General features: G+C 40.6%; 7 protein-coding genes across 23 annotated transcripts; 3 read left to right on the top strand and 4 right to left on the bottom strand.

The window, feature by feature from the left end:
• Positions 1–25,668: 25,668 nt before the first annotated feature.
• Positions 25,669–40,235, bottom strand: LOC308066341 (hyaluronidase-4-like; the record flags this gene model as incomplete). Its single annotated transcript, XM_080393472.1, is given in 6 exon segments — positions 25,669–34,014; positions 34,018–34,122; positions 34,124–34,501; positions 34,505–34,597; positions 34,601–34,649; positions 40,159–40,235. Coding segments are annotated over 6 exon segments (807 nt in total). The 3' UTR covers positions 25,669–33,909.
• On the bottom strand, positions 25,669–66,966 carry LOC308066528 (hyaluronidase-1-like). Its single transcript, XM_080393956.1, has 4 exons — positions 66,872–66,966; positions 55,627–56,580; positions 49,072–49,161; positions 25,669–47,912 (listed from the first exon to the last, which is right to left on the bottom strand). The coding sequence occupies exons 2-4, from the start codon at positions 56,542–56,544 to the stop codon at positions 47,484–47,486; spliced, it is 1,437 nt and encodes a 478-aa protein (XP_080250082.1). The 5' UTR covers positions 56,545–56,580; positions 66,872–66,966; the 3' UTR covers positions 25,669–47,483.
• A 25,003-nt stretch (positions 66,967–91,969) lies between these two features.
• Positions 91,970–152,020, top strand: WASL (WASP like actin nucleation promoting factor). 4 transcript variants are annotated; one of them, XM_080393952.1, is made up of 12 exons: positions 91,970–92,401; positions 121,407–121,541; positions 122,785–122,871; positions 123,416–123,512; positions 128,382–128,405; positions 133,371–133,539; positions 136,837–136,879; positions 137,284–137,437; positions 140,654–141,174; positions 142,343–142,451; positions 143,864–143,955; positions 149,983–152,020. In XM_080393952.1, the coding sequence occupies exons 1-11, from the start codon at positions 92,282–92,284 to the stop codon at positions 143,923–143,925; spliced, it is 1,521 nt and encodes a 506-aa protein (XP_080250078.1). In that variant the 5' UTR covers positions 91,970–92,281; the 3' UTR covers positions 143,926–143,955; positions 149,983–152,020. The 4 variants fall into 4 exon arrangements, with proteins under 4 accessions (XP_080250078.1, XP_080250079.1, XP_080250077.1 ...); XM_080393953.1 differs by lacking the exon at positions 149,983–152,020 and adding an exon at positions 144,705–146,582; XM_080393951.1 differs by lacking the exon at positions 149,983–152,020 and having other exon boundaries at positions 91,971–92,401; positions 143,864–146,582.
• A 9,204-nt stretch (positions 152,021–161,224) lies between these two features.
• Positions 161,225–180,837, bottom strand: LMOD2 (leiomodin 2). 2 transcript variants are annotated; one of them, XM_080393950.1, is made up of 4 exons: positions 177,470–180,837; positions 172,093–176,815; positions 166,239–167,570; positions 161,225–165,907 (listed from the first exon to the last, which is right to left on the bottom strand). In XM_080393950.1, exons 2-4 carry the CDS (start codon positions 172,363–172,365, stop codon positions 165,881–165,883), a joined length of 1,632 nt encoding a protein of 543 aa, XP_080250076.1. In that variant the 5' UTR covers positions 172,366–176,815; positions 177,470–180,837; the 3' UTR covers positions 161,225–165,880. The 2 variants fall into 2 exon arrangements, with proteins under 2 accessions (XP_080250076.1, XP_080250075.1); XM_080393949.1 differs by lacking the exons at positions 172,093–176,815; positions 177,470–180,837 and having other exon boundaries at positions 166,239–172,072.
• A 1,878-nt stretch (positions 180,838–182,715) lies between these two features.
• On the bottom strand, positions 182,716–201,272 carry ASB15 (ankyrin repeat and SOCS box containing 15). 9 transcript variants are annotated; one of them, XM_080393940.1, is made up of 10 exons: positions 199,493–201,272; positions 198,414–198,659; positions 191,726–191,867; positions 190,059–190,190; positions 189,505–189,663; positions 187,223–187,468; positions 186,421–186,592; positions 185,475–186,045; positions 184,768–184,921; positions 182,716–183,287 (listed from the first exon to the last, which is right to left on the bottom strand). In XM_080393940.1, exons 2-10 carry the CDS (start codon positions 198,462–198,464, stop codon positions 183,115–183,117), a joined length of 1,800 nt encoding a protein of 599 aa, XP_080250066.1. In that variant the 5' UTR covers positions 198,465–198,659; positions 199,493–201,272; the 3' UTR covers positions 182,716–183,114. The 9 variants fall into 9 exon arrangements, with proteins under 9 accessions (XP_080250066.1, XP_080250067.1, XP_080250068.1 ...); XM_080393941.1 differs by having other exon boundaries at positions 200,311–201,272; XM_080393942.1 differs by having other exon boundaries at positions 198,414–200,466; positions 201,135–201,272.
• Positions 201,273–201,336: 64 nt separating this feature from the next.
• On the top strand, positions 201,337–205,313 carry NDUFA5 (NADH:ubiquinone oxidoreductase subunit A5). The gene is made up of 5 exons (XM_080393980.1): positions 201,337–201,500; positions 202,022–202,066; positions 203,630–203,746; positions 204,462–204,527; positions 205,088–205,313. The coding sequence occupies exons 1-5, from the start codon at positions 201,480–201,482 to the stop codon at positions 205,187–205,189; spliced, it is 351 nt and encodes a 116-aa protein (XP_080250106.1). The 5' UTR covers positions 201,337–201,479; the 3' UTR covers positions 205,190–205,313.
• Positions 205,314–205,464: 151 nt separating this feature from the next.
• Positions 205,465–233,104, top strand: IQUB (IQ motif and ubiquitin domain containing). Of its 5 annotated transcripts, none has more exons than XM_080393924.1 (12): positions 205,465–208,827; positions 209,956–210,410; positions 211,580–211,741; positions 211,847–212,022; positions 212,264–212,419; positions 214,349–214,559; positions 218,519–218,694; positions 223,714–223,884; positions 225,299–225,475; positions 225,987–226,235; positions 229,203–229,388; positions 231,593–233,103. In XM_080393924.1, exons 2-12 carry the CDS (start codon positions 209,990–209,992, stop codon positions 231,758–231,760), a joined length of 2,253 nt encoding a protein of 750 aa, XP_080250050.1. In that variant the 5' UTR covers positions 205,465–208,827; positions 209,956–209,989; the 3' UTR covers positions 231,761–233,103. The 5 variants fall into 5 exon arrangements, with proteins under 5 accessions (XP_080250050.1, XP_080250051.1, XP_080250052.1 ...); XM_080393925.1 differs by having other exon boundaries at positions 205,465–209,635; XM_080393926.1 differs by having other exon boundaries at positions 205,465–210,410; positions 225,299–225,466; positions 231,593–233,104.
• The last annotated feature ends 395 nt before the right edge of the window (positions 233,105–233,499 follow it).

Raw genomic sequence — 233,499 nt, 5'->3', positions numbered from 1 at the left:
CGTAATGGAGCCCGAAGAAGAGTTTCCTCTTACCTCCAAATAAAGCAGTTTACCTGTACAGTACAAGGAAATGTAGAGACACCAGCCTGAATCTTGAAAGTGGTAAAGGATGGGAAACTGCAGCGTATTTCTTAGACACAGAACATTTTTCATTTGTCTGGATTACTTGTAGGGCCTGAGCTGGTGCCTGCGTGGGGTAGTTCTGCACTGCACCTCCTAAGCCTAAAAGCCCACATGGATCGACCTGGCAGGTCTCAGTCCCACGCTGGGTTCTGCAGAGCAGCTGTGCTGTTGCTGTCTCTGCGGAGCTTTTGGTTTGGACACAGCACCCCACTCCTGCAGTTGTGATTTTTCCTGTTCTGGCACATTTGCATATGCAATGCTGTCTCTGACTTGTGCTCCTCTGTGCAGGCTAAAGAAATCCTGCGATGGGCAGCACAGCTGTTCCCCCGGAGGCCTCCTACACTGTGGCTTGCACTCAGTGCCTTCCAGGACTCACATCTCAAGCTTTTAAAGGTAACATAGAAGGCTCTTTTGCCTTTTCTTTTCCTTCCCCGCCCCCCTTCCCCCAGTTCTGAATAACTAACTCATTTTAGTTTTGAGAATGACAGATCTAATTTACATTTAAATCCTTCTAATCCCTTGCTAAGCTGCCATGACAATAGGCACTGTAAAAATTAGTAAATAAGAATTTTCTTATTTACCTGATTGCTTTTCATGTCTCATTGTCTTTTATGTCAATCTATGCCAAGGCACTTTCAAGTTATATCTTCAAATGTGAAAGCTAAAAGGCAATCTGAGTGAAATGGGTTTTTGTCAAGAAAGATATATTCCTGTGTGTCATGTGTACATATTGAAAGCAGCAGCTTTAATAAAGGAGTTAGGAAAGAGACACCCTTCCCCCACATAGCCCAACTGCAAAAAGGTTTGGGAAACTAAATTCCAGCTTGCACCAACAGCAATAGCACGGGATGCTTCTGAAGCTTATGCAGCCCCACGATCCCACCGATGAAAATCCACACAGTGCAGGTAGCTCTGGTGCACCTATGCCATTTTACGCCTATAAGACCACATTCATTAATACAGTGGGCATTTGGGATCATGCGTTTAGCACGAGTAAGCCCACTGGCCTACTCACATGCACTGATGTGGATGTCTAGAAGAGGATCCTTTCCACATGGACAGGTTGAAGGCACATGTGGTGGGAAGAGAGAGATGCACACATCTTCACAACAGCACAGAAAAGGAACTAAACCACCCTATATCCTTGCCACTGTAAATACTGGAGAGTACAAGAAGCACTCACCAGTCTTCCCTGTTCTCCTGAGTTCTTAGGATGCTAGGACCACTGGATCCCAGCAAATCCTGCTTTTTATTCTTAGCTACCAGACTACTTTTTTGTGCCAGAATGTGTCTTGTGGGCCAGAACATTTCTTTTCTGTTATGGAAATATAATCCACCTGGACAACATTCATGTGGTAGACATGCAAAAACCATGTTAATGTTCTCTACCCACATTTTTCTAAAATAGTAATGTTTTCACTAATGAGAGTCACTGAGAATATTACAAGGTAGAAAATACAACATATGGTACTGACTGGGAATAAACTATCTTTAGTAAATAATCTTGACCTTCATCCCAAAACACAGGGACGTATCGCTGCCCCACGCAAAGATAGACACAAGGCTCATGAGGGAGGAGGCTTTGTTTCCTGGCTTTTGGGTTGCAACAGGTTGTGTACGTGCATAAAGGAGGCAGACAGAGCAGGAGAGGAGGAAGAAGAGTGCCTGGAAATAAGCTCTCAGCTCTGGCTGGGGTGACTGAAGGTGTTGCAGTCTCTTCCTGCCCTCCCCCCTCTCGGTTGGAAGCTCTCCATATGCTCAGGGGTGACAGGTAGTGCAGATGTGGGCAGCATTCCTCAGCCAAAATCACCCTCAGCTGTATCGTCCCTGGACTGCCACAGCCAGGGGCAGGCATGCCAATGCCTCTTCTGCTGCAACTGCACGTTTCCAACTATGAGAAACAGTACCTGACTAGTCAACGTGGACTTCCCTGAAATTCTGTGAGAAGCCTGTATTTCCTACTAGTTTCTCTTTGGTCCTCTGCTTCCCTCCCCTCCCCCCTTTTCTTTAAACAGATTGGCATTTTCTGTCAAAAAATAGTTTTACCAAACAGTTCCCATCCAGCAGTACTTTACAGTGTGTCTGATTGACAGGTTTTAATTTTCATCACCTTTGCTAGTATTGAACCTGATGTGGACTTTGATCTCAAGGACAGCCTCTTCTAAGACCATCTTGCAGTTAAATTAGCTCTTTTCTCCTGAGCGTTCAAAACTTCCCTGCTGAGTATGCTTTATTTTTCCCCCCACCCTGCTTGCGAAGTCAAGGCAAGTAAAAGCTCATTACAGTTTTGCTATAACTATTCAAGAACTGGAAGAAAGTTCTGAAATGTAGGTACTAAAAGGTTATGACCAATTTTTACCCTGTTTTACAAAATGTTCAAAGGCTCCAGAGGCCTTCCCCCCCCCCCCCCCCCCTTACCTGTTGCTGGCTTGCCTATCTCTTCTACAGAAATAGATTAGTACCGATTTCTAACTAGATCTAGAAATAGTTGGGCCATTTTGTGCAGGCTACCAGAGGATATTCCTTACTTGTTTCTGCCAGAGTGTAGAGAAATCAGACCCAGGGAATTTTGCTTGTGATTTCCATATTAAGAACAATAATACAATAATTGTACAAGTAATTGTAAATCCAGCCTAACAAAGCCTTTATGCACTTTTAAGATGACTTTGAAAAAATAGACTAAGTAAATAAAACTCTCAGTTTATTAGAATGCTTGAAGAAATAGATCCCACTGTCTGCCACCTTCAAAAAATAAAGAGTCTAATCTTTCTAAGCCTGCTGAGAAAAGTACTAATTAAAGTAGGTTATAAGCATTCTGTGTGAAGATGACTACGTGAATTTGAATTAAAATGAAAAAGTCAAGGCCCTTCCCAGGGACTAGGGTAGGAGAGTGCTTACCAGCTAGCTCCCATACTAACAAGGCTCCACACCTAACACAGCTAGAATGTGGCCTTAAAGAAAATCTGCATTATAGGCTGCCTCTGAACTGCTTCACCTGCTTGTGAAACGAATTTAAATGACTTCTGAAAGCTGCAGAGGTAGCAGTTCATTTGGATTGCAAAGCAGTATAGGAAAGGTAAGTGTCTTCCCAGGCTAGTAATCTACATACTAAAGACATAAAAAGAACTACTTGGAGTCATAAAGACCAGTGCCAAAATAAATTCAGAAAGACCCAGGGCAAGTGAAATGGTGATTCTGGGCAGCACTGTCAGCGTTGTTCATGGCTTATTTCTCTTACATAGTCTTAAAATGTTGTTGTATATTATAAAAATTACATTATACTTCAACATGGCACTACTCAATATTTTTAGGCCCTAAAGGAATAGCTTTGGGAAACGGTAATTTCCATGACAATTTCATATCTAGACTACATTTGATTTTCAATAGTTTAATTCTTTGCAATATAGAAACAGAATTTCTGGAGGGTATTTTTTTATACTCTTCAAGTAGTCATTTGAGAACCATTACAGTTTCTTCTGTGCTTGACTCTGCTTGGAAACTGTCTATATAAAGATGATATATGAACTTCTGAAGTGCCTATATAAAACAGAGTGAATTATTTATTTCCAATTCCATCTTTCAGACCCCAACTACATGTGTTTGGACTTGCTTACAAAGCCACCTGTAATCAGATTATTATGAAACAAATGTGAGAACAAGATAGAGATTTCAAAGTTCAAAAGCTTTATGTAGGATTGTTTGGTGTGTTTTTTTGCTATTTTCTTGCTTCTGTGTTGAGTAAGCTTAGAGTAAATAATCTAGGACACGTTTCTCTACACATAAAGGAAATGATCAGTTTACTGAAAAAGCGGAAAAATATTGCAAGCTAGGGAAATCCTACAAATATAGGACTTCCACTCTGTATGTTATATCAGCAATGAAAAAAAAAAAGTTAAGAAGCATTGCTTTCTCTCCTGTTACATCACTTCTGAATTCACGTGCTCCTGGATAAGAACTTAATAATGAATTAGACAATAGTTACAGTCTCCTATTTCTTAAAGTAAGATTTTTATCATAATTTTTTAAGGATAGCTTAGGGAAGTAATAATTCAGTTTTTAAAGAAGTCAATCACTTCCAATTAGCACAGGATACAGAACCATTTTGCAACCATATTAAGTAGATCATCTTTTATTTGCTACAGTTTTACTATTGTTACTACAACTAGTACTACTATTCAAGCAGTTTTATAACACTAGATTTTCTATAAACCACTGCTGGGTTTCTCAGGGATAGGTTTAGAGCCAATTAATATTCATCTTGCTCTGATCCTGCCCTAAATATCTGCTGCAGCTTCACACAGGAGGAAGTGTTTATATGAGTAATGCTAAAGCATGCGGCACCTCTCCATAGCAGAGGGAGAAAGCTGAGTCTTGCCTCGTGGTTTGTCCAGAGCTACTGATTTACTTTTTGTAGACTCAGTCTGCATTGCATTCTTTGGGCAAGAGTATTTGCCATGAATCCAAAACATGACACTCATTTGAATTATGAGATAATTAATTTATAGCTTTCCTTTGGCACAAAACATCTTCTTGTTGCTTGTAAATATTTCTGTACTGGTTAGTTGTGAGCAGAAAGATTATGCTGAAGTAATTTGTTGTCAAGAAAGTACAGAAAAAATATCAGGAAAATACACTGGTATAAAAAAGATGTAAAAAAGCCCCCACATGGGAATGCCCAGATGGCAGCTCTTGTTTGCTAGGGGCATGTAGCAACAGAACTCTTTGTTAGTGTGACACACATACATATCCATTGCAGGTAAAATTACAGGAAGGTGTATATATTCATACGTGTGTGTGTTGATGTGCGCTAAAATTATGTGCCAGCTTATCATGCACAGCCTCTTCAAAATCCTACTAAAGACTTACCTGTATCTTCAGCCAAGTGTGTTATTTTTGCTTAGCATGGCCTACAATACAGCTGGCCTACAGGTCTGCCAGAGATCTGGCCTAGGATGTAAAAAAAAACTCAAACAAAAAATAAAAATTCTCACATGGAAGGAGTGACCAGGAAAAAGCTGGATTCAACTCAGTAGAGACAGACGCAAAATTTATACTGAGGTAGAGGAAATTAGCCAAGTAGAATACCAAAGATGCAGTAGAACAATTAAATCAATTGAAGCCTAGGAAGTACAGCATGGTAGGAATGAAGGACATTTATTTAAAGGAGATTATTAGGAAAACATGATAATAGTTTTTATAGGCATGAAATGGGAAAAGGATTAAAAGGGGTGAAGGAACGCTTGTGTTTTCCATATCCCCTAGGGGTTACACAAGGACTAATGAATCTCAATCACATTAACAAAGACTTAAATTGAATATTAGAAAACTTCATAACAGAAAGAGCAGACAAACAGCAAAATACTTTGTCTAGAAGTTTGAGAAATCTTTCAAGGAAGTTGTAGGTGTAATTAATCCTAACTTTGGAAAGCAAGGGATAATCAGATGATCTCCAGTGGACCCCTTAAGGATTGTATTCTTTGAATTCTGCAGTATTCAAACATCTTTCTGACTTAGAATTCTATTCTTTAGTTTGGTTAATACATAATACTTTTTGGCAGCAGATACTTCAGACAATATGATTCAAGAGATGAGCCACATTGCAGGATTATTTTCTAGATAAAGCCCTTAAAGGCTGCTCACGTGTTCATTGCAAACCAGTGTAGAAGTATGAGAACCAAGTCATTTTGAAAACTCCTTCCAATTTCTGGCGCCACTTATTTGTCTCCAGAAGCAATAAAAAATCCTTACGCTGCCTTAGCCAATCTCAAGATAGGTGTTTAGACATCGCACCACCCAGAATTAATGACTGTTTACTCAATTGCCCAGGTGAAAACATCAGTTTTAGGCTCATTTATTTCCTCCTTGAGCAAAACCAAACTGAATTTCTGCATGCTGCCACCAGTAACAGTAGAATGAGTTAAACTTTAAACCCTCACTTGCTCTTGCTTCTGCACTGCAAAACTCATCAAGACTGCACAATACTAAGCAACTTGTCCAAGGCTGTTCTGTGTAGCCTTGCGAGGAATTTTTCAGTGTAGCAGCCAGTTGTTAGCTCTTGCATGCAATATGATTACAGAATTATTAAGAGTTTTAAAGGATTTAAAACTGTATAAGCATAAGATATAAAAAGCCACTAAAAATTCATTGCAGGCATTGTTATCAAAAATAGATGATCAGTACTTCAGAAAATTAAAATCTTCCTGAAACCTATAGTCTTTATCCCATACTTAAACAATACAGGTCCTTTCTCCATCTCTTCTCTTAATGGATTCAAAGTATCTACAGTTAAATCTGGTTTTTTCCTCTATCATGGCACCACAACAAAGTTGAAAGTTCAGTTCTAGTCTGTCCAGTTAGTATCTTAACTACCTGCTGCATGACATAAAATTGGCGTAGTGACTGTTAAGCTCACAGTCATTAAATTTGCAGTGCAGCCGAAAGTAATTGAGCTAATGGCAATGAAGACACAGCTATTTTCCCACTCTTCAGGCAAATCAGAGCCTAATAACCTTGAATGTACTCACAGAATGTTACAGGGAAGTTTGCATCCTGCTGCCTCTTTTTTCCTACTGGATAAGCTGGAAGGTGACTCTAAAGCTGCCAAATTGATACTTTCCTTTATTACTTAAGGTAGGATTTCTCTCCACCATTTAAAAAGTTAAGTCCCTGTTCCAAGGTAGTTATTCTATTATATTACTATATATACTATATTATATAGTATATATTTTTATCATAGACAGAAAGAGACAGAAACCCCTAGAGCATGACTCATCCTATCTATGTGTAACACCTATCTAGAAGATTTATCTTTGCCAGGAGCTACCTTCTACCTCTAATGACTGAGTAAATCATAGGCACATCGCTGGGTCCACAGACCTAACACATAAATGGTTAAAGTACCAAGAACTGAACGTCACAGTGCAGTTTACCCAGGTAACTTCAGGCATGTAGCCGAGGTGCCTGCTGTAGGAATGCAGTTGTCATAGACTCGCTCTGCAGGAACCGCTCAGGTTCATCTTAGATCCTGAATAGTGGGTGAGGGGGGAGGAATTACCCTGCAGAAGGCCTGTCTCTCTTCATTCCCTGCAGATGGTACCTAACAAGAGCAGGCCTCTAATTAGCGTATGAAAGGTAAGGTATGTAGATGATTCAAAACCTAAACAGTCACTTATTCACACAGAAAATGAAAAGTAATTTCTCTCCCTAGGAGATGGAAGCGTTTTCTGCACTATATTACACTACTCAGGATGTGATAAAGGACAATGTGAATATCATCATACAAAATTACTCAATTTGAGAGTCAGTGCACAGTCTGAAGGTGTGCTAGGGACCCACGGGGACAGCAGCTGTCTGGTTTGGAGGCTGATCTGCATTTTCTCCAAGATACTGCATAACTGAATACTTGATTCTAGCTTAATTTTCAATAAAAAAATATAAAGATAAATTCTAATAATTAGCTACTTAAAAGGGGGAAAAAAAAAAGACAAGAAGTAAAATGAAAACATGACTATTGGTAACTTTTCCAAAGAGCATGCAGCATTAAATGGTTTAATCAAAGCATTGCCTGTACCAAGTTAGCCCTAAAGATGTCCACTATGTAAACAGTTATTATCAAATTGCTGCAGTAATACAGTGGACAGGTTACTTTTATAAAGAACAAATAAAGGATATCAGCATGGCCATGAATAGGGTCTGAGCAGATTCTGGGGCAGATTCAATAATAGTGACTCAAAGAAAATGAATGCAGATGCCAGTAGCTTAAGGAGTTCATACTTAGAAGCACACACACTTTCAAACCCTTTTGCTTTATGGGTTACAGCAGTGGGGCTAAAAATCTAGCTTTAGAAAACCAGGAATGCTAACAGATCCCGAGTGTGTCATGACTGCCATTACCAAGCACTCGTTCATCTCCCCATAAAATGAACTAAAGAAATGGCTCAAAATTAGTCTGTGTTACAGATCAGTTGCTCAAAGATTGGCCTAAAATACTATGAAAGCGAAGGAACCACCCTCTTTACTTTCAAAAACAGATGCTAAAGCAAACCACAGCAAAGAAACTGCCCCATAGAAACCCAGTAACAGGTACTGTCCTGTTCTGCATGGGACGGCTGCCCTTCCACATGACATGTGAGCAAACGCATGTTGTATCAGCCCTTCAAAAAGCAGGAGGGGGGAGGAAAGAGCCGGTATGTCTTCAGTCTCTCGCCTGCACCACCATAGGTAAAGGTATGCCTGGGAAAACCCACCCTAGTGTACTGCCCCTGCCTTTCCAGCAGTGCTTGAAACACCAGTATACATTTGCTCTGATACACATTGTATACCGCAATGAAAGAATGTATCTGCTAAATAGGGAGAAATATTCCACACACATACCCCTCTTTTTTTAATTTATTTTTTTTTAAATTCAGCTAAGCCATAAATTGCCATCTGGAAGCAGGAGTCATAAAATGTAACAAAATAGGTAATGACAACAGACAAGCTCAGAAAGAAAAATTGTTTGCACTATCCTCACATTTGCTCCCAGACTGGATACCATATCCCAGCAAGGGGCAATCCATCTGGGAGCTGTGGGAGCATGCACCACGCTCTTACGGCAAATTCTTCCTTTAAAAATTAACTCACTACCCTGGATTAACAGCTGGTACTTAGCAAATAGTGTCTATGCTCTACTGATTTTACCTCCGGAATAGCATCCTCTGTGACTGCCCTTGAGTTAATGGTTACATCATGCATGAGTAGGGTAGTGTTCCTCATTCATTTCCCAATTTACCGGGCATTGTCACGTGCTGGATCCTAAGCAGGTCTAAGCCAGCCTAAACCCTGTGTAATTAACTCTGGCCCAGCACACGGAGCTGTGTTTGACAATGAGCATCATTCTCACCATCAGTTCTGCCAATGGAGAATTCAGATGGATGGTATGAAACAACCTGGCACCTTTTTGCAGATAGTAGTGCTACGGTTGCAAGTGAATGTCTCTGCATCGCACTGCAGAGACTAGAATAAATTGCAGAATGAGTTGTGATGGCTTAAAATGCTTCAGTTCTTCTAGTTTTCATCCAAAATAATTCAGGAAATGGTCGTTTTCATATTAAATAAAATGGTTTATGTTTTTCTTATACAGGAACAAAGTGCCAGATTACATTCTTTTATTGAAATTCTCAATGATATTGAGGTCAATGTCATTTCAGTTTCTGAATATAGCTGTCAGAATCTTCCAAATGAGATAAAGTTTAATAAATCACTTGGTCTGTTCTTTAAAAATGTATGCATATCCCCTACCTCACGTATTCTTCTCAAATACTTCCCATAGAACAAAATAATCTTACAACTTTCACTTTAATGTAATATTCACCAGTTTCCTCCTTTCCTAGGTTTAATCCATTGCTTTTATTTATAACCTTTGACATCACAAAAAATAAATCCTCCCTTTTCTTGAATCCACAGCAATTTTAATTATTGCCTATGATTTTGTCCTCTTTAACCAGGAATCATTGTGTACACAGTATTTTTTATCTTTTTTTAAATGTATATGTATATAGTGGTCTCTTAAATTCCTGTGCATGTTCTTTTTCCCTAAACTGCCTATCATGTTTAACTTATTGTGACCTGCTCAGATCAGTGTGCAATATAGCAAATGCAGGGATGTTGCTTCATGATGTCTTACCACCACATAAAATCTACTTTTTTTTTTTTTTTTTTTTTTTTTTTTGTGGTCAGTTGAAGCCAGTAGTTTGTCAGCCACTGATATTTGTTATTCTCTTTAGCATTTCTTTTCCTAGATAGAACTCTTCCACTGAACAAATGCTTTGTATTATTTTTCTCCAACTATCTTTCTTTCCTTGAGGGAGAAAGATTTTTTCCTTCTCTAATTGTTACTGCTAAGTTTACCCTGTGCCCACTGGCTTGTGGAACCTGAGCAATTTAATTCCCTGAGAACTGCTACTAACTCAGAAAATGTACTTTGGTTCCCAGTGAATGCAATTTACTTACTCAGTGGCTTTTCTTGTCTCCGAGGGAAAATCAAGCAGAGATAGATCTTTTCTTGCTTTTATTTGTGAATAACTCTGAGTTTGTTCATGCAAGGTAAAACTAAGACACTGCAGAGTGGAAATACAGGTTGAAAAGAACCAGCACCCTCTAATACCACAAATTTTCTTAATGAAGTGAAAAAAAGAAGAGAACTTGACCTTACATGGGAGAATTAAATAGCAATTCAGAAACAGGATGGGAGGGTAAAAAAGGCAACCAAATGCTAAAAAATTATAGGTTGCTAACAGAAAGGAACAAAGGAAAGACAATAAACGTATATTGACAGAGGAGGTCAAGTAAATACACTTATTTCCTGCATTCATTACCAGTTCTAAAAAAAAAAAAGCTAATAAAATGCCTTGTCTAAGGATCTGACCCTGTGCTATCAAAATTAACATACTTTTTATCATGGACTGTACTATGAGCAGGACCAGGCTTTAGAGTTACCTAAAGATTTAGAATGTAAAGAATTTAGTGGAATAGGGCTGTTAAGTTGCCATGAGGGAGAGGATTACTTTGTAAATGGATCACAGGAGCAACTTCTCTGCAGTGATGAATTTTTATGGTGAAACGTGGAGCGAAAATATTTTCAGGAGCCACAGGAAGGCAGTGTGTAACAACTTCATTGCAGTTTTGAAAGCTTCATGTCCGATATCTGAGGAAAGGATGTGTGATATCTATCAGTTGTTCTACTTCAGCTCAGTTTACAGTTGCTCGAATATTTTTCAGTGGCACGTTACATTACTTTCAGGCAGAAAAGCTTACTTTTGACCTTTTGCTTAATCCTGATCATATCATTTTGATTGCTATAATGTAAATGACTGATACAATATAAATTTGCATGCAAATAATCACAGGGGTGTTTGGCATTTATAACATTTCCATCTTCAAAGTGGAGTCAGCCTTCTGTGAATGCCCTGAAGCAACTGCAAAAACCATGAATTTAGCTCAGCAAAAGATGAGATGCGTCAGGCAGCAAAATGCCTAAAGCCACAAACGTTCAAGTGGCTTTCAAAGCCCGTGCTGACCAGCTGCCCCTGGGTTGGCAGACAGGATGCTGTTGGAAGTTTCTTTACCACAACCAGGAGGCTACCCAGGGCCCGGGAGTACCAATTTCAGAGACAACTGATGCAGGCAGTAGGCAAAGAGGCTGTCATTCTCCTTTTTGGCTGCCATGTTTTAATGGCCCAGATGCTCAGATCAGGTAGCCAGGGTATACAGTGTGGCCCAACCTGTAGTTGCATTCCTTTGTGTCCCTTTAGATAAATTGGCAGGCGGGGGCTGTAAACCCACACCTCGTGTCTTCACATACAAAAGGAGTGCAGACAAGATCCCTGCTCTCTCCTGCTCTTTCAGGGTCCAAAGTGTAAGATATTTTGAAGGGAATCACTCCAAATCCACTTGAACTCCTCCTTTCTGGTTCCACTCCTCCTTTAATCTTGTCATTATTCCATCTTTGTCCTTGTGGACAATTGCAGAGTAATAGCAACTATTAACCCACTGGTAAAGAATGTGAGATTTAAATTTATGGAGGGAAGTGATGGGGCATTGGTGTGTAAAATCCCTCAAATATAAGAGCTTACTGGCTGACGTCCTGGTGCAAGGGATTAACCTAGTTGTCCTGTCCTCAGTGCTCGCTCTGCCCTACCTGTATCTTTAAGAAATCTTGCTGTACCAGCCTGTGGTCTTGGGTAAGCTGAATTCCCTGCACAGTTGATGGCCATGTCTCTGACATGTCTGTGTAGAAAAAAACAGTTTAAAGATTTGTGTACAAAGAATTGACAATGCTACCGGATCCTATGTAAAATTTTCCTAACATTTGACCTACATTTTTATTTTGTATCACCATATTTTATAATACAATAATATTATTTCCCCCCTGCCTTTAGCCTGATACTCAGCCTTTTTGGCAATAAAGTGATCATATGAACTTTCCACATATTTTACTATTTTCCAAAGGGAAGAAAATACTTTCTTTCAAATGTCATTTTTCCAAGTTAATTAATACACATTAATACAGATTTTTCATTATGCAAATCAGCTTACAAGCCCATTAGCTATTGCGGCTGTTGTTGGTGTTCTTAACTAGCTTAGTTCTGCAGCATGATGTGGAACAGACTCGCACAAAGGTTTTGCTACAAGAAAGAAAACCTCATTATCCCGCTCACCTCACAGGGATATATTTCAGCCAAGCAGAATGTCAGAAGTAGCTGTGTTTGCCGATGGGTGAATGTCTATCATTGAACTCAGCTGGATATAACCTCTTGATAGGGGATATAGAGAATTCTTACACAAGTACAGCAGAAAATTGAGGGGGAAGAATAGTTTTGCTGAAGCAATAGCAAGCGCAACAGTAGCAGGAGATAACAATGTTCTGTTGAGTTTTGCAGCTTATATGTGGTAGGAAAAAACAGTTGGCTTGTGACCATTAAAGGGGAAGTTGTTTGAGATATTTGCTCTTTGCAGTGCAGAAAACTAACAGTATTCAAACCCCAAAGGGAAGAACCTTCAATTCTGCCCAAAGCCAGTAAACTCAGTGTATGGTTTTGTGACCTTTTTACACGCTGGGCTTTCTGTGTTGCCTAAATTGTTGGTTAAAGTATAAAATCTGATTTATATATGTAAACACAAATATTAAACCCAGCGTTTTCATAGATAAGAGGAAATTCAGAGACCTGAATACCCAGAAGCTTTTTTCAGCTTGCAAAAAGCTGCCCAGCTGTAACTGAAGCTCAGATAAGTTTCCTGAACCAGGCAGCTTTCCTAGGTGAGGCTTTCTAATGCAATTTCCAGTAATTTCTCTGTTCTTGATTTTGGTAGGATCATCAAAGTATGATAGCTTGGGGCATTTTTTGCTATTTCTATTTTCAGGGGTTTTTTAAAAAAAAAGAAAGAAAAAGAAAAAAAACCCCACAAAATTATTGCAAGGACCATGGACTGTGACAAGCTGAAAGAAAACTGTCTCCTTTTTCTAGGAGTTCAAACTTACGTTTTGGCCAAGGATCACTGCAGGTGCAGGTGGCTGTTACTGAACCTTTTTCTCTAGCTCCAGTTCTTAGTCAAATTTAGGTGGTATTTCTTGTTCTTATTTTCAGTGTTGTAATCCCTGAACTACCATTATCAATATACATTAGACCTGAGGGAGTAATGTTTAGGCCCACAGAGGCAGTTAAGTATTTAAAGCATTTCAAAGCTTGGATTCTATTTAAATCAGTTGGAGCCAGTTGGTAAAATACATTCTTAAACACGGACTGTAGAGTCGGCAGTGTAAGTGTTAGAAAAAATACCCCCACTGCCAGTTTATTTTTCTTCCTAAATATCTCAGGCTTTGAAATGTTAAACACCCTCTGCATGGGTGGAAATGAGCAAATGATACCTAGCATTCTGCAGACTGCATCAAGCAAGTGTTTTAAAACATAGTTTTACTTTAGTATTTAAAGTGCAGGAGGTAGAGCTGCTAGAAAAGTTGTTTTGCATTAAAAAAGGGTGCTACTTTTAATTAAACATATTTCTGAGATGTATGCAATTGTTTACTTTTTCTCCAACATAAAATCTCAGTGAAAAGGGGAAAGAAAGTTGCAACAATATCAAAAAATTCTGGGGAAAAAGTTTGTCATTTGAAATGACATTTCATTTTGATTTTGTATTTAGTTAGAAGTTAAAAAGCTGAAGGCAAAAATCATTTGTTGAAATGAAAGAGCTATAAAAGGATTTTTTCATTTCCTGACTGAAAAACATTTTGGAGTCTTTAAAGTGATAACCAGAGAAGCATCTGGGCTGCATTATCTGAATCCCTTGGAAATAAGAGGACAGAACTGCTGGAAAATGCAGTTGAAAATAAAGATCTCTCACAATAGTTCCAAATCTTTTCTTACACACAGACCCACACCCACACACCTCCAAGGTTTGTCTTTTGCCTGGGGGTTTCTTTCAGAAGCCCTGGCCCTGCCCTGGCTCTGAAAGGCAAACCTGGTCCAGGGTACCGACAACCAACTAACCAGCCACTGACAACTAACCCATTGCGTGCATTTCTACCCTACCTGTCACACTTTTCTCTTTTTGCTACTCATCTTTTTAGGAATAGGAGGAGGTGTATTTCGAGAGGTGAAACTTTATTTATGATTTAATTAAAAAAAAAAAGCCTTTTGCATTTTCACTTCTAAACCCTTGCTTTGTTGATTTGTCTTATGGGCTGTTTTGTGCTGCTTACTAGTTGAACTAACAGTAAAAACAGATTTATCATAACGTATGGCTCCCCAATATGCAGACAAACAGGGATACAGCAGGCTCTGCTCAGGCTGGAAGGTGTTCTCTTACATCAAAAATAGGTGGTGTAGTAACAGCCAAAAACTAATTCTATTTTTATATTGCTCAACAGCATAAAAGATGATTGTAGTACCTTGATATAAATACTTCCAAGTGACAGCACTTTCTTTATTGCCATTAGCATGTGCAAACACAATGAGCTGGCAAAGATTAACAGGCTCTACCATTTTGTACCCACAGAGTTTGTCTACCTGCCAGCATCATGTTCCTTCCCTTAACTGTGTCTCTCTAAGAGAAGAATGTGACTTTCTGAAATCTTGAAACCATTACTACTGTCATTAATTTAGTAGGAAGATAACATCTTGAGCATCTGTCAATTCCAAGAGTTATTTTTGATATTGAATCCTCAATTTATGTCTAAGTAGATACTTTACCATATACAATGCCAGGCTGATGGGAATTAATGTACACAATAAAACTGAAATACATAGTGCTGTTATCAACACTAACACTGTTAAGAGCAGTAACTAATGCTGTAATGTTTATATCGGGCCTGTCTGTGTATGTATAAATAAATTTGACAGATTGAGCAATGTATTTATGAAATGATGCTCAGTATCCTCCAAGAACAGATTTTAGTAGACACTTCTCACGGAGTTCAGCTATTTTTTTCCCAAAGGAAGCAGTGTGTATTTTAAGTTACTTGCTATTTCTGTGCATAAAGCTCGAGATTATTATTATTTTTTCCCCCTGGCTAGTTAGAATAGTAGAAGCTTTGTGCTAAAATGTGCTCAAAATGGGGGGGACTGCATTTCAGATGTTAAGTAATTTGGAGGGGTTTCCAAGCTTGTCAGCAGAGAATCTGTGTTGTAGAGCTATTCGTTTGCTTTATTTAGCTGGCTACTAAAGGAGGTTTCCTCAAATCTGTTTTAATATTCTTTATATTTCTATTTCTTTATATTCCTGGCCTCTCTCTATTCAGTCCTAAGGTTAAATGAGGCAGACAATGCTTTAATAGATATGTAAATTCTAGTCAGAAAAAGAAATTGTATTAGGACCTAATTGGTGGTAATATTTCCACAGCAAGTCTCATGAAGATGATGAATTAAGAAACTTTTTGAAGGTGAAAAACTATCACAGGTGTTTGTATGGTCACAAAATATGTTAAGGACACAAGTCGGCGCAGTTCCACGAGGTCTTAATCCAGCACTTCATCCATGGCCTGCAAGGCCCTCACCTGACTGGGAGGGATCTGTTTTTAAATGTATCACTTGTAGGCTTCAGGAGACTCTCTTGCCCTGCCTTTCTCAAAATAAACACCCAGCTAGGGGATGTTACTGAGAGCATAGAGAACTTGAGCCTTCTTTCTGCTGCACCAAGATGTTAGGAGAGGTACCTATGTCACAGTATCCAAAGCTCCTCATGGATATGGCTCATCTCATGCCTGCAGGCTTTATCTTCCATGTCTTGATGGTTGTTCCACAAAAGGGGTTCAAACACTTCTCTGCAGTGGCCCTGAAGGCACTGATGGCCTTTCCGTCCCTGTCCAGCCTTCCCTGGATCGTACTTCCACCCCAGCCCATGGCCCAGGAGTCCCATTTTAGCTCAGCCTGGGGCTGTCGATCCTTGCTGCGAGATGTTGCAAGGGGTGTCCATCTCCTGCCCTGGCCCTGTCTCCTGGGTGGATGGGTTCCTTGGACCCATGCTGTCATCTCATCTCAGGCCCCACCGCCTGTGGGTATGTCTCGAGCTAGCTCAACGGTGTCAGTGAGCAAAAACTGACCTTGGGAGACAGACACAGTTATGCTTGTTGGAAGGAAGCCATGGGAGCAAGAAGAAAAACTTTAAGATACGGAGTAGTCTGCAGAGCTTGTGGCCTTGTAGATAAAGGGAGTTGCTAAGTTGCTGTGTCTGCAATAGAAAAAAGAGCTAAGAGTGGAAAATTACTGAGCATAGTTACAGGCTGACACATCAGCCCCCTGTAAAGGTATAAAAGGCTTGCTTGATTTTAATAAAGTGTCTTTGAATGTCTTCCCGTCTTCAATCTGCTCTCGGAGTCCGTGCATCATATGCCACAATCTCCTGCTGCTCCTGACTGGGATCTGGACAGACCTTGGACCTGGCTCATCACTTGCCTCGTCTGGGGCTGTCAATGGGCCCCGTTACCACCGCCTGGCTCTGCCTGCCATGTCCAGCCCCCATGGGACTGCACATTTTGGTAAGGGCATGGCCCATGCTGGGGTCACCTTCGGCTGCACATCCCTTCTGGAGCAGCCAGCCCTTACAGCCCTGACACCTTCGTCTTTGTCTTTCTGTTCTGAGATAATAATCGTGTTATAGGTACAAAGAACAATACCTCCCTATTTTTCCACTGTAATGTTTCAGCGAAAGTACTTATTCTTTGCATCGCTATCTAAAGATTCACCAGGCTTAGTTAGAAGTGCAGGAGGTCTATGTTTAAGTCTGCTCTGAAACAAGATCAGCAAACAGGTCTTTCAAACATATTTCCTATAATACTAAGCTGTTTGATAAAATGAGATAGAGTTGGGTTTTATCAGTATCAATTGTCTGTCCCTCAGGTATCCAAGAGACGTGCTCTAAGGACACTTAGCAAATCACTCTTTGCTGGTCAGATAGATGAGACTTCCAGAGAATCCCACCAAATCATAAATGTGAAATAGAACCCCAAGTAGCCAGGCAGCAAGAGGGGTCAGGCAGTGATGAGACATTAGTAGGAAAGCCTGATGTGCTGAATGAATGTAGCAGTCTAGAGCACTAGGAAATACCTGAGCAGAGTTTTTTTAGGGGGTTGGCAATGTCTGCATGCTAGGTGTAAGCATCTTGGCTCGTTGTGGTTGCTACCAGTCCGCATCTGTTAGCAAGCACGGCAAAACAAACTATCTTTGTGAGTGTCCCCATGCATTAGGACAGAGCCAATTCTTTTCTAAACACAAATTTATGCTGAATAAACCCCCCAAACGCCAGTGCAAACAGTTGTAAAAACACTTGGTGATGATTTACTTGTCTATATGCAGTACATTGTAACTACCCTGTTCTATCCCAGGTATCTCCATAGAGTTGACAGGTATGACGCAAGATGTGCAGAAGTTCCACATGCCTCTGGGACAGCAGCTGGAGGCCAGGTGGGATATACCTGAATCCCATCCTTAGCATAGGAATGACCCAGCTCAAACAGTAGCAGGCTTAAACCAAAAAATAAGCAAATTCATGCAGAGGTTTTTTACCTGGTTCTGATGAGATCTGCTGCTTACAAGGCTCTGCAGAAGAAAGCTACCAGAACTGCCTGTTCCCAGGCTACCTTACCTTTATACTGGCTGGCAGAAATCCAGTTCTTCCAGTCCTTCCCTAAGTGGCACGGAGCGAAGTTTGTGGCACACCACTTATGCCCACATTCACTTGTTACAGTGTGTACTCTTTGGCACAGTAAACAAAGCGATCCCAACCTCCTCCCAGTGTTTGAAATCAGGAAGGGTGAGGGCTCTTGGTATGCAGACGGAAGCACTTGGTGCTTTGTGAAGACTGAAGTGCCTGATCAGAGATGTAAAGAGAATGAAAACCAGCCACTGGAAAATCTGCAAGCTTCTGAAGTGTCACACAAGTCAGAAGTGTGATGGACAGATGGAGGCTTGAAGTGAGTGCTTTTGTGCTTTTTACTGGACTCCTCTTGAACTAGTGCACCAGGCCTCCTTCGTCAAGCTAGACATAACTCACCAGTAAGCAACGCTACATGCCACCAGGCTATGGGGATGCTTGGGCAGCCCCAGCACATTTATGAAAGCTCTGCCCATATGCCACTACACTGCTGCAGACCCAGGAAAGTTCTGTTCTGATTACTCTGAAATCCTGTCCAGCAGTAGCAGGGCAGAGCTGCCAAGGAGCTGTACAAATCCTGCTCCTCATGAGCAGGAGCAAAGCAAATGGGTGCCCACCTGTGCCAGCCTAAATGGGCTGCATTTCTGATTCCCTCTCCCTGTGTGGCCAGGCTAATCGCATGGAGGAGTTTGGTTTGTTGACCCTGTTGCTGTGCTGCTTCATCAGTTGCCCAGGCTCCTTCCCACAGCACAGCCGTACATGAAGGGTTTTGGAACTGTTCAGAAAGCAGAAGGCAGCAATGGGACACAGAGTTACAAAAGCAAACACAGTTGGAAAAAAACACTTTTCTTTTCCTGTCTCTTGAGTCATCCTGGAAAAAGATTTGGATTGCATTGTGTAAAAGTATACTCAAATAGTGAAGTCTGGAACAAGGAAAGGTGATGTCATTCTTTTCAGTCACCAGAAAGGTTTACCTCATTTTGGAAGTGGTCCTTTCCCAGGAGAAAATATGGAAAAAAATCATAACTCTCACTGTTTGTTCATTTCTACACCATCAAATCTTCTGCTGGGCAAAGAGAAGATTAGAAAGGTTATCTTCCCATGTTTTTCAGTGCAATGACTTGATCAGTGCTAAAACGTCTATTTGAGAAACTAGGTAATCACATTCCTCTAGGCAGATTTCAATAGGCATGTGACTCTGTTCATGACTCTGTCTGTTTCCAATTAATATTTTAATGAGCACGTTTTCTTCAAAGCACCTCTTGAGGAAACAGCAAATTTTATTTGAAAGGAGAGAAAATTTCTAAAAAGTAAATTTTACATTTTTCCCCATTAATACTTGCCTTGAAGCTTGATTGAAAGAATTTGATTGATCTGGTCAGAGAGCTCAAGTCACTCAGATAACACGGTAAAATTGTGGGTGTTACTCATTAACCTATCCCTAAAAAGGGCAGGACATAAATATGTAAAGATTTTAATATAAAATTCAGGTTGTGCATCATATTCAAGAAGCAGGCAAACCATGTAAATAAAGCTAATCAACTACAGTTAAAGATTTCTTTAACTATAGAAATAGATTTCTATTTCATAGGTTTGGTGGCAACATAAAGAAATACCTTTCAATAGACTGTAGTTCCTTTATGTAGAATTCTGTATACGCAATGGTATTTTCAGCAAGTAGACAGGAGAGTTCTCACAGTACTTACGTGTTTATAGCCCAGATTTTAATACTGTGAACTAAATAAACGTTAACCTGGTACCACACGGGAGTTTCACAGCGCTTCTCCCAGCGGTGCCATACACCTGAAGGTGTGTGCCCAGGGAGGCTCTGCTCCCACCAGGCTCTACAAGAGCAGCGCTGGTCCATGAACAGCCTGCGACAGTGAGGCAGGTCACCAGAGCTGCTCACCTTACAGAGATTTTAGAGATGCTTTTCAACTGAGTTCCTCCTTGCTTTCTAGATCTTGAGGCTGAGAACCATCTTTTGAGGCGTGCTTCCACAGGCTCAGGAGTTAGTAATTTAGGACTTTTCTATTCAACAGCTGGAACTGGGAGCAGGTGGATGGGGAGAGCTGGGATGGTTGTGAACTAGCTAAAGGTGCGTGTTTAGAGTGGAACTGACTATATCAAAACCCTCATGTGGCACTTTTATTCAAAAGTAAAGGTCCTTTGTTCAAGTTGCTTTAAGTCACTCCAGGAGTAAAGGGAGAACAGCTGAATGAAACCTACTTTTACCAGTTAAAAAGCATTCAAGAAAGGATGTGATGTAGTTTAGCTAAACCAGCTAAGACAGATAAACTGCTCAGAGCTTCACTTGGCAAATTCTGAAGACCCCTGCTGATTGCAGTTCATGTTTTAGCTCTTTTTATGCAAGTCTGTGATTATTATTTTATTTTGTTTATTTATTTATTATGAATGAATGAAAGTGCCCAGTAGAGATAGACCATAAGTAATTTCTGGTACCATTCCTCAGCTTAGCTGCTTTTGCTGAGACCACATAGGATCAGGAGTTAAACAGCTGTATGCTATCATAACTGCACTGATATGACAAGAACTCTGCCAGCGCTTTTGACTGCAAGCACTGAAAAAAGCATGAGAAAGACCCCAAAGGAAACATTATAGATTTCTGAGACAAAGCAAGGAGCATTTGTCCATTGGGCCCTCCTTGTGCTGTGCTTGAGAATATCTTCTTTTGCAGGATGTACAGCTGCAATAGTTTGTGGTAAGGCAGGATGCTGTTCATCCCTTGGCTTGGGGAGCAGCATGCTCATTTGCGGTCCAGGGGCTCTTGTCCCGTTCTTGGCTCAGCCACCAGCCAGCTGTAAGACTTTCTTTGGATTACAGTTTGACTATCTGTCAAATGGTTGTTTCTGGCCTTTGTAAAGCATTTCAAGGTTCACGGTCTGGACATGCTATAAAAGAGCAGATATTTATTGGAATCATGATGCAAGTGACTTAAAAGCCATCAACGATTAAAACCAATAAGCATTAAGTTCTTACTGACATTTGGCTTTATGCATTTTCAATCATTTCCCCACAACACATAGGTTAAACCTAGTGTGGCTTGAGCAGTGGTCCAGCACCTCTGGGAAGTGTTGGCTTTCTGGGGCAGAAGTTTTGTAGCTGATCTGCAGAGAACATTTACTGTGTCTGGGATACATTGGATCTGCAGCATGCACAAAAGAGACATGCTGTTTCTTGCAAGGGTCAGATTCAATGACTAAATGTGACTTATCTGATCTCATCTGTAGCCATGAACATTAATAGAAATGCCAGAAAAAATCTGCAGTTGGAAAAAGTGGTCATGCTTGGAGAAATCTGCCTACAAGCTAACCCCCGCCAAATGTTCTCCTTCATAAATGAAAACTATTATTTCTTCTGTGCTCTATTTTGCCAGCCAGCACTGGAGGAAATCCTCCAGGTACTGAAGAGCAAGGGTAAATGTGCAGGAGTTAGCAAAGCTGGCTGCCAATACACCAGCCAAAGAGTTATCTGATGGCAACCACCAAGTAGCCCAGCAACTCACCTACCAATGCCTCAACCCACTGCAGAGCAGATGGGGCCTCAGAGCCCAGGGGACACATCTCACCCTCACCTTCCTCTTTCCTCCAAAGCTTTGCACAGTTCAGACAGTCCATCTGGAAACAGCTTGGGTGCATGCATGGCCATTCCTTTCCTTGCCCAGGAGTTCACATGCATGTAGGGGGTGGCAGTGTTGTGAGCCAGGGTGCAGGCAGCCCCGGAGAGCACAGCCTGCTTGCAGCACTGCACCAGGGGCCTGGCTCCACGGTGATGCTCACCGCTGCCCTTGCTGCTCTGCCTGCACGTCCCACCACAGAGTACAGTCCCGGCACTACTACAGAGCTGCAAAGTGAATGTGTTCCTCTAAAACTCTGTCTGCCAAGATTGCACAAAAGCAGTCACTCTGCTGGTTCATTAAAAGCCCTAATATGTATGTAATGACACCAGATTTTCTGCAGTGCCAGTTGGTATTTTAATAGCCTTAATAATAGTACATATTAGTAGCATTATTACTTGCTTGTAGCACTCTCCACCTTCAGTGTGCTACGCCAGCAGTAACTAATGAATGCACATTCTAGGAAATTCATCCACCTGGCGCTGATTTGTCTGAGTAAAGCTTTAACTTCAGGGAAATGGGATGTGAGCTTGGTCTGGGAGTAGGTATGACAGAGATTTGATGCTCTTTTTGAGATACAGATCAGCTTCCAATTTCTGCTGATGCAGAAATTGGTTTAAAAACAGATAATTCCACCTGGGCCATTTGTGTGCTTGCTGCTCCAGACCTAGCCAAGAACAGCAGACCTGCTGCGCAAGCCAAGCTGCTGGGAGGTAGGAATCCAAGATTGGGAGGTGCCAGTGTGCCATCTTGCAAATGGTCTTTCCCATCTATCCTCCATATGACTAAAAAAATTATTAGCAAGAGCAGATTAAATAAACAATATTACTGGGTTACTGTGCCATTTTTGGGGTGTCTGATGACAGCAGCTCACCAGCAGCCTCATATACACAGACATTGGGGAAAAGTAGAAAACCAGGCCTAAGAATATGTTTGGTCTTCTGTTTGACCTTGAACATTCTGCTTTACTGAGAATACCATGCAATCTATCATTTTGGCAAGATAAAATGTTAGGACTATAGGCAGCAGAAGCAAGAAGAAAGCTAAATTCTACAGCTTGCTGCTGAGATTGGCCTCAGGTCCTGGGCAAATACTATAACCATTTACAACAAATGCTATAAATACTTTTGAGGTGGTTACTCAAAAGATGGTTATCAGCACCTCTGGTAGGAGCCCATACTTAGTGATGCTCTGGACCCTCGGTGGGAGCAGATGTTGGCCAGACTTGTGCTGAGGGCCTGTTCAGGTTGGGTCTTAGACTTTTGCATCTGTTTGTTATGTATTTGGTCCACACATTGAGCATCAGTACGTCAACAACCTACACAGATTGTCCTTTACTGGCACCACCCTTGTTCCTGTGCTTATTTAGGAATCTGGTTAACATCAGAGAGCTGGTACTAATTTTAGGTACACTGTTATGCTAAGACCTGTTATGACGCATAGCAGCTCCTAGGATGACATGTGTGGGATATCAGTTTGACACAGTCCCTTCCTTTGGCTCCATGTTGATAGTCAATCCTTTGCCTTTCCCTATCCATCTGCTGAGAGAAATGATCCCAGCACATAAGTCCCATATGGCTGTATTCCCATTTCTTCCACTTTCACATACTTCCCTGGCTCCCTCCCCATCTGCCCCACAAGCATATGAGGCCACAGGAGCTGCTGTGAGGAGAACCTGTAACTGGGCAGCCACTGAAAATGTTGGGACAATTTTCTTCGCAAAAATTCCACCGGAAAAGCCTGGGACTGAACTGGCAGTTGAATGTTATTTTTCACATACTGACTGAAAGTTTTTCTTATTGATTGGCAATTAGCCTGTTCTAAAAGACTCAGGGTCAAATTCCCAGCTGCTGTAAATCAGAGAAGTCCCACTGAAGTCTCTGATGTATTTTCCCAATGGTTTAAAAATTCAGCAGGAGCTTCGAACTGCCAATGTTATACATCAAACAGCTAGCTAAAATTCAGAAAGATAGCACATTTTCTGTAATGCTCTTTGACATTAAGTGTTCCTATGGACTAGATATAATCAATACAAGTGCTAGAGCAAACATTCTGAAGGTTTTAAAAAAAACCAAAAAAATCAAAAAACTATGGACCTGATCAACATGTGTTTTAGGAATAAGAGTCAAAATGTGGAGCCAAATTTTACATTTTGAGCCTTTTTTATCCTTCACAGATGTGTGTTAGTTATCATAATGAATCAAAATGAAGTTTTAAGAGTCCTTCTTGGATGGAAGTTTGACACTCTTTGTCAAAGTGACTGGAAGGATTTTGCTAGCTCTCGGTGGGAGTGGACTGCATCCCTTGTGAAGCCCAGTTCCACAGCAGGTGTGGACATCACCCATGTGCATAGCACAGTTATATTTTTGTTTCCTTTCTCTTTTCAGTTCTGCTTCTCAAAATATTCGACAGGGTGCTGTCCCAGACAAATATTCTAATGAAACTCAAGGCCTGGGAGGTGAATGGTCTCGGGAGAATTAGAGTGGCAAAGGAAGGCAAGGCAAGCTCCAGAATTTGCCTTTTCTCTGGTAACAGACACAGACTTTGTCTTAGGAGACAAACAAGCATTGCCTGGACTTGTTTCATAACTTCTGAGAAGGCTAATGTCAGACCTGCCTCTAACATCTGTATATTTTAGGAAACTTTTGTAAACCTGGTAATTCTGACTGTAATTTTTCCTATGTTTCCTTCAGTTGCCTAACAAAGCAGAACTGGCTTGGGGCTGCTGCTCTTCAGTGTACACATCTTCTTTCTGGACCTAAGTAGAGCCATGCTAAGTTTTCTCCGTCTGCTCCACATTGTCATGCAAGCAAGTCACTGCTACTGAGGTCTATGTCGTATATGTATATATGTGATATAGCATGGTGATATATTTCATTATACCAGCCAGAAACTCTAACTGTCATTTAGATAAAAGCAAGACCAGGCTTTAAATTACACATTTTCTTTTATCCTGTATTCATTCAAAACATAACCAAAGCCTTTTCTGACTTTAATAGATTTAGATCCTTTTTTATATTTAGAATACAATAAATCACAATGCAGAATATTAAAAAGCGTAAGTAAATGTGTAATAAGAAAGTATAATAAAGGATTTTGCCATCTATAGAAACACCCACTTCTTCCCTCCCAGGAGTTATGAGTAAATCTTTTGTATCACGTTGCTTTAACTGAATGCTACTTCAGTCTGTGTTGCTTTCTAATAAAGGGTGATTTTCATGGTAGCAGAGGCATGTATTAGTCTTTATTTCAGAAATTCAGTCTTTTAAACTAAGGACTTTTTCCTAGATGCTCAGCTGCCATCTCTTCTGCCACTCTCTGGGAGACACAAGCCATTGTCCCCTTAGTTTAACATGATGGCTCTGACAGATACAGCGATGACTAGGAAAGCCTCCGCCTTCCGTACTGTGATCGTTTTGATGACCTGTGCCTGAAGATCTGGAAAAAGGCTAGGCTTTTCTTTGCTGAAGATCAATTCCCTGTGAAGCAGGCAACTGCAGAGCTGCTCCAGATCTGAACAGATCTTCAGAGAATCCGTGTTCAAGCCTTCACCAGCCAGGTCCAGTGAGGGTTAAAGAGAGCGCCACGTTTTCCACAGTCACATCTAAGGTGCAACTGCAGCCTGGAAGATTTCAACATAATCTTGCATGTCTGCTGAGAGAGAAATTTTGTAGAAACACAGATGTCAGGAAGAGCTAATAAGCTCCTCTTTCAAGAACTACTGTTTACCCAGAATCCTAGCAGAACATAGATTCATTGCAATAATTAAGACATAAGGTTTACTATCCTTGGAATGGCAGAGTGTTGACTTTCTGTTCAGGAGGCTTACCTTTACCTTATAGAGAGGCATGTGCTGAACAACAAATCTTTTTTGAATAAGGATCTGAAACATCTTTTTTGGATAGGGTGGTGGTGTGACACTTCTGTCAAAACAAGAAAAGAACCTGGATCCAGATCTCCTGGCATGTGCATTGATGAGTGATTATCGTCAGCTCTGTTCTAGTTCATACCGAATTTCTCCTTTTCCACTCCCTCAAAACACATTTTTAGGCAAAACACATACACAAATTCCCAAAGAATCAGAAGAACAGGGGTAACAACAATTAATATCTCACTTCTAAATGCTGAGGAAGTCATGTGTAGCTGAGACTTCATTTTCTGTAGGGAGTTTGTATGGTATACCAGTTTGTGAAGTGATCTAAGTAATCCACCCAGCTGGCCAAGCTCATATAACAGAGGAAAGCCACAGTAACTCTGAATCTTTTTTTTTTTTTTTAAAAAAAAACAGGCTGGTTCAGAAAATCCTATCTTAAAGTGGGAGCCCAGTAGCAAATTGAGGGACTAATTCAGCAGGTTATGGTTCAATATAAATTAAGTTTTAACTGTAATACTGTAATTTACTGAAAATTACATACCTCAGACTTCCACCAGTGGAGCACAAGGAGGAAGTATACACAAGAAGATACAAGTGATCTGTAATTTGTTCCATTATTCTCAATACAATGACAATGGTGATTAAATTTTTCAATATAAGCATAATCTGTCATAACTGAGAGTACTAGGGCTCAGACAGGTAGTTACTCTTTAATCCCCTCTACACAAAAATGAGAATAGTAGAAACAAACTCCTATTAATCTGACTCATTAAGTGTACTTAGGAGTCCTATTCCCATCAATTTCAATACAGAATTCAATTAAAAATGAATGTGCAAGGCAATCTGTACAGTGTTTAAAATGCTATATGTGGCAGTGTTATTGCTGAGTTTAACCATCATTTCAGGGAGTTAGGCACCAGAATTATGCCAAGGCAAATCTATTTTGCACTTGACTGTCAAAATGATTTGCAGCAAAGCTCCAGCCTGGGATTAAGATCAACATCCAGACATCTGGAACTGGTTGAGTGATAAAGAAAAATCCCTGTCTGTAAGATCAAGCAGCAGAAATGGGCAAGAAGGTGCAGCATTACCCTTCAGCTGCCTCGAGGCTAATGGGAGGAAAATAATTTAGTACTGAATAAGTTAGGATGATTGGGACAAGGGCTGCCTACACGAGATCAGAATTTCTGATTTAATTTGAAACACTAACTTAACCTTGCTGTCACTTGGATCTGTACCACCTAACTGGCTACACATGCAGATGGGGCTTTGCCTGATTGGATCTAGATGAAGGAAGAAGGCCATGAATTTTACAGACCCTTCACGGTATGACTGCGACCAGGTGCCAGCTTCAAACATTTGTCCCTTGCCAGTAAATAGAAACAAAAAGAGAAGATATCTTTGTCAACGTAAAGGCAGTGAGAAATGTGGTACAACATGTCAGTACCAGAGGATTACTACAAATGGAAATTCCAAATAACCTGAAATTCAGAATTAGTATCAGATTTCCCATTTCAAAGTGACTCATAGAAAAGCCTAGGAGGGTGATCAGCAGGTAATGTCAGAGCACTTTTCCTTATGTTCTGTTCTCATTCACAACTACAAACCCATTTCAGTAACCTTGGTTGCCTCTGCTAAAAGACAAAATGTACTGAAAATTGTACACGATTTATTATTCATGAGATATATGCAGGTTTTTAGCTGACTGTTAATCTTCTGGCTAGGTGAAAGAACATTTAAGGTTATTCTCACACCTTATATCAGTAAATATTGTCAAATACTAAATCACATAGGATTTTTATCTAAAAAATCTAAAAACCTAAATCAAAAAATCTAAAAAATTAAATCATATAGGTTTTCTAAATGCTTAGTAGCCTATCAAAACCTTTAACAACTTATAAACTATTTTAGATGCTTTTAAGGTATCTTTTGTGTTTAGGTGCCTACACAATCTTCTTCCAAACCTGTTTTTGCTTGTAATGCATGCCTTCTGATTTATTTTAGGAATGTTCTAGCATGGAAGAGGCACCTATCCAGGCCTCAAGATCCTTGTGGTGTAATTCCCTGGAAGGCACCCCAGCTCGATGCAAGGCTTATCGAAACTAAGGGAAATTTACCAGTGACTTTGTCATATGGCTTTGGGTCAGACCATCAAAAGCATTGACTTAATATTTCTGTGCTTATCATCTCTCCTCTGATTTTTGTTTCATATATTATTTTCACATGATACCACTACGAAATTTTTAGCCTCACAAAACGTGAAAGGAAGGGTCACAATTTGTACTGTAATAAGAGAAAGTTTGTTTATTATACTTAAAAGCGTTCATTCTCATGGATGTACAGAGATTAGTTAATTTTATCACTACCATTTCAACAAGATAAAATGAATTTCAATCCTCTGCAGGGAAAAAGCCTACAACTAGAGTAATTTTTTCCACTGTCAGTTTCATTGACATGCTGCATTATCTTCTGCATACCATGTGTGAAAGTTTTAACCATGCAGCTGCTGAGAGCCCAGGTGCAGATTTTCAGGCCTGTTTAGGTGTTCAAATGCTACTGAAATCCATAAAATAATTTAGTTACCATAATGCTCAGTTTTGGCATGTCTAAATCTTAATGATATGGACACTGAGAGGAACCCACAGTCTGAAGTCTCAGTAGCCTGATTCATTATAGGATGCTTATATGATGGTTAGATCCCTGGAAATAAATTTGCAAATACCGACACATCAGTTGAGGATTGCAAAACATAGCCAACAGGAAACCCGAGGAGAAAAAACAAAAATCCAGGTTAACATGTTAGTTTCTAATTTAATTGTTCCAATTCAATATATATATTGGGCAGGAAAAATCTGGCCCTGGGTACCTGGGTGCATGTTTGGATACCAAGGAATATCATAACATTTATATAAAACGCATTAATGCATTACAGACAGTGACTAATTTAACATATTCACAGAAAGGTTTGAAATTTGGTTTTATAAAACACTGGTTCTCTTTCCTGTTGTTTAGTTACTATGAGCAGTAAGCTGTGACCTTAATGAAGACAGCAAGAAGAGTCAAAACTAACAGCTAATCCAAGGCCACTCAGAAAACATTAAGAGACATTTTGTTTCCTATTAGCATGTACTCCAGTCCTACAGCACAAGCAGAATGTCAAATGAATCATTTTTATGCCTTTCCCTTGAAAAATCCACAACAGCACTTTGATTTTAACAAACTGCATTTTTTCTGAGAAAGCTGTTCCATTAAAAAAAATAACCAATCAAATTAACTCTAGTTTTCTTCACTACAAAAATATGCTTTAGAAAAATTTTAGTGCATCTCCTGCATGTAGTTTTTGAAAGAAATAGCCTGAATTTATTATTTTTTTTAAAGGAGGATCATTCTAAACTCAATTTACTTCTTATTGATTGACTGTGGTTTAGTCATACTCCCCCCTAGCTTAAATGGAATTTAAAATATTTCTTTCTACAATGGAGTTGTCTTCTACAATGAAAGTTTTTCTCACTTGCCTTCAAGAGCTCTAGTAACATAGTGTTTGTTCACCTTACAGTTGGTTTGTCTAGCACAGTTATTATGGCAATAGCTCACTGAGGTTAGATATGTGGGTAATAGCATATGTTTGAAGAATGAAAAGCTGCTAAGAGGTGCAAACCCATGAAGGTCTAAGTCTGATGGGTTCTTTATGGTTCCAGGACAAAAACAGGATAATGGAGGCCAGTGGGGACTGGATGGTATGTTTCAAACGTTTGCCTGGGTCAAATAGAAAAAGCGCAGGGCACTCAGCACAGGTCTCATAGACTCCTTATTTGTCTTACGGCTATTTGTCTATTGTTTTTCCAGCTACAGAGATTCTAATATAAAGACATGATTATTTCACATATATATTATATGTGTACATATACATCTTCTCACGCATATTATTATATAACACATTGGTGTATATATGCCATATATATCGGTGTTGTACAATACATTTGGTATATATACAGTATACCAAATGACTTGTAATGGCTTCATTCAAGTAAATTCTCTTTCAGGAATACTTAGTCCCTGGGAAGCTGGGAAGCTGAGAAACTAGAGGTTCACAGAGTGCCCTGGAGAGTTGCCAGGTATTCCTTCTGCTCATGGTCATCTCTAGAAAAACATTCTTCTCCCTGCTGACTGGAAGGATAGCCCTGGGAGCCTTTCCACCCCCTTCAAAGGACAGATCTTACAATGGCAGTTGGGACATAAATAAGTTTCTTGCTGAAGATGATAAACTTGTTGATTACACCACTAAAATAGCCTGGGGGTGCTTTCATTATCTTTAAATTTAAAAGTCATTGTATTATTGTCATAGATTCAGGATGGAAGTAGACCTGGATGGAGTTCCTGCTCCCAGCACTACTTGTTAATTTTATTTTAAATAGCTAAAATGTAAAAAAACACAGGGAGACCCTTGGTTGTTGGATTAGAGGATACGGATTCCTTTCTCAGTAAGTACACTAATCAATACTTTTGCTTCCTGATCTCCTGACTCTTTCATTCCTTTCTACCTTGTGGAGGGCTCAAAGCATGAATACCTCCATCATGCAGGACATGAAAGAGGAAATCATGGGCTTGAACTCACTCCAATGGAAAAGAAACTAGAAACCTCCCCTCATCTTTCATTTTCTGGGAGGATGCTGTATCCAGTATGCCATCCAGTAAGAGGCAGATATGGGTAGACTCTTCCTCTCTTTACAAAGGGAAAAAGTGAACCTCACACTACATTTTTCAGTAGTAGAAGGCTTCTGCTGTCTGGGTTGTGGCTGTCAGCTGGGCAGAAACCTGGCTTCTAGCCTCCTAAACAGCCTAACCTCGGCAGACGGGATCAAGGGCCAGACATATTTCTGTGACTTGTGTGTTTTGGACTCAGGGGGCCACATTGTCCATGCCTTATCGACATTAAACCTCAGGGCACAGCTGCAGGGTTTGGGTTGTGTCTGGAACCATGACATTTCCAGTCCCCAGCTGTAGAGCATGTGAGGCTTTTTGTTGGATCTGCTTTACCATCCCCCTTAACTGACTGAAACCAGCCCTTTGACTAAGACAGTCATTAGTGAGGATGCACCAGAGGCAAAGGAAGCAGGCAGACCACTGCAAATCTTCTGGGTGAGACAGTCTGCAGAGCTCCCTGGATGGTCATTAGCACCTTTAACTTGCCCACAGTCAGTTCCTTCATAACCCTGGTAACAGTGGCAGACAAATATCTCTGCCATGATTTGCAGATCTTCATTTGATGCTTCTCTTCTCACAATAAATCCTTGATCCTCCAAGGCATCTGTCCAGAAGCTCTCAGGATTCCAATGTAGGTATGCCGAGGCCCTCCAGGTTCTTCACACACATCATGCATTGTCCCAACAAAGGTGCCTGCTGAACAGCTCAGCTGCTGCTGTGACAGTGGTAATGTAGGGCCCTAATTCAGAATCAATTAATTTTTGAACTTCTGTCCAATCGCTCTGTACATGGTAGAAAAAAAATAATTAGCTGATGTGAAACTAATCACTCTACATTTACCTTTCACGTTATGAAAAATATGCAATATTAAGCAGCCTGCATTAACGAATTCATCCAGGATAACTTAAATCTGACTAATTTAAAGGATTATTAGGAACTTTTATACAGAAAATGTAACCCAACTGAGGTGTAAAGTACTTTAGCAACTTGCTGTCCCCAGAAAACACCACAGTCTGTAGATCTACAAACAAGCCGTGATGCATGCTAGAAACACAGGTGATGATAGCATGGCTGTGTGACAAGACTGGGGGTCCTGAGTTGATGGAGATGTTCCAGACCTTGCCTTTGTCACTTGACTGAGTTGGAAGGAAGTTCACCCTCCTGTTTGACTCCGATAGAAACGACAGCTGAATATTTAAAAAAATTAGCTGAAGTAATTGAATTTGCTGAGGACAAATGAACACTTACTTTCAGCCATTCATTCTCATGCTGGCTGGGTTTTCTATACTATCTTCCAGGAGAAAAGCAGCACACAACACCCATTTCACACAGATTTATGGGCAAAGTCTTTTCTCATGACAAAGTTAGATGTGTGGCTGTCTGAAAGCTCCAGGACATGATGGAGCCTCAGAAATGAATCTCTGATTTCAGTGTCTAGGTCTGATATCATGTAATACAAAAACTCTCCATTTGATCTCAACAGCTTGCTTCATTTTACTTGCTCGCACACAGGAATAAATAACCTGACAAATTGCTGGGCACCAGTGGTACACCTAAGCTGGTCTGACTGATGTGCTAATCAGACTCTACTTGATTTCCTAGTGCTTTATTCAGCTGGAAAGGATTCTGACCAGGATGATAACTATTGAGGAACAATCGTGAGGAAATGTCTGGTATTAGCCATTGGCTTCCTTCCCTACCGCTGGTTGCCTGTGAGCCTCACAAGGCCTTGTTGAGCCAGGAAGAACTGACCATGTTCCATGGTCATCCTGACCGGGGGACAGCAAGTTAAACAGTCAGCTCTGTTGGTACCAACTGCTCAGAACTGGTGTGATCAGACAGTGTCTATTCATAGGATAAAATGAGGATCTTACACATTGCATTTAAATCAGGCACAGGTGTACCTCTGAAGAAGTTCAGTTCAGTCTTCCCAAACAAGAATGCCTGCAGCTCCCAGGGCACTCTCTCCAATAGTGTTAATAAGATATTACTACAGGGAAAAGAGTAAAGCCAGCACTGTCAGGCTAATTCAGCATTTCACAGCCTTTCTAAAATAATCCAGTGTTTTTTTCTGTGACTTCCCTTGGACTACATTTTTTTTTCATTCTGGTCCCTAAGAACAATATTTTATTGTGGCTACAGGTTTGCTGTCTAGAGTACAGAGATTATTAAACAAAAGTTGCAAACTTAGGTACTTCCTGAGGTGTTGGTAATAAGCAAGTGAACAAACACTGGGAAGGAATTGCATTTTAATTTCTTTTGATGCAAAATATAATTATTTTATATCTCATCCATTACTAGAAGCAACTAAAAACTTTGCATTAAAGTGGGGTTTTTAACATGAGAACTCCCCAGAGCCTTTCCTCAGTTCTGTTTTTGCTGATAAGGGGAAGGAGAGAGCCATTTTGCTGTGTCAATCAGCTGTTTTCCAGTCCCTTTCCAATTTGAAAGCTTTGATTCCACAGGCATGCATTGTTCTTGCTGCTTTCCCTAGGAGCTCACTCAGATTCTTATAGAACCTCAGAAAAAATGACTGAAAATAGGCACACACTATAGGAGGGAGAGTGTTGGCATTGTACAACCTTAAATGAAAGGGAAAATGCAACACTTGGCAAACCTTAAGAATTTCAGTTTCAATTTCCGTGCTCTTTCTAGGTTTGTTTCAGAGAGATATCTTTCACTGTACCTTTTCCTCATATTGTAGGCTGTAAGGAGAGAGTATTTGATGCTTGGATGTTTATCCTTAATGTGAACAGTGATTATGGATCAGCAACAAGTCAATTACTGTGCCACAAGCACTGGATGTGAAAGACCACTGATACGCAAGTGACTCCCTAGACATCATCATTGATTTAAGGGAGATCGAGGGCCACAGAACATCAAGAACCAAAGCAGAAAAACATCACAGGAGTTAGTTGCCTGAAGGGGAAAAGAGGCAGCAACTGGGCATAAAATGGCAAAGGGGTTGCACAGCAGCCTGCAGCAGTTATTGGTGTCCATCTGTCCTCTTCTAAAGGGCAAGCTGCATCAAACCACCAAAGCAGGTGTCTGCACCTCCTTTAGTGCCTAAGAATAGGCATTTGCCTTCAAGACAGAGAAACATAACCCCTTACTGGGAAGTGTAGTGGGTGATGGCAGCGCTTAGGAGGGTAGTGGAACCTAAGAGGACAGAGAGCTAATGCTCCTTCCCAGACAGAGTCCTGGCTTCAGACTCTGCACCTGGGCTGAAAGACTGAACATTGGCTTTAAAAAGTGAATACAGCATACTTGCTAAACTCTGAACCACAGAAATTGAGACCTGTTGGTAGTGTAGTCACTGTCCACAGGGAAGAATGAAGCCAGGGCTCTGACAGATAGTTTAGGCTGCTTTTTCACAGGAAACATACTGTCTTCATCCAGTTTCTGGGAGGATATCCAGAATCACATAAAGGACTAGGGTAAGGCACTGATCTTGAAAATATTTGTGTGTGTTCAGCTGATGTGAACAGCACTCCTTGGTTCTGGTGTACCATTTGACTGGTCCGAGGTAGGTATGGGACTAAATTCAGTTTTTGAGATAGGGGCATGCAGAAAGACTGCTGGTTTCAATTTCCCATTCTGATGTAACACTAAGCAAGTTGCTAACATCCCCGCCTCAGTTTCCCTTATATAAAAGGGGCAGCTATGTGGGGATTAGTTAGTGATTGCATACCTGAGCAGAAGAAAGTACATCAGGGAGGATTAATATAATAACTGCCTCCTACATACTACATAAAATTGCTGAAATCCTTTTAATCCATTCAAATGCATGTTTGAGTATGGCACAGTGATGAATTAAAGCAAAAAAAAATATAAAATATGTGTTTGAGGCTGCATTTTTTTCTTTGGAACATTGAGCTTTTTAAAGCATGTGGACAATTAACATGAACCCGCAGAGCTGGCCCAAGTAGGAGGTTTTCCATCCTCATGTACCATCTGCAAGCATGGTTAAAGCATAAATGCAGCCCACGCTGTTCCAGCAAAAGCTTACCATAAAGACAAATAATAAAGGTTCATCGCTATAACCTAATCAAGTATACACAAATATCGGCAAAGCATAATCTTGGGATGTCATGGAGGAAATCCTTATGGATTCATCCAACCAAAACTGAGAAAAGTGAGAAAAGTGCAAAATATTTTTGACTGTTTCCAAGGGGTTTCTTAGTGTCAATGGAAGGATACAGGGCTGCACTGCTGTTCCAGAGCCAGGAAAGTTCACTGTTCCTCAAAACTTCACTCTCTGGGCTGGAACCAGCGTAGTTCTGATCACAGAAATGGTAATTATGACAGTCAGGGTATAAATAGTATCCCCACAGGCCCTTTGGTCTGCTTTTCATTCCTAATTCAATTGTTTCCTTCATAAAAGCTTTTGCACTTTCTTCAGAGGAAACTCTGGTGAAATATTCAACATCATTTGCTGAAATACTCCCTTCCATTTTGCTTATGAGTTTCCTGGACTTTCTTCTGTAGACATTTTTTGCATCCCAGTTGTGGGCCAACCAAACTCCCCAGTGCTCTCAGTCTACAACAGCTAAGGCACCGAAGCCTTTAGCTGGGATGTAATAGTTCATGTCACAGCCGTCTTTTTCCAGATGAGTTTGCAAACTGAAGTTCTAGGGTAGGCCACCGTTAACAGGCACTTCCTGAGATGTGTCTGCCCTCTTGCTTTAGCTAATGGACTTCCAATCATATGGATATTTTCAAGTTCAGTACGACATCATATGTCAGGAACCGCAGGTCTGTCAGTGGTTCCAGGCAGCTATGGACGGCTTGCTCTCCCAAACTGGTGGTCAGGCTGGTTTCACAGCAAGGGAAGTCTGGATGAGTGCTATGCACAGCCACGCTAGGGGCTGGAAAGTGAACAGTCCATAACAGTGTCCCATCTTCAGGTACCCATGCTTTCATGACTTAAGAGACACTATTAGGCAGACCTTCCAGTTTGTCTGTAGAACACAACAGAAGAGGCATTAGTAACTTCTTCCATATCTAGCTATATGAATTGGTATCAGCCACTTCTAAGGTATCCCCCATGCAGACACTGAAGAAGCAGAGTGAGCACAATCTAACTCAAAGAAAGGGGTAAGATTCCCAGCTAAGTAAGTCTGTGACAGTCAGTGTAACCACTGTTGCTTGTCTCATCAATCCAGGTCTTACTGAAATCATCAAGAATGTCGCCATCACTTCAGTGGGCCCCAGAGTGTCTTAGTGTCTGTGGCTGTTGCAATTGGAAAGGTTGATGAAGGAAGGGTTTCCTTATTCTTCAAGCTCTTGCAATAATAACTAGCTATATATAGGTAACTATACAATCAAACCTTGGCTTTTATCACCATTTTCACAGCTTCATGAACATCCTGACCTGTCTAGTGCAGTGCCAGCCAGAGATACTCCAAATAGCTCTAAACAATATTTCATTGTCATTGTGCAGTACCATAAAGGGATACAAGTTCAACTCTTGACAGCAAGAAAGCAGATCCATGCTTGCTCGGAGCTATTTATTAGCCTGGCTGCACTACCACATGGAGCTAGCACCTTCCAGACCAGCTCCAATAGCTCTACACAGCACTGCAGTGTGCAATGTGGACTTTGATGTTAAGGCCTGTGGCCACTGCTATGAGCAGAATCATTAGTCAGAAGTTCCCAGCCAGTTATGTGTGTATTGAGCAGAAAAGAAACCAAATATACAGCAAAACCTACATGCTTATATGTAAGTGAGAGATATTCTTACCCATTTTCTAATTCCAGGCGCCTCCCTGCATTCAAAACCTTGGGGAAATCCCACAGTGCTTTTCAACCAACCAGCAGGGATGATAATGGATTTGTATTTGAGTCCTCCTTGTTTTTCTTCAGCAGGATTTGCTGAGTATCTATCAGAAAGTATATACCATACCTAGAAACTAAACTCAGCAAAGCTGTTCAGGGCTTTTCAGCATTAGAAGCCAAACTGAATTTTCTCACTAGAAGGCTGTACAGCTGAAGCTGGAAGGTGGGGACTTGCTCTCGTGAGGAGACAACCAACGAAAGGACCAGCTTTAGAGAGTCAGGCTTGCTGCCCCATCACCCCAGAGGGATGGAGAGGAGAGGCAGGGTGCTCCTGCCAGCCCAGTAGCTCTGCCCCTTACACCAGCCCCTGCCTGGGACCAGCATGTGCTTCTGGCTTCCCAGGAGAGCTGCAGGGAGGGAGGCTGCAGCAGCAGTGCCCAGCAGTCTGCTCCGCTTTGCCAACAACCAACTGGGAAACGCAGAGACCTTGCTGTGCTGGAGCATTGTTGCTGAGCACTGCTCTCGCAGTTCACAGTTTATCAGTCAGAGCTGTAAGAAAATCCTGCCAGAGGGCGGCAAATCCCTACAATTATTCTTTTTTTTTATATTGCAGCATGTGATTCTAAACTGCAGCTTGTTGAGTTCCCCCCATGAGAGCTGTACCACCATCCTGCCCCTCTGCTCCCACGCCTGTCACAGTCTGGTTCACAAAGGTGTCACTAGCTGGGCTGGGCACATCCCCCAGGTGATTTACCACAGGTTTCAGGGTGTACTTCCCATGAAGGACCTATGTCACTTGGCACTAGTGTGCTAGTGACATGCACCAGCAGCCACCAGTGTTCTGGGGCACCTCATGGCATCTCACCCTAGGGCAGGCAGGGCCAGCAGTGCCCAGCTGCTCTCAATGGGGACTGCCTGCTGGTGGAAAGGGGGGGGGGCCAGCACTGCCCTGCGCCGTGGGTCTGCATGTCCCTCCTTGGGCAGGGCTCAGGTTTAATTAGCCCTATGCTTTACTGTGTGCTTGACATACCGATTTGCTGCCCCAAAACCCTCTGAGCTGACACATGGGAAAGGCAGTACCAGCAAGCTGAAAACAAAAATGGTAATAATAGTAATAATAATAATAACAACAACAACAACAAACAATAATAACAATAATAATATCACTATAGGTTATGAAAGACTTCAGGGAAGTGGCAGACCACCCTGCCCCCCCGAGAGAAACTTGTCACGGGGGACTTAACACAGAAAGATATTTGTAGTTGTTCTGTTGTTAAGAAGAAGACGGTTACTGGTTTATACTCTGTGTGAAGGTAAACCACCGACGTTTACTGACGTCTGATTTTATTCCATTTGATAGCCACCACACAAGCACACACATGCTCTATCTGGCAACAGGCTCTGAAGTCACTTGTTTGCAGCATGCAGAAAGGATGTTCTGTGTCCAAGCTCTGCTCAACATTTTTTTTCCCCTTTCCCTAGATATCTCAAATTTGTTTCCAGTTGTGCAGGACTGCGCTATACTAAAAAATTCTCCTCTTTTTGCTAGGTATTTCTTTCATTTGTATGTCTTAGGTGACAAAACCCAGAATGAATACATCCCATTATACCCCTTCTGCTAATTATATTCTTCTCTATAAACCAAGGCAACACGGAGGCAGCCCATTGTGGTGTCCAGCTGACAGAGGAAATGCACAGTGGGCAGCAATTCCCAACAGAGAGAAAGTAGAAAACATATGTCTTTATTAGACAGAAAACAACTCTAGCTAAAACTAAGCAAAATCAGCTTAAAACAGACATTTCTGAATTGAATAGACATGGAGGGAAGTACTTGAACCAGATCACAGGCTACTGCTGAAAAAGAATAACTGGCTATAATGATATGAAAACAACTAAGCATTCATCAGAGGATATAAACCCTGTGTTCCTCTCCCCCCACTTAATATAGAGCTGAGGAACACACTTTCAAGCTTTGGCATTTATCTTGCAACAAAAATCCTACTCACGTAACGCTACACTATTCATATGTAGGGATTAGAAAAATTACAAATTATGAATAAAGACAATGATCTTTTCTACTTTCTGGTTAACATTTTAACAACAATATGACATTGATGCAGCACAACCTTGATAGGCTTAAACCAGGCTGTCTCAACAGACAAGCCAATTGCCAAATACCCTTATCACAGACGTGCATGGTTTTTGAAACAAGAATTTTCACACCCATGGAGATCTAATAAAACCCCTGGATTTTTACAGAATAATCCTATTGTTGACTTTTTATGAGCAAAGCTAAAGCTGATACACTCAGAAGTCTGACGGACTGGAACAGGTTTCGTCCAGCTGAAGTCATGCTGTGAGAAGCGAACCTTGCTTTCTGTGCTGGATCTGGATTTGGAGGCAATGTGCTCAGAGGCTGGTGACCCAGAAGATGACCCCAAGAGCCACAGAGCCTGCAGCAGCCTCCGGGAGGATACTAAGGGAGGATGTATTGCCGCTGTCCTCTACCTTCCCTCATATGGATGAGGGATTCTTAGACAGGGGCATTCTTTAGTGATTTGCTTCAATGACATTCTGCAGGGCATCTCTGTTATGTTTGTAAATGCAGGGGACTGAATGTGCAGCATAATGAATACTAAAAATGGAGCAAGACCTCAGCTCACGATTATCTGACTGACCCAGTGACACTGACAGCTTATTCTACCTGAGATTCAAAACTTTATACAATGCTCAGAGTCCAGCTGGAGGCCTGTAGCCCCAGGGGTCAGTGCTGGGTCCGGTCCTGCCCAACCTTTCCCTCGGTGCCCTGGATGAGGGGACAGAGGCACCCTCAGCAGTTTGCTGGTGATACAGAACCGGGAGGAGCGGCTGATCCCCCAGGAGGCCGCGCTGCCCTTCAGCCAGGCCTGGACAGGCCGGAGAGCTGGGTGGAGAGGGACCTGATGGAGTTCAACAAAGGCCCGTGTGGGGTCCTGCACCTGTAACCCCAGCACCAGCACAGGCCAGGGGTGACCTGCTGGGGGGCAGCTCTGCGGGGAAGGGACTGGGAGTGCTGGTGGGCGGCCAGTTGCCCATGGGCCAGTGGTGTGGCCAAGAAGGCCAACAGAACCCTGGGGTGTGTTAGGAGGAGTGTGGCCAGCAGGTCGAGGTAGGGAAACCTCCCCTTCTATTCTGCCCTGGCGAGGCCACATCTGGAGCGCTGTGTCCAGTGCTGGGCTCCCCAGTTCAAGGGAGACAGGGAACTACTGGAGAGGGCCCAGCAGAGGCTACAGGGATGGTGGGGGGACTGGAGCATCTCCCCTGTGAGGGAAGGCTGAGGGAGCTGGGCCTGTGTAGCCTGGGGAAGAGACGGCTGAGGGGGGATCTTGTCAATGAATGTAAATATCTCAGGGTTGAGTGTCAGGAGGATGGGGCCAGGCTCTTTTCAGTGCTGCCCAGTGACAGGGCAAGGGGCAACGGGCACAAACTGCCACACAGGCAGGTCCACCTGTATATGAGGAAAAATTTCTTTACCTTGAGGGTGGCAGAGCACTGGGACAGGCTGCCCAGAGGGGCTGTGGAGTCTCCTTCTCTGGAGACATTCAAAGCTCACCTGGACGTGTCTCTGTGCCACCTGCTGTAGGTGAAGCTGCTTTAGCAGAGGGTTGGACTAGATGATCTCCAGAGGTCCCTTCCAACACTGATCATTCTGTTATACTATGATTCTGTCCTTATTTTATTTAATTATCCTCCACTTCGTGCTGCATAGATGTCTCTCATCCATAGACAATTACACCTAAGAGTGGTCCAGCCTGGGAGATTAGGCTTATGCTTAGTCCTGGCAAAAAGGCAGATTGTTTGATGGATTGATTTAATGGCCCACTGAAACATCCATAAAATCAACCTTTATGCTTAGTTTATACTTCCCTGATGCTCTTGATGCCAGTGACTGGGTCATTTTCTGGCATACACTGAAATAATTGCAAAGCTTCTTTGGCCATTTTCCAGCCTTGGCAAGGTTCTCCATGCTCCATACCACTATTTCCCCCCTGTTTTAAGCCCAGAGGTTTTGCAGTACCTTTCTTTTCCAAAAAGGGTAGCCCTTGCACTAGGAGCTGTATTTCAGATGCTTATACTATAACATCAACATAATGGCATCCATCCTGGAATAGCCTGGGTGGTCTACATTGTTACTACATTGTCTTTATGTGATAGCATATTAGAAAATTATATGGGTTATACCACATGCAAAGCAATAAGATTCACATTCTTTGAGGGTACATAAGCCTCAAGACTTGAAGACTGTGCTCAGGAGTGGGCTTAAACAGACTCTCAGGATGCCCAGGTTTCCTGCCACACTGCTGTTTTACTAATAGTTCCAAACACCCACACTGCAGAGCCACATTTGGGAGATGTGCTTAGAGAACCACAATACAGCATAGCCGTTTTAGGACACCAGAGCTGCTTGGGGTCTCCCTCTTCTGGGAGCTCCTGAGCATATTCTGCATCCATGCTGCATGGATGGAGGGCATTTTTGGACCAGAAATGGCATGTCATTACCACCCTTTTTCTTCCTGAATCTCTGAGGGTGAGAGAAAAGAGCAAACACCAACAGATTAGTGCTGACTTACTCTTATTCCTCATAGCATTTTAAATTGCATTGAACTGATTGCCTTAAGAAGTAGCTTTCCTCTCTGTCCATTTTCCTGATTCAGGTGTATGGTAAATCCTAACTGAAGACTGAATAAGTGATGCTTGATGTTCTGAGCGTATTCTTCTCACAGAAATGAAACAAAAGGTTAACCCTGCACAATAGGAAGGAGCTGACTCTCCTCCCACTAACCACCTGCGAGTCCAGCAGAAGTACTTTGTATTTACACCAAGGTAAGATCTTGCCCCCAAACTGTGCAGAGCAAACACCCACATGCACACTGGAGTGATTACAGCTTGTACCCAGCCCCAGCAGATTTGGGTGACGTTCCTTTCTTCCTACTCCTACAGAATAGCTGTAACACAACAACAACAAAACATTTGATTTCCCCCCACCCCCCCACCCCACTAGCTGAGTATTACATTAGAAGTAAATGTTATTGTTGGAGGAAATACAACAATTCAGTGTTGTCGGTCTAAGGGATTATTGCAATTATTTTAAGCCGGGAGTCATGTAAACCTCTGTAAGCCTCATGTATAGATGGAAGCTTTGAACAAACCTAATGAGCCTTGCTCAGTGGCCATGCCCCAGCACAGTCTCTCCATCTAGCTCTCATCAGGCATCATAGGACCTGCTGCTTTGCTGGGAGCACAGAGGGGATATTTTGAGGAACTGCTGCTGACCGTCCTAGCAACAGCTGTTGGGTGCTGGGAACTAATGGAGTAACGCCAGCCTAAAAGGAAAATTCCAAGGTTGAACAAAGCAAATATGAATATTTCACGCCTGCTTTCCAGCTACTGAAAATTGATAAAGATATACCATCTTACTTCAGATGAGGTTGTGCCACTTTAAGAGTGCAGAAATCACAACAAAATTGCAACAGGAGATTTCACTCTGGAAAATCAAAAATCAAGCACTTTCTGTCAGAAGTGAGGTAACTCTACCACTCAAATTAGCATCTCCGCTGCAATCAGGTCTGTTTATTATTGGGTTTTAATCCAAGTATACTCAGAGCTGAGTATAGCTGCTGAGAAAGGAATGCAACAACAGTGTTTACACATCACTACTCCTTCTAAATCAAGGTGCATCAGTACCTGAATTCCTACAGAGGCCCAGGGAGAGCATGTCTTGGTGCTCACTACTTCTAGGTTTAGAAAAAATGTTATTTGTCCCAATTCCATGCAATAAGGTTTGATGCTGAGACTTAAGAAAAGAGTTCTTCTCCGTGGAGCAGCCCAAAGTTTCTGAATGGCTTCAGTTCATACTTGTGTTAATTAACCCCATGCAATCAACATCACTTACCATTGTGGGTACTCAAGGACTTTGCAGGACCTTTGTGCATGTCTCAGTTTCACCAGGCTTGAAGAAGAACCTTTGATAGAGCAGCAGAATGCCATGCACTGGCCCTGCCTCCACCCTGTCCCCCCAAGGTTAGCTTGCATATCACCTGGCGGCAGTGCTCCCCTGTCCCCAGGTCCCACTGTAGCCCACTGAGGGTGAGGAGGGGCAGGAGGAAGATCAACATTGACACCAGGGCTTTTTCTCTCCCACATAAGGGAAACCTGGCAGCCCAGCATGGGGGAGGCGATACCTGGTGTGAGTTTTAACATTCCCATTGGGAATCCTGTGTAGAAATAGAGAGCTGGATTCCTTGGGCATTAAAATGCTTGTATTGAAGCTCAGTTCCACTTTCTATGAGGAGAGGCACGAGCAGCTGTACACAGGGGCAAGGGTAGCAACACAAGGTGAATGCAAGCGTCAGCTTGAGAAAATGCAGCTGCCTTTGTGTACACAACCCACTGCCTGCACCATGGCCAAGGAGCGAGGTGGCAGCTCCGTAGGGTTTCCATAGCACATAGGGTGCGTGGACACAAAGCTGAGGAGAGGAGCAATTTCAGTAAAGGGAAAAAATAAATGCTTTTGGTTCTGCCCTGGAAACCAAGCATGTGAAGGAGCAATATAAAAAATGTTCTTAATCTGCTGTCTAATTGACTGAGAAGGTTATTACTAGCATGGAAACAAACATCATTTTTCAGAAAGCTGCCCACAAATGTCAGACTGTTTGAGGAGAAAAAGCAGGACTGATACTCTGGGCTGCTTTGCTTCTCATAGATATTGGAGAACACGTTAAATAAAAGCCAGGAGACTTCTTGCTGTAATGGAAAAGTGAGAAAGGAGCTCTGACTCTCTCTGAGAAAACAGGCTGCTAGCATGTTAAAATACCATCCTAGTCAAAAAATAAATAAATTGCCTGAAGGGGCCACATTTATTGTTGAAGTAGGAGCAGCTGCATGAGCAAAGTTTAAAATATTGTCCTTTGAAATCATAGAAGTCTGCTTATTTTTAGCTTGTTAGATGCTGTTAGCTTCCTGTATAAACGCAGTTACATAATAGACATAATCTGCACAGCAGCAGAGGCCATACATGCCAAGCCATAAGGTTACGCAACTGCCTCTGAGCTTGCTCCCACCAGGCAGCAAAAAAAAGCCTCACGCCCCTCGTAACTGGTCTGCTGCTTCTGGGCCAAACTTACAGGCACATGTATTACAACATGCACATGCATACGCGCATTCATATACACCTGTACATGTAGATATGTATGTATATTAACACACAGATATATCCCCTTGTTTTCTTACTACAGCCTAAATAAGGTATTAATTGAATCAGAAAAGTATTACTGTTGGATTATTCTGGTGACATTAAACAAGGGACAAACTGGTATGTTGTAACTATTTAAAGCAGCAAAGTTAAATCCTAAGCGCACACTTACTTTGGGAAGATGCTGAAACAATTCTCCCTCTTTTCTAATGTGACTTGTAACTGATCCTTAGCGCTGGGTGCACTATATTGTATGTGGAAAGCACACGGTGCCATTGCCGAATAAGAACAACTTAGGGGCTTTAGCACCCCCAAAAGAAGGGAAGCAAGCAGAGGAGCCTTTGGCTTCCTGTGCTTTTGCGGCAGCTGGGCAGCTGGCCTTGCACGGTGGTGCATGCTTTATGGTCCCACAGAGCACCAGGCTCCAGCCCACCTTGCATGATCCTGTCCTGCACCCACTCTGGTACAGGGCACTGATGCAGTGCCACATTGTGACCCTAGCCTGACAGGTGACCTAGGGCATAGTCACCTGTGGAGCTAAGGGGATCAAATGCATCTTGACTTTAGTACTGGCTGGTGTAGTTAGTGGTCCCACATGGAAGCACACAAGACATGGGAACCCTTACATGCATCTGTGCAACTTGTGCCTGCCCTCAGTCAGCAGCATGGCTGTCTCCAACCCCACCACTGGCACCTGTAGTTGTAAAGAACTTCCAGGGACATTGTCTAATGGTAAACCTGATTTTATAAAATAAAGGGCTCTAACTAGCTGAAATAGCAAAAAAATTGTAAAACTACATATGCTTAGATACTTGGTTCCTTCAATAATTATTAAGAAGCCGAGACCAAATTCTGATTTTGGTTTTCTACCTCAGACAACCTGGTTGTCTCAGGATACAGAACTGGGTTTGCAGTTCTTCCCAGAAATATATGAGCAAAATTCAAAGACCTTTGTTTGCAGGTGGAGGTAGTACCACAGGCACTCATACACTCTTCCATGTGAAGTAACCTAGACTAAAGAAGAGTCATGGGCAAACTTGCACATAAACTGACAGACCCCTAGGAATTTTAACAGGGCCCTGAGAGTGTACCCTAACAGAAAATATACATCACAAACTGAATCAGAAATATTGCCATTTCACCCACAGCATTTGTACACTTTGCATAAACTTCCCTTAATGTACCAGAATTTTAGCTGATGAAGACCTTATCTCAGTTTAATTGAGGTCCTGCACCTGGGGAGGGACAACCCCAGCACCAGCACAGGCCAGGGGTGACCTGCTGGGGGGCAGCTCTGCGGGGAAGGGACTGGGAGTGCTGGTGGGCGGCCAGTTGCCCATGGGCCAGCGGTGTGCCCTGGTGGCCAGGAAGGCCAGTGGGATCCTGGGGGCATTAGGAGGACCGTGGCCAGCAGGTCGAGGGAGGTGATCCTGCCCCTCTGCCCTGCCCTGGTGAGGCCACATCTGGAGCGCTGTGTCCAGTGCTGGGCTCCCCAGTTCAAGGGAGACAGGGAACTACTGGAGAGGGCCCAGCGGAGGCTACAGGGATGGTGGGGGGACTGGAGCATCTCCCCTGTGAGGGAAGGCTGAGGGAGCTGGGCCTGTGTAGCCTGGGGAAGAGACAGCTGAGGGGGGATCTTGTCAATGAATGTAAATATCTCAGGGTTGAGTGTCAGGAGGATGGGGCCAGGCTCTTTTCAGTGCTGCCCAGCGACAGGGCAAGGGGCAATGGGCACAAACTGCCACACAGGCAGGTCCACCTGGATATGAGGAAGAACTTCTTTGCCTTGAGGGTGACAGAGCACTGGGACAGGCTGCCCAGAGAGGCTGTGGAGTCTCCTTCTCTGGAGACATTCAAAGCCCACCTGGACGTGTCTCTGTGCAACCTGCTCTGGGTGAAGCTGCTCTAGCAGAGGGTTGGACTAGGTGATCCCCAGGGGCCCCTTCCAACCGTGACCATTCTGTGATTCTGTAGATTTATGATATCCAAATAAATTGTGTGTATGACACAATACAGTTTATTCTTAAAAGGCTACAGAAATAATGGAAACACTTTACAAAAAGTGTTACGCAACATTTTAAGAACATATTTCACTGACACAGTGCATAAGGATTACAGCGTTTTCACATCACATCTGGTTTTAGAACACAGGACAGTATTACATAAAGCAGGACCATCCAGTTTAAATACAGATTTGTGACAGCTATTTAGCAAAACTGAGCTAATAGTTTCTATGCTTTCAATACATTAAATTATGTGTAAGTTGAAGTTCCCCTTGAAGTTTATCATACTCTGAACTGAATAAAGAGCTAAAGCAGAATATATATAATCAGTAAAAAATATGTGAAATGGTAAACACTCTAGCTTCAGTCTAAAGGCATAGTTCTTAACAACTGTCAGTTTTTCTAAACTTTAGTTTTAATCCTTTCTCTCCCACACCAGAATAATGCTTTTTACCTTCACTTTTGCGATCACCCATTGCTGTTACACACTAGAAAGCAAAAGGTCAAGCAAAGCTCTCCTGTAGTTTCTCAGCACATGTTGTCACAGTGAATCACTGTAGCTAGCCCTAAGTCTCTTTAACTGAAGTCAGTCCCATTCCGGTGTCTAGGTATCATTGCAGCCTTAAGATACCCACTGCAGGTCTGTTATGAGTTGGATCTTTGGCTCAAGTGAATCTGAGCATCATGGCTCACACCAGCTGTGAATCTGGTCCTGGCAAACCAAAGTAAGTTCTTTTGTGGGGTTATCATGAAGAAATGTTCAGAGATAACAGCAGATTACAAAGAACATAGGACACCCAAGCAGATCATAATGCATTGAGACATGTTAATACTAATTTAGGGCAGTATCAGGAAGGGGGCCTGGCTCAGGGTCAGATTCAGATTTCTTACTCAGTTGAGCATCCTCTCCACATAGCCTTGCTGATTTTAAGTAAACTGCTACAGGAACAGGGTATTGTTTAATGTAAGCAGTGAAGTATGGCCACAAATGATCAATACAGACACTAGTCAGGGTAAAGAAAATGTCTTAGACCCACATGTGGGTTTCTTACTAATTTCTGTGTCCGTGCTCTGGAACAGTATTCAGTTCAATGCATCATACAAAAGCCTCAAAAGAAAATTATTTTAGTATCTTCCCTAAGCCAGAGACATGTAGGGAATTTTTTTGCCTTCAATCCAATGAAGGCATTCATTGTTTGCTACGTTGAAAGGCTGTATGGAAGACAGATAGGTCTTTGATGAAATACATTTGTTCACAAATGAACAGAGATCGATGAATAATTGCAAATGGACATGCCACAGCCTGACAGGATGGCGTGTTATGGATGCCAGATTCATCAGTAATCAGTAGTTCATTAAGTTATACCACCTCCAAAGAGGTCCCCACCTGAAGCCAAAGGCTGCAAGCCAAAATGTTGCTGGTGAGTAAGGTTCTTCATCTTCTCCTCCCCTGCTCAAGGCACACCAGCAGTGGGATGTCAGCCTGTTCCCATTTCCCAGTCGCTGACAAGCCAGTTTGGTCGGGTGACTGCACAACAGCAGCAGGAGAGCAGAGTTACCAGACCCATGTAACTAGCGAGCAGAAAGCAAAGACCTGCAGCAGCCCCAAAGACAGCAGTGATACCCAGCAGCAAGGCTGCCTGCTTCCCAGGGGGTCAGAGCAAGAGGAGAAGAGCTCTCCCATTGCCTGTCTGGGCAGAAGCACTGCAGGATGCCAGCTACCAGCATTGGTCTCAGAGGTCAGGAGCCCCTCACCTAAACGCATATACATTCTGCTGGTTGGCTGGTGCGATGGGAAAATGAACATTTGACACAATAACTGGCAATTGCAGAGATTTTCAGTTGAACGGCACCTTTGAAAAGGATGGCACAAAGCTACAACTGGAAATACTGATATGTCTAGAAATAATATTAATCAAATTAGGCCCTGAAATGCTTGACATACATTTTTTTTAAAGTGTGCACTGATGTATAACTTAATACTCTTCACATTGTCCATGCAGAAGCAGTAGGATCGGTACAGTGTGGTGGATGTGGCTCTGGGCACAGTGCTGCTGTTTACATAAAATGCCATTTGACTTCAAGCAAGAGCTGCAGTGAACAGTTTGTGATCCCTGGTGCAAATGAAGACTCTCCTCATCACCATATGTTAAATCATCCAGCCCTGAAAGAAAGAGTCTCTGTGTCCTTTTTTAAGCTTCTACATGGATGAATCCTTGTACAAGTTTATTCAACTTTTTTTACTCAGGTAAACTTCCACTGTTGCAGCAGAAGCTTTATCTGTTGAACATATGAGTAAAACATGAATTAAGAGTAGAGAGGTGGTAAAAAAGAGGAGGTTGCTTTCAGAATGTTTGATATCTGAAGCAATTCCAGGAGTGGGAGATGAAGAAACCAGAATAAAACCATCTAGTCAACAATGCCTTTTCCCTGTGCAGTAAAAACTTGCTAAGGAACATGACTTTTAGTGGCACCATTTCATACTTCTTTGCACCTCAGAAGATTTTAGTGTGTGGTACAAAGCAGAAGAAGCTGCATGGCTCCTAAGAGAAAGACATAAAGCTTTTGTTTTCTTGATCTACTGAACACAAGGTGAACCCAGCGCTCCATTAGCCTTTGGTCAGGCAATTCACAAAATATTCCTGTCCAGCCCTGGTAACACTGACACATGAATCTCTGCCTCATGGCTTCAATGTTCTCCAGGCTGGGTTCACCAGTGACCTGGAACCTGGGGCCCCTCTCTGAGTGACGGACTCGGATCTTAAAATTAGTGGGTGACAAATGGAGGTAAGCAGAAGAGTCGCTGTTTTGGCGGATACATCTTCCATTCTTCTTGCACAGGACTTTGCTACAGAGTTTGGCTGCTGAGGTCACATTAATTACATAATGTCCTAAGGGTCCATCAATGTACCGTTTAACCGTTGAGCAGCTGTCCTGTAGAGAATAAAGGACCATGACATATTTCTCAGTAGGTAGCATTGTGTCCAAATTTATTATATCTAAGAAGATGCCAGTACAAAACTGTTCTTAACTAAAGTAACCTGTTGAGAAAAATCTTGTTGGATTTACAGGCTGGAGTAATCTATTGGGTTTAATCCATGGGTAAGATTAGCAAAATATTGACCTTTATTACAGTGTTTATTTGGTGCTTGGTAGAACACACAATATTAGATTAGGGAGGAGTCTTAGTAAACAGAAAGAGAGTTTATGTGCTAATCTGAGACTAACTAATTCCTTAAGCAGAGATTTCTGGTAACTGCCAACCAGGAGCAGTGCATGGGACTTAGAGGCTTTCAAGCACATATTGAGTCACCTCTTTGGTCCTGATCTCTCTAGCTGCTTCAGTTTACAAGGAACCACATCATTTTCAGAAACAAGCACAGAAGTTGCTGCAATTGCGGCTAGAAAGTTCCAGTTTGGATTTCCCTCTTTCTCTGCCAAAGTCAGTGGTGCTTTGCCAGAGACTTCAGGAGGAGGAGAGCAGACTGCATGAAAAGCAGTGTGTACCAAAGCCCAGCCCAGGCTGAGGACCGGCAGCTAGCCTACCGTGCCTCCTTTGAAACCCCAGTGCTGCCTCCCACCTCCTCCATCATTTCAAAAAGGTTTATTTGTGAAGGCCTGAAGGACCTGGGAGGAGTAACTAGGCCTTTTCTTGTGGTAACATTAGTTTCCATGTGTCAGTTCAACACTGATGACCAGAGAAAATACTCTCCCTCCAGACTCCATTCCTGCTCTGTGGATCTGTACAAACAGCCATAGCTACACTGTTAAAAAAAAAAAAAAAAAAAAAGCAAAAAAAAGAGCTGTGCTTATATGTCTATGTTATTGTTTCAAAACATGTCTGTCTTCTAACCTGGACTCATTATTCCACAATGCTACAAATGACCTGCCCAAAGCAATGTGCTCTGAAGCAACGGGACTTCGCAGCCTAATGAAAGTATGGAACTAACAAGACCTGAAAGTAGTACTGAGCCATCGCCCTCAGCCACTGGCTGACGACATTGATAAAGATAGGTAGGTGCTACAGAGGGTGTGGTGGCAAAGAAAAGGTATTGAGGTGACTCCTAAATACTAACAAACCAAGACAACCTACCTTTGAGCTGGCGTATTGCATACTGCCCCACAGAACAACTCCGGCTGCTCCCAAAGCCGCACTTTCACCAATGGTATTGACAAGATCTGTCTGAAAAAGAAGGCCAAAACCAGGCATAAGAAAACCAAAGATATAAAAATAAAAGTAAAAAATCACTAGGATTTTGGCATCACTCTCCACCTCTCTGAGGAGATGTCGGTCCAGTGGTATATTCTTCATAATAAAATTGCTATTTAGTTTAGAAAGCTCTTCTGTGTATCTCCAAAGGTTTGCATAGGTTGCATTCATGAGCGTGACTATTAAATAATGAAATCTTTAGAGTTTATTCACAAGGGGTCCTCCAACCAAACTGGTGGAGTAAGAATTGAATGATCTATTTTATGTACCAGTCTTTGATTGATTACCATATCTACATAGGCATATTTTTCGGCAAGTGACGATAAGTATGGTCACACATCGTTGGATTACCCTTACAGTGTCTAATTGCAGTTGGTAGGCTTTAGGCAGGGCTCTGACTTGTGCTGCTTTAGCCATGCCAAGACATTTACAGAGCTGCTGTTCCTACCAGTGTGAATGCCATTATTCCAGGAAATATATCTTTGAAAAACAGCCTCTCCCAGTGCTACATAGTACCAAACGGGGTTAAAAAAAACACCACACATTTGCATACTGGTTTAACCATGCCCACTTTTAGAGCTGTACTGATAAAACAGTAGAGTTGTAGCAATAGCAGTAGCACAGCCCTGCCAGAACACAGACAGGAGTGTGTAGAACAGGAGTCCCAGGTGCCTGGCCAACAACCAAGCAACATACCTTGCAAGTGTCTTAAAGCCATTCCCTGAGACAGTGAATATTGTGTCTACAGAAATGCAATTAAATCTTAGACAATATGGAGGATCTTCTTCCACCCCCAAATTTCAAGGCATGATCAATTACATCTCCAGCCATTTCTATCTGCAATAACTGACTAGAAAGTAATTCCTGATCAGTGTTTGTAATGACAGATATCAAAATATTTCTCAATTTGATGAAGAAACAGCAAAATCCTTTTAAAAGTTAGTGATGGTCTTTGATACAGTCTTTTCAGGCCTTTTTAGAAGAAAACAATTCAAAACATGAGCCAAATGATCACAGTATGGTGGTGGCACCTTAGAAATGCAAAATGATAGAGTGGAAAACCCATGTTATTATTGTTAATTACTACTAAGTAATTTATTTCACTGTGTAAGTGGGCCTGTTGATTTATCAATGCATAGTTAAGGAGTTCCTATTCCTGAAACATTTATGGCCCAAGAGATATAAAAGAAATCACAAATAAATGCCTTGGGAAAGGGAGAGTCTGCTGAAGAGTTGAAGACGATTACAGAGAAGTCAGAGCAAGCAGTGACTTTGACCCTTAACTAAAGGCTGGACAAAAGAGTGCAGGAAAACCTGCCAAGTCTGAAAGAGCAGAGCTTGCCTACTCACTTTTATGTAATGTACAGAGAGATTTAAAGTATAGTTGCTCTCGCCTGAAGTCTGTGTTGATGCTGATCATCCAAGCAGTCTTTTAGAGAATGTCATTGCTCTTCAAAGTATGTAGTACAGTGCTAGTTTTATAAAAGGATGGTGGTGTGGGCTGCAGGTGTGACCTTCATGCAGGAAATTGTGGGGTTTTTTTCCCCATGGGAATTAATTTATCAGTTAAAAAAAAGTATGTGCATTAAAGATCAAAACATCAAATGTTAAGAGAATGGGAAATACAGCCTGACCCCTTGGTAATGAGGATTCCCAGGCTTCCCTCATCTGCAAAGATTACCCAAATAGAAAGGCTGGACTGTGATTCTACATTAGCCACATGATGGTTGAGTGATTTCGTACTAACAGAGTTCAGATCTTGTTAACAAAATACTGAAACCTTTTCAGATATGCAAAATAAATAATCAGCATCATTTATGAATGAACTATGACCTGAGAAAATCCTGAAATAAAGATTTAATAAGCAATGTGCTTAAGGAGTTAGGGTGCTTGACCAGGAGCGAGTCAATCCAGTTTTTATTCCCTCATAGTCCACATCTTTCTCTTGTTACTTTCAGAAATCATTTAGATTCACATCCACAAAGGGATTTCAGCACTTCATGTCTAATTCATATGGATAGAAAATAATCAAAACCAAGAGTATGACCTTCAAAGTTCACCCAGTCCTCTGGGTGTGTGAAGTCCAATGGCACTGATAATTTCACAGCTGAAGTTCCCGAGGCACCTACATTTCTGCTTTCGTGCACACCTAGAAACACCACCTTGCCAGCGCTGAGAAACTCAGAACTTTTCTCAGGCTAAAGCCAAAATTTGACATTTGATTGGAAGACATGGGCTGAATTTTTCTCTCTTCCTCCATACTAAAGACGCATCATCTCCAGCTAACCCTCCAGCAGGGGTTACCTTCACTGTGAGGTTGCAGGCAATGTTTAGAGGGGTGCCACTTCTCTTTCTGATGCCATTTTATTTTGTGCCAATTCAATGAAGGTACAAAGCAGAGCAAGAGAAACAAGTAGGAACCTGACTACAGCTTATGATCAATTCAGCTTAATAATTTGGTAACTTCCCCACAAAGAAAGAAGTAAGGCTTCTGGCTGTCATTTCTATGCATAGTTACATCTTTCACTGACTGACTACTTCAAAGGCCATCAGCACAGAAGGGCTCTCCCCTGAATAACCTACGAACAGGAGGTTGCACTCTCTCTTTTATTTTTGCTCCCGTGTACACTTGTTCTTTTTAGTCAGGTGATTCCCTAACTCATTCCTGGTGTCCAACACAGGGTGCTGCATTCATCCTGAGCAGACTGGGAAGAGAACTGAGCCAAGAGTTCCCACACCAGAGGTGGGTGCTCTGACCAGCAGACTGTCACACAAATTGGGGAGGCACCACCACCACCCTCCCCTGCCACAAAAAGGGTTATAAAATAAAACTTTCACCCCCTATTTGGCTATTTTGAGAAAAGGAAAGATAAGTGTCTCTCATAATGACTGAGTGGCAAATCAGGATGAGAGAGAGGGAAGTGCCCCCATGAAGCCCTGAGTGAGGCACATGAGCTCCACCAGCAGCCTCAGACACAGCAGCCCTGGGTCTGGGACTGAACCCAGCGCTGTTCCTCAGCACAGCTTGTCATGAGTGGGCACTCACTGGCATGTGAGTGTTAAGTACCTCACATGGAAGAAAACATGCAAGTTAAAAAAATTATAGATATAATTTTAAATATGAGAATGTTGAGGTGGGGAATCCTATTTTACTCTTTGTATCAGAACTTCATCCATCCATGTTAGAGGACTGTCCTGAAGGGGCAGCTTTATAGGTCAGCTACCACTTAGACATCTGGTATTACTCCATGCAATAACCAAGTCAACAAAGCTGCTTTCCTTCTGATGCTCCTTCTCGTTCAAACTTTTGGGGGCAGTGTGCAACAACCAAAGATCCTCAAGATTATGCTCAGCTATCTCCAGGCGGACAGCTGATTTGGCACGGAGGAGGATGGTCTAGTTTCCGTCAGTGCTTCTCCGTATTTTGATCAGCCAAGTTGCTGCACTGAATGCTAAAAAATAGGAGGTAAGCTAAGCCATTTCAATTTTGGAGCTTGAGAGGAAACAGCACAGTCAATTCTAGTTAAATTCTGAGGAAAGAAAAATAAGTACCTTTCTAATATTTCCTCTACATTTTGAACAGTCTTAGTCACAGACAAGGTTTTTCTGTATTCAGGAATGGTAGCACAAGCCTGGCATGGTTGCAGGGAATGATCCCTGTACACATGCACACCTGGTCATCAGAGAAGACTATCTATAGGTGAACAAGAGAATTGTTACCCATTACTCATCGTTTGTTAGTTGTCATCCTGCTTTATTAATGAATTCAGCTATCTAGTCAGGAAGCACATATGCTACTGTGTAACTTCCCTCTCCCACACATTTAGTATTAAATTGTCAAAGAAGAGCGTTTCTAAATACCCTACAGATGGCAAACTGCTTATATGCATTTCTAGCAAATACAGAAACCTTTCATAATGATTGGGATCCCAGTTCAGAATTTATAAATTGTTTCCAAGAAAAAAAGCAAAATTAATTTCTCAGATACCTTATGCACAACTCACCTGATTTCCAGGGTGAAAGGTACAGCACACGTAGCTACAGCATCCATTTGGGACCTGAATCTTTCACCTTTCTGAAGGTCTGCTAGACCTGTGTCTCTCCCTCAGTGTCTCTGACTCACAACCATTCTTTCTATTTTCTTCCACTGTGGTATTTACTGTATTTTTCATGCTGTACAGAAGGGCTTATACACAAGGCTTGAGCGTGTCAGCAATTGTTTCTGTTGGACCAGAATGTCACAGCTTTTGCAGAACTTGATGGAGCAGGACAGTGGTTCTCCTGGCCCAGTCCCTGTCAGAGGTCAGGTATCTATTAGCCTGCTATCCCATTTTTTCTATGGACATTTAGCCTGGATGTCGTTACATTACACTGGCTCCTTTTGTCACATTCATGCACACTGTTGCTGGACCTCAAAGGTTTCATGTCTTGTTTGTAGGTTTATGAGCATCACTTAGGGGCATCTCATGGGTCAAATGAGAAGCTCCAGTCTAGTCTAAAATCTGAACACACAAACCCATGTTTAAAGTATCTTGGTGACTTCAGGGCTATGAAGGAAAACAAGAACATTATTTTTGTGATCACTCCTATTTAGAGTTTTCTGAAGTGCAACCCTGCAAGTTCCTGGCAGTCCCCAAGCTGTTCACACAGATGATGTGTATAGCCTGGAGACACATCAAGCCCTGCCCCCATGGCTGCCTGCAGAGCTGGGGACTGTCATCAGAAAACGTGGTGGAGCATAATCCAAATATGTTTCTCTGGCTATGCAGGGATCTTCCCTGGCTGCAGAGGTACAAAGTGAACTTTAAAGTATCTAGAAGTAAATGGCTATATGCAACTGAAAAACAGTTAAAGCGTGTAACTTAGGAGGAACATCACTCCAAATTACCACTGTACTGCTCTGAAAATCGCTTAAGGTAAAACAGTGACTTTATACAGATTATGAACCTGTGCCTAACTGGCAACAGCATGTTAGTTTTCATAGCTTTAAGTAAAACTCGTGGTATTTTTATATTGATCAAGGGACTAATTTATATTATTAAAAATGTTCATTACTGCATTTGAAGAATGCTCATTTATTTCACAGCCTGAGTTCTTCAGTGAAGGTGTTCTGGGTGAAATCCTGCCTGTGCTGACCCCAGTGGCTCCTTCCCTTCAGTGGGACACAGCCTTGCCTATTTGCCCAGGACTTCTGAACCAGCAAGGACCTGCAGCTTCCACATCACGCAGAAAACACCTCCAAAGAGTCCCTGGATACTAAAAATGAAGGCAGACCAAATTAAGGATTGCTTCTATGTACCACTTGCTTCCTGGGGGCAGCCTGAAACTCTTCTCAGGCTGTTAGGGCTCCACCGCACCACCCCAGCTCCAGCTCCAGGCTAAAGCCACATGCAGCCTGTGGTTTGCTGGACTGACCATTGCCTTTCCCTTGCCCCTTCTCTTTCTTTTGCTGTTCTGGTTGGAGTCAAGAACGTGTCTTTGGCAGCAGCAGAAGCGAGCTCTCATGCAGCTCTCTGTAAACCAAAGGGAGGGAGCACCCCCAGATATGCTTAGCCATCAAGTGGTTGTTTCCATGAGGTCCCTGCCCCAGATTTCCTCCCTTCTCATGGAATCCATAGTGACCAAACCAAAATTTTGGCACTTGGAGCACATACTAGAGAAACAGATATGCATTTGTGCCTCTCTATTATGTGCATAAACAAAGTCAGAGCCACAATCATCATTACATATCCAGTAAGTCTGGGATTTATACACATATACTTTTACCATCAATGCTGTGGCCACTATGTATTTATTGCACTTGATCTTTGGTGAAGGAATATTGCATGACTCAAAAACTTGGTTTCTTTATTAAAAAGTACTCCGCAGTATTAGCACTAAATGTTGGATCATGAAGATGTTTGAACATGTTGTACCTCTGAAAATCGAGATGGCCAATGCTTGTCATGCAGGAGTGAGGAACTCCAGGCCAGACTAGTTTACTTGAGTGGTTTATTTCTATACTGAAGGAATTTACATTTGGATAAAGAAACAAAAAAGCCCTGAGGCTCCTTTCTCATGAAAGTTTCTTTCCATTACACTAATTAGTTTTGAACTTCACAAAAAATTGTCAAGTTCATTTCACAAGCTGTCCTGAAAGAATTAAAATATCAGAATGAATTACTTCCTTAAGGAAATGATTTCTTTGTACTTTCTTTCTAAATTACCCTCATTAAAAATACACAATGTTATCCTACAGAAGTAGACCAAAGCACTGCAATATTAAGTCTTGAAAGGTGTAGAGTTTTGTACTGTGACTACAGTACTTCCTTTTGCAGGGGCTGCCTTAAATATGAAAAACAAATGCATACGTCCTTTTATACAAGGAAAACTTTTAGAAAGTATTTCTTCTAAGAGACTGTTTCAAATCTAAATTTCTAAAGAAGTCTGTCTGCTTACCTCTGTTAGAACATGAAAAGTATAGGCATAAAATGGTCTGGAGTAAACAAACACAGGCAAAACGTAGTCTTTTCTAGCAATTGAGGCAACACGTATCGCCTCCTTAACCCGATAGTGAACAAATTTTAGTGCATTTGGACTTGACTTCAGTATATAATCCAGGTATATAGAAGGGTAGAGAGCAGTGCTTTCCTTCCACAACCAAAGCAGGAGGTCATTGCGGGAAGACTCAATGGCTGGGCATCTCCCTGTGTATGTTTGGGGGTGTTCTTTGTAATCGTAGTTGTAGCAGTCTGGGTAGAGATAGTAACCCCACAAACCATTTGGTCTCATATGCTCAGCCAGAAGGATAGTGTTGTTCATAAAACTCTTGCCAGCGTTTTCAAATTCCTCTTTAGCCACTTTCCTAATTCTGTGCTCTGACCACTGAGGATGCCGTCTCCTAACCATCTCCAGAGATTTATTCCTATAAATGCTTTTATTGCCCCAGTTCCTATCCCACTGGGGCCTCCAGTTTTCCCAGTCAATGACTGCAAGTCCCTGAAATTTCTTCATGGGTATACAATAGTCAATGTCAGACTTTGCTTTATTAAGGTGTTTGATAAGACTTTCATTCTGGGGCACCCCTCCATTGACAGGGTCTCCATCATCTGAGTAGTAGGGATAGTATCCCAAATGAGTGTGATAAAAGATTGTCACATTGGATCCGCTCAAAGTCTCATTGGTGTTGGATGCAATGTCAAAAACACTGAGATCCAGGTCTACCTTGTACCGCAGCCTGCACTGCTCAGTTGGCGCGTTCCAGACAACCATGAAAGGCTTGTGCAGAACCAAAGGGACCCGTGCTGGCTTCGGCAGCTGAGTGTCAACCACGGTAAGCAGCGCCGCCACTGCTAACCGTTTGACCCAAACATCCATGGTATATTTTTTTCTGGGAAATTGTTTTGATGTGTCCTTGAAAACAAAACAAAAAAACAAACCAAAACTGTTAGAAAGGCAGTAGCCACGCTGGAGGCAGATAGGATGGCAAAGGGATGCCTTTTGGTTTTATTTGCTTTTGTTAACGTTATACCCAGCACAAACAGAGCAAGGTGAAAACTATGATCTTGTAAAAATTAAGTCTAATTTCAAAGGCTTTGAAAGACTTTTTGATAGACTTTGTTGTCTTGAAGTGTGTTCTGTTGGTCAGCTTTTTTTTGCTTTCTTTCTCACCCAAACGTCTGCCACAGTTGCTTCAGACCTTTCCTTAAGACTTTTTTGGTCCCTGATGTTTACAAAAGATGAGTTAATAGAAGAATAACTTAAAACAATAGTTTAAAACAAATGTGCTGCTCATTTGAAATTTCAGCTTCCAAGCATGTTCTGCTATGGTCAGTCTGACTTGCCTGGAACATCATCACAGCACGGCTAAGCCCTTTTTTACTATCTGTATATGGTAATAGTCACTAAAGGAAAGGTAATTCAAACAAAAGGCAAATACTTCTACTTCACACAGATTAATCAAGAGAACTCAGAAACGCTGTAATTTCAGCATATCTGGGAAAAAAGTGTATTGTTATCTACCCTTGAATTTAATTTTCATTTTCTAAATGAAGAGATGCAAGAGAGAGAATCAGTCTGCAGACTAAAAGGGTGATACTATTAATGACTTAATGGTTTAAGCTACTTACTATACTGAAAACAAATTAAATATCAATACGTTAAAGAAAATAAAATGTGGATCTGAACTAGCTGGAAAAGCATGCTGTATCTTTGACAAAGGAACTATAGAACTTTGTCTATAGAAGTGGGGGCTTATTAGTATGAATTTTTCCTTTCAGGGTCTGCTGTTTTCCCTGACTGTCCCACTGGCTTGGGGTCTACTAGTAGTCCAGGAGCTGCCAGAGCTGCAGGGCTGCTGGCATCCTGGGCACACACACCATGACTTTGCACCCTGTGGAGCAGCTGTTTAACCATTGCCTGCCGTCGGCTGCTCCAGGATCTGTCCCTGCTCCTATCTCTTCCCCAAGAAGCGCAGCTCAACTCTGTCCTGGGTTTGTCTTTCAGGTCTTTTTGCTGGGTAATACAGTACCTGTCACTGGTGCTGATGAGCAACTACATGGTGGGCTCCAGCTGATATAACAGCTTGAATCTAGAGTCATAAAAATTGTTTGCTCTAATGAACATTGCTGCACCTACAGTATGATGTGTTTATCCTTTCAGTTATTATTGTCTGTCATTCACCCATCAAGTTTCTCCATTTTAGTCACATTAAATCACTGCAATCACTGTCTGCATTGCAGGTTCAACTCAGGCACTAGCCATGTGAATTTAAAATGTCATAACACTGGATAAAAACATCCATTTTTAATTATTTCTTTTCTTGCCCATAAAGTCAGACCGAAGTTATCCTAGTGTAATTAGCCTAGCTTCACTTGTCCCTGATATTTTCTCACGCAGTTAACACCAGCTGATCACTTAACTCCTTTCCTAGACAAAGAGAGCTCTTCACACATACCCATCCATTAGCTTACAGCCAGGATGCCTAGGTTTCTTGCTTTCCAAACCAGTACAGCCAACATACCCATCTACTAGAATCTGTAATACTCCCTGGTTATTACCTCTAATCTGTAATGGGATGCCAAATCTACAGGAGGGCTGCAGATACACCTACCCAAATCTGCCAGCAAACTTATTAAAGAAAAAAACCTTTTCACTGTTTGAAAATGTATTGGCTCTCGTAAGTGATACAATCCAGGATTTCTCCCCCTGTCATTTGTCCTTCCTTGCCATTCTTCCATCTTCTGGGTTTGATGTTTCTTTTCCTTTGCCACTGCTCTCCTGATGTTCTGCCTTTCCTTTAAGTCTCTACTTTGTCTTTTTATCTCCTGCTGAACAGCCTTTCTCTTCTCCATCCCCAGTCTTGTGGTTTTCCATCCTCAGTCCCAGATAAGCATTAAGTCCCCCTGACCAGTGGTCTGGTACAAAAGCACCTTCCCAAGAGGTGGCGGAGGCAACTGGCATTAGGCAATGGCTATGGGCAGTGAGTGAGGAGCAGGACTGCAAGAAGCCACAACGCAGAACTCCCCATGAGCAAGCCCTCATTAGCAAGCCAGAGATTTATGCTCCTGTTGTTTCCCCACCCACTTTCTGGCTGCTTTTTTTGCATGCCTAAATATAGATTTAGTACCCAAGTTTTAAAACTTTGATCACAATCCTTTAGATCCTATTAGGGAAAAGGTCCTTGAGTGAAATGGGCCATTGCTACAGGCCATCAAGCTGGTACTACGTACAAGCGTGCCTGTTGGAAAAGGATGCCAGGTTATTTTCACTCCATTGATCTGGTGGAAGTCTTATGCTTGCAACCGGTATCTTTTTCTCTGTTTTCCTGCAGAGCCTTGCATAATCATCTAAGTAATGTCATAGGCTGGGAAAAAAAAACCAAACAAAAAGCCACAAAAAATGCCTCTCCCTTTCTGTTTTATACAAAATAATGAATGCATCGCAGTCCTTTGCACTCCTTCGATGCAGCAAACTGACTTAGTGCATTTGTAAGTGCTTTTTCATGATTTGTACTGGATTGCTTTGCAGTACATGAGAACAAGTCCATAATATAAACAAAGATCTTTTCAAAAAGTTATAGCTCAGATGAAATGGGAAGAGCATCAGGAGAAAAAGAAATGGTTTAGTGAATTTCTGTGTAAGAAAAGATCTGGGAGAAGATCCCAGCTGCCTATTCCCACAATGCAAACGCTGATATTGTTCAGCCTTGTGTTATTATGTACATATAATTAGATCATTTTGTCAGATATTAATGACTAACATAGTACATTTCTTGTCTCGATCTGACAGCCCTAGGCATTACAACATTGCAGATAATAAATCATAACAAAGATAATCCAGGAAATAATAGTGCAGGATAATTGTAAGTTATATTTTTAGTTTCTGGCCAATTGTTGTCACTGTCACTGACAAGGCATTATATCACAGAATGGCTGAGGTTGGAAGGGACCTCTGGAGGTCATTTGGTCCAACCTCATTCTCAAGCAGGACCACTGTGAGCCAGTCACTCAGGACCATGTGCAAAACACCACAAGTGACAAAATGAAAATATTTATCTCGGGACATGTTGAATAACTCTCAAGGGTCTTTTGACTGGATTGACCAAATCTTCCTTGAAGTTGTGAAGAAGCCTGGACACCTTGCTCAACTGTAGACACAGATGTCTGCATCTGCAAGCTGAATCCCACAAAAAAGGGCAGGAATCTGTCTAATCCTGTTCAAGCTAGTTAGGAGTCTTGTCAAGGAAAGCCATTCAAGGTTATCTAGTGAATACTGTACACCTTCCAAAGCTACTATATATTCCCTATTTAAAGCTATATGGAATTAGTCAACCAGCTATCCCTGTTAACCTAGAAAAGGTGGTGATAAATGCCTAGATAATATGACTACCTTTTAGATGGCTAAAGTATATCATTGCAAAGCATGTCACTTTTCCTGCTACTTCCTATTATACACAGGAGACCTTCCCATATGCGTGATTCCTTAAAGGGTTGACATTTTAAATTAAAAAAAAGTCCTTTGAAAAAGTTCCAATCCAGTTGCATTAATCTGCAATTTATTCTGGTTTTATTTGCACATGGGAATTTAATTACAGATGCTTACTTTTTCCTTAAAAAGCCATCTAAAACCAAGTGAAGCGAGTTTTCAAAGAAAGAGGTAAACCTATAGTTCTGAAAGAGGGGGAAATAAATTATCCATTGTTTCACACATACACAAAAGAACCTCTAAAGAAGAACAAAACATCTTTTATTACAATTTCCACTGTTGTATCTTTGGACTATGGCCTTTTTAATCTCATGCATGGGCATTAATTGGACTGCTTTAATCCCCATTTTTTAATGAGCGCAGATACTAACGATGCCTCCTTGAAGCTCATTATCAGCCTTGATTCAAGTACTCCTGTTTTTCTGATTCAGTGACATATTATCATGGTTAATTTAACTTCCCAAAGATGCACATAGCTTTCTGAAGCACTACAGTGTTTTCAGAGCAGAATCTGTTCTCAGTGTTTCTGCTCTACATTCTAAAAACAAAAATGAATTCTTCATAAGTGAAAGAAGTGGGGCCTGATCACAAATACATTAAGGCTGATGAAGTATTTTTTACTGTATTCAGGAAATTTGAATCATATTCTTACTGCACGAAATAACATGTAGTTTTCTATTTACATCAGTTTCTGCTGTGCAGCTTAGGATGAAGCAGGTTATGACTGGATTTCAATATATCCTTTAATAAGTGTGGTGAAATTCACCATTTCTTGAATAGAAAATGCAAGTTAATTTCTGTACAGTCACATTTCTGCAAAAAAACAAGAAACTGTTGGCTTTTCCCGAGCAAATGTTGTTAACTTAGTCCAACTTTCATTTCAACTGTGTTTATTAGTCAGAATTCCACTATATTTCCATTTCCAGATAGTTGTTAACAGCTGAACTATCCGTCCTAATTGCACACTTTGATTCCAAAACAACAGCTTAAAATTAGTAAAAATATAGACTCACCCTAAAGAAACCTATTTGCACACCATGTATTCCAATACAGCCCAATGGTGTTCTCCAGCCAGCCAGTTCTGCTTCTTTCCTGGTTTTTATTGATTATCCTGGCATTCTTTGCAGTGTGACACATGATGTTACAGATGGTACTTTTGCTTATGATTAATATATTGACCATATAGCCAGCCAACACAACATCATAATAGCCAGCAAATGCATCCATCCTCTGATTTTATACTCATCTGTATACTGACTTTTCAAGGAAGTATAATCCATACATTTAGCTATAATACCATTCTGTGTTTTCATTTTCTGCTGAGTTTAATTGTTCTTGATGCCCAAGGCTTATAATCTCTTCAGGATGAACAGCTCATTTGTAAGGACATATTCACTATTCAGATTTATCTTCCAGCAGTGGGACATGTTAAATAATTTGACTACCTATGCAGTTTAATGTCAATGACCAACAAGATAAGAATCATTCTTCAATCAAGCAAGCATTTCACAAAACTTAAAAATCTGTCACTGGATACTTTAGTTAACAGTTGATGTTCTGGAGACGTCATTTCACTATCATTCTTTAGCTGTCAGATGAGAAATTTACAGGATAGCTACGTCATTTTTGTACTCATTTTGAGGAAATCTGTGTCATTTCTCCAGATCTGTAATGGCGAAGTATGACATGAGAGGAGAGTGATTTTAAGCAGAAGTTGCAGTGAAGCAGAGAGTATGTAGATTTAGACCTAATTTAAAGTAAGATTAAAAAAAGATGGTTTACCTGACATTTCAATCTCTCTGAAAGATCATAAAGATGACCTTAAAAACTAAATCACATTACAATTGTAACACCTGGAAGCCCGTATCCCATGACTAAGTTGGGTTTATCTTACTCCTTCAGTTCAGACAGGCGAAGACTACACTTTCAGTTTCAAGACTGTTGAAATGTATGCAAAGATGTCGTGTACAGTAGGAAAGCAAGAACTCACAGACATGTGATTTTACCTGTGGAGAAAGAGTCATCTTTCACTGAACTTCATAATTATGTCAGAATTCAGAAACACACTTTGAAAAAAATAATAATCTGGAGTTCCTACAGTAACAGCTACTTCAGATTCCCTCATTAACTTGTACCTGACTAACATAATATAAAATCCAGAATAGCAAAGAGGTACAGTTAAACCATAGAGGAAAGGTGATTTTTCCAACAGAATAGAATCAAGTCTTGTGGCTTAAACTAGATATACAACACTCTACCAAGCTTGCTTTCAGCCTCTCATATGCACTATTGACTCTTGTCTTGCAACTGCTGAGTGTAGTGCTATACTTTCTTTCATTGTAGACACATGTTCATTTTAACTAGAAGCATTTTACTTGGAAAAGAAATTAAACATGGTGGGACTTGATAAGGAAATTAATGTATCTGTATTGTTTGCATTCCACTGAGGAATGGGCAAAATTGGCAGCTAAAAGAAATGTCCTTTTTTGAACATTGACTGATCACATTTGGGGTAGGCATTATTATTGTGGCTAAGAAATATGGACATTTCAACTGTATTTGAACATTTTTCCACCATACAATCACATTTAAAAGTACCTTGCAAATATCTTGAAAAATCTTGTGCATCAATATATTATTCTCTATTATGTCTGATTTATATGCACACAATATGCATTTACAAGATACTGTGTGTTTATCTACGCATGTATGTATAGTCCTCTGTCTTTTTAGGAAATAAGGGAAAGACCAAATCTATCTATCCTGTCTCTGTCTTCCTCCCTCTCTGCTGTTATTCTTCTGTTTCAAATTATGTAAAGTCTTGCTTTTCCTGGTTTTGTTGAAAAACAGCTTGCTTAGATAACTTGGTAAAAAGGACACAGACTGCCTATCTATCCTGAATCCTTCAGAGGTCCAAAAGCATAAAACTACAGTAAAGAGAGACTAAGTATTCACTGCATCATCGTAACTACCACTTTGCAGTCTCCTGACTCACGTCTTCCTAATTCTCTAGCTATATATCTCAGACTAGATTCCAAGTTAAAAAGTGAGCAGAAGAGTAATACCGTGAGAAGGACTCTGGGGTGTTGGCAGATGAGAAGCCCAACATGACGTGACAGTGTGCATCTGCAGCTCAGAAAGCCAACCAAATCCTGGGCTGCATCAAGAGACGTGTGGACAGCAGGTCAAGCAAGCTGCTTTACCCTCCCTATTTCACTCTCACGAGACCCCGCCTGGAGTACTGTGTTCAGCGCTGGGGCCCCCAACAGAAGGAGGACAGGGACCTGTTGGAGCGAGGCCAGAGAAGGGCCACAAAGATGACCAGAGGGCTGGAGCACCTCTCCTGTGAACACAGGCTGAGAGAGTTGGGGTTGCTCAGCCTGGAGAAGAGAAGGTTCCAGGCAGACCTTACAGGGGCCTACAAGAAAGCTGGAGAGGGACTTTTTACAAGGGCATGTGGTGATAAGACAAGGGGAAATGGCCTTAAACTGAAAGAGGGTAAATTTAGATTAGTTATTAGGAAGAAATTCTTTACTATGTGGGTGGTGAGGTAGTAGAACAGGTTGCCCAGAGAAGTCGTGGCTGCCCCATCTCTAGAAGTGTTCAAGGCCAGGCTGGATGGGGCTTTGAGCACCCTGGTCTAGTGGAAGGTGTCCCTGCCCATGGCTGGGGGGTTGGAACTGGGTGATCTTTAAGGTCCCTTCCAACTCAAACCATTCTGTGATTCTATGACTCTACGTTTGCGTCTTCCTTGCAGATCAATACAAGTACAAAAATGAACATAAGATTGACTTTTTCATTTACAATTCATATTACAGTTCACTTCCAATAGATGAACAGAGATACCAGGTTGCAAGGCACAAAGTATCATCCCTTTATTTTTGTGCAAAGTATGAGAAAAGAAATTCAAAGAGCAAGGACATGGGGATTCAAGCCTATGCTATCACTGCTGACATTTTTGTACAGTGTGGATTATTCATTTTTAAGCAAACGGAAAATGCCAGAGGACATTCTTGGGTGTGTATCACAGTTTTACAGTAAGTCATATTTGGGCCAGAGAGCTGCTTAGGCATTTCCTGTTTAGTTTCATTGTTTCGGTTATGTGCAGCTCATGTCATGCCTTAAATTGAGAGAAAAGACTGCAAGGAAGCATGGGAATAAAAAAAGAAAAGAATTGGTATTGAAAATATATTCTTTCCATGGAACCCATAAATCTTCTTTTCTATTAAATATAACCAATTTAGCACGTTATACGTGTGTTTGGGCACCACGAACATCAACTGGTCCAATGCCCCAGTGCTGCAGCAACTCCTGAAATTTTTCCAAATGCTTTCACGTCCCTTTTTTGGAGCGTGCATCCTTTCCCCTCCCTCCCCCCCCCCCCCCCCCCCCCCTTTTATCTGCCTGTTCAAGGCTGGGTACAGCCTGCTCAGTCACAAGCGGGTGTGCTGGGCTCAGCTTGTCCTCGCTTCGTGCTCACACACAGGTAGTGGGGACCACCAGGGCTGGGGATCCCCTTCCCTCATGGCTCTTCTCCCTCGCTGCCACATTGCCTTTAACGCAGAGACCTCAAACTGGTTTTCAAATATTAATCCTTAACTTCCTGCTGGAAAGAAAAACATTTCCTATTGGGACACTGAAACTTTTCAATTTACTAGCAAATCGGTGACAGAGGGAAAATTAAGATACAGGTTGTGGTTCCCAGTATTGTTTTATTTAAAAGACTGTCCCATCACTTTAAATCACTGCAGATTATTGATGGCGCTTTGAATACCAGGGAAAGATAAAGTATATGGTGTAAATCTGTCTGTGCAGTAGAGGGAGATTAAATATATATGTCCCACAAACAATTTTTCAGTTGTTGAAGGATTGAGTGAAAGAAGTATTTTCTGAGTGGACGAAACTATATAAAATCTAGAGTATTATGCCATTTTACATATCTAATACATGAATTTAGATTGCATGCAATATATGAAGCTGATCTTTTTTTTATGAAAAAGCTTGATGTATTGTTATTTTCAATTCCATTCCATCTGCTTCTATTGCATTATAAATGGAGACAAACATATTTTAAAAAAAATATTCTCAATATTTTAAGTTGTAAAGTTTATGTGAAAAATACAACCTTTTCTATGCAATTTTAATATTTATTTCTTTCCCATATGCAAAGAATAAAGGGGGGAAAATAAATCCTTTTTTTTTTTTTCCTTCTCGAGGAGCCATATTGATTGTCAGAGCTGTTAAAGCCTTAATTCCCTGAATAATTAAGATGAATGTTCTCAGCAGTGTTCAGTACGCTGTTTGTCTGGCTCTTGATGGGTGAAAAGTGCCTACCAACAGTATCTGGAAAGAAGTTCTTACTGTTTTATAGATTTTCCTTTTAATTTATTACTAAATACTTTTAACTGAAGATCATGGACATAAATGGGCACTAACAGAATATATCCTACCTTTTGGCATGTAATTTTAATAGCTTATAATAATGTACAAATAAATAATACATGCGTTTACATTGTTGCAAAGCATTTAAAATATGCTTCTTTCACACCATCTGCTTAATTCACACTTTCATTTCCTGAAGGGTTTGTTGTTATTAGAGGCACTTATAAAAGAGAAAATTCAGTTCAATTGATAACACAGAAAATTCAAACAATCAGGCCTTGGCTTATTCCTCAGAAAATGCTATAAGCTAAATTAATTTTAGCGCTCTTAAAGATAAGTTCTGCTTTCAGATGGAGTCATTCAAGAAAATTCAATTGAAATTAATGGAGGGGGTGTAAAACTAGAAATATTCCAATTGAATTCATGAGTTATTAAGCATTTATAATATTGTCAGAGGAAAAATCTGTCCTTTAGCCAGCTAAAAAACTTAGTGTGCTTGCAAATGCTTAAACAGTTGTGTATTTCCACTGTAAATCTCTTCTTGCAGTACATAATTCCTATTCTTTTGATAACACAAAAGGTAATATTACACTTTGCCAAAGAGAGGCTCTAGATAATTTGGAAAATATGTATAAAGTATTTGAGGTGAAATTAACTTCAGACTTTATTTGCATGCCAATACGCAGCTTGTCTGGCACCTGCATTGTCTCAAATAAATGAATTAAACATATCTCTAGCTCTACAAATACCCAGCACAATATATTAACACAAATCATTAATAAACAGAACCCATTGTCAAACAACTAACTGCATCCTCTTTTGGGCTCCTTTTGAGATTAAGATACACAGTAGGTGATGGACTGCCTTTATTGTGAGTCATCTTGAAACAATTACCCTGAATGTTTTGCTTCTAATGAAAGAAGTATTTTTTTATTTTTCATATGAGATTAAATACAGGACCAAGGTATGATTAGCTCCTTTCTAGGTGTGTAGTGTTGCACGCATAGCCCAGTGCATTTAAGTATTAAACTGATTACCCAAATTCTGAGACACCTTTAAAGTCAAAACATTACTCTTGTTTTTCAAATGTGCATTTTATTCACAGACAGCATTTCAAGATCAGTTTTCTAATTTAAAATTGCTGTTTCACATTGGAGTGTGAAGCACCAACTAGTTATTTGACAGAAAAAAAAAAAAAGAAATAAAATATAGTCCAGAATTGACATGCTACAGAAAAAAAAAACCCACAGAAAGCCTTCCTAACTGGCAGACCATAAACAGAAGTGAAAACTTTGTCTTTACCAGCTATTAATTGAGTAAATAACATGGCACTTACCTCTAGAAAATCAGTGAACAGCAGAAAACTTTGGTGGAACAATTTACAACAGCTGATGTGTTTGTCCCGGGAATGTGCTCTTCCTAATGAGTGGGCTTTTAACTAATGAGAAACTGAGGGCATCTGAAGATAAGGGCAGAATTTTACCCAAACACTCATCATGTCATTGCACAGTAAGTAAATAAATTAATTTAAAAGTTACCTGTATTACTTATAAGCAGCCTGGCTTTTGCTATAATGATTTTGTATTGCCTACTTTTATGGCCTGATAAAGGAATGACTGGGCTGGTGTTTGAGAAGAATTGAGCTGTGTTTTAAGAACTGCATGCTCTGGACTCGGCAGTGACAGGCATTAACAGCAGGACAACTTGGTCACTAAGCCACAGGGAGAAGCAGGGATGCTTTCAAAACTGAGCAAACAAAATAGTTCAGGAAGAGCTGTTTTAAAGAACTGGCTGGATGACTGGACCCAGAGTCATGGTGAGTGGGGTTAAATCCAGTTGGCGGCCAGTCACAAGTGGTGTTCCCCAGGGCTTAGTGTTGGGGCCAGTCCCGTTTGACATTGACTTTTTATCAATCATCTGGACAAGGGGATCAAGTGCACCCTCAGTAAAGTTGCAGATGACACCAAGCTGGGGAGGAATGTTTATCTGCTTTAGGGCAGGAAGGTTCTGCAGATGGATCTGGACAGGCTGGACTGATGGGCCAAGACCAAGTGCATGAGGTTCAACAAGGCTCAGTGCTGGGTCCTGCACATGGGTCACACCAACCCCACGCAGCGCTACAGGCTTGGGGCAGAGTGGCTGGAAAGCTGCCTGGAGGAAAAGGACCTGGGGGTGCTGGTTGACAGCCGGCTGAACATGAGCCAGCAGTGTGCCCAGGTGGCCAAGAAGGCCAACAGCATCCTGGCTTGTATCAGAAATAGTGTGGCCAGCAGGACCAGGGAAGAGATTGTCCCCTGTACTCAGCACCAATGAGGCCGCACCTCAAACACTGTGTTCAGTTCTGGGCCCCTCACTACAAGACATTGAGGTGCTGGAGCGTGTCCAGAGAAGGGCGACGAAGTTGGGGAAGGGTCTGGAGCACAAGTCTTATGGGGAACAGCTGAGGGAACTGGGGTTGTTTAGCCTGGAGTGGAGGAGGCTCAGGGGAGACCTTATGATTCTCTACAACTACCTGAAAGAAGGTTGTATTGAGGTGGGTGTCAGTCTCTTCTCCCATGAAACATGTAATAGGACAAGAGGAAATGGCCTCAAGTTCTGCCAAGGGAGGTTTAAACTTCATCAAAAGTGTTGTCTGGCATTGGAACAGGCTGCCCAGGTCAGTGGTTGAGTCACCATCTCTGGAGGTATTTAAATGACATACAGATGTGGTACTGAGGACACAGTTTGGCTTAGCAATGTTAGATTGACAGTTGGACTTGATGATCTTAAGGGTCTTTTCCAAAATAAGTGATTCTATGATTTGGTCATAAGCCTTCCTAAACTTAATGCAAAGTGCTCCATCTTTACTATTCCCTGAACATGACACCTGCAAGCCAACGCCAGGGACTGCCAGTTCCTGATCCCAGCAGCTGAGAGAGGTGTGACCAAAACAGGGCAGGAGGGAACAGCAATATCACAGCACCCTTCCATGCTCCTCAAAGAGGCTTTTAAAATGATTCAGCATGACAACAGCTTAAAAAGCTATATCTTACCTCAGCAACCAGTCAGAACCCAATCAGATGTAGAGGTACGGATAGGAATCCCTACATACAGAAGTATGATGGTCAAGGGCATTTGCTTATCATAACAGTGCAGACAAGGAGGTCGGAAATGTCCACATCCCCATGTGGGAGCTCTGAAGTGTAAAAGAAGGAAACCCTGGGTTTCCTCATCTTGTCAAGCATGACTGTTGCCATTTAAGCATTAAATTTGAAATAAATACAGGAAACAAGTACAGAGGATTATTGGAACAACTACAGACATTTTGTTGTTGTTGTTGCCACAGTTGTCTCTGAATCTGCACAGGTATTTGAATTTAATAGGAAACAAGTAGCTCCCTGAGCCCTGGAAATAATAAAGGCAAGTTTCCTATGGTCATGTGTCTTATCCTTGACTGAGCTCTGACTAAGATTTCCCAAGGCTGAGGCATGCACAGAAGATCTCTCCTTTGCTGGTTCTCTGCCTTGCAGCATGACTCCCTTTTTTTCTTGCTTTTGACTCAGCAGATTGTTTCCATCAATGGGTAGAGATGAGATGGTCTCCCAAGACCTGAGCTCCTCTTGAATGTCTGGCTGATGCTTGCTGTCAGGAAAGGACATGTAATTACACAGACAGACAGACTTGTTCCCACATCTATATGCTCTGTGAGGCTTTAGCGTGCCTTCTACTACGGGAAAGGCTGAAGTAACTTCTCATTACCAGCTGCTGCCCAGTAGGTATGCTAGGTGGTGCACTGAATGGCTTTCCCAGCCATGCCATGGGTCAGGCAGTGCACCCCTGCCACGCTGCCGTGGTGCCCCTCGCCGCCCGCCCGCAGCCTGCCCGCCCCATGCTGCCCCATGCTCGAGGTTCCCATTCCGGAGCACAGCAAGTGGGCTCACCCGGCCAGCATGGCTTTTGCTAAGCACCGGCCAGGACTTCACACCAGCTTATTCAAAACAAAGCACAATTTAGTCACCTGAAATAGAACACAGGACAAAGGGTAGAATTAAACAGCTTTTCATACTTGGCCTTGTATCCGTCTTCCTTTTTAAGCATTGCAAATGTCTCTTCAGCCCAATTATCTCAGCCTGGAGGCTCAGCAGTGGAAACTGACCTGATGCATATGTGAAATGTCTCTTTCTCAATGTGTTTCTAGCTGCATCTATCCCTTGGATGGTGGCTACTAACCCAGGTGCTGCCCACCTCCCCCCTACTACACCTGTACCCTACTTGTAAAGGTTAGCATCCCCTGGGAGCCTCAGCTCTGCACGGCTCAGCCTGGCCAGCTCTGCAGTGGTACCCCACCTTTACTTGTAATGCTCCAACCCACCAAAGGTTTTGGGTTTTCACCTTTCTTTCCACCTGCACTTTCATTGGCACTAAGATCTCAGGGTGCTTCATCACTGTTATTTTTAATTAACATTGAAGTTACATTTGGTATTTGAGAAATGGAAATCATGAGGGAGGTGCAACAATTGCCATGAGGCAGCAGCTATCGATTCCTGCCATCTGACAAAGGGATGCCTGTGCGTGGATATATATAATTCTGACAGAGAGGAGGAGAATGACACCAGGAGCTGCAGCCTAGCTCCTGACAACCTCTCCCTTTGCCACACAAAGCTTCTGATAAATCCAAAAGCCCAGAGCAGCCGTGATGTGCCTCCCTGAACTCAGGTGGTGGACATCTACATTGGGAGCCTTTCCAAGTTTTGCTCCTTCTCGGCAGCCAAATCTCATCCCCAGCCACACAGAAAATGTTCTGTGAGACAAAAGGAATGTCAGGCTGCAGTAGAAGAGAGGGAACTGTAGGGTCTGTTGGGGGAATAATTCAAAAACAGACTTACACTTTGGTTTTATTTGAATTAAAAATGAAACCAAGATCTGTAATGGAAGGAATTTGCAGAAGAAAGCTGTACTTTATGTAGAGTGGCATTTGTTTAGAGCTGTAGAGAAGGCTCAGCTGTTCCCAGCCTCTTATTACCCATCTAAAAATAATAATAATTTTATTTTGAAGTTTCATTGCTGGTAGATATAATCCAGCTTCCTATGCATCAAGAGAAATGCCTCAGGAAATCAGTCACAATAAGAGTGTGGGTTGCCACTTGATTAAAATGTAGTCTGTTCTCAAATGCAGAACTGGTTGGTTTGGGTTTGTTTTGTTTTTTTTTTTTCAGATAACTGACAAAATAATTAGAATGCATGTTTCCTAATTTACTACCTAGTAGTGATTAACATTAGTGTCTAAAGACTAAGAAAAATATGAATTCCTGATACATATTGAAATGCAGGTTCTATGCCATGTCACAAATGCATTCTGAACAATAAATGTTTCTAAAAATCTCACATCTTATTAAACTGGATTAATATAGCAATTTGATGAAGAATATAGATTTAATAACAAAATTATTTTAAAATGTTTAGAAAAAAAATTAAAACCAATGCTGCCTGCAGAATAACTCCTTATGCTCCATAGCTAGGAAAAAAGACTGAGAAGGAGTGTGGGAATAATCCCGTATTAGACTGAGTTTTAATACTGATTTTTAAAATAAATCTTAAGTTGATTAGACCCATGGGCTATAAGCTTCATTTCAAGCCCATACATGTACCTGGAACTGAATTCCACTCCTAAGGGTCTATTGTATTTAAATTTAATGTGAAGTAAGAAGGTTCATGCCCTTGTGGTCAGATTTACAAGTCACATCATTGCCTAAAAATGCAAACAGGCACTTACTGACGTTAAATGCAGTTGAACTGATTGAGCCTCCTAGGACTAAGGGATCATATCTCTAAAATTATTCAAATATTTAATTCCTCTTTATTGGTGATTCCAGGGCAGTCAGTCATCTAGCTATCTTTTGGTGTGAGACTGGTAGCACTGAACCAAGTTGCTTTTGAAAATATTATTAGATGGTTATCTGTGCTTTAAGCCTTTATGTAATTTTTTTAATCTGTCCCTTCAAGGGTTAGGGGGTTAAAGGATTAAGTCCCTCTCTTGCATTTCTGAACACATTTAATCATAAATACTAGTCATTTGATTTTTATGGCTAGATAAACTAAAACACCTAAAATACCTAGCTAACTGTGAGACAGAGTAAGCTGCCTCTCCCAGCTTTCTGCTTTGACAGGGCCACGTTTGGGACGCTGGTACTGACTGTCAGCTATCTTTCCCTCAGGGCTTATTAGTGACACCTTTTTGGGGAACAGCAGCCCGTTGTGGCAACCTTTCAGTGAAGTCTGGCTAACATTAAGGATGCTCAGGGCACCTCTGCCACAGAAGAGCTTGGCCCCCATGGCCAGCACTCAGCCTCCAACCCAGTGTCACATCCACCTCACTCAAGCTGCAGGACCAAATCCAACCTGCCCCTCTTATTTTGCTGGGAGGCATCAGCCTGCCTGCTGCTGAATTGCCAACGCAACCCGCAGATGCCAAACCATATATATGTGTGTGTGTGTGTGTGTGTGTGTGTGTGTGTGTGTGTATGTACATGTATATATATATAAAATAACTCTTTCCAGTAGGAGTGTGTCTGAATAACATATGTACAACTTGCATGTGAGTGTCATTTTGGCCACACAGGAAAAGACAGTGGGTGTGCACAGCTTTAGGGTGAAATAAAGGCCAGACCTGTGAATACCAAGGCAATTACAAATCAGCCAACACCAATGTGACCTTTGGGCTAGCAATTTGGTCTTATCAGGATGAAGATCAAGGATTTAACGGTGGTGCAAGGTAACTTTGCAGTAAGGTTAGAAGTTCTGGCCAAGGAACATCTAAAGTTCCCTCTTAGCCTAACACAAAATGTAAGAAATTAAAGATAAACCCCTTTCACTTTCCGTATGTTTTCTGAAGAACCTACAAATCCATTTCAGACAGATCCTCTTACAGCAATGCCTCTGCACTTCTGCAAATAGCTGATTCTGTGGGTAAACACAAAAAGTGTGCACTTTAGTGCACGTACTCTGGATGTATCCAGTGGTTTGGTCGATCTTAGTTTTTAAGTATTCTTGCAAATTGCTCCTGAGAACACACTCAGCATAGCAGGCCTTCACACTTCGTTGAGATCTTACTCTGGCGATGTTTATAATGCAAAATGCCATACAAAGATAGAAAATGTGTTTACAGCTCAAACCCTACCAATATTTATAAGCTTATCACATTCAAGACATAATTTTGAAGAGATAAATGCTTTATTAAAAACTCTCATAAAATCAGATCTCTGGCTCCCCACTCTTGGTACATCTATCAAACAGAGAGAAGTTGGGCTGACTTGCTGGACACATTTCCCTGAAGATAAGAGTCACCAGGTCTGAGACGCTGCTGTCTGAAGAGATACTTTACTCAAAGACTTTTTCTTTTTTTTTTTTTTTTTGTGATATTGCTATTATGTTGGCACTTCTTTAGAAAAAACAATGTGTATTTGCTTTTTTCCGAACATACATGAATTTTCATTGTCACATCAAAGGGAGTTGGTAACCTCATCACACAGGAAGAGAATAAGTAACAGACTTTGTTCCTGGTTGAACAGAGGAATGAAGTTATATTTAAAGTGCAGGGAGGAAGAAATGGAATTTATTGTTCAGCTTCATGCAGAGAGGTGGCTGACTCATAAGCCTGTACAACTGACGGTACTTTCAAGCAACAGCAGGAGATAAATGAATAAGGAGAAAAAAATGTCAGTTTATGTTGCCTAAAGAGGAACTTAAAGAACAGCCATGACTTCCCACATACTTCTGCAAGGCAACTTTCTTCTGTTTCTATTGTACAGCCAGAAAGCAGAGGCTGGGGCCTATGGCTAAATCACATCTCCACTGTTTTCTTAGATTCTCTAAAATGGTATGAAAACAAGCAGGGTCATCGAAAACTCATGAGATCAGGTTATTCCTTCATATTGAAGAAGACTTTTCACTTCCACAGTAAGTACTTTTGCATGCTAATAAAAATAATGGGTCAGCACTTCAGAATTTTTTTTTTCTCGAAAATAAGTCTTTGCTTATCTATATGCGTGTGTATATATATACGTATAACATAGAGGAATCATAATCAGATATTCACTGCTCACAAAATGTACTTCACGCTTGAGACTCTTTTTCAAAAGTCTGTGCTGTAAACTAGAACTTTAATAAGTGGGGAGGGTAACAGTAAGCTAGCAATAAAAAAAAAAGTTTTTTCTGAAATTATTTAGCCCTTTTCTTTGTTGTACTCTCAGGCTCATGATATGTTGTCAAAAAGTTGTTTGTCAGCTAGAAGAAACATGACAAATATAGATATTTGCAGAAGTGTTCGCTTTGGTCATGTCCCTTGGCCTTTTAAAAACTCTTTGTGTGGGAGAAGTGAAAGAGGAAAGACCCTAAAAAGTGCTGAAGATGAAGCAGGGATGGGGGAACCATGAACTAACACCCCAGCTCCACCGGCATCGTACACCTTCATTATCCCGTGCTAAAACAGAGAGCAAGCAGGCAATGTTTATAGCACCCCGGGGCAGCTGCATCTGCAGGGGTGGTGGTGCTCAGCAGCCCTGGCACCAAAAAGCCAGCAGCAATCAGCCGTGGGGACAAAGCCATTTCATGCCTCTGACACAAACCCTTTTTAACAGCCATCCTTCTCAGTATGAACTTCCTTTCCAGCTTCTTTTCCTTCTTTTTCTCCATCCTTTCTGCTTTCTGTCTGAATGAGAACCCATCTTAGCTAGGCAGCTCGCCTCAACCCTGCTACATTTAGCTTAGCACAGCAAGCTAAAAACCAGTCCCAAACAATCAGATCGAGTTCTAAAACAAATAAAAATAAAAATATGTTTTCCATGAATTGTAGAGAGGAAAATAAGAGCAAAAAGGCAAATGTTTTTCCTGGCCTGAAGAATACAGTTTGGATCATGTGCTCCAAAAGCTACCCAGATACAGAAGCTATATTTTCCTGCCTTTGCTATTCCTTCCTCCTTCTCCTTTCTACCAGAGGCTTTGTTTTGCTTTACAAGGAAGTACGATTCAATTTTAACTGTGAAACACAAAGCCACTCTCTGAAATCAACATTTTTTTTTCACGGAAGGGGCATTAATTATGACTTTAACGACTACCTAATGAGAGGGTTTTTTCATCTAAAAATATGATATAGTATAAAAAAGATGATGTTATAAACTGGAACTATTTAGAAATATGATGTACTGAGGTTTCCGATAAGATTTAACCCAAATGATACCCACTTCTTTGACAATCTTCACCTTAATTTTGAAGCTTTTTCTGTTTTCTTTCTCCTTTCTCTCTAGTCATCTTCCTTTTTTTTGGCATTCTAATAAAAATGAAATGTAACTTTGCTTCTTATATAACTAGTAAAAACTAAGAGTCCTGCAACATCACCTCAAATCCAGATTATTTTGTGCAAATCAAGGAAGTAGTACATTTTCCAGAAGAGTCTGTGTCACATCTTTAAACTGATTTTTGTTTTTCAAGCACAGGCTGCGTATCCATATGGGGAACTCCCATGAGGAACCAGACGACTGAGGCATGGGTGGAACACCCTGCGTGACTTCGGCTGGGCCACATCCTTAGGCTTGCAGCTTGCCTAAACAAATCGGGTACGGAGCCATCGCACCACCCTGAGTCATGCAAAGTCCCATGCTTGCGCAATTTGAAGTAAAGGATGTCTGCTGACACCCACTGGGATGGTAACGTGCCTCAGGTGGTGAATAACCTGTTCCCTCCAGAATTTGGGGTTGCCATCCAGATGACACTCTGTCACCTGGGCCAGGCAGAGAGCGGGGAATTACCTTGAGGCAATGACTTGCTTCATGGATGAGAACAGGATTCATGCTTTGTCACCCAGCTGCTTGTATTAAGGTTTCGACATTTCAGAAGAGTTCATTGGGTAATAAAAACACTTCAAACCATTTCAGTCATTAACACTGCTGTTCCTAACGACCTGAATGGAAGCAGTTTTCGATTATACTCTCAAATAAAATTCACAAGACTGCCTCAGAGATGTAGGAGCCTAGGGGTTTTGACTTTCAGTAGGAATCAGGCACACAGTTAATTTGAATAAAAGGTTGATTTTTCCACCTTAGATACCGATTAGGATTTCCATAATAACACACAAAACCACACCTCTGCTTTTAGTAAATTAAAACATTCTCATCACAGGTTGGATCGGTGAGATGCACATGGTCAAGTTTGCCCAATGTTTTTGCATCATTAGACACTATTTTCGGGATACCTGAACCCCAGATAAAAGCAGGGAGACCCTCCAGGCTGGTTTACTCCCCTGCACTTTTTTGGGTGCCCCACAGAGGAATCAGCTACTAAATGAGCGTGAGGGGAAGCAGAGAGGGGAAGCAACCAGGGAAGCAGGCAGGAGATGTGGCTATATGGATGGGAGAAGGTTGGGGCAAGGGCCAGGGCATCCAGAGGGCCAGGAAGGGGATGCGCAAAGGGGAGCCAAGGACAGGCACAGACAGCTGCCAAGGGGCTGCCTCTTTCACCGTCTCCTACTGTTTCAGCGTCTGACTTCAGGATGATTTTACAAGTGAAGCGTTCTACAAAACCACAAATGTGTTTCTTACTTTTCAGGTTGTCACCTGTATTGTGGTGAAAATACTAACAAACAGCAGTTACCATCCCAAAAGGCCTTCTTCTGAAGTGACTATAAAAACAATACCGTGAATATTCTGCTTTTTTACTCTTTCCGTACATTTAGTTTAATAGCTAGAAGCGTTTCGTCTCCTTTTTCTAACTGCCAACTTTGCACGCCCAGCAGCAAGTTGAAGGAAAGCCGGTGGCTGGCAGCTTTCCACCTTGATGAATCATTCCCGGCAATGAAGGCTCTCAGGTGTGTTCTCAGCCACACATCGGCAACCCCACTCCTTTTAAATCGCAGTTATATCTGTACCGATCACCCACCTTCAGTACACTTCCTTAGGCATAACGCTTTGAAATTCGTTAAATATTTGTTGCCACAGAGCACAGAAAGAAACAGAAAACCAGTCAGAGTGAGCACTGTGACTGAAGGCCCAGCAGTGACAATGGGCACTAAAAGGCCATTTCTGTCACTCAGATTAGCAAATGCGTCCCTGAATTCCTGCAGGATGTATCTTATTCTGGTGCAGAGGGTCAGCACAAGGAAAACATGTCATTTAAATCTCATTTAAAGACTGCTTTAAAGGCACTAGTAGGACTTCTGTGCTTCATCACCCTTTTCACAGGGAGTCATTTGGTAAGTGTCATTTTTACACCGTTTTCAAAGGGAAATTGTACTTTAGGTTGAGGAAGTGGCACCATCTTGTGGGTGAAAATGAAAGTGTTTTTTTTTTCTTTAGTAAATTTGTTTTAATTTTCCCTCATTTCCTTCCCCCCTTTTTGGTTATCATAATCTGCAGCCTTTTGAGTCTAAAAAATAATCATTGTTTCAGAAGACTTTAGAGCAGTGCTCTGTTATGCAACAAGTGCATAATATTTTGATAACTTACCATGCTACACAGATTTCTGAGACATTAGCTAATGTCTATGAAACGATCTTTGCAAAACCCTTTCGAGGTCAGCCCCAGAAATTTTTTAATTTGTTTTATTTTTTTCAAAAAAGCAAGCTAAAATATGTTTATTAAGAAAATAAGGGCTACATTTGCAGTGGCAAATGGGGGAGGGTTTCAGTTTGCTTAAAAACTGAGACCTGTGCCTTCAATTTTGAGAGTTATCAAGGTGCAGACTCATTTTTCTTAGTCTTTTTTTTTTTTTTAATATTTCTATGTCTTCTAATTTTAAAGGACTAGTCAGACTTGTCAGCAACCTGCTGTGGAAACAGAAAAGAGAAGACCAGGAATATTGTTGATGGTAGAGTATTACTGTCTTGTTTAATACGCAAACAGCTGTAGGGCTCAGGGCAAAACATGTAACGCTTGAGCTCATTTATTTAAAGGCATGCCCATAATTACAGCCAGTCATCTCAGTGGGATTCACCTCTCTTTAGAGATCACCCATACAAATGTCTATTACCTGAACTGATCACCAAAGCTCCTTTTGAAGTCACGAGGGAGCGATAGTTGCTTTTAAGGTGCAGTTCTTCTCATCCTATACCAGATATCTGAAACAGGTCAGCTGACTGATATCCTTAAAGTGCTTATTTCTCTTCTTTGGCTGTAAAGGGAAAACGATGTGATTAGCATAGACATAGCTCCTTGGAGCAATCTGCATGCAGCCAAATGAATCCCACCCCTTGTGCCTCATATAAGTGACATTATCAAGATTTTTTGAGCCCCGTGGATCGTATTTAATTCAGCACTCCAAATGACTTCATACAGACTACCTTAAATATGGATTTCAAGAACAAGCTCTAAAGATCAAAACTGAATTAAGAGCCATTAGAATAGCTTAATATAGGGCTGCACACACCGTGTCAAGAGGTTGGCGTGATCCTTTATGGTGAAATTATGAGAGGAACTATATATTATAGCACTGGTTGTTTTACATTTAGTTATTTTCAGCTCTTTTTACCTTTGCTAAGTGTATGTACAAAGTGGCATTAACAAAAGTTAATGTGCAAACTAAAAATAACTGCTCTTTCTAATCACTGCAATACAAGTGAAACCTACGATATTTCTGGTTAATTACAACTATTGTCCAAAATCAGTGCCAGAGTATGAGCTGGGCTGCAAAGCAAAACCTAGCATGAGAGTATCTTCCTTCCAAAATCTGTGTTGGCATTACCCATTGTAAGCAAAGCTCAGAGACTGTTTCCCTGTTGCTGAACAGAAGGTTGAACTTCACAGCACCTGGGTACACCTCCTTCCTTTGACCCCATCGCAGAACTAGCCACTTCCAGAAGCATAGGGAAAGAATGGGACGGATGGTCAGTTTTGCTGCCCAACAGTTCCCCTATACTTGCAAGATGCGGAGGTCACCTCTGGTGAGAGGAAGAGGTGGGACAGTCTTGTCCATCCTTCTGGTGTGACCAGAAGGTTCAGAGCCTTCTGCTGCCCAAAGCTCATGCAGGAAAACAGACAACCTCCAAGTGCTTCAGCCTTCACCCCCTCAGGACCAGGACTGCTTTCTGCCTTCCGCCTTTGTCACCACCAGCTCTACTTCTCTGTCAGGACCAAGGCACAAACCTGGATGAACACACTTGGCACCTACGTGTTTCTGGACACAGCTCAGAGTTTCCAGTTCTTGAAGGTTAAGCTGCTAGGGGATTATTTTCTGGGCTTTATGCCACACCTTACCCTCAGGGAGATGAAGGTCTCCATTTTGGATCTGCTGACTCAGGAAATACCTACAGGGATTCCAAATGGGATACGTCCTCTCTGAGATCTCCTTGCCATGATCTGGTTTTCTCTTGAGAAGGGATATTCCAAAGCACTACATGGATACACATTGTAAAATAACAGCAGCATTTAATCATGAAGAAGCATAAGAATATAAAGAGATATACATACACACACACATATATATATATATAAACATTGTAAAGGCAGATCATAAGAAAATGCTTCCCTGAAATCTTACTTAGCAAGACCATAATCAGCTACCTCTGAATTTCTAGAGGTTAAGCAAGACAGATTAAAATTGCATATAGCAAGCCAGCCCAGTTATTCACTTGATGAGGAAAGACATCAGAACCCTGTGCAATAAAATGAGAATATATGTTAGAAAAATGACAAATTACAGAAACACAGTATAGACATAATTTAGGTGAGATACAATGTCTAGAAGTTAAATGTCTAATGTTTTACAGAAAGAAGACAATTCCTAGCCCAACACAAAGCCCTTGGCAAATTTAGGAGTTTGCTTAGGATCCCTGGCTCCACTTTTGTAGGAAGCATTTGCACAGACCAAAATTATTATGAAAATACTGCTTTAGGCAAGGCAAGAATCTGGTTGACCTTTTGGCCAGTTCTTGAACTGAATGTCTTTTGATGTCAGAAGCAGTATGGCTCATTTAAATGCCAGACACTCCACGCAACTTTTAATCTCCTGATGTGTTCCTTGGGTTGAAAATCTCACTGAGACTAGAAGCTGTTCCTGCAGCACCCCAGGCCCAGCGGTGAGTGTGATACAGATGGAACCTTTCCCCAAATCTTTCCTTCTGCCACTTGCAGCTCATCATCACAGAATAAAGGCAAGCACATCATTTCAGTGGAAAAATGTCTAAACTTTGCTTCATCAGTTTGAACAAAACTTCAAGAGAGATTGAGAGAACCCAGAGATTTATTTTTTATTATTGCAGGAAGCTTGGTCACCATCATTTGTTATACTGATAGCCGTGTTAATTGTTGTGTTCGCTGCACTTTCTTGATCTGGCTGTACTAGAATGGGCAACACTTTAATACAGTTTCTCTTTTTCAGCATTTGTGACAAGGCAAAATGAGGGAGCATTAAAACCACTGTAAATAAATTTACTGTTATAAAATGGAAGACTTCCAAGATTTATTCAGACTTATCATCATCAAGATTTAATAATCAAAAAAGATTTATTTAACATTCATATAATAACACAAGACAAAACCAAAGCAGGAGAATTTGGAATTTCTTCGGTCAATATTCATATATTTAAAAAGTCTTAATATCTATTATCAGGTCTCTGTAACTTCACTGTCTGCCATTAAGCTCAAGAGGGGCAGAAGTCTTTTCAGTAATATATCAAAAAAGGCTTTGATAGAATCGTTTAGGATCTCAAGCCTTAAAACAGATGGTGGCTGCAAAGAGAATACACAAGGTTGAGCACTGAGCTATGGCTGTTTGGGGTCCAGGACTGTTCCCACACCTTTCATTAATAAAAATCTCACCTACCTCACTGCAGATAAGACTGGATAACCAGTCAGGTTCACAGTGCATTTAAATTATCCTACACTTACTGAATTCAACTTGCACCCACTACATTTGATTCATTGGAAATTTTTACCATAGGAGGAGGTTTACATTTACATGCCAGCTGCTTAGAAAACCCGCAAACACATAGGCATTTTGAGAGCAGGAGGTTTTTCACATGATTTTGGATGCCAATTATCTTGCATGACCAGCAGTGACTTCAAAACTCCATGTGAGGAAGCAGAGCTATTCAAAGCTTTCTTAGAAAAGCTCTACCTTGGAATTCCTGCCAATCCTCAGGTTCTGGGCTATAAAACCTCATACAGACAGTATAGCCACATTAAAAGTTCAGTTATAGCCTTAGCTGGTGCAAAAGTTCCAGCACAATATGCTTTTGACTGGCCAAAGACAAATGATGCTCTTCAAGATTGTTGAAGGCAAATGGTTCTTCTCTTTTCCTTTACACCAGTGGCCAGGACGCATCCCTGTTGGAACAGCACTGCAGGACAAGAAAGGTTGGTGATGGTATTTGTACTAATACATATATATATATAATATATATACATACATATGTATACATGCACAAATGCTGCCATCTCTGTAATATGTGGCAATTTTAAGTGCTTGCTTTGCTGGGGGGAGAGGGGTTACCCCCAGTGCAAAAGTACTGCTAATCTTTAGAGAATATATAACGGCTGATTAACTTTATGGACTGCGTTGGTTAATGGATGATTTTGCTGCCAAATATTTTAAATCTCAGATCGCTGGCTCAGAAGCCTGTGTTGAAACACAGCTCACTTGTGTCGATTGTTTACTGGGTTTTGTTTGTTTGCTTGTTAAAACTTTTGGCATAACTTTTAGCTATTCAGTTTCATCAAGAGAAAAAAAAAAGTACAGCAAAGCACAAACTTTGCACTTTAATTGTAACTGTGTTTTTCAGAGACAAGGAAAAGTTGGGCCAGCCAACCACTAACAGCAAACACTTGCTTTAAATTAATAAAGAATAAATAACATGTAGAAGTGGAGATGGTGAATAAAATCATTGCTATAAGAAAGGTTCAATAACAGTACTCTCCAAGAGCCAGGGCATCGCTGTGCCTTTGGCACACCCCTCTTCTGATAAGCACAGTGCTGAGAACCTGCAGTCACCTTGAGATGCCCTTCCCCAGGAAGTTAATACTAGTTAATGCCATATCTTAAGTGATCTAGAAGCTTTGATAGCAGAAGGGTGAACACAAGAAATTACTTGCACAGCATCATGAGTATGACCAGCCATGGGCAAAAGGGATTATATTGGGAGTGGTGTTTTTTATGCTCACGTACCTGTGTAGGCTTTGAGAACTGCACTGAGAGTTGCTCACCACCAATGACTGTCAGTGTCCAAAGACTTCACCAGGAGCCCAGCCCAGAGACTAGGGGCAGCTTCACGGGGGCAAAATTGTGCGCTGGCACTTATGAGTACTGGGATTCAATCAGAACAGGAATCTCACACACTCTCAACCTGCTAGTGCTGTCTTCTCTGCTGTTCCAGAAAGCTGTCCAACATCTTCACATCTCCTTTTTTCACCATTTTCTTTTGCATCATTACACCATCACTTCTGATCTCTCTAGTTTTCTCCTTGGTGCGTACGCTCAGCAGCCTGAGTGGGTTGGCTGGCCTTTACATTTCTCAAACAATCATTTTCAATAAGGGAAAAAATTATCTCCCCTATGCATATCTTATTTTTCCATTACAAGGGTGGTGTTTGCATTTTGTAATCATTTTTAGCACGTTTTTATCATTTAGCACATATAGGTTAGCCAGAAGTTATGAGGGTAAAACCTGTGGCCAAATTCTGCAGTTGCATGAGAGTAAACTCAGAATGAAGCCAAACTGATAGGTACAGAAGACAGAGCAAACGCTGATGAACCTGCAAAGTAAGTTCAGAGGAAATTATTTTTCTGAATTTTGTATATTTAAGATACATGCCAGAAAGTATTGTGATAATTATTTGCATCTTATTGACATACATGTTTGAAATGAAGCTTGCAGGAACAATATCCAGGTCTAATGGGATAGTGAAAGAAAACTCAACAATTTTTTATTTATATGGCTGTTGCTTTATTCCCATAGGCAAACACCCTTTAGATAATTGCTACTGGCTGATGGGTCCTGTACCATTAGACATCCCATCCTCCTGATGGGATGCTAGAGGCATTCTAGCCTGGCAGTTCCCAGCCCTACTGCTTTTCATAGCTACAAAAATTCTCTACAAGCTGTTCTCCAAGATACTGCCCACGCACACAGTGAAAGAAAACTATCCTTCAGCATTTATAGAAGCGTATTGTTTGACAGGACTACATTTACATTTCTACAAAGGTTGTCAATCCAGTGCTTATGGCTCAGAATGGAAAATTTCTCCCAGAGAGACTTTATTTAACAACTGACTTCTAGATGCAGAGAGTGAGCAGCACACTGTAGGGAGAGGTTATAAACTTTGTTTTAAACCAACTAGCAATCAGTTCTAGCTTCAGCAGTTTTATTACTTTTTATTAAATGCGGTAGAGATTGTCTGTTATTGGAAAGTGCTAAACAGAATGGAAAAGCTTTTCGACAAGACCTGTTACACATATTTTATCATGTATCTTCTATTCAGAGCAATTTCACCACTGCAGACTAAACAGAGACTTATGTTAAGATTTGACAGATTTGTTTAGGAGTTTCTGTTCTCTAACAGACTCCAAATAATTTATTAGTTTTGCACAACTTAAGACAGAAGAGTCTGAATTCCTTCCATAGCAGTGACTTTGTATTATTACTTTTTAGATGGTAAGATACCTAAAAGACAAATATGAACAGAAAAACCAAAGGTATTTTCTGAATTAGAGTCCTGTCCTTTGGTGTTAAAAGTAACACTTTATAGAATCACTTTAATAAATGTCTTGAGATCCAGCTTAAAAGCAGCTTAATTTTTTGCCCCTACTTAATCCTGCTGGAGACACATTACAGACTATCCTCACAATTAGGAATCTGTAAATTTATGTCTAATTGTATCCATTATTAACTACTTAACATTTTTCTTGAAGCAACGTTGCCCTTCCCTTTAAAAAAAGGTATTTTTCTCTGACGTGTTCCTCATGAAGTCCCTTATCACTTGATAAATAAGGATGCAGTCATTGTGGATTGTTTAGAAATTACACGTATCCATAGAAATTATAGCCATTCAACAGAAATTCTATCTGTTCAATGATTAAGTAAGTAGACTACATTTAAACAGTTTTATCTTTTCTCAGGTCTTCTGTCATTTTGTATTGCCATGATACCTCGTCTCCTCTTTCCTACTTTCCCAGACATGCTATTTTTCCTCTGAACCTGTTCCAATCTAAATTCATCTTCTAGAAAGTGGGCAGAGAGGATCATACACATTATTTCTGGTAAGGTGCATTACGGCCTTGCACAACCGCACGAATAGCTCCCTGGCGTGAGCAGGAGTCTCTCCCTCGACCCCCCCGGGACACGCATTCACCTTTCCCAGGCCACATGGCCAGGGCAGCTCCCAGCCAGTCTCAGGCCTCCCCCTCGGTCATTCCCAACCAGCACACTTCAGTACAGTGCCTTTTGCTACTGAATTTCATCTCATTCCTATGGCTCATCCTCAAAGCTACTGCACTCTTCCTAATATTCTGATCCTTCTCGTATTCAGCGACAATAAACAATGGATAAAGACAGCTCATATTGTAAAATCAAGCAGGCTGCAGGTTATGGATTGCATCATATTTGAAATAAACCACACATGGTTATAAAGACTTTGGCAAACATTCTGTATATTCAAGAACAGTATTAAAAATTGAGTGGGCTATTTAATCAAAAACTTTTTTTCAGTTTAAATATGAATTGATTTTTGTCTTCTCCTTTGAAAGTTTAGAGCTCATGCATTTATTCCAGTCCATCGGCTTTATAGCATTCCTTAGGCAACCAGCTAACACCAGATTATTTCAGTGTCTCCACATGACACAGGCCTTTCAGCCCTGACCTTGCACATAGAGATGGCCAGAGAAAGAAGAGGTATAGGTACAGTGCAGTAGTTCAACAACCTGTTTTGGAGACTGGGACTATGATTCAGTTATACTTGGTTAGAGATTTTGGCTTACAGAGCCCCATAAAACTTTCAAGACTGCCCGTATTCCCACAGAGTTACACTACAGTTATAAACATGAGCAACCTAGAAAAGAAAGTGAATTTATTTCTTATGATACACGCTGGCAATCTAGATGACATTCACAAGCAGGAGAGCACAATAACTAAAGGCTGTCTCTTCTGCCACTAAGAACATTTCTCATGTTTTCTTGTTCTGAATTGTTCACTGCAGCTAGTAGAAATCAAAACACCTATCCAAAATAATTGTCATAACGTATCATTATGGGAATAATCCTATATTGCCTATATATACTGAAATATCATACCTCAAGCCTACTGCAATGTGTAGGTAGCATAAAAATAGTATAAAAATAATACCAAGCCTCATTCCATCTCATTTGAACAAATTACTTTCTATCACAGTTAAAAATGGCTTAGCTTTTATGAAGTTTAGTGAAAAATTAACACACATAGACCCCCACCCCCTCAAGCAAACACTCTGCAGGCTATGCTTATGGAATATCATTCTCACGGTAATCAGCTGTACATGCTGACAAACTTGTTCTTTTCTGGTTGCCTAGCTGTCTACCAACCTCCTCTGGCTCCCTGCCATGACCTCTGTGAAAGAGCTGCTATAACAGTAGCAAGTATTTTCCCAGAAAGCCTTATTAACTGTTCTGTAGGTTTCTAGATTTTAAACAGCAACTCGTTGTACTGTAATTATTGTAAGAATGTTTTAAACGAAGATGTTTGGTTTCATCTCTTAAGCAGAGATGACAAAATTCAAGGCCAAGAAACCTAACTGGACAAAGCAGGTCAGCATTGCATGTTATGCCATTGTAGCAAACCCTGTAAAAACAAGTCAAGAGTTCAAATAAATCAGTTCTGGCCTTCTTAAAATCCACAGAAATATCCTATCAGCTGAAAAGTGGTAGATCTGAAGATTTTATATATATATATATATTAACATGTGATGGTAGGCTTCCATGACATCTACAAAAAAAAGTTATACATCTTCTAAAATTTATCTGTGACAGAGAAGTATAGAAAGAAAATTGATTAAAGGAACTTAACTAAATTTCTCTACTTCAAGTTACAGCACACAGAATCAGTATTTATTCAAAGATGGTTTGTTTTAGGAGGCAGGCTGCCGTGGATGTTCTCCAAGTTTAATGTCGCCTCCCTCCGGATCAGCTGCTGGGTTCTCGTATGTGTTTACAAGGTATCTGGGCACCAAATCGGTATGGGGCTTTAGGCACTGCTGTGCTACGCATACAACAATACTTTTGTTAGAAAAAGAAACAAGAAAAAAATTAGATTAGTTCTCATAGGACAACTTCTTCTCTTTCAAGTTTAGTTGATGAACATGAGCAAAGCAGATAGCCACAGAAAGCACTGATGTCATTTGTATGTGCTATCTTACATACCATGGCAACAGTCCTTAATTGCAAGTAATAATAGGGTAGCCAGGAAAGTGCCAATTAAAATAACTTGGCTGTTTGTGCTAAATTCTAGATATTCCTGAGGTCTTAAGAAAATTTGGTTATCTTTACTTAACAGAATGCAATCAAAACCAAAGATTTACTTTTAGACTTACTTACCTCTGAGATAAAACAACTGGTCAGAGTGCAGATTTTCTTGTTGATGCATAAGCAACAGTCAATGGAACGCACACAGAGTTTTGAAAAACAAAAAAAAGAGATGGTTTTCAACACCTTTTCAAGCCAGTCTGCAGCATGTTCAATTTAATTTTGTTTATGGTTGTTAAAGCTCCTACAGCATACATTTGTTAAGCTTCTAGATTTGATAAGCATATTCTCTTTTTCCTGTAAAAACAATATAGTTCACCATACCAGTGGCTATAGTTGACGTGGGGCTGATACAAGTAAACTCCCTGAACACAAAAATCAGGCTGATCAAGACATGCATGTTCTCAGTCTTGCTTTATGAGGTGGAGCCATATGCCTTCAAGAACACTGATGCATAAAGACTGCTCTTTCCCCACCCACCCACCTACCCCTAGGTATTTGCATCAGCTAGCAAAACCACGCAGAAGCAAGACAAAGAAGTACTAAGGCACCAGAGATGGTCTTATGCAACCGAGAAGCGCCAGGTCTGGACCCATCTGCCAGATGAAGGATGACCTTTGATGGGATCTCACTCTGGCCTCCTGGAAGGCAGCAGCAGTAGAACAGGACTGGTGGGACACGGCCAGCCCTGACACACCACAGGGCTGCAGCAGTAAGGATCTGGTAGTGTGAGCGCCAGCACAACCCCAACAAGAACCAAGGTGTGGTTTATCCCTGTTCCCTAGGATTGTAAAATGCCAGATACAGAAGTAAAAGGAAAAAAAAAAAACAACAATGCCCAAAAAAACCCAAACCCAACCCAACCAAACAAAAAAACCCTGTACATGAATGTTACTAAGTCTTCCATCAGGATCCAAACTGCAATTGTTGCCGAGTTGCACTATGTATTTGCAAGCTGTTCATTGAGTTATTGGGAGTAAACTACTGACCTCAAGCCAGCTCTTAGCGGGCAAGTATGCACATCATACTTAGTGCTTACAGTAAAAAGGGTGGATTTTGAAAGCATCTGCCTGTGCTCCCCTCCGCTCAGTAAGGACAAGGCTTCCTGGTCAGAACCATGCTGATCAGGGTGCAAGGTCAGTCACGCTCCAAACAAGAACTGACGTTTCAAAGCCAGAGCAAGAATTCTGTTGTTAAGGAAATGTGCTCTAACAACGGATTTGTGGATTGCAGTAAGGAAAGAACATGTTTTTCTTTTTTCTTTTTTTAACTGGCGAAGGTCTTGAGCTTTATGGTGGCTGATTAACTGCTGAAGGGAGATTTCATTACATTGAATTTAAAAACTGTCAGGAAACAAAGTAAGGAATAAATATTCCTTTTAATACCCATGGAAAAATCAAAACAAACTTATTTACTCCACTCATGGTTATTGCTGGGTGTAAAACTCAGAAGTCGCACCTCTGCTGAGGTATAAACCAAGACAATAAAAAGAGTGTTTCATCAAATGCTGCGCTATACAATTTTGAAGACAAGCTTTGATGTATGGCTAGATGCTAGCTGGGCTGGGGAAAGAAAAATGTTTTCCTCTTATTTGCAGAGCAGCTACAGTACAGTTCCACAGTTACTGCAGGTAATGATGAACAAGTAAGTATTAAGAGGAGAGAGAGGATGTGCCAAGTTCCAGTATGTTGTTTGGTCCATCTACTCCACAGTCCTGAAAGGGAAAGTGATACAGGCCAATGCTTCAGGCCACAAAGGAATTGTAGAGGAGCTCTTGACAAGAGCAAGATCTCTCCATAACTGATTTTAAAGTTAAAATAAAATTGCTTGTATCTTACCCTCACATATTGAAAGTATGATTCATCCAAAGAAAAATCAGTGTTACCCTTTGCTGAGCAAAATGGAAGGGCACAAATTACTTTCCTTCAAGTAAACAGTCTGAGGTCAAAAATGAGGCCTAGAAAAGACAAAACAGCAAGACATGCATAACAGCCACTACAAGGAGAGAAGTTCTAGCTGGCACCCAAGGAGCATTTGTGCAAGAAATGAAAGAACTTATTGTCCCCACGGCATTGGTTCTCAGGCTCTAGCCTGCCCACCCTCGTGGCAAGGATGCTCTGCCGCATGGCCAGCCACAAAAGGAGAGGATTCTTCCTACTGACACTCCACTTCCACATCCATACAGAATCAGCAGAGGCTTTCCTGACTAATTAAAATAAAACACAATCGTCAATGTTTGCAACTTCTGTTGCTAATTCATGTCCTTCTGTAACTGAAAGAATATAAATTCAATATAGAGAACCCCCCCCCCCCCCAGCCTTCAGATCCTCTTTTTTCCAGACTGTTACCTGCCTGAAACAGATAATGCAAAATCTCTGTGAGAAAGGAAATGCAGTGACTGAACCTGAAATGAGCTGCAACTTAACAGATGATTCAGTTACCTCCAGACCGGGCTGGGATTCCTAAATGTTTAAAGGTTCAGTACATAGAGAGTAAAAGTGAGTGAACCTTTTACCAGTAAAATAACATACATTATTTGCATCAATTCAGTAACGATGCAAACCCAGTCCTCTTCAATGAGGTCTCTGTTCAGAAAAACAACGAGGTTTACTTAAAAAAAAACAACTTGTGCCTTCACAGCTCAAACCCCATGTCCAACCACAAAGACAGTTCCTCTTTCTGGTTACCACAAGTGGTTTTGCAGTAAGTGGACTGGTGTTTTCTACAGGCCCAACCAAAAACGGTGGGCAACGAGCCTTTCCCCCTTTTTGTTCATTCTTGGCCTTCCCTGTTGACATATCCCTCCCATGCGGGGACAGTAATCATGCACTTTCACTCCTTATCTCCCCCAGCCATGCTTATGTGGTCGCTGCAGCGAGGTTTGCACTTGTCCCAGGCTGCTCCACTTGTCACTAAGAATAACATGAGATGGAAGAGAGACAGTACGGAATTTTTTTCTATGGAGAGCTGTGTTCCCCTTAAAGCCTGCCTGTTCTTTGGTGGAATCAGCTGTTTCTTCACCTTACGGAAAATAAGAAAACCAAACTGTGACCTAAATTCAGCATTGGGACAAAAATCAAGATTTAAGAAATGTTGTGACAGCAGCAAAAAAAAATAAAAATAAAAAAAATCCTTGCAGAACTAACTTCTTGCATTTAGGTATTTCAGACTTTGATAAAACCTTTAAAATATAATTTGTAGCACTAGAAAAAATCACTTTTAAGTTTAAAGTTTTCTTCATCTTTTTACTCCATTTTTAATTACTGAATGCTATTTCTGAAATTGTAAGATTATTTAAATTCTGAAACTCAAAAGTATGAAAGTACGAAAAACTACGTCGCAGGTCCACATTTAAAGACAAAATTCAGACATACATTTTTCCTGTCAAAGATAAGTCTGACAAGGATAATAAAACCTGTTTATTACGTAAGTATTTATAATATAAACCTTTAAAATCATTACACTTGCTTATATTGATACACATTATGTCACTTCCAATGTATTTCATTACTTTGGCGCTATGAGCTGATACCCTGAAATGGAAAAATAGCAACAAAGAGCAGCTTCCCCTAAAGCTTACAGACACCAGCAGTGGGCTAAGACAGCTTGAACCCCAAGGACTACAGTCAGAAATCCAGAGGAAAGCCTCAGATAAACAATGGCAGCAATTTCACTAAAAGGTCAGAAAGAGCACTTCAATTTCTTCAAAGTGTAGACAGGTAATTCTAGCTGGTAGCTTTCCTTAAGAGAACTTTGCTTGAAATTGAATGTTTTATGCAGGAATGCAGGTCTTTGCTGATATTACTGCAAACATAAATGTCAAAGGCAAAAAACCTATTTTTCAGTGTGTCCCTCAGACTTATCACAATGCTGATATCTCCATTTCCCCTCAGGACTCGCTGCTTTGGCGTCATACAAAAACAAAACCAGCTTTTGCATAATTAAACATAGGCTCTGAAAAAAGTTGCTTTTTATTCCCTTTCCTGCCTACCCCTATTAAAGAAAGCAAAAAAAAATCCTAATAGACCCTGAAGGTTAAAGGGCCCTTATGAATAGCTACCAGCCAGCTCATGTGAGAACAGTAAGAAGCAAAACTTAGCACCTGTAGCACCCAGAACTCTCTTTGAATGGCAACATCTACACAGTGAATTACAAACTGTGAAAGTTAACAGCAACGAGAAAAAAAATAATCAAGGAAAGTAAGTGTTCAGCAAGGTGAGGAGAGTACCAGCATGTACTGTATTCTTAGCTATTTACATTGTGACCACCAACAGGGGTATGTAAATTTCCTTGAAATGCCTTTGGCTATAAAATAATTGCTTTATGAAATAAATTAAAAAACAAAATACCAGGGGTGTTGTAAAATCCTTCCATGTGTTTTATCTTTTTACATGCATTTTCAGTGAGCAACATACTACTAATACTCTTTAGCTAAAGTATTTCCCCTTCCACTAAAATATATACATACTTACACAAGAAAGGAATGAAAATCAAAGAATCTAGGATTGCTGAAAAGTACTTTGGAAGCATTGGTTCATACAGTTTTTCCTTCACAGCAAAGGCCCAAGACACTTCTGTGAGATCTGCAGATTGAGGAGTCCTATATATGCACGTATTTTAAATTCAGTTTATGCTGTAAACTCGGGATTCTCAACCATATTGTCCCTTCCTAACACTTTTGGACAACTACAGGCTCTTAAGTACAGTGAAAACGGCCTATAAGCAGAGCAGAAGGGCTTGCCATCTGTTCCTGCCTGATCTTTTGGAAGACACAAAGTCAGTACAGCTTCGTACAAAGACTTGTGTTCACAGGTTTTCCCCCTGTGCTTCTTCAGTTCCTTCCTACAATACAAAGTAAATCACCATGGGGGGACTGCTTTAGCATCTTCCAGATGGACAATGAATTTATCAGAAGATGCGATGCTAACACATTCTTCACCTCAAAACGCCGAGAAAACTAGCAAGGTGCTCACTTGACATCTGATTTTCACCTTTGCACGCAGGAAGCATGAACATTTATTTTGTGCAACTGAAAGCCAGGCCGGGCATAAGGCTGCTGCGCTCTGCATCTTCAGGCTTCGGAAGGTCTTCAACCTCCACCCCCGCTAGCGGCTGTCACGCGGGGAGAAGCAGGGGGAAGCGAGATCTGGCCGACAACGGCAGTTAACGGTACCCACTGCTCCTCAGGGGCTGGCCGCGGGGAGCCCGAAGCGCCCCCCGCTATCTGTAGGTGTCACCCCGCCCGGGGCAGCCCGCGGCCCGCAGCGCCATGGCGGACAGCCCCGCGCCCGCCCCCCGCACCGCGCCGGGCGTGACGCAGCCGGGCGGCGACCCCCCGCAGCGTCCCGCCTGCCCTTACAAAAGGCGAACACGCGTTTGCGTTACAAATCGCGCCAGGTTTCACTGGAAGCCAAAGGGCTTCCGACACGCCGCGGCTGCCCCGGCCCCGCGGGAGGCCCGGCCCGGCCGCCCTGCGCGCTCGCTCGATGACGGGCTTCGGCTCAGGCCGCGGGGCGTTTAACGGGTGTCGCGACCTCCCGCGCGGCCGGTGACCCCCCCGCACTACCCCGCCCCCCCCCCTCGCCGCGGCCCTACCACCCCTCTGCCCCGCGGCACCCCTGGCCGCATCCTCCTCACGCCCGGCCCCAGCGGCTCCCACGGCCTCCGGGGCAGCGCCGCGCCAGTCCCCGCCGTGCGGCCGCGTGCCGCCGGGCCCCATCCGGGGAAGGCGGCGGCGGGGGCGGCGGCGACCGCGCTTTGCTCTTCTTCCTCCTCCTCCTGCCCTGCTCCTCGCTTCCGCCCAGCAACGGCCAGGTCGGCCTGGCAGGTACTGCGGGAGAGGCGCCGGCGCTCACCAACGGACCGCCCAGGCGCGGCGGGGCCGGAGCGGAAGGCGGCGCCCCCCCCCCCCCCCGCACGGCGCATGGTCGCGGCGGCCGCGCGCTCGCCGGCCTCCCCTCTGGTTGCCGCGCGCTGTGGTCTCGCCCGCCCCCGCTGCCATGTTGGATCGTGCGGCCGCCGAAGCCGGGCCGGAGTTGGAAGTTTAGCGCCTCTCGGAGGGGCGGGCGCGATCGGCCGCCGGCGCGGAGCGGCACCGGCGCGGCTGCTCCCGTCCCCGGGCCGCCGGCAGCTGGCCGAGGTCCCGCCGTCCCTCACCGGTTCCCTCCTTCCCCGGCCCCGAGAGGGAGGCTCCGCGATGCGGCTGCTGTGAGGCCGCGGCGGCAGCGGAGGAGGAGGGGGCCGCGGGCGCCAACGGTCGCAGGGCAGCGAGGGCAGCGCCGGGCCGGCCCCGGCCATGAGCGGCAACCCGCAGCAGCAGCCCCCGCAGCCGCGGCGGGTCACCAATGTGGGCTCCCTGCTGCTCACCCCGCAGGAGAACGAGAGCCTCTTCAGCTTCCTCGGCAAGAAATGCGTGGTGAGTCCCGGCCCGCGGCCGCGGGGAGGGCAGGGGGCGGCCCGCGGCGCTCCCGGGCCGGAGACCCCCGGGCCCGTCCCCACCCCGGGCGCGGAGGGCCGGGGCAGGCGGGGGGCGTGTGAGGACAGGCCGGCCGGGGCGCCGGGAAGTTGAGGGCTGCGGAAGTTTCAGCCGGCCCGGCCCGCTCCGCTGCCCCGTCCCGACGCCCGGGAGGGGGGCGGCCTCCGCAGGCCTCGCTCCCTGCCCGCCTCGGCCGCAGCGCTCGGGGCGGTGGGAGCGGAGCGGAGGTGCCGGGGCAATGAATGGCGGCGGCCGCGGCCCGCAGCGGTGGTGGCGGGGTCCCTGGGCCGGCGCGGCCCGACCCGGCGGGGCTGCCAGCCCCGAGCGCTGGGCCCGGCCTCGCCCCTCCGCCGTGCTGGCTGCGGCTGGAGCCGCGCTGGCCGTGCCGGCTCCGAGACCGCCTCGGGCTCCGGTGCGGGCTCCGTCCTTCCGCGCTCCCCTGTCCGTCGGCACCGAGCTCCCGGGGTCGGCTGGTGGGGCTCAGCCCTGCCGTGCAACTGGGGGGCTCTGCAGGGGGAACTGCCCAGCAAGGGAGCAGCCGCGGAGCTCGCTGGCAAAAGTTCTGGTTGCTCGACGAGGCTGGGATAAGGCTCAGGTGCACCTGCGGCACAACAAAGCGATATTGACGGAAGTTGTAGGAAGGCTTCTATCAGTGTTAGGCCTGCCTTGGATTTAGTCTGTACTTTTTCTTGCCTAAACAACAGCTTAATGTACTCAAATGCAACTTAAATATTGCATCTTTTCCTGTTTATATGTGCCTGTGTGTATATATGTATATAAAAGGGAAACGTAGTGGTTAAACCAAAAAGCCTCATAGTACATGTGTTACCAAGTATGACAGCAAGTTCTTAATTTTCAGAATACCTTCTGTTATGTTAATATAAAACTGTATTAAAACTGTGCTTGTCTGTATTAAGAACTACTTGAAGGCTTCAAAAGTTAACCACTTCCTTTAGAAAAGAAACAGCTTTTAGAAAAATAGGATTTTTTTGATGAAAATAAGAAAAGAAAAGTGCATATTTTCTTTTTTTAAAATTACTGTTTGGAAGCCATTGAAAATTATGTTACCAGGCTGTCTTCTGATGTTTTGCGTCCAGTGCCTAGCATACTAGTGTTAGGCACTGTCCATCTTGCTGTAACACTGTGAAGAGTATTTAATGAACTTTAATTTGTGGTTTAAAGCAGGATATCCATGCAGTCATAATAGTTCCACATACCTCTTTGGACTTTGAAATGGTATTGTTGATCAAACTGACTGTTGCAAGGAAAGCATAAGGCGCAGTAACTTAACAGGAAGTAGGTGATATTTACATTGAGGTAGGTTAAGTAAGATGCTGTCGGAGTAACCAAGTTGAATGATTCAGAAGGTGTGACCATAAAGGATGTTTTCTGAAAAGTAATAGATGTGTGTAAAATGGCTTCAATTAATTGAACTATTTTCAGGCACACATTTCACATGTTTAGCTCCTTTGGAAAAAAAAAAAACCAAAACCCAAAACCAAAACACTTCTCTAAATTTAAAAAATAGTGTATGAATTTGTGTAAGTTGATTTCCAGTTTGTTTTTCTACAATGTGGGTTTTCTTGTCAAGTGAACACACTTTTTGGTTTTGTTACGCTCAGCTGTAACACTCACCTACTCAAGTTCTCAACTTTTCTGCATAAATAGCATGTTTAAAGCAGACTTTGGAGGTAAATGTCTATGTAGTGTCTGGGTGTCATGCGATTTGTGGCAGTCTGACAGCTTCATAGATGTAACTTGCTTTGTATTTTTCTTGAAACTATGCAGCCTTGTGGTTTACACTGAATCTTTGATGACTTTCCAATTGTAGCCTATTCTCTTCCCCTTTTCCCTCAGCCCTATATGCTCTCTAGCTTAAGCACAGTCTCATCTTACTGTAATTGAGGGTCTTTCCTCAATTGTGAGGACTTGAGCATTGAAGCTCTGGAGATATTTTTTGGCTTACTGTGCCATGAGCCAAAAATGGTGACAATTCAGAAAGTAATGATTGAACATCTCTGTCTCTTGGCAGGGCAATGTTGATCAGAAGTGGAGTGGGTACCTGGAGATGGTAACCACTTTGGCTGTCTAACTTGAATCCATGATGCCTGTCAGAGCCCAGCAGTACTCTTGATGCTGTTGACCTTCTAGCCTGACTCAGTGTTGGCATGCTATGCTGATAAATGCCTTTTTGCTGTAATGTACGTGATATTTGATCTCTTAACATCCGTGTCTGAATTATTCATTAGTGAAACTTCAGACTGTAAATGCTACTTTTTAAGAAAGGAAAATCTTGTGAGTTTCATAGGGAAAGCAAACTTCTAGCATCCTATCAGCTGAATTGTCTGTGCTACCTGGCTGCTGCAGGTGGTGTTTCTGTCTGTGGGGCATGGATCTGCTACTGGATGTGATTTGCATCTGCCATATCGACATAATTTAAGGTTATATTTTGCTTGACCTTGTGTTTAGATCACTAGTTAAATGAATACCAGAGGAGCAGTTAAGACATTAAACTATGATCCTAGATACTCTTTTGTAGTAATAAATCATAGTGCTCTTATGGAGGGCATAATGCTGGTATCAGTCCTGAGGGGCTTGGTTAAGCAAGCACGTGGTGCTCTGGACCTGATTTATTTCGACAGTCTTTCCTTTGACTCTGTTTTTGACTGATAACAAGGCAGCTACTTTGAAATAACATTGAGGATTCAACTGCTCAATTTTTATTCTACTGAAAAGCAAATGAATTAATAAAGTAGCTTAATTTTGATTGATACTCATAACCTATGAACTCTGATACTGACATAATTTCAGTGGCATCTTAAGTAACGATGACTGGTAAACACAAAAATGACCTGGGCGTGGGGGAAGTGGTGAAGAGCCATTGCTGTGCACGTGTTGCTGAGACTGATACCATTTTCTGGACTATGCTGATACTTTGGGAATCTCACTGACTAGTAGGCAAATGTACATACAGAAGTTTACTGCCTCTGGGGTTTTTTTTTTTCTTCCTTTTATTTTTTCCCCTAACTTGCTGAGCTGTAAAATACTTATCTGAATCTACAAGCAGTTAAAATACCTTTGGCTGTGACAGATCAGGCTTTCAAAACCAAGCCACTGGCTAACAGTTAAGGCTGCAACTATAGTTGATTTGGTTGAAATATAAATCCAAATGTAGAACCACTTGCAGTAGTCATCCAGCATAATGTAGCATAAGGTGTAAAATTTACTGTCTGTAGAAATTTTTCAATAACTAGTTTTTATCATAATGTAGAAATAAAAGCTTATGTAAACTTATGAAATGAGCTATGAGATTACTTTTGTGCGTATTAATGAAATATATTTCTGGTTATGCCAAACTTGGATGGTTTTGCTTAAGTCTGCTTCATTATAAACCAGTCACTTTAATTATGTCCAAAGGAATAAAAATGAGTTTTGTAAGTGAAAGCAAATGCCAGGTGTCTCATTAATAATTTTTAACAAAGAAGATACTTTAATAATTTGCATTGTTAATATTGGTCAGTAATGGTACTGATGGAAAAACTAGCTTATTCTGTAGAAATAATTTTGTGTGAGGGGCCTTAGGAAAGAAAACATGAGAAGTATGTACTTGATAACATTAGAAGCAGGCAGTGGAGTATGGATATTTTACACTGCTTAGAAGTAGGACTCAACACTTGGCTAAGGTGTAACAAGTATGGTTAGGAACAGGTTGTTATTGTTAAGATCTTGCCGTGGTTGATATGGTAAACAGGAACTAGTAAAGAATGCAGAAAGAGAAGTGACATAGTAATAAAACAAGAAAACTGTTTTGGCTGCTTTTAAAGTGCATGTGACCAGTGTAAGATTGTATGTCAGAGCCAAAAGACAAACTACAGCAATAGTTGAGATGAAACAAAATAAAAATCTGAATGGCAATTATCGCTCCTAACTTATAAAAAATTAAGGTTTTATCAAGAAAGGACTTCATGCTGTTTTTGTAAACACAAGTAATAAGACTTGAAGATGGACTACAAGTCTGAGTAATGGGCAACTTCATGTGGCTGAGAAGTGTTGGGACTCTTCAGTTTGAGTTTATGCTGCAGGCTCTATATCCCAAAAAGGTTGAGATTGTAGTTTGGAAAGGAGTTCCCTCTTGAACAGATAGAAAGAATTGAATCATCAGTTCAGTGGTCATCTCATCTTTGCATGTGTTTTTAAATGAGATGCAGGAGGAGAAGAGAAAGTGTATAAAGGATAGGGTCTTGTGGAATATTGAGTTATGCCTATATTTCTTTTGAGGTCTGTCCTGTTTTATGTGAAAAGGCATGCAACATCTTCAAATGTCTCACTAGTTTCCACAGGAGTCACTTCCCTAAACAACTTGTCAGTAATAATCTTCTCTTCTTGAGACAGTTACATTGGTTTTTGACAGTTCCTCTGAACCAAGCCTGTGCCTAAAATACTGTTTTTCACTGAAATGGATCCGATCAGATTCTTCAGAGCCAGTGGCTTAGCCATCATACTCAGTTAGGGGTCCTCAAACTTTTTAACCAGGGGGCCGGCGCGCGGATGAAGCGGCAGGCAGACATCTGCGGCTGCTTGGTTCCCCCCCCAACCCCCGGCGGGGGGGTCTGTAAATACCGGGGGGCTGGATTGAGGACCCTGGGGGGCCGTATCCAGCCCGCGGGCCGTAGTTTGAGGACCCCTGCTCAAAGTGCCTCCGTGTATTTACAGTAGGGTTACTTATCATTAAGTGTTTCTCATGCTTGTCTTCCTCACAGCTTGCTACTAATCTAAGGTGGTGAGCTGTGCTGTAAACATTCTGTACCCGTGGCTGAGAAATGTTTTGAGATCACATGTGAATGCTCTGTGAGGTATTGCATCTTGTAGCTGTATGTATTTGAGACAAGGCTCAATTCACCAAGTTGTGGGGTTTGGTTCAAGAGCGAGAGACAGAATTTTAGATGTTAAAATACCATTACTGTCAGTAGACATCACTGGTTGTTACCTAAATCTCCTATTCAACTTACTTTAAAAGCTTCCAATTATCAGCTGAGTTTCTGTCTTTGCTTCAGTGACTGTAGTGGGTACATCTCTCCTGACCATGCTTGTAGCTCGTATGTTATACAGGTCAATTTGTGTCTTGACATGCAAGGTGAGTTCTACTACAAATTTCAGTTACTATGTATCTCCCTCATGAAGTGTTATGTATTGCTAAACAGAAGGTGATCTAGTAATACAGGCCTGGAACAAGTACCTCTAATCTATTAACGCTTCAGTGCTCTTATATTCTCTTCTGAGCTACTTCATAGATTTTTCTTCTTTGCTTTGGAGGTGGTCAAGTGCTGAAAGTCTCTTAGCATCTCCATGGTTAATCGGCTGGTCAAGTATGCCACACATGCTTCTGATAACATGCTGTGGAATCTTATAGCATACAGATGCAACAGAATGAAAAAAATTTATACTCCCAAGCTGTTGTGTTGTAACTTACCAGCTCTTCACAGCTAAGAACCAAGAGGAGAAATTTAGAAGAGTGCAAAGTTTTAACGTGGGATTCAGATGAACAGTCATGTTTTGACTATGAGATTTCCACCAGGATGTCCAGATACCACTTGTTTAGGAGAATACTTAAGGAAGGGGTAGTTTCTTGTTAGAAGATAAAGACTGAGTTTACTGTTTCATGCAAATATGCAAATGGAAAGACTCTACTTTATTCTTCTTTTAATGAATTGATGTGATTTCTCTGCAATATCTGATTATAAATATTGATTTGAATATGTTATCACTGGAATGTTTCCTCTGTGCATATTTCTTCTGGTGCTCTCAAGGGTTTAGTATAAGCCAGATTTGTAGCAAGTAGAATGTATAAGATCATGCTTATTCCATGAACTTTCAGGGTAAAAAAGTGATAATGGAGAATGTTCTAACTTCAGATCTTGCATCTCTCTTTTTTCTTTTTTTTTTTCTTTTTTTCTTTTCAGAGGAGCGCTGGTAGTTCTGCCTGAAAAAAAAATCCCTGTCTTTTCTGTAGAGCTTCTCATGGTCCTTATTACTCTAATGTTAGTGTCTCTGTAGTGCTGAAATTAGGAACTTGTTTACTGCTATCAGTGGAAAGTAGTGGCTGCAGGTGCCAGCAATGGCAGCAGTTGCCACTGGCAGCTCCTAGCTCAGTGCTGGAATAGGTAGAGTGAAGCATTCAAATGGTTTGTACATGATGAGTGAGTGTCATGTAGGAACTTTGCAGTATTTTATTGACTAACATGACAGAAAGCTTAGGCTTGATTCTTTCATTGACCTTTTATAGGCAGAGCTGTCTGCAGTGGAGATGGGGTTTGGTGAGTTTTTAAGTGCTTAGTTTGTCAGAGAAAGTTTGCAGTTCACGTAAAGCAGTGTGGTAAGATTTATGGTGTCCTCTCTTCCAGTGAGTGTGTTTCATAGGCTCGTCTCTTGAGGAATCTTTGTAGTACAGAAATAAAACTTAGCATAGTGCAGGAGACTTATGGTTTTATGACCTAATGCCTAGATAATAAAATATAGGAAGTAACAAAAATGTGTCATGGGCACTAGACAGAGTTGCTTATTGGTAAGTTAGGGTACATTTTCCTCAGAGAAGGTTGGCATTATGTGTTACTTGGGTGCAGAGGGATTATTTTTTATTATTATTAGCCAGTTTGTTTTCCTTGTAACAATAAATCATGCAAAGTGGATTTAGTGTTTTAAACAGCCCATTCTACCAGGACATGACTTGGATGCTGTGCAAGATAGTTTTGTTTCTCAGTGTATTTGCTTGGGTACGCTGGCACACTTAACTTCTGTGGCTTCTAGACATGTTGTTTATGCCTGGATAATCATTAAAGTGGGCACAGTAGGTGTGCAGTTACCTTCAGGGACAGTTGCAGTTAAATTTGAAGAGCCTAAAGTTTGCTGTGATCTTCATGACAGGAGCAGTGTACTAGAAGGGCCAAATGGAAGAAGATGAGATGTAATCCAAACAAATCATAGGGATGCTTTCTTAGAAAGCTGCTCACTTGCTTAATTCTTAAAGATCAGTAGTGTATTTTCTGCTACCCATGAGTTAAAGCTAGCCAGTTTTCCTGACACCTCTTCGTGTTTATGCAGTGAATGACACATTAGGCATCTCAAATTAGAATGCCTGTGTTAAGAATATATGATTCTGGAAGAAGTTCATTAAATGAATTACTCAGTTCCTGTAGACTTAATGTTCTGTGGAGAAGATCATGTTGCAGAGCTCCATGACATATTGGCAGATTGCAGTTCACCTTAGGTGCTTGCTTTCATACTTGCATCTCACTTGGTGAGATTGTTTTCCCTGTACTGTTTATTTGGCTATCCTTAAAATCATCGCTAAGGCAGCTTTTTTTTCTTTTTAAGTTTTCTGAGAAACAGTGTTAATGCATTTTCCAGTTCTCCAGTGTGTCTAGCTAGCTTAAAGCTGAAAGATCACATTAATGCTTGCTAATCAAGGTGTTTCCATTTCTGTAAGATGGTTTCACACACCATTTTCCCCTTCAGAACTTTGTGTAAAGCTGAATTCCCCTGCATTCATCTCATTTCCCTTCAAAGCGAATGTGTCATTTTGCCTTTATCTTCCCTTGTTAATTAGCCACTACACAGCATCACAGTGGTGTAGTTATATGGGAACATAGTCTGTGCTCACTGAGTAGATTTTGTTTGCAGGCGTACTGTGCCTGCAATTTGAGAAACACCAACCTAATGAAAGAAAACGTGGCTCCCTCCTCTTTGAAAAGCTAAGAAAATACTAATTATTTGAACTCCTAATTATGGAAAGATAATTCTTGCCTCTAAGATTGCAAAGGCTTTAAAAAAAAATGTATTTACTTCAAAGTGTTATCGATGATGGTTCTCCCAAAAGTTAGCAAGCATTTATTGAGATTGTTTACAAGGAAGGTTGTGTTAAAATATGGATTCCTAAATAACATTCTCTGAGTATTAAATAACAAGGCCTAGTACTTGTCTTGCTGTCTAGGCTGAAGAACAAGAAGAATATTTGAATACAGGAATTTGGCACTAAATTGTAAATACTTTCTCCCCTCTCAAGATGACAGCAAAGAGATTTGTTTGTCTGTGACTTGCGGATAAGGAAAGAAATTAGTATTAATTTGTTGTATTAGTATCTTTCTGTGTTAGGGATAAAGAAAAGAGATCTTTTACAACCTTCTTAGTACATTTTTGTAACAGAAGCAGTAATTTATTGACTTAAAAAGAATTTTAGTTTCTATGTTGAAAATAAAGCTTTAATATTTTTATACAGCAGATTATGGTGAAGTTGGTAATGATATTTTAGGAATTGATTTAACCACTCTTTCTTTTATAAGCCACATCCTGCTGATTTGCTTTAAAGTCCTGCACAGTGACCTCTGTCCTCTGAATTTTGTGTCTCAGCTTTCTTCAGGGACTCGTTGCACTCTTATTGCACACACACTTTTTTTTTAAACAAGTTTTCTGTCCCAGCAAAAGGGTTTCTTCCCCTTATTTCCTCTTCCAGCCTTGTACCTCTAGTGCTTCCAGGATCTTAATTTCTCCCTTCAGCCTCTGCATTCATGATCTGCACGAACATCTCCATGTAGAAGTGTCTCTCTTCCTCACTGTTCTTCCCTCCACTTCCTTCTTCTCAGTTCCAGAAGTGCTTTGTTCTTGCTGATGAACTTTGTGTCTGAGCAGACGTGATAGTCCTACCCATACTCAGTGCTGGGGTAGACATGGCTGATATTCTAACTCAGCAAAGCACTGCACTGCTTACACAGAGTGCACTTCAGCCTGAGATAAGGCCATTAGAGATTTCTCTTCCCATTTCATCTTCACTGACTCAAAATTACCATTAATGTTGCTATAGAAAAAGAGAACTTTAGGTAGATGAGAGGGGGAAGCAAAACCCAGGGTATGATATTCCTCAGGCTTCTTGCACTGCTCCACCCTCCACTGCTGCTCCTCCAGGGAGGACCAGACTCTCCAGTTTGTAAGCTGCTATATTAAGAAGCTGTGTACTGGAAGATACAGCTTCAGCAACTCTACAGGCTCAGATCTGAAACCACAGAATTGCTTAGTCCAGCTTTGAGTGAACTGTAAGTTATTTCCTGCTCCTTTAACCATGTGATGGCTCTCTCTCTCGGTACAGCTAAGATGTGGTCATTCTTTGTAAGTAGACATTTTTTTCCCTTACTCTCCCTTAGTCAGCCAAAGCAAATAGAAACATCACTTGGCTTACGATACTAAATATACACAAAAGACATCCAAATAAGCTCGTCTCTGTAAAACTGCTTGATTTTTGTGGTTAACTCAAATGAGGAAGAAAATTATGAACATCCTGTAGTGGTATGTGTTCTGTGCAATACCACAGGCAAAAGCTTCCCCTTGCATTTGCAAAGAAGGAAGCAGTAGTTTCTAATACATAAAATGCAGGGCTTTATTTGCCTTTAGTCTGTAGTTAAGAGTATCTCAGGTATGAAATTCTTTTTATAACTAGGTACAAAGAATTATTAGCATTTGTATTTTTAGTAACCTGGCAATGAACAATTTAAAAAAAAACAAACAGGTTTGGGACTTAATTTTGTGCAATTTTGTATCAACCATTACTTTCTAGCCATACAATAGGTGTTGTCATTTTGACCTTTCATAAATAGTGTTGGTCTCTCTAAGTGTTATACTGCACTGTTAGCACTGTTCCCAGTTTGTGTAGCTGGAACTTTAAATTTCAAACTACGCAAGGTTTTAAAGTGTCATTGCAACAGAAAATGCTGGTTGCACTAGATCTCTAGAACTCAGTAAAGATTCAACCACTTATCTAATTAAAAAAAATAAATCAGTTTTGTCTTTGAAAATTTGTCCATATCATATTCAGATGCAAATATTTATATACTTGAGAGACTGTTACTATATCTGTATTTCTGCACAGGGCATGCCCTTCCTTGCCTTGGTCTACAAGATGCCACACACCTAGTGCATTATGCTTTTATTCGATAGGACAAATGGAGGTAAATTTGATGCTAAATGTTTCTCTAAGAGATGTAGATCTTTCTTACTCTGCAGTTTTCACTTTACCGTTGTCTGTCACTTAGGAGGTCTGTCTTTCAGTGCTTCAGTTCTTCAATGAAACTTTTCCTTAACAGTCTCTTTGAACATCTCTGGCCTTTGTTGCCTGTAAACAACAAATCCTGTCTGTTCCTCTGCCCTCTGTTCATATTCATAGAAGTTTGGGTTTGGGTTGGAGGTCTGTCTAGGTCCAACCCCCCTGCCATGAGCAGGGACACCTTCCACTAGACCAGGGTGCTCAAAGCCCCATCCAGCCTGGCCTTGACACTTCCAGGGATGGGGCAGCCACGACTTCTCTGGGCAACGTGTTCCAGTGCCTCACCACCCTTGTAGTGAAGATTTTCTTCGTAATATCTGATCTAAATCTACTCTCCTTCAGTTTAAAGCCATTCCCCTTGTCCTATCGCTACATGCCCTTGCCAAAAGTCCCTCTCCAGCTTTCTTGTAGGCCCCCTTTAGGTACTGGAAGGCTGCTGTAAGGTCTACCTGCTGCCTTCCCTTCAGGCTGAACAACCTCAACTGTCTCAGCCTGTCTTCACAAGAGAGGTGCTCCAGCCCTCTGGTCATCTTCATGGCCCTCTTCTGGGCTCACTCCAACAGGTCCCTGTCCTTCTTCTATTGGGGGCCCCACAGCTGAACGCAGTACTCCAGGTGGAGTCTCACAAGAGCTGAGTAGAGGGAGAGAATCACCTTCCTTGATCTGCTGTCCATGCTCCTTTTGATGCAGCCCAGGATAAGGTTGGTTTTCTGGGCTGCAAATGCACATGCTGGCTTACGTTTAGCTTTTTGTTCACCAGCACCCCACGTCCTTCTTGTCAGGGATGTTCTCAATCCATTTTCTGCCCAGCCTCTATTGATACTGGGGGTTGCCCTGATCCGGGTGCAGGACCTTTCACTTGGCCTTGAACTTCAGAAGGTTTGCACAGGCCTGTCTCTCAAGCCTTTCAAGGCCCTTCTGGATGGCATCCCTTCCCTCCAGCGTGACAATCACACCACTCAACTTGGTGTCCTCAGCAAACTTGCTGAGGGTATGTATGCTCATTCCCAGTGTCCATGTCACTGACAAAGATGTTGAACAGCACTGGTCCTGGTATGGACCCCTGAGGAACACCCCTTGTCACCGGTCTCCACTGGGATGGACACTGAGCTGTTGACCACAACTCTCTGAGTGCAACCATCCAGCCAGTTCCTTACCCACCAAGTGGTCCATCTGTCTAATCAATGTCTCTTTACTTTATAAACAAGGACTTTATGCGGGATGGTGTCAGATGCTTTGCACTAGTCCAGGTAGATGACATCAGTCACTTCCCTGATCAGTCAGTGCTGTAACCCTGTCATAGAAGGCCACCAAATTTGTCAGGAATGACTTGCTCTTAGTTGAAGCCATGTTGGCTGCCACCAGTCACCACCTTATTTCCCATGTGCCTTAGCATAGTTCCCAGGAATATTTGCTCCATGATCTTGCCAGGCACCGAGGTGAGACTGACTGGACTGTAGTTCCCTGGGTCTTCCTTATTTCCCTTTTTAGAAATGGTGATTACGTTTCCCCTTTTCTTGTCAGTGGAAACTTCACTGAACTGCCACAACTTGTCAGATGTGCTGGACGGTAGCTTAGCCATCTGCCTGTTCCCTTAGAACTTACAGGTGCATCTTATCAGGTCCCATGGACTTGTGCACCTTCAGGTCCCTTGGATAGTCTTGAACCTGATCTTCTCCTCCAGTGGGTGATTCTTCATTCTCTAGGTGCTGCCTTTGCCTTCTGTGACTTGGGCAGTATGGCTGGAGCACTTGCCAGTGAAGACTGATGCAGAAAAGTCATTTGAGTACCTCAGCTTTCTCCATATCCCAGGTAACCAGGTCTCCCATTTCCTTCCGGAGAGGGCCCACGTTTTCCCTAGTCTTCCTTTTATTACCCACAGACCTGTAGAAGCTTTACTTGTTGCTGTTGATGTCCCTAACCATATTTAATTCTTTCAGGGCTTTAGCTTTCATAACTTGATCACCGGCTGCTCAGACAATTCCTCTATATTCCTCCCAGGCCACCTGTCCTTGATTCCACCTGCTGTAGGCTTCCTTTTTGTGTTTGAGTTTGTCCAGGAGCTCCTTGTCCACCCATGCAGGCCTCCTGGCGTTTTTGCTTGCCTTCCTCTTTGTTGGGATGCATCACTCCTGAGCTTGGAGCAGGTGATCCTTGAATATCAACCAGTTTTCTTGGATGTCTCTTTTCTCCAGGGCTTTATCTCATGGTACTCTACAGGGCAAGTCCCTGAAGAGGCCAAAGTCTGCACTCCTGAAGCCCACGGTAGTGATCTTGCTGTGCACCCTCCTTGCTGCCCTAAGGATCTTGGAACTCCATCATTTTGTGGTCACTGCAGCCAAGGCTACCCTTAAGCTTCACGTTCTGCACCAGCCCCTCCGTGTTGGTGAGGACAAGGTCCAGCATGGCATCTCTCCTTGTTAAGTTTCTTTGTCACTTGGAGAAGGAAGTTATCTTCAGCACATTTCAGGAACCTTGTGGATTGCCTATGGCCTGCTGTGTTGTCCGTCCAACCGATATCAAGGTGTCTGCAGTCCCCCGTGAGGACCAGGGCTTGTGAATGTGAGGCTGCTCCTATCTGTCTATAAAGGGAATCATCTGCTCAGTCTTCCAGGTCAGACAGCCTGTAGCAGACCCCCACTGTAATGTCACCTGTCCCTGCCCTGCCTTTAATCCTGACCCATAAGCTCTTGGTCAGCTCCTCATCTGTCCCCAGGAAGAGTTCCATGCACTCCAGCTGGCTGCTGACATACAGGGCAACGCTCCTTTTTCACTGCCTGTTCTTCCTAAAGGGCTTGTATCCTTCCATTCCAGCACTCCAGTCATTGGAGCTATCCCACAATGTCTCTGTGATTCCAGTCAAATCGTAGCCTGCCAGGCGTGTGCGCATCTCTAACTCCTGTTTATTTCCCCATACTGTGTGCATTTGCACGTATTGTTTAGATGTGTGTTGCTTATTGAACAAGTGTTCCTGCTGCTGCTTCAGGCTTCACACTGTGTAACCAAGGGGTCCATCCCTCACACCGACCATACCTGTTTGGACCATACCTTTCTGAACCTGTTAGTTCTGGTTATCAGGGACAATATGTGAAATGCCCACCCAGGGTACATTGTAGCTCAGTGGCAGAAGGATGCATGTTGTCCTTCCTTTCACCTCTGGTCTGTCAGCCAGCTGTGCTAACGTATTGATGCTAACAGACTGAAGTAGGACAGTAGAATGAACTCAGGCATTTTTCAGTGACTGCCCATGGTGTTTAGTTTGTTGCATACATACTGGTACAGATACAGGTAATGCTAGCTTAGTGCTCACTCAAGTCAATGAGCATCATTTTGGGAACAGAATGGTGTAAACACAGTTCCTAATAGATGGTATGGGTAGGGCCATCCTTACCCTGTTTGTGTTGTATTGGAACGAGAGTTCCTTGGTGCAGATGTGCATTCTGCTGTAACACTTCCCATCAGATCCAGAAGGTACCCTTGGTCCTAGTTACTAATATTTGCACAACTAATGAAAGCCACCGGAAGACAAAGGCAACTGTAATGCTGGGGATGGGGAGATGTGAGTGAGTTACCTGTTCAAGCACTGTCGGTAGCATGTGCATCACAGAATAACAGTCAGCTCTGCTGCTGTTCTCATAACTGTCCTCTTTAACTTCTAGACAGAGCCAAAACTGGTTTTCCTGCCAGCAACAAAATTCAATCTTGTTTCTCTGCTCCTACAAATTGTTTTTGGAAACCTGAGAAAATGCAGGTGACTAGAAGTTTCCAGCAGAAGAAAGTGTACCTGTGCACATAACCTACTGCAGTGGACAAATTATCAAGTGCATCTGATACTGATATTGTGAACACAAGCTTATAAGGTTCCTGATCCTGTTCTCTGATTTCAGGAGAAAAAAAAAAAAAAATTTGCCTTATGGTAAGGAGATCTGGCTAACTAGTAGCTGTGCTTCTGTAGACTGCATTAGGTACAGCAGGAGTGACCTTAAGGGCAGCTGCATTTTACTTACTGTACTTCTTGATTATAGAGCACTGACCTACCAAGCCAATGAAGTCCTGTCTAGAGCTTTCTTTTCTGACTAATATGTAAATAGTAAAGGTTCTGTGCATCTTCAGAGACTCCAGGGATGTGCTGAGGTATCTTGGAATCTTCCTTGCAGCTGCATTTTGGAGCATTTTAGCAGTTTTCTGTCAGTTCAGACACAACAATTTGTTTCCCACTTGAGCTCCAGAGACAGTTCTAGGACATGAAGTAGCATAATTAATCATCACATACTCTATCTGTTCTGGTGTCTCACCTTAATCATTGTTTCTGTCTGGGAGTAAAGGTATGAGCTCAGGAGCTTTTTCAGTTTGGTCTTCTACATCTATTAGATCTACTTAATAGTGTTTAGATGCCTGGGTTCTGTAGACACTTAACTGAAGTTTTGTTTTTTTTTTTCCCTCTAGTGGCCTGTGACGATCTCTTACCCCTCAAACCATATGTTTTATTTTTCCAATGAGTGCTTTTATAAGTCAGCACTGGCAGGATCTGGGCCCCTGGTGAGGACTTGATGCTGTACAAGCAGTTCTCCCACAACAGAGAGCTTTTGCTTCAGAGCAGAAAGGAGGTGTAACAATCTATCATGGATTTAGAAGCTGAGTGCTTTTAGTCTTAATTTCAGGGTGGTGACTTGCATGTCAATTCTGGCTGCGATAATTGCTCCAGCAATGGAATGACGCACTGTCAATATCCGTATCACTGGAAATAACTCCTCCAAGGTCACTGTGTACAGACAATATTGCTGTGATGCTAGTCTGAATTAGCAAAGGGTATTACATAATTGGCTTATTCCAAATAAACAAACCAGATGTAAATAAGGATGTCTCCCATGCATAGTCGAGGCTGTTCTTTCACTTCACCTGCTTTGGGCGCTTCAAGTGCAGCATGGTGCCTTGCTTTCTCAGTAACCTGGTCCTCAAGTGAGGTGACTGACATGTCACTTTGACTCTGGGATTTCTCAGAGGGCTGTAGTGTTTGTCGCAGAACTGAATCTTTTACATGGGGATTGGCAGATTTGGAGATCTTTGTTCCATACCAGCTGATACAAAACTCTCAAGTTTTTTTTGTATTTTATCGCATACCACATAATGGATGGCAGGAGCCTTCTTCTGAAAGTGCACTTTTGAGTAACAGATGTTCTACAGGACACTTTCATCGGTGAAGTTGGCTAGCCTTTCAATTTATTTGGGAAGTCTGCTTCATCTTCTGTAAATAGTCCATGTGTCCAGGAATGGATTCTGGACCACCGAAAAATCAAGACCCCCACCCCACCTTCCCACCCCCCCCACCCCCTGCATTCCTGAAGGTCTGGCTGTGTTACTGCCACACCCTTATTGGCATCTTCCTGTAGGAAGATCATCAGTGTTTGTACCAGTGTTGAAGTTCCTGGCAAGCAATTTAATTCCCAGATCTTTTGAGGGCCCAGTTATACAGACTTTATTCTCATGTTCATAAAATCTACCGTACTGAACCTCTAGCAACCTATTAATACATTGCTATTATGTGGGTCCCACTCCTGTGATTATTTCTTCTAGGAGACTGGAAGAGATACCCTATTTCTGTACTCATAAAGTCTTTTGAGTAGGATGTAGGTTTTTTTGGACTCTATCTTAACTGGGTAATGGGCTTGTTTTCTCTAAACTCTATCCTCCTGGGACTGATACTGTCCTTCATATACTCAACATCAAGAGCTTTCTGTTACTACGCTCACAGATTGAGGCTGTTCAGGTGCTTAGAGCAATTTGTGTAGTTAGTTGATCACAAAGGAAGGAAATATCCATGCAAAATCTGGAAACACAGTGTCTGCTTTGACAAGGGTACCTTCTTTCAGTTGTTGGGCTTTAAGTTACATCAGTGCCCTTCTGCAGGAATATCTCATTTTGAAAGGTGTTACACACCTGAAAAAATTAATCCATATGTCATTAATAACCTTTTTTTCTGTTTAATGGTTACAACTGGTATTAATGAACATTTTTATTCTGTTAATATGGTGTAACAATATACCTGTTATCTTTATACTTCATAAAAGCACTCTGATTTATTATTGCATAAGTGGATGTTTTCAGAAAAGTGAGAAACACTTGACCTGATGGTGAGGCTGTTGCCAGTATTCCCAAGCAGCAAGAACCAGTGACGTTCAGCTTGTTAGCCTCGTCTCTCCAGAACAGACTCAGAGATTTGCAGAAAAGTAGTTCAGAAACTAAAGCATGTCATGCTTCAAATCTGATGCTTGATTAGGCTAATGATACTGGATGATTGGACTGCCAGTGCAATACAGATTGATTGTTTCTGGTATTTCATTTTCACTGGGATCAAAAGCAAACCTATCGTAAGATCTCTTTCATTAAAGTTACTATTTTGGCTCAACTTGCTGTATTTCATTAATTCAGACAATACTCAACAAAAAGAGTAAAAGTCAGTTTCATACTTAGTGTTTCTTCTAAATGTTATTTGAAACAAATTTTTCTGCCCAAAAGGTTTTTTAAATATTTTAAACTACTATGTTCATACTAAAATTATATTTGTGTGACTTTGTGGATTCTAAGCTATTGTCTTGATCTAATACTGATTTTCTTTATTTTTGGCTTTTTCTCACGTGAGATCCAGTGCTGTTTCAGTACTATTGTAAGTAGAGTGACATCTTGTTTTATATGACCTGTATGTAAATTCAGGCTGGTACTTTTAACTTTTCATGTAGCATATCTGTTATTGGTGCTGAGCAGTGTTCACAAGTTATGAACGGAACACAGCAGTACTGTAGAGCTAATTATCTTTTTTTTTTTTTTTTTTTATTGTGGGGAAGCTTTTGTTCTGACCCATCCAAACGTATGACTATTCAAGAATAAAAAAGAATAAAAGATTGAGAACAGTATCGCTGCCTCTGTTCCTCAATTCTGCTGATGGTTGCCCCTTGGAACTGCTATATGTTGTATGACCAGCTCTACGCTGAAGGAAAAAATAAGTATTGTGTGATTTAACTGGAAACTGGTGACTGGACATGGACACTGAAGTATTGAGTGCAGTGGAAAAATATATCCTGCTGCCTGCTTTCTACAACGTTTTAGTTGTACAAATAAACACTTTAACTGTAAATGAGTAGGTTATTTGCAGTGTTTGATGTTCTGGTTGTGCCCAGCAGAGCAGGCAGTCTTGTGATAAGTAGCATTCTGGCACCTTAAGAAGTTAGAGGAAGGATTTTGACTTTAGGGCAGGAGCTTTCCAATTCAGCCCTTTGCATTTATTTGCCAGTAGTGGGTAGTAAGTTCAGAAAGGAAATTGTCAACGGAGTTTGATATCAGAGTTTTAAATTTGTTCTTCATCTGAACTTTGTTTTTTGAAGTCCTAGCTTGGCAGAGGTCACTTGTATCCATTTATTTTTTCCCCTTGAAAACTTGAGTATTGCAAACTCATCAATTCCTTTTCTTAAGCTTTTTTTTGTTTTTGTTAGTAAACTACACTCAAATATTACCTTGTACTGTTAATTTAGATAATCCGTGGGGAGAGCGTAACAGAAACACAAACTGTACAGGGGAGATTTTCTTACGTAGTAGAAGTCAAGGGTTTGTAATACCTGGCCTGAGAATTTAAACACCAATCTTGAGCTGCAGAGCTCCTGCTATAGGACATCACTGAGGGCAAGCTCTTAATGCAGTTTCTGAGATGCATAAGTAGTAGTGCCAGATGCTAAACCAGGGGTCTGCAAACTACAGCCTGTGGGCCGGATACGGCCCCCCAGCGTCCTCAATCCGGCCCCCCGGTATTTACAGACCCCCCCCCCCCCGCCGGGGGTTGGGGGGGGAACCAAGCAGCCGCAGATGGCTGCCTGCTGCTTCATCTGTGCGCCGGCCCCCTGGTTAAAAAGTTTGAGGACCCCTGGCCTAAACTAAAACATCCATGGCATTTTTTATTATGTAGCCTCAATCCTTAATAAAATAACTTAGATGGAGTGATGATTGCCCTTATTGAAGGGCTGTATCAGGACTAGGATAGAATGCCTAGTTTTCAAAACTACTTTTGTCAGGTGATTATCTGATTCCTCTGGTATTGCCAACATCAGAATTTGCTTAGGTTTGGGGTTTTTTTGGTGCATGATCTCATGATTTTCTCAATCCTTAGGTACTAAGACTTTAGGGGGTTTTGTTGCTCAGGGGTCGGGGTTATTATGGAAGAGACCACTGAGAAATGACAGGTAGGTGGGAAATTACTTTCGTTTCATAAAAATAATTTTCCTTTTGCCCTTGTTCTGGGTCATATACCTTGTGCTGTGTATTCTTCCATCTTAAGAATCAAGTGTTAAATACGCTGTGGAAAAAGTGATGTTGACTTACAAAAGCATTAGTAAGTTTGTTACGGAAAATTTACATCTGTGGTTTGCCTAACAGAAATAGGAGACTTACGTTGCAAATCTCAGGCGTGAGCTCGAACCACTGTCCTGCAGCACTGCTTCCATAATGCTGAAGTTTGTTTACACACAGGTGAATTTCAGTGGCTTTTGGCCTCCATTGTGCATTGGTAAATGCAGTGCTCTGGACCTACAAACAAGGAGCCCATGCAGGTAGTGGCAATTGTAACTATTGTGAATGTCACTTTCCTCAAGGAGCATCCCTCATAGTAGAAAATATCTCCATTTCCTTATCTAAAACAGTCAACAGTGACCAGGCCTACTGGGTATTAATTAATGTTCTTGCACTGGGAAGAAAACTAACACTAGTGATGTAGTAATTAAGCTGTCTTAACCTTTGCTATTAGCAGAGAAGATAATGTAGACATACACACAGACACCTCACCCCCAAAATAACAGATTTCTGTCTGTGGCAGTACAATACTTTTTTTCACTTTTTTTTTTTTCTCCTTCATCAGTAATTCTCAAGGCACTCTACAGAGGTAGATATCTGTATCTCCATGTTATAGATGAGGAAACTGAGGCATGGGGAAGAAATAAATGCAAACATGCAACAGACTGTTGCTAGAACTAAATGACAAATAGCAGTCTTGCAAGTATTCAGCTGATGCTTTCATTGTTAGGTACATCTTCTACACTGAAAGAGCTTTTTGCATTGTATCCCTGGAATGAGCTTTGAGTGTGGCCAGGGATCATATAACCACTACATCTTCATGCTATTTTTCCTCATAGTATGGCTGCTTTTTAAGACTTATAACTGGGAGTAACTTTGTTCATAGTAGACTTAGTTGTTAGTATAAAAAAAATAATTCTTATGTACAGTTATGAGTTTCCTTATATGGCTTGAATTATCATAACTGTTCTGTTGAAACATGAACTGCTGCAGGAGGAATTAAAATGTTTTGAGTTGTGGCACAGTGAAAGTGTGAGGGGGGGTCACATCTCTAAGTACCTTTATGTAAGTGGATTGAGTCTGCTTTACAGGACAGGACACAAGTTGTGTGCATGATTGTGAGACCAGTTGCTGGCTACTGTTCAAAGAGGTTTTACTTTTAATAGCCTTTTCTCAAATTTGTTAATGTTTTGAAGAGGGTTCTTTGTTTTATGTTGGCATGAAGTTACTGTTTTCTTATAAAAGAATTTTTTCTTTTAAAACAATTGAAGCTGTTTTATTTCAGTGTTTTCTAAGTATCTGAATTCAAAATTCCTTATTTTCTGTCCTCAAGTGTGATCTTATGAAGATCATAAAGTTCACCTAAGGCTAACCTCTGCAAAGCAAATATTTTTATCTATGTATGTATTTATTTTTTATTTACTATGGACCTGAGAGTTCCAGTAGATGCTAAATGGCATTTTCAAGGGCTCATTAATGAGTGTTCCAGAGCTGGGATAATTCGGGAATTCCTGAGACTTATGCTTAATGTCCTTTCTTTAATCAATCTAACTGTTGTTTTGAAGATTTTTATTGGTGAATGTGGCGATACATATATCATGAAGCAGGTCTAAAAAGAACTATGATGGATCTAACTCTTGGGGAAAAAAAAAAGGGAAACAAAACCCCCAAAACATGGATAAGGGTCTGAATTCTAAAATATTTTCTCAAACCACTGTCATATGTTCAGAGTGGGTCAGAGGGTCAGCTTCTAAGAACTGTATTAAATATGGAACTAGTATGTGGCATCTGGAAAAACATTATTGCATAGAAAATGGAGTGGTTGGTGAAGGCTGAAGGAAGAGGACTTCAGTGCATGACGGCAGTGGGTTGCCAGAAGACAAGACAATGCTGAGTCGAAGGAGCTGGTTTCCCTTACAGCTGAATAGGCAGTGGAACAGGACAACAGATTCAACCTCAAATTTTATCCCATGGGTTGCTGTAAAACTAATGATTCTTGCCTTGAATCTGTATGGCTTGAAACACCAATGTGTAATTTCTGTGTCTAACCATGAAACATAGTTTTAAGAATCAGTTAATCTACATATCTGTACAGTACTTTATTTGTGTAAGGATCATCCTAGTCTTGGGAGTCTTGATTAATTTAAAATGGCTCAAAATTGAAAGTTAGGCTTTAACATTTCATCTAAAAATTCCCTGAGCTTTGAAAAGGAAGTCTTTATCCTGAGTGTCTTGGGAGGCTGGTGGGAGTGAAATGGCAAGACAGACTGTCCTTCTGTATTGAGAATTTTTGCTCCATGGCAGTAGGACAATGACAAATCTGTGGATGGCCTGTGCAAGTAACTAAATGTGTAACTTTAACAACAGAACAAATAACTGCGTTTTGTCATGTGTCTGTTGCTTTCTGGACAGCCAAGATTTCAGCAGCGTTAAGTGGTAAGATGCAGCCGAGCGAGCTACTCATGATGCTGCGTAGGTAAACAGGAAGTGGCAGTGCTCAGCTTGCTCATCGATGGAAACCGCAGGTTGTGTATGTCATTTGGTAAATGATCTGCTTAACTGAGATAGCTTGGAATATTACAATCTGGAGCATCCTTGTGGCTATGGTTATGTCATATCTCTGGAAGACTGAAGTCTTGCATGTGTTGGCTGGACTGTGGTTGTAAGAGTTAAAAATACCTTTTTTCTGTGTCTGATAAAAAAGCATGTCTCTTTTAACTCATCGCGTGCTGTTGGATTTGGGTTTATATGCTATGCTGTTTACCCACATCCTGTTGGTCTTCTGTGATCTATGGTTGAGCAATGAGTGTTTGAAAAGAAGTTGGCCAGCTCTAGCTGAACTGGAGGGCTCTGGGAGGTACTGGAAATGTAAATGAACTTGTATCTGAAGACACCTAGAAAAATATGAGCTATCTGTAACTGGCTGACTGAGGTTTAGGTGTAAAGGATCGCTTTGCTAGAAGACTGCAGATTTAAGTCTGGACAAGCACTTTTATAGTTAGATTTCTTAAACGGCTATCCCTTTTTTTTGTTACAATGTCACTTGGTGATCACTGGTATATTCTCCACATAAGTAAATGGTCTTCAGTGAAGATATTGCCACTGATTTGTGTACAGATCAGAACAAGGCTGGGAATCTGTTCTTGGGTATGAACTTTTTTAATTGGTTCTGGTCTCTTGATCCCTTAAATGTTTTGGGCTATATGTTATGTGGAACTGTCTTTTAACATAGATTAAGATCTTTGTTTCAGAAATTACTGGCTTTTTAGCTATTTCAGAAAAACTTTGTCTCTTCCTTCTTGCCTTCAAAAAATAAAAAGACAGTATCTCTTATGCAGTGGCTTTATTTTTCACATAGCCTGTCTTTGAGTATAGGTAGAAAACCCCAGTAACTTCTTAGCATCTATGCATAGTGCTTTTTTAAATCAGTAGGTCATCATGAGAAATAAAAAAACTAAAAGCAAGCTTTAAGCTTAAAATTGAACACTGTTAGCGATTGTAGCAAATAATTTCACAAGCAGTAGAACTAGTAAGGTGTCAGTGTCTTCAGTTGAGTAATTTTTCAGTTTGTACCAAGTAAAGCTTTTCTCATATGATTGGGTATTTACAGAAGGCTCTTATCAGTTCTGTCAAATCTTGCTTTAGTTTTCCTGTCTGTGGAGCAATCGGTCTGTCTTCTCAAAATAATGTCCTGTAAATGGCATTAAAATTAGAAGATTGTTTCCAGCTGCTTAACTTTTTGAAATCTGTCAGAAAACTTTTGAAGTTCTGTATTTCTTATTTCTGTGGGAAACTAGTTTAAAATCCTGTCTGTAGCATCTGAATGTAATTTTTTTTGCAATACACAATTGTCTTTAAAGATAAGATTATTAGTAATTTGTTAAATATATCTTTAACAGCTGTAATAGCTTTAAATATTGAAGTAATCACAGTTTACCCAAACTGCAAATAAAGAAATGTCCAAATCCCCAGTGGATAAACACTGTCACATGTTGGACTCATTTGTGAAGATTCTGGAGGCAAGCTGGTACAAAGACATAAATTATAAGCCAGTCTGAGAGTTGCAAAATCTAACTTAATAAAATCTAATTTCGTAGTCAAAATATTGTGGAGTTCTTGAAAAGTATTTCTGTCTCCAGAAAAAGTGTATGTGTACTGTCAAGACAGTATCATCACACACTTTTTTCTTGTAGAAGATGAAGTAACCATAAATAGCGTGACCCACTGTTCTTAAAGGGAAAAAGGTTAAAAAGGTAGTTGGATGCATCTATTGTACTTCTGTCCTGGAGCCATAATCCTTGTGGTCCTTCAGATGAAGGTGTCTGCAGGAAGCGAAAGCAGTCTGCCTTTAATGGCACTAGTCTTTTCTCTCTCCGTGTACTGTTTCTTCCTACCTCTGTCCCTTCCCATTCAAACCTGCAAAAGTAAGTACGTACAAACTGACACTTGTGAATACTTAGAGACCATGAAAATCTGATGAAAGTGTGGATTTGTGTTCATATTTTTTTCCGTTATGCCTGAATTGCATCTAAACAGTCACACCCAGCATTGCTTAGGGCTGAATTATACTGTCCAGGGCTAATAAATATTGTAGGATTCTGAACCTGATTAAACTCAAGTTTTCTAACTTTCTGTGAAAGTGCTAGGAAATACTTTTTTGTCTACTGTAGCAAATGCCTGAGCTACTTATAATGTGGAAATTGTTAGGGAAGCATACTTGCATGTTGTTTGTGTGGCCTAATTAGAGATCATCTGAATAGTGGCAGGCTTACTCAGTTAATTTAAAAGCACCGTTGGAGGAGGCTGCAGTGCATGCCTTCTGTAGGATTGCGTGGTGATGAGAACATTTACCCTGGAAGTGGGTTATCAGCCCTTCCTAGTAGGAAGGGAACACACTGTTCCCACATGGCAGGAGACATTGTCAATGCCAAGAAAATAGCTACATTTTCTCTAGAAACAGGACCGCTGTGCAGAAGGGAAATGAAACCACCAGAAAGAGCAGGCACAGACCAGTTTAGGCCACCAAAGGCCTTCCTTTGAGAAGGGGAGGAGGTTCCAGTGCCTGGTCCCTGCAGCAGGTTTTGTTTATGTTTCTATATTAAGGGTGATGAGATAAAATGCATAGCTGTGTCGAGCACTACAGAAATGTTTTTGGAAGCGCCATATATTTATGATACTGAAGATAAAGTAATTGCAGAACAACAGGAAGGTCTTATCACTAACTCAAATTTGTTTGCTTTGAATAACAATCTATTGAAATATTGACATTTAAATGTGTAATTTCTTAAACAAGCTTTTTTGAGATACACAGATTTCAAGCAATATTTCTGCGTGATTGGTCAATGTGACATTTTGGTGGTTTGGGGTTTTTTTGTGCAGAATACTTGTAATCTAGAGAAAGAAATGTCATCCGCTGAGTTATAATTGCCTAATTTTCTATGGATTAGTCTTGATTTCTTACAGAGTGAGCTATCCTGCATTCTCACTTGTGCTTCTTGTCTTTCTCATTCATGAGGCTTAATGAGTTTCCGTACCTTCTTCCATGACTCAGAGAATGCTAGGCTGTTACTTGGTACTGAAGCATCTTGTGGTCAAGATTAGAGTTACACCTCACCAAGCATTTTCCACAGTGAAGTGGTACTTGATGTTAGCATGTGTCAGTTCCTGAACCCTGCTGTCTGAGAGAGACTATTACTTACCACTGGTTTAATGTCAATGAATAGCAACAGCCCTTTATTCTTGAATAGTCACCCTGGAAGCAAACTGTGCGCTGTCTTCCTGGTCTTGTATCAAAGAAGAAATGAGTGACCTAGGAGGACCCAGCATCACCTGATCAGGCTTCAGTATCCTGATTTAGCCATTATAAGGATTTCCACCATAGTAGGTCTTAAAAAATGCCTGCCAAGGTACCTTCTGAACAGCTGTAGTATTGATCAGGACAACTTTTCCAGATATCTACTGTAAGGCAAAGAAAACGGAAACACTGATATCTGTTCTTACAGGGTTTGGATTGCACACAACTATTCACCATAGTTTTTTTCCACAGAAATCTTAAAGTAGCTAATTGTGTTCAGTATGACTTTCAGGCTGAAAGTCTTCGGACTGACTTTGTGAAGAAGCTACAGGCATTGTATCAGCATGTTTTGATTTATTTTTTTTTTTCCCCAAGAGGTTACTCTGCTTGGAAACAACTGCTACTACTTGTATCCTTACATTACAGGGCAGGGTTCCCCTCCCCGTTCTATTTGTAAGGTACTTCTGTGGGCTGGGAAGGGTAACTAAGAAAAGCAGACCTGTCGTGTGATTAAATTATGTACGTATGCAGGGTTCTGCACCTTTATTGGAAAAACTGACTCTTGGGAAAGACTGACAATCACTGCTAGTGTGTCTTCAGTAGTGCTGTCAGCATGTGACACATACCAATACTGAACCATTAGAAGAACTCATTAAACTTAGTTGCTTTTTTACAAGCATTAAAATAGAAATGATTAAGCACTGCAACAGGTTCCCCAGAGGTGATTTGCAGCCTTTAAACTTAACTGGACAGGACTTTGAGCAACTTGAACTCTAGGCTTTTAATTACCTTTGCTGTGAGCAGGAGGTTAGACTGGAAGACTTACAGGGGTCGCGCCCAGCCAAAGTCATTTTACGAGTCTTTGATCTTTGCACCACGAGCAGCTGTCAGCTGTACGTGAGCACCGCAAAAAACCATTCCAATGGGTCTTAACATGCTTTCTGTTCAGGTGTATACTGAAGTGGCTGAACATCATCTTACAGCCTTAATCTTGCTGCTGCTCTTTGTTGTGACTTTTGGCCCACTATTTTTTAATGTCTCTGTTGGCTTGGTTTACTATTTTTGAAAAAATGAGTTACGGGAAATCATTAACTTGACAGGCTACTGCAGTGAGTGTTCACAGCAGAAGCTGATCAAAGTATACAGCTATGCACTGCCCAGTTAGAAGCTATCAGTGGCTGCTGTGCTCACGTTCTGCAAATGTGCGATCACTCATTGTGGCTGTCTTCTGTACAAAGAAGGGGTTTTCGTGAGCCTTTTGTTCATACCACGTATCTTGCAGTATGTGTGTCCAAGGATGAGACCAGCACTGCCAGTGAGGCAGCCAGTGTACAGGTGACACCAGACTTACTGCTACATAGCTTACCAGTTTGAGGGGTGTGACAAGTCCCTGGAATGAATGGCATGTCCTCCAGCCAGAGGCTGACTGTGGAAAAAATGAAGGGGACGGAGGAGGGTTGATTCTTGTCTCCATGGCCCATCAGTTTTTGGTAGGCTACCTTATTCCTTTCCCTGATGTACTTTTTCCAAATACATAGCTATGTAAAAAGGACAAGATCTTCACCAAAATTATTAAGCAAAGCAGTAGTGCCAACTTCAAAATCCTCCTCCTGAAAATCCAGTAATAACTTTAGGTATTAAGTAAAAAATCAACTTACTATACCTCAAGAAAATAAACCACCACCCCACCTTGTATTTTTTCCTGTATTGTCCTTTTAATTAAAAAAATGATAGTGGTGTAACAGTGGAATTTGTAATTATATTTTCTAACTTGTGAAAGCCTCATCACAATCTGTCAACACTAGGAATTTGCACAATGCTAATGAATAAGTTAAAATGTAGTTGAATAAGCTTGGTGTGCCTCAAAACAACACCTACTTTATAGATCAGTGAAATTGTTCTCTAACTTGTAAATTAAGCTCTACTCGTAGATTATCCAAGTGTACATTAAGTCTCTTATGGTTATGCAGAATGAGGACACACTTCTTGTGCAGTATTCTTCTCTCTACTCATGGGGGAGGTACTGGTTCAAGGTTTGTTTTTTTTTTATATGCAGTCATCATCGAGTTATGACATTTACTGGTTTACCCAGATAATCCAGTTGGTACTTCTGCTGCTAGATGTGATAGGAAGCAATGCATAGGGAGCCCTTTCTTGACACAGATCACTGTCTTCTATACCTTGAATTTAAGTTGAATAATTTCTTTCAAGACCCCATTTCTGTGGGTAGTCTTGTTGGGGGAGGTTAGTGGAGCTGGACTTGTTCTGGAGAGTTGAGAAGGCTTCTTGCACAGGCAGTGGGATGGTTGCTGTGGTTCGGTGTGGTGCCTTCATTACAGCTGTAGAATGGCCCACCTGTGTTTCTTTTTATTGTCTTGTGTCTACAAGATTATTGATTTAACAGTGAGGTGATATTGGAGAAATGAGAGGAAAGACTGTTAGCAGAAGTTTTGAACAAAATCTGGCCAGTTGCACCGAAAACTAAATCTTTGCCTGTTGCAGCATAAGGGGAGAAATGGTATCTCTTTATACTCAGAACTTAATGCCAGCTAATTGTTTTCTTGCTCTCGTGTGGCTAATTCAAGGGTCCTTTTACTTATTTGACAAGTCCTGTTATGATTAAATTATTCATACTACTCTGTAGGTTACAGGGAGAGAAATTTTACTCTACACTCAAGAGTAGAGCGTTTGAGGAGGCAACTGCAAAGCTTTCTTTTTGTCATTCAGTCGCACTTTTAACTTTTTTCTGTAGATTACCAGGAAGATTAGTAGTTAGTCTGACAAGTTCTGAAGGGGTGTTTGCAAAGAGAACAGAATTGTATCTTGACTTGTGAAAGATGTATCACAGTTCTTGGGCAAAGGTTATCAAGCTTTCCCAAGGAATAGCTGCCCGTTTCCCTATATTACTTTCACTCTGTTTTAACAAAATAGAAAGGTTTTTTTTGGTAATAAATGAATAAAAATTAAAGAAATAGTAATAGAAAATCCCATGAAACGTAGGGTGTTATTTTAAACCACTTGTGAAAAGTGTGGCATGGGTAATATTGATACTTAATAGGTAATCTTATAATGCAAAAAGACATGCTTGTGTCCTAGATGCAAAATAGTCAACTGTTTTGGCAAGTAGTCAGTGTCGATGAAGGCAAAGTAATGCTTGTAGAGCAGGGGGGGAAAACCTAGTATGGAGCCCGTGACTCAGACTAGGTGTGACCCCTCCAGAAGGGTCTTGGAACGGTAACACGATCTATGAAAGCATCTGCTTAATGTTCCATAGTGAAAAAGGGATTAAAAGCCTTTAACTTGGAGGGAAAGAAATAGAGAACAAAACAGAGAAGAATATTTTCGTGACCCTGTGTTTCAAAGGCTAACAAACTGGATTCATACAGCCTAAGCCTCATCCCCAATCAAAGAAAGGTGTAGTAGGGCTAGGTAAGATGCATGCGAGGGTGACAAGACTAAAGTGTCGAAGAAAATGTTTTTTCTTGGTACAAGAATGACTGAAAACTAATACCGCTTTCTGAACAGTAGAGAACTTACAGGGCAAAGAAGTGTGACAAATGCTTCTCCGTGCTGCACATGCTTTTGTAGGTAACTATGAAACTGTTAACATAGTCCCCTAGTGTAGGAACAAGGAGGGACAGTCAGCTGAAACTAGCAGGTGGCAAACTTTTATCTAAAAGTAGCTAACTATTCACACAGTGCATAGGTGAACTGTGAAATACAGTCCTGCTCAGTGTTGTGATGGCCAGAAGTTCACAGAGGTCTGAAGAATGATTAGATAAATTCACAAAGGGAAAATCTGATGTGCTGTAAAACAGGTATGCTGGCTCAGTGGAGCTTTGAGCTCCGACCTGCCAGTTGCTGGGGTATACTCCCTTAGCGTAACGGTGTACTCTTGTATTCTTACACAGGCGTCTGCTGCTGTTGGAGAGTAGGTCTGGAGCCAGATAGCCTCTGGTCTGTCCCATTACAGAGCCTTTAAACTTGATGTCCTTGTGACTTGGCTGCTAAATAAATATTCTTCAGAGGCTTAAATTTTCATTCCCTCGTAGGACTGTAAGGTAGGACACACATAAACTAGAAAATATGCTGAGGAACCTTCCCAGTGACTGAAGCAATCTGGTGTGGAATAATCTCTCTCTCTTACTAAAATCTCTCAATTTGAAAACAGGATGATTTCAAGCTGCCAACTGGGAATGAGCCTAGTTCATGTGTATTTTCAAACCATGCCCAAGAATTTTAAGAGTTTGCTACTTGGCATACGCTGAAGTCATGCCAGAGACCATTTGAACAATTAAGCAATCCAGACAGTTGTGTTCCAGTATCCAGGAGTGTTTCCAGGCACTGTGTAATTTACAGTTCTAGCCTGAGTATTGCATTTCTATCTGGTTTGAAGTACTGAACAGAAAGAAATTTAGTTGCATGGTAGGACTTCTCTGTGTGACTGCCATAGTTACTGGTCTGCCTTTTACAGGCAAAGTCTCTTTGCTGATTTGCGAGCAAGAACAAAAAGTTCATTTGGGTTCTTAAGCTAAATATTGCGCAGAAATTAAAATCTAAGGCATAGAAGTGATTTGGTGTCATTCGAACTTTACTGTGTTACAACCTGGCAGATCATCAAAGTTGCTGCCTGGAACAAGGAACAAAATTAAGAGGTGCTTTGGTAAAAGATGAAATCTAGAATTTGTGGGTTTTACCTTAAAAGTAATAGCTACCTTTTTTCTTTTTAGACGATGTCTTCAGCAGTTGTTCAGATATATGCAGCAGATCGCAATGCCATGTGGTCAAAGAAATGCTGTGGTGTAGCTTGCCTTGTAAAGGACAATCCACAGAGGTCGTATTTTATCAGAATATTTGACATTAAGGTAAGTATCTCTTTTTGGTTTACAGACTCCTTAAGCTTGGTTGTATTCATTCTCTGTTTTGAATTGAATGAGTGTAGGTTGTCATAGCTACAAACTCACAGAAATTCTCAAGTAAATGGTTGCCCGCTTAAGTGGTGCAGTTACAGTGCTTATAGGCAAGTGCAACTTTCTCAGGTATTCTAAATTAAATTATTTCATAGATGTCAGCTTTATGGATGAAATAAATATCAGCTACAGTTTTCTTACAGCACACAGAAGCTGTCCTCTGCAGATCTCATTAGTCAAACTAATGAAAGTTAGTATAGTGTCACTGATACAGATAGCTATCAAAATTCTATCAAGGTACTGCTTTGGATGGTATTAACAAAATAGGTGCTGTCTTCTGTAGGAGTGGAAACAATCTTTTTGATTGGTGTGTTGGTGCATGTGAAAACTGCAGAACAAACGAGTTTTGTTCTCCAAAATATATACATTCATACTGAAGATCTTTGTGTTATATTTAACTCAAGACAGTGGAAGCTAAAAGATTAAACGTCTAAACTGTGGTTTTATATCAGAAATGATATTGAGAAGCATAAGTCCTACTGGCTTTGCTGAGACTTTGGAAAGCTTCCCATTATCTCTGCAGCCAGTAACAGCTCATTATCTGTCAGCATTCAGTGCTTCAGGTCTCTCAGATTTGTTCAGAATTGCCAGCTGGTGCTTGTATTGGACTTTGTGATTTGGTCACTTGACTGTTACACTTAGTGAGAAACCTGTTCCTTGGGTGCTGAACTATAATATCCTTGCAATATGTAAAGAAAAAATGGTGAGATTTTTGTTCTCCTTACGTTAACTGTTTTCAGGTCAAGCCTGAGATAATAACAGAAGACTGGAAGTCTCCTTGATTCCTATTACTGTTAATCACTGTATTCCCACCACTGGTCGCCATTACCTCTCCCAGGATCACTGTTGTGATACATTGTATCCATTGTAGATACATTGTAGAATTTGAAGGATGTTTTTTGAAAACATTCAGGAAATTGAACAGAGCATAGGTGACCTGGTAGAATAGTCTTCCACAGCTCTTCACAAGTTTCCAGTCTATTTTGATTTTGATTGAGCTCATTTGTTGAGTGAATAGCAAGGTAGATGCTTAACACCATGCAGCTTCCAACTCTTAATAGGTTCTATTGTGAAAGAAATTAAATTCTGCAATTTGTCTGAGTTCTTAAAAATTGGTTTTTTTCTTTTTTCTTTTCAGGATGGAAAATTATTGTGGGAGCAGGAGCTGTACAATAACTTTGTATATAATAGTCCTAGAGGATATTTTCATACCTTTGCTGGAGATGTGAGTCTCAACATCTTTGAAATACCTATTTTAAAATGCCTTTTATTTGAACAGTACCTTCTTCAAATATAACCGAGGGTTTTATTTCATTCTGTAAATTATTTATTAAAGTACAATATTACCTGTGTTCCTTGAAGCTTTTAAAGCTTATTTATAAAAGGATTTTTTTTTTTGTATTTCAACTAGAAAACTTAATCCATAGGACATTTAAAATGCAGTTCTTTATTTTCAACTCCCTTTAATGAAATTACATTTCGACTTGCAGATTATGTTTATGAAGTACCATATATACTTAAAGCACAAATTTTCCTCTCCCCTCTTTGATTTCAAGCTACAAGATTTTGCTCAAATTTGTTAGCCATGATATCTAGAAACTTCATTAGTAGACAGACATTCCTAAGATAGAATGTTTCACTGAGACTTGGTTCCAAATTTGCAGTGATGATTTTTCCTGATGATACCTTCAGAAGGTGTAAGAAGACATTTAAGAAAGCCTTTGAAACATTTTCTTAGTCATGGGTGGGGGAATATTAATGTTTTTCAGACATGTCAAGTTGGTCTTAATTTTGCTAATGAAGAAGAAGCTAAACTATTCCGCAAAACAGTAACAGATTTACTTGGACGACGGCAGAGAAAATCTGGTAAATATCAAATTAATCTTAAATTCAGGCTTACTTATATTGTTTGGGGGGGAGGCAGGAAGCTACTTTTATGTTTGAAAGCTACTGGAGGCACTAGTGCTATGTTTATAGTTAGAAGTAATTGTGTTATTAAAGCGTGCTGCTTTTCTCTATTGTGCAAAAATAATATTTTTCTGAGAACTTGATGCTCCTTGCTGTAAGCTTCCTTGTAAGATGAGACTCCAAGGTTCTGGTGTTTGAAAATGTAGATCAGGAGGAAGCAGAAATGGTAAGCTGTCAGTGGGAAAACTAGAAATCTTTCTGTAAGCTGTTTTCACATTTGACTAAACTTTCTTTTCACTCTGGGCTGTTTATAACTGATTTGTTTAAATTTAGCCCAAGTGAGTTGTAACAAAGATTTTACCATCTGGTATGTTCAGTAGCTCATGTGAATTAATTTTTGGCATTGATCCAGCATTTAGTAGGGAAATTATTTTATTCAAAACCAACAGAAGACATAATGTCTATACTATCCTTCGTAGCACAGGACAGTCTGAAGCACAGCATACTTTTGCCGGCTGCAAGATGCCTTGGGAATCATGGTCAGCATTTTAAAGGGAGCTGCAAACCTACACATCTTGTCTTGGTCCTTTTCCAGGGAGCCCATAAACAACTTGCCTGTCTGACAGCCATATGTCCGTGAAGGATAAGGTGATATAAAACATAGGCTGGGAACACATGGATGTGCTCAGGCTTGCTGTAAGCTAAGAGTGTGGACTTGTGTTCAGGCTATAGCATGTGGTTTTGCAGTCCAGTCTGGAATTGAATTGCACTAGCAGTGTAGTGTAGACTAATGTAAAGGGAGGAAGCCCTCATTTCAGAGTGCCATCTTTGCAAGTGTTCTTGGGAGCCTACATGATCTACATGTATTCACTTGGATTTCATTGAGGTATGGTGATTCAGTTGCAGGGTGCTTGTTCCAGAAACTTAAATAGCTTCTCTAACATTCGCCCTGCTCAGAATTAGAGTAAGTTCATAGGGTTTCATGAGAAGTAGGGTAGTTAAGAAGTGGCATTAACAATGTTTCTCACACTTGTGTAAAAGTAATCTAGCATCAGCTTTCCATAAGACTGCTGGAAGTTTCACTGAAGTTCCTGAAATTCCACTCTTACTATGTGTCTAACACACAGTGCTACGGTGCACAGGTATGACTTGGGAGGAAGTGCGTTTGCATTATTTGCCGTAGCAAATTTTTTTTAATAGTTCAGTCAAACCTCCTGTTCACAGGACAGAGGTTTGCCTCTGCCCTTGCACACGGATTTTTTTTTTTTTTTTTTTTTTTACAGGACCACATAAGTTTTTCTTGTTTATTCTTTGAGCTAATATCTCAGTTTATGTGTGCAAACTCATGTTGTAGGATGAGCTTACTCCATACATTGTCTTTTAACAAACAAACAATTCTCCCTCCCCAAACACTTACAACTTGAGGACAACTTTACAATAAAAATTTTTCCAAGTTTTTTTTCTTGTTAAGAGCTGCAAAACTAGAGTTGAAAACAATCATGAGATTCCTTAGTCAAGCCACCAGATGGAGTTCTCTGTATTTGTCACGACTGTAATTAATTGTGCTTCTAAAATAACAGGCTTTGCATTTGCCCAAGTCAAAGCTGATTTGCTGTCAGTATTTATTTATTTATTTATTTATAAATGCTGATATCAAACATGCAGTAATTTATACACAGGTTTATATATAACAAATGATATATATACACTACAAAAAAAAGTTTCATACAAATTGTGTGTGTATTTTAATGCACCTTAACTTTCCAAACACAGAGGTAATAGTTGGGTAATTTTGATGCTTTTCTATTTTAATGGGATTTTTACTCCCCTGGCTTCCAAAATATTTCATTTCATAGCAATGACACCTGACATGCTTTCAACTGAGTACTCCATGTGATCACTTAGCAGCCTGTTCTACTACTCAGAGCTTGCTAAGAGACTTTTCCAGGAGTCTTATGGAAAGCTTATGTTGTTGGAAGGTAGCAAGAACAGCAGTTCTGGCTCATGAAACTGTCTTGGTGCTGAGACTAGTACACAAAATATTGTCTAACAGCTGCAAGAGGAGCCAAGAGTATTCTGTTCTTCCTCACTTGGTATGAAATGCACTCCAGTATACAGACAACTCCTGAGCAAGTGCATCTGGAGTTCCAGAGAGATGAAAGTTGGCTCCAAACAGAGAATGTAGAAGAGCTTGCAAATATTCAAACATCTAATAGAGAATTGAATGAGGGAGAAAGGCAGAGAAAGAATTATTGATATGTTTTCTTAATCTTACTAATATCAGGCTGGTATTCATCTAGCTACATTCTGCTGCTTTGTGTGTGTATAAGTCAGTTAGATTCTTAACCTTAGGCTAGGAAGAAATTATTATAATTAGTTGATATCTCTGGTAGATTTACTTAAATAATTTCTCCATTTACTGCTTAAACTGATCCCAAATAGTTTGCCTGGTAAGCAGGGTCAACACAGTGTTTCTTTTCTCAGTGCTCGTCAGTGTAGTGCCTTCTCACTTTGGGTATTCTTGCACGTAGGTACCGTTAGTTGAGCCATAAAAGCACAGCAGAGACTCGTAGAACAGACCCTTGTTCTTAACTCTCTTTCTGAAGTAGAAGGCAGCTTGTCCACTTTTTATGGACTCTTTGTAGCTCATGGGTGAGAGCTCTGTTAGCACTCTCTGACGCTGCCTTTTTTTTTTCATACAGTTCAAGCTGGATACTTAATATGGAGAGCTTGCACTTTTTTCCTTTTTTTTTTTTTTTTTTTTATTTGTGTCTTTGGTCACAGCTTTTAGATTTGCTGCCTGGGAGACAAGTGCATCTCTGCAGTGCTCAGATTGCATTGGATTCAAGCCTCAGCAGAGAGCATTCTTGTTTCCAGGAATACTTACACAATCAAGCTGTGGCTTTGGGACTTAGGCAGCTGGTGAAGTTGATCTGTCTTAGATCATTAGGCATCTCCATCTTCAAAAAAGGAGAAATCCACCGCCCTCCAGTCAGGTCATCTGCACTTCAGAACAGGACTTCATATTTTCTAGTCGGCAGTGGGAACCACAGAAAAACAGATCTGGTTATCTTTGGACCGCAAATTAATCTTATATACCCAGCAAAAGTTACAGGAAGTGTTTGCTTTGTTTTCCACTATCTTTTCTCTTGAACTCTTTCTTCTGAATAAAACTGTAATGGATTCCCATGATTTGGCACAAGGCTACTTAACACTTCCTATGAGTACCTCCTGCTTTTGCCAGCTTCCCATCCTGTGCCAAATGACTTTCAATTGGTTCTGCATTCTCCTTTGCTGTCTCCAAGTTGTTGAATAAAACTCTAATAATGTTCCAGAAGTTGAGTTTGGATTTGTTTTTTGGTTTTGTTTGGTTTTTTTTTTTTGGCAGCACAACATCAGTGGTTTCTTAAACTGAATATTCTTAGGAAGAAAAAGCAGTATTTGGCCAAAAAGTCTTTTTTTTTTTTTTTCTTTTCCCACCCCACCCCCCACCCCAGACCTGATACCTTTTGCTGAGGCACCCTTGCAGAGGTTCTCTACCTCTGTGCCTAAACCTACCCTGCCGTGAGCAAAGAGGCAACTGTCTGTCTTTAGAAGACTTGCTTAGAAGAAGCACTTGATTCTCTAGGGGTTTTGGTCACCTTCCTCTGAAGGTTTCATGACCTTGACAGGTTCTTTATTCCTGCCTGAAGATCAGCTGACTGATACGGGGCTGACTTGCCTTGCACACTTAGGAATGTTGACCTTTTAAAATATTGCTAGGACAAAGTCAACGCTAGTCGTGGAGGCACCTTCTTCCTTCCCCTTATGTTTTTGTATCTGGAAAAATATAGTAAGATAGTGTTTTTTTTCTGGGACTTGCTGAAAAGTGAAATCTCTTTTTACAAGTTTTTATTACAAAGCTCTTAGGAGTCACTGTTAGGGTTTCAGATACTCCAGACTTGAAAGGGAGGGATGGACAGCCTTATAGGGCCGTGCCATGATGTTTGGTGTGATGACAAACTGCTTGCCCATATGGGTACTGCTAAATCCAAAATTCTTAAGAGTGTGTGTGTAGGTAGGCAAATAGTGTAACTGTACTGGGGGTTTTGAAGGATGGTTGCAGGACAGGTAAATGTTATTTGTGGTAGTTAAGAATTAATAGTGAGGGAGGTCTCCTTTAAAGGAGAATTTACTATTCTAGGCTGAGAATACTGAGGTGTGAAATGTTTACAGCTATTTAAATCATCAAGGCACATTCTTCATCATCTGTGAAACAGTTTGGTGTTCTGAATAGTATCAGATTAGTACTAAGGAGATTCCAGTTCTGTTCGATATTGTTCAGTTACCTGTTGGATAAGGTAGGTCAAGTGTCTGTCCCCTCTGTGTCCTATTTTCTCTGCATAAACCAAAAAATAATTCTAATACGTTTTAGGTTCTGTGAGAGAACAATACTGTATAAAAAGTGCTAATTATATTTCAAGTAAAAATGAAGGAGCAGTCTCATTCAGTGGAAATCAGCATAATGCTTCAAAAATACTGCTTTGGTACGTTGTACCAAAACAGCTGCTTTTTGAATATTTGATCTTACATTGGGGTCAAAATGGCTGAAACCAACTCAGTAGCTATTTCCTTATGCTCCTACTAGGTTTGCTCACTTGATACCAGTGCTAAGACTGGGGGTTTATCGTTCTGTAATACTTTTCTCAAATGCACGACAAATAGGCTTTAAGGATATTAATAGATTCTTGAGTTCAAGGTTATTGAAAGCTTTACTAGAAACTAAAATTTAGAATTAATTTTTCCTGTGATACCTATGAATAAATAGAGCTTTTTCTTTTTCAACAGAAAAAAGACGAGACCCGCCAAATGGTAAGTTTTTTGCATGAATCACTGCATTTTATTTTTACCTACTGCTGTCATTTACTGTTTATGTATAACTGTGTTTTGGACTTGTTCAAGATAGTCACGTGGTGGCAAAAGCAGTGAACTTACTCTGGAGCTTAGTGTATTTGTTTTATGTCTGTTCTTTGGTATTTGCTTAGTTGTAGCTTGAAAGATTTGTGGCTTAGCTGGCATTTGTAAAGAATGTTTTTGGAGGAGAATGTTTTGTTGCAAATAGGACAGAAACCCTTCAGCTTAAACTGAGAAGAAAACTTTGTACCTTGCATTTATTTGTTGCTTGGTCTTCAGATTATGTGTGTATGGATGGGATCACTATACAGAACCTTGCTGAAATTAAAAGTTAGCCCATTTGTATAAAGGCAGGCATAATGATGACAGATTTCATAAAACGCTCAAAATGTTAATTTCAGTGTATCTGGCTAACTGTGTAACATAGCCTTTTGTTCATGTGTCATGTTTGTCAATATCAAACTTTTTTTTGCATGAAGGATTATTTGAATCTGCCTCTCAGGAATACTGGCATGAAGAGACAGGTTTCTAAGGAGAGTTTATTAAATTGATGGAAGGAGTCACAAATATGTATCAGTTCAATAAAAATGGTTTTTTACCTTCTATTCTAAGATCAGATGGAAAATGCACATCAGTGAATATCGAGTTTGGAATCCTTGTCGTTCTGAATTCACAGTGATAGTAAAAAGTGATTTTTCCTGGATGCTTGTGTGGGTGATCCAGATCAAAGTTCATATCGATGTATCTGTTAGTTTGCTGCTTGAGCAAGGGAATAGTCAACTGATTGTCTGAGGTCCCCTTATGGCCTGAGGTGGTAGTTTTAAATACTAACCAAGACATCCAAGCCTCTTGGTAAGCCACCAAAATAGGTAACCCTTAACTAATCCTGAATTATGAGAGCTACTGGTATCTTTTATATCCAAATGAAGTCTCCCTTATGTGGAATACTTCTCAAAAACTTACTCTTGTCTTTTTCATAAGCGTTGAGTTTTGAGGAAGTTCAGGCACTCATCAGTTTAAACCAGACATTTTTAGTATTGATTCCTTCAACTGGGACTGGGTTGTTTAGTTTTAAAACAGTCATAGTAATGCCATCCCTGATCACCTTACCAGCTTTTCTGAGCTTTCAGAAGGTTCTGACTGTTCTGCCTCCTGCGTGATATTTGCTTCTGCTCACTTAAACAGCACGTCCCTGATAGCAATGTCTGCAGAGCTGGTGGGAATTAAAACAGTAGCGGTGACTGGGTAGTGCCACCTACCACAAAAAATTTAGCCTTTGTCTTTACTGTTAGTGTTAACAACAGTTACACAAATAATTTGTCTAGTTTGCCATCTGTGATTGGAATAAGATTTAAGAAAAGTAAGCCTGTAAAAACTTTTGTGCTTAAAATAGTCTCTGTAATTCATCCTGTAAGACCTCAGGCAACACTTTTTTGAGGAATACTCACCTACTAAACTCGCAGTCACTGGTCCTATGCCTTTATCCTGAATAGTCTGTGGAAGACATAGGTTTATTCCCAATATTTCAGGTTCATAATCATTAGTCAAAGCTCTGAGCATCTCTGCTCTTCAGTTTCCCTGAGACATCCACATACTCTTTCACAACGTGTCCGTTTTCCTTTTTTGATTCTGTCAAATTCTGTAATGCCTGGCTGCTCTGCTGGCAAAGAGTTAAGTGTGGTTGTGGCCTCTGTAGTCACAGGTGAGACATGGTTGATACAGGTTATAGCCTCAGGTGGTTATACTTTATACAGTCTCTGCATTTCAGTATTTGGAATTCAGACTAGAGCACATAAATACTATCGGCGTGTAACTGGGAAAAAAATACAAACTGTTGTAGGATCAGCTGGTTCTTGTTTTACTCTCTATATGCAGTGAAATTGTATTTGGGGTAAAAAGAAAAAGGCACACCTGCTTTTTTGTACCGGGTATCAATGTATAATTACCTTTATAACTGAAAAACAAGAACAATCACATTTCTGGACTCACATGATCCATGCTTGAAATACTGCAGGGAATTTTATTTTAGTGGGGCTTGTTTGTCTGGATTTTCTGCATACATTGACACTGCATGGAAAAAGCACTCTGTCTTTTCATGTGACGTTTTCAATGGTACGGATTTAAGATTATTTTTTTTTTGGTAGAATTGCAGGATTAAAATCAAATTGGCATTAACAGTTATGTAAAATGTATTAGTCTGTAATTTCCTGGGATTTATGTTCTACTCATTTGTAATAGCTAGGTCTCTTTATGCAATAATAAAGAGTTATTGTGGTTGAACTGACTGCTTAGCGAAGTTCTGGATGAAACAAGGATTTGTCAGAGAATTAGGCTGTGAGGGAATCTTTAAGAACCATGTGGCAGAATTTTGTTTCAGCTGTTAACTGTAACATTGCATTAATTGTGGGGCTGTCTGTTGCCTGGGACAGATGCCTAGAGAGGTTCTAAATAAAATACAGATAATTTTGTAGAATTAACATTTCAAAATGTTCTGTACTACGTTTTCTGGAGCCCCTTCTGAAGATGTCACAGATATTGATAACAGTGGATGCTTAAGGCCACTGTACTGTCAGGTACTTCCTAAGGATGAGCTCTATATGCCTCTCTCATCTTCATTTATTGAGCTGTCTACACCTGATGGGGAAGGTGCTTGTTTTATGATGGGAAAAATTTTACTGGATATAAATATGGCAGTTCTAGAAGAATACAATTCTATCCATGGTTCTTTCATCCCTCGTGGACTTCAAAGGTCTAAACCTGATGGTAAGAAAAATTTTCATCTTTAAGAGTTTACTGTGATCTCTTACATGAATATTATTATTACCAAGGAATCAGGTTATCGTTTCTTAACTTGAGCTAGCTGAATAAAATGTGTAATTTGCAAATGGCTGCTGCTTTACATGGTTAAACCCATGTATGGTTAGTTCAAGATTTTACATGCAAAAAGGTGCCGTTTCAAAGACTTAGAAATTGTGAGAAGGCTATCACAAACTTCCTAGCATTGCAAAGGTGTGTGTTTCTTTGTGAATGTCAGGACAGCTCTTGAAACTACAAATATCAATATAATAGGTGAAAATAGAGACAACAGAGGAAATATATAGGTGATTAAAGTGAAAATGAACTCCTACAGTTTATGTTTTATGTCTAATGAAATTAAGATTGATTTTAAATTCATACTGAAGATTTTACTTAACTCCACTTGTTAAGTTTTGGGTTGATAATATGTGGTGATTAATGATCAGTAATGAATTTATTGCCAAATCTAAGTGGAATTTTACCAATGCAAATTGTTTCACATAGTCATGTGTGGTCGACTTGTGCTTTGATATTCTCAAAGCACAGTTGTGTAGACAGTAACACTTCTAGATCAAAGCATTTCTGCTTAGCAGAAAACACTTCAGAACTTCTTCCTGCAGTTTCAGTGCAGTTTCAGATCTTGTCTTTCAAGACTTCTACAGAAACGTAGGAGTTGTCATATATTTTAGATGAGTTTTGTCTAGTCCTCTGTCATGTTTCTGTTCTTGTTTCTTGTTCTGGCTAGTACTAGGTGCTTCCCGTGACACATTAAACTGTAAATGTCAGCTATGTTACCCATTGTGTTGTCTGCTGCTTCTTTCTGAGTTGGACTTTGGCAGAAACCTAAGGCTTGTTGGTCCTTTCAGAATGCTTAGAGAACTTTAAATTAGCCGTAAAAAATGCAGTTATGGAAAAAAAGTGTCAAAATAAGGTTCAGATTTTTCAGTCTAATTAGAATTTTTTATCATCCACCCAGTTAAGATTGGATGTGTCTTATTTTAATTGATTTGCTAACCATTGGGTAGTAACTCACAGGCAAGTAGAGGATGTTTTAAAATTATTTCTGGCCAAACTGGTCTTAAATCGACTGTTTAATCTCATTCTTCCAAAACTGAAATTACTTACCGTTTTTGCAGGTTTCTTTGAAAAGATGCATGTGTGTGTACATACATACAGAGATATAGATATATATGAAAAATGCATAAACTGCCTCTTAGTTTTTACATACTATTATCACTTGGTTATGTCAAGAGTTGTCTTCTGTCAAAGCTGAAAAACCTGAGTGGAAAACATGCTAAGTATGTTTATTTGCTAGTATTACACAAGTAACATAATAATAAAATGCTAAAATCGGCAGGAGTATTTTAAATAACTATAGTAATAATTCAGAGTTGTATAATGAAGAATGAGGTTTGAGAATATAATACATAATTTGAGTGTTTAATATGTATTTCTGGTGCCATTTTTACAGTCACTACTCTTCAAGCTCTGTTTCTTATCTGAAACTACAATTATTTTGCAAACCTGTCAAAGAGTTAAGACGTAAGAAATCTTGAATAGTTCCATAGGTACTGTGCTCTTTTTGAAGACAAGTGTATCCAGAGCGGCCTTTTGAAGATCTTGTGATGTTCAGGTTCTGTGTGTGATGGCAGAAAGCATTCCCACATGGGGCTTATTAAGCAAAGGTTCCCTCTCCTTTCAGTTTACTGTGCTGCCAAGGTCACGGTGTGCTGAGTGTTACTGTTTGTCGCAGTCACTTCTTTGACTTTGTCTGGGATTGTACCTAAGCTGTATCTTTATGTGTCTTATTCCATGTGTTCTTTACACATGAAAAATCTTTAGTTTAAAATCACTTTCTTTGCCATATTTGAAAAAAAGAATAAAATTAAAAAAATTCTAGTTTAGAAAAGTTTTCAGACATTTCTTTGCTCTAGCAAGGTGGGTTTTTTTCTTCAGCAAATACCTCAGTCTGTCTTACATATACAGAACCCAGCCAGATGCATGTGGCGTGTAGAGCTATCGTTACAGTACAAGTATTATACCGCTGGGGAAAAAAAAAATGGTTTGTAGGTTAAATATGACTTTGTTGAAACATAGTAGTAAAAATCCTGTACTTTACCTTCACAGGCCCAAATCTACCAATGGCAACTGTTGATATCAAAAACCCAGAAATTACAACTAACAGATTTTATACTCCACAAGTTAACAATATTTCATATACCAAAGAAAAGAAGAAAGGAAAAACTAAAAAGAGAAGATTGACAAAGGCAGATATTGGAACACCATCTAATTTCCAGTAAGGACTTTTTTTGAGTTTGGGTTTTGGTGGGTGGGTGTAGTATTTTGCTGTCAATTACACTTGCAGATGTTCAAGACTTGAATGTGTGAATGTTGCTTGTAACCTGAACTGCAGTGAATGCAAGCTGGAATGCTGTGGGGTTTAAAATCACGGTGGTTTATGCACCGATGAGGAGTTTACTGCAACTGTAAACAAAAAATAACTTCCTATCCTAAAACAGCTTAGAAAACCATTTAGCTGCACAGAGATAACCTTATTGAAGTAGTCAGCCCAGTGCAGACTCATATTCAGCTGCAGTGGTCAACTCATTGTTATTCTTACAGCTGTGCCTGCTTAGCTGTGCTTTGTCATGCAAAATACACGTGCGGGTCCAGACTTGGCATAAAAGCAGAAATGACATAACCATATTTTAATCTCTGGCTGCCTGTTCACAAACTTATTCCAATATGTGGGTTAGTACCTGTATTTTGTCATGGAAGTACAGCATGCATGTATACACTTCTTTGGAATGGGTTGTTTTTTTTCTAAAATTGTTTCTTTTGTATCTTTAATCTTTTGGAATAGTTATAATGTATCGTCGTAAGCTTCAGTTTCATGAAACTTTGTTTTGGTCACTTTACTGAATGAATTTGTTTTCCTGAACTATACTTTAATATTTTAATCTTCTGTGTTTTAAAATAAGCATACGTTTTGTTAAAGCAACAGGAATTTATACAGCTTGAGTTAGTTACAGGAAAGATCAGTTTCCATGAAGCGGTAGAAAACCAGTGTGAGGTTTACATACCAAGTGAATGTCTTGTTCTTTTGAACCATTATTTTACATCACATCCACTGACATGCTTTGCTGGAATAAAACTCCCTAAAAGTATTTGCATTACCAGTTACAATAATGTTACTGCAGTGTTTTGAGAGAGTGCTCTGTAGAATGGGATAGTGGACAGAAAGGAGAGAAGGTGAAAATGGTTCCCTAACCAGACTGTGTTTAGACAATTCAGACATCAGCCATGTTCTTCCTGATCTGAGTATCAGTGAAGTGCTGCATCTGTTAGTGTCACTGAAATCAGAAAAGAAGGAAGAGTAAAACAGAGAAAATTGTAGCTGGTCACTGTTGTAGCTCTACTGATACGGAGTAAAGTATATGTGGGTAAAATTGCAAATAATGTTTTGCATTAGTGTGTCTTGCTTCTGATCAGAATTTGCGGAAGGGGTTGTGCAATAGCATAGATGGAAAACAACTTCAAGACTTTGTTTATGATGTCTATCAGATTCTGACCTGGAAAAGATAAGAAGATGATAAAATATTTAATGAAATTAAAAAAAAAAAAAGATGTTCTCGTATCATTAAATGTAACACAAAATTGTTAAGTGGTGAACCTTTACAAAAAGAAGATTGGAAGCCTTTTGTTCGGCATAAGGTCTAGTTAAGTTTCCTGTAGAGTACAGTTATGTGTCATCTTACTGTGTAAGATAGTTTAATTACTGGTTTTGTATGAGCATATGGGAACTGGTGTTTGGTATTTTTAGGCATATATGCTAGTAGTATAACTTGTGTATAACTTGAGCTGTGATACTGGTGAAGACCAACACTGTCACTGGTTTTATACCTGATCAGTTGCAATCAGTAGGTAAAATTTTTAAATGCCTCTGTTAGGCAGATGTGGACTTCTAGTGTTCTGAGCAAAAATTTTGAATTCTGCTTCACAGTAATATAACTTACTGCTGTATACTTTCTTTTAAGTAACGTAAGAGTTAATTTTTTAAATGCCTCTGTTAGATGTGGACTTCTATTTTCTAAGCAAAAAAAAAAAGAGTTCTACTTCACAGTAATATAATGTACTGCTGTATACATTCTTTTAAGTAACATAAGAGTTGGTTACTTGGTAAGTATGCATTTGCATTGGAAAGACCTCTGAAAATAGATGTGTTGCAATCAATATGTAGACATAGCTTATTTTACTCTGAGGGATGAAAAATAATGCTAACACTACTCCGTATAAACTTTAATATCAATGAATTGCACTAAGCTCTGAATTGTATGCTCACAACCTCTTAAAAGAGCATCCTGAGTTGCACATATAAGCAGCAATAGGTGGGTGAAGATTGTATTGGCTGGCGGACTGTCAATTTACATATGCCTGTTAATACACTAAATCAGATATGAGACTTTTAGGAAATGCATGTCTAATTTATATGAAGCAAGCTGTAGCTTAACATCCAGAATTCTGTAATGGATAAATCATCCCATATTTTGGTAGTGAAAGGTATTTAAATACTTAGGCAAAACAGGGGGGTTTCCTTTTTTTGCCTTTTTGGTGGCATAATGTCATTTTAAACCACATCTTTTACTTTTCTTCTTGCTCCTCAAACTAAGTTGTTAATACCAAGACCAAAACTGATCATTGAGCTGCTGTATTCTCATTAAGAAAAGGTGTGCTGTTGATGATACTAACAGAATTGGGCAAGAATACAAGGTCTGTTGTGCTAGGCACTGTATAAGGGCAGCAAAACAGTCCTTGTAATTTCACAAGCTTTGCCTGAACAGTGTTGGGTACTAACAGCTCACCTGGTATTTTTAAAACTGAGTTGGACTTTCTGAAGACCGTGTTAAATCTCTAGAACTGGCCATTGGAAAAAAAGAAGCTGAAAACATGAAATGCTGGTGACATTATAGTTCTGCTTCTATAGCCAACAGTAGTTGCATGAAGTAGCTTGGAGGGCCATGAACTCTTCCACCTTTTTAGCTGATTACAGCATCGCATCAAATAATACTTTAGTAGCCACATGAAGTAGCTACTAGAAGCCTAGGAAGATAGCAACTGAAAACAGTCCTGACTTCTCTTTGAAGGAGCTGAATAGGAGAAGGGTGATGAGAGAACAAATAGTGATGGCAGGGATGAGGAGGAGGTTTTCCAGCTGCGTGACACTGAAGACCTTGGCAGTAGCTTGAAGTACAGTTACTATATAAAGGCTAAACTCCTCCCTCGATCGCTGTGCAGTTCTTCTATCACCATCCACATGTGCCACAGGGTGGCATGGAGCCTTCATGTTGTGCCACAGTCCATAAACTAAGGGGGGAAATGACTTCTCCACGTGGCCTTTTTGACACAAGACAAAAAGTAGGAGTAAAGGAAGCTTTACTAGTCTGAAGTGGGGCACTGAGGAGTCAGAATTCCTTAGCGTCTTAATGAGACTGGAGGTAGGAGCTGGCAGTAATCTCCAGTTATCTTGATGTCCCGTTATTTTAGTTAAGAGGTGCTTTTTATACTGATTAAATGGACTTTTCTGCTTTTGTAGACACATTGGACATGTTGGTTGGGATCCAAACACAGGTTTCGATGTAAGTAATTTAATAAGTTATTCAAGACACTGAATGTTTAAAAGCTTTAGAGGTTTTAAAATGTAAGTTGTGAAGATAGGCATTAAATAAAAAGTTAACTGTATACCAAAAGTTATAAATTGTGATTTTATGATATGGTGCAAACAGAGATGTTGGAGTGGAATGGAATAGGAGGCATCTGGGACTGAGAGGAAAAGATGCAAAACTTAAGTTTTTGTGCAAGGTACTTACCTCTCCTAGAATAGTCCTTTTTGACTGAAAAGTCAACCCAGACACATGTACTTGGCTTTGCTATTCCTTTTAACTTATATGGTCTGTGGGTTTTTTCCAATACAAGTGGTATGTTTTATTTTTTTAAAATCTAGTAAAAAATGCTACTTAAAACAAATGTATCTGACTTGCAGGTGAACAACTTGGACCCAGAACTGAAAAACCTGTTTGATATGTGTGGAATTTCAGAGGCTCAACTAAAAGACAAAGAAACTTCAAAGGTCATATACGATTTCATTGAAAAAACAGGAGGTGTGGAAGCTGTTAAAAATGAACTGCGCAGACAAGGTGGGATTCCTTTTTATTTCCACACAAAAATTAGCAGGGCCATTTTTACCTTAAGGATTAGAGTAGAAGGTGTTGATGATGAGCAGTTTTTTCTCTTCTCTGGTCTTCATGTCACTGCAGTTGCACTGGATTTCATAATGTTTCTGTACACCATACGCTATGTAAAAACGTTCATGCATGACTCATGAGAATACTTATTCCCTAAAGAATAAGGATCTTGTCTGTCTCAGTTAACTAACTTCCAGTAACAGTCTGACTGCAAAGCTATGCAGTATGTTTGATATAGATTTTTCAGAGACTGTATGTCGCATATTTACTTATGATCTCAGTCTTATAAATAAATAAAAATCCTAGAAGCCATATTGCTGTTGTCAGTTGTAGTAGTAGGACGTGACTGACTGATATATTTATGGTCCCCATGCACCCCGGCAGCCCTGTGTAATGAGCCTTGCAACAGCTAGGGTCCTGCAAATTTTATATGAATTTTTAAGGGTGGGGTTTTTTTTTTTTTCTAATTTAAAGTAAAAAGTGCTGGTTTTGAGCAGGCTGCTGCTGCAAGGAAGTTCTTAAATAAACCATTTTCTGTCTAACCTTTAAATGTGATCTCAGATGATGTATTATCTAGCTGAACATAGCAAGTTGGTCTGAAAATTACACTGCCAATGTCCAACTTTCAAAAATCTGTGTAAAACACTTCTCAAGAGGGGTAGCGTATGAATGGCATTGAAATTATTGCAGGTTGAAACTAGTGAATAAACTGTTCAATACACTGAAGAGATACAGATTCAGGGAACAGTGACTTGTCACATTTATTCCTTAGGTCCCCCACGGTGGAATGGTATGTATTTGAGCTGCCATCTAAGCATATGCTTCAAAGCATTCGTGTTGCTGTGTGATTTCTTTCCTAGATGAGAAATGCCATCTTTAGTTCACATCTTTGACAGCAATACTACAAGTTATAGTCAAACTTCTTAGTTAAATTCCAATCAAAAATTCAGTTGTGATTTTTTTTTTCTCAGTAAGAAATCTGTCAGTTTCTTTATAATCTTAACTCTGTTTAAATGTTTCCAGAGTTGTTGATTCCAGACTGCTGACCATAAAACTAGATTGAGAAGATTTAAAACACTTTAAAAACGCCTATTTTTCTATTAGATATGTGATAACTTCATGTTATGGCCACTTTGCATGTATGCAATTGAAAGAAAAGCTGCCTCATATTTAACATGCATGATAATAATCTACCTCTGTGCTTTTTGATAGAGGTAGATAAAATACTCCAGTACTTCAGTGGGTTTATCCACAATTCTGTTATCTGATGTGTAGGCTTGACTGCTGTTTGAAGTGTTCTTTCTCAACCAAAACATGTTTTTCTGTGTTTATTGCAAGAATTTCTGTGCTGACATATTCACCCTGCTAGGATGCTGACTAGAGAGTTGCAGACATACTATTCTGCTCAGATAGAAGTTACTTTCCTGCTTTTTCTGCCCTTTTCCTTATTTTGGTGCTGTTGGTTGGGGTTTTTTTATTGCCAGTACCATTAATAGAAGATTTTACAAACTTTTTTTGTTAATGGCAATGTTCATATTAATGTTCATATTAATGTGCATTTATAAAAAACCTAAATTATTTTCTTGCTTTGCTTGTACCGTCTGTTTGGAGGGGGAAGGGAGAAAGGATGAGGTAGTGGTGGTCCCTCCATGCTCTTCCTTGCTCACTTCAGTTTAGTGCAGACAAGCCTTATAAAAACTCCCAAACTCTATTTCCACAGATTGGATATGACATACCTCTCTAGATATTACGAAAATAAACCACTTCCCCCGCAGAGCTGTGTTCAAAATCTACACACTACAGACTCTGGAGCATGACCATGTTGTGTATCTTTTCAGTAATACAGAAAAACTAACTGTAGTGCTCTCAGAGTAAGTTATATTTGAAAATATTAGCCTCCGATGGCCGAGAAGGAAACTACAGTTCTGTCGGCCAAAAAGTGGTAGGATTTTTTTAAAAATCAAGAATGTTGGCAGTATGTCTCTTGGAAAATATCTAAAGTTTGAGAGGAGATTCTCCCCATACTGTTAATTTTGGAGGTATGGAAAAAAACAGAGCAGTTCGTGGAACTTAAGAACATAACATGTAATTTTAGGAGGGGTATGTTTCTCTAAGATAAGCAGGGAAGGAGGCACCAACGCACTCGTGTCTCCTACTTCCTCAAAATCCCTTTTCTTTTTTTTTTTTTTTTTGGGATGTCCCTCCCTATACCAGTGCAGGTAGCCTGCTTTCTCAGCATGTAAGAGGAAGGAGATAATAGAAGAGCTAAAGAAATACCTTCCTGAGTGTAATACCCTTTTTGTTATCAAAGCACATGAAATAAAATGTGAATTTTCTTAGTTGTATGACAGCGCCTGGATTATTAAGTACCTGTGTGCAACAACCACTCGCCCTAAAGTACCATAAGCCATTAGATGCTTCATGGAAGAGGAAATTAAATGGTGCTATTTAAAATGCCATTAGCAGAGCAAGTACATTTCAAGGCTACTTAATATAGAAGTGATCCTGTGCACTGAGGTAGCCCTGCCGTTGTTTCCTTTCTACAGTTGCTGCCATAAAGATGTTGTTGGGACTGATTTTCAGTGAAAGGGACTGAGTCAATTTACACTGTGTCGTAATGCATTAGTAGTTTTTTCTTCATTGCTAGATGTTACTTCAAAAAATAGTCTCTGTAATTCCTTAATAAAATAATGGATAGATTATAAAGTGGAAATGTTATATTTCACTCTAAGTGTATTTAATAAAACTTCTGTCTCTTGCTTTGTGTCCTAGAATTTTAGAGGATTCTTTTAATATTTTTTCTTCTGCATTTTGTCGTGAGAAATTGAAACACTGGCTTAAGATACACTTGGATTATGAAGAAAATTACTGCCATAGGACCAAACCAAGATCAATGACCAAGCTTGTTTTGCAACTTCAATTAGTTTTTTTTATGCATTGCAGTTGCTTCCCACAGTGTTGATTATTTTACAAAATACACAACAGACATAGGGGCTATATTCAGCTTGGTTTGCAATTCATATAAGCATAATCCAGAATTGGTGAAATTTGCACTGGCACAGAGATCCTTGCAAAAGGGAAAGCAAAATGTTTTTCTTTCTCTGCTAATGTCTGCAAGAGTTACGGGTATTGAGTAGCCTATAATTGTAGATTGTTGTTTCATTTCAGCTCCACCGCCACCACCACCGTGCAGAGGAGGACCCCCTCCACCTCCACCACCCCCTCCCCATAGCTCAGGCCCTCCTCCTCCCCCTGCTAGGGGCCGAGGGGCACCACCTCCACCTCCTTCTAGAGCTCCCACAGCAGCACCTCCACCCCCACCCCCATCTAGACCTGGTGCGTCAGTGCCCCCACCTCCTCCAAACAGGATGTATCCTCCTCCACCACCAGTGCATTCATCATCTGCACCTTCTGGCCCTCCTCCTCCGCCACCACCACCGGCAAGTGGGTCGTCTGTTCCTCCACCCCCTCCTCCTCCTCCACCCCCTCCTGGTCCTCCTCCACCACCAGGCCTTCCTTCAGAGGTTGATCACCAGCTTCCAGTTCCTGTAGGAAACAAAGCAGCACTCTTGGATCAAATCAGAGAAGGAGCTCAGTTAAAGAAGGTCGAACAGAACAGTCGACCGGTATCCTGCTCAGGAAGAGATGCACTGTTAGACCAGATACGACAGGGTATACAGCTGAAATCCGTGAGTAAAAAGCTGTTTCTCATCTAGGGCCTCTAGGGACTTGCAAATGGCTGCATCATCGCAGCGTGAACAGTAAATTGTGGCTCTATTTTGGGCTGGTTCATAACTTCTGGAGATTTTGAAGTGATGTGTTAAACAGTAGTACTGAGAAAATGCTTAGAACATATACTTGCTGTAGATGAGTATTGGTGCATAAAGTCATCCTTGTTTCAAACGAATTTCTCACCAGTAGAACTTAAAGAATAAATCCTACTGTGGCAATACCACAGTATCATGGCTCTAAAAAACTTCTGCAAGAACTATGAAAAATTGCTGGTCTCTTGAATACTTCAGTAAAATCATCTAAACAGCTGCAGGGGATGAGTTCAGCAGTAATGGTAGTGGAAGGCAAACACTTGTCACAGTTTGCTGAAACCAGGACAATACTAAATTTCTTCTGGCCCCCCATCTTAAAATGGGCCTGTGCTCTGCAAATGTTGAGGCTTGTAAGAAGGTTGCTGTGGCTGTGTCTGAAAAAGTGCAGCCTGTGAGTGATGCCTCTGCTGTTCCTGCTGCAGTTCAGACTATTATATTTTTCTTGATGTCACTGAATATCTTAAATTTTGCCTGAATTTTGCCTGTAGGTACCTTTTTTCTTTTTCTTTCTTTTTTTTTTTTTTTTTTTCCTTCTTGCTCTCCTGCACTTGAGGCAGTGTAAAAAGTGTAAGGGCATGTTAATATTTATTTGCCATTACAGGTATGCAGTATCAAAGTCTACTACTTTCAGAAGGGATTATCAGCCCAAAGCAGAGCTGGTTAACAAATGCAAACAAGAAAAAGTATTTTGTGGTATATAACAAGGATAAAATAAATCATGATTATGCAGCCACACAAGTCATGCCTGTACAACCGTATTAAGAAGCTTTCAATCTAGCTGAGCACCCACTTCATGTCATAGCTGAAATATTTAATCATGAGTATGAAGTAACTACAGTTGTGTTATATGGCAAAAGAGAAAAGCTGGACTTTTTTCATAAATAAAAACTTAGCTTGAGTTGAAGAAACAAACTACAGATTCACAGTTCCTTCTGGCTGAAAATAAACTTGTTAATCTTATAAGGGAGCTTGTGTTGAAATGCACAGGTTCCATTTTGCTAATTGCATCTTTCAAATGTATCCTTATTCCAAGGTATCTGATGGTCAAGAGAGTGCACCACCTACACCTGCACCCACCTCAGGAATTGTGGGTGCATTAATGGAGGTTATGCAGAAAAGGAGCAAAGCCATTCATTCTTCAGGTGAGTCTGAAATTTTTCTGACCTCATGATGTCAGGTTTTCATAAAACGTTGTTTGGAAAAAAGCATGGGTTACAGCTTATAGTCCAATATAGAATGTTCTAGATAGACTTCTAGTGATGGGTTGAATGGTTACAATAGTTACTTCGTGCTACTTTGAATTACTGGTGTAGTTTGCAGTAATACAGAATTAAAAATTATGAATCAAGGTTAATAGCCTTAGAAAGTTTTGTGGCTTTTTGGTGGTTTGTTTTTTTGTTTTGTTTTTAAAGTGACTTCTCATACTATCTAGTGGATAAAAATGAAATAAGTTGTCAAAATATTTTGGAAGGAAGGTTTTTAATGCTTTCTGTTTCTAGAAGCCAAAGCTCTTGCAAAGATTCAGCCTCTTAAAACTGGCTTCCAGTGTGCTTTGGATGCCACCTGCTGGATGATAATCAGATAACTAGTGTTACTTGACTAGTCCCATACTAGTACTGAATCAACTTTTTGCACTTCAGTGCTTGGAAGAAGTAAGACTGCAAGAGGATTTGCATTTCTCAAATACCAGCATTGTAATAACTGCAGTTCAGTAACTGCAGTGCAGCTCTTTGGTTACACCTCTTCTGTTAAGGCTTTGTTTCAGAGCTTGCCTTGACACCAACGCTGCACTTGCAGTCTGCAGGTCATTTGACTAAGTGCAATATAGTTTGTTGATTTGCTGCCTGGTGTAGTAATCTCCAGTTTTGGTACTTTACATAAACTAAATAGCAGAAGGGTGCTAAATACAATAATTTTCCTAGGGAAGAAAATGTGCTTTCCTAACAAATAAGTAGTTTAATTTTAACAGGCTACAATTTTTAAATTATGATACATGCAAAAAGTGGAAGACTGAGTAAACTTAACAACAAACATTGATGTTGAAGTTGACATGCATTACGCAGCTTGGAATATTCCAGTAACCACAATAATCTTCAGCTCACAGATTTTTTTTTATCTGCTTGTACAGTAAACAGAAATCCCAGTATGCAGTAAAGCTGGGGAAGCAGTTCTTAAGTTTCAGAAACCAGTCTGTCCTTGAAGTTTTAAACCCAATCTGGAACAAGCTGGCCCCTCTCACATTCTTTAAGAAAGAGTAATAAGTAGTAAATGTTAAATGGGAACTTCTGTTTCTTTTTTCCTCATAGCAGAAGACAAGATATTTTTTCCTACCAGAGGAAAGGAGTGAGAAAGGAAACAAATTAGATTTAACTTTCAGCCGGTATCTGTCCACATCTGCCATGTCTAGCTATCTTAAAATAGAGCATTACCAAATGTGTTGTAGTGACCTCCTTGAACTGATTGTTCCGTTTTCAGAAAGTTGTGGGAGTGATCAATAACACTTTCTTCATGTTAATTTGGTGCATGCAAGTGACTTGCTTTTTTTGTCTTACAGATGAAGATGAGGATGAAGATGATGAAGAAGACTTTGAGGATGATGACGAATGGGATGATTGATCATATATTATTATATATATATTTTTTAAGGTGAATGATATACTAAACACTACTTTCTGTCTATGGATTCTGTAAAATTATCATGTAAATGTTCTACCAATTTGCTGTATATTTTTGTTGCCTTTTGCTTTTTTATTAATCTGTGCAATACCTCATTTAATCTGTAAAGGTTTGTCATAATCCTCTGCAAAGCTACTCCCTGTTAATGTGTGCAAGTTTACACCTGGATGATCATGTACATGTGAATACTTTCCATTCCATCAATAAGGGAGTTTAAATGTAATATGTGAGACTGACAAAAACCTTAATGTAATTTAGTTATAATGCAAGAAGGAAAACACTATTTTCATACCCTACTTTTTCTGTATCTAAATTTTCTTATTAAAACCTAGTATAGCACTATGTTCTTTAAGTGATGCAGCTCTTAGTTTATTTAGCCCCTTCATTTCAAATGCAATGCTACATGAATGTTGAGGCTGGTTTATACTCTTGCATGGTTTCAAATACATCACAACATTGCAGTTCAAGTCTTAGCAGTATGCTTTACGTAAAACAAAATCACTGCAGAAATGCACAGCTGGTTGTGAAGATTACCTTGCTCTAACTGTAGCAATACTGACTGCTATTGAACAGCAGTAGTAATTACACCTTTCAATTAGGGAGCTCTCTATGTGAAGTTCAACAGGGTGGCTTTACACTGTAATAGTGATAAAGACATCTTTGATGCAGACAAGTTCAGTCTTTTCTTTTTTTCTTTTTTTTTTTTTTTTTTCCCCCAGCTCTTACCTTCAGAAGGAAGAAGTGTGAATTACTTGGGGGCTGTACTGGAGGCTGGCAATTGCTACAGTTTGATTTATTTTGAAAATCAATTTCATGCGGTTTTCAGGCTGAAGAGCTGCGTTTAATGCTTGCTTCAATAATGTTTAATTACTTTTTAACATTTGTAGGACATTGGTGTACTAATAAAGTAAACATAAGTGGTATTACTTTGCAGTCTTTGCGTTATGGTACACAACAAATGCTGAAACACCAATCCTACATCCATAAAGTTGGAAAGACGTTAACTCAGAATATACACTTTGAATAAGTACTGAACTTTATGGCAATATTCTGTCTTCATATGTTGGCTTTAAGGTCAAGGGTTGTGATGAAGATCAGGAGCCCAGTTCACAAGAATAGTATTTGAATAAGTGGACAGAAAATGGGATTCTCATTTCACAGCTTGCACGTTTATGTAAGTTGTACTTTGTAGTGCAGTAAATATAGGCATATCTGCCTATTACAAAATACTAATCTATGCTACGTGGGTATTTAATATCTGCAGCATTAATTACTGTACTTACTGTAATTTTCAGGTAGTAAATCTTTTTAAAAACCACATTACCTGACATGGAATGTTTAGTTAAGTCAGTCATATTTGGAGCGTAGTTAATGCCTAGTGTCCTGGGTCTTTTGACTGTAGTCAAGGTATCAAACTAAATTTAAGTTATCAGAATTGTATTGACTGAAACCCAGTGTTGACCTGATCTTGACAGGCTGGACCTGCATGATACGGCTTGGATTTCTAACCCAGTTATAAACTAGTCTTTAGCGAATTAATTTAGTCATATGAGAAGAAAGGAAAGTTGCTGAGAAGTAGTGGGAGACGTAAGGTAGTTAAATTATTCAGAGGATGCTAACTTCCTTCCAAGAGTAATTTAAGCACATAACTTGAGGGGAAAAAAACTTCCAAGTGGTCTCACTCTCTTGCGGTAACTTTTGCGTTGCCCCCTGCTGCTATAAACACTTCCTGCTAGCTTTGCTGCTGTAATGGCTTGAGCATCGGATCAAGTGCAAGTGCAGCCGGGGGTAGCTACGGGCAGTGGAGTTAGGAACTCGTGTATAAGGAAAATATTTGTATGGCTTTCATATAACTTCTGGCACTGCTCCCATATTGCATATAGGGCATTTTAAAATTTAGCAGATGAGGCCTAGAGGTTTTCCTACCATGCTACTTACTAGATATGTTTAGCTGTTATGTTCCCAGAATTGGAATTTCTGTAATATAGTTAATAATTAAGTATCGCAGTTCATTAATCAAACTTCTGTTCCAGGTTGTAGGATCTCTGAAGTTACATTATTGAATAAAACTTTGATTTGTAGATACTGGCCAAAGAAAGCTTTTGGTTTTTCAACTTCTTTTTCTTCACACAAAAAGTACACTCGTGGTGTCCAGGTTAATACTTACTTTCAAGTAGTGTTTGTACATGATAAATTTCAGGCATAAAGACTGCAATGGCAGTTAAGTTACTCATAACTGCATGCTTCAGCATTCTGCCACTTGCACTGTGAGCAGAAGACAGCATTTCATGATACTGGTGCATTGTTGCTAAACATTGTAATGAAGGCCTCTCTTATATATTCCGGTTAAATGACTGTCCAGATAGCCTTAGCAATTAACGAACTAGCATGAGGCTTTTGTATCTCAACACTCTATGTGCATAGACAATATCAGCTAGCCACTTGTACGTATGAAATCCGTAAGAACTTCTCAATCATTCAGTTTTCCATTTATTGAACTGAAATTTTTAGTATGTGAATTTTTGAAATGTACAGTGAATAGGATGTTGCACTGGTGGCAATTCATCATGGAGCATAATAAAATTAATTTGACCCAACTACCGTAAAACTGTGTGGTTTTTAAGTGCTAATTGTGGCACAGCTTTTAAAATAGATCTGCATATTGATTACGCACTTTAAAAGTAACTTTGGTCACCTAGCCAAGTTCACAAAGCAGTAAATAGCCGCTGTCAGATCGCAGTAGTTTTCGTGTCTCTGGAAAGTTGGATTGTGCTAGTGAATAAACACAATGAGTAAGAATGTGACACCCTGTCCTCTTGGCAGGTTTCATGGCTGCTCAGCAGCTTCTCTGGGAACAGCTACTGCTGCAGGCAAGTGCAATAATCCAGCAACGTTTCAAGGTCAAACAAACATGGCTTCATTAATAAACACTCAGGGAGCAGTACTAACTAGTTAACTCCTGTCAATGAATGCTCTTAACTTACGAGGTTTTTACAAACCTAAATCTTTGTCTCGCGAGTTGCATTATTTGAGCTCAGGACACTTTCAGACGTTTGCTTTCCTTCTGCAAAGCAACTGAAGAGTCCAGCATTGCAGATTTTTATCTGGCATACACTTTCTTTTAAAGTTTAGTACTTCTCTGATTTTTAGACCTTAAGTACAAAGCAAAGTTGGAATCATTACTTACAGGATGTGCTGAGGTATATTTCCTCTCCACTTAGTAAACAGAAGTGTAATACATGCCTTTGAAAGGAGGCTAGTCTTTCAAATTGGGTTGGTTGTTGGGGTTTTTTTTGACAGTGGTTACTTTCCCAAGTAAGATGTATGCAAAGAGAAAAGAGGAGGAGAGATCCTTTTGTTTTTAAGACTGTTACAACTCCCCTGCAACAGCCTTTATCTAATCATTAGAGGAATTCCTGGTCTAATTAAAGTTCCTGAAGCTTAAGTACAGTGATAAGCAGCTTTATTTATAGAAAAGTGAAAATGGTTTAGGGAAACTTAGAAGATATTAAGCCTCTGTCTCCAAAAGGTGCGGTGTTACCCTCTAGCACTGCAGTAAGGACTCCTATTGCTATGTATTTGTTTATTGCCTAGAGTTTTCTTGTGAGTAAGAAGACGGAAAGAATGGGATAGTATTAACTAGAACGGGAGCAGTGAAGGTCTAATGCCCGTGTTTAAATTTGCTTGTCAGTGACAGCAGCCTGGCCCTTTTCTCTAAGGTAGTCTTTGAAAGTTTGAGAATATTTATGCAGTTGTGGAGGAGACTTCTTTTTTATTCACCAAAGTGCTGTGGCACATCTGCTATTTTGTGCCTGAAAAAAATAAATCATTAGTTGTTTGAACTCAGATCTAAAAGGAATGCAGATACATGTTGACAAGTAGAATCATTGCATCAATGTCCAAATATAAATGAGTTGTTTTCTGACATTTTATTTCATGCTGAATTTTACAGTTTTTGCAGGAGTAACCTGCTAGAATAGTAATTTATTAGCTATCCAAACTTTTCTCTAATGTAGTTTTGTGTAATACCTGCAGGACTTACTGATCTATAAACAGCTTAATACACACTTGAAACTGTGAAGCTTGATATTTTACATTTAACATGGTTTTCATCTATTAGTACTGACAAACATACTTAAAGGCCTTTTTGCTAGTGCTTTAAAGAGTTTTTGAGTCTCTTTGGTAGGAAATTTTTGAGCCACACACTTCATGCACGTGATTTTTCCCCTGCCTGAAGCTTTGTTGTCTTCTCTGAGTTTTGTTACTTGAACTGTATGAATTTTAAACTTGTTACTTGAGGATTAGATAAAGGGGTGTAAGAGAAGCTTTAAAAAACAGAACAAGTTCAGAAACCCTCATCACCAGCATTATATTTTTGTATGTGCCAGCCGAGGGACACAATACGATCTAGAGTTTAAAGCTTAAGAAATATGATACACAAAATATTTGCTTAAATGACATTGGCAAGCATGCAGAATCAGGAATTGGCCCTTCTGGATGTTGATGCCAAAAAACTAGGCAACTGCCAGAGCACTTGAGCTGGATTTGGAGCCCTTTGTTGGTAGATGGGGATTTCTCAGATAATCAGGATACAAGGAACACAGACTGACAAACTGTGAGAAGCTTGCATCCTTGGGGTTTTTTTGGGGGTTTGGGGGTTTGTTTTTTTTTTTTACTAGATGCTGCTATTCTGGTTAGAATAGTCTTTTGGACCAAAACAGTGCTTATTTCATCATCAAGAGAAGTGATCCCCAGCATGTAGTCCTTTGCCAGTGTTATGACTTTTCAACTGTCAGCAAGGAATCTCTTTGTTTTTTTAATTCAAAATGAAATATAAAAAGCAGTCTAGACCCAGTTAACATAAAAACAGGCTTTCTGTGGTTAGTCTCCTGCAGGTAATGTGTGCAAGCATGAAGGCAAGTGGCTAAAGCAGAAATCTCCTAACTAGTAGTAGTATTTTTCAAGGACCTACATCAAGAATGAAAAGTTTTCACCTGTAGTAGCTTTTAGTACGTAATCCTGCCCTTAGAGAGTATGTTACTGAAATGCACTTGCTGTCCCCAAGACAGGTAAGAGTAGTAGTAGTCCTGGAGACTCTAGTGGCCCCTCTGCTCTCGGTTGTGTTACGCAGTGCTCGGGCCTGCATTTGATACTCTTGACCACGCTAATAGTGGGTTATCCGGTACAAAAACAAATAAGTTGTTTGTATGAAAGTAGGTGCCAAGAGCACATGACAGGGAATGTCCATGGTATCGCTGTTGGGTTTGTTTTTTAAATGGGGATACTACTGATAAGTTCTCAGCATCCCATCCGGCTCCTGCTAGGTTCTGTGCTGCCCTTTCCATATGTGAGTCGATGTAATCCCTGGATGAAAGCACAGCAGGGTGGTACCTGGGCCTTTTTGTTTCTTCACCATGTCTTTTACCAAACAGAAATAATACGTCTTTAGAAGTATTTCTAGATGAATTTTCCAAAACTTCTGTCTGAATGGCACTGTGGTCTGGAAAGGGAAATGCTGATTTTCTTGGCAGGAGGTCTCCCGGCACACTCTGTAGTCTTAGAATGCCAAGTATTTGGATATGGCACATTACATTGCTAATCTGCTCCTCAGCCAGGCAGCCCATCGCATCTTCTTGTGGAGAAAATAGTTTTTAGAAACCTACTGTATATTATGAGTTACCTAATTCTAATGCAAGTTATCGGATAAAGCAGAATTCTTACCAGGCTAGGAAAAAAGGAAAGCTACCAACAGAATTTAAAACCTCAGCGAGCAAGATGCCTGGAAAGAAGGCACAGCCCTACTGGGGCTTTTTAGTGGCCAAAATGGAGATAAAGAGTGTTCAGAGACCTTAAAAAAAAAAAAATCATCTGATTACAAGTCTGCAGAAGGACCAATAGAGTCCAGTAAAGCAAGATAAAGAAAAGAAAAACTGTGAAATCCTGTAGTGTTTAATGGATCCCTTTTGTGCTATAACATCCTCCGTGTTTGCTTTACAGGAGCTGGGAAACTCCTGCTAAACTGATGTCCTACTCGGATAACTGAAGTGCCTCTTTCTCGCAGATACATTATCACATCTCAGCCCTTAATACTCTCAGCCATTCTGGTCTTCACTACCAATGTCTTATTCCTGGACAGCTCTCCAAGCCTCATAATAAAAATACAGTTAACACAATTGCTTAACAGATACCTTCAGCAGCCTACAGCATGCAGCTGTTGTGTAACACATGAACCATTTCAAAGTGAACAGAAGTTGTCCTGGTGTGGATTCCTCTGGGGAGAAAATGCGCTTACCTATGACCAACAGAGAAAGCTTTGAGCTGGTTGCTCTAATGAGCGGTGAGAGATGGGTGGCTGGTCAAAGGATAGCTGTAATCCAAGATGCGGTCTTCAAGGAGTCGACCCAACATAGATCACATAGAAAACAAAAAAGCTGGAATCTTTCTTTGCTGCTGGGCGCGTTTCCTGGTTCATCATGTATGCTGGCTCTCTAAGGTTATGTACCTCAGAAAATCACGCAGACCTTGGCCAGCAGCCAGTCAGGATGATCATCATCGTTCTGCTATTTCATGTGAGGAATCTGCCTCCTCAATCAAGCTGCCCATCCAGCCTAGAGATGATACCTGCATTTGGAATGAGTTTAATGCAGCATTCCTCGCACCTCACACCACAGATGCTAGCTAAGTTACCTTCAGCTAGATTGTAATGCAGAGGATTTAGTGAGACCCCTGCATTCTGCCAACCAGAAATGGATTGTTGCACTGTTACCTGTAGACATAAGGCATCTCTGTTGCCTGGAAGGCTGTAGCTGCCATCCCCTGATTGAAATCAAATGCTGTGGTAGCTGAAGTTGCTGGTTGCATTCATTGTGGTTTTGCTGCCAGAACAGCCTTTCTGTTGGTCCTGAAATCCTCCGGAAGAGTGATGCAGTGTGAGATCATTACACATCTTTGTGGTTCCTGACTTTCCAATAAAACAAGACTATATGCTTCCTTATGTCCTTCCCTATTTTTAGCACAAAGCTTCTTACCTTCGACTCATTCTTCAGATGTTCTCTCTCTGCCTAGGTAGAACCAGTGCCTTCTGGAAGACAGTAGAAAGTCCAAGTATCTGAACATTTGCTATCTTACCCATTCTTTGCCATAAAACTCGTTCAGGTTGTTAGCAGGAGGGCAGAGCCCTGGATGAAGCTGCAGCTGTGGGTGACAAGCACCTCGTCTAACTGGAAGCAGATTATCTCCTTGTGTTCTTTTGGAGGAGACTCCAAAGAGTGGTGGCCATCAACAAGACTGTCTGCAGGGAGTAGTTCAGCAGCACATTCAGAAAGCTACGGTGGACTTCACTGGGGTCTTGTCCCCATGCAGCAGGCCCTGTGGCTCAGCGTTCAAGAGATTTAGCTGTGTTCTGTCTCAGAAACAGGAGATGCGGTAGTGGGAAATCAGGATGGGATGCGTCGCAAAGCAGGCTCCTGCGTCTGTCCAACTCAGTATCTCCACTGGCTGTAATGAGAGTGTAGGCATCCATTGAGTAGGTGGGCACACGTACTTCAGACACTTGGATGTAGGTGCCTTACTGAAACCAAATCTCACCAGCGTGCCCTGCGCCTTGGTTGCCCATCTGTGCAGTGGTGGTAACTGTATCAAAAGCGATGCGTGTAAATACATAGAGACCATGGCACTGCGGTCCAGGCATGTGACACTTAAAAGTATTTTAAAATGCCATTTTACTTGTTAAAATTGAGTTATCTCAGTTCTTAGAACAAAAACATTAGGGAAGACTTCTTTATTCCTGTTAGGTGGTTTTCAGAATTGGCAGCCCTTTTTAAGCTCTCAAAAAGCAAAACAGAACCCACCTGAGTGGTGTCTGTACAGCAGAGTTCATCCGAGCAGTTTGCTATCTGTATGTGCAAATATCGGGTCATACTCCAGTGTGGCCTTAAAAAAACATTTAACTCCTGTGTGAGCAGAACGCTGGGAGCTCACCCACAGCATGCGGTTCACATGGATTTAGTTTTAATAAACTATGTGAAAGACATGAGTTTTGGGACATGGAGTTACAGAGCAGTTGCTAGTCCCCTGGTTGACCAGCCGGGTTTGCAGCACACCCCCTCACAGCAGCTCCCGTCGGGAGCACTTCACTGTGACTGACGCTGTCAAGAGGCTTAACTGATCCCGAACAGGGAGTCCTGACGGGCGAGCCGCCGAGCCCGGCTGCGCCGTTACTGCAGGCAGCGTCTGTACCAGCGGCAGCAGCGATGTATGGCCCTGCCCTATGGCCCTGCCATATGGCCCTGTCCTGTGGCCCTGTCCTATGGCCTTGTCCTATGGCCCTGTCCTGTGGCCCTGCCCTACGGCCCTGTCCTATGGCCCTGCCGTATGGCCCTGCCCTATGGCCCTGCCCTATGGCCCTGTCCTGTGGCCCTGTCCTGTGGCCCTGTCCTATGGCCTTGTCCTATGGCCCTGTCCTGTGGCCCTGCCCTACGGCCCTGTCCTATGGCCCTGTCCTGTGGCCCTGTCCTGTGGCCCTGCCCTATGGCCCTGTCCTGTGGCCCTGTCCTATGGCCCTGCCGTATGGCCCTGTCCTGTGGCCCTGTCCTGTGGCCCTGTCCTGTGGCCCTGCCCTGTGGCCCTGCCCTACGGCCCTGTCCTACGGCCCTGCCGTATGGCCCTGTCCTGTGGCCCTGTCCTGTGGCCCTGCCCTATGGCCCTGTCCTGTGGCCCTGTCCTATGGCCTTGTCCTGTGGCCCTGTCCTGTGGCCCTGTCCTGTGGCCCTGCCCTATGGCCCTGTCCTGTGGCCCTGTCCTATGGCCTTGTCCTGTGGCCCTGTCCTGTGGCCCTGTCCTGTGGCCCTGTCCTATGGCCTTGTCCTGTGGCCCTGTCCTGTGGCCCTGTCCTGTGGCCCTGTCCTACGGCCTTGTCCTATGGCCCTGCCCTATGGCTGCTCCGCTCTGCCTGTTCAGTGTGTTGGAGTTCTTTGCTGATTGGCCACAAGTGGTCACACATTTCTCCCTGAAGATGCAAAAAGCATCAGTTTTATGGGTGTAAATCATTATGAAATGACCAGAATTGGTGCCTCCCCCAAATCCCTGCAGGTCTGCAAGGCCGGAGGGCACAGCGGTGCTGCTGTCATGCTTTCAGAAAGCTCAGGGGCCTCGGAAGATTTTAAGTACAGGAGGCATTCTGTTTATGGCTTGGATTTACTGCAGCTCTGTGTGTGCTGGCTCCCGCCGGTTTCGTCTTACTGCTTCGTCTGTCTCTATCATCTGGGTTTGAAAGGGGCCATCCTGTTTTCATCAGGGCGCACGTTAAAGCTCTGACTTTATTTGAGGAAAGACAGCCAGTAGCTTTGAAGTGTGTGATAATATTTTTGCTGCGGGATGACGGTCACACTCTATATCCCCCAGCCTCTCAGGTCGTCACAGGACATTAGGAGAAACTGTGACTGGACACAGCTGAAATCAGATTGATTTACTTTCCTCTATTAAATTCCTTTTTTACTATGTGCACTTGATAAATACTACAGCCACAGGGTAAAAATGTGTCAGCTATTTCAGCTGAACAGTGTGATCCATGCTTACTTAAAACTGTTGGACTGGCTATATATTTTAAGAGCCCAGCTAAGATTTTATTAATCTTTCTGCATAATTTTCAGTGAACAGCTGCAGTGTCAACTTAGAGACAGAGAGGTCTTCCAAGAAACACAAGGGCAAACGCAGCTTTTTAAATCCGACCTCCTGTTTTATTACTATAAAGACAGTTGGGTTCTAATTTAGCAGCATCTGGTTTGCAATATTAATGAAGGAAAAAAAGAAACAAAAACTTTGTGTTGCTAATTTGACTGAAACTGGCAAAATGTTTCTGCCTGGTGCAGCCTCTTAAGGTCTTGCTAAATGGAAGCTCATAGACGTACTAACCCCAAAGTTTTTCACTCAGTTTAAATACTGGTTATTCCCTGTACGCATGTGCCAGCATTTTGTTTGGGACCTCTAAGCATTTCGCTAACACTAACCAGGTCAGAGTGCAAGAGGTTCTGTGAAAAGTTCAGGCAATAAAATGTAACTGCCCAAGTTGCAAGTGGGGAAGGCTCGTTTCACCGAGGCTTTAGCAGAATTTTGTGAAAAAGATATGTGCTCTACCCCATTGCTCCTTATTTCCAGCAGCATTACATTTTATCCAGTCATGAAATCTTTCCACCAAGCTGTATTTAGAACTACTAAACTGGGGCGCAGTCAAACTGTTGGGATGTTCTGGAAATAGGCAGCATGGGAGCTCTGCAACAGCAAACGCAGCGGAACGGTGGTACTTAACTAGCAGCAGCCTCTGTCTCAGAGAATAGTATGTGTTTAATTGGTGTGATACCTCAGCCACAGGTTTGGCAAGGAATAGAGCTATTAGTTCGTAGAGAGTGAGTCCCTATAGGTTAGATTTTATAATGTTCATTGAGCAGCTCTCATGTACCACAGCTACTTGCTGGGGTCACAGGGTATGAGGTTGTCTCTGCATTTCATCACTGTTTCCTCTTAAATGTACGCTATCTCAGAGAAGCATGTACCTGATGTACAAACTATAAGGTTGCACTGGAGATGGGAGCATCTGGAACAATCTGCACAGTACGTATGATCAGAGTCCCCGGACTTCTTTCTCTGGGGCATGTAAGGGTTTGGCAGAATTCACAGAGCAGAAGCAAAGACTGGAATTACAAGCCCGAGAAGGGAATTGTTAGGCTACCTGAGGCAGTGCCCCGTTGCACAGAAAGGCATCAGCCTGTACGAGAATGTATAAATTGATCCACAAGTTCGTATTACAGTTTTTGGCAGTTCTTGCAAGCTGGCACAACATTTGGCCTTTGTAACAAGGGTAATTGCTTGGCTGATCGGAGGCCAGAGCTGCATAAAGGGCATACCCCTATGGTACTGGAGAGGCACTTAAAATAAAAATCAGGCTGATTCTGCATGCTGCATTATATTTATCAAATTCTTCTGACAGAGAATTTTTAATACCAGAACAAACTTACTTTCTCCTCCAAGTTGCAATTGCATATTTCATATGTGGTGCAGGTGACTATGTAGCTGCTTTCCAGTAAACTCTGTAGAACAGATTTTTAAAGTAGAGAGAAGCAGCAGATCTATATTTGAAATGCTTTCTGGATTTTTTGCTTTGAAGAAATTAATGTTGAAGATCATTTGTTTAGATACATAGTGGAAGTTTCAGGTTTATCTTCCTTTGTCTACCAGAGAAACCTCTCGTTCATGTTTTATCACATTTCCAACCCCCAGGACAGAACCCTCTACCTGAAACACATTCAGGGATTTAAAAGCTTGTGTGATGTCTGCTAGGGAGTACATTCTTCACTGGTAGTGAGACATAAGATGAAAAGATGTCGTATTCTTTGTTCTGGTTCAGAGCCAGCGGGATGGAAAAAGCAGCTCGATGGTGCTTTCATTCAGCCCGTGTTCATGGTTTAGGCTTGGCTTTTCCTTACCTCATGTACTTAGTTCTCCCATGACCCAAACAATGCCAGATGAGGATTAAAGGAGAAAAAAAAAGGTTGCAGGGTGTCTTTTGACATGCCAAGGTGAGGCCCAGCACAGAGACGTGTGAGGAAAGGATTGACACTGGTGAGAGCACTCTGAACCCAAGCTGCTAACACCTGGATCATACTGAACACGTCTCCAAGAGAGTTATTAAACAAATATCCCAAAGCAAACATGGAAAAAAGCAAGCCTCTTCTATGCAAAACACTGAAATGAAGGGTAGGGGCAGCAGGAGAAAATAGAAGTGATGGGGCAAGCCTCCTCCATAATCTGGAAGTGGTAATTGGAGGAATGGGAAAAAGACATGGAAAGAAAAACCTGATGATTGTTAAACCTTTGTTGGTGCCACGCAACATGGAGGCCAAGGTGGTGAGAAAGCCCTTCAAGTGAGAAGCCTGTTCACTGGCAGCATGGTGCCCACCTCTGTCTCACAGCAAGGTGATCCTTCACATACAGCTTGGCAGAAAAGCAAATAAAGGGCTATATCATCCTTAGTTCCTCATATATTTTTAATGCAGCCTTCCCCCCTGTACTGCAGTGGCAGTCCTACTCACAAGCAGCCGTGTAGACACCGTGCAGGAAATTCTGCCACCAGTTAGCTCAGTGTTCACATTTTGAGGCATTATAGACTATCTGGTGTAAGAGGCAGGAGATTAGAGTAAAGCTACAGCTGCAACAGCATTTCCAGACTAATCCCTAATTTCACTTAAAAGCTGACTGTTATAAATTATACAACTCCTGATCTGCCTTCAGGTCACTCTCAGCTGGCTGCAACTAAATCAGATGTGCTGCTTTTAAAGGATGATGTTCTGTGTCAGAAATAACATACCCTAGTCCATTGTTTGCTTTTAAATGCCAGCAATGGCCCTGGAGACCTCCCATGACCTCAGGGCAGCAGGCAGCATCTCTTGCTGGCAGAAAGACTGGAATGCGGTGGACACATTTGAATCTTCTTTCTGCTTTACACAGAGATCATTGCAACTCTCCCAGCCCCAGCAAGAGGGCCGAATGGCCCTGCAGAGGTTTTCCACCCCATGGCTGGTTGAAGAACTGAACAGTTTCACCAGTTGCCCCAGGAAAAAATGAACCTTCCAGACTTCTTCATGAAAAGCAAACGAGAGAAAGACACCCTGAGACTGCCTGAGAGACGCATTAACCTTGAATTTCAAATTAGGAAATACCCTATAAACAAAGCTGCAGTCAAATTTAAATTCTCTCAAGACCACCGCTTCATTTGGAGAGGATGGTAAATATTTATGAGCTTGGAAAGAAGCTGATTTGGAAAGCGGGTGTTTAAACATTCATTGAAATATGACAGAGTGAATTCAGGTCTTTGTTTTCAGCGGTCTTGGGCATGTGAGTCCCACCACAACAGCAGCGCCTGAGGCCCAGAGGCGCAGGCTGGTTCTCTTACTCTGGTCAGAAATTCCACCCAGGAACCGACAAACTGGCCCAACCCTGATAAAGAGAACCACCTCTGCACCTATCACCCCATTACCACTTTATCCCAGGGGCACTACTAGTGCCAACACAACCATGAGAAAGTATCAGAAAACTGACAGGCAAAGCAAGTGATGGGGGAGCAATCTGGGGTCATGCAGCTCCCCAAATGTGATAATGACCCCATATTCCCAACTACTCACCACCAGGTCTCTTCTGGTGGGGAACCTAGCTGAGGAGCTGCAGGGCGGCACGCTTCAGGGGGAATAGTCGATTGCTTCAGAATTAATCATGCCCGTGGTGGGATCACGGCTGGCTAACGTGTGCAATCAGCTATGGGCCCTACTGGCTTTGGAATGGATGACCATCAGAGGACCCAGTACCCTTAGCATTGAACAGGTCTGGTCACTCTGCATTTAATTAAGTAGTAGAATGAGGGCATTTTGTAGTATCAACATGCTGAAGAGTCACTCGCAGGTGAGGCTACCTGTTGCCATTCTGAGGTAGCCAAACAACAACTACCCAGTGTGAATGGTCTTCCACATCCACTGTGGTTGATACAAAGAGTAATGGGCTTACTTGCCACCTGAGAAGATGGCAAAACACTAAGGAAGACTTTCCAATGGATGGTTGTTCAGGGACACCAGGAGCTCCAGCTATTATGTATTTTTAAGGACCTGTTTAATTATCTTTGATCTTGTCTTGGAGCAAAGGCCACTTTGGAAGCGCTTTCACAACTAATTTTTATGCTCTGCAGAGATAGGAAGCTGACACAACTTGCTCAATGCCCTTGAGGCACACCATGTCTCATAGCACAGAGCTGGCGGAGTGGGATTAGAGCTCAGGATTGTCTGACACCCAGCTGTAAGCTCAGCTCTCCACATGACCTGTGGGATTCGTCTCAGTGGGAATTTGAGAGCGGGAGCCAGTGGCACGCTGGGGTGATGTGGGCTGCTCAGCTGTGCTGGGCTATCAACATCCACAGTTCTGTTGTCACAAAGAGCTTAGGGGATGGATCCAGAACAATTTAAACCAAGCTAAATCCGCACTGCCCGGCACCGTCCTCCCTCCATTCCTGGCCAGAGGTTCCCACCACCTCCCCTGCACTAGCAACACGGTGCTGAAACTGCAGTGAGAGGTCTGGGGAACCAAACCAGACCCATCTTCCTTTCTGTTTGGTTGGTTTTCTTTTTGTTTTCTTTTTTTTGGGGAGGGCACTGGTTTACCTCCTTGAACTGACTGCTTGCAAGTTTGGTGAGAGAGGGGGCAGCAACACACAAAGTCAGACATGAAGGGGGCAACAGGGACTGCAGCAGAGCTGCAAAACTGTCCTGGAGCTGGTCTAACTGGTATTGCACCTAAAATCCAACTATTAGGATGTTTGGAGTGAGGTGATCTCACATAGACTATTTTTGGTCACAATAAACTATAGCAGAGACTGAGAAGTTTAGCTCATGAGTGTCTAGACAAAAGATAAGCCTGGCGTGGGATGTCAGAAGTCCTGTAACGGGGGTTAGTGATGCACCCACACCTGCATGCTAAACAGGGATGAAAGGCAGGAATATTCACCCTGTCTGGGTGCTGCCTGTGCAGTCACACACCCTGGGCTGGCGCTGGTGTCTCTCACCGGCTCTCTATATGGGTAAAGTTTGCCTGTACCTGCTTCCTCGACACAATCCAGACTGACCTGTGGCAGTCAGGGCAGACTTAGAATCATAGAATCATTATCAATGTATGTTACTAAAAAAAAAAACAAAAAACCAAAAAAAACCAGCTGTGGCTCCACATGTTTCTCAGAACAAGCCCTGGAAAGAAAAGCACAAAGCACATGAAATATTTAGCCCTTTACGGGTGGATTGACCTAGTGCCTTTGGCAGAAATGCCATAATGGAGTGCAGAAGGGATGAATTTCTTACCTATGGAATTGAAACTTCAGGTACCTCCCAGAAAGACAAATAGTCTGATGGATACAGGTTACACTTGGTTAGTCTGGTGAAATTGTCTCCTAGGCCACTGCTGTGAAACAGCCACAATTTATCCTCCTCAGGGTGCACAAGCATTTCTAACTGTCCTTTTGGTTCCTTATGTGCTTGCTTCTTAGGTGACTAAATGACAGAAATGGCATGTCTTCTTTCAACTGCATTCTTGCATGGCTGAGTCAGTCTTGGGATTTCTGTCCTTGTGGCTTGCTTCATCCGCATTTACAAAATTTCTTGCACTGGGTCATGGGCTGTGTTTCTCTTACCGCTTAGAAATACACTGACATTCATCATATTCACTTATATTCAGCCAGTCACAACATTCCTGTTAGCAAAAATAAAAATAAAAAAATTAAAAACAATGCACCTAATAGCTCTTGGTGTCTGAGAGTCTTGGAGCACGCTTGAGCCTATGTGAGCATAGCCTTGCAGTATTCTGAGGCAGATCAATACTGATATCTCCAAGGCAAAGTAGAGTCACAAGAAATTAAGCAATATAGCCCAGAGAACACAAATAGCAGAAGCACAGCCCAGGACATAACCCTCAGTCTTGCCTCTGGGATACATGTTCTGGCTCTTACCAGAAATTCACTGAGAATTTTTAGCATGACAACATTTTAAGGAAATAGAAGCATCTTTCCCTTTGTTAGAGTTCCATAGAAAATAATTCTTTTTTTTTTTTTTTTTTTGCCATTAAAAAGGTTTTATAATATTCATATTCATTTGAAGCTGAAAACAGTCAAATATTACAGTTAGAAATAAATACACCTGACAGGTAGGCTGTTGCCCTGCTTTCAGCAAGGGCAGAATTTTTCCATATCTCCATTTTTCTTTTGGGCTGATCCATCCTTTTCACACAGAACAGTTACATCTGGGTCCGATAGTGCACCGGTTACCCCACAGCTGGTTGGTGACAGTTGCCCTATTTTTCCGCTGTCTTCACAGGAAGAAAGCAAGGCCCTCAACTGCTGCACAGTAGCTGCAGTTCACTCTTCCACCTTCCAGTTTCGGCGCAAGGCTGCATCCACCCGGCAGACCCAAAGCTGCAACAGACCTCCAGCTCGCAGAACAGCCCTGGCAAGCCAGGAAACACCACAGACCTGGGGGCAAAAGGCTGATCCATGCTGGGAGCATGTAGCTCCGGTAGCCCACTTACTTTGTCCAGATTCATGCTCCCACGCTGCCTGCCCGAGCTGCGATGGCATGCCTTGCCCGTAAGCCTCCTCCCGCGTGGTCTTGTCGGCTTGGGGTGAGGCTGAGGACTGGGAAGCCCAAGTCCCAGCTGAGAGGTGGGATGTTGAGATGTCTCCCCTCAGATGATGAAAGTCTCTTCTGAGCAGCAGGTCTGAAACATGAGTCCTCTGTACTTGCAAGAGCAAAAGAAATCTCATATAAAATAAAATGACCAAAATACTGCAGAAACCACAGTCCAGTTCAGAAACTTCATTTAGAAGTGCCGAACTTGAAACATCATCAGTGGGCTGACATTTCATGTGTCTGAAAAGGAAAATATCTCATGCTACAGATATAAAAGCGGCCACTCCAAATCACCAGGTGCTTCTAAAGAGCATCTTCTCAGTGATACAGGCATACAATTTAATTTCTGAGCAAGGCTTTCTCTCCTGGTTGCAGGGTTTCTCCTTGTGTGTGAGGCACAATTATCACTATCCTATTCAAGAACTTAAAATTCAAAATGAAGTAATTGAACTGGCAAGTCAAAGTAAACTTGTGTTGTAACTTTTGCGGAATGAATCTAAAAATTAATTCTATCTTAAGTGCAGGGTTTTGCAAATGGAGACCAAGACAGTATACGTACGGTGCTGGGCTTAATGTGTGAAACCAAATTCCACTCCCTCTTCAAAGTGTTTGGTTCCTGTTGGTATCAAGCATAGGGAGTGTTAAGCCAGCATCTAGCATAAGGCTTTGGCTTCCATGTGATAGTTTTTTTCTAAAGTTACATCTGATTTGAATAGATTTGAAAAAAAAAAATGTAGGAATTTTTTACAACTTTCGATATTGTTCCAACTTGCAGATCCTGTGGTGTTTTCACATCTAAGAGCATTAGTATAATAATGGCAGGAGCTTCTGTGTTAGCAGTTTCAGGCTTCTGCTGCTGAAAGTACCACACCATACGATCCTTTTCATAAGCTTCTTGCACTTTTAAGAGACAGTTGGTGAATTTGCCCATTCCTTTTTAATGAGAATGCTGTTCCAAGAACTTTCTTGTTCTGAGTTAGGAAATATCTTCTAATTTTTCATCCAAGTGCAATCATGCACGGTGTCTGTCCTTTCTTTTTTTTTTTTTCCTACTGTTAACAGTGCCCTGTAGCTCTTTCCCCTTTGCAGTATTTATAGACATGAGCTGAAATCCTTTTGAGCTTTTGTTTGGCTAGACTGATCCCACCACCTGTTCTCATCTCTCTCATAGGCCAGCCTCTCCAGTTCCCCAGTTATCCTAGCCATTTTCTTCCCCTCTTCCGATTCAAAATTTTTCCTGGCTGTTACTTACTGGAATGGTACACACTCTTCCAAATGCTGTTTCACTTGAGCCTGCACTCAGGAACAATTCCTGGAGCTACCTCTCCCCTTACACCCAGGCATTGCAGGTACCCCCTTCGTGGCTACCTCATGGTAGTTACGTGTCACTCTCTAAACAACCCACAGAGAAGTCTTCTCTATTTTCGTTGTGGACCTGCTCTGCCTTAATCATTACTTCCATAGTTTTGATGAACTTCCGAGGGAACTGTTTGAGTAATGGCATGGAAGTCTTGAATACTCACAGCTTTTCTTCTGCGCTGGGAGGGCTGCACCGGTGCTGTGCTAGTGTGTGGGCAGGGGAGAGGCCTTGGCCATACTCCCCTCCACCTTACTGCCTCCCGTGCCCCGGGACATCCATTTCTGCCCCACACCACGCCGAGACTGCGCTGCACCGGCTCCTCTGGTTACCAGCTGCGTGCAGCGCAGGCTTGGGCTCCAGAAATGGATGTGGCTTCGCCTGGAAGGAGCCTCACTGGCCACCTGCCCTGTTTGGTGGGAAGCAAGCATCTCTGGCAGGGCTGCCAGACCAGCACCTCTGCCCCCAGCTAACACCCCAGCGGCCGAGCAGCGTGGGTCACTGCCCAGAACTAGTCTAACAGGTGACTTGGCAGGAGGCAGGAAACTTCCAGAAGACATGGAAATAAAATCTCTCAGCCTTTTATGAGGTCGTTTTCTTTCAATAAGCTCAGACATTTCCCTAGGTGACGAGGCACAAACTAAAAAGCCAGCTCCTGGAATTACAGGTAACAGTCAGGCTCTGATATTTCTGGTGCTCCCGTAAGCCAGCTCTCTCGTACCACTTTATATGGCATGGATGTTCACATGGGTACACGTTATGGAAGGGCCAAAGCATGAAGGCGCTGCCCCCCTGTTGGATGACCCAGAGCGCAGGGCTTTGCAAGGTGGCACAGCCTCCGGCCACCACACCAGGCTGCAGCCCTTGCCCGGTGCAGCTGGGTGGCAAGTCACCACTGCAGTGGCACCACAGCAGCATGGGGCAGGGTGGCTGTGGGGTGGTGGGAGGACCCCATGTCAGTCTCAACCACAGTGTGCTGTGCTCTGTGCAGTACCCAGCTCTCCCCTCCCGCTCCCCAGCCTGAATTTGGGGGAACACTCATGGGAGAGACTTGGCTCAGTGTAAATAGGGGACCCAGGTTTTGCTTTTTTTCTTCCTCGGGAAGCTACGGTATTTCTGCTCTTCACTGGGCTGGTTATTTCTGCAACTCATGAGGAGATAAATAATGTTCTAAGGGTACTTTCTTTGTTCCTAAAGACAATATAACCCATTGCCTTCTCCTGTCCTTTTACCTCCTCAGTGACAGCAAGCACTTGGTTACTTCGCAGCTCTTTTATTGCTGACCAATTCATTTTGACAGATTTTGCTGTGTTTGTTTCTCTGACTGTCTTTGAGAGAACGCAGATGGCCACCTGCTGCAGGGAGACCTACAAGTCCAAACAAGGAGCATACCTGCATCCCAGGGCTCTCTCGTCCAGACACTGTGTCTAGCTCTGATGGGAGTATAGTGCTGGATGTGCAGGAGGTGACCCGGGGCCACCTCACAGGGCAAACAAGGCCTTCAAAGAAAATGATTTACCTCTCTGTGGCTCAAGGGAAGGGTTCAGAAACTGAACTGCACTTACAGGCAGGGCTGGGGCCCCAAGGGGAAGTGCCCAGCTGCGAGGTGTTTGTTCCCCAGGCAGGAACACGACTTGGCACCTCCTGGTTCCTGCTAAACCATCTTCCAGTCTGGGAAGGCGGCACAGTACCTCCCAGAAGGGTTTTGGACCCTTGTCACATGGTGCTCGCCTGCTAATTTGAAAGGAAAACAGATTGCTCCTTGGAAGCATCCGTGAGGGAACTCAGCACCATCAGCAGCAGGGCTGACACCCACCTGAGGAAGGAAGGGGGCTGACTTTCCCTTCAGCAGGACATCACAACCTTAACAAGGTGTTACCGGGGGCTCTGCCTCGCGGCTCTGCAAATAGGAGACGCGCCTTGAAATGCCTCCAAGTGAAACTGCTGTGAAATTTATGTAGGCAGAAGGCAATTACCCAGATTAGACTTTGGCTAAGGCACAGGACTGACACTTCGTAAGGAAGTGCACCGCAGGAGCTTAAATAACCACATGTGGCCGCTCCTTCCGTGAGTTTACATCTTCGCTGAAATACTAATGTCCATCGTCAGAGCAGGCCTCACACCAGAACGGACTGACGAGCCACTTGTCAGCAACCGCAGTCAGCAGCTCTGGCCAAGCCTTCGCAAGGGCCATGCCCATCGCCCTTCTCTTCTGCAAAAGAGCAACTACAACAGGTCTTACCAACCTGAAAATTGAATTTTACTTTCCTTTTTTCTTCTATCTAGCTTTTTCCTTCTTCCACATTCTTTTCTTCTCTTCCACCATCTGCCACTTTTCAGTATTCATTTTCTTCTCTGTCACCTTTTCCTATATCAGTTTTCACATCCCATAGAGGCAGTTTCCTCACCTCTCATTCTCCCTCTTTCCTTAAATGTTTCGGTTTGGTTTTTTAAACATTGTCTTGTCTTCCTCCAAATCCTCTCCATTGTGCCTTCTCTGAGTTCCCTCCCTATCTTTTACTCCCCCTTGCAGCTGTTTAGCTGCTTCTGGCATTTGATTAAACATTTTGCTGTTTCGCATCCTTCACAAAGCTGCTGCACACAAGGTCTGGGGTCATAGGTCTACTCCTGACTATGGTCTGCATTCCACCATTGCTTCCATCCTCAGAAGATCCCAAGCTCCAACTTCCATTTGGTCATGGGAGATCAACCATAGGTTGATTTTTAGGCTATGGGAGCCTACGCAGTTATAAAGGCAGCTAAAGACTAATGGTACGTACCATATTTCCTGTGATACTGGGTCTAGAAATACTCAAGAGTTGCTGTGATCCTGAGGCAAGAGGAAGAATGTTAGAAAGTGTTTCAATTAGTTGTACATTGCTTTTGGTATGTTCTAGTTAATAAATACAAAAGCAAAAAGATATCTTCACCGTTTTCTTGCTGTAATAGTAACATTCATGACAACTCACTAATGGATCCCCCCTCCATTATGCTTGACTTCCCTCCAGTAATTTGTTCCTGTTTCTGGGGAAATCTGTCTCATTGATATTTCTAGATAGACGCTTACCTGTATTTTTTCAGTACCACTGCAATGCTGGGTACTCTTAAGTAATAACTTTGGTGTAGTTTTATGTCAAAGAAATACTAATTCCTATATTTATTGTTGAAATGAGCAAACTAGTTAATAGTAGTGCTTCTAAACATGTATATCCTCTTGCCTTTCAACATTTTGGCCACTGCTCAGTTTTCTTCATGTTATCGCTACCTTCACACTAGCTGAAGCACCCAGAACCACAACGATGACGGAGGGAGATGTCTAGTACTACATGAAGAAGGGCTATTCATGCCATCGCCTGTGATGTGATACGTCCAGCCGTGCATCTCCAAATGATACTGGCTTGGCTTCCACCATACCATATTGACAGTTCACACTCTGCTTGTTGTTCACCTGATATCATATGAAAGTTTTTCCACCCGAATGCTAGATTGCTTTTCAAGTTTCTCTGACTGCATGTCTGCACTGGAGTTAGTTCTGCCCAGATACAGCCATGTGCACTTGTACTGAATGGATAATTGAATAATTCTGCTGCAACCTTAAAATATCTACATTAATTTTTAACCTTTAAGTCAATATGAACTGCAGCTCTATTCGTCACCCACTTCCCCTTCTGTTAGATCAAGATTTAGGGCCTGGTACACCACACCGATGACCTGACAGCCCACAGCTTAACTCTAGTTGCATACAGCTTTACAAACCATTTTTTTCCCGTGTCAGTATGAAACATATTCATTAACATATAGGCCCTGGTGCTATCCTCCAAGCAGGCTTGATGGGTACAGCTGAGAAAGATCTCAGGAGGCTTCCCTAATGCTCATGAACTTAATGCAAACATCTGGTAGGCATTCACTCACAGAAACACAGGACTATGTGTCTGCTTGAAAGCTTCAAACCACATTTATTGTAAATTCATGGAAAAAAGAAGAAACCACAGGTTGGTAAACTATTGCATTTCAGTGTGAAGAAGTTGTCCAGTGATGTGCAATCAGATATTGAAAAGAATATCTAAATAAACAGCAATTTCTCAATAGAAATCTCATTAAATAAAAAAGAAAAAGTATTTCCATATTTACAGATTACAAGGCGAATGTATCCCTAAAGCATTGTTTCATATTTAGTGGGTTTATTTCTTTGAAATAAAATAGAAATGGTTTGAATCTAAGAGTGTACTTTGGAAGCAGCTTGCTGGACACTCTGTGTTGCCACCAGTGAATGGATGAGTAGTGTCCCCTCGACCACTGCAGTGCTCTGCCTCTTCTGTCATCCAGGCTTTCACCGAAGGGCTTCTGGTACCTCCACCTATGAAATGGGGGTGGGGAGGGTGTCCATTACATTTGCTGTACAGTCTAAATGACAAAATTCCTACCAGAGACACACTCCCAAGAGCCCTGTGCTATGCACCACCTCCTGTAACAAGCTTGAACCTGGGAAAGTACCCCACTTTCTGTAAAAATCACCCAAACATAAATCTGTGCTAAGAAAAGCCTAATCAGAGAAAAGCCTCCTCCCAAGTGCTTTCTTATGCTCACATTTCTAAGAATATTTTATTTTATATATATGTACTAAAATTAATTGAGCTTGTGCTATACCTGAGCCACAATCAGTTACTGAAATAGGATCTCTTACTTACCCGCCTTAATTGCTTTATGCTGCTTGCCCGAATTGCTTCCATAAGGTTGTCATGGAGAGATCTTTGTGGGGTGGAAGGACGGGTGGAGGGTCGTGAACCTTCCTCTGATTTTCTGTCTGAAACTGATTTTAAAGAATCTTTAATTTCTTTCAATATGCTGTTCTCATGTTTTTTGCTTTTTTTGCCTTTTTTCTTTTTCTGTCCATTCTGTAAGGCTTTTTTTGAGCTTTCTTGCTCTTTGATGACTTCAGCTATATTCCTGGTTGGTGCCTTCTTCTCTGGAATAACCGGGGGAGGAGGAGGAGGAGGAGGAGGTGGGGGTGGAGGGGGAGGTGGGGGTACAGGAGGCTGACTTTTCACTGGTGGCACTTTCTTAGGGAGTTTTGGAGAGGACCATGGTGAGCTCTTGGGTGACACATAAGGGGAGGATCGAGGCGTCCCCTTCTGCAAAACTTTTGTCTTTGGATTGATGGCTCCGTCACAACCAGAGTCTTGCTGCCGCTGCTCCTGCATACGCTTTTGTCTTTGTTTATCCATATTTCTTGTCAGGATACTTGTCATGGTCATTCTTGGGCCAGCAAGGTCAAAGTGGTATCCAAGCTTGACCAGAGTCGTGTTCTCTTTCAACAGTTTAACTATGTCCATTTCCACCTGGCTGCCCATGATGTGCCTTTGATTGTGGAATCGCAGTTCTGTTAGAACCTTGTTATTCTGCAAAGCTCTCATGATGGCCAGCACTCCTTTGCCTGTGATAAAATTTGACTCGATATTCAGACTAGTTATATGCTGATTTACCTTTAACATACCAGCAATAGCTATTGCAACGTTGTCATCAGCATGCGTGTTAGCCAAGCTGAATGACTTAACCACTGTGTTGTCCCTTAGGGCTTGAGAAAATTGTATAAGCATCTGTGAAGTGATGTTTTCAATGTTGTTCAGATTGACCTCTGTGGTGTCAGGGTCGTTGTTCCTAACTTTTTCCAAAGCATCCTCAATAACTGTTGGATTTCCACAAGGGTGGATGGCACTGCTTTTTAAGCTCAGATTGTCGGTGTCTTTTTCATCATGACCATTGAGTAAGTCTTCATTGTCCTTTGCGCTGTTACACTTTTTGCGTCTGATGTGGTCAGAACTCCTGCCATCCTCAGGTCTTTCACCAGCTGCACCATTTTGCTCTTCCTCATCCTCACTCTCATCTTCATCCTCCTCTTCATCTTCTTCTTCTTCTTCATCATCCTCTTCAGTATATGCCTCCTCAGACACTTCGCTATTGCTTTCTGTGAAATACTCTTCTTGAATGTCTTCTGAATTGTCGTCTTCTTGCTCAGAATCCTGAACAGGAATGTAGGTGTGGGTGTTAAACACGATTGCAGTAATGTAGCTACTGCCTTTTTGCACAAAAACAATTATCTTGAAACTATGTAAGTTAATGTTGAAAGCTAAAACTAAATCCCCAGAAACAGTTAGGAGAACAGAAAATGCTTCAGCACCTAACACCTTTTTAACATTACTTATTTCACACTCTTTAGGAGAAAAATGCTGAGCATAAATTGGAACAGTTTTACTGACATCAGTGAATTCTGCCAAGAGAAAATTTGATACAAGACATTGCAACATGGACATACTTCACGGTTTCTATGTGTTAGCATGTCCACAAGGGGATATTATTTGGATCCTTGCCAGAAGAAAAACAAGACTGCAGTTTCAGAATGGACACGTGCTATGAGCAACAAGTATCTTAATTTCATAAGTATGAGATGTCTTTGTCAATGCTCGGGCGTTGCATATGTTAGCACATCTAAAATGGCTAAAGACTACCACGATTTAGAATGCAAATAGTGTCTGCACATGTAAACATGCATACAGACATGCAAAATAATGCAGAATTACAGGAGTCATCTTGAAAAGACTCTGGATGGGCTATACACACTTAGAAGCTATTTGTGAAGAAAATATTCAGGTACATTCCCACAGGTAACAATTAATCACATGACAATAATCCCTGAATTTCTCCATGTTTGCCAAGAGCGAAGACTGTGCTCACTGACAGCTGTCATAGGGCAGCTGCCATACTGTAACTTGTTATAATTAATTGCCTACAGAGTAAACTGATTGTTTTTCTAAACCCCAAAGTTATTTTAGTGTGTCTGGTGGGCACCAAGAAAGCAAATTTAGAACCACTTCTGAAAGCTCTGCCTGGCGCCCTTAGCAGTCACGGTGGCAGAGACAATTCTCTGCGCAGGAGTTGCAAAAGGTCTGCACGCAGGAAAGCCCACTTCTACCTGGAGGACTCCAGAAGCACGGCAGTGTTGTATGGGCCCCGACTGAACCTATATGCTATGACCAACCTTAAACCTCTTGCCCAAAAATATGTCCTGTTTTGTCTACTGGACAAGCCATAGGGTATGCCTTTTTATTTACATTTGCAAATGTTTATAAAATTTTGGATGAATTATAATTGGTCTGTATGCACGACTTTAGCAACATTCATATTTTAGTCTTGTCCTGTTTTCAGCTGGGATAGAGTTAATTTTCTTAGTAGCTGGTGCGGGGCTGTGGTTTGGATTTGGTGTGAGAACCATGTTGATAGCACACTGATGGTTTTAGCGTGTGTTTTAGGTAATGTTTATACCAAGTCAAGGACTTTCCAGTTTCTTGGGCCCTGCCAGCAGGAGGGCTGGAGGGTCACGGGAAACTGGGAGGGACACAGCCAGGGCAGGTGACCCAAACTGGCCAAAGAGGTATTCCATACCATATGACGGCATGCTGAGTATATAAACTGGGGGAAGAAGAAGGAAGGGGGGGACATCTGGCACTATGGCGTTTGTCTTCCCAGGTAACTGTTAATGTGATGCAGTCCGGCTGTCCTGGGGATGGCTGAACACCTGCCTGCCCGTGGGAAGTGGGGATGAATTCCTTGTTTTGCTTTGCTTTGCTTGTGTGCACAGCTTTTGCTTTACATATTACATTGTTCTTATCTCAACCCCTGAGTTTCACATTCCTTTCTGATTGTCCTCCTCATCCCTCTGGGTGAGAGGGAGTAGGCAAGCAGCTGTGTAGTGCTTGGTTGCCGGCCGGCCGGGGTTAAAGCACGACAAGTCTCTGTAAAATACTAGAGGGTATTTCACAAAGTAAGTACAGTCTGCAGAGACACAGTGATTCTGTTTTGTGCTTCTGGAAAACGAAAGTGCTGTTAACATGACAGCCCATTTTTAGAAAACTTGTGCAGTTTTAGGTTTGCTTAATTATCCGGCTCTAAAAATGCAGGGAAATGTTAAAATAATAGTAATGACAGATTGCATGGTATTGTTTCCCAATCCTAAACAGATTTCTGCGTTGTGACACATGCACAACAGACAGTAATGGTAATGTTTGCAGAAGCGTGACTCTAATGAAACAGGACCTCAAGCTGTTCCAGCCTGTCATGCCTGAGCTTGCAGCACCTGCAGGTCTTGCAGGGTCTGGCCCTATTGACCTGCACGTGGAGGTCTTGCAGGGTCTGGCCCCATTGCTTCTCCTGTGGATCAGGTGCAGGAAGGCCCTCACACTGAGAGATGCTGTGCTACATACAGAAACAGCGCTGTGTTTAAGCCAGGTTTATTATAGGACTAAGATTTATATCCGTAGTTTCTATACATATATTCAGACTTATAAAAGCTGAAAACACCAGGCATCCAGGAACCCATCTTCATGGCTACGCTTTTATCTGCCCAGGAATACATATTACAGCCTTCCACACAGCTGCAGATGAGCAGAAGTTGGTGCATCTAAATGGACTGCTAATATGCTTGATGACGCTAGATCAACAAAAAAAAAACCACTTGACATTTTTCTGAGCGGCATTTCTGGGGTCAAAGAGGGAATTTAGTTTCCTGTCACATTACATCATATGGTGTCACAACAATCTGCCCAGTAAGTTTGAAATCAAGTACTCTTCTCTTTGCAGATCCATAGAGGCATCGTTCAGTACAGGACTGCTGCAGGCAGCCTGCAAGGCTTCATCTTACTTCGTAGTACTAACTCGATGAAAAGTTAGGATAAAATAGTCAATGCAGAGAGGTAAATATCGCTGAAGGGCAAGTCGCTCACCCTAAAAGGCTATCTGCAGGATGTTTGCCTTCTGGAGGGGCTGATCTCTCACCTCTAACTATAGAAGGAGCACAAATAACCATCTTAGATAAGGTGTCTAACTTTCAGAGCATTGAGGGGAAGAAGAAAACTGCTCTCAAGAAACTCAGAATGAGCTTTCTTGCTGCCTTCAGTGGAGTCAGACTTTGTGCCTTCTACACCAGCATGTAAACATTTTCATATTTACTCACACATTTAGCAAATTTCTTCTCAGATCAAAAAGTATAGAGGCTTTTGCTAGCACCGGCTAGTTTAGCCAGTACCCATCGTTAATGCTGTATAGACATGGAAAGAGCAAAAAAAGAATCCTGCCACTATGTAAGACACTGAAGTAGACCTGTTCAGAAGGTTTTTTGCAACTGTCCAGGTTTCGAGTTCCAGGCTCAGCTGGAAATAAACATTAATCTTGCCATTGCCTCCCTATGATTTGAAGAACAGGGACTGAAGTCAATGTCTGCAAGCTGATACTAATTGTCTGATGACAGCTAGTGGTCTCCGCACTTGCCTGCAAAGACAGTACACTACCATTCAGGAGCAGGAGAGAACACTTATGTGTAAAGAAATCCTGGATATTATTATTGTAGGCTAATTTAATCCAGGTGATTTATCTCTAGGATAATATTTTATCTAATGTACAAACTGCAATTATTTCCTTGCAAATGAACTGAGGTCCTGAATCAAGGCTGTTAGAAGTTCTCTGCCCAGTTTTGCTGTCTTTACCTTTGTTGTATTATTTTCTACTTAAACATGGGAAAAGGTGTCCTTATAAACAGAGTCAGAGCTTGGCACGAAGCAGTGCTTAAACATAAAAAAGCTACTCACTTCCCCAAATCCCCACTTCGCTTTGAAATTACATGGAGCCAATGTGAAAACAGAAGTTGCTTTTCGATAGACCTCAGTTTCACAGATTCTTCTAGCACGGGCCCGGGGGATGCCGACAGGGACGTTAGGTTAGACTGAGAGTGCTCATCGCCTGCTAGGACTGAGCCCTTCACTCCTACCCAGCTATACTGTTCATTTGCAGTTTGGGGACTGGCTTTTATTATTAATATTTTTATTCTGGGGGGCGACTTGCCTAACAAGCAGTATTGGTTGTTTTTTGGGGGAATACCGGTAAAATGGTTTAGCAGATGACTCTGCCCCAGGCCATTTTTTAAGTAACTTCCAGCTATCCTCTGACAACAGTTGCCAGAAGACTCCTGAGCTGTGCCAAGGATCCGCAGCAGGAACAAAGCAACATTAGCTGCTGACTGCAGTGCAGCTTCCTTCCAGCGAGCATGAAGCCTGGCGGCCACTTACTTGACTTCTGACATAAGATGTATTCAAAACTGTCCTCCTGACATGCTTCTCAGCAGTCAATACCGATTTTTTGTAGGAAAGGAAAAAGCAATTTTTTTAGCTTTTAAACAAAATCAAATGTTACCCAAAAGTCCACATCGCTACCTGGCAATAATTTCTAACACGCCCTTTAAATTCTTCCTATTTTAATCACTAGTGATAAGTTTTTAGAGAACTTTCTTCTGTTCTCAACAGAGCATTTAGGGAACCTTCAGATGAGCAAAAACTCTCTGAGCTGATAGGTGGTGCTTTAGCAGGCACAAAAGTGTGGCTAGCAATGCTCTTAAAAATAGTACAAGAGACTGAAAGAAAATGGAACAGTGAGACCATGGCAGGGAAGAACAACCCCAAATATTTCCAGGAAACAGCAAGTGCCTCAGTGTCTTACCTTGTCACACGCACCCAGTCTCTCTTTTTCTAAGAGTTTTCTGGTCTCCCTCTCCCAATAGGCCATCAGTGCTTCTCTGCTGAAAGTCCCTGTCGGTGTTTTCTCTGTCAGGCTCTTCTGCCGTTGTCCCACTGGAAGGTTACGGTCGGGCTCTATGTCCTCCAGCTCCCGCTCCAGCTCCTTCAGCTCCTCTTCAGTGAGAGAAGCGAGGAGCTCATCTTCATCAATGTCCTCATATTTACTGAGCTCTCTTCTGTAGCCAAAGGTAGACATGGTCCTGCTTGGTCAGGCTGGTACAAAGCTGAAGTGACCAGGCATTCAAGAAGGCTGAAGCAAGCAAGCTGTGTCTCGTTTGGTCAGCAACTGTTTCCCTGCGTAGCAGAGGCACCCTTTTAAGAGTAATCATCGGGGGCTTACGACAATGCACGAAGGGATGAAAGCATGCTCCGTTTTAAGCATCAGACGTCAGCTAGACATCTGAACAGCAAGAATGTCCCAACACTAGTGTTTGCAGGTCCCTTAAAGAGGGGGATTATTGACACACTGGCCGTGGCCATATTTAGAGCAGGCGGCTAGCAGGAGAATACCAGCCTCGCAGAGGGGAGGGCAGCAGCAAGTAAAACCCCGGGCACATTTACACCGACTGTGTGTCCAAACTGCAGTGGAGAAAGAACAATGAAAACCCATTTAATCCTGAGCTGCCACAGGGGCTGGAAATAAAACACCCTTGCTGCTGCTCAGCAGACTTCCTCTCATTTTCACGGTTTTCTAGTGGAACCACGCTGTTATTTTTCCAAGGTGTTTGCAGCCTGAGGGAAAGAGGTCGGCATGCCAGCACCTGTGGGGAGCAGCACGCCCGCAATGTCATGCCTTGCCTATAACAAATCACATAACTGGATTATTTATTAATTCCCCTGTTTTTTTGAGGATGATCAGAGGGAGAATCATCTTGACATGTCCATTTGGAGTTCCTGTGATCTTTTTTTTTTTTTTTTTTCACGTGGAGAATTGTGCTTCGCTGAAGGAGTGAGCAGGGACCCCAGAGGTTTAGGGGCAGCCGGCCCTGGGTGGGCAGACCCCAACTCTGTCTCCATCACTTGACAGCCCCTAGCAAATGAAGGCCCCTAGTGGCTATTTTAATTGATGCTTATCGCTTGCTGTAGCTGACTGGTGTGCAGCTGGAGAGTGCCCTTCAATTCTTGATTTTAAGTGTATATCTACATTATCATGTCCACTAATAAATGATCTATTATTCCGATATTATTTTTATAGACATGTCTCTTCCAATGTAAGAAAATACGGAATGAAAGCTTGAACTTCACATTGTCTTTTTCTTTTCTCTATTAGCAGTGAATGATGGTAAACTACCTATGTTTTCTGAAACATGCAGGCCAGCAATATCTGCAGGCTTGGGGGGGCGGTGGTGGTGCGGGGAGACGGAGAGAGAGAGAAGGTTGGTTTTGGTACAGGGAAGTAGGAGCACATCTATAATACTATAAATCAACCTTATTAAATGATAACACACAGGTTTATTTTTAGATAGTCAAGACAGTATGTAATGGAAATAGAAATTAAAATAATTTGAAGTACTGTTCTTGTCCAACATCATCTCTTTTAGGTTAGTATGGATTGGACACGAGAACTGATGTATGATTTTTAGCCAAATAGCTCATTTAGTTTTATTATTAAGCATATTGCTTTACTGGCAATGGAGAGAGGAGATCGAGCATGATTTTCATAAACAGACTTGCTAAAGAAATTACACTTTTCCTTTGATCATTTTTCTATATGAATTTCATGCAGTTTAGCTCGCTCAAGAAATGGAATGAAAGTTTACAATTTTAGTCTTCCCTAATACACGAAATACATTAATAAAGCAGACTAAAGAATAATGTGCATCTTAAAATAAAATAAATATTTTCAGGTCATTTACATTGACCAAATATTTGCATAAAATAAAGAGGAGGAAGATGCAAAACAGTTTGGCTTATGGACCTAAGAGTGTTACTTTCATGGTATAAGATACTGTGATGGGTTACCTGTGACTAGACAAGTCAGTGGGTCAGTAGAAGTTCTGCTCACTCTTTGAGCTGCACTTGCAGAAATGATGCTTAGGCCAAATTACATACAATGTGAAACAGCAGGAAAAAATAATAAATACCTTTTTTCTTTTAACTTTGCATTGTGAATGCTGACATTGGCATTAATTAAATGAATAGATCAGAAATCCAAGCAATTTTATTTCTTCATTATGTCTAGGACAATGGTTTACTTCGTTATCATTCGAGTTACCAGAGAAGCAGCACAATGAAATTATCTTTCTTGGGTGCACTGTTGCAGACAATGTTTTGTTGCAAACATTTTTAGATGGACTTGGTCAGAAAATTTGCACTTAACAGATTTTCTGTTGGAAAACGCTGATGGAAACTGAAATGCTTTTAGAAATGTGCTACATATTATTAGTACAACGTTGACATGTGCAACATAGATATGTACAATATTAAAAGCAAAACCATGCTATTAAAAATTAAATCTATTCGAGTATACTATTTCCCAGAAAATTCTGAGCTTTCTGCTTTTCTTTTTCTCCTCAGACACCACAAAATGTCTCTGAATCTTCCTGGGCTGAGTCCATAATAAAAAGTACAAACATACAGATTCCTGAATTGTCTATTTAAAGTTTTCTATGTATAATCCAAATTTTTCAAACTCAAAGGAACTTCAAAAAGCAACATGCATTACTCACTTCTAAAATAATATTCCAAAGGAAGATTTAGTCCAGTTGTTGGCAGCAACATGATTACCTTCAATGCTATTCCTTGCTGAGGCATGATACAGCACTGGGTCAGTGGTGATGTTTTTCTATATATAAAACGTCAGTGATGTCCATTCTAGCCATGAGATGAGAGAATTTAAAGATGTTACTAAAGATGGACAAGGTATTTTACTCTAAATGTTTCCCCTGAAGCAGGGGGGAAACTGGCACAGTTAGGTGAGGTTATGGGAAACTGGGGTCCTTTCCTGATCCTGTACATGTCAATCACGGTGATTTAGGACCCATTTTTATAGGGAGATGGCCGGGGTGAAGACCCATGAATACTCTCTAGAACAATTTAAATGAAATTAGTAAGGTTGTAGCACATGGCAAATTACACACACAAAAAGGATGTCAAAACTGTAAAGCTAAGTACTCACAGGTCAGAAAGTATGCGTATTTTTCCTTGCCTGTTCATAAGCAGTGAAACACAGTCCTTAATTCCATAATTCTGTAATCATATACTTTGATCTTAGATCCATGAGTCCCCAGGACCTTGCTCAGTGTACAGGAGAGATCATGCACATTCAGTAAATGGCCTTTCAGCATTTTGTTTTGCCCCTGTTCTTCAGCATATCAAGACTCCCAGTGGCTTTATTTGTCCAGCAGCCCTTTCAGGAGACACGAAGGTATTACCACCTTTGTGAGGAGAAAGAATAGAGGCACAGAGACCTTATGATTGAAAGCATCCACTAATTTGGAGATTAGGATTCCTTTTAAGGGGGTATTTCGCATTATGCAGCACTTCAGCTGGTCAGGGCTCAGTTCTCGTGGGCACCAGCCACTGCTGAAGCTGCCCACCATTCCAACAGTTCAGATCACAGGTTCCAACTTCCAAGAGGAACTCGGCTGTAAAGACAGGAGTGATTGTGTTTTCTTGCTGTTAGCATTCCTGTCTGAAACCTTTTGTTCTTGTTCCACAGTCCCATTTCTCAGGCACTACACATGTTTGGATTTCTGCAAAAAACAAGTAAAACAACAGCAGTTTGAGCATCCTGTTGTACGTCCCAGGCTACATGCCCCATCACACCATTATAAACAGTTCAGGAAGACACCTTGAGCCAGTGAAGTGGCACAGGCAACTTGCTTCTACCCAGAAGGCAGAAGAGCAGAGCGTGAACCATACGTAGTACACTTGAGGGAAGGTTTACACTGGCTGCATTGACTGCTGTTTAGGATGAATCCTCTGAAGTGCTTTGCCACCTTCTAAGAGAAAGCTCAAAATGACCTCCCTAACACCCTGATGAAACCTGGTATGCAGGGAATAAACCGTGTCATGTATAGGTCATGAAAACTCATCACTCAATCAACAGAATTATTAAAAGGTTTTTTCCCTTCAGGACCTGGGCCAAGAGGAAAGAAAATGAGAACTGGGAGCACCGGTTTTATAGGAGCAGGGTTCACTGCCATTGCGGACACTTGGCACCCAGGCCCCCAGCTTCAAGTGGGATGGAGTCCACTCGGTGGCTGCCAGATTGCAGACAAGATTTTCAGTCTTGCCTAGCCCAGGTATTCTATTTTCTCAGTTTTAAAAGAGGAAACCCTTCTAAGTGCATATATGTCCTTTTTTGCTTTCCAAGCAATTAACTATTTCAAGTAGCAGCCTGGGAAACATTGCTCTGCTGCTCAGGTTTCCACACTTTGGGCAGGTTGGCCCTGCTGCTGAAGGGACATGAGCAACACTTGACAGGCAGTACTCACCCCCAGGCACAGCAATGCCCACAGGTGAAACTTTACTTCCACTCTGGTGAGTGCAGGGAAAGCTACAGGCAAGGAAGGAGAGGGCTGCACAACCTTGTCTTCAGGCACGGGACATGGCTGGCCCCAGGACTGTGGCTATTTCAGTCCCAGCTCCTGAGGACAGCCTGTCAGCAGATGCATTGGCTCGTACCGAGCTGCAGGCCCACGCTGCAGGAACAGGTCCAATTGCCATAGAGCACATTAAAAACAATGCACCACAGCACGTCTGGGCTTCCCCCATCTCTCCCACTGCCCTTCTGCCTGCCGTGCTTGCTCCCGCCGCCCCCACCGCTTCTGCACCCCTCATTCCTCAGCCGGCTCCTTGCCTCCTGCTGTCCCCTCACACAGACCCGGAGGCACCAGCCCCTGAGCTCTCCCGCCTTCCCCTTTCCTGCCTCCTGGATGCTGCTCTGCCTTGTCCACCCCTACCCTGCAGGCCCCCCTCGCCTGCCCTTCCTGCACAGGCCCTCGACGTCCTCACCACCTCCACGGCCTGCTCACGGACCCCCCCGTCCTCCCCTCCTCGCACATCCCCGTCGCCTGCCTTCCTCCTCCCACCTCTCTCAGCCGAGAGATATCTCTATCTATCTATGCATGTGTGTGCGCCTCGGCTTCTGTATGCCGCTTGTACAGGCCCGAGTTGAACGCAGAGTCCAAACCAGCCCGGAGAGACAAAGGGTCAGGAACCTGGCAGCTGGGCAGGACGGCGAGGCAGACTGATGGCACAAGCTGTGGCCCTTTCCCTTTCCCCCGGGACACCAGCGTAACTTGTGAAAATTGTGCACACCATACTGTTCCTGAAAAGGATGTGTCATCACCTACATTTAACAGTGGTATCAGCAGAGCAAACGGGATAAAGCATGCACTGAAGGCATTCAAAGGAACAATTTTCCAGCTGCTTTTCTCTGTGCCAGATGATTCTGTTGTCCAGTCCATCTCTCCTGGTGATGCTGTAAACAGGGAGTCACACGGGAAAAAAAGATCTTTCCCTTGTTCCATGCTGGGGAAACAAAAGTTGGAGTACGTTTAAAGATGACCTTGATCCAAAATCAGTCTCTGCTTGGGAATCGCACTCAGCATCCTAACTCAAAGATGGATTTTTCCCACCGACCCCCTGTAGCACACCCCAGGCTGCTGGGAGAGCAGATTCCAGGTCCAGATTGTAGCTTAACAACTCCGTCCCACCACAAACAGTGATCAGCTTTCACTCAAAAACATGTGCATGTGGGCTGCCTTACTGCTCAGATTAGTTTTGAAAACAGCATTCCCAACAGCTGTTGGGGACATAACCAGAGGTCTACACATAACACTACATACCAACAAGCCATGGGGCAAACACTCATCTAACATGTTTTGGTGGCAGAGACGTTTGGGTTGCCTTACTTATCAAGAAGACAGAAAAGTCATAGCGAGTGAAGAAGTGAATGGGCTGTGATAGTGCTGGTGACAAGACAAGCATAAGGATGCATCTTGGAAGGGGAGTCAAGAGACTGACCTGGCTGCCAGGAAGCACCAGGGGAAAAAAAATCAGCTGGGTGAAAATAACATTTCTGGAATACTGAATTCCTCAAGCTTTGATTAAAAGAATGAAAACTCACTGCTCACATTGCACAGGCACCTGGTGTCCTTTGTACACAGATCCTGAATGTCTCTGATTATATAAAGAGGCGTGCAGCTGGGTGCCAAAGGTGCAGTAGACTTGGGATTTATTGCCCCTTTTGCCTACACAGATCACACTGAAATGGGGAAGGCAAGGGGGACAAATAAATTTTACTGAATAAACAACATTCCCATTCCCAGTTTTCTTCCCTTCCTACACAACCAATACTTTTTAATCATCTTGTGTCAGTACAATGTCATGTTCTGTAATAACAGTGTGAGATGAACCTGCTTATCTTTGACAGCACAAACTATTCCTGCCAGGGTTTTGCTCAAAGCAAGTGCTTCTCTGCATCTCTGCAGACTGGCCATTTCCTTGCTGCCAGCTTCTGCCACACCAAAAAGATAAACTGCTTTGTACACAATGATGATCTTAATGCTCTTGCTTTCATGTAACTGCTCTTATCCCTCAGGAAGAATCTCCACATGCTTTACAAACATTGCCAACAGATTTGCAAACTATATATAGAAATCATTTCACTTGCTACTGATGTACAGACATAGGGTGACCACAGCAGCTGTTTGGAATTGCATCGCGGTATTGCTCAACAGGTTTGGACAGGAAGTAGAGGCCACTGTACTGCAAAGAAAGCAGCAGAGGAACTGCTGCCTGTACAAAAAATGTGGGGTTTGGAAGTGCGGTTTGAATGGGATGCTGTTCAGGCATCTGCAGTTAGCCTGTTCTTTCCCACAAAAGCACGATAAAAGACGTAACATCTGCCAATGTAAGCATTATATTATTTGTAGGGGTATTTGCAAATGCACCATAATTTGCATGTCCAGGTCAAGTAGTTATTGAATGACAAGTGATTATAAAAACTCCATGGATTTGATCCTTTGTTAATGCCTTAGTCCCAGATGGTTCTCCAGTGTAGCTTAGCCAAACCTACAGTTTGTCATTCAGATTAAAAAAATTGCTCTATTTCTTTATACACCAAGAGCAATACAGGTATTTACTTCTATATTTAGCATTTCCTTGGGTTTTGTAAATTTTAAGTGTGTGTTTATTAAGATTTTTTTAAAAAAGTGGATCCCAGCAATATAAACAAGTGATGTAATTCATAGGGAATTAAATACAAGTAGCAGTAGTAACTAAATTCTCTCCTTTATTGTCTTTATTTATGTCTATTCTTTAAACAGTCCATATCAATGGTGATAGGAGTTCTGGGAACCATATCTACCATGTGCAGAATAGGCAGACAAAAGGTAGTGGTTTTGCCCAATAAAATGTAGAGATTTCTACTGAAAATGTGAATTTTGAAAATTAAATTTAAATATCTTGCATGTCACCAGAGCTACACTGTCTATCAGTCTTATGACTACTAACCATTTACTAATATTTTACAGCTTTTCAGGAGAACCACAAAACACAGGTTCCTCAGGGAATATTTCTTCTGAACTAAGTACTTCTTTTGCTGGTGCGGGTGAGACTTAAGGGAGCATTTCAGAGAGAAAGATCTTCCCATTGCAATATATACCTTTAAAAATTTATACAGTAATTTGGTGCACTTACCCATGTACTTCTTTCTGATTTATCTAGCATTTGTCCTGGTAAAGAATCAAGATGGATTTCTTTGAGGACTGTTCCATGCATTTGGAGACAGATAGTGTATTTTTGAATCAAGGTCATTATGTATAGGGTGCAGAAGAGGAGTACGAAGGAAAGACACCTTGGGGGGCAAGGTGTCATTTTTAACTACTGCAGCCTAAATAATTTCCAAGAGAAAGGTCTGGAAAAGAACAAGGCAGAATAGGGCCATTAAGGCTGAAAATCACTTTGGTTGGAATTACCTTTCTTGATACAATTTTCCTGAGCAGACGCCTATCTGTCCAAAGGCTCATAGAAAAGAAAAGTAGGGGGAAGGCTTTTAAAGGACTGATTTAGCAGGTAGACCAGACGGTGGCAAGAGCACACCAGGAGGCAAAGCTGGTTACACCTGGTTGATAGCCAGAACAAGGATCTGTACTGCCAGCTCTCAAGATTAGATGGTAGCCAGCGCATGGAAGCTGTAAGGATAGCCCACGCAACATTATGGCCCTTACAGGGAGTAGCTGGTCGTATACAGAACCCACGACTATAGTTCAGTTCTTTAAGAGCTATGGAAACACAGCTACAAAGCCCATCTCTCTCGTGCTGCAAAGATTGACATAACCAATGTTAAATGTCTGGCTCCTTGGCGAGCTCATCAGTCTGGTGCAGCTGCTTGTGTCAGATTTTATGAGAAACAGAGACCAATTGATACCTCTGCCCTCAAACATTGCCCCCAAACCAACAGAAGTCCCGACCCCAGAGCATGCCTGAATCAATGCCAGGGCATTTAATTACTTCTAGTCAACGTTGCCCATTGGGTGGGCACGCCATGGAATTGGGTTGTGGTGGAACACCCCATGAGTCACACCCAAATAGCAGAGAAAATTAAATCCCAGCATTGCAAGGGTTCAATCACAGTCAAAGCATGGAAAAAAAGGAGTAGTTTTTTCCTACCAATTTCTTCTTCCAGCTGGGGCTGCTGCCTTTGCCTCTTTTTACACATTCAATGCTCTGGCTGCAAAACATAGGGGTCAAAAGACTTGTGTTCAATTCCTAGCTGTGCTGTAAGCATGACAAGGGATAAACAGCTCCCTTTCTGTGTCTATCTCAGCTTATATTCCATTTAAAACAAACTCTTGCCCCTCCTATCTCCATTCAGTTCACAACTGCCTTGAAAGCATTAAAGATGTTTTCTCATAACGTAGTACTTTAGCATCCAGAGAGGGAAAAAAAGTCTTCAATAAATAAAGAACTTCAATGTTGAAGGATAGAAAAGCTTTAAAACAGGATTAGGCCACCTTCAACTACAAAAAGAGCCAAGATGTATTGCTTAAAAGATAAACACAACAATATCATCTTTTTAGCTTGCCTAATGATACTCTCAGGTCTAGTTTATGGTATTTTAACCACTTGGGACAATGCTCTTGTCCTAGAGCTGAATGTTTTGATGCTGCAGGCAATGTAAGTATTGCCTGAGGCGTGCATGGAGTCCTAAATATAAACTTTGGCCCATGAACTAAAATTACTAATGGAATTTGGCTCTAGCCACAGAGGGGGTTTAAAATCTCCTGTCTAAAGCCCTATTTGATCATGTTCCCTTTGCTGGTTGCAGTATACCATATCAGATATGTGACTATCCAGATTCTTGCGTTGTGGTCACTGTATTCATTAAAATTACTGCTATGTAAGAATTATTAAGGCTGTATTTCTGTTTAGGAATTCCCCCACAGAAATACCAGTTTATAGGTCACACAGCGCATATGCATTTATCCTGGTATGTCCAGGATGTATTGGCCAGTGGAGCCTTGACTGCAGACAGCCGCGTTGGGTTCACCAGGCACTCTGTGCTCAGGCAATGCCTGGAGTCATCAGTCACCCACCTGGAGCATCCTCTTGTCAGGGGCCTGGCCCAGATGCCAGATATTTAGAAATTTTTCACAAGTGACCAAATTAGTTTTCATCCTGGCCAAAACTTCTGGCAAAAAAACAGAGGACATGTTTTGCAAAGCTGGATGAATAGGAGCCCTAGTGAGAGCAGAAGCAGCAATTAAGCCTCCGGTTCAACCCTCATTACATGTCCCAGACCAGTTATTTCCACCCCTTCCGTTTGCTCCTGTATCTCTGTTGTGAGAAAGAACAGACCCACACAGGACTGGTATGTGGAATCTGCATCTCTGGCTGCTAGTACGACATATGACAATGACATCCAGCAAATAAGGGGAAGTTCTGAAGAACAGGGAGACCAATGCAGGGCGTAGGGCTGAAGGATGCTTCAGCTGACCCCTTTGGTTTGAGTGATAACTAGCTTATTTCTTAAATTACATATTTAGCTAAACTCTGACTATGCCCTATGTATTCCTGACATCTACCAACTGAAATCCTTTCTTAGGCAGGTTCTTTTTCTTTTTTTCCCCCAAGCTGGAAGGGATGGTACAACAGCAACAGGGGTAAGTGCAATCCACTTTTAATAGAATAATTTACAGACTATTTAATCAGATGTGTTTTTCTCTAGACATGCAGAAGCACACTGTGCCAAGCATATTACAGCATGACTGAGGGCGGTGTTTAGTCTGAACGAAAAGTGATCTGTCAAAACTCTGTAGGATCCACAATTAGAGTTCTGACATTGCAACATTTCTCAAACAAGGGGATATGCAGCTCAATTGCCTGGTTTGTTTGTCCATCCAAATCTACTCTGTCTTTAAAACAGCCTACTTAAACATGCGGTACTGGCACACACAGCAGTCATACTTGGGAGCAAACATGGTGCAAAAATAGCTGAAAAGAATCTTTTCAGTGTTTTGTTTATAATAGGACCATGATCTTCAAAGTAAAAAATGTGCAACATTTCAGGCCAATTATATGACAGAGACATGCGTTTTTTCTTTGCCAAGGTAATTTAGACATTTATTTTCTTTTACAGATAAACTACTGCCACAAACTGAGAGCAGCAATTATCTTCTTCATTGTGAAGTCCCATCATGAAAATTTTTCTTTTATCCTTTATTCATCCAAATTCCCATTTAGAGTGCACTGTTCTACATAATTATTATAGCATCCTTATTCTGATTTTAGCCTGTATTTGGATAATACAATGTTGTGTGAAAAAATGAGCTGTAATGTACTAGCTTTGAAGAAAAATTTGTTCCCATACAAGAACTATTAACAAGTATCAGAATGTTGTGAATGCGTATGAAACACTAAGCAGGTCTTTAGCTAGTAAAAAATAGTGAGGAAATGCATCGCATTACAGACTATATGCAATTATTTTAAAAAACTATTCTAGATTTATCCCTTTTCCATACAGATCATATTCTTTGTATAGGATATAGTTCTTGAGAACTGGTGGAAGTGGAAACTTCTTCATGGATGACAGTTTCTGGAGTCTCCTTAACCCCAAGAGTTTACGTATTTTCAGACGACAAAGATGTTTCAAAGGGCGAGGATTATCTAAAAATAGCAAGAGAAATATGGTGCAAAAATCAATGCCATTAACATTCTCGGTACATGCTCTAATAAAATTAATATCAAAATCTATTACCTTGGGGCATTATTGTTTTGTCACTTCTGAATAAAATAGCATTCTTTTAACTTCAGAGTTGTGACGATACACAATGCGCTATGAACCAAACTTATTCGATCAGATATCTGCTTAATATTATTGTCTCACTTTTGGAAATACGCACACTGTACTCTGTCTCCAAACCACCCATCTGAATACCTAAACCAGGACTTTATTCAGCGTAATCAATGGTAACTGATAAACGATGTCTCCTTTCTCTAGGTGCCCCTTTTAAAAATTGCATATTGAGGCCGGCCATGGCACCTCCCATTTCTGCTGTATCAGTAAGGCACCAGGACCAGACCTTAACATGCTTGGGCCTGCTGAGTCTTCTAAACAAATACTTCTTATAAGAGTTTACATCAGTCAAAGAGCTCAGTTTAATTTAGCCTTCCTGAACACAACAAAACTGTCACCATACCTGAAATACCAGTAGTTAAGACTACCAAAGTATTTGAATGTTCCTGTGACACTAACAAAAAAGGAGTTCCTCTGCATGCCAGTGTAAAATACTGAAACAAACTGAAATACAGGGTACCAGTTTTAAACCTAAATATTTTGGGTTTTGACAGCTGATGTTAAAATCAGATTCTATTTAAAATAAATAATAAAAAAAGTAAAATAAAATTAAATTATGCAAAGAGAATGTTTAATACATTCCCTAACAGGTTTGTTTAAATTAAGGTGGGTGAAACCTATCTCTGGTGCACAACTCTGGTGTACACTTCAAATGTAAAGCATACATAAGAAATATTATTCAATTACAGTATTAATAATGGCAACTCTAGATGTCTATCATGTAAGTCAAGAGCTAGGGAATGATGGTACACAGATTGTGATGGCACACTCATTGTCAGCACCTACCACCTTGAACATAATGGGATCTAAAACACGCTCTTACCATCATCTTTGAACAATTAATAGACTTGAAAGATCAAGGGAGCAAAAAGGATGGAAGCATGAGCAATATTTGTCAATAAAAAAAGTTGTGCACCATAGCTGTGCAATGACTAGTGTCACATGGGTTAATGAGGAGTTTGAGAAGTACCTCAGTAGTCATGCTCAACTAAAAGAGCTTCCCACACAACAGTGACATTTCCTGTGACATCAGTTCTCACCAGCTGCATGTTTGCTATATTCCAGTCCAATTAACTAATTTATGACCAGTGGCAATAGGTAAAGACCTGTCTCAATCTGAGAACTGGGTAACAGGCACAACCTTATTCTTAGCTAGTACACATTTGGACTGCTGAAACACTTTGGGTGAGTGTGACTTGACAATACTGTGACTTGACTGACAAAACTGATAAGCAGTTAAAGTCTCCTATAATAAATCATAACATCATTAACTGGAAGTTAGATATTTACCCAAAATCTGACGTATCTCTGTCCATTCTTTCTGTGTTTCTAAGACAAACTTAATTTTTGTGCACAGAGGAACATAATCCATGTAATCTATAAAAATACGAACCACTTTTCCTGCTAAATGTTTCAACCAAGGAACAGCAATAAAGTCACAGAACTGAAAGGGAAAACATATCAAGTCATAATTTCAATATCTGTGTAGAGGAATGCCAAAATAACACATTTTAAAGCTATTACACGAGATAATTTAAACAAAGTTTTAGCAATGACCTTTAACAGTCAAACTGATGTCTAGGTAAGTTACTTAAAAGCCATTTTCTTCCATGCTTAACCTTTGTAATCCTTTAATTTGTCTGAACAGTCCTGAAGGCCAATAATTATTGCAACATTGCTTTAATTTATGGCACTACTTTGTTCTTTGGAAATGTATCTACTCCGCTGGTTAGAATAGGAACAGAAATTCCAGAATCCTGCCTCATGATTTCTCAAAATCTCTAATATATGAACCCCAATCTAGAACCACTCCATGTACATAAATCTTCCCTTTCTCAGAGTAGAAACTGAAAAGTGGCTGTTTTATTTTTATGGCATTTTAAAAAAGGATTTTGCCAGTATGTTAATCTTAACCGTGCATAATAATCTGGAATGTCTCAAGTTGGCTAATGAAAGAGTAAAGTGAAGAGAAGGAAGGAAGGTAGGTATATATTTACAGGATTATCCTTTATTACAGAAGAAGTCCATCCGGGGAGAATCTCTTCCTCTGGAGTTGACCACACAAAAGAATTTCCAAAGATATCTTGATGCATACAGTCAAAACACATCTCCACACTATATCCGTGATTGAGCAACAGCCTCAGCATCACCTCATCATTCAAAGCATACTGAATGGCACTAGGGAAATGCGTGTCATTAACCAACATAAAGTAGCAATTGACATTTGCTCCGTAAGATAGGAGCAGCCTTACAATTTCATGGTTGCCAGCTCTCACTGCCACAAGAAGACAGTTTAAAGGGTCCTTGTTTGGATTTGCCCCTGCTTTGAGTAATATTTCAGTGCAAAGAACATCATTGTTAGAAACAGCAAAATAAAGTGCGGTCTTCCTTTCATCATCATAACTATCTGAAATGTGTTCAGCCAAGAGAGTATTGACATCAAAACCACTCTCAATGAGGAGCTCTAGACACTGCGAGTTCTGGCCATCTGCTGCTGAGTGTACAGGGCTTAACCCACTTTTCTGGATTGCAGTTTGGGATGTGACTGGAATGAGATACTTCAGGGCCCTAAAAAACAGTGAATAAAACTAGTTAGGCATTGCTTCCCTGCATGAAGAAAATGACCCCCGTCCAGCTATACGCTGAATTACCAGCTAAGATACTTTACACAAAACGATCCAAACACAGAAACACCAGTTTTGAGCACTGTCAAACAGGACCTTGTATTTAAGTTGTTTCAGTGGTTTTCACTTCTAAAGCATGTGTTTTGCATTTTGCTTTGTTTATACTAAAAAACACTTAAAAGTTAATTCAAACTAATGTAGCATAGGCACTTCTGAAATAAATGATCTATACACTTGCAAGTTTACTACAGTGGTCTTCAACGTGACTTTGCGCCACACTGTACCTTAAAGAAAATGTAAAGCCCAAACTCATACTCACAGGTAATGCCCCTCGTGAGCTGCTTTGTGTATGGGAAGCAGTCCTGCCTTATTAGGCACATTGCCACTTCCTCCATATTCCAAAAGAAGAGCTATGCAGTCTGGATTCCCTCCTCCGGCTGCTTCAAACAGTACTGACGCACCATCATCTGCTAAGGCCTGGACATCTCCACCTTGAAGGACACAGAGTTTATCATTATATCCAAAGTGATTTGCAGATCATCATAAAAACAAGCCCAGAGTACTTTCCTCTTCATTTTCAGATGCATTTAAGTTAAAGCTTTAGTAAAACAAGAAATACTTATTGTGGCAAATGCAAAACTCAAAAGGCAAAACAAGAGTTGGACAGATACAAGTTCAAATGCTCACCTGAGTGGGGTGTGCTTTCACTGTAAGTGTAACTGAGGATTTTCAAAGTTCTGGCATATTTAAAAAATACTTCATTCCATTAATCAATACCAATATATACCAATATAATACACAGAAGGGAGGAAGGGAGGGGAGGGAGGGGTGTAAAGAGAAATGAAGAAGGGCAAGAAAGGCATGCATAGCAGTAAGACCCTCCTTGACTGAAATGGATTGGTATCAACTCTGCCACTCCTTTCTCATGCATTATGGAAACACGTAAACATCGCTCCAGTCTACCAGAACACTCATATATGCTTCCTTTCCTTCCAAGAAACCAAATCTTCTCATTCATCAGTAGTCTTTCCTTCCTTTCCCATGACCACTCTAAACCACTTCAGCAACCAGGCAAGATGTATGCTAGTGCAGAGCTGTTTCCCTTTTACCTGACTACATACCTTTATGAATAAGATGCTCCAGCACATCACAGTGACCATATTCAGCAGCAACACCTAATGGTGTTACTCCATATCCATCCTTAAGGTTCACATTTCCACCATTCTTCAGAAGAAGAGCAGCGATGTCTTTTCGTCCTTGTTTTGCAGCTTCATGCATTGCTGACCAACGTTTTACACACGGCTGGTGGATACTACAGTTGTGTTTAATCAGAGTGGATACCATCTCAAAAGAGCCCCTTCTTATAGCTTGAAGATATTTTAAAAAGGAAGAAAATAATACAATTACATTTCCAGGTATGTTGTCCTGAAAGTTAAAGGCATCTAATAAGTTCAGTGAAGTTTTTCCTTGTGTACTGATAGGAGGAAATTAAAAAGGTTTCCAGTCCTCTGGGAATTCAATTTACTGGAAAATAAGCAATAATGTCAGCTGCTTGGGAAATCAAGGTAAACCAACACAAGCTGGAAAATACGTCAGTCTGGAACACAGAAGGCAAAAGTAGCACCACTTTGATTCTGAGAAGGCAGAAGCAGATGTATCACAAGGAAAGCAACAATTAATATAGTATTCAAATACGGTCCTTACTTCTAAAGTTGGTGCAAACATTACAGGGACCCCAGAAAATTCCACCTGTGACTTTGTCACCTGGTAACTCTATTCCTAGTGTGTACTCACTGGCTGTTCTCTGCCAAAGTACAGTTGACACCTGTCATACTTAAAGGCCACATTCTGCCCTTTCGAGATTCCGTGGTTTTCATGGGTAACTACATCTGCAAATTATTTACATATAAAATAGTGATCCTGATTAAGAGTCTAATTTTACTTCTGAACTACACTCTGGAATAGCAGATCTCTCTACCGACTGCTGGGGCAGCTGCAGGAGGTAAGTACCGTAGGGTTAGCAAATTTAACTTTTGTGAATGTCCCATTACACAAGTAAGAAGGCTTTTAAGAGGCAACAGTCTTCATAATTATCCGCAATTGCTTTGAAGTAGATTACTACCAAATGTACCTGGAAGCAGAAATCACCCCACTAGATAGGTATTTCTTCAGCATTTACCTTTCTACTGAAGAGCCCTTTAATCCAGAGCTTTAAAATTAAAAGGAGCAATTAAATCATGAGCATCATCTATTATTGTGTTAAGCACCAGATCCTCTATTTCACTGAGACTAAGACTGAAATCTATGATGCACAACAATATGTACATCCACATTTTCAGCACTAAACGACAGAAAAACATAAAAAGCATCACATAAGCTGTACATAGCTGACAAATCTAATTTTCAGGAGTTTGTATAGAGAAACATTTAGGAAAATTAATTGTCATTACAAGGGGGAAAGACCCTTTTCATAAGCTCTAGTTAACTCTTTGCAGAGTTCATTAAAAGCCAAGGCTGAAAATAACTTAAATGTGTCACAGACTTACGATTACTGAAAAGAGCTGAAACAATGCAAAGCAAAACATTGTAGAGGAACCCTCTAGAAATGCCTCAGTGCCTTAAAATGTTAATATGGTAATCGCATCTGATGGAACAAAAATTCAGATAACTGAATATTTTAACACTGATTTTTTTTTTCTCATTTTTTTTTCTCAAACTGTTTTAATTTCACAGATTTCTTTTCCTCAGAAGAATGGAGATGTTTTGACATTCAACAGAAATTAGAAGCTAATATAGCTAAATTACTCACGTATGGTAAAGCTCATTTAAGTCTACCAGTAGCATAAAATCTTCCAAAGGAATCACCTTTCTTTAAATTGGGGTATTACACAGAAATGCAGCTGAAGCTTATTTTCAGTGCAAGAGGGGAAGGAAATGAGATGGGAGATTTTGACACTGAAAATACCTGCCTACCTCTGAGGAAATCACCTGATAAAGATAAAAATCTCCAATAACCTCCAGAAAACACACATTCAGGTTAAAGCAACAGCTTATTCTTGTACCATACTTGTACTTTAAGATTGCCAAATAGGCTGGTAAAGGTCTTATGCACCTGAAGATACAGAGAAGGTACCTTGAGCAAAGAAATACATGCCATTTTCTTAGGACCAGTCCAGCAATCACCTAAAGCATAAGGAGCATCCTTAAGATCAGCTCAGTGATCACTTAAAGCATAATGAGTGCTGAACTGAACACTGGGTATGTTTCACCAAGAGCTGGGCACTTAGTTTCATCTAAAAAGATGACCAGCATCTAAACCACACAAGCCAACAAGAGCACTTGGGTGAGTACTTAGCACAAGGGAAGCACTGCTTGCTTAAACCTAGGGAGAGGAGGCAGTTACCGATCAGAAGTGGAGTTTCTCCTTTGTCATTTGTGGTATTGGGCCAAACACCCTTTTCCAGCAACGTTCGTACATTTTCCACAAAGCCAGCTTTTGCTGCCAAAGTTAATGGCGTTTCTCCATCGCATGTTTTGTACTCCCACATTGTTTTATAAGATGCTAGAGGTGAGAGAAGGTAAAACAAAATTAAAGCACAAGGTTGTTAACACATACACATATACCAGAAACCCTTAAATGCTAAGTCTTTACAAAAAGTACTTGTAGTTATGTTTAAATTAACCTAACTAATACTGCCAAACATGCTGAATCACTAATTTCTGCTCTGTCTGAACAAAATGTTAGAAATGTTCCAAGTTCTTTGCTGGTATAAATTGATGCAACTTTCCCCAAAAGAAAATTTGCCTGAATATTTAAACAACATAAGCAAGATGCTCCATGGAAGATTTGATCATTCTTTTTTCACTAAACAGTTCTAGCCTGCTGTTGTGAATGGCTGTTTATTGTTCTATGGTTTTTTGCTGCTCCCCTTATCTTGTGGGATATTTTTACTTTACCATCTAAAATGACTTCAAGTATTTGCTGAATTGGCTGGGCTGCAGCCTCATGCAGTGGAAACCACCCTCTTTCATCAGCTTCATCCAAAGCGTATTTCTGTTTCACAAGTTCTTGGAGCCCAAATACTTGACCTTAAAAAATCCAACAGATAAATGAGATGCAGTTGGGAAAATAACATACGGAAAGCTCAGTTTTGCAAAGGGACTATTTAATTTTAGGGTTTTTACCTTGCTTTATGGATGCTACAATTTTCCTATTTTCCTCACTAGGTGGTACAAAACTATCCAAAAAAGAGCAGAAAACAGAAAATATAAACAGGAAGTAGATGCATTATATTATTTATTGAATATTTTCCATTAGGTCCTCATCTGAGCCAACTTTCCTTTGAATACATATACTACAATCTTGATTAGCCTTGTGACCTCCTAAGTTAAGTCTGTTCTGTGGACCTTCAGAGTATCCAAAGTTCTCAAGTTAGATGCAATTCCTGTTGCGGGCTGACCTGAATGAACTCCTAATTTGGTGAAGAATTCTGACGCAGACTAAAAAACTGTATTTATCCCACACTACAGAAATGAGCCCTTAAGATTCAGAAACCTTAGACAGCAAGTAAGAATGAAAATGAATGAGAATCAGAATGTCAATATTCACTAATGAAGGAGAGTTTGATGATGTCAGTGGTACCATTTTCCCTAAAAAAAAAAAAAAAAAAAGAAAAGAAAAAAAGAAAAAAAAGGAGTTGCAATGTTTTTAAGAATATCATTTAAACATCCATGAGATTGAATTTAAATGCTGGTGCCTACTAGTTCCTTGAGATATTTGGTGATAAAAGCATATTAAGAAATAAATCAGATTTAATGATTTACAAAAAAACCCAACAAAAAACAGCCAAATAACAAGAGTACCTGGTGGCTCTGCCTGAGAGCCTTCAGTGACAAGGGAGATTCCAGTCCTACAGCAGGAGCCCCATGAGGGCCCAAACCTTCACGAGAGCCCACAGGAAATGAGGAAAGGTTAACAGTCCCCCAAGACTTACAGTTCTATGTCCTCCCATCTTACACAGGGCAATCTACAAAATGTATTTATGGGACTACTGCTGAAAACCTTCTGTGAAGATGAAGTTCAGCTCTGTTTGACACATACACTTTTTGTAAGAACGCGAATGGCCTGAAACGCTAAGGGAAGTACTGTTTAGCCAAGCAAATCTCAGCTCCCTAAGCTCTCATCACCCCACGTAGCTCAGCTGAGCCCCACATTTCTTAATCACGGGAACCACTCTTAACCGTAACATTAATGTCACATATGAACCCTCACTGGAACATCCCTGTGGGGTTTTTGTTATTCTTCTGGTTTGGATTTTTCTTGTACATGTATGCATCCGAGTGCACAGGGAAAGCCTGGGACACTGTTACAATAACAGAACAGATAGACTACTAACAAATCCAAATCCATTGCCTTTAAGGTTTGAGGCTTTAGAAATGTTTGAGAAAAACAAAATCAGCATTTCTATTCTGTTTACTCTTTGCAATCATTCCTTCAGACAGTGCTTCACTGACAGGCGTAACAGTCTGACCTGTTTTAAGCATGTTAAAAGGCAGTAAATATCCATGTATCAAAACACTGTTAAAATATGGATAATCTCTAACATACATTGAATCGATAGTACCTGTCATTATAGCTGGAAGACACTGGTGGTTTGGCCCCATTTGATTCTTGAATGCTAAGCTGTATGGCATATTCAGTGAGCAGATCTTCAACCAAATCTTCTCTTTCATCCATATTTTTTTATGGTGAGCTATAATGATGAGCTGTTTGCAAATACACACAAAAATACACTGCTAAAGATCATAAGGGTCATATCTTAAGGTATTTTTATAATAAAATCAGGTGTTTCCATAAATTTCTTTTACTTTAATAATGTTTTGGTGAGTTTATTCCTATTTAAATATGATTAAATTCCTGTTTAAAAATGGTGATAGAAAAGAAAACAACCCTGGAAACATTTAGTACTAGACATGCCATTTAGGAAAAGCTCTTTTTATTGTTCACATGCTACATTTGTCATCTACAGGCAAATACTGGACAATCTGTGAACCATAAAAAGACACTTCTCCTTTTTAGAAAGCTGTGGTCATCAAGTCAGTGAATATATGATTTCCATAAAAGCATGAATAATGAACAGTAAACAAAGTCATCACCTCATGAATTATTCCTATCAAACACAGGCATTTCCAAGGAATTCATGAACATAAACACATACATATACATTTAATAATTACAGACACAAGACCCACACAAATTGTCTGAGAATTATTTACAGAGAGGGTCTGCAGTTCAGAATGAAACACCCGACCAGCTCTAAGGGCGATCACACATTGCACTTATTCAGGATTTACACAAAAATCAAATTATTTTAGAGAAACTCTGAACTGACTTGACTCATGGGGAAAGCGCATTTTTCCCTGCTTCCTTCAGCCAGAGCAGCACTGGCAACTGATACAAGGTGGATCCACCAACCAGTGCTCTTTGGACGTGGGATTCCAGTATGCGAAAGTCCACGGCATGGCACTACAGTTCAGGTGGTGACATGTCATCCAGCTGTTATTTCAGAACTCTACTGTCTTTCAAGATTTAAAATGAGACTTATAAGATGGGGACAGACTTTTTAGTAGGGCCTGCAGCAATATGAAAAGGAATAATGGTCTTAAACTAAAGGAGGGTAGATCTTGACCAAACATAAGGAAGAAATTTTTTACATTGAAAGTGGTAAAACACTGGAAGAGGTTGCCCATAGAGGTGGTAGATGCCCCATCCCTGAAAACATTTAAGGTCAGGCTGGACGGGGCTGTGAGCAACCTGATCTAGATGAAGATGTCCCTGCTCATTGCAGGGGGGTTGGACGAGATGCCCTTTAAGGGTCCCTTCCAACCCAAACCATTCTATGATTTTATGAATAGTTTTCAGCTGTAACCTGTATTAACCTCTCCTCTCCTGGAAAGGGATGGATGTTTTCTCAAATAAAAAATAAGGGATTTGAGGGAGAGACAAATCAAACACAAAAGCTACTTTACGTTAATATAACAATGTGCAAGATTTTTGGAATTCATGGACGAGTGGTTGTATAACAAAACTTTACAATGGCCTTGTGTCATTATTAATTTTAATGATCAGTAATATATTATTAAAAAAACCCCACACCATAAACACTTGCAAGTCTTCCTTTATTTTTACACTGCCAAGGTATGGTTTGTCAAGGCAAGCTAAGGACTTTGGAATCTGCACTACTTCTGCAGTCATGAAGTTTAATGGACAATGACGGGAGTTCAGTATACAAGCCCAGGTGATGGTCAAGCCATGCCAGAATTATTTTCAAGGTGTGAGAGCAGCTGGAAGGCTCAGTGTATTAGTGACGGACTATGTCAAACCTCTGAACTGTACTTACCAGCTTAAATTCAGACTGTTTGTATCACCAATTTTAACTGTGGCTTATGTTCGCTACGCTTTTTGCTGGTGATATCACATCAACCGAATGCCTTGCTAGTAAATTGTAACTATAATGGGATGGTCAGGAATATTGCTCTTCACAACATCTTCCTGTAGGTTCCTGAAGTGTACAAGGTAGTATTTATATATCATAAAAGATACATAACGAACAAAAACTTAATACATGCCTAGCTGTTGCTACCCAGGTTTTAACATGTGGGGTCTGGGTTTTGCCAAAGTTTCTCTGTTTGATTCAATCTTAGTGGCTTAACATGTTTATCCTTAAATCAGACTGGGGACACCAGATGTTGAATTATTTTTAAAAAAAGTTTTAAACTACTCCTCCCCCAGTTTATAGAGTAATGTACTGTATCTACCACACAGAACACTTTATCTTCATCAAAGTGTTGCACAAGTATTAAACAATTATACTAAGCATCTGTAGTGCGTTTCTTACAGAATGGCATTGTGGGGTGTCCTAGTAATTTTGCAAATAGAGAAGGAACATTGTAAAAATTATTTGGAGCACATTTTCTGAAAATGATCTTCAAGGGAAACTGTTAACCAGATTTCTTTTTAGACTAATTTCTGCATTGCTCCTGTAAATAGTAAGACAACCAAAGTACCACAGCCAATATTATAATCCCATCCACAAACAGTTTACTACTTGGTACATCATCATAAAGCATGTAAACCAAAAGTAAATTACTAGGGGTTTACAGTCAGACTGACTCAGAAGTTAAAGGTCTTGGATTCAGATTCCCATATAATAGAGTTTCCCACTTCTTTCAATATGTACTGGAACCATGGCCCAGGTTTTTAACTGCAAGGATGGACAATCTGATGGGAAGTGGAAAAAATATCTCCACTTTAGTCCCATTTTCTCTGAAGAAAAAAATATACAATTTTGGCCTTAACTGCCACCTCTGACTGCAAAAATCCTCCACAAATAATAAATAAAAAACCCGAACTCACAGACACATTTTCAATTGGGTCTTATAAGAATAGACTAAACTTTTACATTGCTCATAAAAGACAATGCTTTTCTGGAAGGTTCTCTGTTCCTTTTGTGTCTCTAATCAAGGCTTCAGCATAAGAGTCTAAAAGAAGATTTCACACATAAATTCGACTGATGAACTGGTCAGCACAATGCAGACATACATACTAAAATCTTTCACATCTTGCATAATGTTAAATCTGCCGCATATCATATTAATGCTTACAAGTTCTCAAAGTTACGTTCTGGCATACTGAAGTTTTGCTAAAACTTCTCATGCAATAAAGATGTCAGAAATTACTGAGAAAGCTGACTGACATCCTGTTGGACAGGATGAACAACACAAACTTCTCCATAATTCTAAAAAACAATGACAATGATGTTCTGAAATTCTTACGATCAAAACTAGCTTAGGAAAGCCTATCAAGTTTGTTGCAGAAAAAAGAAATTAAAAAGAAGATGGGGGTTTTAAAATATAGTTTGCTTTATGCAGAAAGGAAGGCATCCCATGTCAAACTTCCAATGTGTAATACAAAACACAGCAACTTCAAAAAGTTAAACAAAACAAAGCAGCCAATCATCTTTTCTTCCTAAATGCTGTCACAAGTTTCTTATTAACCAGAATGTAAAATTCTCATCATCAATAAGGCCGTGAAACTGAGCCTCTCTTCGTCATCTCTTGTTGGCAATGCACTTCGCTGACATGCGTGAGAATTCTGAATTAAGGTTCTTCTGTGCGTTTTTCTTCACATTTTCATAAACCCTTTTCTAATTCTGATAGAACCTTAAAGCTTCCATCATTTAACCCACAAATACACACTATTCTGATGACTGACAAACCTATTAGACAACAAAGATAAAACCTCTCCTGGACTAGCAGTTTTAGAAGTGTATCTCAATAAACATATCTACAACCTCTTCCTGCCATCAGCTAGAAGGGAAGTTCATTTTAGAATACATTGACATTTCACTGGCAGCTGGGATATGCTCCTAACGAGATCAAACAGTTAATTTACATAAGGGAACTTATTAAGGAAAAGTCTGTATCATCCATTATCTTGTTTCCTCCACAACAGCTTAAAGACAAACATAAGCTACCCCCCCTTTCTTCACCTTTCGTTTTGAAAACCCTCCATTTGAAGACTTCATGCCATTGCTGAAATTTTTGAAGCATCTTCTTAATGAATCATGATCACCTTATCAGATCCACATGGATGGATCTTCATGCCCTGCAAACTCTAATGAAGTTGCTGTCCTTAGGAGAACTACGACTGAAAATTATTATATTACAGACCATCATATTGTATTTACCCTACAGCCTGAACCAAAAAGACTCCCAAAGACTTTCACAGGCCTGGCCTTAAACCCTCGCACTGCAAACTCTGAAAAAAGGCTGTTTTGGTATATTAGTGTCTTTATGAAGATGTTCACATATGGTTTAGTCCTGTCAGATGATCAATACCCTCTGACATCACAGATTCCAAGAAGAGTTAAGAGCACAGAGCATCTTGCAGGATAGTAATTTAGTAAGAAAATCCTTTTATTTTCAGAAAAACGTATTTCCTTTCTACCTCCCCTTTCTCTCCAAAAGATCTGAGGAAGAAATCAGTTTAAGGTCATCATAGAAAAGCATTTTTTTCCCCTGGTCATATAACTTCCATACCCATTTAGTCAGCCAGCTCCTGCTTTGCTGTATTCCCCAGGCTGATTATGCCACAGGCAATGTAAAGCTCTGCTTGAACACAGGCTTAACCAGAAAGTTCTCAGATGAGCAGTATTTCAGGATGGTTACGTGTACTGTTTTCAAATTACTTTATCCCAGAAGAATTAATAATATATTATAAAATGAGAAAGTTGGTAAGTTAGCAAGTGACTGTAACATGGTTCAGTAATTATAAGGCCAACAGCTCACCACAGCACAAGTGCTGGACACATTGCCAGGGGTCTATACGTGCTTCGAGAGCCTGATTTGCGATATCACTGCTGGTAATAACACTGTGCTGAGGTGACAAGGTCCAACTGAAGCGTGGATGTTCCACTAGGATCACAGTGGAATATAACAACATGGCTGGTACACTGAGCAGCAGCAGAGACACCCCTGCTACATTTATGTGACATGGCAATGACAACACCAAAAACCTCAGCAGGAAAATCTTCCACTCAGCTATGGAAATTTCACAATTACCAGACCCAGGCACTAGATCACTAGAAAGAATTGCAAATGCTTATTCTAAACAAGTTTTACTTTTTGTACTACCAAGAATGTTTCCTTAAACAACATTTTGAGTAGACTGATATTTTTCTTATATTTTTTCCATTTATGCCTGAAAAACTAGGTATTACTTCTTGCTGTTTTCCTTAAAAAAAAAAACAACAATAAAAACCCAGCAACTTTTGGTCTCTTACAACTAAGTTACTGTTTTTTCATTGAAAAGAATCTGAACTACTTGCTAATCATGGAAATTGCATCTTTCCTTGGAAAGAAGTGTATCAAGCATTCATCACTTTCGAAAACATAAGTATAAAGCTAAAGTTACGTGAGTGTTAATGTTATTCTAATTTCTTATCCTTAAAATAAACTAGACAATCCTAGCTTTGCTCTCTATAAATAGAAGGCCTTGAGGCATGCAAAGAGGTTATTCATAGCAATAAAATAATTAATAGCGGACTAAATTTGGACTCAGTCTATTAAATATTACAGTTTTAAACTACTTCTCTGTTAGTCTAACTGGCGAGCATACCATATATTCTCACCTTTGCAACCCATTATCTTGCCACTGTTACTCTGGGGCCTGCATTTTGAACAGCCAGGAACAGTGCCCTGCAAGCTGATGTGTCCTGTGATACTTCTAAAATTAAATACCCAGTTGCTAGACAAATTAAGGTCTGACCTTGTACAACTGTAACATAAGCAGACTTGACCCACAGGAAAGTATTACACATGACTTCTCTAAAATCTTGTCAAATGTAACACGAGGTCTAGATGGTATAATAAGATTATCTGTGCCCTCATTGGTTCAACAACTCTCATTAAGAAAATAAATTATTTGCCAACTTAGTCTCAAGGGTCACATTAACAAAATCTGGTAACATATTTACATAAATTAAAACAAATCTGGGAAGGTTTAGCCTCTAACTAGTCATAGATCCCACCATATCACATCAGCAAACACTAAAGTGTCTCTCTCTCCGAGGCTGATTTGATGCAAAGCTTTATAGATTCCATGACAGCCAGTTATAGTACTTATTTGACTAGATTTAATAACTTCAAATTGGACAAAGAAGCAGGAGGCATGGCACCACAGACAGCAGTGATGCAAAAGCAGAATAACCCAAACGAAGCCTCAAGAATAGCAGTACCCGGTAAATTAAATCACAGGGATGGGACGAGAAAGAAGCTGGATACCTATCACTGATGCAATAACTGTCTTGTTTTGGTTTTAACCAATTACTTATTGTCTTTACCAAAATAAACAGACAAGAAGGAAACAAAACAAACCAAAACAACAAACTTCCAACTTATCTTTAATTGTTCTGATGAAATGAAATGGTACACTGTGAACTCTTCTGTGCCCCATGATTCACTTGCATTTATAGAACCATAAAACTGTAAGCTTAACTAAGGCACTACATGCATCTCATCTTTGGACACAAGATCAAGAAAACCATTTACTGATGATAAATAATATTCATTGCAACTTCTTTTGCCAGTGCAACTTAAGTAAGTGTGGCAAGCCTCCAAAAAAAATCCAACACAGTACAACAGAAGCAGACAGAAACAGTGCTGAGACACTGCTCTACTGTTGGCTAAGAGATAAGAACAGAAATATACCTAAAGCATAAAATAAAGAACACAAATGTTTTAATTGCTTACCTTGAGTTCTTTCATTTCTTTCACATAACCAGGACACTCCAAATAGTACATATCCACATTACAAGCACGGCATTGTTTCGCTTTTCAGATATTTTTAATAATATTTTGCATTGCTATGTACACGGTATCTGATTCTGCTCTTCCAACAGCTACTAGGTATAAATCTATCAGTCAATTACGCTCCATGCATGTAAAGCCAGAACAAGACTCTTGTCCAGATACCAAATCGTATGGCAATTTGCAAGACTTCGCAGTGAGAGAAATTCATTGGTGAGACAAAAAAGGGAAGAGAAGTCACAGCTATAGCAAGGTCTTCTTAGGGCACCTACGCACTGTATATTAACACACAGGATAATATTCCTAACAGAGTCACCACTGTTAAACAGATAATAAACTGTGATATGCTTCGTAGGTGGTTTGGGTTTTTTTTTTTTTGAAAACCAGGTAATTGTTGAAGGTACTCTAATAATATTTCTTAGGTCTTGGGAACTGTTATATTTTAAAATCAATTATGCACTGAAACAGTTTGGCAATTTGTGGAACTTCCTGCTGCATCACTGCTGGATTGATTTCATGAACTGATTCATCGATATGGCTTAGAATTTTTCATTCTTTGTACTACGATGGGGCAAGGACACCTACATGCTTGGGTTGTCTAAACAGATGGTTAGAACTATTGTCTGATGCTAACTGAGCTAATCTGGTTGAAGATGATCACCAGGCATAGAACAATTTGTGCTGTGGTCAGTTCAGTCAGGAGATAGATCATCTGGCTGGACCATCACAGAGAAGGTAAAAACACAGGGATGATCCAATAAAAAAGGCAGAAAATTTTAAATAATGTAATTTTAACAGTAAAGATTCTCAGTGCCTCAAAAAGAAACTCCAGATCTTTCTGACATGATGTCCAAAGTACACTCTGAAATGGAGAAGCACAAACTCTGAATTCTGACAAAAACTGTTTTAATCACTTTGCTTTAGTTACGGAATGGCAGTAGTTCATGTCTTATTAATACAAGATCGGCTTTCAGGGAGAACTCTATGATATTCTGAAACTTGAGTTTGTTGGGTTTGCTTACCAGGTATAGAAAAGAGGAGCTCAAAGGCAGGCCAAAAGGATTATTAAGAAAAATGTGTCCAGAATAAATAACACAAAGTTACAACACAATTATTATCACATCTTACACACTATGCAAAATTCACCTGTTAAATTAGCAGCTAGGCTATAAAGATCTAAACTTAATAGAAGCACAACTACATCTTCAAATGGATGTTATGTTTATGTCCACCAATAAACTTACTGCTCTTTTCTCCCGTTCTATCTGAAGTCTCTTAATAGTCTGTTTTTGTCAGTATTTTACAGTAATTTTTTTATTAACTGATCACATTAACTGAAAAATTACCTACTTGACATATTCTATTACAGTGATTCTTATTTTTGATTCTGCAGTTAATCAGCTACTTTTAACACAATTTGTCAAACCAATTGCACAGCTAAAATTTGTAGATGGTGTATGCATGCTTCATTTTATTAAACAAATTCCAGAATACTTCTGGCTGTTCTCTGAGATAGAAAATTACCAACCTCAGGAACACCTGACTGATAAATACATGCACATACAACCCTTTAATATAATAACTTTACTAAAAATACATAATATTCTAATTGTTTATAAGCTTCTGCCTTATTTCTAAATTAGATCCTATTCCCAGGCATAAAAGTGCTTACTATTACACACTGCATTAGTTATCAATTGGAAGGTACTTATTTTTTACATGTATGTTGCAGAAAACTAGAATTCATACTAGAAACTTCTGCAAACCCTAAACACACTCCATAAAAAAATGAAGGAAGCTGACACATATTCAAATCACATTTACTACACCAAAATCTCACCTTGAGTGGACATAAACAGCTTTATTTCCAAGTACACATCAGACAAAACTGCTCTCAGCAGCAGCCAAACATACTTCTGAAGCTTTAAGGATTGCCAATTCGTCTAATGAAGCACAGCTTTGAAATAAACTCTGAAGCTTGGACTAAGCTTAGAATCTGCAAAACAATTTAAAAAAATAAAACAAAAACCTATGAACCTGTAACAGATTGGAGAACTCGTTACTGGCAGCTAGCTACCACTTGGCAAAAACAGGTGCTTTTCAACTACTGTCACCTGCCGTACAGAACACATCAACCAAACATGTACTGCATTTTTACTAGAAATGTGCTAAAAGTCTAAATGCAACATTTCTGTGCGACACATTTCTAGTAACAAACCTTTCAACAGATTACTCCTCATGCAGAAATTTCTAAGTTCTGCAAACTGATCACAAGCTGTCTTCAACAATTTCGTCTAGACAGCTTCCCTAACAGAACACGCTTATATTTAAAAAGGAATATTCAAATCTATGTAAGTACAGCAAAGCATGAACTGTAGCGTACTGCTACAGCATACCCAGCCCATCTAAAAGCACTGGGCTCCAAAATTTGGGCTGCCTTCGGATCGGGGACCGCTCCTGACCAAACACTGCGCACAGGCCGGCCTGTGTCGGTTTCAGGGAGAGGTGTGAGGGGGCAGGCCCTGCGGCCTGTCCCCAACACGGGCTGCCGCGCCGGCGAGGCCGGGCTGCGCCCTGCCAAGGCTGGGCAGTGCCCGCGCCTGCCCTCCCCCTGCGGCTCCACAGCCAGGGCCCAACCGCCTCTCCCCCACAGCGCCCGCACACCACACTGTCAGGCTTCCTTCAGAGCAGGAGGCCCCGCCGGGCCGGGCCGGGCCGGGGCCAGCCCCGTAGCCGCCGCCGCAGCAGCGAACGCTACCGCCCTCAGCAGGCCCGAGCAGGCCCCGCCCCCGCAGCCCTCCCCCCGCCTCCAGGGGGCGCATGCGCCGGCCACGCCGCAGTCCCAGCGCATGCGCGCCAGCCCGGAGGTGGCCCGCCTCGCGCTCTGCCCGCCGGGATCGAGGCCCGTGCGGCTGCGGCGCACGCGCGTTGCGGCGCCCTCGGCCGTGTCCTCCGGTCGGTGCCCGCAGCGCCCGGCGGGTGCCCGTGCCCGTGCCCGGTGGCGGAGCCATGGCGGGGGTACTGAGGAAGGTGAGGCGCCGCGGGCGTCCCCGGGCCGGGCAGCCTGCCGCGTCCCCGTCCCGAGCGGGGGGCTCGCCTCTCCCCGCCCCGGCGGGTTCCTGGGCAGAGGGTGCCCGGGCGGCGCGGTGGGAGCGAGCGGGGCCGTGAAAGGAGCGCGAGGCCCGGTCCCCCCCCCCGCGGCCCACGGGGAGCGGCGGGCCCGGTGCCTCTCGGGGCAGCGGCGGCCCTTGGCGGAGGAGGCGGCCCCGCCGTGCGGGGGGCAGGAGGCGGGTAGGCCGCGGTGCCCCCCGCCGGGAAGGCTTTCCGTCGGCTGCCCTGTGCTGCCGGCTGCGCCCGCTGCGCGCTCTGCCGCCCTCGGCGTGCGCTGGTCAGAGCGCTGGAGTGTGTGGGATGGCGCGAGTGGGGTGGGAGGCAGAGGCTCGTGTCACAGAATGGTCCCTGTCGTGTGTATCTGGAGCCCAAACAAGATAATGGGATAGCATAGGAATAGATGCCTAAGTACGTTAAACGTGTTTATGCTCTTCATGCAGACCAGTGGGCTTGTAGGATTGGCTGTGGTTGAAAACCCTCATGAGGTACGTCATGCGTCTTGGACTGTACTTAATGGGAACTCAGTGAGATCAAAGCTTTTTGTTCATGTGTTTGCGTCACCAACTTAGTGATAAGTATAAAAATGCTCCAAAGTGATAAAGGAGGAAAACTAATTCTTTTATTAGTTTTATACCTTCAAAATTTTATTAGTTAGTTTTAAACCTTGAAAATAAAGGTGTAATTCGTATCATTAGGAGTTATTTTACACGTGTACTTTTTGTTGCATGTGCTGATTTCAAAAACCTTTGCGTGAGTACTGTTACGAAACAATATTTGATTCTTTTGTCTCCAGTGTGAAACCAAAGAACTCTTTAAATTCAGTTCTTCAGAAATGTAATTCCAACTTTACAGGCATACACATTTCTGCTGCCTCTGTTATTTTTCCAAGAAGTACTGAAATAACTTACACCTGTATTAAAGGCATGGGGTAGCCTTACATAGTAGAGGCTAACTAACCATGTGGTACAAAGTCACATCAAGGCCCTGTGATGGCAAGCACTACTGAGACTGGAATACTTCCGTGGTTCTTGGGAACCACATTAGGTGGCTCTTGTAGCAATTTAGTACTTGCTTTTTACCCCGTTAGGCAGTGTAAGGAATAAGCTTTCAGTAATTCTTTAATTTCTCTGGTTTGAAATTTCCCACTATGCAACAATTCTATTTCAGGTATGCTTTTGCCTCTAGTAGTTAGGGATGCTGTCAAAAAGAACCTTTGAAAAAATCATTATTCTGTACAAATGATTCTAGCTCAGTCTAACTCATCTGTTGTCAGATGCATTCTAGGTGAACTTACTAATGTTTTCAGTGATTTAAAGCCAAGAGTAAAGAAATCAACAGTGTTTTAGTTGAAGTATAGATTCTGTGCCAGTCCTCTTTTCATTTCCTGTTACTCTTTGCATTTCTTTGACTGCAGTATTGTTCTATTCCTATTATTCCTATAGGACATCCATTCTTCTTCAGTTGGATAAAGTTACCTAGTCAACATAAGGCCCCAAACCTGCAATTTCTTCACCACAATGTGGCCTTTATCGCTGCATTTAAATGCAACAATGAAAGTTGCAGGGTTTAGTTCAGTTTAAATCTCGTTGTCACTCAGAACTTTGGACCAGCATGAGGAGAAGTGCAAAAAAAATAATAAAATATCTTGTTAAACTTTGGTAGCTTATGTGCTTCTTTTTATCTTTCCCAGGCAATTTTTTTCGGAAAATGATGGTTTAGACAAGAATTTGCCTCATTTTTAGAAAGTATGGTTAGTGTTAGAGACACAGCTTTTATTGTATCCATTTTGTATTAAATGTACTTCAGATAGCAACATTTGTTTTTCTTTGAGGCATCTACCAGTGGAAACTTACTAGTCCTAAATCCCAGTCTTAACCAAGACAGAGTTCTGTGGTTCAGACTTAGTTATTTTGTTAATCCTACATTTCTGGGTTAAATACTATAACCCTCCATATTTTGTGTATAGATAGGTACCTAGTAAGTTAAACAGGATAAGAAATTAAACAATTCTACTTGTGTATTCTAAACATGTCTTGTGATCACTTCAGCGCCTGCGAATACTGTACACAAAAATCCTTGGTGTCCTGCAAAACATTCCCAAAGATGCAGCATACAGGAAATACACTGAGCAGATTATAAACCAGAAATTTAATTTGGTGCAAACAGTAAGTACATTGCTGTTTTATAAACATTACACATGAAAAGATTTTCAAGGTGACTGGCTGGTTTTTAGGAGTATATGTAACTTTCAGTGGTCAGTTCTGAACTAATTGAAGTTTTGAGGCTTATTTTTGTTCTTGACTGGAATATTTTGATGGTATATTAAAAAGAATTATTAATTTCTTACTGAAATTTTCTGTGAAAATTTGAAAATAAAGTTTTTAGAATGTTTGTAGAATAGTGGTAATTTTTACATGCTTGCCAAAAAAATGCATGTGCTCTTACCAGTGTAATATCTTAGACAAGCCTTCGACATTTTAAAAGACAAAATTTTGGTACATTAAACTCTGCAGTGCTGGTATTTTGTATCTATGGTGATAATTGGAAGGTTGCATATCATTTTACAGAGAGCTAACATTAAAATTTTCTTTCAATATGCATACTAAAGCCTTCAGCTGCTAATGCTTCTTTGGATCATTAAATAGTCGTTAAATTAATGAGTCGTTAAATAGTACTCGTTCTTAGTATTTATTGGGAGTTTGATGTTTGTTTTCCAGTAAGAAAAATGTGCAAGATTTCTTTGATAATGTAAAATGATAGAAGCCAGCTAATTTGATGGAAGATAGTGTGATCTGGTTAAATGATTGTTTTCATGCTTTATCTGGGCTTTCTACTTCTCAGTAAAACTAAACGTTTATTTATATGGATTTGAATACACAGGAAACAGATGTGCAGAAACTACAGGACAAACTGAATAGTGGTCACATAGAAGAAGTCATTTTACAGGTAAATTGGGGAAATTTAAGGTTGGGTACAAAAAGGAGCAGTGGTTTTCAGTGTTCCTTTGGCTGTTCAGAAATTTGGCAGTTTTCCGTATCTTCATTAACTGCAAAACAAGCAATCAAACAGCAAATAAAAATCTGAAAATTAATTGTCATGTAGTGTTTGGGATGGCCGTGATAAAACTGAATACAATTAACATGTTTGCTGTGTTATCCTTACATATATGTATACCTACATTGCTTCTTACAGAGTGTAAATCAGTGGAAAGGACAAAAGGTGATTGAATATCACTGGGGGATAATTCAAATAAGACTAGAAAATAGCTTGAAATTGTCTTTGGGAATGACTAGGTGAATGGACTGACTGTTTGGGTTTTTGGGGGCAGTTCAATATGTTTTTCAAAAACAAAACCCAAACCCCCAAACCACAGAGTTCCTTTTGGTTTTATAGATGAAAATTGTGGTAGCCTGTGTAAGATGTGATAATGAACTGAAATAGAGGTAATTTAATACTTTAGCAGCTGCATAGGTTTTTAAGAATTTGTGTATGGTGTTTATTAACAGGCTGAAAATGAACTTTCCCTGGCAAGAAAAATGATACAGTGGAAACCATGGGAGCCTCTAGTTGAAGAACCTCCTTCTGACCAGTGGAGATGGCCAATATAAATTTTCAAAACTGTGTAATCTCTTGAAAGTAAAAAAAAAAAAAAAGTTAATGATTAATCTGTTGTTACTGACAGTTGTCTTTAATTTAAAGAGACTAACTTAATAAAAACATGTGTTGTCCTAATGTCCACTTAGATTTTAATAATCTAAATACTGCTTCCTATTTCTTGCAAAAAGGGTTTTAAGAAAATTCTTGTCAGCTCTTGTGCAACCTATAGGGTTTATTTCCTTTTTTAGTTTATTATGAACAGGGTATTTATGCCTCATTCTGAGTTATTTTTATGATCTGTATTTGTATGTTAATAAATGCAGATATTATAGGCCATTTGAAACCAAAGTCAAAGTTGTAGAGGAGCATGATCCTGCCCTTCTCTCCCACCTTTGGCTGTGTGTTTTTGCCAGCCACTGCCAGTGCCTATGACAATGCAGATACTGAGATCAGGGATCTGATGTAATGATAACAAGGCTTCCCAAAAATAACGGGTTTTCTAGATTTCAGCTGAATCACTGTCCTGAGCTGGCTGACTTTGCTGCCCATATAAACACTAATTCTGCCTCGGGGGAAGAACTGGGAAGACCCAAGATCAGGGAGGGGGAGAAGGAAGCCTACCCCTTGCGGTGGTGGCAGGAACAGGTTTGTTGGTTAGCAGGTAGGTTACCATATTGCACACCATACACATGGCACAAACTTCAGTATTGGGGTCTTACAAAGCCTTTGTATATAACCATGTATACTTTATAGATTTGTTTGTGTATTATTGATTCAGACCTTCAGTATTACTTCTTGTATGAAAAGAATAGTGATTCTTTCTTGACACATCTGGCTAGGTTCTTTTAAACTTTTAAATGGAAATGGTGCCTGGCTCTTCTAAAAACTTCTGTACAGATTAATGTTATAAGCACCAATTAAAATAATCCAAAGCTAGATCTAAGAATACTGTGTGAGTCTGCTTTTACATACTTTTTTCAGTACCATTAATAACGATAAGGATACAGCTGTATGACAAAAATCTGCAGTTAAACATTTATGATGGTGCCTCTGCACTACATTACATAAAAAAAAGTTGTCATAGCTTGTTTTTCATACTTGTTAGGCCTATAAGTTTACCTGTTAGATCATTCCTATTAATGATTAATTACATCTTTATATATTATTTCACACAATCGCAGTATTAGGGGAGTAGGACAGTAGAAGAGAAAGTAAGTATACGTAGGGTATTGACTCTAGCAACTATTATCACTGTGTTCTTTAGATTTTTTTTTCAATGATTATTACTGTGATCACAGAAATGTTTAGATTTTGCAGATTGAAACATACTTTGCTTCACTGGTTGGTTTTGAAGGCTTTTGCAGTCTTACAAAAGGTAGAAGCTGGTCTCTTCTGAGATAAAACCACTAGATGGCATACCAGAAGAGAACTTCGCTAACGTTAACGCAGTTTGCACATCAGAAGTATTAAAAGGATTATAGATTTGAATGAGAGCAAACAATGTCATATGAGAAATGAAGATGAATGGTTTTAGGTAATAAGTATTGAGCTGATGTGAGAGAACGCAAAAGAAAAAACAAACAAACCCCCCTGAAGTCTAGTACGAATGATACTAGCATGCAATATTGGAGGGGGGGGAGTTGCCAGAATATGGTGACGACTATTGGAATTCTTTCTGCTCTTTCACAGTTATTTTCTCCTCTTCTAAAGCTGTATTTGTCATGTGACTTACAATAGCTTTCTGTAAGGTCACGAGTTGTGTTGCAGGGGGGAGGAAGTCTTGGCCCATTGCTGCTGAAATTTGGTATCTGATCTTTAAAAACTGAGGTTCTCTGATCAAAAGCATATTTGCATCTTAACCCTTTCACAAATGCACAAATACATCCTCAGTACAGACCCTAGCATAAGTTGTTTACTACCTTGAGGGGATTTTTTTCTCCCTGAGCTATATTTCCTCTCAGTGATTTTTCTGGTCTATTAAATGTTTCTTTCATGTGACTCAAAATAGGATCATTTTCTAAATCTTTCTATCCAAAACACCGGATTAGCGTTCACAAATGATGTAGTTTAGGAATCAATTAACCTGAGTCTTAAAAAGATTCTACTGATGCCAACTCTAGGAAGCATTGATAAGGATTTTTCAGCTTTCTGAGTGTTTTTTATCAATTTCTCAATGTGTTTACGGATTATTTTTATTATTTTACCATTGGTTAAAGTTGGTTTCATTATCTTAGCATAAATTAATCATCTGTGCTACATAAGATTACTAAATGAATATTATGTTTTAGCATCCATCAACTTTAAATAGCAGTTATTAAGAACAAATGGAGGAAAGAAAATGGATTGTAATTTTGAGATGTAACAGTGTTATGTCTTTTTTTGTACAGTGTAGTATAGTTCACCTCATCCTTGTTCCTGGCTAATTTAAAAATAGATCTTTGCTAAGAAGAGAAACAGTATTTTTTACCTTGCTATTAACTCTGTAACTGTATATCTGATACTTAAATCCACACTGTAGCAACAAAATCATACGCATATTTTTACAGGCAAGATCGGATCTATATTAGGAGTACTATGTTGCAAATAATTTATTTTAAGATGAATATGCTAGCAAGGCATAATTTGGAGACTGGCTGTAATGATTTTGCTTGATTTTTCTCCATTAACTCTGTTGGAAATACATGATGATTGGAAAGATTTTGTCATCTGCTGTAATATTGTAAGGTGAATCACTGCAAGCCTTAGAGTTAACAAACTTCAGATCTTCAAAATGCTTTGAGATCCTCTGATTGAAGTCATTATGTGAGTGAAAATCCTCCCATCTGCAAGTATGGGACCTAGCAGAGACAGAGCCTGTACAACCAGAAAACCAACTTTTTGGATTGTCAGCTAGCAGCAGTACTGAGGTTTCTGTTATTCCTGACTTGCTGTGGTGCTTAATCTATTCTGAGTGGCTGTGTTCTGAACAGGATACCATGTTAATCTTTGACATAATTTCTGATTGTGTTCAGGGGGAGATGAGTGAAAGCAGCTTTTTTTATTTACAGCATGTATGATATTTCATTAGAAAAAAAAATCATCTTGCAAACAAAATTAGTTTGAACGTTTATTCAAGTTGACTAGTAATGACAAAGTGACACAAAATGACATAGTATCTTTCTGTAGTTACTGCTGGTCCTATTCTACCCTGAGTTGAATTTAAATCTAGGTTTTAGAAAAAAAGTGCATTACCATTAGTAATGGGAAATGTCTGTCCTTTTGATGGGAAGCTGGCCAATGTTCAGATGTCTGACAATGTCTGTGAAACATGGTGACAGTGATCATGACATAGAATTACTGAGAATGGATATAATTTCAGTGCCTGCTGAAATACAACAATTTTTCATCCTAGAGCTGTGACACGGAATCATGTATTTCACCTCTGAAATGGTTGTGTGAAGTGTGTGTAGTCTCGTTTTCCTGTAGTATGCTGAAAACACTTGCAAGGGTTGTCTTGGAAACCACACATCAAACACCAAGAAATTCAGTTTCATGTGGTTTTATTTCTGGTATATGTGTCTTAATTTCCACCCAGCAGCCTCAGTCCTCACACCAGAACCACAGACCTTCCATGCGAGAGCACCGCTGGGAGGCTGAGCACATCACACAGGTAAGTGCTGCCACACAGCTCCAGGGAGCAGTGGTCTGTGAGGGGTTCTGTGAGCGAGCATTGCCAACGTCCAAACACACCAACTTTTTGTTAACACCCAGGAAACACTTTTGGGTATTGGCACCATTTCTGCTAGTATCTACGGTATAAACTGTAAGGAGAAATGGTGTTTTACTACGTGAATGGCACTATAAGCTGGTATGAATTCATCTTCAGCTTGCTATGGATCGCAACAGTGGACACGGCAACTGTCACACTGGCGTGCCAGTGCTGCGGGACGCAGTAGCACGGTTACTGGCCTACTGAGGCCCGGTGGGGCAGCAAGCACAAGTTGCTGCAGGTGCTGCGTTCTGAGGTGCTTCCGTTAACGGCAGTGGGGTAAAAGGAACCCACGGGGGTGCCTCAGCCTTTGTCCCTTCACGTCGCTTCGCTTTCCCCCGTTTTTTTTTTTGGCCTTCCTCGCCCCGGGGCCTGTATAGCAGCACCAAGCGCAGGGCTGCGAGGGGCGCGCCCGCCTGCCGCCCCGCCCCCTCCCCAGTGCGCATGCTCGGGGCGCGCCCGCCCGGTCCCGGCTGCCATAGCTACCGCGGCGCGCCGGAAGCGGCCGCCAGGGACAGCCGCCCGCGTCGCAGGCCCGGCGGGAGGAGAGTAACGGGGGCTGGGCCGGGGGTGCGGGCCGCGGCGGGGAGCCCTACCCCTGCGCTGGGCCAAGGGCTGCCTCCCCTTTGCTCTCGGGTTCTGTCGCGGACATGGGATTTGGATTCTTCCAGCCCTTGTCAGTGCAGCGGCAGCACGGAAAACCTTAAAGGTGTGCTGTCTCTGGGTGATACTGCTCTGTAAATCCTTGTTATAAATGGAGATAAATCTCTCTCTCTATATATATACATAAAGAAAGAATTATGCTGACTACCTGCTAGCAATGCTAGAGTGTATCATGTTGGCTAAACACCATTGAGAAGACATTAAGTGCTTTGTGTTTGGTGTAAGCAAAGACCCCATGCTGCTCTAAGTAGGCTTTTTGGGAGTAGATACAGAAAAAGGTTTTCAGGGTATTAAGTCGCCCATGTGTTTGGTAGCAGAAATGTGCTAGTACACAATTTTAAGTAGATACTGCAATTGTTCTTGCAGAAAGGTTAAAAACCGGCGACTGATACTTCAGAAAATGGAAGATACATCGGATAGGTGCTTTGACGTTGTTATAAGGGAAAAGTCAGGCGCAGAGGAACTGTCTGCATCCTCACAAAGAGGAGCAGCCAGGAGTGGGGCCCCAGGTGCTGTGTGGTCGGAGGGGGGCTGCGAGCAGAAGTCCCCTCCGGAGCAGTCAGTTTTGGAGGAACAGGAGCAGTCAAGTTTAGCGCACTGGGAACAACTTGGAGAAGGACTAGGCAATCAAGAAGTGATCGGAAATAGCAAGCAAGATGTATTTGAGCCAGGTGCCCCGTTCAGCACGTCATCTGAGAGCACATCTTCGGTCACCTGTGAGAATTACTCTACTTTACCTGAAGTAAGACATTCAGAAGGGGAAGAACAAACATCCCAGAACTCAGTACTATCAGCAAATACGGCAAGTGGGGCAGTAACAGGTAAAGAAGTTATTAAAATGTTGAGCATTAGGGCTTTAAGGAGATGATTTTTTTTTTTTTTCCTTACACCCTCCGCACCCTCGTTCTGGTCATGTTTGCTGGTTTTTGGCCTTGAAGTGACTTTTTAAGGTCTCGTATAAAACATGCTTGAAAAGGCGAGGAATGTATTCTTTATCTCAAATTGCAGTAGCAATTTATAGACTAAGATGGCATTTTATAGTCATCTTCATATCCAGAAACATGTGCTGCAAGTATGTATACGTGTTTTGTACGCACATTTGCAAAACAGTGCATAATTCAATGAGTACCTAGGCTACTGCAGTTTCGACTAGATCGTGGAAGTCACCTTACTATTTTACCTGCTCTCCAGATTTCCCTGTAACTTACCTGTGACCTTTTCATTATCCATGTCTTTCTCCCTGAAGTCCCCAAAACAGTCCATCATTTCCAGCACTTGTTCCTCTGCATTCTGGGTGTCCTGTGTTACTTTTTTCCCTAGTTCAGTGCCCTGTTTTCTTAGGTCTTCACAGTGGAAGGTAGCACACTGTTGAGCAGGTGAGTGCAGTGAGCGACCCTTTGGAGTATGGGCCTGCTGCCTGCTTTGCTCTTGGCTGGGCTGCATTCAGATGCTGTCAGTCTGAGAATCTGGCGATTACAGCCTTGGAAGAGCACTGTGCCAAAGCCAGACATCTTACCTTTAAATCAAAAAGAAGTAATTTCTGGAGCTTCGAGTTAAATAAACTGGTTCAGAATATAGTCTTTAAATAAACACCACAATGTCAAGTACCGTGTGAAAGACAACAGTGATTTAGCCATCATATGCTTAGATCAGGTCTAAACTGGAGCAGGTTTAGGTAAGATTTTTCAATAGAGTTTGCTGTGTAAATGGGTAACTTTGATTTAAACTTACGTATTTGCAAATAAATACATTTCCTTCCTGTAATTTTAAAAAAAATTGTAATATGAATGACTTTATGTGGTGACAGTATAACATTAGATAACTCTTCGTATGAAGTATGATAATACTCTTTCAGCTTTCAAGTAGGCTGTCTTTCCAGCTCAAAAATCTATGATTATTCTGTGTTGCAGTGTTTCATAAAATTATCTCAGGGTATTTATTAGTTTGTTTTGAGAAATTTATTGAGAATTCTTTTTGGTTTTATTTTTAGGAAACATGATTGAGGATAATGAAACTCTTAGGAGGACTAGGGCTAACTTTGATGAAACTATCCTGTCTGAGCAGTTATATCTTGATCAGGAATGTTTTCCTGGGAAAGCAGTTCAACAGGATTACCACATGCCCGATAACTTGACTGTCAGAGTACAAACAGGTAAATGCTGTGTTTACATGTGTATCTACATATGGAATTGTGCTCTAATCTCAATCTGTTACTAACAGAAAAAATATTTCTATCTTGGAACTTTCATTTTAACAGACACTGATTCGTTCCGAGATGTAATTGTAAAAATTGAAAGACCTACCTATCATAAACCATTTCTGGGTGGATTTAAGAACAGGATAACAGGAGTGGAATTTCACAATGCAGGATCACAGACAATACCCAAAAAACGACCTGACAAAGGAATTCAGTTATTTTGTAGGGAAACACAGGTAATGGCTTTGTAATGTCTTTTCAGAATGTTAGTTTTGCCAAATAGAACAGAATGTTGACACAACTATTTCCAATAGGAATGAGGAAGTAGATCAGAAGTGTGCAATTGAAAGTATTTAGTGGATGAATATTGTGAGTCTTGTGATTTTTGTTACAAATAGCTAATTTTGCCACTTACTGTAATGAGGAAAAAAATCTCTTGTTTATTTTGTTAAAATCTGAAATGCATTTTTTCCCCAGACGGTTTTTGAAAAAAATAAACCACAACAGACAAAAAATACAACATCAACACAGATGACTAAAGTTGGCCTGTATGTGTCAAACGTGACTGACAGACTAATAAGTCCTAGAAAGTATCTTACAGCAGAAGAATACCATAAACGTAGACTTGAAGCAGTAAGTTCTTATCTTTTGAAATTATCTGTAAAGCAAAGTATTACAAAGGTTTTCTGGATATTTAATGAGCATTCAAAGTGTTTGAACAGTGACTTTAAAAGTGAACTGCAAAATGTCTGCTTAATCGTCACATTTTGTGATCTTTTAGTTATGGGGGAAGTGTGTGTTTGCTGTGTGTTTTTAGTGACATTTGAGTCCACCTTGCAACTTCTTAAATATTAAGAATTCTGAATTTATTGTTTTCTATCTTACAGTGACAGTTAAGCTTCCATATAGAGCATTAGGGATTAAAACAGTCTTGTCCTTTATGGCATTTTCGCAATCTCTTTGGAAGGACCTAAGCTATATGCTGAATGTATGGCCTTCAATGGGTGGAGTATTGGGTTAGGATTTATGAGATCTGCATTTGGCTTTTGTGTTTTCTGGGGTTGTTTTTGTTTGTTTGTTTTGACAGACTTGGTAGGTTTCCTTTGGCAAATGGATCCGTTTCAGATTGTGTTCAAGTTACCTTCTTTGGCATTGAGGTAGAACCTGGCTGTTCAAATGCATATGGTGGGTCTATGGGGTTTTCTGGTGGGCTGAGTTGCTTTGTGCAGTTGATTCCAATGACAGATTCTATATATTCATTGTGCAAGGAATGCCATTTAGGCATTCCAAACTGATTTTTGAAAACTACATATTTGGTGACTGCACATCTAACATAAGTATGCCCAACATCATGTTAAGCAGGGCACTGCTTTGTAAATGCTCTAGTTACTAGTATGATTGCTTAAAATAGAAAGCCTGAATCTAAGTGGAGATACAGTTGATTCCCCAAGCGTCTAAGTAGAACAATTGTATTGATGTGGTTGGCAAGAAGCTTTGAAATCTTCTGGGTAGAAGCTTTCTGTAGGAACTTCTTAATTAGTTAGCATCAGCTGACAGCAATAAGCATCTTGTGGAAGTGGAACCCAAATAGTTAACTGTTCCCTCAGGACTACCGTTATGTTTTACTGTGATCATTAGTGCCACTTACTGAAATTTGTAATGTATCTGTAGGTAATCTATAACTCACAGTAGAGAGACATCGGCTTGCTGTTGGTACAAATTGATGGATTTGCACAATGCAGTGTAGTTCTGAATCAAGATACTAGCTGAAGACATATTCAAGCGAAATGTTAGATTAAGATATCTCTAGAGATGATATAACTGTATTAGTGTGGGTTTGTGCTTGATAGCCTTCAATGCTGAACAATGTTTATCAGTATTGACCTAGCCCAACTGCTTGTGGTACAAGTGCTAAATCAGCTGGCAGAAGCTCAGGCTTATGCGTTATCCTCCGTTAGCATGCTGTAAGCATTTCCCTAGCCTTTAATAGCCACAGCTTTGGAAGGTGGATTTTTTTAATTGCCTTTTTAAAGTTCTATCATAACAGCATTGGTAACTTCACTTTCATTATTTGTTTACAGGTAAAATGCAGTTGATTTTGTGTGTATGTGTTTATCTTTGTATCTAGACATTTAAAATAATTTTTGCAGATATATGTCTAAATTCCCAATCTAGACACTGTGTAAATTGATAGTAAGATGAGGCCTTCTGCCTACAAAGCTGAAAAGAATAAAACCAATACACGGCAAAAGATGTTTTTAAGGGGAGATTTGAAACAGAAAAAATGGATTTTGTAATTGTAATTTATACTTTAACATCATTACTTGAACTTAGTTCCTCCACCATACTCACTGGTTAAACTCCTGCAGTTACCTAAGTAAGTAAATAACTGGTGTTTAGACTTATAGTAGATGATTGTTTTTGTAACTTTTAAATTATCTTGAGTACAAGACAAATCTTAGAAAGTATAGTGAAGTAGGTAGCAAAAAAACCCAGTTAAGAACAAAATACTATGCTGTTTTGCTTTAAATTCATGATTCTTTGGTATTGTTACACATATAGGTAATAGTAATACAAACATATTTCCGTCGTTGGCATGCTATAAATATAGTACAAAATCTGAGGGAAGAGAAGAGGTTAAGACTGGCATGGGAGGCACAAGAAGAGATACGGAAAAAAAAAGAGAAAGAAGAAAGACTGAGAAGGGAGCAGGAGCGAAGACTGAATCCTAAAACAAAAGAAGACTTTGAGCTACTATACCATGATTTAGAATGTAAGTTTTTTCTTAAAGGGATACTCTCAAATCAGCCAAATGGTACCATTTGTTTAAAAAAAGTTAGGTTTTTGAATGTGTTTCTATAGATATTTCCTTGATTTTTTTAGTTTTATTTACAGTGGAATATCTTTCATTTTTAAAGAATTATTTGACTGTCATATATTAGTAGAAGCAGAAAAAAGGCCTTGACACAGTGTAAGCACTGTTCAGCAATAACTAAACCATTCCTCTGTTATCAGCATCCAAAGTACAGCACCATAGAAGCTACTATGCCAAAACCAGTGCACCTTTCTAGGAAATAATCAGCTTGTAGAACAGTGCTTTTTGGCAGTTCTATTATTCTCTGTTTTTGTTCATCTCTAATGTTAAGGTCAGCTAGAGGAACAGGAACTGTTTTTTTGGATCAGAGTTACTTTAACCTTTTTGCTCTACATTTAAGACACTAAAAATAATGTCAAGAAGAAATTAGTATTAAGATCCATCATTTGTCGTTCGATATAGACATTTTTTATAATGGATTAAATTTTTGCCCAGAATTTTACAGTATATGACTGAGGTTATTCCTTTTGTCCTAGTCTTCTTCTGCTGATGCTTTTTCTTCTAATTTATTCCATGTTTCACAAAACTGTCTTGCCAAAATTTTAAAAAAATCTGTTAGGAGTCCTACAGGGCATCCTGGAAGACTTACTCCTGTTGGAGTGGATGATGTCTAATACAGGCAAGCACCACAAAAATTTCATGGAAAAGTAAGGTGAATACTGCAGATAATTGACATAAAACCTTACAGGAGAGTAATGTTGCAAGTGGAATGAAAACCTAGAGTATGTCCATTTGGAAAAGTAAGGGCAATAGAAAACAGTGGACTTGCATATAATGAAACTGCAAGTGTTCTTTATAAAATGTGTCCTTTTAAGCAAGCTGCTTGCATTGTGACTTACAACAACTCACGTGTTATCTAGGCTACAGTGCTTGCTTATGGTATAACTCTTCAGCAGTTTGGACATTGTTTTCTCTAGAGCAGAACTGACCTAAATGCATTACCTGCCTTATTGCAAAGCCACCTGACTGCCCTTTAACCATCTCAGCTCTTTCTTCCATGGTAAACTGAGCATAAATTTGGTGGCATGTATTATTCATAGAGTTTAGGATCATGATTCAAAAATTCCCAAGTTACACACTAATCTTCTAATACTGTCATACTTTGTGTGACATTGAACAAATCACTTTGTCTGAATGTATAAATGACTTAGAAATATCCCTGTTTGTAACAAATGTAAAAATTATTACTGGTCTTAAACTTCAGAATTTTGGGAATGGTATCTTCATGAGATTTGTGGTTTGTTAGGGATTGTTTCCCCCGCACCCCCTTTTTCTTCATAGATGGTTAGCTTTTCATTTCACAAGAATCAAGCCATTTTAAAGGTGTTTCTAGGTAATCGAAAGCCAAGGTACCTAAATAATAATTTTTTTCCTCTCCACTTATTACAAGTGCTACTGTTTGGTATCTGACTTCCTGCAATGTGTTCTTTAGTAAACCACTTCCTAGCTAATGTGCTATCAAATGTATGATCCGCTTTTTTTTAAGTGTGAAGAGTCTTATTTGCAATAGAAACAACAAAGCTGAGTTAAAGTTGTGAATGATTGCGGATATTCCCAGTATTTTTAGATTTAAAACCTATGATTATATCAGTGTCTCTTTTTCCTAACAATGTAATTGAATTCACAAATAATAAAACTTTCAGCTATGCATTTTCAAGAATTTAATATTTAGGCAACCTGAGAAAGCATGTGCCACTTCATAAATGGAACAGAACGAACTCCAGTGTTTGAAATATCTTTTTAACATTTTGTTAAAGATAATGGTCTGGTATCAATCTTTTTGTTTTGTTTTTGTTTACCAGTGTTGACTAGTTGCTTCTCTACATGGAGACTTGCAGTCATGCTCTTTATTTTAATAGAGCTTAGTGGTTCTAGGAAGTTTTTTTTTCTACCTGCTTCTGAAACTACTTTTACATTCTTATAGTGTCAACAGTCTACACAAGCTAAATCATTGTGACAGTAATAGAATGAGACTATTGTCCTCCAGAGATCTGTGAAGGTTATTGCTGGTGATCACAACAGGGGGATACTATTACAGGGTTAGCCAGTACAAGCAATTCCTGTTGGTAAAAAATTTACCCTTTGACAATATGGTGCAAATTAAATGTATCTATATATCCAGTGTGTCAGCATATGGAGCCATTCATTATTTATTTGAGAAGTATGAGCTACTGTGTTTTATAAAAACAAATAAAAATTGTGATGAGTCAAATGTCTGCCTGTAGAACAGATAATCCAAGAGGAATTTTAACTTGGTTGCCTGTATATGGTGAATCAGGAGGTGAGTATTGACGATAACTGACAGCTGCTTCATTTCTGTAAGAACAAAATTACTTACTGTATTTATTAGCTCTACCTTGGAAGTTGCTGCCCCCTTCAGGCACATAAAGCTTCATGTAAATAAATTCTATACAGGGCTTTTGTTTGCTGAAATGGCTTTATTTAGAAATGTATCTGTGGGAACTCAGAACTTGTCAGCTGTCATATTAATACCAAATCTTGGAGAGCCTTAAGGAAATTAATTGAAATATATTAAAATGGAAAACATAAGGTATCGTAGATAAGGAAGCCACAGGCAGAAAATAATCCTTCCTCCTGCCTCTAATCTTGCCTGATACAGGATGTTATAGGCTTTTCCAGTAAGTGTGCATTACATATTGGATTGTTTTCTTTAACACTGGGTTTAGCTTTTGTATAACTTCTGGAACAATAACAACATTTTGAGATGTTATTCAGGAATTTTGAAGTTGTGGGTCTTATAAAACTCCTTGCAAAACTCCTAAGGTATTTGAAATGGAATACACTCTTCAGAGAAGCCAAGAATTGTTACAGTGTATGCAAAGGAAAACATTATTCAGTAAACACAATTTGATTTTACTAACAGATTTCTGTAAGGGCATGTAGTCTGTGTGTCAGCAGTTACAGTCAAGAAATTGGTACTACAAACTAAACTATGATAGACACATGTGGATACATCTGCATGTTTCTGTCATTAGGTAGTCTAATTTATAAGTGCAACAAGTACCTGTGGTTTGACTGTAAGAGTCAGAAGGCCAGATTCTTATACAGCGTGTACTGATTCACATGCTGCTGCCATTACCACCCTGTGGTTCACGTGCCGCTTCCTTCCACTTGAAGGGTTCTGTTGAGGAGGAGGAAAGGGGAGAGTAGAACAATGACTGTCTAATTATTAATGTGCATCCATCTACCTTAGATAGCAAAAGGTGATAACCACTGAAATACTCAGTGTAAAACCCAGAGTGCTAAATGTGACTCAGTCAAGTTTTATCTCAGTTTTGGAGGGTTTCAAGTTTCTTTAGATTTTACTCACTTATGCAGGGAGAAGCAGTAATCTCAGTACTGAGTACCAGTGGTACCACAGTAAGATGCTGTTCTTAATCTGTTGAGAAAATCTCCATGGTGTCTTTTCTTGTGACTCTGATGAGCAATTATTTTTAAAGTTCGTATTGCTCATACCTTTTGGAGCTGTTTGAGTCTCAAATGGTTAGTTTAGATGCAAAATCATGAAGAAATATAATCACACATTTCCACAGGAGCAAAATTTTTTTTCTCACATAGAGATCCTTTTTATCCTAACCCATCTTTGAGTTTGGAGTGCAAACTGGCAGGTTGGAATTGATGTACACACACATACTCTCACAGAACATCTGTGTAATTTACATTAAATTCTGGGCTATCTTGTGTGTATTGAAAATATGTGTAACAATAAATTCCCTAACACAGAAACTGGCTTTTAATGAATATTGAAAATTAATTAGATTATTTTTTAAATATGAAAGCAGAAGTTTCACTGGAAAATATCTTGTAAAAGTTACCCCAAATATTTGTGTCTGTAGTATGGAGGCAGGAGGAGACTGAACGGATTAACAGAACTTTTACTGGAGCTGAAAGAAAAGCAGCTCTTTGTGGACTTCTGGAACAAGAGGCACAGATGATTGCTTCCATTGGGAGACACAAACTAAATGCAGATAAGAAGAATCAACAAAAAGCAATACTACAGTTCCTGGATAAGGTCAGTGATATAATTTTAGGCTGAACATATAGAATACCAAAGTACAGGAACAGAAAAGACATTTGCGAACTACCTGCCAAAAGTAACCTTTGTAGTTTTAACAGTTAATCATGTGAATGCTAATGTTACAAATATCCAAATTATCTAGTTGTTCATGTTAAAACGCCTCAGTAAATTTCTTTTTCCAAGCTAAAAATATCTTAGCTCTGTGACCGATTTAAGGACTAACAGTGCATCATTAAGACTGTTAACTACCTGTGTCTATGGTGAATCTCACGTGTGTATATATAATATAAAATAATAGCACTGAGTGAATAAATTTTGTATTATGTAATGATTCTTTGTAAAGAAGATTCTGATGGCACTGTGAACAGCATTAAAGGCTCAAATTCTAACAATTCAGAACGGTTAATTTGAGGTTATAAAGCATCATGGTATTGCATACCATTCTATATTTTATATTGTGTGCATTACAGTGGTGTAGGAAGTCATGCGTGAAATGATGCTCTTTTCTCATCTGCTTTTGAAACTTTAAAAATCTGCCTATTAGCTTCTCTTTCAAAAATAGCTTCATTAATCAAAACTAATGACTAAGTGATCTTCCCTCTGGTATGGTCTGTTCATTGTTTTTCTATAGTGAAAAGTTTACTGTTGTATTTAAACTTAAATGCAAACATTTAAGCATGTATTTGTAAAATTAAACTTTAACCCTGCAGAATGGATTAATTGTTTCTTTTTTTTCCACCTTCCTTAGTTCCTCAGAAATGTTATCCTTCAGGAACTAGATTTGTCACTTATTTCCCCATTGAGCACAGGCCTCTCGTCATCATGTGTCTGTCTTTAAAGAAAGCATTTATTTTGCTTTCACGTTCAGGATAGAAACCCAGAAGAGATTTGACTAAATCTTATATTGTATTGAACTCAGTTTTTGATTCACTAGTTTCAGTTGCATTAGACCTTTCACTTGAGATTTTATTCTTGTATAGTCTTGGGGATGAAATTTAATGCAAGTGTTCTTCGGGCTTTCGTCTATAAAACAAAGATGAGAATTCATTCATATACAAAGGTCATTTAGAATGACGTTAGATTAAATGTCACCTTAATGTAAAATTTTTAAAAAAGCCTTTTTAGGTAGACATCAGTCCATCCATTCAGAAAAAAAAAAAAAAAAAAAAAAAAGTTTATTTTCTGGCTGGTTTTTGTAGTATGTGACAAAATTATGAAAATAAATACTGCAACAGAAATAGGGCTTTTTTTCCTATCTAATTGTTTGGGTTTTTTTTTATTTTATTTTGACTATTTCATGCTCAAAAGTAAAAATGGCAGTTCTGTCCAAAAGAAACTTTTTTTCATTCTTTTTTATTATTGAGGTACAGGAACTGGACCATAAAAAGTGATTTCATAAAATCTATCACCTTTCTGTATTATGAACAAATTACTTATCTGAAATGTTGGTGGAATTGTTACCATGTTTATTGCTCTGATATGATTGTGGTCTCTGTTGCTGCTTTCAAGAGTGCAAAAAAGGCCAAAACTAAATATAAATAGGAATGGTATCAAAACCTTGAATCATTTCTATGTTAAACATTTGCTTCTGCTATTTACAATCTTTTCTGTTATCTTCTCAGAAAAAGAAGCCTGGAGCAGTCAAAGCAAATATATTTCTCTTTTAACTGAGTCTCTATTTTCCCTTTAAGGACTGCTTTCCAATGTGCTACCCTATATAGATTATTTCCTGTATATATTGTCACAAGTTGTACAGCTTTCTTACATCTAGGAATCAGAAGCAAAACGTTCTTCAGTACCAGAATTCTTAGTGACAATTGATGTTTGGAGATTCAGGAGACACGAGAGACAAGAGATATTTTCTCTTTTCAAACAGTGGATGTGTTTCTGAAGCATTTACTACTAATTTATTTATTCAGATTTTAAATCTTTAAATTATTTTTTCATTAAAGAGACTGGTTTCTTTTTAATATGGAAATCTAGTGAGTTTCTGAACTACAGCAACTTTTTATTTTCATGGGTTTTTATCATGTCAGCTATAGGGTTTTGAGTGTTCTAAAATTTTGCCATAGATAACAGCCTAACTCAGAGGTAAAGAAAGTAACAATTTCTGCATTTCTTAAAAAATAAAAGAAATAAAAATACTTTTGGAAATCTCAAAATTAAATTGATGGGTGTTATGACTGTAACAGTGCAATTTAAACACTGTGTTAGTATGAGATTTATTGTTGGAATGCTAGATTATACATTATTCAGTTACTTCTTAAACTTGGAGCTGATGGTGTTAATCTGGAAATTTGCCAGTTAATATTCAGATAACACCTTTCATATCTGATGACTGCAAGCATTTCACTTTGCTGTAATAGCCAATGAGATATGAAACTTGTTTCTGCATGGAAACCTTTGTTCCTTTCTTTGCTACTTTAAGCATGTACTTTGTCATGCATGTGCACTTTTACAATGATTGCTACTGGTTGTATGTGCACTACATTCTAGGGGATTCTTTTTTATGCTGAGCTAATTCTTCTTCAGCATTTGTATTTTGAAGAGGAAGTACCTGATTAAGCTTTTATACAGCAATCATATTTTCTTAAAGTAACTTATGTAATTTTTAACTATCGCTCAGTTCATACCTTTTATGCTTTGTGCTATTTCTGCATCCATCTTATTGATTATTTTTTTTTACTTACCTTTTTCTCTCTGTATCTGTGGTGGTATGTTTCTCTCCTCAGGTGCTTTTTTCTGTTTTCATGCATTGGCAAGCAGAGTGCAGTTAAAGTAGTCTTGTTCTCTGAAGTAATAGAGATAACAGGTTTATTTAAAATTCTGCAGCACTGCCAGCAGTCTAAAAGACAAGAAAAAGCTGGCAAAAAATCTGAAAGTTTTAGTTTTCTTGCAGCAATCTTGAATACATGAAAACAGTCCTGAAATCAGAGAGCTTGTAACTCTTTCTGAAATATTGGAAATCTTCATATTGATGAGACCTCTGTATTGTATTTCTTTTTTTCCCCAGTAAAAAGCTGCATTATTTTTTTCTCTTAAATTATCATATTTTATATAATAACCAGTTATGATGAGATAGTAAGAAGTTACAGAAGTTTTGATAATTTAGACATTATCATGATGTAGTTGGTCTGTGTTAAGGGTCATTTGCAGCTAATATATGCTAGCTCATATATGGGTTGTTGCAATTTTATCAGAAGAACCTGGTTTTAATAACCATTTCCAAGGTTAAACGCTGCCCATTAACTCTCCCTAGCATAAGCAAATGACCTTTCTGTCTTCTTATATTTGGCTGAAGAGGATCAAATGTAGGTACTGAATTAAATACTTTGTGGAAACCAGTGATTTTTGCCAGTCTGCCATACAAAGGAATTACAGCATGATAGTTTCTAAGTTGGTGGGCGGGTTTTGTGTGGTGTTTTTTTTTTACTTTTTTTTTCTTTTTTCTTTTTTTTCTTTTTTTTTTTTTTCCCCCCAGGGTAAGGAGAATGGGGGTGTTAGTTTGCTTGGTTGTTTTTTTGTTTTGTTGGGTTGGGTTGGGTTTTTTTAGAATTTCTAGTACTGTACAAAGAGTAAAACAAAGTCATGAAGCTACAGTAGAATGCTCTCTTTTTAGGACAGAGAAAATTGCCTCTTTCTAGTTTTGCAGAAGTTCAAAGATTTCACTAAGGAATTAAGAGTTTTATTTTTTACTGATGTCTGGTTTTGCTGTTGCATTTCTTAACCAGTTTTAGCTCTAAATTGTGACTTCTGATTAACAATATCTCCTTTAATTAGAGTTCTACCCCCACTGATAATATAAGTAAATGTCAGTTATTCAGTGTTAAATCCTTTTCTCAATTATTTTGTCTTTCTTTTGCTTACCTAACTTTATAATTTATTTATTTTAAAATTGAGGAAATCTCTATTTTGATTGTGGTGGTGACTAATCATATCTGCTCTATCTAATACTCTTGGTATTTTTATGACTTATCACCATGGCAAACCTGTATATTTGGTCAAAATAATGATTATGTCAATGCTGGGGTTATATCCAGAAAACTACTACATGTGTGAATGCTACATGAAACGTTGCGGAAGTTAACTCGCACTGAGACTGCAAAGTGAAGCTCACAAGTGTTTATGAACACTCAGGTTCCAAATACAGTGAAAGAGAATAATTAATACTCAGAATGATGTTCCAAACAGCTGTCCAAATTAAGGAAAGGGAGTGGAATTAGGTAATGATGGGGTTTTGAATACCACATTTCTATTGGATTTGGATACCTCCCTCCCTATGTGACAGTGTAGTCTGCAACCAAACCCCATCCTCACGAAAGAGGAGAACGGCTGGACTTTTCAAACCAAATGGGGCAGCTGACAGCGTGTAACTTCTCACTGTTTATAGAAGTTAAAGATGCTCAGAGAGACAATTGAAGTAGTAGGCATATGGTATGTGGTTAAGTTAGCAAAGCAGCAGCTAGGTAAAGTACCCAATAAGCCGGAAACTCATACTTTGCCTTAGTCAGCTTTAACAAAGCCTGTGCCTCCTGTCCATCTGTATAGCTAGCATAAATAGAGCAATTCCCTGGAGACGTTTTGTACTGCAGTAGAATCTGAGGGCTTAAATTTGCAATCTTTACAGTCAACAGTCCTATTGATTTTTACTGATAGTTTCGAGGGATTTACGACTGTAAGATGAAATACAGAGCAAATGTGTTCTAACACTCCTGTCAGTAAATTTGCTTTAAAGGAGTAGAGCATGTCGCTGTAGGAGAATATTATTTACTTTCAATATACTGTAAGTCAAGATTTTCATGACCTGCAACTTTAAACAAAACGTGCAATTGAATACTTGCTATGGCGGAAGAGGTACTGCCTAAATACTGACAATACAATCAGCCTTTTGTATTAGTCAAGCGTAATGTTAAGGCCCTATTTGCTCTGGTGAAACTTGGATGTAACATAATGCTCTTGTTCAGCTGGTGATCAGGTTATAATAGCTGAGTTATACAATTTTTTTTCCTGAAGTGTGCACAACCTAAGAGATGGAAAGCATATGATGGAAAAACCACTGAAATGGATACACAGGACACACTCCGTGCCAGAGAACTATTGGAAATCTACTGCAGCATTAGGATGAATGACATCCCAAAAGATGAGAGAGTAGATGTGCTGTTAACACTCAGACGTACAGTGAAGGTACGTTTTATTTTTGTATTTATGTTTAGCTTGAAGCTGTACTTCCCGCAGATACAGTCACTTAATTATGTTGACACATAAGCAATGATTCTCTTGGCAGACAGGTGCCAGGATGATCAGCTGGCAGCAAGAGAAAACCTAGTGTACCACCTGGTATGAGAGTGTAATTTACATTCTCAATATACTCTTAAATTCTTATTTCACTTTGTGATGTGCATATTTTTCAAGTTGTGTTAGGATTTTAACCCCATGGTTTCAGATATATGTATATATATTTGTATATTAGTGCATAATACACGTTTAATACAAAGTTTAGCTTAATGTTTATAACAACTTGATGAAAACCATGGCAGAGATGTAAGTGACTATTACTAGTTTTTCCTCAGTTCTTTGACATGTCTGTTTAGAACCTTATCTCTGTCTGTTTGGGTTACAAGTTTTGTAAGTGGCAAATACTGTGGGGTTTTTTTTATCTTTGCCTCTCGCTCCCCACCCCCTCTGCTGCTGCCACTGTTCCCAGTGAATTAGGAGCTGGTTATATTTCCTTTAGTCTTTCATATTGGTTTTATTTATTTACTGACATACAAAAAGAATAATGTGAGTTTCAAGGTGCTTTCAAGATGATGTTGTTGTTGTTGTCAAACCAGAACAGAATGCTGCTTCCTGGTCTTATGAAAATGAACATCTTGCTGTTTGGTAGTACCAGAATGTGATCTAAAGCCAGTATAGCATTGGGAGCACTGCTGGTTTATGATCTCCTGCCTGTCTTAATACAAGTTAATATTGGTGTAGTGAACAAAACCTAGGATTTCTGTAAATTAACACTCTATTTTAGGTGAGAAAACATTGAACTCGTTCACTTCTTATCTGTCTCTGGAGAATCTCGTGCTAAGCTTTTGAAATATCGAAATGACTAATTTCCAAGCAATCCCAAGTCCCCCATGCCTTTTGTGTGGTGAGATTTTTTGTTTGTTTGTTGTGTTTTGTTTTATTGGGGTTTTTTAACCCTTTACTGTGTAAATACATTAAACCTCCTATCACATACCCAAAGGAAGCTTCTTAGGGAGATATTTCTTGGGCCTTTTGGAGACTGAAAATTTTGCTTAAGCCTGTGCTTAGCATTTTTTAATGCCTCCAGGATTACATTTCCTCACAGCTTTGGTATATGTAAAGGCCCCTCAAAGCAGAATCTGTAAGCATTCTCGGTTTTGTAGTTCTTTACATTAGTTTTCTTAGAGATTGTTTTCCTAAGACACTAAGGGATTCTTCTATGACCATGAACTCATGTGAACATACAGAGGTATGAATGATGATGGGCATAGTATCCACAGTTCACTTTCATATCTGCATTAGAATTATTTTGTTTGTTTGCTTCCTTATTGTTGAGTTTGTTTGCCTTTGTGTTTTCTTTCAGGAACATGAATGTAAATTAACACAGGAAATAGTGGAATTAATTGACAGGGAAGTTGATCTTATGCTGCGAGAGGTGAAAGAATGCAACTTAGAAGGACTGAGGAAAAGAATTTGTACATTATTTCTTCAGTATATTAAAACTCCAAAGTTTAACCCTGAAGTTGCTAGGGTACTTAAGGTATTATTCCTATTTTGCAGGCTGACGTAGTGGCCATCAAACTAAGGATGGTGGAGAAAAGGAATGGAAAACAATGAAAGCTTTTTTTATTTTACATTTTGCTGTGGAATTGCTGGAGGATTTCCATATGAAAAATTAAATGCAGAAGAATTAGTTTCTGTTTTCTCAGTGTTGTCATCTTTCCAGAATGGCTAACCATCTGCATACGTAAAAGCACCTGCAAGAGCACTGGAGCATGGTGTCTTGGATCTTCATATAGCTTAAAAATTAATTTTCTGATTTATAGAACTGTTTTTAACAAGTACAGTAAGAAAATACAATTACTTTTGGTCTTTTTTTTTTAGAAAAACAATGCTTATTGGGTATTTAAAAATAAATATTACTAGCTTTTACATATTGGAATATTTGCATGAATATATGTAAAACGTATTCTCACAGACTTTGGGTGACACACAAGTAATACAAAGATACTTTGTGGTAAATTAACTTTTTTTTAAAAAAAATCTTTTAGGTTCCACCTGATCCCTTAAAGCTTTATAAAAATGTTACATTCTGTCGTCGTTGTGAAAATTACTTGCCAACTACTGAGTTTCCTGTTCCTGCTAATTCCCACACCACTGGCAGATGTCGCTTATGTTGCAAGCTTGATAATGAGACTCGGCGACGAGAAGCGGTTTTGAAGTACAAAGTTATACTAGAAAATCTCAGGAAGTCTGAAGCTGATTATCAGGATGATGCTAAAATTGTTTTCTTAGTTCAGGTACTGTCTGAAAGAGCATTTCTAATAATGGAAAACAATCCCTTTGACTATAGTTTTTCCTTGAATTTGTCTATGTTGTTGACAGGTTGAGAAACAGGCTAAAAGCTACAAATACTTCTTCCTGTGATATGGGACATTCAATACCATAAAGAAGCAGCACTGAAGCCTTGAAGTATAGCTGTACTCAGAAGTGGTTACAAGCTATACATTAAAAGAAGGTAGAAGTCTAGCTGACAGATCAAAGAATCAGATGATACAAATTTTCCTTCTGGTTCTGCTATGGCAGTCCGGTTGCTTAAAGATACTAGAATCATCTGTAAAGAAACAACAATGGTTTTGTAACTATAATATGGTTCAAGACATAAAGCATTTTGAGTCCCATTATTTGGACTGTTTCAGCAGTACAACTAAACTGTTTTGTGTTCTCAGAAGGGAAAAAAATGAAAGGAACTGAGGTTTTGACATTCCTGTTCTATGTCAGTAGAATATCTGTATAGTTGGAAGTTTGATGTTTTGCATTTCTTAGGAGAGGGATTCATTACATATTTTAATTTTCTAAATTTTTTACCATCATCAGTGATCAGCTGTAATCTTCCACAATATTACTAAGTAGCTAATGTTTCTTAATATTCATCACTGGAAAACTTAGTTAAAACAAATTCTTGCCTCTGTCTTCAGCAAATTCTCTCTTTTAGTTGTTATTGCTTATTTTGCCAACAAAAGAATTTGACATCCAGTATCCACTGGGAAAGTTTTAAATATGAGGTAATTGCAAAGTGTTATTTATTGAAAATATTGAACAGCAGAAATTTATTTGAACTTTCTGAGATTTAGTAACAAAAATCTCTACAGCATCAACACTCATAGAATAGTTTTTAAACCATTTTTAGCCACTCTGTGTTTTAGCACTTTGCCAATGGGACCTGCTAAAAGGAAGACTGGAATTTGTTAATTACCATGCCTGCGTTAAGACGTACTATCAAAGAACCTAGATTTTGTAGATGATGTTCATCCATACTGGTTTTCACTTAAGCTGAAAAGTTTTATGTCTGTGTCTAACTTTATCTTAATATGGACCTCAGTCCCATTACATAATTTGTGATAGCTGGTGGCCATTGATGCACTGAAACATGACTGCTTCTTAGCTGATTACATCAAAAGCCCTCATCTGCAGTTGTTTGTGGTTGTACCACTGCAACATCTCTAGATACTGTGTCATTTTCATCCAAATTAACTTTTCTTTAGAGTTGTAAATATCTAAACAACAGAGATTTATATTTTAAATTACTAACTTCCTTGGGTTTTTTCCTAACACTTCCTTAACTTACTAATTTTTTTCTGAGCTACTTGCTTTTTTCCCCTTCCCCTCGCAACAACTGTCTGTCCCTTTCTGTGCTTATATCCAGAATACAGCTCTGAGGCATCTAGAAGTAACCTGGGCACAACTAAGTCTTTTGCAGCAGCTGTGACAGCTTCATTGATTGCCCAGTGCAGTTCCATTACTGGCTCTGTTTGTACTGTCTGTGGATAGATGCAAGACTTTTGTGATAAGATAAAAGGTTGTTCTTTAGATCTCTTGCATACCGATTCTAACTGTGTTTGGGTTGACCACCTATGTGAGTGCTGCTAAGGTTTAAAAGGCAAAAAGCAGTTGCTGAGAGTTATGGTAGCTCCAGTAAGTTCCTCTTACTGCAGCTAAAAACCTTTTTCATCTAAAAATGAACTAGTTCAGCAAATATGTTGAGTCCTGAGGCTGCCTTTCATTCTTTCAGGGGGGTTTAACTATGCCATGCTCCTTAGAATCGATGGTACATGCTATGGCTTTGATTTTTCTTGATGAACAACATCCTAATGCAATGCTGTTTTCATTTTAAGTTACAAATGCACTTAACTCCTCTGTTGGTTTGCTGCCTGCCCTTGTTTCTCAGTCTCACCTGCTGAGCATTTAATGATACTTGCTCCTAGCCTGCCAGATGACAATACTTGAAGGCTGTTTCTGTTCCTTGTGAACACAGAGCAAATGGGGGGGGGGGGGGGGGGAGGGAGCATAATTTAAAAATAATTAACTGTACAATTTCACAGCAAAGTGCATGCCTACCTTTGGAAAGTCTGGGAGAAGTTTCTTAAATCACAGTCTTTCCCATGACCTGAGAAGTATAACCTAGAACAAGCTTTTGCCTACTTTTCAGGCAAAAAAATTATAATTGTTATCCATGAAAAAAGAAAGAGTCAGCTTATGGATCTCTTTTACATGAACTCTTATATGCCTTAGTATGGATTTTTGCAAGTTTTGGTAACTTCTGAGATGTGTAGCTTAGCACAAAAGAAGATACAGTAGTTATTTGAAATTTCTGAAAATTTGAAAGTCCACATGTCAACAGCACAGTGAGGCAAAGAAAGCAAAGCAGGCAGTGATTTGGGGTCTCTCACAGGCAGGAGTTTTTCTTGTCCTAATTTCCCACGTTTTCCAGACCAGATTATTCTGATTATATGTAAACTGTAAGCAGTTTAGTAGTGTAAACAACTCATTTATTGAATAACATTAATTCTGAATCCAAGAATGAAATGGGAAAGTCATCTCAGTAATGACAGAGATGGATTTTTGTTATTAACAAAAATTGTCTGAACAGGCTTAGGCGTACTATATGAGGAAAAGCATTAAATTTAAGAAGCTTTGTTAGAGCAGTTAAGCAATCAGGCTGTCAATGGAAGATGCAAATTGCCATTGGCAGAGACAATCAAAGTAAGGATGTAATATTTTAGAGATGATACAAGAAAAATGTGGTTAATTGCCACACCACACAAAAGGAGAATGTGTATGTCTAGGCGTTCTTTAACCAAGTGATGCGTTGACATGCATAGAAAAAATATTTACTCAAAGCTTTATTTGGATTCTTATATGGCTACAGTGCTTTTGTTGTAGAATTAAACATGTTTCTTCCTTCTTAACCCCATTTTCCATCTCAGCATCAAGATCTGAAGTACATGATTGAGAACATATGGGGTTATCAGTCAGCTCTCAGTGCCCGCAGTGACCTCTGTGACTTGGTTATGATCAGATGGGATAAGCAGCATGAGTGGTCTCCATGGAACACGATTCTCCTCACTAAAGATGAGGCAGATGCACATCTTAAGCTGTGTAACCTTCAGAAGGTAAAATTTGGTGGGCATAATTTATTACAATATTTATGTTATGTTTTAATAGAATCCTGTGACTAATGATGCTTGGTGAAATTTGGTCCTTACATTCATCCATGTTGAATTGGCCTATTGTGACTATTTAAACGATTGCATCTTTACTACTAAATAAAACGGGCACTAGTCCAGAGGGCAGCTGGCATCCATGTACCTGAACTCTGTCCTGCCCTGATTCTCCCTCCTGAAATGCAAGAAGCTAAGTGGCCTCATCTATGCTGTCTGCTGAGGACAGTGCCATGCCTGTCCTCTTTCCTCTGCTGAGATCAGACAAGAGCTGACCTGGATGGAAAACCTACTGAAGACTAGCGATGAATACCATGACAATTGTACTTTTGCACATTCTGACCTCATTTGTTTCCGACCCTATAAATTTCTCAGGAAACAACAGAATGGCTTTACCTAGAACTTCGCCATTTGTCATCATCAAATTCATCTCAGTTTACTTTCTTACACAGATGTCATCTAAGTACCCCTGACAATGTAATCTTACAGTTTGTAATTAAGCAATAACAACATAATTGCTGTTCTGAGTTACAAAACTTAAGAATTTGTCGAAGTCGTCATTGAAACTGTGTATTCTTACACCACTCTCCCCAAATCCTGTATCTAAACATGGCAGTCTGATAAATATTTCACTTCACTAGACATCATATAGTAAAATAGTTTTCTAAGGCATGGAAGAATCCTGTGAGCTTTGTTTGTCCTGCAGTTAGTAATGGATTATTAAGCTTTTCACCTCTAGGTTATTGATTTATGTAAGTAGTGATCTGAGGTTGTTGTATAGTGTCCTTTTGTTCAGTGTATTAATTAAATTTCTAACACAATATGTGTGCATCACAAATGCAACTTCAGCTGTTGCACATTGCCCTTGTTTTTGGAAGTCTTAAGAGTAGGTGATAACTAAATTGACAGAGCAAATGAGTAGCTGTCTTGGTGAAAGGTTTGCTTTGGGAACGAAGTATATCAGTCACGAAATTCTAAAAGTAAAGAGAATTCTGCCATCCGTTAGATTTTTTGTGTGTGCGCGCCCAACTTGTGTCTTCAAGCAGACACATGTTTATATGAGCTTTAAAAGGTAAAATCAGTTTCAAGCTGGAAATCCCTTTATTGACTTCTCTGTCTCACTTTCAGTCAACAAGATTGTTCAAGCAGCCTGAATCTAGCAATGCTTCTCTGCATCCAAAGATGCTGCTTGCATTATGGCAGGCAAAGATTCTGATTATGCACTTCTCTGGTTTGACTTCATAAGTCTAGATGTCATAGTTGAAGAGATGCCATTAACTTGATTAAGTCCACAGCTTCAGTGGAGGTCGGAGTTAGGCCATATTAGCACCAAGTAAGGTATGCAAGCCTACCTAAAGATCATAGAGTATGTTCATTTAGCTCTTGCTACAAAAATAAAAGTGGATCAGCTATAGCGAGGAGTCACCTTTCTTCACTGGTAATGGCCAAAGCTTTGTTTTGAAAAACAAAGAGTGTGAAATAAGGAAAATAAGCCAAAGTTAGAATATCGTAAGTTGGATTATTGTTTCTCATTCACTGAAACAACAACAAAAAAAAAGCCCATCAAGCACTTTCTTTAAGCAGTTATTCATAATGATGACTATAGCAATAGCAAAGGGTTTTTTCAGCTAAATATTCTGGTTACTTATTATCTGAACTGCTACAAATCACTAGAAATTTAGGAAAATGTCACCACTGAATGCAAAACCTGACTGAAATGCTGCGAAATGCTTGCTGCCGTGATTATTTGTAAGTAGTCACCGATTCTTATGAAGAAAATTTCCTATAGTCATCACCTTGCAAATGTTGACATTTAAGCATTGCCTTTTTTGATTTTCAAAGGTAAGTGCAAATGTTATTACCTGGAAAGAAATAAGTTTTATCTTGAATGTATAAAAAAATGCCACAAGCTTTTCCGTTTTTAAAAAGTGACTAATATTTCGCCATAAACGGTTAGGAATTTTCACTATTGAGCCATAAGGTAGCAGTATAGAACTACAAAGTATTTCATTATGTATCATATGCAAATAAATTATCTGGCTTAGTTTATTTAAATGGTCACTATTTATACTGTGTAAAATATGAAGCAACATGTAAATTGCTAGATATTTTAATTGTTTTTAATGGGATTTGGATTTTTTTTTTTTTCTTTTCAGGCTTATGAAGCAGCATTTATTCACAGAATAAAACATAAGCATATCCAGGCAAAAAACTACTTTGCTCAGATTCCAGCGATGGCATCATTTTTGTATAGAAGTGACAAACTGGCTAATGCAAATGAATTTTTTATGACTACACCTATTCCTACTGGTACAAAACCATAATTCTTAGGTGAGGTTAACTGAAGTTAGAGAAGTTAATTGAATTATTGATTAATACAATACAATTTCCTGGTCTTAAAGAAATGTACTTTTACATCAATACCTTAATTGTATTACAGAGATCAAAATAAACTTCTGAGGATAAAAAAATTTGATCTTGACCAGTCAATGTAAATGCATTTCATGCTTTGTAACCTCATTATTTAAAAAGTAGATTGTTAATGAACTTTGTAAATTCTATGTTTTTTAAAGCAATGACTAATTTTCTGTGTATGCCTGTGTTGCATGTAAGATTCTATCTGTAGTGTAATATTTCTGTTGGGGGAATTTAGCTAATTCTTTGTGACCTTTTAACCAGAAAAATAATACTATAAACATTGTATTAGATTTATTTTTCTCATCTTAGCATATAAGGCTGAAAACCTCTTGAACCATAATTTGCAATGGAACAACAGAATTTATACGCCCTTCCAAATATAGCTGATTTGCCTTGCAAACATTTGTGCAAAATACCTTAACTTTTTATAGTTCATCTTGATGGTCATAATGGAACTGCCACCATCTAATTATTGTATCCAAGATCTTGAGATTACTGTGAATGAAGCTTATAATTTGAGATACACTATCCAGGCTGTTTGGAGCATGTTCATTTTTTGAGGTGCTTTGAAGTAGGGGTCAGTTCTCTCTGTGAACTTTAGTTATGTTTATGTTTTATTATAGTTACAGAGAAAGACATGATATGGTGTACAATCAATGATGTCCTACAGAACATTGCAAAGTTCTGCTTGATATCGCTATTCTAGATGGGGTTTTGACCCAGGACAAAGCCTTTTTCTCTGACAAAACTGTCTAGGAAAAAGCAGTAGCATTTACAAACAGAAATAAGCACATATTTTGCAGTAAAGACCTGAAAACTGGATTGATTCCCTCAACAGAACACAAACTACAGGACCAGTACTTGACTGAGCAGTACATTCTAACATCAGTGGAGTCTTTCCACTGATTTTACCACTAAATACAGATTCTGTATTTTAATTCAGTACTGAACTAATTGTAGAACTGCAGCACAAGCATTCTGGTTGACTGTTGTGCTTTCCAGGATCTGAGCCTTAAGATAGGAATGGCTGCTAAGATTGGTCTTCTTCCAGAGTGGTGAAAGGATTTTTGAAGAAAATTATTGTTCTTGGCCACCTGGGCACACTGCTGGCTCATGTTCAGCCGGCTGTCAACCAGCACCCCCAGGTCCTTTTCCTCCAGGCAGCTTTCCAGCCACTCTGCCCCGAGCCTGTAGCGCTGCGTGGGGTTGGTGTGACCCAAGTGCAGGACCCAGAACTGAGCCTTGTTGAACCTCATAAATTGGCCTCAGTCCATCAGTCCAGCTTGTCCAGATCCATCTGCAGAGCTTTCCTGCCCTCCAGCAGATTGACACTTTTGCCCCGCCCCCCAGCAGATTGACACTTTTGCCCCGCCCCCCAGCTTGGTGTCATCCATAAATTCACTGAGTGTGCATTCGATCCCCTTGTCCAGACCATGGATAAAGATACTGAACAGAACTGGCCCCAGTATTTCCACAGCCTCATCCACTATTCAGGTTGTCTTGTCATAGGGAGGAATGTGCAGAATGATAGAATAATACCGGTTTGAAGGGATGTCAGAAATCCACCTCCTACTCAAAGCACAGTCAGCCATAAGGTCAGACTGAATTGCTCAAGGCCTTAACCATTCAGGTCTTGAAAACCTTC

The sequence above is a fragment of the Falco punctatus genome (assembly GCF_963210335.1).
Source record: "Falco punctatus genome assembly, chromosome: 6".
In the NCBI taxonomy this organism is placed as follows: domain Eukaryota; kingdom Metazoa; phylum Chordata; class Aves; order Falconiformes; family Falconidae; genus Falco; species Falco punctatus.
This window is presented reverse-complemented; position numbering and strand designations above follow the sequence as displayed.

Excerpts from the sequence above, each read along its gene's own strand:
- LOC308066528 (XM_080393956.1), bottom strand. The coding sequence starts at position 56,544 with ATGGATGTTTGGGTCAAACGGTTAGCAGTGGCGGCGCTGCTTACCGTG. Across the intron at positions 49,162-55,626 it reads CTTTTCATGTTCTAACAGAG|ACAGATCTTGTCAATACCAT; the intron begins GTAAGCAGACAG and ends CTTCTTTTTCAG. Across the intron at positions 47,913-49,071 it reads TGCAATACGCCAGCTCAAAG|GACAGCTGCTCAACGGTTAA; the intron begins GTAGGTTGTCTT and ends TATTCTCTACAG.
- WASL (XM_080393952.1), top strand. The coding sequence starts at position 92,282 with ATGAGCGGCAACCCGCAGCAGCAGCCCCCGCAGCCGCGGCGGGTCACC. Across the intron at positions 137,438-140,653 it reads AAATGAACTGCGCAGACAAG|CTCCACCGCCACCACCACCG; the intron begins GTGGGATTCCTT and ends GTTTCATTTCAG. Across the intron at positions 141,175-142,342 it reads AGGGTATACAGCTGAAATCC|GTATCTGATGGTCAAGAGAG; the intron begins GTGAGTAAAAAG and ends CCTTATTCCAAG.
- LMOD2 (XM_080393949.1), bottom strand. The coding sequence starts at position 167,861 with ATGTCCATGTTGCAATGTCTTGTATCAAATTTTCTCTTGGCAGAATTC. Across the intron at positions 165,908-166,238 it reads GCATAAAGCAATTAAGGCGG|GTGGAGGTACCAGAAGCCCT; the intron begins GTAAGTAAGAGA and ends CCCATTTCATAG.
- ASB15 (XM_080393940.1), bottom strand. The coding sequence starts at position 198,464 with ATGTACTATTTGGAGTGTCCTGGTTATGTGAAAGAAATGAAAGAACTC. Across the intron at positions 187,469-189,504 it reads AGAAACTCCACTTCTGATCG|CTATAAGAAGGGGCTCTTTT; the intron begins GTAACTGCCTCC and ends AATATCTTCAAG. Across the intron at positions 186,046-186,420 it reads GCTCACGAGGGGCATTACCT|GGCCCTGAAGTATCTCATTC; the intron begins GTGAGTATGAGT and ends ACTGTTTTTTAG.
- NDUFA5 (XM_080393980.1), top strand. The coding sequence starts at position 201,480 with ATGGCGGGGGTACTGAGGAAG. Across the intron at positions 201,501-202,021 it reads TGGCGGGGGTACTGAGGAAG|ACCAGTGGGCTTGTAGGATT; the intron begins GTGAGGCGCCGC and ends CTCTTCATGCAG. Across the intron at positions 202,067-203,629 it reads TGGTTGAAAACCCTCATGAG|CGCCTGCGAATACTGTACAC; the intron begins GTACGTCATGCG and ends TGATCACTTCAG.
- IQUB (XM_080393924.1), top strand. The coding sequence starts at position 209,990 with ATGGAAGATACATCGGATAGGTGCTTTGACGTTGTTATAAGGGAAAAG. Across the intron at positions 214,560-218,518 it reads ACTATACCATGATTTAGAAT|TATGGAGGCAGGAGGAGACT; the intron begins GTAAGTTTTTTC and ends TTGTGTCTGTAG. Across the intron at positions 229,389-231,592 it reads AGCTGTGTAACCTTCAGAAG|GCTTATGAAGCAGCATTTAT; the intron begins GTAAAATTTGGT and ends TTTTCTTTTCAG.